This window comes from Monodon monoceros, unplaced genomic scaffold (genome assembly GCF_005190385.1).
Source record: "Monodon monoceros isolate NGI ecotype Baffin Bay Population unplaced genomic scaffold, NGI_Narwhal_1 Super_Scaffold_9, whole genome shotgun sequence".
NCBI lineage: Eukaryota > Metazoa > Chordata > Mammalia > Artiodactyla > Monodontidae > Monodon > Monodon monoceros.
In genome coordinates this window covers 10,179,597-10,447,694 of record NW_021703786.1, presented here as the reverse complement: position 1 = coordinate 10,447,694, position 268,098 = coordinate 10,179,597, and the positions used below count along the sequence as shown (strand labels likewise).

At 39.9% G+C, this 268,098-nt stretch overlaps 3 protein-coding genes across 4 annotated transcripts in view; 2 read left to right on the top strand and 1 right to left on the bottom strand.

Moving 5' to 3' along the window:
• The window catches only part of CA4 (carbonic anhydrase 4), a 9,488-nt gene extending 1,274 nt beyond the window's left edge, over positions 1–8,214 (top strand). The window contains exons 2-8 of the mRNA XM_029210762.1: positions 4,108–4,161; positions 5,105–5,260; positions 5,992–6,137; positions 6,257–6,355; positions 6,623–6,686; positions 6,806–6,972; positions 7,366–8,214. Coding sequence (XP_029066595.1) covers positions 4,108–4,161; positions 5,105–5,260; positions 5,992–6,137; positions 6,257–6,355; positions 6,623–6,686; positions 6,806–6,972; positions 7,366–7,560 — 881 coding nt within the window. The 3' untranslated portion in view covers positions 7,561–8,214. The remainder of the gene's footprint in view (positions 1–4,107; positions 4,162–5,104; positions 5,261–5,991; positions 6,138–6,256; positions 6,356–6,622; positions 6,687–6,805; positions 6,973–7,365) is intronic.
• A 16,848-nt stretch (positions 8,215–25,062) lies between these two features.
• USP32 (ubiquitin specific peptidase 32) lies at positions 25,063–228,959 on the bottom strand. 2 transcript variants are annotated; one of them, XM_029211717.1, is made up of 34 exons: positions 228,741–228,959; positions 165,492–165,619; positions 121,208–121,313; positions 116,774–116,892; positions 110,498–110,657; positions 98,083–98,214; positions 96,335–96,442; positions 94,366–94,481; positions 93,710–93,772; positions 92,117–92,200; positions 86,701–86,762; positions 70,468–70,570; positions 66,721–66,916; positions 65,014–65,189; positions 64,234–64,374; positions 59,212–59,329; positions 55,888–56,042; positions 54,611–54,692; positions 53,647–53,721; positions 53,034–53,172; positions 52,665–52,770; positions 51,425–51,598; positions 50,454–50,628; positions 49,766–49,917; positions 48,384–48,495; positions 46,904–47,115; positions 41,482–41,666; positions 37,375–37,461; positions 35,780–35,900; positions 31,158–31,349; positions 29,211–29,499; positions 27,180–27,604; positions 26,626–26,718; positions 25,063–26,011 (listed from the first exon to the last, which is right to left on the bottom strand). In XM_029211717.1, exons 1-34 carry the CDS (start codon positions 228,796–228,798, stop codon positions 25,838–25,840), a joined length of 4,818 nt encoding a protein of 1,605 aa, XP_029067550.1. In that variant the 5' UTR covers positions 228,799–228,959; the 3' UTR covers positions 25,063–25,837. The 2 variants fall into 2 exon arrangements, with proteins under 2 accessions (XP_029067550.1, XP_029067548.1); XM_029211715.1 differs by having other exon boundaries at positions 59,170–59,329; positions 228,741–228,829.
• A 29,701-nt stretch (positions 228,960–258,660) lies between these two features.
• CUNH17orf64 (chromosome unknown C17orf64 homolog) lies at positions 258,661–267,678 on the top strand. The gene is made up of 6 exons (XM_029210646.1): positions 258,661–258,726; positions 259,861–259,962; positions 260,229–260,404; positions 260,839–260,938; positions 263,979–264,174; positions 267,425–267,678. The coding sequence occupies exons 1-6, from the start codon at positions 258,676–258,678 to the stop codon at positions 267,586–267,588; spliced, it is 789 nt and encodes a 262-aa protein (XP_029066479.1). The 5' UTR covers positions 258,661–258,675; the 3' UTR covers positions 267,589–267,678.
• The last annotated feature ends 420 nt before the right edge of the window (positions 267,679–268,098 follow it).

Here is a 268,098-nt window from a genome sequence, read left to right as displayed (position 1 = left end):
CGGGGCAGCGGGTGCAAAGCGTGTGCGCGACCGCGGTGTGCGGGGCCCGCGGCCCTCCGCCGGGCGCCGTGCGGGTCCGGGGCAAGGATGCGTCTCTGAGCCGCCGCGGCGCACGCCTCCGTTTCTTACCCTTTCTGGTGTTCCTCCGTCTGTCGTGGGTCGCTGTCCGTCCCGCGGGGGCTCAGTGTTTGGTGGCTGCCCCCGGCCCGGGGCAAGGACAACAAACTGGGTGCGGTGGGGCCCGCTCATCCCCGCTTCCCACCCTGGGTGCCTTGTCCCCGGACGCTGCCAGCACCCTTCACCTCCAGAACTGTGTAGGGAGCCTGGAGGGGGACATCCGGAGACCCGAGCCAAGCCGGTCTTTCCGGCCGGGGTGATTTTCGTTTAAAGATTAATGGTGAGGCCGAGCTCTTAATTATTCGCCTATGTGGAAGGTGGCAGGAGAGGGGTGTTAATATTTGATAAGGAGCTGAAGGCGCCTCCAGCGTCTGGGCACAGGGATCCAATCTGGCACCTTCTCTGCGACCCCACGGGGAGCCATCTCCTTGGAAGGAGGCCCCCATCTGCCAGTCCCCATCTCAGCTACCCCTTGGATGGTCCTTGGGGTCCACCTGGCCGAATCTCCTCTCTAAAGCTAGATGCTCCTCTCTTGGAGTCATGCGTGAGGGCTGAGGGTGCCCTCAGCAGCAGAGAAGGAGACCCTTGGCCGGCCCGCTGGCCCGCGGTGGGGAATGAGGGGCATCCTGCAGCAACTCCCGGCCTCTTCCTAGGAGACGAGGAAACAGAAAAGGCGGGATGTGAACATTTTTACGTGTAGGGTTGGAGGTCTGAAACCTACTTAAGCTGCTGGACTTGTAGAAAGAGAAATGCTTTGCAATTAATGCGGCTGCTTTGTAGCTGTGTGGCTTTGGGTCACTTCCCTCCTGGGTAAGTCAGTTTCCTCCTTGGGTAAGTCAGTTTTCTCGCTTACAAAACAGAGAGTAATCTGACTCAGGTATTGTTCTGAGGATTCAAATAAGATGGTGGGAGTAGGTGCTTAGTGCCGTGCCTGTGTGGCACATAGCAGGCACTCCGTAGCCACATGGCCTGGGCCCCGCCAGCCAGGATTCTCTCTCAGCCGCCCCCTCTCACAAGCTGTGCTCCCCTTAAGCGCTGGGGCTTTCTGACTGGGAGCTGCCGAGGGTCCTGCCTTCCCCACCCCTCCCCCCGCCCCATTTCATCTCCTAGGGAACCTGAGGCTGGAGAGTGACCAGGCTGTACATCGACGTCCTCAGACCATCTGCTGCCAGGGAGAGAGGAGGGGAGAGGGACATAGGCCCCTTCAGAGTCCCAGACCTAGCCAGGAGCTGCTGAGACTTTGCCCAGGGCATCTTCGGGTTTCGCTGAGCTGGTTTTCAGGATTCCTCCCTCCCCCTGGAGTGGGAGGGTGCGGTGAGCAAGGTCCACCCGAGAGAACTTCTTCAATCAGCTCTAAAGCAGGGGCCTGGGGTGGTGGGTACGACAAGGGTGGGGGACAGTGGCTGGGTGACTGGCGATGGTCGTTAGTTCTCTCACTCCATCTCTGGTCAGGGCAGATGGGCTAGGCAGCATCTGAGCTTGGAGCCAAGACCTGCGGGTAGCTCCTCTCCTTCCCAGGTCCTCTAGGAAGTGGCCTGAGAGAACTGGCTGGTAATTATCTGTAAGGGCTGCTCCCTCATGAACCAGTACAGGAGTCTGAGCTGCTCCGTGACCCTGCCACCACTTGCCTAAAAACCAGCCCCTACCTTCAGCCTTTGGATACAGACCTGACCCCCAGCCTTGGCCTCATCAACATCACATTTTCCTGGCTTCTGCTTCCTAAAGAGGGTAGTTTCAAGAGCATTCAACCAAGCAGGTCAAAAGTCTCTGTGATTAAGACAGTGGATCAGAGGTCACCATGACAACCCTAGGAGCTGTAGCCAGAAGCAGGGAGGAGCAAATTCCTCAGAAAAGCTCAGCCTGGACCAGATGGGCTCCAGGGAGGCTGACAGGGGTTCCACCCATCAGAGCTGGCTCCTGAGGGTTCCGGCTCAAGCCAGGCTTCCCCTGAAAACAGCTTCCCCCTGGGTATCAGTCACCAGGAGGGGCCAGCTCTACCTTAGAGGCGCCTTCTGCCTTTCAGGACCTCTGAGACCCAGGAGAATCATAACAGGAAGCCTTTCACGGATGCAAATGACCTCCCATCCAGTGTGTCCTTAGACACTGCCTCTGGGAGATCAGTGGCAGCTCCTTCTGCCTGAGGAAGGAAGGAAGAAAGTGGGCTCAGAAAAGTTAATGAACTCTCTTGCAGAGAATAAGCAAGAGTCAGAGCCAGGACTGGAGGCCGGGTGGTGGGCTCCAGCATCAGAGTCTGCCAACACGCAGAGATGGGCCTGGATGGGAAGTGGCCACTGCCCTTTGCAGAGCTCACCCTCGTCAGGCTTCCCCAGATGCAGCAAGTCCCAGGGTCAGCAGAGCCCTGTCCCGGGCAGGGGGTGGACTGGCCAGGGGAAGACACTGCAGGGACTGTTCATCTCTGAAAGAGGCTGTGTCAGCAAAGTAGGCACAGCATTTGATCCAGACCTGGGAGACTGGGAAACCCCAGGTGGCTCTGAAGGGCCCAGAGTGCGGGGTGGCCAATTTCCTATAGGTGCTCAGTCTCCTGGCCTTCCTCCCAGCCCCTGCCGAGAACCTGCCCCCTCTCCACCCCATGCCCATTGCAGGGACCCCAGAGGAGGTGGGCTTGGGTGGGGATGGATGTGCTCAGGCTGAGCAGGAAGCTCTGCTTTTCTTAGGAATTTCCTCATCCCTGAGTTCTTTCCAGCTCACTTCATTTCTCTCCTTGACTTTGGCCATCTGTGTCCTGACAGGAGGTTGAGGAGGGGAGGGAGGGAGGAAGCCAAGGAGAAGGGAAGGACTCGTCAGGGACTTGACTAAATTCCAACTGCCTGGAGCACTCTCTACCATCTCTCATTTAATCCTCCCCACAGTCCTATGAGGTGGATGGTATTAGTTCCATTTTACAGACAGCAAAACTAAGGCTCAGAGAGATTAAGTGACTTGTCCCTAAACCCACAGCTCCTAAGTGGCCCAGCTAGAATGCCAGCTCTGATCAAATGCTTTGTCCACCCTGCTGGCACAGACTTTCTTTTAAAAATCAATAGAGTAATTTTAGAGCGGTTTCAGGTTTACGGAAACATCAAGCAGAGAGCATAGAGAAGAGGGTTCCCATGTGCACAGTTTGCCCTGTTGTCAACATCTTGCATTAGTGAGCTATATCCATGATGCAGCCTTTTTTCAGAGATGTTGGTTCTCCTGTCCGGAGGCAGAGTGGGGGATTGGAAGGCAAGTCTGTCTGGTCCCAAACACCAGGACTGCAGGTTGGAGGGACAGGGGAAAAGACCTAGCCGCCTTCCTCCCTGCAGGACTGTGAGAGTTTAGACAAGAATGGGTCTTAATAGCACAAGAGGGTGTGTTCCAGGGAGGGACTAGCCTAATCTCCCTCATCATCGCATCAACTCTGGGAAAGCAGCCAGGCTGAACGTGGCTGTATTGTCCTGGGGGGCCTCCTCTTCCCCCCTCACCAGCCTCCCTTCCAGGTTTGAGGGAGGGGATGCAAGGAGGGAGGGGGAGGCTGATGAGCAACATGTAGAGAGTGTCCAGGCTAGCCCCTGGGGAGAGCTGACCCGCCTTGGAGGGCCCCTCAAGGGCTGCTGGCTGTCTGGTCTGCCTTGTCTGAGGACAGTGCCCTGGGCAAGGGGACCAGTGGATTGGCTATGGGTCAGGGACGCCTGGAGCCTGGCTGTTTCGACTGCCTCCTTCTCCATCCCTACAGTTTCTTCTTAAGGCTCCTTCCCCTGGGCCCTCTGTCCCCCAGGATGGCACCCCAGGAATGCTCTATCCCATCCCAGGCCAGGTTCTGACTCCAGGGATATTCCCAGCCTCTGACCCACTGTGTACACACACACACACACACACACACACACACACACACACACAGTTGCTTGTGTGCACACAGTTCACCGGCACTCATAGAGACAGACGTGTGTGTACACAGATACACTGACATGCTTCTGCACAGGCCTCACATCCTTCCTCTCTCTGTTCCAGGGTCACACTGGTGCTACCAGAATCAAGTCAAACCCTCCAACTACACCTGCTTGGGTAAGTGCAGCGAGTCTCCAGGTTGAAATGGAGACGCAGGGAAGGTGGGAAGGATGAGGTGATGGTGGCCCCAGTCAGATATCAGCTCCTAACACACACACACACACACACACACACTCTCTCTCTCTCTCTCTCTCTCTCCTGGTGCTCAGGGCACAGGGAACATAGAGTGACCTGAGTTTTTACTGGGACCTCCTGTCATCGTCTCTGACACCAAGAGAGTCAGCCCTCTGGTCCTCTGAAATAAATCAGGAGCAGTATCAAAGGGAGAAATTCATTTTGCTCCTCTCATAACAAAATGGAGAGTTGATTCTGTTCCAGTGACACCCCTGCATATGGGCCTGGGTGGCGGTTCTTTGTACTTTTTCAAGCGCTGCCCAGTTTCCTGCAATCTGCTTTCCTCCCACCGTTGCTGTTTTGGTGACTGGACAGTGCTCCCCAACCCCCCGGCCCCGCTCACTGGTGTGGGAGGTCCTGGGTGCAGGGGGCTGGGCTCCCCTGGGGCTCCCTCCCTGCCTCCCAGGGCTCAGACAAGGCTTAGTGTCAAGTCACGGGGTCCTTTCACAAGCGGCCCTTCCAGGGGACTCCACTGCTTCCACACACTCTCCCATCAACCTCCTTTGAACTTCGGAACCCCTAGGAAGCAGGTTATCACGGAGCTTTCCTTTCACAGCCCAGCATCTGAGGTGGTCCCCTACCCCAGAGCTCACACCCTAGTCCTACCCTGTCCACACCACGCCTTGCTGGTTTTGTGTGAGTGTGAGTGTCTGAGGAGGGAGAAGGGTGAGGGTGGAGTTCTGTGCTGGGCATCCCCCCAGCACAGCCTGCCAGCCATCCAAAGACCTTGTTGCCTTGAGCTGGGCCTGACCTGAGTGGGGTGGAGGACGCCACACCTCGGTGCCAGGCGCCCCTGACTCCCAGCCCACCCTCCCTCCCTGCTCAGGGCCGGACCAGTGGGGCGATAGCTGCCAGAATGACCACCAGTCCCCCATCAACATCGCCACTGCCAAGACACTGCTGGACCCAAACCTGGGACCCTTCTCCTTCTCCGGCTACGACAAGAAGCAAAAGTGGGCCGTGCAAAACAATGGCCACTCAGGTAGGTCTCAGATGGGCTGGATGCAGGCCCCGGACAGCAGGGACACGGGATCCTGGGACCCAAGTTCCCCAAGGACTGGAGGGTTGGGCTCCTCCTGGGAGGGCACACCGGGTTGTCCACTTTTGCTGAGGAGAGGCTGAAAATCCCTGGGGGGGCGGGGTGGGGAAAGCAGGGTGGACTTTGGAAAGGAGGGAACATTCTATCAGTATTTTCAATCCTGTATCAGAGCAATCTGTAGTGGGGGAGGGGACAGGTTCTAGGAAGAAGGAACAGCATGGCACAGAGGCGTGAAACAGCTTGGGGTGTTCAAAGGGCTGCATGTGGCCCCATGTGCATGGAGGACAGAGCGAAGCTAGGAGGGGCCAGAGCCAGCCCATGGTCAGTCCAGCTGGGCCTGGGGCAGGTTGCCCAGGGCTGAGGAGTTTGGACGTGGCCCTGGGAACATTGGGGCACCACGCATGGAGGGGGTTGAAGCACGGGCAGGACCGGGCTGAGTTGCATGTTTGGGCAGTGAGGGGTGTACAGAGGGAGAGGCAGACAGGGAGGCCGAGGAGGGGGCCACGGTAAGGTCCAGGCTGTACCACTGTTCCTGTCCCTTCAGGCCCGGGACCGTAGCCTGTGAAGGGTGCGAGGTAGGAGAGAAGGTCCTGCTTGGATGGAGCTGGGATGAGGGGCTGGGAGAGGCTGGGGGAGGTGGGTGCGAGGACTCTGCCCCCTCCTGTGCCCTCCAGTGATGGTGTTGCTGGGGGACGAGGCCTCGATTGCTGGAGGAGGACTGGCCGCCCGGTACCGGGCCAAGCAGCTGCACCTACACTGGTCCAAGGTGCTGGACTGGGGCTCGGAGCACAGCTTCGACGGGGATCGCTTTGCCATGGAGGTGAGGGACCTCTTCCCAGGTGGATGCCTTGGCTGGGCTCTGGGTATACTTGCCTTGGGCAAGAAGGAGGGTCCAGCACCCTGACGGGTTCTCTCTCCATCCCTCTCACCCCTTACCAGATGCACGTGGTACATGAGAAAGAAAAGGGGACATCAAGGAACACGAGCCAGAACCAGGACCCCAAAGATGAGATCGCGGTGCTGGCCTTCATGGTGGAGGTGGGGCTGCCATCCCTCAGGGCTCGAGGGGCTGCTTCTTAGGATCCAGAGACCTGGGATCCCAGCAAGGCGGGAGGGGCTGGAGAAGCTCCGACTTCCCCTCTGTTTCTCAGTGACTTGTACCTCCCCATGTGGGGAGCCCAGGGCCTTTGAGGGCCTCAGTCCCAGAAGCTGCATGCCCGCCCCACCCCAGACTGGGAGAGTGAACTGGTGGTCTCCACCGGCTCCCCACAAGCCTCTCTCAAGCCCCTTTCCCTCCTGTTCCAGGCCGGATCCAAGAATGTTAACTTCCAGCCCCTGGTGCAGGCCCTGTCTGACATCCCCAATCCCAGTGAGTCAGGACCCGGGGGGCGGGGGGCTGGGGGAGGGGAGAAGACTTCTTCCTACAGAAGAAGGTCTGGATGGTGGAGGAGCCTGTACTCTCAGAGTGAGGTGTGTGAGTCTCCCCAGATATGAACACCATGCTGAAAGACAACATCAGCCTCTTCGACCTGCTCCCCAAGAAGGAGAAACTGAGGCACTACTTCCGCTACCTGGGCTCGCTCACCACACCAGGCTGCGATGAGAAGGTGGTCTGGACCGTGTTCCAGGAGCCCATTCAACTCCACAAGGACCAGGTACACGGGGCCCGGCCGAGGGTGCAGCCTCCCCTGTGTCAGCTCCTGGAAACTGTCCCTTTGTCGGAGGCCCCAGGCAGTCTGGGGCTCAACAAGCCCCCAGGTGAGGCTAACGCAAGCTCAAGCTTGAGAACCACTGTTCTCTGGTAACAGTGATGATAGTGGTAGTAATCACAGGCCCTCAAAGCCCAGAGCTGTGAGTCCCCTCTGCTTAGGACACTCGTGGGAGCTGAGCCCCCATGGATGCAAAGCACTTTGCATCCCCGATTCTTTTCCTCTGCACAAGAACCTGAGGGGGCTCAGAGAGGCCAGGCGACTGGCCTGAGGCCACACAGTGAGGAGTGCAGCTCCGCCAGCTTCATCCCTCCCTGCTGAGCCCTGTGCCTTCCACAGATCCTGGCATTCTCTCAGAAGCTGTATTATGACAACGAGAAGAAACTGAAAATGACAGACAATGTCAGGCCCCTGCAGCCCCGGGGGCAGCGCCAGGTTCTCAGGTCCCAGGCCCCGGGACGGCTGCTGCCCTTGCCGCTGCCTGCCCTGCTGGCCCCCGTGCTCACCTGCCTGACAGCAGGCTTCCGCCGATGACGACTCATGTTTGGACACCTGACCTCTGGTCTCAGCCCTTAAGAGGGCTTGAGCCTCTGTTCCTCAGGCTTCCCGGGTTGGACTTTGGTGATGATTAAAATAGGGACATGTTTTTTGGGAAACCTCTCTTACATCTGTTTTTAGTTCCCACAACTACTGCTGCCCTGCTCCCTCAACCCACCCCAGCATGCCAGGGTGGGGCCTTAGGGCCTGGAGATTTCTTCTGAGCCGGCACCCCTCCCACCTTTGTGAATTCCCCGTTGACACCCCAATTGGAGAGATGCCGAAGGGACCTCAGAGCTCCAACACAGCCACAGCTGGAGAAGTTCCAATCCAGCCTCTCATTATATAATGGGGGAAGCTGAGGCCCAGAAAGGAAAGGAGGCTGGGTGGAGGCCACATAGTGAGGCCACGGCAGAGCCAGCTGAGAGCCGGCCAGCACCTTCCGCCCTGTACTAGTGGTGGAGAGTGCGGGTCCTGTGTGGGTACAGCCTAGGTGGGGTGGGTAGTGGGGTTCATTTATTTGCCCCAGTGTTTCTTGAGCATCTATGTTCTAGGCACTGGGGCTGTGGCGGGGAATGAGACAGACAAAATGCCTGTCCTCCTGGTGTTCACAGTCTAGCAGGAGACACTATAAATAAAGAGACACATTGTACACCGTATCAAATGGCTGTGGTCAATCAGTGGGAAGGGGCATCCATCAGAAGACTTGCAGGAGGCAGTGGGGGGAGGCCACCTGGAGGCCAGCAAGTGTTCATGCATGGAGGGAGGGAGGGAGGGAGGAAGGGAGGGAGGGAGGGGGAGAGAGACAGTGGGCAAGTGAGGAGGGTGGGGAGGGGGAAGAGGGAGAGGGGAGCGGGGGCCGTGGTGCAGGGGCTGCAGGGGTGAGGCGTACGGGCAGCAGTTAGGACTGATGCCTCATCCAGGAGCTACTGGGTCACAGGTGAATCCAAGGGTCTTTGGCCCTTGAACTTAGGAGCTTTCAATGAAGGCACACCTCCCCCACCCCAAGATCCTGTCTCTAATGGCTTTTTCCTTTCTGGGGCCCAAGAAGGGAGTGAGACTAGGAGGCAGCAGGTGCAGAGAGGAGGGTCCAGAAAACAGGGTTAAAGAAATAAGGGCCCCACAGGTGGGTCCCAGGCCAGGCTGGGCCCTGGGGGCCAGGGGTTGAGGGGCCTCAGGCTCCGGGACCTCGTCATCCAGGGCAGGGCTGGAGTTTTGGAGGACCGTGAGATGGATTTTAAGAATGGATTTTGGGGGCTTCCCTGGTGGCGCAGTGGTTAAGAATCTGCATGCTGATGCAGGGGACACGGGTTCGAGCCCGGGTCCAGGAAGATCCCCCATGCTGCAGAGCAACTAGGCCCGTGTGCCACAACTACTGAGCCTGAGCTCTAGAGCCCACGTGCCACAACTACTGAGCCCACGTGCCGCAACTACTGAAGTCTGCGCGCCTAGAGCCCACGCTCCGCAACAAGAGAAGCCACAGCAATGAGAAGCCCGCTTACCGCAACCAAGAGTAGCCGCAACTAGAGGAAGCCGGTGCACAGCAAGGACCCAACGCAGCCAAAAATAAATAAATAAAATAAATAAACTTAAAAAAAAAAAAAGAAGAATGGATTTTGGAGGAGCATGAGAAGAGGGGAAGAGGCCAAGAATGGGCCTTGCTGGGTGGCGAGGGGCCCTGGGGCCGGGGCCAGGTCAGCTGGTGCAGGGACAACCTCTCTGTAACAGGCTTCCTGTCTGGAGGTGATGAGATAGATTCCCACAGGAAGACGCAGAGCTAGGTCAGCACACATGGGATTCCACTACCGATGCTGGAAGCCCTGGCTTGCCGTTGGTCTCTGGAGGGGAGCTGGTTGGAGGAGGTGACCTCTAAGCCTTCTCCCACTCAGATACCCTCAGAGTCCCTGACCACCCGCAGCTAGGCTGAGGGACGAGGGCTGCTCCCCTCCATAGCAGCCTCCCTCTCCCTTTCCTCCTTCGTGACCAAGAATAAGCACCCCCTCCCTTCACTGCTGACCACACAGCCAGCCTTGGTGGAGGTGTTGGTATTACTGTCACTATGGCAACAGCAGGCAGCTTGTGTCAGCAGGGGGTGTGTGGACACGAACCTGTTCTCTTTGGTTCCCACGCAGGCAGGCTGGGGGGTCTAAGATCCAAGCTGTGCCTTCCTCCTCCCCTCCCCCTTTCAGGCTCAGGGCTCTCAGAAGTCCGAACTGCCCCTCCCCACCAACTACACCCTCAAGGCAACGTTCAGTGAATAATGTGGCAGCAGAACCAGGAAGTCCCAGCTCTTTTCTAGCAAGTAGGGGAGCCTGGGCCTCTCCAACCCCCGGCTGCAGGCACACGACCCTCCCCCCCGCCCCCCTCCGCCGTCCCTCTGACCCCGCAGTAATAAACCTGGCCAGTGGGGGCCACAACGGGCACAGCTTGTCCCCTGCAACTGGAGGCCAGAGCAGGTGCTGTCAGCGCTCGACTTACAGCAAGGTCACTGCTGGCCAGTCACCCCGGGAGAGGGCAGCCCCGCCCCTGGAATTGGCCCCTGCGCCCTGGAGGCTGAGGCCAGTGAGCTGTGTGTGTGCCCCTGAAAGCCTCCTCTTCTGAGCGGTTTCACTCCCCTGCCCCCGCCAGCCCCCGCCCCCCACCCTCTGCAGACCCCTTCTCTGGAGAAGGTGCTCTAAGCTCCCTGTGCCCAGCCAGCCTGGCTCCTGACGCAGCTCCCCCAGAGACGATGGGGGCTACCAGCAGCCCCCAACCCTACTTTCATTCACTCCTGAGTCCCTGCATTGGGTACAACAACGTACGCGCGCGCACACACACACACACACACACACACACACACACACACACACACGAGCACACACACTTCACTGCGGCCGACCAGGGCTGGGGAAGGCTCCATGGCTGAAGGTTTGGGTCACCACCTGACTTCTAGGTCCCTTAGCACAGACCATGTGCACGTTCACTGAATGCCTGCAGGAGCTGCCATGGGCCACACGACAATCCTATAAGGGGGTATTTCTCCCGTTGCACGGATGAGGTTGCTGAGGCACAGAGAGGGGTTAGGGGACCTGTCAGAACCCGGGGTCACTTCTCTGCCTCTTGGGCTCCACGGCCAGCTTTCTCTCTGACAGTCATCCAACCTCTGGAACAGGGGCGGGGTGGGGTCTGCAGCACGCTGTCCCACCCTGTCTCCACATGCTGCTCTGTATCCCTGATGGGCTGTCTCTCTGGCCCCCTGTTTAGATTTGGCACCTGGGAGGGAGCCAGGGGCTAAAAATACTCCTCATGTGTTTAGATGATTCTTAGAAAATAAACTTCCCCATCTTGGCTCTCAGCGTGCACACTTGCTGGCCCCGGTTCCTGTGGCTCTGATCTGCCAGTGTTGGGAGGGGGATAAGGGAAGCAGGGGGTGGGGGAAGTAGTAGGGTCTGTAGGGGCCCAGAGTCAAGGGTGGTGGTGGTGGACGTGCCCAGGCGCACATGTAAGTGTAAAGGCTGCTGTGTCACAAAACTCCAGGGGCTGCCTGTACCGAGACCGCATTGTGAGCGCTGCCCCGGTGTGGTGGGCCCTGAGGCTCCGTGCTTCTGAGTGGGTTAGGGATGGAAAGAAGCAGGGAAGCTGGTAACCTTGCAGGGATGGAAACGTGGCTTCCCTGCTATGGGCCTCTTTATCCCCCTGCAAAATGGGCTAAGGTTGGCCCTTCTGTGTAATGGGGACTAGCTGTCCTCAGGCTCCTGCTAGTGACCTTGGGAGGAAGGCCAGGCCCGTGTCTGTGGGTGGGACTCTGCTCCTGCACCTTGCATTACAGGAGTTCTAGCGGCTTTGCTTGTTTATCTGAATAGGGACAAAGGCATTATCTCCTCTAGGGACCAAGGACATGTTCCTGGACCCCTGCGCCCAGGGAGGGGCTTCCTTTGGAGGGAGTGACAGGACAGACAAGTCACAAGCCAGTTCCTTCCTCAGAGCCCTAGTCCCAGATGAGACTGGACTCATATTCCAAGTGCTGGCTGCTGCAAAGCCTGGGAGGGTGGGGATAGGCACAGGGGCCAGGGGAGGGACGTGGGTACACGGAACAAGATTTTTCTTTCAACAACATTGAGTCTTTCAACAAACACTGTTATTTCCTCTGTGCCAGAGACTGATGATTCAGGGAGAGAAAGGCCCATCTGTGCCTTTCTTTCCCCCAGTACCCCCAACCAGAGGGCCTACAAAACATAGGCCGTGAGGGGGGCGCAGGGGCCCCAGACCTGGGGTTTGAGTCCCTTTCCCCTGCTGACTAGCTCGGTGAGGTGACTTTGGTAATTTAATTCACCATTCTGAGCCTGTTTCCTCATCTGTAAAATGGGGACGGGGACGGTATTTACCTCATAGGGTTGCTGTAAAGATGAAACAAGATGCCTGGCCAGGAGGATGTATTCAATAATTTGTAGTTACGATTATGGTTCTTTTTATTAGAGAGAGAGCACTGAAGGATGGGTAAGGCCTACAGATGGGGAAACACTGGCCGCTTCCGGGGATGGAGCTAGGGAAGGGCGGGCAGAGGGGTGATGCACTGGTTCACCCCTGGGGTCGGTAGCTGATGTCTGGGGGGGTAGCAGTGCTGCTCCTACCCAAGGGGGGGCCCTCCCATCCCCAGCACACTCACGGGGACTGCTGCTCTGCTCAGACACGCAGGGACGTCCCCCCAGCCCTCCACCCCACCCACGCACAGAGCAGCCCATGAGCCAGAGCTCCCAGCCCGACCCTGGCCCAGCGTTGCCTAGGATCACTCAGGACATCACCAGGAGGACCCAAGGGGGCCAGTGGAGGCCCAGGCTGCCTGCAGCTCTCCTGTCCCTGCTTTGTTAGGTGGGGTCAGGGTGGGAGCCTGCTCTGCTGCTGTGGGATTGACTGCGCTGGGGACTGGGCTCCTATTTCACCTTCCTCCAGCCCTTCCCCTCCCTCTTCCCAAGGCGCCGCGAACTCACGCAGGCATGCGCCCTCTGATCCGTCCTTGTCTCCAGCATGGGCTCTGTCCCTGCTGTCTGCCAGCGGGCCTCTCCTATTCGCATTTGCTGCAGGTCTGGGTTGCCGGACAGTATAAACAACAAATAAACAGATAAACAAGGACATTTTAGTATAAATATATCCCTCCCAAGTAGCATGGGGCACACTTACACTAAAACATTACCTGCTGGTTATCTGAGATTTACATTGCACCGAGTGTCCTGTATTTGGATTTACTGAATCTGATGGCCCTACCCTCATCCCACCTACGCCAGGGAAACTGAGGCCAAGAGAGAAGGGTGGGCAAAAGAAGGGACAAGAGGCTGAGACCACCGCCCCTGCCTCCTCCTGGCCCTTCTTCTTCTCCCTCCGGCTGGCCACACCTCCCAGGAACTGCTAGCAGACTGGTTTTCCCTCTGGTGTTTCGGGCCCCCCGTGGGAAGGGCAGCTGGGCCCACCTCAGAAGGGAGCTGGAGCAGGCCCTTCTGCCAGTAGATTTCCTCCCCACTGTTTTCCAAAGAAATGGGAGAGGCCGGTGCCAAGGAAATCTCTTTATCTCCCTTTCCTGGTCTCTGCCTGAGCCGCCCTCGCTGAGCTGGATGTGCCAGGGCTCCCTTCCTGCAGTCGGGCTCCCGCCCATCATGCCAGCCACCTCTCGCGGAAGGGAGCCCTCAGGGAGAGCCTGGCTGCTGTCCCAGGAGGGGTCTGAAGGGGCCTGATGCCAGGATTTTATTTATAAACTGAGTCTCAAGAGGTGCAGGACCCCGACGGGGTTGAAAAGCCCGTCCACGTGACAGCCTGGGGTGCAGGCAGAGAAGGATGGAGACACCAGCAGATAACTGAGTCCGGTCTGTTGAAATCAGATGCTCTTCCTCTAACTCCTATCACTTTGTAATCTCCCCATCTGTTTAACGACCTTTAGCTCTCACTCTTCGCACTCCTGCACTGTTATGAAAGGCCCTTTGTAAGGTAATTTACATCTACTATCTCATCTCATCCTGACAGCAACCTTTAGAAGGTAAACTCCCACTGGAACAGCTGCTTCAGGACAGTGGGGATTTTCACCTGTTTTGTTTCCTGCTCGAGGTGGGCACTGTGATGCATGGCTCAGAGCCCCCTTCAAGGAATGGTGCGTCCCAGCTCTGGGTGCTATGGCGTGCAGACCTCTTCATCTGTTGGCCTCTCCAGGAAGGGGAGGCTTCCTTGCTCAAGGTCACACTCCTCTCTGCAGACCCCCAGCCATTGACTGACCAACAGGGGAAAAAGTGGGTTAAAGGGCCGGCCCCATTTAGGGTGACCCCAAAGGGCCATTCCAGCATCAGAGCTCTCGGTGGGGCCAGTTGAGGTTAGCATTGGGCCCTCGTGGGTGCTCCATTTCTCTCTCTTCCCTCCCACAGGTGTTGATCCTCGAGGTACTCCTTAACAAACATCCTGCACACGCAACGCCATAGGCTTCCCAGGAAGCCAGCCCCAAGGACATCAAGTGTCCAAACAGTACAGAGCACACGGTGGGCTCTCAATCAATACTTACTTGGAAGAACCCTGGGGCAGGCATTGCTGCTCCTGACTCTACACAAATAACAGTATAATCAGAGCAGCTAACGTTTACTCAGGTGAAACTATTTGACATGCTGTCTATCTCAGTCCTTAGAAAGAGCTTCTGAGATGGGCATGTTCTCCACTTTCAGATGAAGAGATGAGACACGGGACCCAGAGCTGACAAGTAGGAGAGCAGTAGTAGGATTTGGACCCAGACCATCTGATACTCAAGCCTACCCTCTTACCATCCCTTTTTGGAAGGAAACCAAGGCTTAGCAAGGTAAAGGATCTCGCCCCTTGCCAGCCCATGAGTGGCCACGCGATCTACAAGCCCCACAGTCCCTGCTTGAACTGAGTGCTGCTGGCCTGAAAGTGCTTCTAAGGAGTCCTCAGAGGGAAGCTTGGATTTAGAAACCACCAGTCTGGCCAGAGATGCTGGGGACACATGCTGTTCCCTAGATCTTCAATGCTCTCCCTGCCCTTCCCCTGCTTGTGGCTTGTCTCATGAGGTCCACACAGCAGCCAAAACCTGGCTTGAAAGTTAACTCCTTTGTGAAGCCTTCCCCGATCCCTGCTCCCCTCCTTCTCCACCAAGATCCCCTAAGGGAAGACTGGAGGATACCGTCTGAGCCATCGGAGGATGGAAGTGCCAGGCCAGGGTTGGCCACGCAGAGGCGGTGGGGGGGGGGGGGGGGGGGGGGGGAGGGACGCAGGCAACAAATGTTGTCAGCGTGAGTGAATAAAGGGAAAGATGATAGTAAAGCACAGAATTAGAAGGCACCATTCCAGCGCTGGGATTAAATATTTACCTTGCCCATCGGGCAATCCTGAGAGATAATCCTGGTTTTCTGAGCTCTATCTATGCAGACTTTCCTTCAGTAACTGACACAATCAACCTGGTTTTGTTATAGTTTGAACAGCTGTTTCCACATGTGGGGCTAGGGCATACGAGGTGCTTTATTTATTTTATTCATTTATTTTTGGCTGCGTTGGGTCTTCGTTGCTGCGTGTGGGCTTTCTCTAGTTGCGGCGAGTGGGGGCTACTCTTTGTTGCGGCGCATGGGCTTCTCATTGAGGTGGCTTCTCTTGTTACGGAGCACGGCCTCTAGGCATGCAGGCTTCAGTAGTTGTGGTGCATGGGCTTAGCTGCTCCACGGCATGTGGGATCTTCCCGGACCAGGCCTTGAACCCGTGTCCACTGCGCCACCAGGGAAGCCCTGTACAAGGTGCTTGATCCTCGGCTTCTGCTGTTCCCCAGCATCATGTGTTCTCCCCAGTGAATCTGCTTCCCCATCCTTGGGCCCTAAGTCCCTTTGCCCCTCCATCCTGCAGGCCTGGCTAGGCTCCACAAGGCTGCAGGTCAAATTGGGGTTTCACTCTAGTTTCAGCTGTGGCTTCACGTGCAATCAAGGGTTGAGTCACACTGGAGCTGCTTGGAGGGTCATAGGACCCTCCACGGGTGCTGGGTCTATTGCCTGAGTGGCCTCCTGGGAGGCACCTCTCCTAAGGGAGAGGCATTGGGTGTGACATGCTGGGTCCACGTGAAGCCTCAGAGTTGTAGGGGTGAAGGGATGTAGAGTTTGTTGTGGCATCTGTCAGTCAGCCTCTGGGATTCACTGGGGTCATAAGGGGAATGGAAGTGGCTTATAAAAACCGGAAGAGCAATTTTACCCAAATACTAAGGTGGGGGACAGCAGCTCTGCTGTGGGAACACTCTAGCAGAGTAGAAGGGCCCAGTGGGGGACTCCGATCCTGGTGCCCAATCTGTGAGGGGAAGCAGTGGTGGTGCTGGATTAGGGGCGCCTAAAAGATCAGGAGGTCCTACCCAGCAGACACCACATGACAGCTGAAAGGACTGGTTCAAGACACATTTAGATACCCTCCAGAGGCTGCATCAATGTGTAGACGGAGAGTGGGATTTTTATTTTTTTTCGGTACGCGGGCCTCTCACTGCTGTGGCTTCTCCCGCTGCGGAGCACAGGCTCCGGACGCGCAGGCTCAGTGGCCATGGTTCATGGGCCCAGGCGCTCTGCGGTATGTGGGATCCTCCGGACTGGGGCATGAACCCGCGTCCCCTGCATCAGCAGGCAAACTCCCAACCACTGCGCCACCAGGGAAGCCCGAGAGTGGGATTTCTGCAGGAATAAGAGTGAGATCCATTGAAACCTGCATATTCAGAGAGTGACCTTCACTTGAGCCCAAGGTTGCTTTGGCCAGGCCAGCACAGTCAGCACAGAAGCTGGTTCACAGACGCTGTCGTGTGGAATTTGGTGACGGTTCAAGTTCAGGGAGCAGGATATGGCTGGTCTGCGCTCTAGATGAGGAAACAGTTGCCTCAACAAATACCCATGCAAATGGGATTAGATGAAACGTTTCGTCCAAGCCTTTGCCGGGCGCTGTGGCCATGCTGCCACTTCCAGGACGTTCCCTTTCTTTTCTAATCAGTCAGGGAGTTTAGATTTCCCTCTACATTTATACTGCTTATGTTCCCAGAGTCCAGATTAGGCATACTTTCTCTCTCCTGACGTATATGAGTTTTGGATTGAGGCTTGACATTTCATTATCATCAAAGGGGAGAGATGAGAAAACCAAAGCTGGGCTCATAAACCCTGGGGAAGAAGACAATGGCTGCCTCTTTGGGGCTCAGCACAGTCAGAATTGAATGGAAGGCTGCTGCGGAGTCAGCCTGCTGCGTGATTGGCCCACTATGCGGGCTGGATGGACATGTGGTATCTAGATTAGAAGCCCAGGCTTATGGGCGCAAACACCTAGTTATAAATGGTCAGGCTCGATTGTTCTCCCTCCCTTCCCAGGAAAGGCCAGGAAGGAAAAGGCCTCAGCTGAAGGGGGGAGGCATTATACTTGGTAGGTCAGGCATCTCAGGTAGCCCGTCTGGCAGGGGGCCCGTGGGGAACATGGGATTCTCACGGCTTCCGTGGCTGGTGGCTGCCTTCCCAAAACCAGTTCATTCAATCCTGGTCTTTCCCATCCTGCCTCTGGCACAATCACCTCCCTGCTAAATCCCTGATACTACCAGGCACTCCTAAGTCCAGTTTGGAGCTAGTGGCCTTGACCTGCCCCAGTCCCAGAGTCCTTTCTTTCTCCCTCCCTGCTCCCACTTTCCCTTCAACACCCCTCCTCCCTCCGTCTGGCTCCTAAAGTCCCTGGGCCTCCAGAGGTGAAGAGAACAAACCTACGAAGTGGGTCTCCCTCAAGAGTCACTGAATGGCTATTTGCTCCCAAGAGTTTTTCATCTTCTAGGAAGAGGGAGAGGAGGCTGCTTTCAGGACACCTACTTCCTCTCCTTACATAACAATAATACTTTGCATTTGCATAAGCGTTATTGGTTGTAAAAGGGGTTCACGTTCACTTTCTCATTCAGCGATTATCACAATACGGTAACCTCACTGATTCTGTTTCCTCGTTTATGAAAAGAGATGATAATGCATCCCTCACAGAGCTGTGGTGAGCATTAAAGAATGAATGAAACATGCATAGCTTGGGGTCTGGCAAACAGTAAATGTCCATTTAATGGCTAAGTGCCCTCTTCAACTTTTCTCCCTATTCCAAGGGCAGAACTATCCTTTATGCCACATAGTAAGTGCTCAATAAACATTTGATGTATGAGTGATAAACTCTGCCCTCTCCCTTTCCCATATCTCCTAAAGTGAGAGGATGTTTATTTGCAACTCCAAGCCACAGGGAGTTCTGCAAACAAGGAGTGGCAGCAGTGACTTTCTCCAGCCACCAAGGTGAAAGGCCACAGGCCCTGGGGCTGGGTCCCTACAGTTGCCCTGCCACAGGCTGCTCCAGTAGTCTCTGCAGTGGGGGAGGGAAGTTGACTGGCCTTCACTCTAGTTGGCTGGCTTTTCCTCCCTGCCCAGCCAGATGTACTGAGAGTAGCAAAATGGCTTTGGAAAGGCCCACCCTGCTGGCACGGTGATTTCCAGCAGAAAATGAGAATGCTCTCCTGTTGAAATCGAGCAAGACCCCGTGGGCCCTCCTGGGTACAAAAGCCCCTCCATGCCCACCGTTTCTTTTTCTTTCTTTTTTTGTCTGTGCCACGCAGCTTATGGGACCTCAGTTCCCCCACCAGGGATTGAACCTGGGCCCTCAGCAGTGAAGGTGCCAAGTCCTAACCACTGGACCACCAGGGAATTCCCTGTGCCCCGTTTCTTGTTTGTAGAAGCAAGCTGTGGTCTCCTAGGCCTTCCCTGAGTTCCAAAGAGCAGATTCAAGCAATTACCAATTAAGGAAGAGAGGGAATACAGAAACAAAGGAAAGGCCGTCAAGAAACAATAGTTCAGCTATGAAACAGTCCTAATTCCTCCTGAAGGGATATACATAAAAATCTGACACATACCTTTCAATTGTTCTGCAGAAACTAAGACCCACATCTGGTGGAGGAAGGTGACTGCATGCTGACCACAAGCATGTAGACCCCAGGGGGTTGACGTTGTCACGAAAAGCTTCACCCTGTTACCTCACCACGCACCGGAGGACTGAGCGTGAGCTGATCACGCACCCCAAGACCCCGCCCCTTTATCCCGAAAAACCTTGCTCCCAGGCCAGCCAGTAAAGCGGGTCTGAGACAAACGTACGTCTCCATCTTCTCGGTTGCCACCCTCTCTATCAATAAACCTTCCTCTGCACCAAACTCCGGTATTTCGGTTTGTTTGGCCTCAGCACCGGGTACATGAACTTGGGTTCGACAGCACTGTTGCTGGGGACCATTCTCCGGGAGCTCTTCGGGGATCAGCACTGCATCATGATCGACTATTTTTTTTTTTTTTTGGCCGCGCAGCGAGTCTTGCACAGTTCCCCAACCAGGGATCGAATCCGGGGCCACGGCAGTGAAAGCCCCAAGTCCTAACCACTGGACTGCCAGGGAATTCCCCATGATCGACTTTCTGAATGCTTTAGCGTCCAAGGTGTTTAATTTTTATTTTTTTAAACAATTAAAAAAATTTATCTATATTTGGCTGCGTTGGGTCTTCATTGCTGCGCGTGGGCTTTCTCTAGTTGCTGGGAGAGGGGGCTACTGTTCGTTAGACTGCGCGGGCTTCTCATTGCGGTGGCTTCTCTTGCTGTGGAAAATGGGCTGTAGGCGTGCGGGCTTCAGTAGTTGTGGCTAGCGGGCTCTAGAGCGCAGGCCCAGTAGTTGTGTGCATGGGCTTAGTTGCTCCATGTCATGTGGGATCTTCCTGGACCAGGGCTCGAACCCGTGTCCCCGGCATTAGTAGGCAGATTCTCAACCACTGCACCACCAGGGAAGCCCCCACGTGCTTTACTGAACATCTGATCCAGAGTTCCCAGAGGCTGCTCAAGCAGCAACCCCATCCCCCACCCTCACTTCAACCTGAGCAACTCCAACCTCACCTGCTTCAGCTATAGGTCCTTCAGATAAAATACAGTTGGAGGGAGCTTCGCTGATGGCGCAGTGGTTCAGAATCCACCTGCCAATGCCGGGGACACGGGTTCGAGCCCTGGTCCAGGAAGATCCCACATGCCGTGGAGCAGCTAAGCACATGAGCCACAACTACTGAGCCTGTGCTCTAGAGCCCGCGAGCCACAACTACTGGGCCGGTGCGCCTAGAGTCCGTGCTCCATAACAAGAGAAGCCCCCGCACCACAACAAAGAGTGACCCCCGCTGGCTGCAACTAGAGAAAGCCCGCGCGCAGCCATGAAGACCCAATGCAGTCAAAAAATAAACAAATAAAATAAATAAATTTATATATAAAAATAATACAATTGGAGGAAAGGGTCCTGCCCCAATGTGGTTTCAAAATAAACGTTTAAGACCACTGACATCAGGCAAACCCTTCATGATTCACAGTGGAACGGAGGTGCAGGGGAGACAAGTGACCTACCCCAAAGTCATACTGTTCTGCAAGAATCAGAGCAATATTGCTTTCTGTGGGGTCACCTAAGATGACGGCCATGAACTAGGGGCTGGAGCAGCCCTGCTGACCATGGGCATCTCCTGATCCATCCTGGGGGGCTCCCTGCTGATCCCCAATACAGAAGGCCCCCTCTCTATAACCCCAGTGAGCACTGGGGTTTACCATCAGTGCAGAGGTTCCCGCCATGAAGAACTGAAGACGCCCGCCCCTGGGGCCTCCAAGGATCTTGCACACGGCCACCAGCCCATTCTCCCTCCTGGCCCTCCTCTCCTCCGTTCTTGGGGCCACACTAGGTGGGCTCCTTTCTCTGGCTTGCCTTCCTTCTCTTTTTCCACAGCCCTTCTAGTTTTCCTCCCATTTCCTGCCTGTTTACTTCTTTCTTTTTCCTCTACTTCCTTTGATCTTCTTGGAGCACTTGAAGCCTTGTTTCCACCTGCATTCCTCTTGGGCTTGTGGTAAAGTCCAAAGTTCATTATCAAGAGAAATTTCAGAAGTGGATTGTGTATTTGAAAAAGAGAAAGTTAAGTTACAGAAAGCACAGATTTGTTTATAACTAAGTGGTCTCAGATTAGTGTGTACTTAATGAAAACCATGGGAAAATGTTTTGCAACCATACCAAAATACTTGGCAATGTGAAACACTTTTATAAGAGCAGGTCTGACCTTCTCAGGCCTTTCCAACATGCTTCTCCTGCTTGTTATCTTCTACTATATGCCCCTCGTGCACCTTCAGCTCACCTCAAACGGCCTCCACAGCCTCTGGAACGCACCACCTCGGCTCCCTTTGCTGTTCAGACCGCTACACTGCTCTGCACACTTCTGACAAGAAAATCCTGGTCTAGCTTCATGGCGCTGCTCACTTCCCTTTCCCGTATGGTTTTCCCTAAGTGCTCTGTCAATAGCTACTGTCTAACGTCCTCAGTCAGCACGTCATCAGAGACAATTATACCTACCAACCCTCCTTAGATGTATGCATATGCATATCATCTTTCCCTAATTAGACCGGAAGTAATGATTCATTCCCTGGACCAGTGGTTTCCATAAATGACCAATCTGCAGGACAGTGCCAACTGGCTACAAAAGAATCTCCCCTGAGGAACTTATTAAAATGCAGATTCTGGGGCTTCCCTGGTGGCGCAGTGGTTAAGAATCCACCTGCCAATGCAGGGGACACAGGTTCGAGCCCTGGTCCAGGAAGATCCCACATGCCGCGGAGCAACTAAACCCGTGCGCCACAACTACTGAGCCTGTGCTAGAGCCCGCAAGCCACAACTACTGAAGCCCACGCGCCTAGAGCCCACGCTCTGCAACGAGAAGCCACCGCAATGAGAAGCCTGCGCACCGCAACCAAGAGTAGCCCCTGCTCGCCCCAACTAGAGAAAGCCCGCGCACGGCAAAGAGGACCCAACACAGCCAGAAATAAATAAATAAATTTATATTAAAAAATGCAGATTCTTGGACTGCTTGGGAGAAGATGATCTCATAAATCTGGGTGTCAATAGGCACAGAGCACAGATGTAATATGACAATGTGGGTGGGACTCTGGAATCAGCACATTTAACAAGCTCCTAGTTGATTTTGATGGTGCTCATGAATTGCCAGGTTGGGAACAGCTGCCCCCAGAGAATCTAGCACAGAGCTCTGTACCTAGAATGTGCTCATATGTCATTAGCTGTATGCTTCTTGACTGGTAATGAACTTGAACATAACATTATTGTTATGTTATACCTGTGTTCTGCTTCTCTAAGTGGGGAAAGAATACTATTATTTGAGTACCCAATAGGTGTCAGGGCCTGTGCCTATTTACATTCATTATCTATTCCTTATAATAATCCTTTGAAGTAAAGTGGTATTCTCATTGGGCATGAGAAATCTGAGGGTCTAAAGAACTTGTTTTAGTGCACGGTTGCTGTAATATATAGCAAGACCTAGAATCTCTCCAAGTCCATGACCTTTCTACTTACCAGAGGGCGTAAAAGTGGTGGCTAGTATCTGGCTTGCAAATATGTTTTACTTGGACAGTACAATGTTTAAAAACGAAAAAACAAACCTGCCAACATGTCTAAATTGGATATTTTGTATATCTGGATTTCTGGCTTCTCCTTAGGGGGAAAAAAAAAGGTTTGGTCTAACACTGGGGCCCGCATTCCTGCATGGCAACAAATGGAGCCTTTAGAAGGATGTGTGCCCTACAACTCACCACTATTCCCCATTCTCATCCACAGCTGGACCAGCTTCTGTTACACTCTGTTCCCAACCTGGTCCCTATAGGTCTCTGAGTTTGCAACTCCTGCACTCTTATTTACTACCTTGCTTTCCACTGGTAGGAAGTTTGGCAAACCTAAAGTCAGCCTCTTTTTATTGCTCTATCATGTATGGGTCTCTGATCATAGATGTAGGCGTGTTTCTGACCTTCTGATTTCAATACTAAGAAACCTGGTGGTACATCATCAAGGAAAGCTGGGATCTCTGTTCCCTAAGCTGCACATTCTGGCTCTAGCCTAGTAAAATTCTATAGTCAACCTTTAAAATAGTTGGAGAAAATGTGGCAATTCATCTACTTGCTCCAATTCAATGGTATCTACAACTAAGAAAAGAACCCATAAGTGAGCAATGCCACCAAGTGGAAGGGAGATTCCATGTTGAACTGCCTTAGCCAGAGAGGCTGATGACCACTCTCAATTTACAGGGCCATTCAGGAACCAGAAATAAAATGCCTGCCCATCTCTATATGTTGTTTCTTTTCAAGATTGTCTTTTTTTTTTCCACTAAAATATTATTTACTTTATATATTATTTACCTTCCATGTGCCAGGAACAATGTTTGAGATACAAAGATGAAGATATTCAAGGCTGTCTTTTAAAAAGCCAGAGACACAGACTGCACTTTGGAAGCCGTGCTTCATTTCTGATGACTTTTCTGATCCTTTTTCTGTTTGTTCGTTTCCTTAAACAAGCTACTATTGCTGCTGATTCAACATGTTTCATTCTATACATTTTTAATGTGTATTCCTGTTTTTTGGAGAATGTGAGCAGAGAGCTATCAAATTCTTTTAGTGTCAGTACGGCAAGGGAATACAAAAACCTCCTTGTATAGGACTGATCTCATGGGGGTAGGATTTCACATTCATTGAGCACTTCCCAAGAAACTGTGTCAGGCATTTATATACTTCATTTACTTAATATAAGTCCCAGAGGTAGGTATTCTGATTTTAAAGGTAAATAGAAAGGATTGAATGTGAAGGACCCACAACTCTAAATCTTCGACTCTTCTCAACACTGTCAAGTGCCTCCCTGGAGATCTCCCAGAACGACAACCAGGGATATCCCTGGTTTCTCAGAGCCCCCTAGAAATCCAGGATCATCTCAAGGCATTATACAAATAAGAAGTCGGCCTCTTCTTCACCTTATCTCTTAATCTGCAGGAAAACTACTGCGAAACCTCCTTCATCAATTCTCAGTTCCAAACCAGCAAGCCACCCTTCCCCTCAACCCCTTCAACGCCTTCGAAGCAATTTCCTAACAGGGATGTGGGCCAAATTTAAATCAATTTATCCGGTCACTGCAGGTATCTTGTTCTACCTTCAACACAGCTTGCATTCCCTCAGAGACAGAACCTCCAACTCTGTACGTCAGGTAGGTATTATTCAAGTTAGGAGAATTAAAACAGGGTCACAGAGAGGAAGGCTAAAGAATTTGACTTTTTTGTGTTTACTTGTATAGAGGAAAAACAGCACATAGATGCATCCACAGTATTTAATTTGTTTGGATAATAGTTACAGATAAACAGTTACACTCCATATACAATTACCAATACTTTTTTATACAGTTCATATTTCAGTACATCAACACTATTTTATTTACACTCTATTTATGTACATTAACATCTTTCTAAAGTCAGTGCATTGTCAACAAGTTTTATACAGTAATTTACAAAGTGAATGTAGTTAGTTAATTTAATAAATTTTCTGCTAATCATGAATTAAAAAAATTAATTACAACCAATATAACCAACACAGATCAAACAACATTAGTAGATTGTGCTACCTGCTTAAATAAAACATCTGTAAGGAAATTCTTTAAAATCTTCCACTTTTTCGTGGGACTTGTCCAGTTAGGAATGGACAGATTTTATACACTGAAAATCATGAAACTATAAAGTCTGCATTTTGTCTGACTTTATCACATTATACCATTTAGGCCACTCCTTCCTACCTGCAATTATAGTCTTCTTCTGAATAGGGTTTCAACTTAGATAGCCATTTATGACAACCTTTCCAAATGCTCTGAGGAGAACTGGATAGCAACCGACCTCAGATATCAGAACACAAATGCTTAATTACATTGGTACCTACTATCTATGAGGAAGGAAGGGTAATGGAATGTGACAATTAATGAGAATCAGCTTCCAAGGTCCAGATGAATAAAAAAAGACTGAAAAAAAAGTGAAATATTTACTTCGAATACATATTTAAAAACAACACAGGAAAAAAATGTTGCCTGAAATAAATAACATTTATATACTTTTGTTCCAGTCTTGAATTATTGAAGGAAAAAATGAAGTGAGCAAAGAAACATAACTTTTGATGACCACTACTGTGAAATGTAAAAAAATAAAAAATAAAAAGGACAAACACCAAAATAAAAAAGGTATATGGACATGCAAACAAAAGTTTACTTCCTAAAACCACCAATTTCATTAAAAATACTTATACACTATCAATGTTTGGGATGTGTTTTGTTGTTAAATTTAATATGATGAGGGAAAATACCCCAATTAAGTTAATTTATAGCCCTTATAGCCATCAAATATGAACAAGTTCTGAAAAGTTCATTTGCACGTATTCTTTCTTTAAAGTGCAAAACAAAGAAACAAAGAACAAACAACCACTAATTGTAAAATACCATTTAGCTTTGTTGCCACTTTCCCTCTCAGAAGCTCTCTGTGCAACAGTGCATGTAAAGATGGTGCAAATTTTGGCAACTCCCCTCCCACACTCAGCAGTGGTGGTAAACATTTTTGAGGGCTCTTGAAGTATCCTCAAAGTAGGCCGCCTCTATCTGGAGGGTTATTTTATTTTAGCTGGATCTCCCAGGATGCTTTTTTTTTTTTTTTTCCTGCAGGGTCTCCCAACCAAGGCCCTGGGTAGAAGGCACGCAACTCTTAAGAGAGTCTCCCTTTCAGACTTACCACTTATATATGCCTCTGCTACCACCAGTGATTGGTTGTGTCTCAAACACAAACACAACAACAAAAACAAAAAGCAATAAAGACATAGAAAGAGTGGGAAAATGGTTTAAAAAGTAAATTGAAAAATCTGTGTCCATGCTGCAAAAATCCTTCGCACGCCTTTGTGATCTTGCTTTCTCCATTGTGTCAGTCACTACAGTGGAATAAAACTTCAGGAAAAAGGAGGTAGCATGTCATGTCGTCCCCAGACAACACTACAATTTTTTGTTTTACTTTGACTCCAAGGAAATTCTTAGTATTTTGTTATGATTATTGGTAAACTATACTTGCTACATGTTTGTTCATATCTGGACAAGCACAACTTAGTTCTTATTTGGTCCCAGGTGGCTGGTGCCAAACCCTTTTGTTTACAGGCTAATGGTGGGCTCTGCCTGAAAGTTCTCTACCAGGGAGCTCGAGTGAGACACTTCCAAACAAAATTATTACTACTGTTATGTTAACTGCTATTTTAATTAGGATTTTTATTTTGTGCTTCAGGGTCACAGGATAAAATAACTACACATTTAGCTTGCCTTTCAGTGACGTTTTTGCCCTATGTCAGCTACAGGGAGTCATCTCCCTCATCACCAGCCTGTCTAGCAGCCAGAGTGGTAGCTTTACTGTAACACACAGTACTTTTTGTAATCAGACTCAAAGTCTTCGTCCATGCTGCTTGTGTCTGCCATCTTTTTGCCGTCAATCTTTGGCAGAAATTGTGCATAGTCTATCCCCTGCTGCTCATAGAAAAGAATGTAGGCAGAGTCGGTGTCAATTTCATCAGGGTGAAGTTCCTGAAGGAGCAAGAAAGGCTTTAACTAAAAAGCCATCACTATGCTGGCTCTTAATCCTCACCAGGGAAGGGAGGACCAACCCTCTTTAATTACTAAACCTGATTGCTTCCAATCAGCTTAATATCTTGGCTGTCTCATACCTGCCCCTAAAATATAAGACCCATTATTTTCAATGTTTGATTTTTTGGGGAAAATATTCATACCATAGACAAGTCAAAAGAATGACAAAAATGAAACAAAACAACCCATCAAATTCTACTAGCTCAAAAGATAAGAAATTTTTCTTATAACCAATACCTTCTTCCTCTTCATTGTTTTCATTCTCTGCTCTGCATAACCCCCCACCCCAACCAGGGATCAAACCCGGGGCCTCGCAGTGAAGGCATCGAGTCCCAACCACTGGAGTGCCAGGGAATTCCCTGCATATCACTTTTATTCCTTTATACTGAAGGCATCTATAAACTGATTCTCCCTTAGAGGAATTTTTTTTTTCTTTTTTCCTGATTCTAATAGCAATAACGATTTCCTATTCAGGAGAAAGTCCATTATTTCAACAAATGTCCTCCAGTTCTGTTGACATTTGTTTCTTTTATTCAAAGATTGGGGATATTTACCTTACAGCTGCTGTCATTGTAACAGTACCACCTGCCGTTTGGGTTTTTGGCATAAGTGACGTAATGGCCCCCGCCCAGAATTCCTGAATGGCACTATAAGAGAGAAGAAAGTGGAGGTGTATTAGTAGTTGACAGGGCACAGTACTAGGATCCAATCAGGAAAACACTTTCGGGAAAAAAAAGTGTTTTCCTTCTTCCAAAAACAAATCAAAGAGGAAAACTGAAAATTTTAAAACTCTGAATCTTACCATTTTATTGTTGTAATTATTTTTGGAAAGCAAAAACTCCTTAGAAACACACAATTGTGAATGACTTGAACCTGTGATTCCGGTTATAATGATTACACGACTGTTCCCTTTATTACACTGCGAGCATCTTGGATTCTACCCAAAAGGCCAAGATATCTACTGCTAACTTTGTCTATCACCAAGCTCAATGCCCAGCAAATAAGCAGGCCCTGAAACAATGATGAATGAATGAATGAATGAATGAAGATGAGCAAACAAACCACTGAAAGTGCAGATCATTCTGAATACATACGACAAACCACTTACCGAAATTGCATATAGATTATAAATAGGCTTAACATGAATATCTTCTCTTTGGTCATCGGTGCTGTCTTCTTCACTGTGGTTTTCAAACTGACCATTGCTGTAGCCATTGCCACATGCCTCATGCTCATAAAGGAAGCCATTGGCCAAAGCTACTTCATGGTCCTGTGGGGTGACCAGCTCAGGCTGGCTGCCTCCCAGCATGTGCCCTCGGCTCAAGGCATCAGCCAGCTCACAAACTTGCCCAGCCCCGTTCTCTTTGCTGGCATCCAAGTTCTCCTTGCTACTTGACAGTTTATTTTTGCTGCCGATCTGGGGTAGCCGGAGCCTCCCTTTGCTCCTCCCTATAGTCCGAGGGCTGCTGTTAGGGCTGCTGTTTTTGCTGGAGGGACAGCTGGTTCCACTTTTTCTTGATGAAGAAGGTGAACCTGTGAAAGGGAAGAAAAGATAAATCCAAATGCCACAAGTTAAACCAGCCACCAAATGCTAACTATGAAGTCAACTTCACAAGCGTACACAAAAAGGGAAAGACAGGGGCGTCCTGACTGGCTACTCTTTATTCCTATTATGTGGACAGTAAGTTACATTCTTGTCTTCCTCAACACCAAACCCCTCAAGGCAGCAATGTCCTGAAAATGTGAAGTACAACTAAGTACAGACTTAGCAAATAGCAGAAAGATGATTTAGGACAGATTCAGTTCAAAACAATATTAGACTAAGGAGTCTTACAAATACATATTCTTCTTCTTTGTAAAATTAGATTAAAAGATACGATCACCAATTATTAAGCACTTACTATTGCTAGGCATGATATTGGGAACTCTATTATCTCTACCTCTCACAACAATCCTGTAAAGTAGCGGGCCATAAATAGCTCCCCACCCCCTTATATACCCTTAAAAATTGTTGAGGACCTCTAGAACTTTTGTTTATGTAAGTTCTATCTATCAATATTTACCATACTAGAAATTAAAACTGAGGAATTTGAAAAACACAATATACAAGCATATATTTTTCTTTCTTTTTTAAATTAATTAATTAATTAATTTTTGGCTGCATTGGGTCTTTGTTGCTGCACGCAGGCCTTCTCTAGTTGCGGTAAGCGGGAGCTACTCTTCTTTGCGGTGTGCTGGCTTCTTATTGCGGTGGCTTCTCTTGTTGCGGAGCACAGGCTCTAGGCACGCGGGCTTCAGTAGTTGTGGCGTGCGGGCTCAGTAATTGTGGCTCTCGGGCTCTAGAGTGCAGGTTCAGTAGTTGTGGTGCACGGGCTTAGTTGCTCCTTGGCATGTGGGATCTTCCCGGACCAGGGCTCAAACCCGTGTCCCCTGCACCACCAGGGAAGTCCCACACAAGCATATATTTCACTGACAATATCACACGTATTGTTGGCTCTGGCTCCGCTTGTGAGAGAATGAGAGTGGAAAGGCAAATACTTAGTATTTTTTCCTTTTTCTTTTTTTTTTTTTTGTGATATGCGGGCCTCTCACCGTCGTGGCCTCTCCCGCTGCGGAGCACAGGCTCCGGGCGCGCAGGCTCAGCGGCCATGGCTCACGGGCCCAGCCGCTCCGCGGCATGTAGGATCCTCCTGGACTGGGGCACGAACCCGTGTCCCCTGCATCGGCAGGCGGACTCTCAACCACTGTGCCACCAGGGAAGCCCCTTCCTTTTTCTTTTTTTGTTGCCTTGCTGCGTGGCTTGTGGGATCTTAGTTCCCTGACCAGGGACTGAACCCGTGCCTGCTGCACTGGAAGCGCTAAGTCTTAACAACTGGACCCAGGGGGTCCTAAAGTGCTTTACTCTTGATGTATCAATTTCTCACTCTGTGAACTTAGTATTATCTTCATTTTATGAATGAGAAAATAGATTTAACGAGGCTGTACTTCTTGCTAAAAGTCACATTTCAGACAGGTTCCTTGTACAACCAAGCTGTTGCTCCAGAGCACAAAACAGGGAAACACGCAGCCTAGAGGGATGCCTGGAGAGCCCCTTGCAGAGTGATGTCTGGGCTCTGTGAAGTCCCCCAGGCCTCCTCACCTTTAGGGCTACTGATGACGTTCGCGCTGAGTGAGGATGGGCTCTTGCTCAGGAGCATGTTGTCTTCCCCAGCTGAGTTCTGAGCATCCATTTTCTTCACCTCGCCTGCCAGAACCCTGGGCTCAGAGAGGTCGTCCCCCTGGGGTGTGAGTGGTTTACGCTGACAGAGAGCTGGGTCTCTCGGCACCAAAAAAGCACTAGGGTCAAAACTCTCACGAGGAAATTTAACTATTTTCTGTGATTTTATCCATCGCCCATTTACAAATTGAAATCGTTTAAGATGAATAATCTGGAGAAGAATAGAAAACACTTGCATTAAAGAGTTCTGAAGATACAAAATACACATTAAAAATCCCCAAGTCTAATACACGTAAATGTTCCAAAAATATAACATAACTTTTTTTCCCCCAGAAGAATATATTTTATTATGTAACATAGTTAATGGTCAGGCCACTGCCCGTTAGCTATATGACTAACATGGTAACCCTCCTAATTTCCTTCAATATCCTAGGAGCCTATACTTGCATGTTCTCTGGGCTTGTGACACATGCTGACCTTTACCTCTCTCCAATATCATAGAAGATCCATTCATAAACACACTCATGAGGATAGAATATTATATACTGAATGTTTTGAAGAAAAATGGAGGCGTTTTTTACAGATGAAACTTACCCAGTCTCCAATAGGAGGCCTCTTCCTTCTTACCACATCCTTTGGTTGCTACCACGGAGCTTCACTGTCCCGAAGAGCATAAGAATCTCCCTTCTCTTTTTCTTTTCAAGAGCAATGAATTCCTCTAGCCTTAAGCAGTGTTATTATGCTCTCTACTGTGGGCACAGATATTTGGGTGGCTCCCTCTACCCTAAATGCTTAATAATTTACTGTTTATATAAAGAGAACCCCTTTCTAAGGGGGATGCTGGTGTGTGGATTTAACAGAAGCCCACCAAGCTCTCAATATAACATCTACTCCTCATTATTCTTTAAAGACCTCAAAAACAATAGTTTTACAAATGCCAATACTTCATGATATGTTTTATGTGATGGTTACATGAGTATATATAACTGTCAAACTCATCAAACTAGACATTTAAAATCTATGAATTTAATTCCATGTTAACTATACCTCAATTTAAAAAAAAAAACTTCCCCCTTCCCACCTACCTGCTCCCAAGCCTGTCCCTGTGCTCTGCTTCCCATCCCTGGAGCTAGCTAATCAGCATTAGTAATTTCTTGTGCATCCTTCCCTGGGAAGTTGTTCTGGTCTACATTCACAGTCTCACAGAGTAGTAGGAAGAAGATATGAATAAAAAAATACACACAAGGTCTGGTTAAAATACACCAGTGCCTCACATTTGATATGATTTCCTCCCTTAAGGAAAAAACTTTCTTAAATGAATAGGAAGAACTGACACCTCAAACTTTCTTGACAAGCAACAGGTGAGTCTCCTAATCCATGAACGGAGAAGGCAGAAGTACATCAAATCAGAAAGAATATGTAAGCCCCAGTGCACTTGTGCCTTCACATTTAATTCAGCAGCGTGTTGTGGCCATGTGATGAAGCACAGCGGGATTGGAGGTTCAGCCTCTGTTCTCTTCTGTAGTCCATAAAGCACAAGCCTAAAGCTTCCTCTCTCCCTAGAGCCAGGAGTGCTTTCACCTTTTCCTGAAGTTCAAATTCACCAGGTTGTACCACTCGTGGCACTTCTCATATATTGCACTTAATGCAGTTACTGGTCTATATGACTTCTCTCCCCTTCTAGGCTGTATGCTCTTTAGGATACAAAACTAGCAAATATCTGTAGTACAATTCATCTCTGTGTGCAACAGCAAATGTGTTTTAAACACTGCTGCAGGAAGGGTCTTATTCTCAAAAACTCTTATTTGTTCCCCACTTCTTTCCATCAAGCTAGACTCTTGCTCTCTCAGAGGTGGGACTGTAACATACCAGAATGGGGGGGAGCCTCCAGAGATCTAGCTTCTTGGTTGCCAAGCAGTGGGTCTTACACTTGGAGCAGTAATACATCTCATTTTCCCCTAGCTCCTCCTCACTGGTGAAAGCACGCAGGCAGCTGTCCAGGTTGATGGGCTCAGCTTGTGCTCGCCGACTCTGCTCCACACTCTCGTGCTCATCTACAACCTGCAGGTGGAGGGGACAGGAGGAACGGGAGAAGGGGTAGGTGGGAGGGAGGGGGTTTAAAATGGTCACCTGCTATGCATCATCCTCTAGGTGACTCAACCTCATTTACTTTACATGAGGAAAAAAATACAACCCAAACTAGAGTCTGAGCAAATAGGGCATTTGTACATTTATTCACAAATATAACATCAATAACATCCTTGATCAAATTTCTATTTATATGACCATAGCTTTTTGGGGAAAATTTTCTGCATGCTTCCAAATGACAAAAACAAAAACAAACAAGGAATTGCCTGTTTATTTTACAATTTGAAATCCTAAAACAGCTTACATGTGGACTGGCTCTCAAGCCAGGGTGTTGAGATTAGGCCATTTATTTATTTATGTATTTGTGGTACGCAGGCCTCTCACTGCTGTGGCCTCTCCCGTTGCGGAGCACAGGCTCCGGACACGCAGGCCCAGTGGCCATGGCCCACGGGCCCAGCCGCTCCGCGGCATGTGGGATCCTCCCGGACCGGGGCACGAACCCGTGTCCTCTGCATCGGCAGGCGGACTCTCAACCACTGCGCCACCAGGGAAGCCCAGGCCATTTATTTTTTAACAGGGACACAGAACATTATTAGTATGCTGCAGGCTTTACAAAGGCTAGGAGAAATAATATCACTGAAACACAGATGCCAGATCTGGATTAAATAAGAAAGGATACAGAAAAGCTCACCTTAAGAGGACAAGCCCCAGGGCATTAAAACTCACAGGCTACAACTCATTTGCATATTGATGCCACATAACGCAGAGTTATCAAAATACCATGTGTATTGTTATCTGTCTCCTGCCTCTTGGCGCCTTTCTATCTGAGATGGCAATAAAAGGAACAGCAAGCTCAAAAAAGCCTGAGTTTGCTGAGAAGACCCCTATTACCTGCCCAAACCTCTGTGGTTCCTGTTAACCAGCATGCTAGGCTTTGAAGCAAGGAGGAGGTAAATATGAGGAAGGAGAGAGCAAAGGGGGGTAGATGTGCAAGGATGTATGTTGGAGGTGGCGTGGGAATCAGGAGGAAGGAGACAAGGAGGGGCCTAGAATGCAACAGAAAGGAAGGATTTTTCCCTCTCCAATTCTTGGCTGCCACTTACTAAGCAATCAAGAACCATGGCAGGTGAGGCATACATAGCATGACTATGAATGACCGTGAGGCTCCACAGGGATCACATCGCAGGGTGGGGCCAGGACAACATGTACGACAATGAATGCCTCTCTTTTTGACAAAGGTCACATACAGGTCCCTCACTCCACTTATTACTCCTCCCTTCCGGAGGTGAATTGGTTCTCTCTGCCTGAGGCAATTTCCCTCAAGTTTTCCTTCCTGAGCTCACAGTTTAGAACAGGTTTTCAGGTGTGACTTTTTCCCTACGTGAGAAGATGGCTGAGTCACAGGCTGTCAAATGTTTTTATAAACTATCAAGGTTGGGGTTGATTATGCAATGAAGAGTTTTAGCATTGCATCACCATCCATTTCTAAAAAGCTTATTTAAAAAGGGGAACTTAGAGGAAATCTCTTTTTTTTCCGGAAGGAAAATCTGGCTTGACCTTGACTTCTTTTCTGATACTAACTCTCATCATTTTTAGGGCTGGTCATCCAAGGGAAAAACTGACATGCTTCAAAAGGAAACTTGCTGTATCATGGTGGTTAGAATCAGAGTAGAAAAAGAGGTGTATTAAATATAGTACTGTCTCTTTTCTCACAGCCAGTTAAACATTATCTGTATTATTATCTCTACCAGGGATGCTTTATGGCCAACCACAAATTATAGTAAGTAAAGAATGTTGATTTTTATTGACTATATTTTCTATAGAACACACAGGCTATAGAGCTGGATGGAGACAGGCAGGAAGGAGATGGATGAAAAACATATCTGTGGACAAAAATAATTTTTATTTATTAATAAAATTTCCCTAAATGACAAAGATTCCCTTTACCTCTTGGGATCCATTCCCAGATCCTCTACAATTATTCAAATAGTCTAAATTATTATTGGCACCCTCTTCCTTTTTTTTTTTTAAATCTAAGTTGCTTGAAAGCTCATCCTTAGCCCAAAACATAAAGGAATGAAATAGTAAGCTTTCATACATTATAAGACTATTAGAAAAAGAGGGAGATCTGAGAAGTTATCTAGTTTAATTTTTTACTAAGGAATATGAGGTCCAAACGGGAAAAGTAAAAAGAATAAGCACAATTGCCTATATTTTTCCCTCCTTACCAAATAAAACATTCATGTAGAAATTCTGGAAAGCAGTGAAAAATGTAAAAAGGCAGGAAACCTTTTATACTCTTAATATAAAGGCAAACTGTCAAAATATTGGCAGATTTTCTTCTGCCCTTTTTTTTATATGAAGAGATTTTTCAGTGTATGCAATTTTATATCTTTTTTTTCAATTTTATATCTTGCTTTATAAAAAACTTTACAAGACATCATAAGCATCTCTCTAGGTATGTCGGGAAAAACTCCTGGTAGTCAGCATTTTCAATGGCTGCATAATATTTTATCCAATTTCTATACCACATGCCTCTAATGTGGGACAAATACAAGTTGCTTCTAATTTTTTACTATTCTAACAAATGCTATGATGAAATCTGTCAGCAAATCACAGAGTATTTCCCTAGGATAAATTCTTAAAAGGGGAATTACTGGAATAAAAACCATAAAACATACAGGCAACAATCTCAATTTTGAATCTCCTTTGTCTACGTGACTCTCCAAGCACATGCAGAAACCACATGTAGGAAGAAATTAGTCATGTGGCCCCACTCCCCAGAAAGGAAGGATATCTCAATAGCAGCTTGGTTTCCATGGTATCCTAAGAGCATCACTGAAAATGGAAGTGGGATGAGATTTAACAGGTCACGTAGGTCCCTCTTCCTATAAAGCAGGATGTCCTCCAGAGTTTTTCAGATTGCACACTGGGTTTGTTAAAAAGGGAAAGAGATTTACAGCCAAATAATTTTTCATCTTTGACAGGAGTATCTTGTCACAATAATGTCCTGTTGGATTTTGTGCTGATGAAGATTTAAGAATCTTTCTTTCAATTGCTAAAATTTTCCCTCTTTAAAGTAACCATGGTTGAGGTTATTGACTTACCTTGCTACAGTGAGCATAATCTGCCAAAACATCTACTTCTCTTCAGCTACCTTTAGCCCAATGATCTTTCATTTGGCCAAGTATCCACAAATAGTACTCATCCTTGGCTAGTGAGAGCCTTAGGGTGTGTGGGGGCATATTTAGGGATCCAAATAGGGAATCTGGTCTGGAACTGGGAGTTCCCCCACTCCTCAATAGCACAAAAAGACAGAAAAGTCCATAGAGAACAGACTTGTGGTTGCCAAGGGGTCGGGGAGGGTTGGATTGGGAGTTTGGGATTAGCAGACGAGAACTATTATACGTGCATTATATATGTGAATGGATAAACAACAAGATCCTATTATATAGCACAGGGAACTATAATCAGTAACCTGTAATAAACCATAATGGAAAAGAATATAAAAAAGAATATATATGTATGTATAACAGAATCACTTTGCTGTACACCAGAAACACAACATTGTAAGTCAACTATACTTAAAAAAAAAAAAAAAAAAGAAAAGTTAATTTTCGTTACTAACTTATCTAAAGGGAATGCCTTAAGAAACAGTGAAGGAAATTTCCATCAAGAATCATATAAATGCAAAAGCCACTACTACTCTTCCTGTGACTAAAACAACTCCTTTGATTCTGTTGCTTTTACACCTCCACCAGATTCTTCACATCTCTATGCACAAGCTATCTAGTCAATCTACCCTTCAAACAATATTTGGCAAACATTTTTAGATGTGGAGGTAGTATTCTTTTGGAAGTTACATTTTCAAAGTTTAAAAACTGCTCCAGCCAGTGTGGCAGTAGAGGAAGGCTAAGTGTGAAGAACAGGCATGGAGATGTACTCTTAGGTGTCTTGAAACATTCAGTTCTTTCTCTAATTTTCTGATCATTATGCCCATTAAAGGTAGCAGCTATAGCCCTGGAATGCACTTGAGCTAAGTAATAGTGGTTACCAAATGCTGCAGCTTCAATAATAATTAATAAACAGGCAGAGAGACTGGCACGCTTGATATGTCATGGCCAGAGAATATAACTTCTTAATTACGCCCAAAGTTTTGTTTCAAGATTTACTTATTATTAACATTTTTGAAATTCAATGCTCCAATACAATTAACTCTACAAGTGGGAAAACTGAAACATCCACAGAATCATGTTAATATATTTAAGTGCCACAGAGAATGCCAATGAATGTTTTTCTAGCTGTTTTTAAACTGTCTGAAAATAGAAATGGCATGATACAGTTAAGCTGGGAAAAATTTTACATAGGAAAACCACCATCTTACGATGGCTTTGAGTACTTACCCTTTCCTGTGATGTTTGATAGCGGAGGTGAAGGGCTGTGGGGTCCCAATCCACAGCAATATAGGCATTTCCAATGAAAGCTCTGTCTTCCCCACAATCAATTTTACAGCCCCTGCAAAATCTAAAGGGGGAAAAAAGATCTACTGAGGAAAGAGTAATTATGAAGGAATCCAAATTTTCTTTATCAGAAACATTCTCCCCGGGAATTCCCTGGAGGTCCAGTGGTTAGGACTTGTCGCTTTCACGGCCACGGCCTGGGTTGAATCCCTGGTAGGGGAACTAAGATCCTGCAAGCTGTGGGGCGTGGCCAAACAACACAAAAAAACCCCCCAAAACTCTCCCTTTCTACTTCTTTTCTTTTTTTAAAAAATAAATTTGTTTGTTTGTTTGTTTATTTATTTATTTATTTATTTATGGCTGCGTTGGGTCTTTGTTGCTGCCTGCGGGCTTTCTCTAATTGCGTTGTGGGGGGGCTACTCTTCACTGCAATGCGCGGGCTTCTTACTGCAGTGGCGTCTCTTGTTGTGGAGCATGGGTCCTAGGCGCACGGGCTTCAGTAGTTGTGGCACATGGGCTCAGTAGTTGTGGCTTGCGGGCTCTAGAGCGCACAGACTCAGTAGTTGTGGCGCACAGGCTTAGCTGCCGTGCGGCATGTGGGATCTTCTTGGACCAGGGCTCAAACCCATGTCCCCTGCATTGGCAGGCGAACTCCTAACCACTATGCCACCAGGGAAGTCCCCCTTTCTACTTCTCTACTTTCCTTCTTGGGCATCCCAATTTGTCATGGGCTTCTAACTTCAGACTGATAAATGCATGAATATGTACTAGTAATTATTATTATTTCAGGGAATCCTGCTTATCACTTCTCAAATCTTTGGTTTTTCAAGGTACTTGATAACCATTTGTAAATCCACATGAATATGCGGACTTTATGGCAAATAAATGATATGGGAATTGGCTATCTGAGACCATACACCCTCAAGAAATTCTAAATTTAGTTATTAAATGCTTGGAGGTAGGACAATTTATCTGGCATAACCATGCCTATTTCCTTGTTTGTAAAATGGCACATTAAATAAATATATATAAAAATTTATGGGGTGGGGGAGGGAACCATGACAAAGGCCATGGTTCCAAGGCCTATACAGACTCAGTTTGCTAAAGCTGTTACAGTTCTCTGAAGGCTGACTTCAGTACTCAGGCATTTTCCAAGCTGGGACAGTAATGGCCAATCAATCTCCATAACTCTTCTAAAAACCAAAAATAGACTTCCAGCAAGGTCTAGTGAATAGACTATGTCTTACTGGGCTCAGAATTGCTAAACTGATTTATATCTAAGGAGAAGGTATAGAATGATAAATGTTAGTCATAAACTATGAATTTGATGAGGATTGTAGAGTTTACAAAACCAGCTAAATCTCAAGAGCAAAACTTAGCTATAGACCTCACAGGGAAGAGATGAATGAAGAATTCCTAAGTTTATTTCAAACTTTTCATTATTCATTATTACTTCTAAAAACTGGAAACCTTATGAAAAGGGTATAATATCTGAAGCTGCAATTCTAAAATTTTTCTTTTGCAGAAGGTCACTTTACCTATACCATGGGCACCAAGCACAGGAGTTCCCATCTTTCTGCACAACTCGTAGAGTGAATGGATACTGATAACCCATACTGTCATCACTGAAACAGAACATAAACCAAAGAGTATAAGAAACATTTCTTAGTTGAGGTCTCTTTCATCTTCTCTTGAACTAACCCTAGAAAGGGGCATCTGTCAGAGCAGTATGTTCACATTGACAGCTCAATGCTGGTTATCCTAACCCATTAACTGCAGCCCTGTACAACCACACTCAGGGCTCCCTGCTTATAGAGGGGGAGACACAGCAGACTGCCAGATGTCTCTGAGCGAGTCCATGTGGTTCACGTAAATTTCATAAAAATAAGCTAATCATGAAATCAAATGCTAATTATCCTTCAGCCCTAATTCTATCAAGAGATTTAATTCACATTAAACCAGACCTCTTCCATGACAAGAACACTGACACACCACAGAAAGCTGAAAGGTCATAATGGTATTAGAGGAGTTGACTATATATTTAGAAGCTTCTTTAATGAGAATCCCTGATGTGGTACATGACAGATACCCCCTTTCCTTGCCTTAACTATCTAAAGCTATAAGCTACGTAACATTTTTAGGGTAATGTCTTAACTGCAAGATAACTTTGTGAGTTCTCCAACTTTAAAAAAATTTATTCATCCTTGCCCCAATAAGAAGCAATGCAATGACTATAACATAAGAGCAATATACTTTATGGATCATTTGGCAATTTGTAGTGGCTATTGCATGGCTGCTCAAGGTAATAAAACCATGATAAGGACTCACTGTAAGGGCAACAGTGAGTATCATGCCTGTCACAGCAGTTCCCAGCTTTCCGCATAACTTGTTGATTGAATGACTATTGATAGCCCATGCTGCCCAGTATCATGTCAATGAAAACCAGGTCAATGGTAAGTGAGGAATCCAAAGAAAGATAAAGGGACAAAACAACCAGGTAGCACTCTGGCAGAGAACTGTGAAGCACCCTCTTCTAAAAAGTTTCTTTACTTTTTTGCTCTAACGGAAACCTGGCTTTCCTGAGGACTCCACTTCCAGTTCACCTCTTAAGTGTTAGCTTTCTTCTCATACACCCCAGAACCTGAAGGTGATATGGGTCTCCTCCTTACTCCTCTTTACCACTTCTGGTAAAATTCTGGTTTCTATGTAGCATCTGCTACTGAATTATGCCACCTGCTTGCTATTCCTCCTTGGTAGGGACATTTTTTCTTTATTCACTAAAGATTTTAGAACGCAGTTCACTGTTTTTCTCTCTGTCACTTCCATCATACTCTTGGTGACTTCAATGTAACTTACCTAACAACTCCTCGGCCTTCTCTCTTCCAACAATAATCTCCATTCTATATTGATCTACCCTCTCCAATGGTCATATTCTAGATCTTGTCAATTGATAGTGGCTATTACATGGCTGCTGAAGGTAATGAAGCCATGATAAGGACTTTACCATCTCCAAAAATCTCAATTCCAAACATCCTACTTTGAAACAAACATCTCCTATCTTCTTGGATCACTTATTCAAGTATCACTACTCTAACAATTCTTTGACCCAACATAAACCTCCAATCACTGCCCTCAAATCCTCACTTTCCTCCTTATCCACTGTCCCTCAAACTAACCATCTTCTGCATGGATCCTCAATTCCAGGAATTTGTCCATTTAATCTAAATTTTCAAATTTATTGACATAAATACTCAGAAAAGTAGAGAACTGTACAATGAACAGCACCCAACTACAATTAAGCATCAACTCTTGGCCACTCTTATTTCATCTATACCCTTGCCTAGCCCCACTAGATTCTTTTATTCCATTTTTTTTAAATGTGGTACAATATACATAAAATTTACCATTTAATCATTTTAAGTGTACAACTCAGAGGCATTAGGTACATTCACAATGTTGTGCAATTATCACTACCACCCAGCTCCAGAACCTTTTTATCTTCTCAAACAGAAACTCTACCCGTTAAGCAATAATAAATTCCCCTCCCCGCAGACCTTGTTAACCTCTAATCTACTTTCTGTCTATAAACTTGCCTATTCGAGATACACCTCATAAAAGTGGAATCATACAAATATTTGTCCTTTTGTGTCTAGCTTATTTCACTGAGTGTAATGTCTTCAAGGCTCATCCATGTTGTAGTATGTATCAGAACTCCATTCCTTTTTATGGCTGAATAATACTCCACTGTATGTATATACCACATTTGGTTTATCCATTCATCTGTTGATGGACTTCTGGGTTGTTTCCACCTCTTGGCTACTGTGACTCACTAGATACTTTTGAAGAAAATCAGAGGCATTTTATCATTTTCATCCATAAATATTACACTGTGTTATCTCTAAAAGATAAGCTCTCATTATTCTTTTAATGTCTGTAGGACCATCTTGTCTTTAACCTACTCTAACCTCTGTGTCTTTTTTTTGGCGGTATGCGGGCCTCTCACTGTTGTGGCCTCTCCCGCTGCAGAGCACAGGCTCCGGACGCCAAGGCTCAGCAGCCATGGCCCACGGGCCCAGCCGCTCTGTGGCATGTGGGATCCTCCTGGACCGGGGCACGAACCTGTGTCCCCTGCATCGGCAGGCGGACTCTCAACCACTGCGCCACCAGGGAAGCCCTAACCTCTGTGCCTTCATCTACACCACTCCACTAAAACAGCTTTTGCAAGGTCACCAAAGGCTGCCATTTTATCAAATCCAGTGGTCAATTCCCAGTCCTTCTCTTAATCTGATCAGTCCTCCCTTAAACACTATCTTCACTTAACTTCCGGGACACTACTCGCTCCTGGTTTTCTTCTTACTTCACTGGCTGTTCCTTCTGAATCTCCTTTGTTGTCTCTCCCTCCATTATTCAGCCTCTAAATGCTGGAATGCATCAGGAATTAGATCTTAGGCATCTTCTCTCTTACTATCTAAATAATATCAACTGGTCTCAGGGCTTTAAATACCAACTATTTGCTGATGATACCTATATTTATACCTCCTGGGAAGACCTTAAGTCTATCTCCCACTTGAAAATATAACACAGATCTTGAATTTAGCTTGATTCCTATCATTGCTTGCCAAAACCTACTCCTTCTCCAGTCTTCCTCATTTCATTAAATGGTACCAGCATTCACAATTGTTCAGGCTGAAAATCTATCTTGGATTCCTCCTCCCCTCATACTCCATATCTGATTCATTAGCAAGCCCTGGGAAAAGTCCTCATCTAGAAGCCTTTTAATTCAATTAGATTTTCACTTCAAATTTAATCTTGCCCTATTGTCATTTTTACTAAACACAACATTCATCAATTAAATCACTTATCTATTATTTGTACTTTTCCTTTAAAATTTATTTACCTTAAGCCGTATCCTAATTATCAAAAGACCCTCATACCATAACAAATAACCTATCAGCAAAAATAATTTCTTTACTCAGTTAACACAGAAGCAGAACTCCCACTTGCACCATGATAACAAGAAAATGATCTTCAATTCAAATGAGATATAAAAGGCAACACAATCCCAAAGATTATTAGAAGTAAATACATTTACTAATCCAATAGAACAGTGGTAAGAGGAATGGAAAAAAAAACAGAAGATGCTTATTTCCTTTACCAAGACTTATGAAATTACTCCATGTTAAAATGACATGGTAGGGAGATAATCCAACTGAATCATTGTTATGGCATAAGACTTTTTCAGAGCTCATGTATAGATATGCACGTATAGATACTGCTCCCATTTGGAATTTCAGAGGGTTGAGATGATGCAAATTTCCTGGTGAATTCATACTCTCTACTTTTGTAGTAACAGAAGCCAAGGATATTACCTGAAGCATATAAAATACTAGCTGAAAAGATTTAGGTAAGAGATCAGAGAATACAACGATTATTAGACACTGGAATGTCTAGGTGATGAAAGGAAGGTGTACAGTCTCTCCTACTCAAAAGACCAAACCAAATGGTTGAACTGTATGTTCCCTGGATGGTTCTTCAAGGAGTGATTAACCTGACATGGAATGGGTCCTATAAATCACACAGAATTCACATAAATTCTTCTTCTACATTTAGAAACTAAAAATCTAGGAAGATGCCCTGAAACTCACCAGTCTTGCGCATGATTACTAGCTTCCTGAGGTGGGAGTGGGCTGGCTAATCGAGATACTTGAATCCAAACTGCGTCATACAGGTCTTTCTTCCGGGTATGCACAGTACACGGAACAATCAGAGGCATTCCGAAAAGACTGGGGCGATTCTTCTGAGATGACAGGAAATACAGTTCTGTCCTCATCTGTATGTACAAACAAGAGAAGAAAGAGCGGAGAAGATAGGCCTCTGATTCCTCCCTTTCATTCTTCTAAGACTGCCAAAAACAGGCATCACTACCATTTTCAACTTAGTCGCTATCACACTTCTCTTTATTTATAGGACCATCTTTTATTAATATGAAGAGAATGGTTATTCAAAGTGGAATCACTGAAAGGTTGAGGTATTGCCAATTTCAGAGTTGCTCTCTATCTATCAAACTTGGGTTTTCAGCATTTAATATTTTCAAACTGCGTAGTTTTTCTCTGATAAATATTTCTCACACACACTGAATCATATGTAAAAAAATTAAAAATCATATTCTTAATTACACGATAGAATAAAAGTAAGGTAAACTTTTAAAACGTTTGCTTTGAGTACGTTAAAGGAGATTTTTATCATTTCTTAACATGGAGATACTGCACAGAATTAGCTTGGAAATGATGGCTTAAAACAAAAGTTCAGTATAATAGAAAGGTTGCTGGGAGTTGCAGGATTACTCAGAAAAGCTGATGAGCGCTTGGACATTTAATTCTTTAAGTTTGGTCTTTATATAGTAGAGGAGCTAAGCCAACAACTTATAAACCCGCTAGTTTCTAAGTGAAAAGACTCTCTTATTTCAGATCCTCAAGTATTTTGTTTAGCCGTTATTCACTTAAGATTAGCTAAGTACATGATTTTAAGACCCCATTTCATGTGTTGGTAGTTATATTATTATAAGACCCACAGAAATGTGGACAGAGTTCAGAACTATTTTTTAAAAATCAAAAAACTTAGATGAGTTTTTCTTTTCTAAAACTTCTACTTTTCTTCCACTCCAACTCCTGGTAGATGACTTATTTTACTAAATAAATGAGGTCATTTAAGCAACTACTTCTTTACTCTTCTCAGTGTATTTCTCTTCTTTTTTAAAAAAAATTAATTAATTTATTTTTGGCTGCATTGGGTCTTCGTTGCCGCGCGCGGGCTTTCTCTAGTTGCAGCGAGCGGGGGCTACTTTTCATTGCGGTGCGCAGGCTTCTCATTGTGGTGGCTTCTCTTGTTGCAGAGCATGGGCTCTAGGTGCGTGGGCTTCAGTAGCTGTGGCACGTGGGCTCAGTAGTTGTGTTGTACGGGCTTAATTGCTCTGCTGCATGTGGGGTCTTCCTGGACCAGTGCTCGAACCCGCGTCCCCTGCCTTGTCAGGCGGATTCTTAACCACTGTGTCACCAGGGAAGTTCCTGTATTTCTCTTCTAAACCCACACAATTTTCATCCTCTTGAAGGTAACTTCTCCCAGGGCCCTGTGGCCCATACCTGCTCAGTTCCTAATGGGATAATGCTCCAGGCTTTACTGCATCAGGAATTTTCCTTTTGTCTTCTCCTAACAACTTTTTCTCTAATCTGAAAAAACTCACTTGACCTAACTGTGCTAAGTTCTTGCCCTATTTCTTTACTTGGTTACACAGCCCACCTTCTCAGTTTTCATTCTTTTTGATGTCTCTGGCCTATGTAACCACGTCTTTCTTTCTTAACTTTTTTTTGAAACTGACTTCCCTTTAGTTGTTGTGTCAACACAACACTATTTCTCCCTTTAGTCTCTGAATATTCTTGCCTATGTTACCTTGCCTTATTCCCCTTCTTTTTCTATCTTGTAGAAGGGAGTAGAAGAAAAATACTTTCAAAGTAAGTCAACCATGAGATCAAAAGGTCTGAAAGAAGAAGGTGGCAATGAAAATGACGAAAAATGGTAAATTCAAGTAGTATTTTGAAAGAAGAAATTAAAAGGCATAATGATATACTGAATACAGGGTTTTAGAAGAAAAGGGGGAAAAAAATCTAAGAACACTTCTAGCCTTTAACCTTTAGCATGGAAGAACGGTGTTGCCTTTCACATGAATAATGGGAAAAGGGAGTTGACTTGGGACAGATGGTAAAATCAATTTTAGGCATTCCCCAAAGAAGCTGCTAGATCATGAAGGAAACTGGAAACAGGGAACTGGTTAAAAGGTGAAAATTTCGAGCTGACAATATGGCTTTATGGTCCAATAATTACAAAAACCTATATATAATGCTTTAGCACTTACAAGCACTTTATGTAACATATACATGATAACTGAAGAGAGATGTTTTCTAAGAAAGATTAAAATTACATCAGTGTTCTTAATATATAATCTGATAGTGCTCCGTTAAAAAAGACATGGGGAAATAAATGAATCACCCCAATTATTTTTGCTGATGGGACCTGTTGGAGCTGTGCTCAAACAAAATTCCAAGACACAAATATATCCCTTAATTCTCTAGGATGTCCACTCATACAATCCTGTTTAGAATATGTTCCATAGAACATCGTTCACATGGTCAGAAAATCACTTTAACTCGGGAGTTACTGATTCAAAGGAGGGAAAATATACATTTCAAAGAATTAACACAAAGCAAATAGTTGTGTAATCACCAGTCAGGTCAAGAAACAATTCAGCCAGCACTCCAAAGCCTTCCTCTTGCTTCCTCCCAATCACAAATTCTTCCTTCCTCCTAACGGTAACAGTTGTTCTCAATTTTATGGTAATCAACTCTTTGCTTTTCTTTATCATTTTATACCCTACGCATAAACAGTAAATTTCATTTTCCCTGTCTTTAAAGTTTTTATTTATAAATAGAATCATATTATTGGTATTTCTTTTGTGTCTGGCTTCTTTCCCACATTATGTTTATGAGGTTCATTTATGTTGGGTATAACTAAAAATTCATTCATTTTCATTGCTGTATAATATTCTATTATATGACCATGCCTCAACTTCCTTATCCTTTCTACTACTAATGGACATTTAGTGGTTTTATTTTGTGTTTTCATAAAAACACAAAATGGAATAGTGGAATTACTTATCTTTAATTAGAAAACTATTTTTACAAGTAGCCGTATTAATGTACACTCTCATCAGCAGTGTATGAGATTTCCCGTTGCTCAATTATTCTTACCAACACTGTCAACCTGTTTAATAATGATAGCTATTCTGGCGGGTGTGCAGTGATATTGTAATGTGGGTTTTTAAAAAAATTATTTATTTTTGGCTGCCTTGGGTCTTCGTTGCTGCAGGTGGTCTTCTCTAGTTGTGGAGAGTGCAGCCTACTCTTCATTGTGGTGCGCGGGCTTCTCATTGCAGCGGCTTCTCTTGTTGTGGAGCAAGGGCTGTAGGCCGTGGGCTTCAGTAGTTGTGGCACGTGGGCTCAGTAGTTGTGGTGCACGGGTTCTAGAGCTCAGGCTCAGTAGTTGTGGCGCACGGGCTTAGTTGCCATGGCATGTGGGATCTTCCTGGACCAGGGCTCGAACCCATGTCCCCTGTGTTGGCAGGCGGATTCTTAACCACTGCGCCACCAGGGAAGTCTTCATAATGTGATTTTAATTTGCATTTCCCTAATTAGCAGTGTGGCTGATCATTTTTTCATATGATTATTGGCTATTTAGATATCCTTTCTGTGATGTGCCTATTTAAGTATTAGCTATTTTTTTATTGAATTGTTTTTTCTTAGTGACTTATAGGAGTCCTTTATATTTTCTGGATTGAGCCTTTTTGTTGGTTATATGAGTTACAAACATCTACTCCAGGCTTGCCTTTTACTTTCTTAGTGATGTCTTTTGATGAAACCAAAGTTCATAATTTTAATGATGTACAACTTATCTTTTCTTTTATGGTTAGTGCTTTCTGTGTCCTATTCAAGGATCTTTTTCTCTAAACCAAGGTCATGAATATATTCACGTTTATTATCTTCTAGCGTCTGCTTTTCTGTTTTGCCTTCATATTTAATTCTGCAGTCCACCTGGAATTGATTTTTATGTGGTGAGAGGTAGGTGTGTCAAGTTTCATATGGCTATTCAATTATCCCAGCACAATTTACCAAGAAAACAGTCTTCCACTGCTCTGCAATGTCATCTTTGTTATAAATCAAGTGTTCATACATATGTGAACCTGTTTCTGGGCTCTCTATTTTATTTCATTGGTCTATTTGCCTTTTCTCACACCAATATCACAATGTCTCAAGTATCATTGCTTTATAAAATCATGATATCTGGTAGCTCAATTCTTCATGTTTTGTTCTTCTTCAAGACTGTCTTGGTTATTTTAGTGCTTTGTGCTTCCATATATTAGAATCAGCTTATCAAGTTATACACACACAAGCATACACATACAGAGTATGCATTTTTATTGGGATTGTGCACTGAATCTGTAGATTTGTTTGTGGAGAACGGATATCTTTGAAATACTGAGTCTTCTAATCCATGAACACGGTCTGTGCCTTCAAACATCTGAGTCTTCTTTAACTTCTAGCAATAATATTTTATTGTTTTCTATACAGACACCTTGTATATTTTTTGTAAAGTTTATTTCCAGGTATTTAATTTTTTTCTTGGTACTTAGTTTTTTGAATAAATGATAATTTTATGATAAATGATTTCTGTAGTGAATTTTGGTGGTCCCCAAAAAGATATGTCCACATCCTAACTCCAAGGACTTACGAATGTGACCTTATATGGCAAAAGGGTTTTTGCATATGTAATTAAATTGAGATATCATCCTGGATTATTTGGATGGCCCCTAAATCCTATGACAATTGTTCTTATCAGTGAAAGCCAGAGGAAGAAGGAGAAGAAGGCCAAGACAGATGCAGAGATTGGAGTTATACAGCCACAAGCTAAGGAATGCCTGTACAAGTTGGAAGAGGTAAGAAGGATTCTCTCCTAAAACCTATGGAGGGGGCACAACCCTGTTGATGCCTTGATTTCAGACTTCTGGCCTTCAGAGCTGTGAAAGAATTCATTTCTGTTGTTTTAAGCCACCAAGTTTGTGGTAATTTGTTACAGCAGTCCTAGGAAACAACTTGTCTTGCCCAAGAATCTTCTTGTTTCTCCCTCCAAAACAAACAAACAAAACCTTCTCCAAAGGCATCTACACTTATATGGCAGAGAAGATGTACATGGCTACATGAACATATAGGAGCCACAAACTTTTTAAAGACAGTAGTACTATATTCAGATGCACCAGCTCTCCTGTTGCTGCTTGATACATGAGTGAGGTATGTCATTTCATACATAGGCCGTCATGTGTGATATTAAATCCTGGCTGCAATCACTTAGAACATAACACATTGAAAGTGCACACACTGAAGATGCTGCAAAGACAGAAAATGGCTGTTTCATAAATAACACTGGCAAGACCAGCAGTAACTTGCCTAACATTAAACTAACCATTTTTCGGTGGACTGCAATGATGTAGCTTGTAAAGGAACTGTCAGGAAGAGATGGCATATGACCATTCACCATTCCATTTGTGAAGTTTTTCTCAGTTCCACATGGCACAACAGTGTTTGGCATTCCATTGGGGATGAATATGGATCGAGGCAGGTCCCCATTGCTGGTTAGGGTGAACATTCCATTTGTAGATGGGGAAGAGGCGAAATCTACAAATTCAAAGATAAGTATAGCATCACAAGTCTGTGGTACGTTTATCTTTGCTCTTTTCTCAAATATCGCTGGGACCCAGACCACTGACAGTCTCTTTTAACAGAGGACAGGGAGGAATCATAGGTCAAATGATAATTCTAGATTAACTGGAAGATTTTAACTTCAGATTTTACCTCGATAACTCACACTTCTGACTAAATGACAAAGCATGAGTAACTGATAGAAAGAGTAAGTAGAATTTTTCCAACAATCTTTATTATCACCGTGTTGTGGCACAAAAACAGTTCTACTGCTTTTCTTTTTCCTCTCCTCTAAAAATTAATTTCTCCATTCTTCTAGAAATGTTCTAAGATGGTAGTCCCAAGCCAGATGATGGGTTTTTAAAAAATTGTTTAACTTTTAAAAAAGACTATTTTTTAGGGCAGTTTTAGACTCAGTAAAATAAAGAGCAAGGTAGAGATTTCCCACCTGCTGCCTGCCCCCACCCAGCACAGCCTCCCCCAGTAGCAACCTGCCCCACCAGAGTGAAACATTTGTTACAACTGATGAAAGTCGCTGCTTTTTAAATTAAAATTAAATTAAAAGTGCATTTCCTCCCTTTGACTAGCCACATTTCAAGTGCTAAACAGTCCATGTGACTAGTAGATAACTCTATTGGATGGCAAAGATTACAGGAAGTTTTCCTCATTGCAGAGAGTTCTATTGGACAGTGATGATAACCAAAAAGCAATGTTAAATCATCCACCAACCCAACCATCAGTACTATCTACTGAGTGCCAATGAGAGGAGCCTCATTCTCTCTGAAGCATGTTATAGTTGGGGAACGAATCTAACTGCCAACAGTATAAAGAGGAGAAAAACCCCACTAATGGCCAAAAAGACTCATTGGATGACCATATTAACTCACAGGCAATATTAGATAAACAGATTCCTTTTTAGTCAAATTTATTATTTTGTTTTCTGATAGTACATTTCTCTCATACCATCTGTTACCATGTTAATATTAGATAAAAGAGTTAAAGGACATCTGAATTCCAGTGGTAGATTTAGCTAATAACTACCTATCTAACTTAGGTTCTCTGAATTTTAGGTTCCTCACCTATAAAATGAGGATTTGAGATAAATGATCACCAAGGTTTCCTTCAGGCTCCAAAATTCTTTTGCTCTAATATTTTTAGCCTAAACAAAAGCCTAAAAAGGAGGACAACCCTTAGACTGTTATTCAAAGCTAAAATCATGAGAAGGAGCTCTAGTTCTATCTTACCTGTCTGTACTGGACTAGAAGCTGAAATTGGAGATCCAGGGACGGGAATTTCAAATGCACACAAAAATCCACTCACTGAGAGTCGTACTTTCTGGTTGTCCTGAGGGAAATTCTATAGAAAAAGAGGCGAGATGAGAAGGGGGAGATGTTTCAGATAAAATGGAGAATCATCTCTCTGATATATCTGAAGCAAATGTCTTAGATCCTTTTATCAGTAAAACAAATAAGATGCCCGAATAATTTTTCTAAAATAACTATAAATGAAAGCTTGATAAACTAAGTGAAAACTAACCTTCCTGACAAAACCATTATCCCCTTTCATAGGAGGGCAGTATGATGTGCATAATTGACTTCTTAAGTTTTGTCCGTCATTTCAAGAATCTAAACCCAAAATCCCCAGAGAGATCTCACCTCCGCATTACATATGAAAAAAAATGTCAAAGAGGTGGGAGTTTGTTCAGAAACCCCGAAGGTGAATATAAATAATACCAGTGGTAGGAGCTCAATTTAGGGTAGGCAATATATTTATTAAATTTCTTGTTTCTCCAGCTGGTATGCAAGAAGAAGTGATTTGTGTCACTTTGTCTTTACTCTTTAATTTCTTAGTGTGTTGAAAGGCCAGGTATATATATTCATAAATAAGTACTAAAAGAACACATTTGTACATATATAAAATACTTTAAGAATTCTAGCAATAGTGGTAATACAGAAGAGCTGTTAGGTGTAGCAGCAGCAGTCACTGGGGGTAAATCTAGACTGTAGTGACACAGCTAGATCACTCCATATAGGTAGCTTTGGGCTTACATATTTCCCTTCTTTAAAAATACCACCATTGGGACTTCCCTGGTGGTCCAATGGTTAAGACTCTGTGCTTCCACTGCAGGGGACACGGGTTCGATCCCTTGTAGGGGAACTAAGATCCTGCATGCCATGCAATGTGGCCAAAAAAATAATAATAATAAAAATACCACCGTCATTATTACTCTTTTATTCTGGTAGACAACTCTTTTTTTTTTTTGCGGTACACGGGCCTCTCACTGTTGTGGCCTCTCCCGCTGTGGAGCACAGGCTCCGGACGCGCAGGCTCAGCGGCCATGGCTCACAGGCCCAGTCGCTCCGCGGCATGTGGGATCCTCCCGGACCGGGACACGAACCCGCATCCCCTGCATCGGCATGCAGACTCAACCACTGCGCCGCCAGGGAAGCCCCTGGTAGACAACTCTTTTAAGTTTCTTCCAGAACGAAAAACTTCACAAATTTTTTTCCAGTTTTTGTTGTGTTTTATTATCTCCCTTGGTCATTTGACACAATAATTAATTGAGAAAGCTGTGATCTTTGAAGGATGGAATCAAGAGTTTCCTAAAAAGAACAGCTAATATCACCTTTATGTTGGAACCATGTACTTCTGCAAGAAGGATTTGTTCTGATTTAAGTCCACAGAGATCGCTCAGCTGTTTTTTTAAACCTGTGTACTTTTCATCCATATTCAGTCTTAGTCCATACCGTACAGGGGTAGTACCATCCAACGTAATAACTAGTAAAGAGAAAAGATTTTTTTACCAGTAAAATTCAGGTTTCATTGAAAGCTTTACACTGTGTGTGTCTGTGTGTGTGTGAGAGAGAGACTTGGAAATAGCAAACATTTCAGTCTAGAATTTTAATTTTATATGTAAACACTACGACAGATGGTGCTTAAAGATAATCTTAAGTAAAATCATTATTTTTTGAATATTCATCTGATACAGAAGTGTGAGTGGCTTTGCAAGATTTTAAAGAGAGTTCCTGGCACATTTGAAACTGACAGAAGACTCAATGGGCACAAAAATGGACCCATATTCCAAGTCTTTCAAACCTCAAATCATGCCTGAAATTAGACTGTTAAATTGTAACATGCTCACAACACTGTAAACCAACTAACACCAATAAAATTTAAAAAAAAATTATAACATGCTGACTACCAATCTTTATGAGAACGCATTATACACAAATGACTATACTTACAAATTCAGGCTGCTTGAATAAGGTAAAAGACAATGGAATTAAATAATTTTTCATAACTTTGCGACCCACCTGTTATTTCTAAGTGCATATAACTGTCCATCGGTAGTGGCAAAGACAAAAAATTGAAAGGGTCAAATCGGACACTTATATGCCCACATGTCTTGCATTTGACTTGGGACCTTAGCTGCCCATGGAACAAATCCACAACTATTGATCTATTTCTCCTCAGATGGTTGTCCCAGGCCTAGCAAGAAAAATGATTAGAGAAATTTTTTATCTCCCCAAATTCAAAGAAAATGGTTAAATATATTAGATCTAAATGTCAAGAATATAATCCTTAAAAAATAAAAGCTTTATGCCTACAAATTTACAAGTCAGGTATGTAATTTAAAATATATTGTCTACTGAGATAGTAGAGAAATACATAAAATACTTCAAGAATTCTGGCAACAGTGGTAACACAGAAGAGCTGCCAAGTGTAGCAGCAGCACTCACTGGGGTAAATCTAGACTGTAGTGACATAGCCAGATCACTCTGTATAGGCAGCTTTGGGCTTACATATTTCCCTTCTTTAAAAATACCGCCATCGGGACTTCCCTGGCGGTCCAGAATAGAATGTGATTCTTTCTGCTCAATCTATAACGTATTAAATTCAGATGGAAAACCCTATTTTTTTCTTTCTTCTTACCATGGTAACAATGATGAGTTCTTTGTCCATTAAAAAGCGAATAAAATATGCCTATTGGTCACTGTATACATTACTTTAGCAATTATGGGGACTCCTAAATTTCTACTGAATGATTATTCCTACATCCTCTCCCCCAAATTTACATTGAAGAGGAAACACTTTTCTATTTTCATTAAAGATGCTTTGTTTTAGGATTATTGCACAAGAAATAAGCAGAGAAATGTAAATTCCTTCATTTTCGCAGTAAAATTCTGACCGCAGAATAGTTTAGTTAGCATTAAGTTGTGCAACACGTATTTGTGGTCAGAATATTTTATCTATTGCTTACATTAGAAACTCAAAACTGACAAACCTCTGCAGCTACTTCCCAGTCTGGTCGGCCATCACTGTCCTTTAGTTCCACATATGGCTTCTCATGGACTCGGTTGAGATCTTCATGAAGACCATCCAAGAGAAAAGCCAGAAGTTCTTGGGAGTCTTGTTGCTGGAACCCATTAAACCTGGGAGCATATTTTGCTATGGTCCACTATAAATATAAGAGGAATCAAACTCATTATTTGCTATCTCATAAAGTTTAGAATGAACATGCCCATAATTCTATCAGAGGCATTAGAAGAAGATACATAGTATAGTATTTAGTCTGTCTCTATTTCAGCAAACATATTTTGGATAATCATGAAATCTTTCTAATCTTAATCTCAAATGATGCTCCCTCCCCCAGCCCCCAAAAAGTATTATGGCCAATCCTATGTCCTGGTTTAGCATCATATAAGCAAACAGTTCTTAAGGTACATAGCTATTTAAGATACAAGATGGAAATATTAAAATAGCATTTGCTCACATTGGAAGATTCCCTTTTATAATGTTTTCTTTTACAGTTAGCTTTTCTGGTCTTGTTGTATCCTAGCTTTTATTATTAGAGGCAGAATAGCCTCATGTTCAACTGTGAGGACTTAGTAACTAGCTTGCAACCTTGGACAAGCTATTTGACTGCTATGAGTCTTAGTTTCCTGAGCCATAAAATGTGGATAATAATGTTGCTTTATACTGTAGGGCCATTTAGAAGACTAAACGAGTTAATACATAATTATTACAGTGGCTGGTAATCCTAACATCAACTAGAATTCACTGCATATGATATTAATGTCAAATTTGTATCCATTAAATTACATTCTTTCTTTCTGCTCCTTTTTAAAATTCTACAGATAGAAGTAATTATCTTAGTAATGTTAAAAATGTATTGAGTATCATTAATTAGACTCAGGTCTGCCTTGCAGTTAGAATACTGCTAATAGTGAAGGATTAAGAAAGAAAGGCTTACTGTATATACAAGTAAAATACCTGATAAATTAGTAAAATGAATGACATCCCCAATTTAGACTATACTTTTGATCTTTTTCTACCCAGTATGTCTATAGTAGTATTTTGCATATATGTGAAGAAGTATCTGACATCCAGTTTACGCCTTGTGAAGGACCCAAAAACATTACACTAAAACTAAAAAGCTAAATATAAATAACATGTAGAGAAAAATAATTACTTAAATAACTGCTTAGGACTTAAATACCTTTATATTATTTTAACATGCTTACCCGAAGCTTTAATGGGGCAACATTCTTCTGAGTTCCACTCCAAAGTTCCTGTACTAAATCCCCATAGCATTTAGCCATATGCCCCTTCATACCAATGGGATTTGTCCTAGAAGTTTGAGAGGAAAATTCGTTGCCAAAGATTCTTATAAATCACAATCATGTGGACACAGAAATGCCTAGAGTCTGTTTCCTCACATCAAAATATCTTTTCAAAATAAGAGAAGTAGCATTTGGTCCTTACTTCACGCTTAATAGGGCAAATAAGATTAAGACTTTTCTCCCCCAGGGTGAAGAGAGAGGAGATTTAGGTAATATTGCGTTCATAGCAAAGTTATAAAAGTTAAGAGCCAATGACTCAAGGAAGATTACCTGTTGAGTTCATAAAGATGTCTCCCTGAGATAAAATACTGTGTCAGTGGCTGTGTGTTACTAACACACTGGATGCTTGAGTTCATGAAGCATGTGTTTCCCAGGTTACTCAGACCTGTGGCCCCCTTTTCTGTCGGAACTGGAACAAACAACATGAGAACGGAAGCCTAGCTGTAGCAAGATGTCATGACCAAACAGTTATTTGTAATCAATGCAATGATTTTTATAACTCTTCTAGTCAATTAAATGGAGTTAATATTCCTCTATTGGGTCTTGCAATGCTAAGTAGAGGCTTTTTAATGGAGCATCATCGGCAATCATGATAATCTATGCTCATTTGTAATCTAGAAGCAGCAGTGATTCTCTTTAATTGTTATGATCGTTTTTTAGAGTTCAAACAATTCTCTCCTAGAATTATGTATTTCAAAATATATAAATTACTTAATTGCATGGTTAGAAAGAAATTTGATGCTTCAGGAAAAAGAAAAATAAGAGGGGGCCTAATCGCTTTTGAGCTAGAAAGCTACAAGTTGTTAACACTTCAATAGTTGAGAGAAGGAAAAATAAAAGAATAATTTTAAGATTGTTTAAAAATAATACACTGTAGACTTACCCTTGTGTCTATCTATTTTACTACTGTTTGCTATAAAGGACATTTCTTCAGGCCAACTCATATCTTTGTTGCGAACTGGAAAAACAGAGACAGCAATGTGTTAATTTCTTATCTATTCAAATCACACCCACTAAATTGCTTCTGTTAAAAAAAAAAGTTCTTATTTCTAAATCAGAAACTGAAAAAAAAAATCAAGTTAATTTTAGTAATTGCCTCTGAAACCATTCCAATTCTTTACACTGGAGACTTTATTGGTTAGAATTAATTAGTAAGCTAATCTCTAAATTACATACCTGAAGTAAAATTATACTCAACCATCTATAGAAGGAATTAAAGTTCTTAAACTTAATACATTGGAACTATTACAATGCTTTCTTAAATTGTGACAACTGCCAGAGTAATCTATTCATTTTAATACAAAGGCAGCTAGGAATGTTTCATGAATCTTTTTTTTTTTTTTCCCCGTGTCCCCTGCATCGGCAGGCGGACTCTCAACCACTGCGCCACCAGGGAAGCCCTGTTTCATGAATCTTGATGAGAAAAGACACAATAAGTTTTCAATGATGTGTGCACGCCAGTGTGTAAATCTATGCTTATGTTGGTGAATGACTACTGTTGACTAATGAAAAGCCTGTACCACTAACTGCTGCAAGAAAGTCTCCTGACAAAGAGGCAGCTTGAAAATTTTAAGGAGCTATAAACTTATAACTGAATTCACTTATTTTTACCCACTGTTTCCACCCTTTCCAGCCAATGAATGTAGACATGTTTTTCTCTTAAAGCAATATAAATAGTGTTACATTACAGTAGGATTACATAAGGGTTTAATGGGTTTTCTTTACTATATAGAATATAGTGATCAAATACCAGTTGGAAAAACTATAAAATCGATTATCAGTGAGTAATTCAATCTTTAAATTCTTCCCCTAAAAATCTAATACAAATGCATGCTTCCATCTTGTACCTTCAATTACCAAGTGCTGCTCATCCTGGATTTTCAAATATTCCAATCTATGATCCTCATCATCCAGAAGAGTGAGGTAATTCTGTATATGGAGGAGGAAATGTTTTGTTAATTTAATTACTAAACATGAAACAAATACGGAAATAAAAATGAATGACAATTAAAAACGTCCTTGTAGTTACATAACTCGTGACAGATATTTAGCATATTATAGTTATTCAGAAATGCTTATAATTTTGGTGGCAAAATGAGGGAAAGACAATGTATACTTTGTAAACACATACTTTATGTCTCTAAAAAAGTTAGTTACATAGGATTTGGGGGAGACCAGAAAAGACTCATCACACATCAAACCAAAATTCATTGAGATTTAGATTTTCTGAACAGCTTATAGAAAAGAAGTTTTTTTTAGTATCTAGTATGAAATTCAGTAAATGTGCTTGTGGTCAAGATGGAACTTGATTATTTACTAGGAACTGAAAATGTAAAACCAAATGTCATGCAATAGAATTATACATTTTTGTTGATGCTCACCCTGTCTAAAGTGCTCAGAAAATTAATTCATTTAATTCTTACAACTATCCTAAGGGAAATACTATTATTTTCCCCATTTACTCATGAGAAAACTGTGACACAGAGTCAAGGGACTTGCCCTTGGTTATTCAACCAACAGGTGTGAGGGTCAAGATTTAATCTGTGGCAGTGTAGCTCCAGGACCTCTGCTCTTAACTTATTATACAACTGGTCACCTCTCAATGGTGACCAAAGGAGGATGTAAGAAAGAAGGAACTAGGGAATAAAGAACTGGTTAAAACTACTTATGATCCAATTTCAGAGTATTAATGGAAATATATTGCATGTGTTAGGAAGAATATATAAGCAATTAACAGCACTGCCTCTGAGGAGAATGGAAGATAGGGGTCAGAGGATGGAAAGGAAGAATTTTCACTACATACTTTTGTATTGTTTGAATTTTTTTAACATCTATATAAGTTACTTTAAGACAAATCAAAAATAAACTATTTGTTAAAAAATGATATTTGCTGTTACTTTATAATAATAATCTTTACAAGATGGTACTGTCCATGACTGTTATTATGGGTTTCAGATGACAAATATCTACATGTATGCATCCAGTAATTTAAAAGTTGAAGTTTCCACTGTGATTCCAAGACATGGCTTTCAGAACAATTAGTGTAGATAAAAATAACCCATACTTATGAAACATGGATTTAACACTTAATCAGGACTTTCCTTGACTCCAATATGTCTCTTACCTCACTGTTGTATAGCCACAGGCGCATATCCTCCTCTTTGATGCGCAGCCTCTGAGATAGATATTCATGAATTTCCTTGATGGTCTGCATTCGACTAAAACAGCCTGTATAGGCTAAGACCCGCTTTAATGGTGCATTCGGAGAAGGTACATTTCCTATGGTCACAGTAGTCACAGTAAGGAAAAACGCAGATGTAAAAAAAAAAAAAAAAAAGCACCCCTCTCAGCAATGGGGACCATACTATTTTTGGACATGATGAGAAATGAGAGCTACAGATTTAATAATTTTATAAATTAAGACGCTTTAAGAGAAAGCTTTAAAATGAAGATAGGAGAACTAAGTGTCTTAGCGTAAGCCTTAACTTTGAAAGGAAGAACAACAAAATTAGAGGCCCAAATAATTGGCAGTATCTGGATCCCAAGAAGACTGGCAAATATCAACGGGCATCCGTATCTAGGCTGCCCTCAGCTGAGTCACACTCAATAGCAAAATCAAAACTCAGTGTAAGAATGGGGAAGAGAAAATGGGGCTGGATTTGAATTCCACAGATAGATAATTGGATTTACCTGATCTACTTTCTTAAAATAAACTGTCTTTGAGTTACTAATCACATCACTCTCATTAAGTAGCCCAGTTACCTAGCACACTGGTACAATTACACAAGAATTGTTACTTGTACTTAGAATTCTAAGTAGGCATAGATGTTACTTGGCCAAACAAAGCTTTAAAGTGAAGCCAAGAAACTTCCCATGACAAAAAAATTGCCCTATTGAAAGGTAGTAAGGGGGGAATCATATGGCCTGCCCACCTGAAAAGAGAAAAGCAGACATGACCTTGAATTCTTGAAGGGCTCAAGGTGGAAACAAAAAGAGGCAATAAGAGGAAAGAGTGAATACTGAAGGAAGAATATATCAAGTCTAACCACATACTTCAAAAGAAAAGGGTAATAAAATGACAAGAGATTATGGAAATCAAAAACAGGTTGCTAAAACAATCTGCTAAACCCTGGGTAACTACTCAGCCAAAAATCTAGACAAAAGCTGTAGCTTAAAATGGTCATCTCTGCCTATGGGAGGCTATAGTTTGCTGAGCAACCCAAAACTAAAATACACTTAACACATCAATATAATCCATGAAGGGTACAATTATACACTCGAGGTAGTTTTCCATCCATTCAATGGTGACTTAGCTTTTTTCCTCCCATTAAATGTGCTTTGAGTCTTTACCTACTAAACAGAGGAGAAAAGTACTGGCATCATCCACTTTTTCAGAGCTTCCAAGAATTAACTCACCTAAAATAAGCTGAAAAATCATCTAACAATGACTTCTTGTCTGTTGAAAAGGCTACAATTAAGTCATTGTTAACTGTGGCAAGGTTTGTATACCTGTCATTCCAAAAGGAATAGAAGAGCCTAGTAAACAGCTGTGATAAATTGAGTAATGAGAAAGATGAAAACCACGTTATGGAGAACAAACCCAACCATGATCAATTTTTAAACATCTAGCAAGGCAAATCATTTACTATCAGCAAGCAAAGGATAATCCCTAGAAGAAAACAAAAGAGCAAATTTCTCCAAAAACACATCAGAGGATTAGTTATAAGATTACAGCAAGAAAGCATATTTTTATAAACTTCAAAGTGATTAAGATTGATTTCACAACTAATTAGTAAGAAACAAATTTCAAATTAAGAACAAATTTGGAGTATAATAACTACCCAGTTCTAGGATTCAGAAGCATTTGCAAGTGCAGTGTCCAAGTCAACTTCTATTGTCCTTAAGCCACATAAGAAATTTATTTGAATTCTAGACAGTTTTTGTAGCATAGCTCATTAAGCAGGCAGCCACTTATTATACATAATTTCGTGCTTTTGAATAGCACCAACAAATCTAGTGGAATTTACAGAAGCAGCAAAAATCTAGGATCAGCACAAGAGTTACAAAGAATACTTACTAAAAGCGCAACAACACATCTTGCCTCTCATGTTATCTTTCAAAGAGAATTGAAAAAGATATGTACTAAGGGTACCATGGGAGCAAGGCAAATACTATTATTATTCAATGGAAAATTAAATCAAGAGTGTTTCAGAGAGATTCTTATTTCACTGTTCCTTGATTTTAACGTGTTCCAAGACAAAGTTTGGTTAGGCAGAGGCCACTGCTTTGCTATAATTCTTACCAAACAGTATGTGTAAGAATCTCCATATATTATCTGAATACAACCTTTAATGAAGATATAAAACTACTCTATTACATTTCAAAGGAGGGATGACACTTTATAGGGTTGGTTTGGGTTCAAAGGTAGTTCTTTCATATTAAGTTATATTGATTATAACATCATTCTGGCATTGTTAACACAGTGTGGGACTTTGTGTAAATGGACGAACTCATTATTTTTGCTGAAGAAGAACTATTTCAAATATTTGCAAGGCAAAAGCATTGAGCAAGTCCAGGCTATCAATAAAATTTAACCTCATAGATCAGCTTGGTGCTTTGTGACCACCTAGAGGGGTGGGATAGGGACGGTGAGAGTGAGACGCAAGAGGGAGGAGATATGGGGATATGTATATGTATAGCTGATTCACTTTGTTAGAAAGCAGAAAGTAACACACCATTGTAAAGCAATTATACTCCAATAAAGATGTTAGAAAAATAAAATAAAATTTAACCTCACAGAGAAATCAAAAGGGAACTTTTTGCATGTATTACATTAAAATGAGAACTTATATGTCATTTTGATAGGCTTGATGTTTTTGAAAGAAAATGTGTCAATTTCATTTCAAAAATGTATCTTTTCCTTTGTATTATCTGTCTGTTATAAAGGCTCCTTGGACCTAGTATGAGAAATGTATCATGTTTTGTTAAAAAAAACCAAAAAACAAACAAAAAAAGATGATATTGCCAAAGAAATTACTGCTTAGAAATTTGAGTGGAGTTGAAAAGACCAGTCATTGACTGGCAGACTCTAATTTAGGCCCAGCACATAATTTACAATGTCTTGTTCTCAAAGAAACAAAATAAATAAAATTTACTTCTATGTATTATCTTTGTATGTTTACAAGCCAAAAAAGGGAAAAACACTTCTCAGTTTGCTGCTGAGATTTTGCCTCTACCCTATCTAGTTCTTGCGCATGACCGTAGATCTAAGCCCCACAAGTGATTTACTGATTCTGTATGAAAACAGATGAAAATGTGTATTAGTACAGTGGCACCAGACTATGAGCAAATTGGTTTCTATTTTTTTAAGGAAATGCATGGTATTCTTGCTGCATTCTTAAGTTACCTCTTGGTAAATGCTGAGGAAACATTCTCAGGCTCATCATACCCATATTCACCCAGATGTTAGACTGCTGTGTCCGAGTGGCAGGCTGCTGTCTCAGGAAGAGAAGATAGCGAGGAAATAATTCCAGCTCTGGGATTTCTGTCTTGCTATTCTTGATTACCTATTGTTTTAAAAGACATAAAGTGATCACTATAAAAGAAACAAAACTTGCCTTTTTTTTTGTTTTTTTTTTTTGCGGTACGCGGGCCTCTCACTGTTGTGGCCTCTCCCGTTGCGGAGCACAGGCTCCGGACGCGCAGGCTCAGCGGCCATGGCTCACGGGCCCAGCCGCTCTGCGGCATGTGGGATCTTCCCGGACCGGGGCACGAACCCATGTTCCCTGCATCGGCAGGCGGACTCTCAACCACTGCGTCACCAGGGAAGCCCAAAACTTGCCATTTTTTACCTAATTTCTTAGATTTATTTTTAAACTAAAATGTTCAATAGGTTCACTGCCTATATTTCAGTTAGATTATAGAAATTCACAGGTTTAAATTACATGGGTTTAAAGACCCTCAGCCTCCTGCACCTTAATCCATTTTCCAGGATTAGGATTCCTGGTGGGTATTTTCTCCCCTTTCATTTAAAAGCAAGTAACATCAAAATTAAGGGGAAAAAAATCTTAAATATTATCTACAATTCTAGCACTCTCACACCATAACTCTTTTCACTTTTACATATTTCATACATATAAATGATGGTATTTTAAAGGACAAATTCTTAGGAATGGAGTTAATAAAAAAGTACGAAAGTATTCATGTCATTAACTACATAAGTCATAGTGCCACCCAAAATGTAGCAATATTCCCGGAAATGTATGAATGTATTACTTTCACAAAAACTTATCACTGGACATCATTTAAAGATACCCCATTTCTGGGCTTCCCTGGTGGTGCAGTGGTTAAGAACCTGCCTGCCAATGCAGGGGACACAGGTTCGAGCCCTGGTCCAGGAAGATCCCACATGCCGTGGAGCAACTAAGCCCATGTGCCACAACTACGGAGCCTGCAAGCCACAACTACTGAACCCACGTGCCACAACTACTGAAGCCCACGCACCTAGAGCCCATGCGCCGCAACAAGAGAAGCCACTACAATGAGAAGCCCATGCACTGCAACAAAGAGTAGCCCCTGCTTGCCACAACCAGAGAAAGCCCGTGTGCAGCAACCAAGACTCAATGCAACCAAAAATAAATAATAAATAAAATTAAAAAACAAACCCCATTTCTTTAATACATATAAAGAATATTATAAATTTGCTTAAAACTTTATTTCTTGTATTTGTAGTGAGAACAAAAATGTTTCCAGGTAAAAATTTACTATCTATGTGTTTTATGTAACTGGACTGTTCATATATTTTTTGTCTATGATTAAAAAAACTAAATTGGATGTACAAAACTGGAAGTCACACGGTTGAAACAGGATTTTTCAGTAATCTCTCTAATAACTTGCTTGCTAGTCCCAAAACACAGGAAAACATATTACCAAAGTAGTGCTTTAAGAGTTTTAAGAGTAGCACCTTATCAATTTAGCATTCCAAAAGGATAGCAGGGTCAACACTCAAACTCTTTAAAACATAAAATCTTACAGAATCTTTAATAGTCTCAAGTGATTGGGCTTTGTTTCATTTCCTTTTGCCTTAGTAACCAATATATTCTGCAACAGAGCATTTTTTAATATCAAGAGGGGGCAGTAAAGAGCCAGATAAAAACAATGCTACAAACCAAACCTTTAGGACTATTTCTTAAAATTATTCTACATGTTCTGATATGCTATAGTATGGTACTAGGAAAGCTCCACTTAGGAGCTTTTTCAACTCCTATTTAAAGCAGTAAAAGGAGCTCTCCCTGACACTGGAGGAAAACAAAGTCTGTCCACTTCTAGAGAGTCACTGATAGCTGCAAAGCCAACAGTAAAATTCTCTTATGATTTCAGTTTAACTGTGATTTTGGGAAAGATCAATAATTCTGCATCTACAGTCGTCAGGCTACATAAAAACCATACTTTTGGCAGAATCTGAAATGACAAAGAAGTAATTTTTATAATCTGTAGCTTGCTTTCCAAGATAAGTGATTTTGTGAGCAAATTACAGATTAACAAATTCTTATACATACAGGCACAATCATACATAAATACATATTTATTTACATTTTAATTATTCTTGTATATGAACTTATTAACTTCAACCATAACCGGCAAACAATAGATGCAATTCCATTTACAGGAATTTACCTTAAAGAGATCATCACAATGTTTAGAAAGAGACTATTCACCAGAAAATTATTGTTTGTTTTTTGTTTTTTTTTCAGTCGTGTGGTGCAGCACACAAGATCTTAGTTCCCCGACCAGGGATTGAACCTGTGCCCCCTGCATTGGGAGCACAGAGTCTCAACCACTGGACTGCCAGGGAAGTCCCAGAAAATTGCTTTAAACAACTAAAATCTAGAAGCAAACTAAAAGTCCATCAGTGGTGATTGGTTAATTGTGATTTATGTACATATGCATGTGTATGTAATAAATTAAGGAACACTACGCAATTATTAAAAATAATGGTATAGATCTAAATTTATTAGCCTAGAAAGATATCAATAGCATCTATCTTAGACTGAAAATAGCAGATCACAAGACATCAAGTATAATATGATTCAATTTCATTAAATTATCTATACATATTTGTATATGTATATGAATAGGCACAGAGGAATGTTTGGAAAGATGAACACCAAAATGTTAATAGTAATTATCTCTTAAGTAGTAGGATATGGTAGATATGGTATGCTTTTTATTTTCTTCTTTATTTTTTCTATATTGCTTAATTTGTTATCATTGAGCTTGTACATGTGCAAATTAAATAAAGCTATTTTTTTAATGGTATGATTTATGTAAAAATGAAGATGAAAGTATTCATTTTTAACCTTGCTGTAGCAAATATATTTAGTATTCTTTAACTTGAAACACCATATTCTAAATGTTTTTACAGCAATTTTTCCTGAATCAGGTAAATTTATCTTATTTAGAGGTAAAAAAATATTATCAAGCCAGCAACTGAAGCTTTCATGTAGTAAAATTACTACTTATTTAAACTAATATTTATCTGACATCAATGTTAAAAAACATGATCCTTTGTGAGGCTCCAAAAAAACTTGTTTAATAATTATAATGATGATGGTGATGATAGTAGCAACAGGCAAAATTTATTGATCATTTACTATAAATCAGGTGCTGTGCTAATCATATATATTATTTACTTATCAGAACAACTCTAATGAGGTAGATATTATTGTTATCACCATTTTACAGATGAGGAAACTAAGGTTTAGAGATTAGAACACTGGTAATCTGAATTCAGGCAGACTCCAAAACATCAAACTCACTCACTCACTCACTCACTCACTCACTCACTCACTCACTCACTCACTCTATCTATCTATCTGCCTACCTACCTACCTACCTATCCATCCAACACAATTATCACAATGATTCTCCTACAGACATAGAATATTAGATCCGCCTTTGCCAATGCAGGGGACACAGGTTCGATCCCTGGTCTGGGAAGATCCCACATGCCTCGCAGCAACTAAGCCTGTGTGCCACAACTATTGAGCCTGTGCTCTAGAGCCCATGAGCTACAACTACTGGGCCCACACCCTGCAACTACTGAAGCCTGCGTCCCTAGAGCCCGTGTTCCGCAACAAGAGAAGCCACTGCACCACAAAGAAGAGTAGCTCCTGCTCCCTGCAACTAAAGAAAGCCCGTGCCCAGCAACGAAGACCCAATGCAGCCATAAATAAACAAACAAATAAATAAATAAATTTATTTAAAAAAAAAGAAGAATATTAGAGCAGGAAAGTCCCACCAGAAATTAAGTGATTAACTCAAGGACTATCCCACCCCCCAATAAATAAAGAATATAATATGTATGTAAATGTAACTATGTATATTCATATTTATATGTATCTACCTAGGAGTTCTGTTGACAAATACAGTAGAAACCTTTTGGAGCCAACAAACACAAACCCTAAATTCCTGATTGTGATGTAAACATAATTTTTAATAAACATAATTATTAATAACTCAAAAGCATTATCAAAATTATAGAGTACGGACATATAGCAGACTTTTACTCTTTTTGGACGTGATCTAAGCTACTATATCTTATCCATGGAAAACCTTTCTGGTATAAAAGTGTTCTTGGACATTATACAGGGAGAGTGTTTCTTGATACAGTAAAAGAGTCTTCTTATAAAGTATTTTACTGCGTCAGTAATGTGAAGAGTATTCAGGGCAATGAGTACTGCTGTTTACTGTATAAGCAGAACAAATAATGTTGAATAGTTAACTCACTAATATTTTGATATTACAAACTCCAAGCCCTTTAAATTGCTGTAGAGCATTTTACTTATGCTCTAAATGACTCATTCTAGTAATGGCAACAATCAGAATTCACTAGCTTTGAATTCTTTTTATTATACGTTGTGATCTTTTATATGTTCCTCCTTCAAAAAGACAAACCACAAAAATCCACCAACAGCTACAAGATGAATCCAATCCCTAACTGGATGCCTGTGTGGTTAATGGGAGTAACAGTTTTAGAAGTAACCTCTGTACCACTTCCTCTATATTCACTGAACTTTTTGGCACTGGCTCTCAGACTTCTGCTCCAGTCTGAGTTCTGCATTATCTTAATGGTTATGTTTATGTGGATGACTTATTTAATAGACTAGCCTCATAATTCCTTGACTCTATTTAGTCCAGTGACTATTTCCTCCACTCCATATAAGTCACCCACTCCCAAAGGAACATCATTGTATGGTTGGTACCTAATGTAGTGCTCAATAAATGTATGAGTAAATGAATGAATGAATATGAAAGAACCTAAAATTCATTCAGCTAATTTGAACAGGTACTGAATACTCTGCTACCATGGGTAAGAACTAATTTGTGGATAGTGAGGTTCACATAAAAAATTAATAGAAGACCCCATCTATAATTGCTCCTTATATAAGGCAATATTGGCTATACTTACAGGTCTAGGTAAGGCCAGGTTTGCTCCATACCAATGATAAAGTGCTCTCCATACAGGTTCTGGAACCATTTCATAATCTCTTCCATGAATCAGCTGTGGGGTTCGTTTTAATCGTCCTCCTTCTAGTGTTAATGATGTAGCCTTAGAAAGAATGGAATGTAAATGTTGATTTTTTTTTTTTTTTGGCTGCACCTTGCAGCTTTCAGGATCTTAGTTCCCAGACCAGGGATGGAACCCGGGCCCACGGCAGTGAAAGTGTGCAGTCCTAACCACTGGACTGCCAGGGAATTCCCCCAAATTTTGATTTTTAAAATTGCAGTCTCTTGTGTTTTAACAAAACCTAGACACAGAAGAATAAACGCATCACTACTCAGTTTCATGTCACTAGAAAAAAATGAATTTTCTAAAAGATTTTTATTTTGAACTTTCAAAATAAACTAAGAAATGAAACTCAAGGCAAATCATTTGAAAAAAGTCACTGGAACATTTGGAAATAATAAAAGTTTTCACAGACTTCTTTCCAACAGTAAAAAATATTATTTTGAAAAAGAAAATTCACATACACATGAAACTACATTTTTACAGTAGCTGTCCTAAGTAAGAAAAACAGTTCTAAGGATCACTAAACTGCTTCTACACAAGTACTAAGTCATGAAATATTCTCACAGAAACATTTCCATCTACAACAGGTTAATAAAATGAATCACAGACATTTTCTATGTGCTAAAATCTGTAGAATGAAATTTATTAGCAACTTGAAAGAGATGTCAAATTACTTACCTTTACTGGTTCTTGAGTTACTAGTGGCTGGTTATCAATAGCCCCTGGTTTCTGAGGATTGAGGTGCAACAAAATATTCCCACTGGTTCCTAGTAAACACTGGTTGTTATTGTCAGAAGTGTTATGTTGTCGAGCAAAGCACATATCCGCCCCTGGTGTGGCAGAATACAGAAAGCCTGTAAGGAAAAAGAAGATGGAATCTCTTTATTTTATTATACATAAATAGGCTTGAATATACAAACTCAATGTCCATGTATTAGGTTAATGTTATTATTCTGTGGTCAGGTCAGTACAGGGTTAGATTCTGATGAATTCTGTAGAAGACAGGAATTAGAGAGGTATTCCTTTCTGGACAATACCTAGTATAACACTAGGTAGAATAAAAGCTTTGAAAATTGTTACCAAATGAACGTTTGGCCAGACTCCTAGAATATCTAATAATTCACAAGAATTATATGTCCTCTTCCTTTCCTCTGATAGGAAAGGAAGAAATACAGTCAAGTAGCTGGGCTCTCACATATCTTCCCTTAATTCTTCTCTTCCACCTGCAAAGGTTCTTGGTAGATAATGGTGATAACAAGTCTCTAAACCAAAGGGAAGGAGCTAAAACAAGAACCCCAACAGAGAGTGCTGGGAGGGAAGAAACTGTTCCCTAATAAATCTATTTGAAAGGAAGGCATGAATGTCACAATAGAAAAATACACACAGGAAAATGACTGATGGTAACTTAGAGTTGTGAACCCCAGTGGTATCTTAAGGTATTTCAACTCTCAACCACATGTTAATCTCAGGTAAACCTTCTAGCCATCATTTACTTTGAAACTTCTATCTGTGGTATGGCTCAGCATGTGTACAGCACAGATTATACAGAGTGAGCATATATCAAAAAGGATCTTAGGGAGGGTCAAGAAACAATCTTAGTGTGAAAGCTGATCAGAGAGAGCACTTCTAGGACTGCTAAGTGATCTCTGTAATGTCAGATGGTGAAAAAGAAGCAGTAGATTCTACAAAGAGTTTTGTAGAGAAAATGCTAACTCTGTCCAATTTGCCTTCTCCCTCCACAGAAAAGGAGAAAGAAATCTCAAAGATGAAACAACAATAGAATAAGGTTGAGAGTTCTGCTACTGTATCAGCAGAATAATAGGGATCAACTAAATTCATTTGGGCCAAAATACACCAAAGCATCTTCCCCATAAGTGTAGAACCACTAAGTTTTATGTACGTATCAACAACGGAAGGGGATTATGGGGAACATTATGAAGTCTTTCTAAATATTTTAACAAAATAACTCCCAAATTCCATCCTGAAATGTCTGTAGAATCTGATATGAGGGTGCATTTAATCCAATGAATGTATGCTTATGGTTAGAGAGAGTTCTGGAGATAAAAATTTAGATTTTCTTATGTCTTCTCAAATTTAAATTTATTGACAAAATGATTTAATAACAATATGGAAAGATTGACTTAATCAATGAAAACTGTGAAAATATTTTCAAATTGAGAGATTAATGAGGTAGAGTATAGAAGAGCCCCTCTTTGTAAAGCTACTAATACATTCAAGAATCTATTAATTGACCATTTCATTCGAAACTTATTTCTGTGAATGGAAACCTGATGCCCCATATCCTACCAAGCACACTCTCTGACAAAGTGTACCCCTTTAAGAAATGACCCTGCCTAAACCTCTTGGAAAACAAACTATGCTTACCACTGCCAGCAGTTTCCGAGGCTTCAGATGCAGTAGAAATGTTGTCTGAAAATTTCTCTTCTGTGGTGTTCACATAACTGGGGCTGCCTCCTCCGATTCTATCTTCACTCTGCTCTATAGGATGTACTGCTGTTCCAAATAAATATTTTCCTCCATTCAGAACAGATGACGGCTCAATTGCAACAGGGCTGGCATCCTAAAAATTATGAAGTCAGAAATTAAGAGGTAAAATTTAATAATCTGCCAATTATGCAGCCTTCAAAAATGAATCCGCAAATGGTCTATTGTTTCTAATCTTCCTGTGGTTGGCTACAGTCACTTAAAAACATTTTGATGTATAACTAAATTTTAATTTCTTCAAAGGGGAATAGTGTATATAAATAAAATTGGTAAGGCAGAATGGGAACAGACTGCAAGGGACTCTGTGCCACATAAAATAATTTAGACTTTATTCTGTTGAAAGTTGGAAATCATGGAAGGCTTTCATTGATACTAAAAAATTAAATAATATTTATTCTTTTTACTATTAAAGATTACATTGTTATTATAGAAAATATGGAAAAATATGAAGAAAATAAATATCACAAGTACTCAGATGCCATCATTTATTTTTTGTGACTGAAAACATATACATATATGTAAAAAATAAATGTGGAGAATACAGTTACAATTAAGGGCAGGGCACTGACTTCCCAGCTCTGTGACCTTTTACAATAAGTAAACTTATAAGCCTCAGCTCCTTCATGGGTAAAAACTAGGATAATATTAGTATTAATATCTACCTCAGAGTTTTATGCCTGGCATTTAGTAAATGTGAACTATCATTCTGGTTGTTGTTAGATATCACATTTTAAATACATATTGCTAGTTTTTCTTTCCCTTAACATTATATTGATAGGATTTTTCTGTGAGAGGCTTTTAAATAGGGGAATAGCATAACCCAATTTTTGCTTTAAAAATAACTCTAGTGTGTAGAAAGGATTTGAGGCAGAAACTGAAAATTGAGACACAAATTAGAAGACTTCTATAATAATTCACGCAAGAGATGATGAGGCACTAAACCATAAAAAGCTAGATCCATAAGTAAGGAGACAGAGAGAAGAGCATGGATTTAGGAGATAAAAAAACTTGACAACTAATTGTGTATGAAAGAGGGGCACAGATAATTCCAAGGTCGGACATGAGGTGCTGGCTTAGATGACTGGATGGGAGTTGACACCTTCATAAGATAAGGTGTATTGGTGACTGGAATCGTTTTGGGAATAACCTTATTTTGGGATATTTTGGTTTGAGATATGTGGACATTGTGTCTAGTGCTCAGGACAGAGAAAGAGACTAGATATAAAAATGTGAAGCTCAACAGACTTCTGGTAGGACAAGAAAATGGTGTATGTAGAATAAGGAGAGTACAGTATTTACAGGATAGGTAGCAGAAGAATCTGGGAAGGACACTGAGTCTGAATGACAAGAGAAAAATCAGGAAATGCAAAGTACCAGAAGCAGAGGCCGCTAGCATAGAACTATTCTCTACTAAGTTTACTTGTGGAAAAAAAACAAAAAAAAAGAGAGAGAGCTAAGAATTGAGGAGAAGCTGGAGGGAAGGTGCTATGAGAATGTATATCTGTGAGTGTTTTAAAAAGATCAGGATAGGGCTTCCCTGGTGGTGCAGTGGTTGAGAATCTGCCTGCCAATGCGGGGGACACGGGTTCGAGCCCTGGTCTGGGAAGATCCCACATGCCACGAAGCAACTAGGCCCGAGAGCCACAATTACTGAGCCTGCACGTCTGGAGCCTGCGCTCCGCAACAAGAGAGGCCGCGATAGTGAGAGGCCCGCGCACTGCGATGAAGGGTGGCCCCCACTTGCCGCAACTAGAGAAAGCCCTCGCACAGAAATGAAGACCCAACACAGCCATAAATAAATAAATAAATAATTACATAATTAAAAAAAAAAAGATCAGGATATTTTTAAGTGAGAGGGTAAAGAGAAAGACTAACGGGGCTAACCAGTAGAACAAGATCCCACAGGCATCTGAGAATGATAGACAGTAGCACGGGTAAAGGATCTTAAGCGGTATTCAATAAATAATGACATAAATTTTAGTAGATGAAACTGATCAATGGCTGTGGGTCTTGAAGGCACAGCTTATAAAGTAACTAGTTGAAACCCAAGAAAAACATCAAATTTAAAAGACAAACTCCAAGTCACAGCATAGCAACAGCATAATGGATGCTTTAGATTCTTTTAATGAAATTACAGCATCCCTAATTTTAGCCAAAACAAGGAGACATTGTGTCAATATTTTATTAGATTTTTTTCCCTCTTTGATCTGTAAGGCAGGGGAATATTATCAATTTGTAAATCCTTCAGAAGCCAGCTCTGAAGAAATTCCAGTGCCTTTAATCAAAAGAGTGGCAATAAGAATGCGAATGAAACCTAGATTTCTTTCTACATACCAATTAACTTTATTGGACTAAAAAATTTTTAATAGCCTTATTGTTAAAACTTCAAATAGTTCAGAAGCACACAGATTCACATTCTTTATTACAGATCCAACTGTTAGCATCTTCTATTAATTATTAACTTTCTTAAAATATGGGAAAGGTACCAGATTATTTTGGGTATTAAATAACCCTAGTTCACAATGAAAAAAATTATTCCCTATTCCATTCTCATTCAATCCTCTGATTACTTCAAGGACAGGGTCTCAGTTTGGTACTAATGTGCTAATCTAATGCTTGATCTGCTAATCTAATACTTGACAATTTCTATTTTTGACAGAGAACAGGTCTCAGTATCAGTCTTCAAAAGACAACACTACTTGGCTAGACTTTAATAGTATATTTTATTTTCATTGATTTTATTTTGATCCTCTATTTCTGGAATGTGACACTGATTTTCTATTTAAGATAGTGATATAAAGTTTCCTTTTAAAATAAAATATATGTATGTAAAAATGATAAAGTTATTTATATAAACATACTAAGAAAATAATAGTATGGGAACTATATGGTAAAAAAATGGTGACCATAGTACACAAATGATTAAAAACTGGGAGTCTACATTAAGTATGGATTTAGGGCCATCAATATTTAAAATTCAGCTATCCACCAAAGAAGTCAAAATTGTATATGGACAATGGAACAACAGAATCACACTGACCTATGGCCTGTGAAGTAGGCCTGAGCAGTTAGTTTATATTATTAATATGTTTAGACTTCAGTTTGTAGACTTCATAGCAATTTATTAAAGATAATATTGATCTTCTCACAGCTTTTCTGATATTGAGTCCCTACCAACAAAATGTATTCCATTTAAATCAGATTTCAAAAGAAAATTTTCAGTAAACAAAAATGACTTATTTAAATTAATTCAAACTTTTTCTTCAATTATGCTTTCTGATTTATTTGGTCTGGAGTGGAGCATAGGCATTTCTTTTTTTTTTTTTTAAGCTTTCTATGTGATTTTGCTATGCAACCACGCCCAAGTGAGGATTATAGTCTCCTACTTTTGTTTTCATAATGTGCTCTAAATGCTGAGTATAGTAACTAATTCCTTAATGAATCTATTACTTGCTCTGGAACTTGCTTGTTAGAAAAGTAAGTTGGTAGCATCATATAGGTATTCATTTCTTTCCCCTTCAAATCTTTATCTAGGTTGGAGCATTTTATTACTGGCCACTAGTCACACAAAGTCTGATGGAGTTAATAATCCTATGAAAAATGTAGATAAACAGGAATCTTACTCACATATTTGACATATTCTTTCCACTGCTGCCACCACTGCATGGAGATGATAAACCAATTGTGTCCGGGTTGCAGACCATACCTGCTCTCTCGTTCTAACCATCCTCTGTACATACAAAAGAAATTCAGTACAACAAATGGTGTATAAAACATATGACCATGCACCTACAAATTATCATTAGAAATTTTTCAAAGGAAAAACATGAAACAGATATACTCGGGAGATGGCCACATTTTAAATTAGTGAAACACTGATAAGCCAATTTCTGGAGTCATAACACCACTATTAAGCCTCCAACTGATGTTTCAAAAACAGCTTAAATGAGGAATAGTTTAGTAACATACTAGTTACCTGAATTAAGTAAAGAACTCAATGATTTTGGTAAACTTACAGTCATGTGCAAACATCACCACAATCCAATTTTAGAGCATTTCAGATACCCCCAAAAGATACTTTATGCCTACTTTTAGTCATTTTTTAGTCAAATTACTGCCCTCAGCCACAAGACACCACTAGTCTATTTTCTATCTCTTATAAATTTCCTTTTATGAACATTTTGCAATTTTTAAATGGGCAAGGAACTTAAATAAATGGAATGTTATCACATTGTCTTTTATTTCTGGCCTCTTTTACTTAGCATGTTTCTGAGGTTCATCTATGTTGGAGTACATATCACTAGTTTGTGCTTTTTTATTACTGAATAATATTCCATAGGTATATTATTATATATATACATATATATACCATATTTTATTTATCTAACACCTGATAATTTGAAACTGGCCAGCTGTTTTCCAAAGTGGCTGCACCATTTAACATCCCCATCAGTTATTGTATGAGGGTTCTAGTTGCTCCACATTCTCACCAACACTTGTTATTGTCTGTCTTTTCTATCACAAATGTCCTAATGGGTGTGAAGTGGTGTCACACTGTGATTTTATTTTTAAGATTAATTTATTATTTATTTATTTATTTTTATTGTAGTATAATTGCTTTACAATGTGTTAGTTTCTGCTGTACAATGAAGTGAATCAGCTATATGTATATCTATATTCCCTCCCTCTTGGACCTCCCTCCCATGCTCCCATCCCACCCATCTAGGTCATCACAGAGCACAGAGCTGAGCTCCCTGTGCTATACAGCAGGTTCCCACTAGCTATCTATTTTACACATGGTAGTGTATTTATGTCAAACTTCATCTCCCAGTTGGTCCCACCCTCCCCTTCCCCTGCTGTGTCCACAAGTCCATTCTCTATGTCTATGTCTCTATTCCTGCCCTGCAAATAGGTTCATCTACCATTTTTCTAGATTCCACATATATACGTGAATATACGACATTTGTTTTTCTCTTTCTGGCTTACTTCACTCTGTATGACAGCCTATAGGTCCAGCCACATCTCTACAAATGACCCAATTTCATCCGTTTTTCTGGCTGAGTAATATTCCATTGCATATATGTACCACATATTCTTTATCCATTCATCTGTCATTGGTTGTTTCCATGTCCTGGCTATTGTAAACAGTGCTACAATGAACATTGGGGTACATGTGTCCTTTTGAATTATGGCTTTCTCAGGGTATATGCCCAGTAGTGGGATTGCTGGGTCATATGGTAGCTCTATTTTTAGTTTTTTAAGGGACCTCCATACTGTTCTCCATAGTGGCTGAATCAATTTACATTTCCACCAACAGTGCAAAAGGGGTCCCTTTTTTCCACACCCTCTCTAGCATTTATTGTTTTGATGATGGCCATTCTGACCAGTGTGAAGTGATACCTCACTGTAGTTTGGATTTGCATTTCTCTAATAATTAGTGATGTTGAGAATCTTTTCATGTGCCTCTTCATCTGTATGTCTTCTTTGGTGAAATGTCTATTTAGGTCTTCTGCCCATTTTTTAATAGGGTTGTTTGTTTTTTGGATATTGAGCTCCATGAGCTGTTTGTATATTTTGGAGATTAATCCTTTGTTTATTGCTTCATTTGCAAATATTTTCTCCCATTCTGAGCGTTGTCTTTTCGTCTTGTTTATGGTTTCCTTTATTTATTTTTGGCTGCATCAGGTCTTAGTTATGGCACGTGGGATCTTTGTTGCGGTGCTCGGGCTTCTCTCTAGTTGTGGCCTGTGGGTTTTCTCTTGCATGCATGCATGCAGGCTCCAAGGTGCATGGGCTCTGTAGTTGTGGTGAGTGGGCTCTGTAGTTGTGGCATGTGGGCTTAGTTGCCCCATGGCATGTGGGATCTTCGTTCCCTGAACAGGGATCGAACTCATGTCCTCTGCATTGTAAGGCTGATTCTTTACCACTGGACCACCAGGGAAGTCCCCACACTGTGAGTTTTAAAACACTATTCTTATTGAGGAGAAATTCATATAACATAAGATGGTTGTTTGTTGCACATTTTAAATGTACTAAATGCCACTGAATTGTATACTTAACAATCGTTTTGTTTTTTTTTAACATCTTTATTGGAGTATAATTGCTTTACCATGGTGTGTTAGTTTGTACTGTGTAACAAAGTGAATCAGCTGTACATATACATTTATCCCCATTTCTCCTCCCTCTTGCGTCTCCCTCCTACCCTCCCTATCCCACCCCTCTAGGTGGACACAAAGCACCGAGCTAATCTCTCTGTGACATTTGGCTGCTTCCCACTAGCTATCTATTTTACATTTGGTAGTGTACATATGTCCATGCCACTCTCTCACTTCGTCACAGCTTACCCTTCCCTCTCCCCATGTCCTCAAGTCCATTCTCTACATTTGCATCTTTATTCCTGTCCTGCCCCCAGGTTCTTCAGAACCATTTTTTTTTTTTAGATTCATATATATGTGTTAGCATACAGTATTTGTTTTTCTCTTTCTGACTCACTTCACTCTGTATGACAGTCTCTAGGTCCATCCACCTCACTACAAATAACTCAATTTCATTTCTTTTTATGGCTGAGTAATATTCCATTATATATGTGTGCCACATCTTCTTTATCCATTCATCTGTCAATGGACACTTAGGTTGCTTCCATGTCCTGGCTATTGTAAATAGTGCTGCAATGAACATTGTGGTACATGACTTTGTTTTTTTTTTTTTTGCGGTATGCGGGCCTCTCACTGTTGTGGCCTCTCCTGTTGCAGAGCACAGGCTCTGGACACGCAGGCTCAGCGGCCATGGCTCACGGGCCCAGCCGCTCCGCGGCATGTGGTATCTCCTCAGACCGGGGCACGAACCTGTGTCCCTTGCATCGGCAGGCGGACTCTCAACCACTGCGCCACCAGGGAAGCCCCATGACTCTTTTTGAATTATGGTTTTCTTAAGGTATATGCCCAGTAGTGGGATTGCTAGGTCATATGGTAGTTCTATTTTTAGTTTTTTAAGGAACCTCCATACTGTTCTCCATAGTGGCTGTATCAATTTACATTCCCATCAACAGTGCTACAATTGTTAATTTTATGCTATGTGAACTTCTCCAAAACATTTTCATACATCCCAACTAAGCAGTTATTTTCTATTACCCCCTTCCCCCAGCCCTTGACAATCACCAATCTGCTTTCTGTACCAATAGATTTACCTATTCTGGATATTTCATATATTTCATATAAATCAGGGGGCCCCAACCCCCAGGCCGTGGACCAGTATTGGTCCATGGCCTGTTAGGAACCAGCCACACAGCAGGAGGTGAGTGGCGGGTAAGCGAGCAACGCTTCATCTGCCACTCCCCATCATTCGCATTACCGTCTGAACCATCACTCACATTACTGCCTGAACCATTCTCCCCCCACCCCACCCCCCGAGTCTGTGCAAAAACTGTCTTCCACGAAACCGGCCCCTGGTGCCGAAAAGGTTGGGGACCACGGATATAAATGGAATCATATATGTGACCTATTGTGTCTGGCTTCTTCATTTGTGAGGTTTATCCATGATGTAGCATGTATCAGTACATCATTCCTTTTTATGGCTAATATTTCATGGCATAGATATACATTTTGTTTATTCATTCATCTACTGGTTGATAATTGGGCTGTTTCCACCTTATGGCTATTGTGCTGATATAAACATTTGGCTACAAGTATTTGAGTGTGTATTTTCAATTGTTTTAGGTATATACCTAGAAGTGGAATTGCTCGATTATGTGGTAATTCCAAGTTGAAGAAGTACCAACTTGTCTTCTAAAGCAGCTATACCATTTTACAATTCTACCAGTGATGCAATGAGGATCCCAAGTTCTCCACACCATCAAAAATTTTATTTTCCATTTTAAAAATTAAAAATATCCTAGTAGGTGCAAAGTGGAATTTCATGTGGTTTTGAACTGCAAAATTTCCTTAATGACTAATGTTTTTGAGCATCTTTTCAACTGCTGGATAACCACTTGTATATCATCTCTGAAGAAATGTGTATTCAAGTCCCTTGCCCATTTTAAAATTGAGTTATCTTTTGGTTGGTGAGCTGTAGGAGTTCTTTATATATTCTACTTACTTGACCCTTGTCAGATCTATGATTTACAAATATTATGTCTCATTCTGTAGGCTTTCTTTTCACTTTCTTGACAATGCCCTTTGATGAACAGTTTTTTAATTGTGATGAAGCCAAATTTATCCATTTTTCTTCTTTGGTTGCTTATGCTTTGGGGGTCATGTATAAGAATTAATTTCAAAATCGAAATCATTCTTGGAGAAATATTTTTGCAGGATATAGAATTCTTTTTGGTTTTTTCTTTCAGCACTTTAAATCTTATTGAGGATCCATTGTATGTGGTAAGTAGCTTCTCTCTTGCTGCTTTCAAAATTCTGTCCCTGGCTTCTGACAACTTGATGATAATGTGTCTTGATGTGGATCTCTTAGAGTTTAATCCTGCAGTTCAATGAGCTTTTTGAATGTTTAGGTTCTTGTCTTTTATCAAATTTGGTAAGTTTTTTCTTCAAGTATTCTGTCACTTCCTCTCTCTCCTCTCCTTCTGGGATTCCCATCACGTGAATGCTTGCTGCTATTTCACAGGTCTCCTAGGCTCTGTTCATCTTCCTTCATTCTTTTTCCTTTCTACCCCGCAGTCTGGGATAGTTCAATTGAACTACCTTTAAATTTGCTGATTCTTTCTTCTATCTATTCAAATCTGGTGGTGAACCTCTCTACTGAATTTTTCATTTTGCTTATTGTGCTTTTCAGCTCCAGAATTTGTGCTTGGTTCCTTTTTATACTTTCTCTTTACTGATATTATCTGTTTGTCCATACATCATTCTCCTGGTTATTTTAACCTCTTTGTTCATGGTTTCCAGCAGCTTTCTGAACATATTTAAGATAGTTGATTAAAATCTTTGTCTACAAAGTCCAATGTCTGTGCTCCCTTAGAGACAGTTTCTGTTAATTTCTTTTATGAATGTGCAATGGACTTTCTTGTTTTGCTGCATGGTTCATAATTTTTGTTGAAAACTAGACCTTTTGAATATTATAATGTGGCAACTCTGGAAATCTGATCCTCCCCCCACCCCCGCTGGTTTTTGTTGCTTGCTATAGTGTTTGTTCAGTGACATTCCTAAACTATTTTTTGTAAAGTCTGTTATATGTTGTCTCTGAAGTCTCTCTTCACTTCACTTGTGTTCAGCTAGTGTTTTGACAGAGATTTCCTTGAATGGCAGGAGAGAGGGGAGAAGGAGAGAAAAGGAATAGTAGGGGCAAAAAAAAGAGGGAGGAGGAGAGGAAGAATAGGGAGGAGGGGATGGAGGAGGGCAGGGTGGGGAGAGGAAGAAGATGAGGAGGAAACAAAAACCACTCCTGTCTTTACAGAATAGCTCTGTGCTGGGGAATTCTTCAATGCTTATCCAGGCTCTTTACAGCTGCCTTAGCCTTCATTTTATACATGCCCTCAGTCTAGAAATTAGCCAGAGGTGAAAACATAGGGGTATTCTCAGGTCTATTCTGAGCATGCATCTTGCCACAAGTATGTGCAAGGCTTTCTAAATTTGCTAGTATACATAAGTGTGCTTTCAAATGCTCTAATTTTCCAAGGAAACTCTCTCCAGCTTCTCCTCCTAGACTTTTGGCACTCTGTTGTACAGCTCAACTATAATCTTTTGCCCCAGGTGGTTACGGTTTGTTCATTTGCTTTACAATATTTTTGAGGAATGCCCACTGCTTTTCCAGCCTGGTTAAGTTCTCAGTTAGGCATACCAGAGATGAACTCCTTGTGTCAGTTCTTCAAATAAACCCAGACAGGTTAGAACAAACAAACACAAATCTTTGTGAACATGGTGTGCTCTGTTCCATGTGAAACCAAGCACAGGTGCCTAAACCAGGAACATGGGTTGCCATCTTCAAGACTGACAATGAACCAGATAAGGGCAAATATAATTGCCAGAGTTTTCCTATTGCTTTTTCAGTTGGCCTCTTTTTAAAATCCAGCATTTGCTTAGTTGCTATAAACCTTCAACTCTTTTTGAGAGTTCTAACAAAGTTTGTTTTGACAGTTTTTCCTTTATTTTTCACTGTTTCTGTGGAGAGACAGGCTCTTGGAACTACACCAGTTTCACTGAGTCACTGCTATCATTGTGCTTTTAATTTGCCTTCCCTGAAAATGCATGGGTGTACTAGCCATTCATTCATATATATTTAGTGAAATGCCTATTCAAGTCTTTTGCATATTTTACTTGGATTTTAAAATGTTGTAACACTCACTTATATAACCTGGAAACAAGTCCTTTACTGAATAAATGATATGCAAATATTTTCTCCCAGTCTCTGTGTTAATGGTGTCTCTTGAAACTTGAAAGTTTTTAATTTTGACTATGTCCAATTTATCAAAACAAATTCATTTATGGATTGTGCTTTTGGTGTTATATCTAAGAAATCCTTGGCAACACCAATCACAAAGACTTTCTATTGTTTTTCTCCAGAAGTGTTATAGTTTTAGTTTTTATGTTTAGGTCTATGGGATCCATTTGGACTACATTGTTTTTGTATGGTATAGGTAAGGATCTAAATCTTTTCAAGGTGGATATCCAACTATTCCCACACAATCTGTTGAAAAGACAACCCTTTCTCCATTACATTCTGTTGGCAAATTTGTAGGAAATTAATTGACCAAATATATAAAGGTTTATTTCTAAACTGTCAGTTCAGTTTGATTGGCCTGTGTGTCTGTCCATGTGCCAGTACCACACTACCTTGATTAATGCAGCCTTATAGTAAGTTTGAATTCAGGAAGTTCTCCAATTCTGTTCTTTTTTGAAGTTGTTTAGGCTAATCTGAGTTCTTTGTGTTTCTATATGAAAATTAGGAATATCTTGTCAGTTTCTACAAAAAAGCTAGGATTTTGATTGGTATCATGTTGAATCTATAAATCATTTTGGGAGAATTATCTTGACAGTACTGAGTTTTCAAACACATGAACATGGAAAGTCTCTTCATTTACAAAGATTTTAATTTCTCTGAGCCTGGCTTTGTAGTTTTCAGCGCACAAGTCTCACACTTCTTTCGTTAAATTTGTTTCCTAGGATTTTATTTATTTTGATTCTACTGAGAAAGGAACTAGAGTCTTAATTTTAACTTTACTTTCAAATTATTCAGTGTTAGTAAATAGCAACTCAATTGATTTTTATATTGATTTTGTATCCTACAACCTTGTTGAACTAATTATTAATTCTAATAGATTTTCTGTGGATTCTTTAAGAGTTAGAATCTATGTCTGCAAATAGAAATGGTTTTACTTCTTCCTTTATAATCTGGATGACTTTAAAAATTTTATTTATTTAATCTTACCTGATTTCACTGGCTAGAACCTCTAATACAAAGTTGATAGATGTGGTGAAAGCAAGCATCCTTGCCTTTGTCCTGATCTTATGGGAAAAGTCTTCAGTGTTCCAACCATTAGATATATCAGTTGTAGGTTTTTCCAGAAATCTTTATCAGGTTAACAAATTTCCATTCCCCAAAGGTTTCTTTGAATGTGCATAGTTGTGTTCCAATAAAACTTTGTTTGTGTACCCTGAGATTAGAGTTTCATTTAATTGTAAAGTGTCCCAAATTATTAATCCCCATTTGATGGTTTTCAAACATTTAAAAATGTAAAGTAACATTTTTAGCTTGCAGGCTGTATAAAAATCAGGTAGCATTCCCAACTTAGCCAAAGGGCCAGAGTATGAAAACCCATGGCCTAGAATACAGTCTGTCCTAGACTGTATTCCATGTGCACTTGAATATGTATTCTGCTGTTTGCTGGGTAGACTGTTCTGTTACTGGGTGCACATATATTTACAACTGTTATATCTTCCTGGTGAACTGAAACTTTTATCATTATAAAATGTCTGTCTGTAGTAACTTTTTTTGCATAAAAGTCATTTTAATTCTAATATCAGTATAGCCACTCCAGCTCTCTTATGATTACTATCTGCATGGTTGTATCTTTTTCATCCCTTTATTTTCAATCTATTTGTGTCTTTAAATCTCAAGTACAGATCATCCACAATTTATGATGGGGTTATGGCACGATAAACTCATCATAAGTTGAAAATATCTTAAGTTGAAAATGTATTTAATACACATAATCTGCTGAACATCATAGATTGATTAGCTTAGGCTACCTTAAACGTGCTCAGAACACTTATATTAGCTTACAGTTGAGCAAAATCATCTAACACAAAACCCATTTTATAATTCAGTGTTCAATATCTCATGCAATTTATTGAATATTATACTGGAAGTGAAAAACACAATGGTTGTATTAGTATAGAATGGTTGTAAGTGTACTGGTTGCTTACCCTTGTGATTAAGTGGCAGACTGGAAGCTGCAGCTCACTGCTGTTGCCCAGCATTACAAGAGAGTATCGTACCACATATCAGTAGCTCAGAAAAAGATCAAAATTCAAAATACGGTTTCTACTAAACATGTTATTGCTTTTGAACCATGATAAAGTCAAAAAATCATAACTCAGGGACTGTCTGTAGTTGGATTTAAAAAGATTCAGTCTATCTTTAGCTTTTGATTAGAGTGTTTAATTCATTATTATTTAAGGTAATTATTGGTTTGGATTTATGCCTACTATTTAGTTATTTGTTTTCTATTTATTTCAATTTTTTTTTTTTGCTGTACGCGGGCTTCTCACTGTTGTGGCCTCTCCCGTTGCGGCGCACAGGCTCCGGATGCGCAGGCTCAGTGGCCATGGCTCACGGGCCTAGCCGCTCCGCAGCATGTGGGATCTTCCTGGACCGGGGCACGAACCCGTGTTCCCTGCATCGGCAGGGGGACTCTCAACCACTGTGCCACCAGGGAAGCCCTCAAGTATTTTTATTTGTTCCTCTATTCCTCCTTTACTTCCTTTTTTGCATTAAATAGATATTTTCTAGTATATCACTTTACTTTTTTTTAAGAAACCATATTTTGGGATTATTTTCTTAGTGGCTACTCTAGAGTTACAATATGGATCTTAACATATTCTACTTCAGATTAACTCTAAATTATTGCAGTGAAATATAGAAACCTTACTCAAATATAGCTAGCTCTGCCTCCTACTCTTTTTTTTTTTTTTTTTTTTTTTTGCGGTACACGGGCCTCTCACTGTTGTGGCCTCTCCCGTTGCGGAGCACAGGCTCCGGACGCGCAGGCTCAGTGGCCATGGCTCACGGGCCCAGCCGTTCCGCGGCATGTGGGATCTTCCCAGACCAGGGCACGAACCCGTGTCCCCTGCATCGGCAGGCGGACTCTCAACCACTGCGCCACCAGGGAAGCCCCTCCTACTCTTTTTGTATTATTATTGTCACACATTTTCTATGTTACAAAAACACAATTTTTAAATCACTATCTCATTAATTTTAAATTAGTAAAAAGAAACAGAAAATATATATTTATACTGTCTTTTATTAACTGTGTAATTATGTTTACTGGTGCTCTATATTTCTTTGGGTGGAGTCAAATTACCAAGTGTCTGGTGTCATTTCCTTTCAGTCTGAAGAAGTTTCTTTAGCATTTATCTTAGGACATGTTTACTAGCAACAAATTTAGTATTTATATTTACCTTTATTTCTGAAAGATAGTTCTGCTGGATAAAGAATTCTGGATTGACAGTTTTTCCCCTTTCAGCATTTTATTTTATTTTTATTTATTTTTTATTATTATTATTTTTTGTGGTACGCGGGCCTCTCACTGTTGTGTACTCTCCTGTTGCGGAGCAGAGGCTGCGAACGCGCAGGCTCAGCGGCCATGGCTCACGGGCCTAGCCGCTCCACGGCATGTGGGATCTTCCTAGACCGGGGCGTGAACCCGTGTCCCCTGCATCTGCAGGCGGACTCTCAACCACTGCGCCACCAGGGAAGCCCCCTTTCAGCATTTTAAATGCCATCCCACTGGCTACTGACCTCCATCTTTTAAGAACGTCAGCTGTTGACTTGGGGTTGCTGTCTACAAAGGAAGTCATTCTTCTCTTCCTGCTTTGAAGATCTTCTCTTTGCCTGTAGCTTTGAACAGTTTGACCATGTGTCTAGATATGAATCTCTTTATGTTTCACTTACTTGCAGTTCACTGGAATTCTTGAATTACTGATTTTCAACACATTTTGGAAGGTTCAGCCACTAATTTGTCAAATATTTTTCTCTGCTCTTTTCTCTCTCTCTCCTTTCCTTCTGGAACTTCCATTATGTTTATGTTGGTATACTTATTTCTGGCATTCCATATGTCTCTGAAGTGCTGTTCATTTTTATTTATTCTTTTGTTTCTGTTCTTCATATTGGAAAAATCTCTATTGGTTTATATTATATTTTGCTGGTTATTTCTCTGTCGGTTCAAATCTGCTGTGAATTTTTGTTTCACTTACTGTACTTTTCAACTCCGGAATTTCTCTTGGCTTCTCTTTTAAAATTTCTGTCTCTTTACTGATATTTTGTATTTGAGCAGTCATTGTCCTGATACTTTAATTCTTTAAACAAAGCTTACTTTAGTTCTTTGAAAACACTTATATTCAAATACTGCTTTGAAGTCTGCGTACTAAGTCTAACATCAGTGGCCACCTCAGAGACAGTTTCTATCAACTAGTTTTCCCTCCGTATACGGGTCATATTCTCCTATTCTGTTGAATGTCTTGTAATTTTTTGTTATCGAAAACCAGACATATTTGATAATATATTTCAGCAACTCTGGATTCTGACCGCCCCCCCCGTGTGTTCTTCCTTGTGACTTCCTGAACTAATTCTGTAGAGTCTGTCTCTTCTGCAAGTATAAGGCTGCTCAGTTTTCTTTATTATTATTTTTAAATATTTATTTATTTTATTTTTGGCTGCATTGGGTATTAGCTGTGGCATGCAGGATCTTCGTTTAGGCATGTGGGATCCTCCGCTGTGGCACACAGGCTGCTCCGTGTTGCGGCATGTGGGCTTCTCTCTAGCTGTGGCGCATGGGCTCCAGAACGCATGGACTCTCTAGTTGTGGTGCCTGGGCTCTCTAGTTGTGGCCCGTGTGCTCAGTAGTTGTGGCACGCGGGCTTAGTTGCCCCATGGCATGTGGGATCTTAGTTCCCCGACCAGGGATCAAACCTACGTCCCCCGCATTGGAAGGCAGACTTAACCACTGGACCACCAGGGAAGTCCCAGTTTTATTATTATTTCTTATATTTATTTTTAAGCCTGGGTTTCTTGGGAAGAGCATAACTTACTTGCCAGCCAATGACTGGTGAGAGGCTGTGCTTAAATATCTGGAGCCACTTGCACCTTTTCTCTGATGGATCTGTGTTCACCATTTGAGAAACACATGCAAAGTTCAGAAAGGTTACAAACCTTCTCTGTGCAAGGGAAGGCTTTTACTTTCTGCATGTGCAAGGATTCCCATTAAACCAGGAATGAATAGACATCTAAGGCTCGCTTTGGTGTCTTCTGAGCTTGCATGTAGTCTTGTATATACTAGCAGTCTTCCAAATCATTTAGAATATGGGGAAATTTATTAATACTCACTATGGTTATCTTGTTCTCTGGATCTCTTTGTTAAAATTTTGACTGGGCTGTCAGTCTGCTGCTTCCCTTAACCAGTACCTCAACCCCAAGCTAGCGATGTTCCCTGATTGTTTGCCACCATGTGATCTCTACTGTTTTTTACAATATTTTTATAAGATTGTTTATATTCTTATTTTCTTTATTTGCTTTCATTTTTTAATTGAAGTATAGTCAATTTACAATGTTGTGTTAGTTTTAGATGTACAGCAAAGTGATTCAGATACATATATATATATATATATTCCTTTCAGATTCTTTTCCAACATAGATTATTACAAGATATCGAATATAGTTCCCTATACAGCAGGCCCTTGTTGTTTATCTATTTTATATACAGTAGTGTGTATATGTTAATCCCAAACTTCTAATTCCACCCCCCACCCCCATTTTTTTTACAATTCTCTTGGCCAGGCACTCAGCCCTGCTCTACTGCAAATCAAGTCAGCCCTCTCTGGCCTACCCTGGTAAAACTATCATGCAGATCTGTTGGATGGGAGGGCATGGGAACAGTCTCAGGTAGAAATACTACAGAATCCCATTATTCTGACCAAGGTTTAGTAGTTTTTCTTGAATAAATGCTTCTCAATTTGTTGAATAACTCTGTTCAGTTTTCAGAGTCCTGAAATGGTTGGCTGACAATTTTGCCCAGTTGCTTTTCGTGGAGAGAATTTGCTGAGATCTTCACTCAGCCATTGCAGAAATCATGATACTGATTTTTAAATTAATTAATTTTTTTACTGCTTTGGGTCTTCATTGCTGCGCGTGGGCTTTCTCTGGTTGCAGCGAGCGGGGGCTGCTCTTTGTTGCAGTGCGGTACGGAGGCTTCTCATTACAGTGGTTTCTCTTGTTGCAGAGCAGGGGCTCTAAGCACGCAGGCTCAGTAGTTGTGGCACACGGGTTCTAGAGCACAGGCTCAGTAGTTGTGGCACACGGGCTTAGCTGCTCTGCAGCATGTGGGATCTTCCCAGACCAGGGATCGAACCTGTGTCCCCTGCATTGGCAAGCGGATTCTTAACCACTGCACCACCAGGGAAGTCCATGATACTGATTTTTAAACAAAGTACTGATTCTTTAAGTTAGCGACAAATATTTCTTTCTTTCTTTTTTTTTTTGAGACAAATATTTCTTTCACTTCATTGCCTACTTAACAACCTGACTCATCCTTTATTTATTTAAAAATATTTATTTATTATTTATTTTAGCTGTGCTGGGTCTTAGTTGCAGCACGTGGGATCTTTAGTTGTAGCAGGCAGACTTCGTAGCTGTGGCATGCGGCTCTTAGTTGTGGCATGCAAACTCTTTAGTTGTGGCATGCGTGTAGGATCTATTTCCCCAATCAGGGATTGAACCCGGGCCCCTGCATTGGGAGTGTGGAGTCCTACCCACTGGACCACCAAGGAAGTTCCTCATCCTTTACTTTTTATTAAAAAAAAATTTTTTTTTTGAAGATCTAGTTCAGTTTATTCAATGATTCATGAATCAGGTAGCATCCCGTCTAGCAACTAGAAGCGTGATTCCCTGACTCATCCATCAAAAACCATCAGAGTAAAATGAATTTTTGAAGTGAAAAATGGAGGTAAAATAAAACTCAGAAATCCAAATGAAATAAAAAATTTGGAACCTAGGATTTAAAATTCAGATTTATTGAAAAATACAGAAAGCAGTAGTTGTGTTTTTAATGAAAAAAGTCCTAGACTTGATTCTGCCACCTCCATGTAATTTTAGGTAAGTTCCTCAACTTTTGTGAATCTCAGTTTTCTCTTTTACAAAATGGGATGATGAAATTAATTTCATGCAGTTATTCTGAGGACTAGATGAAATAACCCAAGTGGAAGTATTTTGCAAAGGACAAAGTTTTATAAAAATATAAGATTATCTCAACATTATATTTTTAAATAGGGTTGCTATGAACATTTGCAAAATAATTAAGCCAAGAAATATATATACAGTTTACACAGCATTCTTAATATCTATGCTAAGTCATAATGACTTAAGAAGATATTAGTATAATATGAAATTATATTGCAGTGCTGTCAGAAAAAAAAGCTACTGCAGCTACATAAAAGCCTTTTAGTATTTCCTTACACTATCTCATTTGTACACTTCAATGTATTTTTAATTTTTATTTTACGAGAGTTAAACATTAGAGAAAATCAAGCAACACTGTCAACATCTGTAAACTGTAAATAAGAAGTCTTCTGAGTATGAAAATTAAAAAGACTACACAAGACTACAGTTTTTATGAAAACAACATTTTAAAAAAATGGATTTTGCCTAGCCTTCTTTAAGAACCATTTTTAAAAATCCATTTTAAAAACAAAATATATTTACTACTTCAACTAACCTAAATCTCAATTGGCACTGCCTATTTAAATGTGACTATGTAATCTTGTTCTCTGGTGTTCCCAACAACTCTGTTTCAGTAAAATCTCTTTTATCCATTAGTCCAAAGCCAAAAGAAACTACTAAAAAAGTAGTTATACACACTACTTTAGGAAAAAGTCAAGTGACAAACTATATGTTGAGACTTTATTCTAAAAGCAAAGTTTAGTAGAGATTCAGTCATATTTCTAAAACTTTCTATATAAACATGTAGTATAATAGTAATCCTAAAGCAATGAAAGATACTTAAGTTATTAAAAATTGAATTATAACTATAAAAATATATAGGCTCATTAACCCAGGTATATGACTTCAAGTAATTCTGCCTAAGTAAATCCCTAATCAAAGGCTTACAGACTTTATTACTAAATTGTTCCAATATACTTATGTTAGAGAAAAATAGAGATAAAATTAGGGGATGAATAGGGCCTATTAGCCAATCATTTAAATTATAAGAGGATTTTATTGATAAATAAAAGTGTCATTTTATATTATCTGCAGTGGAAATGTAAGCAGAAAGTAAAACTATATTTCAGAATATTCTCATTTTTGTAAAAAATTTACAAATTCCATCAGAGGTATATAGGTATGTGCATATGTGATAGAGTGTCAATAGTACAACCATCAACAAAATGAAAAGGCAACCTATAAAATGGGAGCAAATATTTGCAAACCACATATTTGATAAGGGGTTAATATCCAAAATATACAAAGAACTCATATAATTCACTAGCAAAAAACCAAAACAATCCAATTAAAAAAATGGGCAAAGAAAAAAAAAATGGGCAACGGACCTGAATAGACATTTTTCTAAAGAAAACATACAAATGGCCAATGGCTACATGAAACGGTGCTCAACATCACTAAAAATGAGGGAAATACAAACCAAACCACAATGAGATATCATCTCACATCTTTTAGGATGGCTATTATAAAAAAGATAAGAGATAACAAATGCTGGCAAGGATGTAGAGAAAAGAAACCCTTGTACACTGTTGGTGGGAATGTAAACTGATACAGCCATCACGGAAAACAGTGTGGAGGTTTTTCAGGAAATTAAAAATGGAACTACCATATGATCCAGCAATCCCACTCCCGGGTATATATCCAAAGGAAACGAAATCATTATCTTGAAGAGACAGCTCTATTCCCAAGTTCACTGCAGTATTATTCACACTAGCCAAGGTATGGAAACAATCTTAAGTGTCCCAAAACGGATGAATGGATAAAGAAAATGTGGTGTTTTTATATATATAAAATGGAATTTTATTCAGCCTTAAAAGAGAAGGAAATCATGTCATTTACAAAAACATGGATGAAGCTGGAGGGCATTAAGCTAGGTGAAATAAGCCAGACAGAGAAAGACAAATACTGCATGGTATATAAAAAAAAAAAGTCAAATTCAGAAACTGAAGAGGAAAGTGGCTGCCAGGGGCTGGGAGAAACAGAGGTCGGTAAAAAGGTACAAATTTCCATTATAAGATATATAAGGTCTTCAAATCCAATGTGATATAGTTGATAACAATGTATTACATAAATGAAACCTGCTAAGACAGCAGAACTTAAATGTTCTCACCCCCCACCCCCAAAAGGTAAATAAATGTGTGAGCTGATGGTGATGGATTGTTAATTAACTCAATGGGTGGAATCCTTTCATAATGTATACAATATATCAAGTCACCACATTGTACGCTTTAAATATCTTAACCCAATCCCTTGGTTAGGAAGTTAGTTTAACAAAAAATTTCATTATATAACTATTTTGGAGAAACAAAGTGCTATTGTAATGATAACGTTAAAATGGGACATGCTGTTACTCAGTAACAATATATTTCAGGTGTAGAAATTTCAACTATATAATGAAAAATATACAGATTGAAACTACAAACTTACCTAATAATTTGTCCTTCCTCTTCTGGAGTAGCTGGTCTTAACCCCAGAACTATGTGACATACCTAGAGATAAAAGTGGTAAATTAAACTTCTTTGGTGCCAATGACTGGACTATAGACTATTTCACATTCTCTGTATGAGATCCATATTCTAGATGGGAATCTAAATCAGCAATAGCTTTCAATTGATGAATTATCAATGATCCACTTAAGCAAATCTGAACTTTAAACTTAAATTTTCTGTTTTGTTGTTTCTTTTTAAACAAACCATTGCAATGGAAGACAATTTCCAAATCTCTGCGTGATAAAAAAGAGACAGAGACAGAGAGAGAGAGAGAGACAGAGAAAGGAAGAAAGGAAGAAAAGGAGAAAGAAAGGAAGAAAGAAACTACTTTTCAGAATATTTCATTAACACTATATATCTTAATTATCTCACATAGAGAATATTACTTCCTTTCCTGAAATCTGAAGAGCATACCATGGCACCTGGGCAGAGAGGTGAAGGGGAGATGAAAAGGACACAGAAAATGAAGGATAATGGTGGCATTTCAATTTGAACAACTCTAAGAAAAACATTATTGCCACTAGTGCTAAATATGCTTTTTTTTTTTTTTTTGTGGTACGCGGGCCTCTCACTGTTGTGGCCTCTCCCATTGCGGAGCACAGGCTCCGGACGCGCAGGCTCAGCGGCCATGGCTCACGGGCCCAGCCGTTCCGCGGAATGTGGGATCTTCCCAGACCGGGGCACAAACCCGTGTCCCCTGCATCGGTGGGCGGACTCTCAACCACTGCGCCACCAGGGAAGCCCTAAATATGCTTTTTAAGGCTCATTTTCTCCTCAATTTATTTGCCTTCTCTAAATATCATCACAAAAGATATGATTTTTCCCCCAACATTTAACATGAAAATTTTCAAAAATACAGAAAAGTTGAAAGAATTTTACACTGAACACCTCATACCCATTACCTAAGTCTAACATTAACATTTTTATTATACTTAATCTATTCATTCCTCAATTCATCATCTTAATTTTTACATGCATTTCAAAGTAAATTATAGCTATTAGTACAGCTCCCTGTAAATTCATCAGCATGCCTGTTTATAGTTTTATTTACATTTTGAGGTACAATTTACTTAACAATACACAAATTAGGTTTATAAGATTCACGCACGTATCAGTAGCTCATCCTTTTTTATTGCTAAGTAACAGTCCACTGTTTGAAAATACCATTTTATCCATTCTCCTACTGATGCATACTTGGGCTTTGGGTTTTGTTTTTTTTTAATTTATTTTTGGCTGCGTTGGGTCTTCATTGCTGCGCGCAGGCTTTCTCTAGTTGTGGTGAGCGGGGGCTACTCTTGGTTGCAGTGTGCAGGCTTCTCATTGCGGTGGCTTCTCTTGTTGCAGAGCACGGGCTCTAGGGCGCACAGGTTTCAGTAGTTGTGGCACATGGGCTCAGTAGTTGTCGCTCGTGGGCTCTAGAGCGCAGGCTCAGTAGTTGTGGTGCACGGGCTTAGTGGCTCCACGGCATGTGGGATCTTCCTGGACTAGGGCTCAAACCCGTGTCTCCTGCATTGGCAGGTGGATTCTTAACCACTGCGCCACGAGGGAAGCACAGGTATCTGGGTTTTTGTAAGCAAACTTAATGAAAAGGAAATATAATATACATGCTTAAAATTGAACAATATTTTAAAAAGAATTTTTAATTGAAGTATAGCTGATTTACAATATTGTGTTAGTTTCACATGTACAGCAAAGTGATAAAAGTGAACAAATCTTAAGTGTACAGTTTAGTGACTTTTCACAAAGTAAACACACCTATGTAACCTTCATCCAGTCAAGAAACAGAACATTGCTACCTCTCCCAAAGTTCCACTTTGAGTTCTTTCCCAGACACCACTGTACCCCTTTAATGTGTTCACTATACTAAATTCTACCACGATGGATTGGTTTTGTCTGCTTTTGAATTTTCTGGTCCAGTATTTTCCACTCAAAATTATGTAAGATTCATCCATGTGGTTGTGTGTAGCACTAGTATATTTATTTTTACTGTTTTAAATTAAACCATATGTATGCATGTGCCACCATTTCTGTTTATGTATTTATTGTTGATAGGTACTCGGGTCATTTTCTGTTTGGGGTTGTAACAAAAAATGATTATAAGAACTTATTCTATGTTTCTTGGTGCTCAGATATACAAGTTTCTGTAGGGTACATACATGGGGTAGATTTGCTGAGTCACAGAGTACACATAAAAACAGCCAAACAATTTCCAAAATACTTGTAAGAATTTATATTCCTACTGGCAATGTGTAAGAGTTCCAGTTTCTTGTTATCCTCAACAATGCTTCATATCACCTCAAAGCTAACCATTCTAATGGATGTCTAATGGTACTCCAAGAGTGATTTTAAAATGTATTTCCATTATGACTAAAGAAGTTAGCCCCCTTTCATAATTATTAGCTATTTGGATATTCTCGTTTGTGAAGCACCTGTTCAAGTTTTTTGTACACTTTGATATTGAGCTTCTGCCTTTTTTTCATTGATTTTTGCTCTTTGTATGCCCTATATACAAGTATTTTGTTGGATACAGGTATAGCAAATATATTCTTATCTTTTCTTTTCTTTTCTTTTTTTTTTTGGCCACACTGCGTGGCATGGGGAATCCTAGTTCCCCAACCAGAGATCGAACCCGTGTCCCCTGCATTGGAAGTGCGGCATCGTAACCACTGGGCCGTCAGGGAAGTCCCTCTTTTCATTTTCTTAATGGTATCTCTTGATAAAAAGAATTCTTAATTTTACTGAAGTCCAACTTAAAACTTTTCTTTATGCTTAGTGCTCTCTGGAAGTATTTTGGCTGCACTGGGTCTTCATTGCTGCGTGCGTCCTGTTTAAGAACTCTTTGCCACCTCAAAGTCATTAAAATATCTCCTATATTATTTTCTAGACATTTTATTGTTTACCGTTCAAATTTATTAGATTTATAATCTACCTAAATTACTTTTCATGTATTATAATGGGGTGGGAATAATGATGCATGGTTTCACCATATGAATACTAATTCAGTACCACTTACTGAAAAGACCACCTCTTTGCATCTGCAATGCAATGTCTTCTTTGTTATAAATCAAGTGATCACACCTATGTAGGTCTGTTTAAGAACTCTCAATACTGTTCCACTGGTTTGTCTAACTTTATGCAGATATCACATTGTCTTAATACTGTTATTTTATAACAAGTTCTAATATCTGGTAATACAAGTCCACTGTTCTTTAATATCACCTTTGCTATTTTTATTTTTGGCCCTTCATACTTCTCTGTGTATTTAGAATCAGCTTGTCAAGTTCTGCAAAAACACAATGACAACAATGAACTTTTTGGGATTCTGATTGTGAGTGCACAAATCTTTAAATCAACTGAAGGGGAATTGACATCTTTAAAGTATTGAGCCTTCCAATCCATAAATACGGATTACCTCCCTCTGCATCGGTTTTTTTAATTACTGCTGTAACAAATTATCACAAAATTTGCAGCTTAAAACGGCACAAATTCATTATCTTACTGTTATGTAGGTCAAAAGTAAGGCATGGATCTCACTAGGCTAAAAATTAAGACGGCAACAGGGCTGTCTGTATTCCTTTCCGGAGGTCAAAGGAAGAATATGCTTCCTTGCCTTTTCCAGCTTCTAGAGTTCACCCACATTCCTTTGCTCGCGGCCCCTTCCTCTTTCTTCAAAGCTAGCCACTTGCACCTCTCTCACTCTTCTTCCAACGTCATTTCTTTCTCTCTGACCACAGCTGAGAAAGATTTTCCACTTTTAAGGACTCATGTGATTAGACTGGACCCATCTGGATAATACAGGCCAATCTCCCCATCTCAGAGTCCTTAAGCTGATACATCTGCAAAATCCCCTTTGCCATGTAAAATAACATATTCACAGGTTCCAAGGATTAGGGCATGGATATTGGTGGGGGTGGGGGTAGGCTGAGTTATTCTGCTTACCACATTATTTAACATTTGATACTTTCTGACAAATGTATAAGATAGAAGATCCTGCTCATGTTTAGCATGCTTCCTCTGCAAAATATTGGGCACTGAGTTTATTAAAAAGGATTGAAAATAAAGTATTACCCAGGAATGGTTTACTAATTCTACTGATACTTATGTTACACTTAAATACTCAGGCAAGAGTGGGATCTTGGCAAATAAAATAAGAGCATAAATCAAGCTTTTATCACTGAACTTACCAGCTAACTCTATTTTAAGACACAGATAGAAAATAAAACTAATTAGCATAACAGTCTGCTTACTCATATATTAAGTGAACATAAAGTTTACTTAAGTGGTCAAAATGTTTATATAACTAATTATGACTTAAAGTAGTTGAGAATATTATTTTAAATGAGATAAAAAAAATAGCTGATCAATTTTCGTATTACCAAGCAAGTCATTTCTGTTTATAGTAGTGATTTATATTATTTTTGTACATTTTTTATTTTACAAAGCCATCAACTTAAATCCCTGCTGAAAACTGATAGTGGAGCAGCTGAGTGATTTATATGGATATTATAGGCTTATCAGATTGCATATGCTTTAAATATACATTAATTAGTCATTAGCTATAAGGAAGAGCTCAATTTCCATGTATTCTAACATCGTTTTGTCACAGACAAGTTACTCTTTATTTGCAATGGAAGATCATGATACATACAAAGATACTAAATCTTTCTGACTTTCACAGGGATGCTTTTACAAGGAAAGGAAAATATAATAAGGAGAATCTAAAATATCACTATTAAATCAACAAATATTTATAAAGAACCATGAAAAATGGGAAACCATAAGTTATTTTTTTTAATTGGAGCAAGAGAAGTATTTTAACTGGGAAAACAGTTAAAATATGGCTGCTCACTCCTAGCAGCTATTCTTTCCTCCTTCTCCTTCAATCTTTTTTGGACCTTCTAAAGAATTAGAAAAAAAAACAAAACTGAGAAACAGTCTTGCATCTAAGATAATCTCCTAACTGGGAAGAATGTATATTTTGTGAAAAATTTACAGCTGCCTACTTACGATCCATCTCTCTGTTCACACAGCCTTACTTGTTAGGAGGGGCCTTTAAACAAGACAACAATGAAGAAAAATAGCAAATTATTCTCTATGTGTCTACATTCTCCTCTGTCATTACTTGTAAGATAAACATAATCAGCTCTATTCTACCCTCCTATCGTCTCATGACTTTGAGAAACTTCAGTAGGCACTCATGCTCTCTCACCATCCTTCAGGTCGTGTACGGGATAATGTAGTTTTTTTTATAATATATGGTTTTGTAGCCTAGTTGTAATAACTATTACATATGGAAAAGATGCAGAACTACTGGTACCACTGTCCTCTGTACCTGTCATTTACCTTAAACATACCTGGAAAAGTAGATTCAAAAATTCATTGGCAAGAACATTTTTCACACTCCAGATTTGATAGTCTTCTAGAGTAAGATGGCCCATCTGAAAGAAAAACAGTACTTTAAAAGATCTCATTTTTTATAGTATTTGAATAAAATCTGGTTTATTAAACTTCTAATTGTCATATGTCTGAAAGAAAACCAATAATTTAAGGTAGATGCTATGTGTTCATCTGAGAAGTAGGCCAGCTAGGATAAGTTTAAAGGTAACCAAACTTTGTTGAAATAGTCAATGGCAATGAGGACAATTTATCACCAACAATCTTCTTCCTCCAATAAGACCTGGGAAATAACTCACAGTATCTTCTGGTTCAAAGGTTACTTACGGAACCCACAAAAGGCCCTGAGTAGGGAAAATGAAGCATTTACTAATTTTTTTTTTAATTTTATTTATTTATTTATGGTTGTGTTGGCTCTTCGTTTCTGTGCGAGGGCTTTCTCTAGTTGCGGCAAGTAGGGGCCACTCTTCATCACGGTGCGCGGGTCTCTCACTATTGCGGCCTCTCTTGTTGCGGAGCACAGGCTCCAGACGCGCAGGCTCAGTAATTGTGGCTCACGGGGCTAGTTGCTCCGCGGCATGTGGGATCCTCCCAGACCAGGGCTCGAACCCGTGTCCCCCGCATTGGCAGGCAGATTCTCAACCACTGTGCCACCAGGGAAGCCCCAGCATTTACTAATTTTGAAAGCATTTTTGCAGACTCTTTGGATTATGCCCTTTGATCCTAACAATTTTCTAAGACCTCCTTAGAAATATCTGGCAATTTTATCAGAATTCTTAGAGATTTAAAAGAATTTAATAAATATAAAAAATGAGTATCTACATTACATTTCCCCAAAATACAATTTAACATTACTCTTATAAGTTGAGTAAAGCAATATTTTCTTGGTGTCAAAGTGTACCAAAAATTACATTTTCATACAGAAGGCAAAATATATATAAGCTATTGATTACATGCTTATTCTGGCTGCCATTAAAGAACTCAGAAGAGATCTTTACCAATATTACTTTTTAAATTTTTTAAAAGAATATATGTACCACCCAGACTGAGATAAAAGGTCATTTCCATCATCCCAAATATCCTTATGATCCTCCCCAGTTAAATCACTCATCCCCGAAATCACTGTTGTTAACACCTATTACCATTTTTAAGTTTTGCCTCTGTTCTCGAACTTCATATAAATGGAATCATACAGTATGTATTCTTTTTTTCTGTGCATTCTTTCACTCAGTATAAGGTTAGCCCTACCATAACTTATTCAAATGGGAGAAATAAAGATTATAAATGATGGCAAGGGCTGTGTCTACTTAATTTTTATAAAATGCCTAGCATATAAAATATAATAAATGTTTTTACGTATATAACACTTAATGGAGTTGTTTAAAGATGGAATGGGCTATCTTTAGAGACAACTTGGAGGTGTTGTAACAACAGATCCAAATAAGCACTTGGTGGGGATGATGTAGAAGAGATTTAAATATATATATAAACTATATAAACCAATTCAGAGTACAAGGTATTTTTAGAAAAGGATTAGTCCCAGCGAGACTCACCTTTGTGGTGTCATGTGCATTCAATATGTCTTCTACAATGTCAGATAGATCCATGTGTAATTCCTTTAAAAACAGAAACCCAAAGAAGTAATTAGAAAAGAGTAGATATCATCTTTATTAGTCAGTGACTAAGGTATACGATATTTTGGTCAAGTTTTTTTTTTTTTTTTGCGGTACGCGGGCCTCTCACTGTTGTGGCCTCTCCCGTTGCGGAGCACAGGCTCCGGACGCGCAGGCTCAGCGGCCATGGCTCACGGGCCCAGCTGCTCCACGGCACGTGGGATCCTCCCGGACCGGGGCACGAACCCGTGTGCCCTGCATCGGCAGGCGGATTCCCAACCACTGCGCCACCAGGGAAGCCCAGGTCAAGTATTTTTTTAAATTACCATTAATAGATTGTTACACTTGCTTTAAAAAATTAAGCCAATTCCCCTCTGGTTTCATTTTTACTTTACTCAATACATTCAGTTTATGAAATTTTCTAAGGCAAATTCTTTTTCTAATTTTGTACCTTCAGCTATGGATATTTTGAGTAGCATAATATAGCAACTAGGGGTAATAACAAATCCCTTTCTCTTGATCTCTTTTTAAAATTTTTCACTCCATTTTCCTGTTGGAAATTTACATGCAACAACATGTATACAACCAGAATTTACCGGGATGTCATCGGTGCGGTTGTCCTTCCAGACCTCTAAGAGTGCAACCACCATGTCTCTCAGTTCAACCCTGGAGAGAATTCCATCACGGTCAACATCAAACACCTTGAAGCAAACTAAAGAAAAGAAACTCTTATGAAGGGAAATCACTTTTATATTCTGAAGTACAATACGTTTTACTGGAAGCTGCCTTAGTAAAATTACTTAGTTTCTTAAGCAAGTATATTCCGGATTAAGTCTGCTCATCTGGAGCAGACTATGTCATTAAAGTCCTCTGAACTTGTAGGATTTCCTGCACATACTTGCCAAGTCTCTCTATCTACATCATTAGCCAGGTTGGAGAACCCTATCCTTCCCCCAAATCTAGACTTAAATTCCTTGCAAACTGAAAAATAAGAGCCAAATTACTGTACAATATCTCACAGATTTTGAGGAGGTAATTCAAGCCTTTAAATTAATTTCTAATATTTAAAACCGATCACTTCAGAGTTGATTCTCACAATGTTGAAAATGTTCCATCTACATTAAGAATCAACAATAACAAGGTGGTACAGTTGGCCCTCTGTATCCACAGGTTCCACATTTGCAGATTCAAACAACCACAGATCGAAAATATATAAAAATTAAGAAAAAAATTTTCCATAAAGTCCCCAAGAGCAAAACTTGAATTTGCCACACTGGCAACTATTTACATAGCATCTACATTGTATTTACAACTATTTACATTGTATTAGGTATTATAAGTAACCTAGAGATGATTTAAAGTACACAAGATGTGCATAGGTTATATGCAAATACTATGCCATTTTATACAAGGACTTGAGTATACATGGATTTTGGTATCCGAGGAGGTCCCAGAACCAATCCCCAGCAGATACTGAGGGATAACTGTATAAAGATTTTGCCTCTCCAATGTAATTAAGGCACACTCATTTTTTGCCAAAGAACAATTTCAACTCTTCAATTCTTTGTTTATATACAACAGACTAAGAATTAGAAATAGCAGCACTTTGCTAATTAACATCAAATGAATCACTCTAGTTTATTAACTTCCACTAGCAAAAAAGAAATTAAAAAAATTTTTAAGGCAATAATAAACCTCAGTCGAAAAGCAAAGATTTCGGCCTCTTTATTTAATATATGAACTTTAATGGGAACAAATAATCTATCGTAAAGCCAGGTTGGAATAATGGTATACCATATCAGGGAAGAAAAAAGAAATATACATTTTTTAGATTACATACTTATCTATTTCATATACTCCCATAATAATTATGCTATTAAATCAATGGAGTGCATCACAGCACATTACTGAAGAATATCAAATAACAAGTAGCATACCCCACATAGGCAACATTTGTGAAGCTGTATTTTAGAAAGACACAGAGATAATGACACTTGTAAATATATTAGAATTAGGTTCCAATTAAATGTTGGAACCTAAACTGTTGCATTTTCTCAAATATAGTTAAGATTTATTAATTCAATATGCTTATAAATTACACTATAACATTTTAGTTAGGCTTAAAAGACCATTTTAGTATTTAATAAAACTGTGTTTTGATCATAAATTTCACTTTGCTAATAAAATACTAATGTATTCAAGTGACAGAAAATAAGTTATACTTCAAGTCATGCAAGACACAAAATTCTCTATAGACTACCAGAAAATATTTTCTAAATGCTTAACATTTTCAAATACATCATGACTGATGTAGTTCATTTATCATGAGCTGCACATTCATCTGGAAAAATCAACCCCGTTACTAATGACAAATCCCAAATCACTCCACAGAAAATAGGTGACTGGATCCTTACAGCGACCTCAGTAAAACCTCAACATGAGACTGCTATTTGCCAGAGTAATGAAAATTCAAGCCTCAATCCACAGATGATTTTTATATGAATGAATGCTGATTATTTTCGCTGTATAGTTTGCAAATTTTGTGACAGTGTTTAACACACTTACATTTTTGTCTTTCAGCCAGGGGTCCTCTGCAACAGGCTGATAACCCACAGGATATCTCCTTAAAATCTATGTGATTGTCACGATTTTCATCAAAAGCATTAAACAAACCTGTAAAATAGGAAGACAATGTAAATCAAAACAAACAAACTTCCTAATGGTAATAATGACATGTTTATGAAAGGAGGCATGACTCCCATAAACTGACTGAATTAAAAAAAAAAAAGTTTATCAGTAGTTCCCATTGTCCTAGGAAGTATTTCTCTTTTTCCTGGTATAATTATAAAACTTAACTTTCTAGCAGAAAATACATTACTATCATTTAGTGTTTGGTTTTGTTTGCCTGCCTGTCTCTATTTTATATCAATTCCTATAGCTCAAAATGACTTTAGCATGTAAAAAATAAAAATCTGTTTAAAAAATCAAGAACTGAAAAAAAATGTCAGAGACCACAATTATCCTTATTTGGAAAGACTAAGAAGAAAAAGGAAAAAAGAAGAAAAGTCGAACTGCATATCAAAGATATACTGTGTTGTTATTAATAAGCTCCATTAAGCTCTTTCATGAAGCAAAGAAAAACACACTATATTACCAAAGAAAGAAATTCTGTACTGCAGTCTTCTTTGTATTACTTAATATTTATAAATATTTTAAAATTCAGAAATAAAAGGGAATTTATAATATAATCCTGTGGTTTTCAAACTTTTTGTAAAAAATAGAAATGGAATAATTTTGTTTTCAAATAAAATGACTTATCACTCTCCAATTCTAGAAAGGTAAAAACACAACTGCACCTTTGAAGTAGGTACAAGCCCTATCTGTTCTGGCTCCCCAAACAGGTATTTCTGAAATACACTGGGAATGTGAAGAATACAGATTGTCTGTAAGACTCTACTTCTGTGCCCTCAGTTTAAAGAGTAGAAAATCAAAGCTAGAAGTAGTTACATGACTTGCCAAAAGTTAGAAAAGTTTAAAAAGGTCTGAACCAGAAGCAGAACCCAAGTATTCAGATTCCAAATATGGTTTTTGTGATATCACCAACAACTACCCTTTGCATTACTAACTTTTTTTTTTAAGTTATAGCAATGAAAAGTTTAGGGCTAAGTGGGGAGCATAGAGATGGTCCAGTCCAGTGGTTTCTTAATTTTTTTGGGGCAGGGGAGGGAGGGAGGGATACAACAGTGGAACCTCCTTTTTTTTTTTTTTTTTTTTGGTGCCACACCACGCGGCTTGCAGGATCTTAGTTCCCCAACCAGGGACTGAACCCGGGCCCTCAGCAGTGAAAGTGCAGAGTCCTAACCACTGGACCGCCAGGTAATTCCCCAGTGGAACCTTCTTATGTAAAATAAAAACAGTGGAGGCTCTTGCAGTAAGGGAAGAGGTGGGGCTATGTGTGGAAACCTAGAGCTTTGCCTGCTCAGTGGCCACCTCCCTAATCCCTGCACCAGATGCTGAGGCACCTCACTGGAGTACTGTTTTGTAACCACTGTCTCGGTCAAAACGTTTTATATATATGAGAATGTACAGGTGAGAGAGCAAAACTGACTTATGCAAGGCTACATAGGCAGAATAGGAAGCTCAAGACTATAATTCCCAATTTAGTTTTTTTTCCCACTGAACTACACTATTTGCAAGAAACTTGCAAACTTGTAACATTATAGCCTTTTAGAGTTAAGATGTATTGGTTAGAAATAAAAGATGGTCTTATGTGTGTTTAGCAAGGAACACTGTAGAAATAGAATGATTCCTACCTTCACTTAGAGATGGACGAATTGGTGGTGAAACCAATGGGCCAAATGTCTCTAAATCAAATCGTCCAGTTCGGGATTGAGCCTTCAGCAACCAATAGCGTTTCTCCAGATCAATGATGTCTGATTCCTCCACTGAGAGTCAAATGAAACAAGATTATAAAACCTCAGGCTTCTCTTCTGGGCAGTTAGTTTATCCTGATAATGTAACTTCTAAGGATATATTTTAATTTCCCAGTTAAATTGCTAAAAATTACCTAAAACAAAACTCTGAAAGACAAATACATTATATTTAAAATGGAATGAAAGTTAAATTCAAATTAACATATAAGAAGCTTTAAAATGGAAAAAAATTTTTTTGCAGTTCCCCATTTAAATCCAATATGTAAAACAGGAAACAACTGAGACCTTTATGGCTTCCCACACCATTTTTATCTGTACTCATTTTTGGTAATTTTCAATCTTTATCTTGGATTTAGTGATTCTATATACATATTCTCTCCTGGCTACACTATAAACATCCTAATAGCAGGATACCATGTCTGATCCATCCTGTCGATATGGTAACTACACACATTCAATACTTATTAAATAAATGAAAATGAACATGACAAAAGATGTTATAAGTAATAAAGTCAATACATAAGACAGAGGGTAGAACAGGATTTATAATGTGATAGGTAATAGGGGCATCATGAAAATCTTTTTCTCCTCATTCATCAGAAGATGTATTTAAAAAAAAAAAATCACAGGTAAACTCCAACTATGGTTACATTCTATATGTGCATTGTTGTTGCTGTTGTTTTTTTTCCCTCCAAGGAACTAAAGTAAGATTTGGAAAACAAACAAGGTGAGTCTTTCCATTACCCTGGCTTTCTGCCTGCAGCCTCTTCCCAGACCTTGGCAAGGTATGAGGAACCTAAGCAGTGAAATTTCACTGAGTTAAGAATAGAACTTGTAGTTCAGGGAGGTTGAGGTAGATCAAGTTTACAGGGCAGAATACTGGAGAGGAAAGAGTTATGTAGAGAAAGAGCTCCAGAAATATGAACAGGAGTCTTACTGAGTTTTAGCAGAGTACTAAGCTATGTATGCATAGAGTGAAATTCACTGAGGCTGGGCTAGGAAATGCCTAAGTTCTGACCAGCCAGAATGGAGATACCTTGTTGAACACTGGGAGCATTCACAGACTCAGAGGGTCACTTAATCAGTAGGGGAAAAACTAACTCTTAGAGTAAAGGCTACTCCAGACTTGCCCCCAAAAGACTTTTAAAAAAATTCTAGAAAATATCAACCTGATCCACAAATAACTGCCTATCAAAACAAAACAAACTTCCTATTTTAAAGGATGACAACAGAATCCATTAGCCATATAACATTCATAATGTCTAGCATCCAAATATATATATGTACATAAAACAGCAGGAAAAAGCGATCCAAAACCAGGATAAAAACCAGTCAATAGAAAAAGCCATAGAAATAACAGAGATGATGGAATTAGTAGACAAGGCTTTAAAACATCCATTATAAATATCTCCAGAATTTAAGGAAAACCATGACTATATTGAAAAGAGAAACGGAAATTATTAAAAAAAAAAAAGTACCAAATGAAACTACTAGAGATGAAGAGTACAATACAATCATCCCTTGGTATCCATAGGAGATTGGTTCCAGGACCCCCGTGGATACCAAAATCCAAGGATGCTCAAGGCCCTTATATAAAATGGTATAGTATTTGCATATAACCAACACACATCCTCCTGTATACTTTAAATCATCTCTAGATTACTTATAATACCTAATAAAATGTAAATGCTATATAAACAGTTGCTGGTGCGTGGCAAATTCAAGTTTTGTTTTTTGGAACTTTCTGGAAAAAACTTTTTTTCAAATATTTTCAATCCCCAATTGGTTGAATCTGTGGATGCTAAATCTGTGGATATGGAGGGTCAACTGTACTTGAAATTTTAAAAATTCACGGGAGATTAACTGCAGATTAAAAAATACAGAGGAAAGGTCAGTGAACCTGAAGACTGAGCAATAGAAACTATCCAAATGGAAGCATAAGGAGAAAAAAAAGTCTGAAAAAATTAGTAGACTCTTAGTGACCTGTAAGACAATACCAAAAGTATAGCATACATGTTACTGGGGTCCCAGAAAAGAGTGGGCAGAAAATATTTAAAACAAATAACAGCTGAAAAAATTTCAAATTTGATTAAAACCATAATCCCATAGATCCAGAAGTTCAGTGAAACTTGTGCAAGAAAAATTCAAGGAAAACCAAACCAAGGCAAGACACGATCCAACTGCTGATAAAGTAAAAATCTTAAAAGCAGCATGAGAGGGGAGAAAAAATACATTACAAACACAGGAACTAAGATAAGCAATGATTTCTCTTCGGAAACAAGGGAGCCAGAAGATTAATGGGGGGAAAAAAGGGTTTGAAAGGAGAAAAAAAAAAACCTGTTAATCTCAAATTCTATATCCTATGAAAATATCCTTCAAAAACAAAGGCAAAATAAAGTATTTTTTGGACAAACAAAAGCTGAGAGAATTCATCAACAGCAGAACAGTACCAAAAGGAATGTTAAAGGATGTTCTTCAGACTAAATTAAATGATACCAGATGGAAATCAGTATCTACACAGAGCAATGATGAAAACAGGAAACACCCAGTCCATAATGTCCATCTGATATCATTAATCATGACAGATTTTGGATAGAAGTTTAGTTGCAGCTTTGGTTAGACTAAGTTTACCTCTAGTTCAAATGCTCTGAAGGTGAGCTCAGATTTCTATTCAGGAGAGCTCAGAAACTGCTAGTTTTTGAACCTGGAGATCTATAAACTCCAGCCTGAAGGCTGCATACATGTTTGTATAAATAATGTTTTATTAGAACACAACAATGCCATGTACTTACATTTAGTTTATGGTTGCTAATGTGTTACAATGGCAGAGTTGAGTAATTGTAACAAAGAGCCATATGGCCTACAAGTCTGAAATATTAACTATTTGCCTTTTAAAGAAAATGTTTGTCAATCCCTGTGTTGAAACTGCATAACCACAGGACTTCAAGACTGCAACTCCATAAAATGACAGCAGCTCAGGACCACAGAGCCTTGAGACTGCAACCTTCAAGATTTTGAGACTTCAAAATTATGAGCTCATGAAACTGCCTAACCCCAGTCTCAGCAAAATTTCCACAGGACAGAATTACAGGGCGGAGATGATTATCTTTGCACTTGCGGTTCCTTCAGATTTAAATCTGAAACGGGTTTTTCAAAGTTTGGCTGGCTTCTTCTTATCCCAGCAAAGACTGTCCTCAGGCAGGCTCACTCTTCTGGCAGTCTTAGCCCCAATCTCAGCCTCTGGCCTCAGAAATGAAAGCACCTTTATATCCTTTGATTACCTAGGAAGCACTTGTCCCTCTGGAATTCAGTTTTGTTTTTTTTTTAAGATTTCTTTGTATTGATATGTCTTCAGTGGCTTTAAAGATTATGATTGTTTGGTTTATGTAGTGATTTCATGTTATTAAAATGGGAATGAAGATCCTTCATGTCTTTCTACTTCCCAACCTAAAGTAGAACCCTTCCCCTGTTATTTAACATGATTCTGAAAATTCTCACCAATGCAATAAGATACGAATATGAAGTATAATGTTAGAAAATAAGCAAGGTTATTATTTGCATATAAGTAGAATGCATTCCAAAAAAACTCAAAGAGAAAACATTTTAAAATTATAATTGAGTTTAAAAACCTGTAGGGATATAAAATAAATATATAAAAATCAATGCTTTTCCTATATCTCATTAATAACATGTAAGAAAATATAAAAGAGAAAAAGCATAACAATAATAGCAATTTCCCCACAAGAAACAAATATCCAAAAATAAAAGTCAGTAAGAAAATGGGGGTCAGATTATATAGGCCACTGTAAGGACTTTGATTTTAAGTGAAATTGTGAACCACTGGAGGATCTAATGCAGAGGAGTGACATGATCCAACCCACAGGATCACTCTTGACTGCTGAGTTAAGAATAGCCTAGGGCTTCCCTGGTGGCGCAGTGGTTGAGAGTCCGCCTGCCGATGCAGGGGACGCAGGTTTGTGCCCTGGTCTGGGAAGATCCCACATGCTGCAGAGCGGCTGGGCCCGTGAGCCATGGCCTCTGAGCCTGCGCGTCCGGAGCCTGTGCTCCACAGCGGGAGAGGCCACAACAGTGAGAGGCCCGCGTACCGCAAAAAAAAAAAAAAAAAAAAAAAAAGAATAGCCTAGTGGGCAGCTAAGAACAGAAGTGAGTTTAAATCATCAATATACGGAATTAAAAAGCATTAAGACTACAATAAATTAACAAGTACAAGCAGACAATTCATAAAAAGCAGGGGGAGTTAATTTCACTAAGAATAAAAACATCATTTCAGAAGAAAAATTTAAGCAGAATCATGCTGCTTCAAAACTTTTTTAACACTCTTCTTGCAAGATACCTGCATGGCTATTACAACTCTTTCAGATCTTTACTCGATGTCATATTCTCGGATCTTCTAAACTGCACCCCATCCAATGATGCTCCTTCAACCCTCTTCCCTGCTTTACTTTGTTCTCGAAGACTTATTTGTTTTCTTTGTTGTTTCCTCCAACTAGAACATATGCTCCTTGTAGGCAGGCTTTTTGGTCTATTTTATTCATTGCTATATTCTAAAACTTAGAATAATATCTGGTACATTTTAAGCACTCCAGAAATATTTAATGGACAAGTAGCTTACAAGTTACCTGGCAAGACAAGAACAATGTATTTTAAATTTCCAGTGATTTCAAAGTATTCATTCTTACTCTATTCCTTAGCAGTTTTGGTTTTTCTGTCTTTCTTTTTTTTTTTTTCTTAAAGTTTTTTTGGCTGTGCTGCGCAGCTTGAGGGATTTTAGTTCCCCAACCAGGGTTTGAACCCGGGCCACTGTAGTGAAAGTGCCGAGTCTTAACCACTGGACCACCAGGGAATTTCCACAGTTTTCATTTTTTTTTTTTTAACAGAAGTATCTACTTCAAATACCCAGATGACTGAATTTATTTAAGAGGAATAATTTAAACTTTTAGCAATAGGGAGAGTAATTACAGGAGTTTGATATATAAATTGAGCATTACTGCCTCATTTTCCTAAATAAGATGTCTGTTTACTCCATTTATTATGTGAAAGGAAGAAAGAAAGAGAAATCTGTTCCTCCAGAGAAACAGTTTTCTCAAATTCTAAATTTTCTTCCAAGTAGTAGATCTTCAGATTAAAAAATCTGACACTGAAACCAAAGGTGGAAGACAGAAACTATGTCCTCATTTTTATACATCTAGGTACTGAGCATATAATGGGTATTCAATGAGTACTTCTGATCAGTTGGCGTTTAGTTTATACACTAAATTAGAACACAGAAAATTCATATCAACTTCCTCCCAAATGTTTTTACCTTTGAAAACTAAGTTCATTAATCTCCTTAAAAAACACAATTTTTTTTGTTGAAGTAGAAATGTGGAAAGACAAGTAAGTAGAACATATTTGGAAGACAAAAATGATCAGATTGGTTATGGCTATGGCTCCCTTTTAAGTTTATGCGATCTGTTCATTTATAGTTACAGGCTGTAATTTGTTAATCAAATATTTGTAAAAGCATGCTAAAGTGAATTATATATATTATCATTACCCAAATATTTTACATGAGTTGGCAGCTGAATTGCTGAGGAGAGGAAAGATAACTAACCTTATTTTCACTTAAAGAAGTTAGAGGTTAACAACTGCAGTAGTTACTCTATTTGCAATTCATAAATAAATATCAAAACTTATACTTTACTAGCTAAATGGGAATGAATTTATCACCCACCTATTGATATAATTTTTTCTGGTTCACAACAGCAGCATACTACAACATTCTAAATAGTTCCTAGCCTGCCCTTTGGGCCATCCTAATCAAGTCCCACCTTACCGGAGGCTCCAGCTACAGAAATTGCTCTTTAATGCCAGAATTGGATTCTTATTTAAAAACAAAAACAAAGCCAAGCAAAATATCCAAGTATTTTCAAACAGTAACATAGTTCTTTAACATTTCTGAGGAAGCAACCTGTTCTCAAAAGCAATGACCTTCTGCAATCTATTTAAGCCTTACATCATTTACAACCAGATAAGAGGATAATGAAGGAGGGACATGTAGATTTACTAGGCAGTTTATGGCCTAAGAATCACTGAAGTACTTTTCTCTTACAGAAAGGAGGCTTTAACATTGCAAACTAAAATGTGGCAAGGGAATATAATAATATGCATATTTTTAGTTGAGATAATAAATGCTAAAATAAAGCATTTGAGTTATATAAATTTGAGTTAGATAAGAAAAGAAAACCAATCAAAATGAGTTCAATGGCCCTAAAATTAGCCCAAAATACTACATTAATTACCTCAGTATCCAGATTCTACTACTTAAAAGAAATCACGCTTATGATACATTTTAGGGAAACTCTAAAAAACATATTTACAAGAAAGAGTTAGCACACATATTTTCTTCCAAATAATATAGCTAAACTCTATGAAAAGATGATCATCATTAAGGAAAAAAACTCTCAATTAGTTCTTAAAACATAGTTCTTAAAATCTTAGTTCTTCCAATTACCTATTTCACTGTTGGTAAATGGGGAATCATTCAGTGACCTTGCCTGGATCAAATGAAGTTAATTATTAAAGAGAAATTTAAAATAATAATCATTTGAAGGTATCCCAAGGGGAAAAAAAAGGAAATTGGAAAAGTGAAGCTGCAAGATTGTCTAAAGTGAGTCTGAGGAAGATGGCTCACCACAACCACAGCTATCACATGACCACCTCTTTTTACCTGCAATTACAAGCTGTTTATGAAAGATTAAAGAAAAAAATGACTGTGTGTCAATAAACTGTCTTCAAATCCTAAAATGATACTAAGCATGCACTCTGGGGTTCAAACATCCCAATTTTGGCACCTATTAGCCATTTGATCTTGAGAAAGTTTCTTTAACTTCTTGTAGCTGTGGTTTCCTCATTTTTAGAATGGAGATAAAATGAACTTCAGAGGTGGCACAAGGATTAAATGAGATAATGTACAAGGAGTATAGTGCCTCCTTTAGTAAGGGCTCAATCTGTATGTGGTAAGTTGGAACCTTCCAAAGCATTTTTGGGGAAAAAAAAGTACAGGAGCTATATGTCAAGATCATTTAATATTCTACAAACATTCAATAAAAACATTTTATGTACCTGACATTGCACTAAAAATTATAGACATGACAGTGAACAAAATAATTATGTTTAGATTCTAATAGAAGAGAAAATGGGTCATTTTAATCCAGTGTGGAAAGTACAATGAAGGAACAGAGACACAGGGTTTTCAGGGAGCACATAAGCAGTGAGGCCCTAGAAGTCTTGATATTTAAAGAGGTACACACAGAACATCTTAGGGTTGACCAGGGAAAGGAAAACTAGTGTGGCAGAAGGAGGATATTGCAAGCAGAAGTAAAAAAGCATGTGTAAAAGTCTCTAGGAAAAACGGGTAGTGATAGGACAGAAAAACAAAAAGAATAACCGTTGTATTCTGCTATAATTCAAAAATAAGGCAGAGGATAGATAACCTATAGAAGGATTTATGCTATGGACACAAGATAAAAGACAAAAAACAAGAGAGAACTTTACTTTCCAGTGAGTGACAAAAAAAGAGTGTTAAAGATGGCAGTTCAACCTAGAATTAGTAGACAGTTCGGTTAGAATGTAGACGTTTCAAAGGTTAGCATCTAAAGGATGAGCCTTCAAACTCAAGCAGAGAGATGCCAGACTGTGATTGGATAGGACTATGCATGTACAATAGTAGGGGATTTGATACACTGAACTAAATTTGTAAAAAGCTGATTAAGACAAATTACATTTTGAGTTTATAGTCTGTGGCTCCAAATTCCAACACTATGTAGTGCTAAATAACCATGAACAAAATGGGTGGGGAAAGGCTATTACAAGAAAAAGCCTAATGACTAGTTAAGTAGGATCTTCTTTCAGATATCAATAATAATAATAATAAACTTGTACCAAACTATTTCAAACATTTAACTATACAGAACATGTTTATGTTCTCTATATATGTTCTCTGATTCTGAATATCAAAATGTTTAAAAATTAACTTGTCATTAAAAACACTATATATTTGACGAAAAAAATCTTTTTAGGAAATCTAACCTTAGGTATTTAAACAGCAAATTATAAAAGAAAAATATATCAGTCTTGATAAAAATCTAGTTAAGATCTACTCAAGCATAAAAACTTGGACTTTTGGCTAAAGTTCTAATTCAGGGAATTCCCTGGCAGTCCAGTGGTTAGAACTCAGTGCTTTCACTACTGAGGACCCAGGTTCAATCCCTGGTTGGAGAACTAAAATCCTGCAAGGCGGTGCAGCCAAAAAAAGTTCTAATTCAATTTCTTAAACTTAAATAAAAGGTAAGGTAACAATAGTTTGGAATCTGAAGTTCTAAAAACTGTACTGGCCATGACAAAGTCTAAAATCTTGTCTAAATCAAATCAGTTAGTTATTCTAACTCTGTATTGAATACAAATAGCGCCCCAGTTTCATTTGTGATTTACACGAAAGAGAAAAAATTTGATTAAAAGTGGCAGTATGTTCAACTTACTGTGACTTCAAATTTTACTTTATAATCGTATGTGAAAAAGTAATTAAAGGCATCTGCACTCTAACATAAATGTTATTTACAAGTGAAAAATTATAACTCCTTTTTGTTTCCTAGATACCTTGGGTCATTACACAAATTTAAATGGAGTCAGTGATGCTTTAAAATAAATATTTTCTGCTTACTTATAAATCAGTTAATAACATTCTCTATTTTTATCCTGTGTTTCCACATTCCTGACACATTATTTGAAAAGTTTAATGTACCAAATATTCTTTGAGTGAAAGAGCCTGCAAAGACATCCACAGAAGCTGAGAATTTATAAATAATATGATAAATCACAGACATCAGAATGTAAACCTACCCATGTCAGAATTTCTGTAAGAAATTTAGCAGTAATTCTGACTTTGTCATAATGCTTTCATAGGAAAGTCCACTAAGAAAGGAGCCATTTGCTGAAGCCAGCAGCAAATGAGTTGTCTGTTGTACTAGTTTATTTTTGTTCTTTATTTTTATAAATTCTAAAATAAAAGAAAGCAAACTGGTAAGAAAAACACTTTCTTCCCACAGACATGGATGAGTTAATCTTTGTACTGATCTACAGTCCTCTCTTAGAAAACTGCTTGCTCCCAAAACAATTACTCTCTGGAGAAAGTGGGATGAAGCTCACTGACATTCCCAAGCCAAGTGTTCACTAATACAAAAGGATGCAGGGAATTCCTTGATGATCCAGTGGTTAGCACTCCATGCTTCCACTGCAGGGGGCACGGGTTTGATCCCTGGTCAGGGAACTAAGATCCCTCATGCAGCGCACGCAGGGCCCAGCCAAAAAAAAAAAAGAGGATGCATATTCATTGTAAAGCACCTACCTATTCTATACCAGGCATAATGCTGAGTCCCTTAAAAAAGGTACTATCTCATGTATTCCTGAAGGGTAGCACCATATACCACCCCAAACATGCCACTTTAGCATAAGGGTTATTTTGAGTTGAAGGCAATTGAGAAGAAGCTGATACAAAAAAAAAGCTCTCCAGCTCCCCCTATTAGCCTAATTTATAAAGATGTCTTACCTGCCCTTCTACCAGGAAGAAGTTAATCAACAGAGACCACTCTAGATACTTATCAACCTGGAGATAGCACCAAAGGAAAGAATCTACATAACAAACCTTATTAACCAGCCATGTCAATCAACAGTTTCTCCATGTATTTGCCTTCCCACAATGTGCCATCCCTAGCAGCTCAAAGTCCTTTTCTTTTGTCTTGTCACATCTCCATAAAATTATTGCTCTTTGCTAAGATGCTATATAAGCTCAAGCTCTAACCACCCCTTTGAGTTACTCATCACTGAAAGTTCTGGTACATAAGTAAGTTAGTTAAGTATCAATAGTAAGAAAGTAAGCTTATGTTTTTTTCTTGTTATCTTTGTTAGTCTAATTTAAAGGGCCCCACCCAATGAAACCAAGATAAGTAGAGGAAAATACTTTTCCTTCCCCACACTCCTTACAACATATCTATGAGGTACAGTTGTATCATTATCCCTGTTTTCCAGATGAAAAAAGAAGTTCATAGAGATTAAATTTCCCGCAGCTACATGAATAATAAGTAGCAGGGCTAGAGTGTCTGACTCAGAGTCCGAAGAACTCCTAAATACCACATGAGTATTATTTCTTAAAAAAAAAAAAAAAAAAATATATATATATTCAGGCGGGGGCACTGAAAAGTAGGAACATCAAATTCATTGCCTATTCATGCCAGAATTTATCTGTCAGAACTTCTGGTGACAATGGAATGAAAATGAGAGGGAAAGTAGCTGGTGTATAACTAGTAGCCAACTCATAAATTATATGAACAAATAGATACAAATAGCACTTGATACCCAAGGTCCTCTACTCAGTCAACAAATACTTATTTAAGGCTTGACACAGGGTGAATAAAAAAATAATACAGACTCTCTATGATTTAAGAGAGATGACATGTACAAATAAATGGAATGCTATAAATAATTATAATACAAGGACAAAAGTGATAAGGTCATTCAAGAAGGGTACAAAAATGGTGTTATGAGAGTTCAGAGGAAGGAGAGATGATTTCTCACAGGAAGGCAAGAAAATGTTTTATGAAAACCAAGCAGCATGTGATTTAAGTCTTCAAAGATGACTAAGGTTTATAGGGAGAATAAAAGGGAAAGGCATTCATTCTAGTGTTAAGGAGTAGCATAAGCAAAAGCCCAGTGTAGGTACAATTCTGTAACCACAGGAAAGAAGAACAGTAGAAGTTAACACTTAGGCCTGTGTTGTGGAGGACTAAATACTGTCCCTCAAAAATTCATTATCACCTGCAATCACAGAATGTGACCTTATTGGAAATAGGGTCTTTGCTGATGTAATGAATTAAGGCCCTTGAGTTAAAATCATCCTGCATATAGACTGGGCCCTAAATCCAATGACTGGTGTCCTTAAAAGAAGAGGAGAGGACATAGACACACACAGAGAGAAGGCCATGGGAAGACGGAGGCAGAGATTGGAGTTATGCTGCTACAGGCCAAGCAAAGCCTGGGGTCACCAGAAGCTGGGAGAGACAAGGAAAGATTCTTCCCTAGGGCCTTCAGGAGGAAAAAGGCTCTGTTAACACTTTGATTTCAGCTTCCAGAACTGTGAGAGAATACATTTCTGTTTTTTCAGTTTACAGATTGTGGTAATTTGTTACAGCTGCCCTAGGAAACTAATACAGCTTGGTTAAGGACAATTAGTAGAGGGCTACTGTGAAATAGTAATATTGACCCTGGTTCCTGCTAATATTTGCTCTTCGACCAAATTCCTGTAATTTCCTGAGTGATAGGAATCTCTGACACAGAGCTCCTAAATTCTTCGCAATTTTCTGGGTGATAGGAATCTTTTGTTTTAATGTCTGAGATGACTTTTGGTAAGCTCTTAGAAAGGGTCTGGTCACTAGAAAGACCAAGCCATAATTAGAAACTCGGAACTTTCAGCCCCATTCCCCATTCTCTGGAGAGGGAAGATGAACTAGAAATGTAGTTAATAATCAGGCATACTTATGTAATAAGCCTGCACAAAAATCCCCAAAGCACAGGGTCTGGAGAGCTTCTAGATTGGTAAACACATCTACATGCCAGAAGAATTGGGGCATCACAGCTCCACAGGGACAGAAGTTCCTGTGTTTGGGGCCCTTCCAGATCCTGCCCTATGTATCTGTTCATCTGTATCCTTCAACATATCCTTTATTATATAATGAATCAGTAAATGTAACTGTTTCCTGAAGTTCTGTGAACTGTTCTAGTAAATTACCAAACCCAAGAAGGGGGTCATGGGAAGTCTCATTTATAGGTGGTTGGTCAGAAGCACAGGTCACAATCTGGACTTGGCGTCTGAAGTGGGGAGCAGAGGGGCAGTCTTTCGAGACTGAGCCCTAAAACTGTGGGGTCTGTGCTAACCCCAGGTAGACAGTGTTAGACTGAACTGAGATGCAGGACACCCAGTTGGTATCCATAGAGCACTGGAGAATTGCTTGGTGTGGGGAAAAAAAAAAAAACACCCCACACATTTGGAGTACAAAAGTATTCAGTGAGTAGACAAAAGAGAGAGTTTTCCTTTTCAGCTATGTACTCAAGCCTCCAGTATTCCATTTTACTATACTTTGGAAGAAAAAACCCACTGATAAAAGGCATATTCTCATATTCTCGTATTACCAGGCAATTGTATTAAAAAGTGAACAGAACACAATGAAATGCCATTACTTACAATGTGTGACTCCAGCCAGAGTTTGGTAGAAAGTGGGAGTATCACTATCATCAGTGAGGGTCACATATACACCTCCAGACAGTAGCCAACGAGAGAAGGTAAAAGCATCTTTGTTTAGAAGAAGCCAATTTCTAAACTTTTCATAGTTTACCTTTTCGCCCTAAAATTAAAACAAGAAAACATAGGTTTAGTCAAATTTTAAGGTACCTACTTGGAACTTATACAACTTGAAATTTGCATTTAATTGACATTTACCTTTCTACTATCTATAAAGGAAGAATTATCTAAATATCACTATAGGCTATATACCTGGAAATAAAATTTTTCAAATATAATTGTACTTCAGAACTTTCATTTGCATAAAATCTATATGCTAATTGCAAATTATTTCATCAATTCATTAAAGCAGTGCATTTCTACTAATAAGTCACATTTTATTTGCTAAGGTATATCCTGAAATCAGTAAACTGAATTTCTTTCAATATTTAATAAAACCAACTTTTCACTTGCTTCATCCCTCTTCTTCAGTACTTCAATTGGTCAGAATTAGCATATTTTAATTAAATATGTATGGAATTTAAATACTCTGTTAATTTCATTGGCAAATTAAAATCTATCCAGGAGTCCTCCTCCAAAAGACATCACTGAAAACATGTATTCACAAGTCAACTAGAATACAAAAAGAAGCAAGGAGATTTCTATTTCTTTGCTTTCTTTCCAAGTATTTGTCTTGCTAAATCTCTGGAGAAAAAAAGTATCCAGGCTGAGAAAGAACATCATATGGCTGTGTAAGTCAATCTCTTTGACGGGAAGACAAGAGGACCCAGGTAGAGGGAGGGCCAGATGTATCTATGAGAAAAAAGGCAGAAGCAACACATAGAAATACAATGAAGAATGACACTCAGGAGCCTAGCAGCTGTAATCCTGATGGAGATATTAAGGGATACAAATAACTTAGAACCTAAAAGAGTTACGGTAGAAATAATTTCTATATTGTTAGTAGCATCCTATTAAGTATAGCAACATGCTTAAGCCTCATGGTTTCAGAACACTTAACAGTGCAAACCAAGCGATCAAGACAACATTGGAAGTCTTGTTTTTCTACATGGAAGAATATGGCATTCAGACTTGCTGCAGGGATGTGAGGACATTGCCAACATGTTTATAGAGAATCATAGCCATATTCTTTCTCTACCCCACATTTAGTCTAGAAAGAGGGTTTGCAGTATAAACCCTACAAGCTGATGCAAGGGCACCACCTATGCCCTGTAGTCTACTAATTTTTACAAGTTAACATCTCTGACATTGGGAAAAGTCTGAAAATCAATAATACCCTTCAATTGTAACTCGCAGGTTTTTTGTTCTTTATAATACATAAAGGCGCATCTTATTAATCGATGGCATCTTAGATTCAGTTGAACGTGGTAGTTTCAATGGTTTCAGTGAAGCTAAGATGTTGTTATAAGATGCACCTTCATGTACCATTAAGAAAGAAAGAAGCTGCCTATTATTCTACCACCTTCACATATAGGTAATATTTATTGAGTATTTACAATGCCCTAAGCACCATTCTAAATATTTTTATATTCATTTAATCCTCAAGCAACCCTCTATAGGAGATACTATGATCCCCATTTTACACACGAGAAAACTGAGGCTCCAAAAAGTTATGCATTCAAGGTTATACCGTGGCAGAGATAGGATTGAACCCAGGTAGTCAAGGCTCCAAAGTCTCTGTGCCTAAACTATACACTTCACTGCCTGGCCGACTTAGTGAAATATAAAGCAATCTCTGAAATCCACTTGCCCATTGGGATCACTCCATATAGCTGGTAGCACCAAAATTCCATCTGCCAAACCTGACTTTTTATGTTTTTGAATCATGGCTCTAAATAAGGGAAGTAAAGGGAAAGTCTCCTTTTATAAACTGTCATAATAGCAGTCTAGAAAAAAGAATTTCCAGTACTATAAAAGGCAACTAAAAATAAACAGACTTGGGCTTCCCTGGTGGCGCAGTGGTTGAGAGTCCGTCTGCCGACGCAGGGGACACGGGTTCGTGCCCCGGTCCGGGAAGATCCCACATGCTGCGGAGCGGCTAGGCCCGTGAGCCGTGGCCGCTGAGCCTGCGCATCCGGAGCCTGTGCTCCGCAATGGGAGAGGCCACAGCAGTGAGAGGCCCGCGTACCGCAAAAAAAAATAAAAATAAACAAACTTCTGAAACTGATACATCTTTGAAGAACAATGTAAAATACGAATTTCCACCTTGAGAATCAACAACCAAAAACATTCAGTAAGAAAAAACCAATATAACTCCTATGTGGATTTCCTTCATTTCAAGTTACTGAAACATGGTAACTTGAAAAGCAAAGGTCTGGATCACATCACACACATTACTCAGAAATTACAGCAGATAAATACATCAAATAGTTGAATTAGGTAAAATTAGTCCATTTACAGTCTTGTTTTTTTGTTTTTTTAAAATCAACCTTGAGTACCTAATGATTTAAACAGCTATACACGAGTATCCCAAAACCTAGGCCTCTCATTTCTTTGATCCTCCCTCTTCCATAGGTCTTGTCCTTCATACAAGACTAACCCAACCATTTATTACCATAGTCTTATATTGATATTTTTATTATAAATCCATTCCCTTTCCAATAAATGCAGTTTTAAGCATTCCACTCTCCCTGTCACAATTTCCTCTTATGAGCACACTCCTAGTATCCTGACTCCAGTGATTTTTTAACTCCACAGGACCTACACCAATCACCTACACTTCACGTTGTCAAATCCAATGATCACTTCTCAGTGATCAAAGGACAACTCACTTGATCTTTCGGCTTATTTGATGTCGTTAAATACTCCTTCCTCTTGAAACATTTTTATCTCTTGGCTTCTAGGACACCATTCTCTTTCGTTCCTCCTCACAAGCTATTCCTTAGGCTCCTGTTTTGATTCTTCATCATCTCGCCATACGTCAGAGTACAGGACTCAGTCTTCCAATCCATTTTCTATCTTAATTCACTCCTAGATGACCTCATCCACATCTATAAGCCAACAAATCCTTTCCTCTGAACTCCAACTTATATGTCAAAAAGCACAGTTACCACTCCACCCGAATGTCTAATATGATTCTCTAATTATGTCTTAAACTTCTCTTGCTTTTGAAACCTCCAACTTCCATCTCCTATAGCATTAGCCATCTCAGTTAATGGCAACTCCATTCATTTACTAAATCAAGCGAAACACCTTAATTATCCTTTTCTCTTTCACTCACAGCCCATCATCAATACAAGAAATGGTCCTGTCAACTCCACCTTCAAAATAAATGCAGAATCTGAAAAGTCTCATCACCTCACTGTTACACCATGACCTCTTCCCTGGATTATTCAGATACCTTAATCAGACTCTGTTCAGTGTACTTTCTACAAAAGAGCCAAAATGATGATGTTTAAAATGTAATCAGGACTTCCCTGGTGGTGCAGTGATTAAGAATCCACCTGCCAATGCAGGGGACACGGGTTTGAGCCCTGGTCCAGGAAGATCCCACATGCTGCGGAGCAACTAAGTGCATGTTTCACAACTACTGAGCCTGTGTTCTAGAGTCCGCAAGCCACAACTACTGAAGCCTGTGCGCCCTAGAGCCTATGCTCCGCAACAAGAGAAGCCACCACAATCAGAAGCCAATGCATCGCGACAAAGAGTAGCCTTTGCTCGCTGCAACTAGAGAAAGCCCGCGCACAGCAACGGAGACCTAACTCAGCCAAAAAAGAAAAAAAAGTAATTAAACAACAGCAACAAAAACTCATATATTTTCCTGCTCAAATACCTCTAAAGATTTCTATCTCACTCAGGGTGAAAGCTGAAGAACTCACACTGTCCTACAGGGCCATGTGTAATCTCCCTACCCCATCCCACCCCCTCCCCCAACCTCTGTAGCTTCATTTCCTACTATTCCCTTGCTCATTCCATTCCAGCTAAATTGACCTCTTCTTGTTCCTTGAACAAGTCAAGCACACTTCCCCTGAGGGCTTTTGCTATATTCTCTTCATGAAAAATGCTTTCCTTAGATATCCCCGTGGGTTTTCTCTCTCACTTCCTTAAAATTCTTTGTTCAAATGTCACTTTCTCTGATAAGCCTCTCCTAACTATACTATACAAAATACCTACACTTGGCTACCTCCTCTCCATCACCACCTATGCCCTGTAGTCTACTTTATTCTTCCCTATAGCACTAATTATTATCTAATATATGTACCTGCTATTGTGCCTAAATTATAAGAGAACTGGGTGGCTAACCACATTTAATCCCCATCTATAAAATGGTAATGTCTGCATAAACCTTATTAAAATGAAAAAAAATAGGAACTTCCCTGGTATCCAGTGGTAAAGAATCCACCTTCCAATGCAGGGGATACCCGTTCAATCCTTGGTCAGGGAACTAAGACCCCACATGCCGCGGGGCAACTAAGGCTGCGCGTCTCATCTAGAGGCCGTGTGCCACAAACTACAGAGCCCACGTGCCCTGGAGCCTGCGTGCCACAACTAGAGAGAGAAAACCCTCACACCACAACTAGAGAGAAGCCCGCATGCCTCAACAAAAGATCCCGCATGCCGCAACTAAGACCCAACATGGCAAAATAAACAAATAAATATTAAAAAAAAAAAAAAATATATATATATATATATAATTCTCCCCAGAAATGAGCAAAGCACTTAACATCTCTGTGAAAAATTCAAGTAATCAGGCCTGTAAAGATGAGATCAGTTTTTTTTTTTCTGGTCAGCAAATTTTATTAGGGGAAAAAAAAATGATCTAGTTTGTCTTGAGGTACTGAAATACCATCACAGCAACTTCCAGTCTATAAGTAAGAACCAAAAATGCAGGAGGACAATCCTTCTGCACCAAACACACAGAAATGTTTAGTAAATGTAACACCATAACTACTACCAAAAACTGCTTAGCCAAGCTCAAAAGCAAGAAAGGGAAATCTCCAGGTGCTATCAACACAGAGGAAACTTAAAGCCAGAGTGATGAAAAGCTAAAGGTAAAGCCAGAGAGTCCAAAGAGATATAAGAACCACACACATGGGCTCCCCTGGTGGCGCAGTGGTTGAGAATCCGTCTGCCAATGCAGGGGACATGGGTTCGATCCCTGGTCCGGGAAGATCCCACATGCTGCAGAGCAACTAAGCCCGTGAGCCACAACTACCGAGCCTGTGCTCTAGAGCCTGTGAGCCACAACTACTGAGCCTGCATGCCACAACTACTGAAGCCCGTGTGCCTAGAGCCTGTGCTCCACAATGAGAGAAGCCACCACAATGAGAAGCCCACGCACTGCAAGGAAGAGTAGCCCCCCGCTCGCTGCAACTAGAGAAAGCGCACGCACAGCAACGAAGACCCAACACAGCCAAAATAAATGAATAAATAAAATAAATTTATATTAAAAAAAAAAAGAACCACATATGGCTGGGGTATTAACAATCAATGCTTATATAGTTAGGAAGGTGACTAAACTAAATTGAATTAAAACTCTCTGAATAAAACCAAGAGCAGTGAAAGTGAAATGGAAGTGGGTCAAATAGCCACCCATAAGAAATCACACAGCACTGAGTGCTGCAGGAAAGAATCAGAAACTTGTAAAAGGACTTTACTCTGCCATCTCTTGGGACTTTTCCCATATTAGCAGACCTCTGAAAAGAAATAAAAGAATTTTCTCTGTTAAAGATACACATTTTCTGTTGTTAAAGTTTTTTTTACAATGAAAATATATTATTTATGAAAACAGGAAAATGACAAATTTTTAAAACCCAAATATTTCACTATGCAAATCAATTAAGTAAAATAAATGATAAAATAGGCATTGATGGATCATAGAGGTCACCTATGGCTCAAGGCCAATGAGTGATATATCTATATGCTCATGATGAAAAGCAATGAGCACCACAACCTAAGCAATGCTGTTTCTGCAGGATCACCTGTGTGTGTGTCTGTATGTGTGCTGGTGTGACAGTGGGGGAGTATGTTTCATTATACCGTTAAGTATAGACAGTTGCCTTTATTGGGAATTGGGAATTTTCAGATTCACAAACACTGCAGTAGTGTCATGCACCTTTGAGCATAGCATACAAATCGTTAAAGCATCAACCATTAAATAGAAAAATGTCAAGAATATGCTACACATAAACATCTATTCATCACAGCTAAATTCATTATACAACTAAGAGTTAATACTTTGTCCACAGGGAGGGATGAAATGTAAATCTTTAAATATACCTCTGAGAAACACTTCCTGAGTGTATCTGGGACTTTACCATCCACCACATGGAGCATTCTTTCCATTTCTTCCCGTATAACATAGCTCCCGGATTCACTTGCAAAAAGACTAAAAATGTCTAGGAGAAAGAAAGAATAAAGTAATTTTATCATAGATTAAATGTACTCTGGTGGAAGTAGGGAGGGAAGAGATAGGTAACAATTATTGAGTGATTACTAGTGCCAAGCACTTTATAAATATATAATTTAATTTATTCCTTAAAAAAACAATGCTAATTAAAACAGGAATGTGGTATCTTTTCATATACCAAATTTGCAAAAATGTTTAGGTGTGACAATACCAAGCGTTAGCAATAAACTGGGATAAACAGGAACTCTTATATACTGTTAATGAGTATAGATTACTGTAACACTTCAGAGAACACCTTGCCAAAATCTAGTAAAGATGAATATTTATGCTAGAAATTCAATTTCTAGGCAACTCTACCTCCACTTGTAAGAAACTCTCATACATACATGCATAAGGTACAACATACACTGAAATATTCTTTGTAATAGCAAAATTTAGGAAAGAAAAGATAAATGTCTATCAACAAAAAAAAATAGGTAACCTGAGACACACACACACACACAATGAAATACTATATAGCAGTTAGAATAAAGGAACCAAGTGTTTCAACATGGGTAAATATCAATAATATTCAGGGGAAAAAGCAAATTGCAAAACCTGTATAGTATACAATCTATTTTAAAAGTTTTAAACCTGTAAAACAGTTGAAGATATGTTTAAGGATACATACAAATGTCATAAATGTATACAGACCTGCATGAGGAATGAAAGATCACCAATTTCATGAGAGTGGTTACTTCTGTCAAGGGAAGAATGTGGATGGCAACATGGAGGGATACTGAGAAAGAGCCTCACCTTGGCTATAATCTTTTATTTCTTAAAAAACAAGTTCTGGGACAAATATGACACAATGATAAGAAATAATAAAGCTGGGTGGAAGTACATACTACATGTACGTTGGAAATATTACTGTTAAGAGTTGAACTGCATCCCCACAAAAGACATGCTGAAATCCTAACCTCCAAGTACCTGAGAATATGACCTTATTTGTAAAGATAGGAGATAGAAAGATAGAAGAGACATTCCATCCCTCTGAAGGCCCAGTGGGTTCCATTGCCTGCCCTCCCACATGTCATGGCTGATTCTCTTAAGGGGAATATTTGCTAGAAGCCTCTGACCATCTGTTATGGGTTAAATTATATTCCCCCGCTCCAAAAGATGTTGAAGTCTTAACCTCAGTACCCATGATTGTGACCTTATTTGAAACAGGGTCTCTGCAGATATAATCAAGTTAAGATGAGGTCATTAGGGTGGGTCTTAACCCAATATGATTAATTATAAGAAGACAAGACAGAAACAGTGGGAAGAAAGCCACATGATGAGATGGAAAGAGACTGGAGTGATGCAACTGCAAGCCAAGGAATACCAAGGATTGAGGGCTACCACCAGAAGTTAGGTAAAAAGAAGCATTCTTTCCTGTAGATTTCAGAGGGAGTAAGGCCCTGCTAACATCTTAATTTTGGACTTCTAGCCTCCAGGCTGTGAGATAATAAATTTCTGTTGTTTTGAGCCACCCAGTTTGTGGTACTTTGCTACAGCTGCCCTAGGAAACTAATACAATTGTATAATAAAAATGATTTAAAATTTTAAATATATGTGTTTATGACCCTCAAATTGGTTATTTTTATTTATTGGCTACCTGGAGCCAGAGTATGTGTTTGTTGGTAGAGGGATGTTAATCTGAAAAAAATCAGGATCTCAGTTAAATTCCAATACATAAAATTGGGTTTAGGGATATGTTCATTATCTTGATTGTGATAATGTGGACATATACATGTCTGAAAACATCAAAATGTACACTCTTTAAATACGTACATTTTATTGTATATCAATTATACCTCAGCAAAACTGTAAAAAAGGAAACAGCTGAAGAACAACAGTCTAAATGCAGAAATGAGAAAGAAGATTCTGAGAGATTTAGAAGCAGTAAGAGGGCAGCTTAGAAAAGGAAGAAAGAAGAGAGAAAGACCAGCATCCAGTGGGCAAGGGTAAAATTCTAGGGATTTTTAGAGCAAAATGTCATACTCTTTAATATAAACACCTTCCTAAACTCCCCCTGGAAATTTTTCTTCTTTTTTTTTTCTTCTTTCAAAGTTTATTTTGGCCTCAATGTTTTTCACACGTTTAACTGTAGGTACATATGTGTGTATATAAACAATCACTTTGAGAAAACAGTAAAAGTTAACAATTTATTGATTGCCCGCTAGTTCTTGATACTTGCCAGGTGCTTTACATACATTTTTTTCTTCTGAGTTTTACAATGAAAGATTTTGGTGGATGTTGCTTTCATCCTTGTATTGATGAAAAACAGGGGCTCAGAAGATCAAGGAAGAGGCTCAGAGTCATACATATAGTAATTGGTCAAGCTAGCTTTTTTGCTCTTGGTCTTTCTCCCATGTTTTGCTCTGAGAATCATTAATTATGATAATAGTCAAATTATACTACTGAATTCCTACTATGTGCCAGACATTGGGGTCAGAGTGTCAGGGATAGAGCAATTCTAGCTGAGTCCTCCCATGTTGTCACTTAAATTTTAACTGTCATCTGACATTTCCCTCTCGTCTCCCCTGGAAAATTTTCAATAAAATTTACATTGTTTACTAATATTCTTGTTAAGAGCAGATTTGCCTTGGGGGAGCTCAAAGAAAAGAATGAGGAAACATAAGACATTATAAGTAATCAAATGAATGAATTAAAAATTAAGTAAATAAATGCATATCCTAGGAAACACAGATGGACAATGAATGATCAACTAAGGTTGTCTTCCCTTTCACATTTAGAGGGTAAATGATGCCATCTCATTGTAATATAAAATTTCCCTGCTTAGTAGAACTTAAAGGTGCCATCCTCTTCTGGGCTTACATAATTCACCTAATAAAATTCATCTCTGAAGTTAAAAGTAAAACCATTATAAATAATTAAACCTTTTACCAAGAATTTGTATAAAGTATTATCAAGTGAACTTCTGGTTGTATTTGTGAAGTAAGGCAAGAATAGATTGCTAAATCTATGTCTTCAGAATTATTTTTTAAAAATCAGCTTTACTAAGATATAAGACACGTTCCATAAAATTCACTCTTTTAAAGTGTGCAATTCAGTGTTTTTTAATATATTTACACAGCTGTGCAATCATCACCACCATCTAATTACAGAACATTTTCACCCAAAAGAAACCCCATACTCATTGGCAGTAAGCTCTCCATTTCCCTTTCCCCCTAGCCTCTGGCAACCACTAATCTATATTCTGTCCCTATAAATTTGCCTAATCTGGACATGTCATATGATTGGAACCACATAATGTGTGTTCTATTTTGACTGGCATTTATCACTTAGCATAACGTTTTCAGGTTCATCTATGTTGTAGCATGTACCTGTTGGAGGAGAGCAGAATTTGTTGCCCCCAAATACGTCACTTTGGCTTGACAATTATTTTGAGCTTAAAGGCAATCAAAACCCAGCAGATTCAGAAATGCTCATTACCTCCCCATCAACAGCCTAAATTTATATCGGAAAAAAGGCCTATACCAGAAAGAGAGTTATTATCAGAGATACTTTTTTACCTAAGAAACTAGTATAACAGGGCAACCTTTGTTCTCCAAACATCTCTGCCTTCCTGTGAATGGACTCCCTTCCTCTTGTACCCTCAGATCCCTATCCCTTTCCTTAGCTCAGAATGTTATATAAGCCTCAATTACCTGGCTGCCCTTTGGGTCTCATATTTTTATGGGGCTCCTGTACGTACATACAAAATTTGTTTGGTTTTCTCCTGTTAATCTGTCTTATATCAACTTAATTAGGGAAATTTTTCCCGCTCTTACGCAGTACTTTATTCCTTCTTATTGTTGAGTAATATTCTATTGTTGGTTATATCACGTTTTGTTTATGCTGAATGCATCAGTTGATGGGCAGGGTTGTTACCATTTTGTAACCATTATGAATAGTGCTGTTAGGAACTTTTTTTTTTTTTAATGAATATATGTTTCCAGTTTTCTTGGGTATATACCTAGGAATGAAATTGTGGGATCATATGAAAACTCAGTGATTAACAGTTTGAGAAACTGCCAGTTTTCCAAAGTGGCTTCATTATCTATCTTACACTTACATGGTATCTAATTGTAATTTGAATTTACACTTCCCAAATAACTACTTATGTTTAACATTTTTTCAAGTGCTTACTGGCTACTTGTATATCTTCTTTGGAGAAACATCACTTCAAATCCTTTGACTGTCATCAAAATTTTGTGGTAGATTATTCTGTACACAGATGTAGTATTTTAACATTTTGAGATAATAAAAGTACTCACATTTTGCTTTCTCTTCATCTCTGCCTCTTGTAAGAAGGACAAGTCCAACTATTAAGTTATTGAAGTGCAGGCCTTTGGATGTTCCACCAAAAGAACAATAAATCACCTAGGAGAAAATGAATGATACAGTCAACTATAGACATTTCAATTGTCAAGGAATGTGAGGCTGACATCACCTTTAACAAATCTTATCTCCATCTCCAAATAAGGTCCTGGTAAATTTTAGTGCAATGATATTGTTTCTCCCTCTTCTTCCTCCCTTACACCTTGTTATGGCACTCAGCCAAGAATATACTGTACTTATCCTAAAGTACATATATCACTGGCTCACACACTGAATTTTCTTTCTCTTGGGAGTCCTCATCAAGGTCCAAAAAGATAAGTTCCTCCCCTTCAGTAGTCCCAATAATGTGATAAGGATTTCATGCAATTAGACAACTTCCTTCAACCTCTGTTAAACATATATACATAATTTTGATTTGAAAGATCAACATTCTCTAAGTGAATGTTCAGAAATACAGTGGCAATTATACTGCAATGTATAAATGTACCTAATTAACATGTTGTACACCTTAAATTTATACAAAGTTATATGTCAAATATATTCAAATTTTAAGTAAAAAAAAGAAAATACAGAAAGACATTTTTATACTCTTAGAATTGAGTATTATGGTAATCAGAAATAAAGAAGAAAAGCTATTCATAAGAAAGGGACAGTAACAGCAATCACATAAATTCATTTATTCAACAATTCTGTGTTGAGTGCCTAGTGTGATACAACAAACATATATTTGGTCTTCCTCCAGGTTCCTGACACAAGAGCTTCTAAAATCTTTGGAATTCCCAGAGTGATACAGGTGAAAGGAGCATCTTTTGTTATTGATAATACCCCTTTAAACCATACCTGAATTTATGCTAATAAGGTGACTCTTGGTGAGTCCTTACAAAGCCTCAGAATGGGAGCTGGTAGTCAGAGGAACTAATGATGTGATTAGAGGGTTACAACTTTCAGCCCCACTTCCCAAAGTCAGGGAAAGGGAGAGGAGCTGAAGATTGAGCTAATCACCTATGGCAAGTGACTTAATCATTCATGCCTATGTAATGGAACTTCTATAAGAACCCCTAAACTACGGGTTTATTAGTGAACACATCAAGGTGCAAGAAGGTTGGAACATCCAGAAAGGACAAGAAAGTACTGTGCACCATCGCCCTCCTAACTGCCCCCCGCCATCCCATGCATCTTTTTGCATTTGGCTGTTCCTGAGTTATATCCTTTATAATAAACTGGTGATATTAAATAAAATGCCTTCCTGAGTTCTGTGGGCCATTCTAGCAAATTACTGAATCCCAGAAGGGGAACATGGGAACCCTCGACTTATAGCTGATTGGTCAGAAGTACAGGACGTCGGGGACCTGCGATTGGCAACTTCTGAAGTGGGGGGCAGACCTGTGGGGTCTGCACTAACTCTGGATAGTTAGTATCAGAACTGAATTGAATTGTAGGACACCCAGTTGGTGTTCAGAGAGTTGGAGAACTAATTGATGTGGGAAAAAAACTCCACACATTTGGCATCGGCAAGTGCTGTGTTGTTTAAAAAAGAAAAAGGAAAAAAACCCGACCTAGTATCTGCCATGCAGAATTTGTCATTGAAATACACGATTAAAGATAATTCAAGGAATAAAACTTAAATGGTCAACATATGAAAATACATATTCATTAAATGATATTTATAAATATTTAATAATACTCTGACAGCTGATGCCAAAAACTGTGTGTTTAGTGCCACTGAGAGCAAAAACTAGCATAGGGAGATGGCCTCAAATCAGAATATATAAAACATAAAAAGAACATAAGAAGTATACTTCATAGAATAACTATTTTTAGTTAGCCCCTGCATAACCAGAGGAAGGTAACAGAAAACCCCCTCTATCCCTGATTTTTAAAGCCCCAGACCTTTAAAAATCCCCTACCATTGGGGGAAAGGCAGAATCACTGAGAAAGTCTTGCCCTCCAAGATCCAGAGACATAATGACCCCCTAGAACTGAGACAGAAATAGGACAACAGAGAATGTCCCCCGGCCCCTGGTACCCCTCACCCACCTCCGCCACTGTGCTAGCAAACACTGAGGATAGAGTATGGAGAGAGATCTTCTCTGTGGTACAGTAACAAAGAGAAAATAAAATCAAAAGTTAAAGATAGAGGGGCTTCCCTGGTGGCGCAGTGGTTGAGAGTCCACCTGCCGATGCAGGAGACACGGGTTCGTGCCCCGGTCAGGGAAGATCCCACGTGCCGTGGAGGGGCTGGGCCCATGAGCCATGGCCGCTGAGCCTGCGTGTCTGGAGCCTGTGCTCCGCAACGGGAGAGGCCACAACAGTGAGAGGCCCACGTACCGCAAATAAATAAATAAATAAATAAATAAATAAATAAAATATATATTTGATATGTTTCAATCTCCTTACAATTATCCTTAGTGATGATCAATTTCCCCATTTTTGCCCATCCCTTTGTAGAGGGAGACTCTTTGAATTGGCTCCTGAATCCCTTCTAATATGACTCTAAGTAGTGTCTTACACCTTCCTTACTTTCTGGTATGACAAGATGGTCTAAGCTCATTTTATAAATTCCCTGACCCAGACCTAGAATCAGACATTTTTCCAAACAGCCTTGTTCTTTCAAATGGGAAGTTGTATTTAGAGATCACAATCAGGATACTAGTGGTGCTTATTGCCTGGGTATTAGTGACTGTTTCTCAAACTTCTCAGTGGACAGATCTAGGAAAGTAAAACACATCATGAATTTATACTAATACTCCCATATACATGCAATCTTTTCCATTTCACCTAATCATTACATTTTGATATCGACTGAATGTTTCAATATTAATAATGTTTCTATGTTCCTTTCTAGAGGACATCACTGAACTAAGGTAACATGGAAGTAGGATAACAAGAAGATAATTCTAAGCAGTAACTTCAAAAGGGAATCTGAGAGCATAAAGCATGAGAATACTAGGCCTAGATATTTGTAGAAAAGACTTCTGATGCTCTCACAAAGGTAGTTCTCCTTTCTTTGGGGACATAAGGCATGGAGACATTTCCTCATGCTTCTTGCAGCTGAATAGGGCTGTATGACTACTTCTGGCCAAAAGGTTATGGATAGAAATGACAGACACCACTTCTGGGCCATGCACCTAATTGCACAAGACCTCTCCCTAGCATGACTTCCATTACTTCACTACTGATTTATAGATGCTCTTTCTGATAGTAAGTGCCAAAGATTTGACACTGCCAAACAAAAACACTAATTCAAAAAGATACATGTACCCCAATGTTCATAGCATTATTTACAATAGCCAAGATATGGAAGCAACCTAAGTATCCATTAACAGATGAATGCATAAAGAAGATGTGGGGTGCGTGTGTGTACACATACATATACACAACGGAATACTACTCGGTCATAAAATAGAATGAAATTTTGCCATCTGCAACAACATGGATGGACTTGGAGGGTATTATGCTAAGTGAAATAAGTCAGAGAAAGACAAATATGGTACGATATCATATGTGGAATCTAAAACAAACAAATACGTAGTGAATACAGCAAAAAAGAAACAGACTCACAGATATAGAGAACAAACTAGTGGTTACCAGCAAGGAGGAGAAAGAGGGGAGGGGCAAGACAGGGGTAAAGGATTAAGAGATGAAAACTACTATGTATAAAATAAATAAGCTACAAGGATATATTGTACAATACAGGGAATACAGCCAATATTTTATAATAACTATAAATGGAATAAAACCTTTAAAAATTGTGAATCACTATTTCGTACACCTGAAACATATATATATATATATGTACATCAACTATACCACACACAAAAAAAATTCATTAAAAGAAAAAGACCCACTAAAATGTACAATATTGTCTTGTGAATGAGTAACAAATTGAAAATAAACATTTTGGCTTCAGTGCAGGGAAAAAGGGGGGAAAAATTGACACTGCCTGTAAAGCTGAACCAACAAAAAGAGCTGTCATGGAGAGTCACCCAACTCCATCAACAGGATTTTTATGACTGAAAAATAACCTTATGTTATTTGGAGTGATGAAAAACTTTGGAAATAGATAGTGGTTATGACTGGACACAACATAACATGGTGAATGAAATTACTGCCACTGAAACGTGTACTTAAAAATAGTTAAAATGGTAAATTTTATGTTATAAATATTTTACCACAATTAAAACATACTAAAAATAAACAAACAAACATGGGAGAACTTCTACTTAGAACCTGTTTATCACTATCAACTAATAATAAACATCTGATTATACCTGATTGTTCAGCACAAATGTTCTCCTTGTTTGTTTAGAAAAGATTTTTAAAATAGACAATTAGTGCCTTAACCTATTAAGTTATTGTTAGAAAGCAGCTTTGAATTTTGTTTCCCACTTTAAAACACCTGTCTTGTTCCAGCCCCAAAGCTTAAAACACCGAAAGTGGAAACACCACTTTTCTGAAACATCAATTTTAGGAAAACAATTATGATTTCTGTGGGGAAATGAACATTGTGGGGAGAAAGGTACAGAGGATTTCATCTGTATAGAAAATGCTTTTATTCTGCTTTATTTCTTTACATTTTTGGTAGATCTTAAATACTGCAATAAATCCTTTAGTGCCTCATACGTTACAGACAGCAAATATTTTTTGAATTATTGAGTGCACTTAAGAAAATAGACATTTCAGGGACCTCCCTGGTGGTCCAGTGGTTAAGAATCTGCCTTCCAATGCAGGGGGCGTGCTCTAGAGCCTGTACGCCATAACTAGAGAGCCCACGTGCTGCAACTACTGAGCCAGCGTGCTCTGGAGCCTGTGCCACAACTAGAGAGAAGCCCATGCTCTGCAACAAAGAGTCCAAGCACCGCAATGAAAGACCCCATGTGCCACAACTAAGACCCAATGCAGCCAAATTAATTAATTAAAATAATAAAAAAGAAAATAGACATTTCACTCCACCATCCAGGTTTGTTGGCAGCTAGAGTCCCATTCTGACCAACCTACCGGCAATCTTCCCCATTAAATGTTATCAACCGTAAGAAATTTAGGAGTAGATTCATGGGACACATTAATGATTAAAATACATAGGATCCTAGACAATTCTGAAGTTCCTGAACTCCATTTCATTCTTCTGAATGTGAGTCCATTGTAATGTTAAAACCAGACACAGTAGTAGTCTAAGATTCCTATTTTCTTGTATTCCTTATAACCAACCATTTATTTAAGGAAACTTAAGTGATTCTCTGCTCCTTAGGATCAAAAAAACTAATAACATATACCCTTCTGTTAATGTTATCTTAAAGGAAAGCTGAAGAGAATAAATTATACAAAGTACAGTCATTTGAGAGTTTTAAAAGATGGGCAATTTTTTCATTTTGTATGTTCTGCTTATTATCTGCCTCTCCTGACAAAAATGTAAGCCACATGAGGGACAGGGATTTTATCTGATTGTTTACTGCTTTTCAGCACTCACTATTCCTTTTTATATAAATGATATTAGAAAAATACATTTTTAAAGATAATTATAATAGATAATCATTTGTTTACTCCTTAAGTAGGGCATTTTAGATCAAATTTATACAGATATCGCTTGTTTTTACTTAAATGATTTTGAATCTTATATAGAAATCTTAGCAAAATTAATTTTAGACTTGGATTAATCTTATGCTTCAGATTCTCCTACAAGGATGTGATGAATGTTTAGTTTTGGAAAAACAAAGTCTATAGGAACTGGCAAAAGGTCAACTTGACATACCTTTTGTTTTACCATAATATAGTAAATAACTATTTTCAAGTGAATGAAACAATCCTTTAATCATTGAATATATCAATTCTCACATTTTTCTACTACTATTTTCAAAAAGGACTCAATTCAAATCTCTAGAAAAGTAAATTTTTATGGGTATTTCCTGGCGGTCCAGTGGTTAAGACTCCTAGCTTCCACTGCAGGGGGCCTGGGTTTGATGGGGAACTAAGACCCTGGTGGGGAACTGAGATCCTGCAAGCAGCACGTTGTGGCCAAAAATGAAAATAAAATAAAATAAGTGCTGAAAAGTGCATTTTTAAAATATATACCTTTCCCTTTAAGAGATCACATAAGAAGTAGACCAATTTCCTCATATGCCTAACTATAAAGCTAGCCTAGAAGTTACAAAAAGTCAATTAGCTTCCATGTTACGACAAAGATCATGTTCCAGAAATTTAAAATGGTAAAGTGATCAAATTAACTAATAAGAATTAAGATAAACATGCTGACTTTATATAGGAACGTATTTGACAAGGTCTCATAATAACACATTTTAGATAATATAGTAAATTGTGGACTGAATAATCATAGTTAGGGTCATGCAAATCTGATTAAAAATTATAAACACAAAGAGTGTTGATTAAAAATTCTATACCTTCTTTGGAAAAAAAGGCTACAAAGAAGTGCCAACCTGGACTTTATATTTTATCGTAACTATTAAACACTTTTTACCAGTGATTTGGATTATGACATAGAAGCCGTGTGTGTTAATTGTGCAAATGACCAAGATGGGAGGAATGGCTAATAAAATAGGTAGCAGAATATAGAATCAAATTCATCTTAGGCAGGGACACTAGGCTAAATGCAACAAGATTAAATGTAATATATTCAGAATTTTTAAAAAACTCAGTATTATACATAAGGATAGAAGAACATGATCAAGCTTGGAAATTTTAGCTAACAAAGCTATGACCTTTCTGCTTAAGCTAATACAATTTTATGCTGCATGGTAGTGATTCAAGACTTAAATATTCTCCTACTGTTCACTAATCTAATTCCATCTAGAGAGCAGCATGGGATTAACCAGTATGCATATTAACTATGGTTAAGGAGCAGCAGGGGAAAAGGACTTGTTCATGTGCCTAGAAGGGAATGTTCCCATTTCCCAATTCAAATAGCTTAATTCCAACTCTGAGGGGTAGCAGATTTCCAATGGGAGTTCTAGTAGTGACAGCAAAAACTTTGGGACCATGATACCGTGCCAAAATCCCCAGTGGCTTCTAGCTCCACCCTTATCTCTAAAACCAGAAAATGAGGCTGGGACTAGGTCAGGTGAATATACAGAACTGTTTCAATGCCCCCAAATTTAAAGGGGGTAGAATGAAAAACAAAAATTTCACTGAATCCATGATATCTTATATTTTCAAGACATTAAAATATATTAGCAAGACACAAAAACTTCAACAATGTAAGAGAAATGTTACAGAGAAGGATGTTTAAGATAAAACTGACCACTTTTAAAAGTTAATAGTTACTATGGGATATTATTCAGCCATAAAAAGAAATGAAGTTGTAACACATAATACAACATGGATGAGTCCTGAAAACATTATGCAAAGGAAATAAGCTACACACAAAAAGACAAATATTGTATGATTTCACATATATGAAATATTTAGAATAGGCAAATTAATAGAGACAGAAAGTGGCTGAATTGGGGGGGGTAGGTGGCGTTATTATCACTTAATAAGCACAGAATTTCTGTTTGGGGTGATGAAGACATTTTAGATAAAGATAGTAGTGATAGTTCCATAACACTGTGAATGTAATTAATGCCACTTAAATGTATACTTGAAAATAGTTAAAACAGCAAATTATGTTATATATATTTTAACACAAACACTATTTGCTCTCTCTCAGCTCAGTAAGATCCAGCAAAGTGACTTATTTGAGGCCTGACCTACTTCACTCCTCCAGTCCAAATCTATGATGTCATGGAATTACCTAGAAAATTCAAAGATTGACTAGCAAAATCAAACAAAATCCTAACCCAAAAGTAGCCCTTAAAATAACTCACAAGCAGTTTAGTTATTAAGAAACAAGGAAATCATTCCCCACTCACAAACTATACCTTGTGGAAAGAACTGTTTGAATACAGAATGCATTTTCTCTCATAATCAATGATCAGATTTCCCTGGCTAACCGCACGAATTCTATCTAAATTATAATGTGGTTAAAATACTGAGTAATTAACAACAATAATTTAAAGAAGACTTTAAAAGTATACAACTGTGAATGTATTCATCTGTATTATGAACTAAATAAGCTTAGGCGCTAGTACAGGAAAGCAGTCATTATTTACAAATATTATTTCCAGGGAAATGTGTATACTATGTGGTAAGAAGGAAATAAAAAGACAATATGAATGTCTCAGTCCATCTCTCCTCTCTTTCCTGGTCCCACGCAGTCCCCACTGCTGAGATTATTAAGCAGACAAAAGTAAACTAAAGAAAGAATGAGCAACTGGAGTAGGGGCAGTGCACATTATCAAGTCCCTACATGCCAGAAATGTCCTTGATAATACATCTACCCAAAATCACATTCCCAGAACCGAGACCACCATTCCTCTAAAGATGGATCGATCAAGGAGGGTAATAACATGTTTGGCTATCCTTTGTTTGTGCCTTATTCTCATGAATCCAGTTCAAGTCAAGAAGTAATAAGCATGAAGCTATTATCTATATGCATAACTGAATCACTTTGCTGCACACTAGAAACTAACACAACATAGTGAAGCAACTATAAGTCAATAAAATAAATTTTAAAAAAAAGAAGTAATGAGCATAGAGCACTCTTTCTGCACATATATACATTGGCTACTGGTAATAATAAACCTGGAGGGAAGTCAACAGTGAAACTAAGAGAATACCAGCAAGTTGCTGTCATATGCAGATGCTGCTTTGTAGCTACATTTAAGAATATGTTGGTTCTGGAGACTTCCCTGGTGCTCCAATGGTTGAGAGTCTGCCTTCCAATGTGTGGAACGCGGTTCAATCCCTGGTCAGGGAACTAGGATCCCACATGCCATGGGGCTGCTAGGCCTGCACGCCACAACTACTGAGCCCGTGCACCTCAAATGGAGAGCCTGTGTGCCCCAAACTACAGAGCCCGCATGCCACAACTACTGAGCCCACGTGCTCTGGAGCCCACGTGCCAAAACTAGAGAGAAGGCCACATGCCACAATGAAAGATCCCACATGCTGCAACGAAGATCCTGAGTGCCACAACTAAGACTTGACGCAGCCAAAAAAATAAATAAATAAAATAAAATGTAACATGTTTAAGAAAAAAAGAGTATGTGGGCTCTAAAATGCCATTTTAAAGAATGGAGATCTTTGTACCAAGATACTCTTATCTTCCTATTTCTCTCAGTAACCAAAAATACACAGCTAACAAATAAATACCATTCTGGGATATCTTATCATCAGGCAAATCTGAGAGACACCACACAAACCCAAACACACATTCATTCTAGGCAACAAAGACAAAAAAGTAGGACTACATCGAGCTACAAAGCTTCTGCACAGCAAATGAAGTCAACAACAAAATGAAAAGGCAACCTATACAATGGGAAAAAAATATTTGTAGATTATATATAAGGGGTTAATATCCAAAATATATAAAGAATTCATACAACTCAATAGCAAAGAAAAAAAAATCAAACAACCTGGTTTTTAAAAGGACAGAGGAACTGAATATAGACGTTTTCCCAAAGACATACAAATGATCAACAGGTACATGAAAAGGTGCTCAACATCACTAATCATCAGGAAAATCAAAATCACAAGGAGGTATTACCTCACACCTGTTAGAATGGCTATCATCAAAAAGACAAGAGACACTGTTGTATGGCATATATGAAAGTTGTTAGGAGAGTAAATCGAAAGAGTTCTTATCACAAGTAAAAAAATTTTTTTTCTTTTTTATATCTATGTATGATGACAGATGTTAATGAAACTTACTGTGGTAACATTTCAAGAAATATGTAAATCAAATCATTATGCTGTACACCTTAAACTTCAATGCTGTATGTCAATTTATATCTCAATAAAATTGGAAGAAAAAAATAAACTGTTGGTGAGGATATGGAGAAAAGGGAACACTGGTGCACTGTTGGTAGGAATGTACATTGGTGCAGCCATTATGGAAAACAGTATAGAGGTGCCCCAAAAAATTAAAAATAGAATTACCATATGATCCAGCAACTCCACTTCTGGGAATATATCCAAAGGAAATGAAAACAGGATGTCGAAGACATACATATACTCCCATTTTCAATGCAACATATATTATTCACAATAGCCAAGATATGGAAACAACTTAAGTATTCATCAATGGATGAATGAATAAAGATGTGGTATACATATACAATGGAGTACTATTTAGCCATGAGAAAAAAGAAAATCCTGCCATTTGCAACAACATGGATAAACCTTGAGGGCATTATGCTATAAGAAATAAGCCGGAAAGAGAAATAAAAATTTTGCATGGTATCACTCATACGTGGAATCTCTTTGAAAAAAAAAAAGAAAAAAAGGTCAAACTCTTAGAAACTGAGTAGAAAAGTAGCTGCCAAGGCCTGGGGGAAACAGGGAGAGGTTGGTAAAAAGGCACAAACTTCTCAGCTGTAAGATGAATAAGGAGATCTGAGGATCTAATGCACAACATGGTGACTATAGTTGATAACACTATATTATATGCCACTAATTCAAATTTGTTAAGAGAACTTAAATGTTCTTACCAAAAAAAAAAAAAAAGCCCAGGAGTTACATTCTGTAAACTCCAGGACAACAAAATGTTTTAGGAATCTGAAGAAACTGCTGTGACGGCAATTTTTAAAAAATAGAGTAAATATCCTAATTCATACCTTTAAGATACATCTTTAATAGGATACATCAAAAACTGGTAAGAGGGAATTCCCTGGAGGTCCAGTGGTTAGGACTCTGTGCTTCCACTGCCAGTGGCCTGGGTTTGATCCCTAGTTGGGGAGCTAAGATCTCACAAGTCAAGTGGCACAGCCAGAAAAAAAAAAAAAATCTAAAAAAGAAAAAAATGGTAAGAAAGGTCCTTCCTTCTGGGAGGGAAATTAGATGCCTGGTGGACTGGGTGGAAAGGAGATTTTTTCATGGTCTGTTCTTTTTTAAAATTTTGAACCATGAGAATGTATCATTTGTTAAAAAGTACAGAAAGAGAATAAGAAAGAAAAAAAGACATGTATTTCCTAATTGTCCTCACAAGCCATATCATACTGACAGAGATCTAAATCAGGTAAAAAATGAAGCCATAGTCACCAGACAACACAGATTTTCAGTAGACCAAATAAGAGTGTTGTGCATCTTATAGAAAAGTAAAAGAATCGGGCTTCACTGGTGGCAAAGTGGTTGAGAGTCCGCCTGCCGATGCAGGGGACACAGGTTCATGCCCCAGTCCAGGAAGATCCCACATGCCGCGGAGCAGCTGGGCCCGTGAACCACATGGCCGCTAAGCCTGCGCGTCCGGAGCCTGTGCTCCGCAACCGGAGAGGCCACAACAGTGAGAGGCCCGTGTACCACATAAAAAAAAAAAAAAAAAAAAAAAAAAAAAGTAAAAGAATCAACATGACAAATAAATGTATGACCTTGCAACTGCACCTGAGTTTTCAGTGAAACATAACTGTTAACAACTCAGGAACCAAAAAGACCTGGGGTCAAATCCTAGCTCTTCTAATTAGAGTTGTATGGTCTTGAATAAATTATATAACTTCAATTTGCTAGTCTAGAAAATGGGATTAGTAATAAGAGCACCTCCGTGGTGCTATTAATAATAGCAACATTCACATGGTGTGGTGAAAATTAAATGAGATAATTTACATAAAATATTTACCCTAAGCCAGGTGCATGGTAAATAACTCCATAAATTTTAGTTATTATCATCATCCAGGGGAGGCAACACAGAACAGTAGCTAATAAGGATTTGGACACCTGGACTTGAATCCTGGATCTGCTCATTAGCTTTAATACTTGAGAAAGTAACCAAACATCCTTAAGATTCAGTATCTTTTTCTCAATCATAAAATGGTAGGAACAGGGGGCTTCCCTGGTGGTGCAGTGGTTAAGAATCCGCCTGCAACCAATTCTATAAAACACTTAGAGAAGACGTAACACCTATCCTTCTCAAACTCTTCCAAAATATAGCAGAGGGAGGAATACTCCCAAACTCATTCTACGAGGCCACCATCACTCTGATACCAAAACCAGACAAAGATGTCACAAAGAAAGAAAACTACAGGCCAATATCACTGATGAACATAGATACAAAAATCCTCAACAAAACACTGGCAAAAGAAACCAACAGCACATTAAAAGGATCATACACTATGATCAAGTTGGGTTTATTCCAGGAACGCAGGAATTGTTCAATATACGCAAATCAATCAATGTGATACACCATATTAACAAACTGAAGGAGAAAAGCCATATGATCATCTCAATAGATGCAGAGAAAGCTTTTGACAAAGTTCAACACCCATTTATGATAAAAACCCTCCAGAAAGCAGGCATAGAGGGAACTTTCCTCAACATAATAAAGGCCATATATGACAAACCCACAGCCAAGATCGTCCTCAATGATGAAAAACTGAAACCATTTCCACTAAGATCAGGAACAAGACAAGGTTGCCCACTCTCACCACTATTCTTCAACATAGTTTTGGAAGTTTTAGCCACAGCAATCAGAGAAGAAAAAGAAATAAAAGGAATCCAAATTGGAAAAGAAGAAGTAAAGCTGTCACTCTTTGCAGATGACATAATACTATACATAGAGAATCCTAAAGATGCTACCAGAAAACTACTAGAGCTAATCAACGAATTCGGTAAAGTAGCAGGATAAAAAATTAATGCACAGAAATCTCTTGCATCCCTATACACTAATGATGAAAAATCTGAAAGTGAAATTAAGAAAACACTCCCATTTACCATTGCAACAAAAAGAATAAAATATCTAGGAATAAACCTACCTAAGGAGACAAAAGACCTGTATGCAGAAAATTATAAGACACTGATGAAAGAAATTAAAGATGATACAAATAGATGGAGAGATATACCATGTTCTTGGATTGGAAGAATCAACATTGTGAAAATGACTCTACTACCCAAAGCAATCTACAGATTCAATGCAATCCCTATCAAACTACCACTGGCATTTTTCACAAAACTAGAGCAAAAAATTTCACAATTTGTATAGAAACACAAAAGACTCCAAATAGCCAAAGCAATCTTGAGAAAGAAAAATGGAGCTGGAGGAATCAGGCTCCTGGACTTCAGACTATACTACAAAGCTACAGTAATCAAGACAGTACGGTACTGGCACAAAAACAGAAATATAGATCAATGGAACAGGATAGAAAGCCCAGGGATAAACCCACGCACATATGGTCACCTTATCTTTGATAAAGTAGGCAAGAATATACAGTGCAGAAAAGACAGCCTCTTCAATAAGTGGTGCTGGGAAAACTGGACAGCTACATGTAAAAGAATGAAATTAGAACACTCTCTAACACCATACACAAAAATAAATTGAAAATGGATTAAAGACCTAAATGTAGGGCTAGACACCATCAAACTCTTAGAGGAAGACATAGGCAGAACACTCTATGACATAAATCACAGCAAGATCCTTTTTGACCCACCTCCTAGAGTAATGGAAATAAAAACAAAAATAAACAAATGGGACCTAATGAAACTTAAAAGCTTTTGCACAGCAAAGGAAACCATAAACAAGACAAAAAGACAGCCCTCAGAATTGGAGAAAATATTTGCAAATGAAGCAACTGACAAAGGATTAATCTCCAAAACATACAAGCAACTCATGAAGCTCAATATCAAAAAAACAAACAACCCAATCCAAAAATGGGCAGAAGACCTAAATAGACATTTCTCCAAAGAAGATATACAGATTGCCAACAAACACATGAAATAATGCTCAATATCACTAATCATTAGAGAAATGCAAATCAAAACTACAATGAGATATCATCTCACACCAGTCAGAATGGCCATCATCAAAAAACGTACAAACAATAAATGCTGGAGAGGGTGTGGAGAAAAGGGAACCCTCCTGCACTGTTGGTGGGAATGTAAATTGATACAGCCACTATGGAGAACAGTATGGAGGTTCCTTAAAAAACTAAATATAGAACTACCATACGACCCAGCAATCCCACTACTGGGCATATACCCTGAGAAAACCATAATTCAAAAAGAGTCATGTACCAAAATGTTCATTGCAGCTCTATTTACAATAGCCAGGACACGGAAGCAACCTAAGTGTCCATCAACAGATGAATGAATAAAGAAGATGTGGCACATATATACAATGGAATATTACTCAGCCATAAAAAGGAACAAAACTGAGTTATTTGTAGTGAGGTGGATGGATCTAGAGACTGTCATACAGAGTGAAGTAAGTCAGAAAGAGAAAAACAAATACCATATGCTAACACATATATATGGAATCTCAAAAAAAAAAAAAAAAAAAGGAAATGGTCAGAAGAACCTAGGGGCAAGATGGGAATAAAGATGCAGACCTACTAGAGAATGGACTTGAGGATACGGGGAGGGGGAAGGGTAAGCTGGGACAAAGTAAGAGAGTGGCATGGACATATATATACTACCAAACGTAAAACAGATAGCTAGTGGGAAGCAGCCACATAGCACAGGGAGATCAGCTCGATGCTTTGTGACCACCTAGAGGGGTGGGATAGGGAGGGAGGGAGGGAGGGAGATGCAAGAGGGAAGAAATATGAGGACATATGTATATGTATAAGTTTGTTATAAATTAGAAATTATTCAGTTTGTTATAAAGCAGAAACTGACACACCATTGTAAAGCTTTGGTGACTTTACCAACTGTAAACTGACACACCATTTAAAAAAAAACAAAAAACTATCCACCTGCCAATGCAGGGGACACGGGTTCGAGCCCTGGTCTAGGAAGATCCCACATGCCACAGAACAGCTAAGCCCGTGCACCACAACTACTGAGCCTGTGCTCTAGAGCCCACGCGCCCCAACTACTGAAGCCCACGCGCCACAACTGCGGAAGCCTGTGCAGTTAGAGCCCGTGCTCTGCAACAAAAGAAGCCACCACAATGAGAAGTCTCTGCACCTCAATGAAGAGAAGCCCCCGCTCGCCACAGCTAGAGGAAGCCTGCATGTAGCAACAAAGACCCAACACAGCTAAAAATTAATTAACTTTTTAAAAAAGTACTTAACTTTATTTTAAAAAATGGTAGTAACATTAGTACCTGTATCATGACAAATGTCATATAACTTAAATAAATAGATAAAAATTTGTGAATTCACTAGGAAAACACAATCTTTACCAAGTATTCAAAGTTACCATGCCCATTAACAGCATAATGTGGTTGTTCAAAGTACTAAATGATATATTTGCAAAGCAGCTAATAAAGCAGCTAGCATATACTATTAATAAACAACAACCAAAGTCTCTCACAGTCATACAGTATCCCTGAGGGAAAGGTTTGGTTTCAAATAAACAAATTACTTTTATTTATACCTCCTGTAACATTTGCAAACCATGTTATTATGTATAACTACGATATTGCCAATTTTGGGTTCAGTTGAAATTACCCATAGAAGGATAAAACTAACAACTTTGGCTATTATAGCATGATGCTCTCAAATGACCTAACAGAGAAACAGTCTAATAATAAGTTCAGGTAGTATCTCTTTGGAGTTCAAGGATATGAAATAAACATGCTATTATGCTTCAAATAAATAGGCTGGTGAGGGCTTAATGTGGTTCCCAGGGGTTACTGAAAAAATATTCCCGACCCTAATGAGGAAAAAAAAAAGACAATGAAAATCAGTAATGGGGACTATTTTTCAGTCCAAAAAACTTCAATACATAGCTTTCAAAATACCAGTAAAATAAGCTGCTGATCCTTTTTCAGGGCTCTCTCAGACAAACAAAAGGATTCTTAAACATTCTTGAATGACGGGCTCCAATTCTCAGGAACTAAAGGGTATCATGAGAAGTGCCCCAAACCAAACTCAATCGACTCAATCGGAACCAGAAACCAAAGCAACTTTGCTGGAAGAAGACTGATAAATGGACAGTGGCAAACCATATTGCACTTGGGTTCCATTCTGTGACTTCTACCAACAGAAGACCTATTAACACCAGAAAACTCAAAGCTCATCAAACTATCAAGCTTTGGTGACTTTACCAACTATTTAGTATCTTGACTGTGGTGGTAGATACATGCACTCACACAGTTATAAAATTGTACAGAATTTTACACACACACACACACACACACAGAGTAAAACTGGGTAAAGCGAAATAAGATCAGTGGATAACATCAGTGACAATATACTGATTGTGATTTTATGCATTTGTAAAATGTTATCTTCAAGGAGAAACTGGAAAAATATAAAAAGGATCTCTGTTTTCTTCCTTATTAACTGCACGTGAATCTGTATCTTAATAAAAATTTCAGTTAAAAAAATTTAGGATGGGGACTTCCCTGGTGGTTCAGTGGTTAAGAATCCACCCTCAACACAGGGGACACGGATTTGATCCCTGGTCGGGGAACTAAGATCCCACATGATGCGGGGCAACTAAGTACGAGCGCTGCAACTATTGAGCCCACGCGCCTCAACTAGAGAAGCCCATACACGGCAATGAAGGGCCTGCGTGCCACAACTAAGACCCAACGCAGCCTAATTAATTAATTAAAAAAAATAAAGTGAGAATCCCACCAACCTTTAAAAAAAAATTTAGGATGAACAGATCTTCAGAATATTTGAGTAAATGTACCCCAGAAAGAAATTTTTAGGAAAAATTTTATATTAAATGTATTCTAAATAATATTTTCTCCCTACCACTAGCTGTAACAGGCAGTTCTTCTCCTAAGGGCACATGACCAAGGGAAAAAATTCCACAAAGATCCACACATTTACAATATGAACTTTTTTGAAAACAAAAAATAACAAAACACTTTTCAAGTTAAAAAGAAGAAACAAATTGGGACTTCCCTGGTGGTCCAGTGGTTAAGACTCCGCGCTCCCGATGCGGGGGGCACGGGTTTGATCCCTGGTCAGGGAACTAAGATCCTGCATGCCACACAGCGCAGCCAAAAAAAAAAGAGGAAGAAACAAATTATCCATAAAGTCAAATTAAGTAATAAAAATTATACCCCACATAATAAATATTATCTATGTGTCGGGCATCAAATGGGGTAAGGGAGACAATGAAGAAGGAACAATTTAATTTCTTTCTTGGCACCAAAAATTGATGTATACATCTTCTGTTACATGTGCTTAATTTGCTTCCTTACTCATAGTCTTCAACTCATTAAGTGTCTTGGTTTTGAAAGAAGACTTATTCTCATAAATTTTTTAAAAGTCCTTTGAGATGGAAAAAGATTTGTTTGATCTAGCGGTATATCATACCTACTTCTTAAATGTAAAAGTTGCAGTAAGGAGGGCTCTTCTGAGAACCACCTTCATAGGCAGTCTCTCACCTAGACAAGAAATGAGTAAACTACAGTAATATACGGTTATTAGTTTGACCTGGCCCTCCAACTAAGAGCCAGGAATGCTCAGAGCACGGTCTTCCAAAACTCATGCCAGTTCCTGCCCTTACCTACAACCTTTGGTAGCTTATACTGGCCTAAACACTGTACCACTCACCTGTTAGGTAAATACTACATAACTCTATGAGAAACAGTAAAATCAAGACCCAACTCAACATATAGGGTGTGATAAACACTGTGTCAAAGGTGAATTTTATTTTATTAAATCACAAGGGCAACTAGAATACTCACTACAAAACGAAAGAGGACAGGTTATAAATATCTTCAATATCATCATTAGAACAATACCACCCACACAATAAATTTTCAGAGTAATCACTCTTGGAAATCTCAAACTGAGACTTAAACAACCAAGAATACATAATCATATAAACCTATTTCCAGTAGTCAAGGCAGATTCCTTCAATTAAATAAATAAAAATATTTTCAGGTAAAGTAATAAAACTGGCATTTTAGAACATGCACATTTACTACCACAATTCCACAGACACATGCCACATGCAGGCTCCAGGGATTACGACCTGGAGATTTGGGGGTCCATTATTCAGCCTACCACACTCTCCAATCAGAGTAGCTACGATCCCTAGAGGGTGAGACAAACTCCCATTGCTTTCGTCATCTCTCTGTTGTCCTCCAGCTTGTCTCTGGACACAGGCACAGTAGTGGAAGTACATGGCATAGCAGAGTTAACTAAGGCACCTGATAGGAGGACTAAAAATGGGAGCTCAGTGAAAGGGAAGTATTATGGATATTGAGAGGAGGAAGGAGCTCAGGAAAGTTGTTTTTGAACTCCTGGGTTTGTCACATAACTGCACATGCATGGATCTGATCCTAAACAGAAGTACAAATTGAGGATAGGTCAATGCCCAGGTTCCAGACTGGCCACTGGGTGGTTGCACATGTGGAACAGGTCCAAATAGCACTGCAAAGGCTGTGAAAACTTCACTGACACAACCAAAAGAAGACTGCTTGGAACTTGCAGCCTAAACCCATCAATACCCATGATGTGATAAAAAACAAATGTACAGCTGTCCCTTGGTGTCCACAGAAAATTAGTTCCAAGCCCTTGGCAGATACCAAAATCTGCAGATGCTCAAGTCCCTTATATAAAATGGAGTAGTATTTGCCTATAACCTACGTAATTCTCTCCTATACTTTAAATCATCTCTAGATTACTTATAATATCTAATACAATGTAAATGTTATGTAAATAGTTGTAAATGCTATATAAATAGTTGCCAGCCTGTGGCAAATTCAAGTTTTGCTTTCTGGAACTTCCTGGAATTTTTTTCCCAAGTTTTTTTCATCCGCAGTTGGTTGAATCCTCGGTTGGGGGACCCAGGAGATCTGGAAGGCCAACTGTATCAACATCTCCATAGGATTTAAAGAGACTCAGCATCTCATAACATGATACTAAAAATGTCTAGAGGGAGTTCCCTGGTGGTCTAGTAGTTAGGATTTGGCGCTTTCACTGCCATGGCACAGGTTTGATCCCTGGTAGGGGAACTGAGATCCTGCAAGCTGCACGTCGTGGCCAAAAATAAAAAAAAATTTTTAATGTCTAGAATAGGGACTTCCCTGGTGTCTCACTGGATAAGAATCCGCCTGCCAATGCAGGAGACAAGGGTTCGAGCCCTGTTCCGGGAAGATCCCACATGCCATGGAGCAGCTAAGCCCATGCACCACAACTACTGAGCCTGCAAGCTAGAACCTGTGAGCCACAACTACTGAGCCCGTGTGCCACAACTACTGAAGCCCACGCTCCTAGAGCCCATGCTCCGCAACAAGAGAAGCCACCACAATGAGAAGCCTGTGCACTGCAACAAAGAGTAACCCCTGCTTGCCGCAACTAGAGAAAGCCCGTGAGCAGCAACGAAGACCCAATGCAGCCAAAAATAAATAAATAAATAAATTAATTAATTAATTTTAAAAATGTCTAGAATACAATCCAAAATTACTCAGCATATAAAGAACCAGTAAAATCTCAATTCAATTAGAGAACTACAATCAACAGGCATCAACAATTACACGAGACAGATATGGAGCAGCCATGATAAAAATGCCCAAAGAAATGAGAACACTTTTGAATGGAAAGATGGAAAGTCTCAGCATAGAAACCAAATGGAAATTTTAGAACTGAAGAATACAACAACCAAAAAAAAAAAAAAAAAAAAATCACTTCCTTAAGTCTACTAATTGGAAATCTGGGAAAACAAGCTCAACTTTTAAGAGTGAAAACTCCTTGTGAAGGCCAACTATACTAGTCATTAACACCCCAGTGTTAATTATTTTAATCAGGTGACTTTCTTCATAACTCTAATGAGATTACGAGGCAGTGTATTTCAACTTTGTCACAACTTTAGTCACCCCTTTTTGATAAAGGGCCTATAGTTGGCACTCAATGACTACTGAATAAAGTTAATGAACAAAAATAAATAGTATCAAAATATAAGTCCTTATGAGACTAAGAAAAAAAATAAGTAAAGGGCTTCCCTGGTGGCACAGTGGTTGAGAGTCCGCCTGTCGATGCAGGGGACACGGGTTCGTGCCCCGGTCTGGGAAGATCTCACATGCTGCGGAGCGGCTGGGCTTGTAAGCCATGGCCTCTGAGCCTGCGCGTCCGGAGCCTGTGCTCCGCAACGGGAGAGGCCACAACAGTGAGAGACCCGCGTACCGCAAAAAAAAAAAAGTATATTAAACTAACTTTGCTGTGAATACCACTTCTTTGCTTTAAATGAAATAGTGCTGTTTTTTCCCTAGCAGCTTTTTCCTTAACAGTTCTGTAATTATTGAGATATAGTACATGCTATTCAGTTCACCCATTTAAAGTATATAGTTAATGGCTTTTAGTTTGTTCACAGAGTTGTGCAGCTACCACCACAATCAGTTTTATCACCCCTAAAAGAAACCTTATTCTCTCCATCCCCTTCTCTGCTAGCCCTAAGCTAACTAATATACTAGTTACTTTCCACCTCTATAGATTTACCTATTCTGGACATTTCATATAAATGGAATCACATTGTATATGGTCTTCTGTGACTGGCTTCTTTGACTTAGATGAATCTCAAAAACATTATGCTATCTTGCAGCATGTATCACTTCTTCATTCCTTTTTAATAGGACAATATGCTATCGTGTGGATATATCACATTTAGTTTATTCATTAATCAATCAATGGATATTTGAGTTATTTTCACTTCTGGGCTATTATAAATAATGATGCTCTGAACATTAATGTGCATTTATGTTTTCATCTCTCTTGGGTATATACCTTGGATGGAATTTCTAGATCTTATGGTAACTCTGTGTTTAACCTTTTGAGGAGCTGTCAGACTGTTCTCCAAAGTGGCTGCACCATTTTACATTACCACCAACAGTGTGCGAGGATTCCAATATTGCTCTACAACCTTGTTATTAACTGTGTTTGATTATAGTCATTCCAGTGGGTGTGAAGTGGTATCTCATTGTGGGGTTTTTTTTTTAATTAATTAATTAATTTTTGGCTGCGTTGGGTCTTCGATGCTGCCTATGGGCTTTCTCTAGTTGCGGCGGGCGGGGGCTAATCTTCGTTGCGGTGAGCGAGCTTCTCATTGCAGTGGCTTCTCTTGTTGTGGAGCACAGGCTCTAGGCATGCCAGCTTCGGTAGTTGTGGCACGCAGGCTCAGCAGTTGTGGCTTGTGGGCTCTAGAGCACAAGCTCAGTAGTTATGGTGCACGGGCTTAGTTGCTCCATGGCCTGTGGGGTCTTCCCAGACCAGGGCTCGAACCCTTGTCGCCTGCATTGGCAGATGGATTCTTAACCACTGTGCCACCAGGGAAGTCCCGCTCATTGTGGTTTTGATTTGCATTTCCCTCAATAGTGGTATCCTGAAATAAAGTTTTTAATTTTTAAGGAAGAATATTTGAAAAGAATCTCTAACTGTTCAGATATCTTGATTAAATATGTTAGTGGATCTGAAGTGTATAGTAAAGATTTATACATTCTGTGGTGTACATGTATATGGGAGTTTGTGTTTGGCTTCATTGACTCAAGCCATTTCAGGGCACTGAAGCATTTGAGGTTTTTTGTATTTCAGCAATAGATATTTTTGAAAATTTAAAGTAATAATCATTCTTCAAATTTAATGTTGATATAAAAGACTTAATCTATATTGTATATGGTGGCTCTATAGAGTCCAGGTCTAGAACTCAGGGACTATCTCCTCTTTTTTGAACCCCAACTCAGTTAATTTTGATGTTTTCCAATCTTGATCCTTTTCTGAATTTCTACTTTTTAAAATCCATTTTTAACAATATCTATATATCTGTTAATTTTGTATAAATAAAATTTTGTGAAGATTTACTAATATAGGGAACCAAGATGAAATGCCATTGGCTTTTAAATCACTTATACATTTTCTTGGTTTGTAGTATAATACTTACTAAATTCATCTAAGAACAATATTTTAAACACATAAGTAAATATGATTTAGTTCTGCAGAGCTACTACCCATCTCACTCTAAAGAAACAGCATATTGAGTCTCAAGATATATTATAAACATCTTGTATAAAACAGTGGACCTGTTTTGTACCCAGTAGTCACATTTTACTTTTTTTTTCCTGCGGTACGCGGGCCTCTCACTGTTGTGGCCTCTCCCATTGCGGAGCACAGGCTCACGGGCCCAGCCGCTCCGCGGCATGTGGGATCTTCCCAGACTGGGGCACAACCACTGCGCCACCAGGGAAGCCCTAATACACTTTTTTTGAAGACTGCTTCTATAAGTATTTTTATTCCTAATCTGAAATTTTTGAAAATCAAATATAACTACAAGAAAGATGGGAAAAATACTTCAGGATGAATCTTAATGTGAGGTATTATATGCCAGTATAGTTTTCTGTATAATTGTCAAAATACCTTTACTGCTCTGTCATTTGGAAATTAATGAAGAAATTATTCTTCAGAGCTAGAATACTATTAAAATTGCCAACCATACACAAAATAACTTAAAACTTTTTGCCTATTACTAATTTCTGTGAACAGCGCCAATTATAAACTGATTTTTAAACTATAAACTATTTAAAAAGCTAAACTCTAGCCAGAATCTGTAAAAAATGAAAACACATTTTCATAGATGCTGCTAACTTGATTTTAAAGAATATCTCAGCTTCTTTCACATGAGAGGGAAAAAATAACTAAAACAATTCTTAAGCCTGATTTCTCCTTCCTCTGAGGTCAGCTGCTTTGTACAGATGGAATTTTGTATCTAGTATATTTCCATTGTTATTAATGGTAATTTAACAACATGCAAATGATGTAATTAAAATTCATCCTCAATTCACCTCCTATATTTTATCTTTTTTTATATAAATTTATTTTATTTATTTATTTTATGGATGCATTGGGTCTTCGTTGCTGTGCGCGGGCTTTCTCTAGTTGCGGTGAGCAAGGGCTACTCTTCATTGCAGTGCACAGGCTCAGTTGCTCCGCAGCACGTGGGATCTTCCCGGACCAGGGCTCGAACCCGTGTACCATGCATTGGCAGGTGGATTCTTAACCACTGCTCCACCAGGGAAGCCCCTATATTTTGTCTTGATGTCCCACATTACTTCAATAGCAAATAAGGAAAACTCACTAATTAAATCTTGCATTTTTTTTTTTTATTCATGGTTGGGACAAAGAAGGCCAAAAAGCATAAAAATTCATGGATTATTAGAGGAAACAAAGACAGCCTGAGATAGATAGATAGACAGACAGATAGACAGAAAGAAAGAAATATATGATATGTATATATGTATCTACCACAACTAAAATACTTAAGCTAAAAATACATTTAGAAGATCAGTATAAAAAAGTAACCATTGTCTCACAGAAAATTATACTAAAAAGTTGGAAGGTATAGAACAATTTAGCCACAGGTATGAAAACTAAGCAAATGAAAAAATAAAGCAATATTTTACAACAACTATAAATGGAGTATAATCTTTAAAAATTGTGAATCACGCTGTTGAACACCTGAAACTTATAAAATACTGTAAATCGAGTATACCTCAGTTTTTAAGAAATAAGGAAACTTATAATTCCAGGAAAAAACAAAAAATTGAATAAGAAAGAAAACTAAATAACAGTACACCATGTTGCAGAGAATATTTACATAGTCATAACACTATAAATAACAAATACCAATTTAACCAAAGATTGTGATACAATTGCATTGGGATGATGTGGTGTGGAGTGTGTAAGAATGCTAAATATCTTCTACAACTGGAAAGCAAAGGATAAAATCTAAAATTAACTAAGAATTAGCAGTAAAGAACAGTATTTAGAAAATGTAGGTATATACAAGAAACTATTACTAGAAAGTGGTTGCCTCTGGAACCGGGATGAGATTTAGGTACGCGGGGACAAGGATTCTTGTTTTTCACTCTCTTTCTGATTCTACTTTAACTATATGCATATATCACTATGATAAAAATAATTTAAAATTTTTATTTGCAAAACAAGTAACTGGTTGCTGCTGGGGAAGGACTCTAGATAATGGGGATAAAATGGAGAAGGCTTAACTTCTCACTTAAAACTCTTCTGTAAGTTTTATTTTTTTTAATCTTTTAAAAATTTATTTATTTTTATTTTTGGTTGCATTGGGTCTTTGTTGCTGCGCGCGGGCTCTCTCTAGTTGCGGCAAGCGGGGGCGACTCCTGCCTGCCATGCGCGGGCTTCTCACTGCGGTGGCTTCTCCTGCTGTGCAGCACGGGCTCCAGGCACGTGGGCTCAGTAGTTGTGGCACCCGGGCTCTAGAGCGCAGGCTCAGTAGCTGTGACACACGGGCGTAGCTGCTCTGTGGCATGTGGGATCTTCCCAGACCAGGGCTCGAACCCATGTTCCCTGCATTGGTAGGTGAATTCCCAACCACTGCGCCACCAAGGAATCCCTTCTGTAAGTTTTAAATAGTGTGCCATACACACACATTACCTATTTCTTTTAAATCAATTGAAAACAGTTCACAGGATTATAAAACATGAAATACAGAGCAATTAAAAACAAAAAAGCACTGTAATTCAATATAAATAAATATATAACTAAATAAAAATATAAATAAAAACATTTATTACATACATTTTTTTTTTTTTTTGCGGTACGCGGGCCTCTCACTGCTGTGGCCTCCCCCGTTTCAGAGCGCAGGCTCAGCGGCCATGGCTCACCGGCTCAGCCGCTCCGCGGCATGTGTGATCTTCCTGGACCGGGGCACGAACCCGTGTCCCCTGCATCGGCAGGCGGACTCCCAACCACTGCGCCACCAGGGAGCCCTACTGTATACATTTTTTAAAAGGCAATTTTATTAAATAAAATGTTCAACTGTCCAATCTATATTAAGTATATTCCTGTTGCTACTTTATCCTGGATCATAATACACCTTGTATGATATAGCTTGTGGCAGAAACTGTTAGCTATTTATACAATAACCATTTTTCTTTTCTTCTTTTCTTCTTGTAATAGAACCCCAATTTTTTCTAAGGTATTATTATACCTGTTCAAACTTACATTTTTTACATTTTCTAGAGTCTCTTGCAACTGGGGATAGCCAATGAGATAAAACTGAAAGTCAATGGGTGGACTTCCGAAAAGACTCCCTGATCAAATAGGACCTGGGTCCCTGATGATAGGGCAGCTGCCACTCAAGCCCTAGAATATCTACCTTTGAAATTCTTTTACATAAAAGAGAAACAAAACTAATATATTTACTCACTGTGGATTTTAGGTGGGGGAGAGTGGTGTTGCATTTCCCACTGGTACATAGATCAATAATAAATCAAAGCCTGCATGTCAGACCATCTAACCTTGTAACTTGATTTGAGGTCCATATTTGACACCATGGTTTATTTTCTCATTCTATTGGGACTTAATACTTGTGGTAAGTCACATAGAATCCTTGGACCTCAGTATGAGATACTATGTAAGATGCCTCTCTCCTTGAAATTCCCCTAAAGAATCACCAAAGAAAAGTTCATGCACAGAGTATAGAACAGTCTATAACATAGTATAGAATAGGCTATAAGTCCTATCTCCCCAAACAAACTTTACCAAGTTTTATGAAAATAAGTCTGGTTATTTTCACAGGATGTTCTAAGAGATAGAAATTAATTTTATTTATATAGATTACTATCCTGTCAACTTACTTTATTGTTAAAGAATAAATTGTGAAATTTATTGTTGAAGGGAAAATATTAAATACTATTTTCAGAAAAAAACTAAAACATGTTAGTTGCTCCATATTCTTGGTATATTTCATCAATATTTGTCCTACAATCCATTATTTTTCATATTAAGAATTATCCTAGGCCTGTGTCAGGTATATATCCCACAGAATTGTTGACTGTTATATGGTAGTCATGAATCCATGGCATTAAATGTTTATATAAGAGTCAGAAAGTAAGTTACTAACAAATACTCTTCTTAAATTTAGAGAATAGAACATTCCTTATTACTTCTCTCCCTTCCTCCAGCCCAACAGCAAAGGAGCCTTGCCTAAACAAAATGTTCAGAATACCTCTGTACATTAATTACTTAATATCTGACAGACTGTCAGACCAGTAAACTAATGCCAGGACCGACTGAACAAACCAGATTATTACCTCTGTCTTAGGTAACTTCCTGCTGCCACCACACTGGATAGCAAGTCCTAAGATTCAGTCTGTACCCTCTTTTCTCATCTCTGAAGACACCTTGTCTACTTAAGTCTGTTCAAATACACAACTACAAAAAAGGCTCAGAGCATAAACTACAGTGTCACTAGACATCGGTGAGGTAAATTTTTAGTATACTCTCTCAATTAGCTTGGCCTTGGTTTATTTAACATTATTAAATAATGTCTTTGAAGTTCTGGGTTGTAACTCCCCTTCTACTCACTAGCTTCCTTTAAAGCAAATATTTGTCCCTTACAGCTGATCTATTCCCATCCCAAGGAAGAAACTGAATTTTCCTTAAACCCACTGATGCTTGAAGAAAGAAACCTGTTAATGCTGCAGGTTCAACTACTAAGTTTCAAGTCAAAATTATTCTCCTTGGAGTTAGTATCCCTGAATTCTGCCTAGTGAGATTTCCTGGCTAGCTTTTTTCTTTGCTGTTCCACATCTTAATCCATGATCCTAAGATTGGATCCTTGTTCTCACAACTGACTCCCCTTGTCTGTTCTTATCCTACTTTATTATCCATACTTTTCTTGGAAGCTAATTATCCTGGATCTTCTACGATTAATGATCTCATTCTAGAATTGCCTTGCTTTCACTTTTATTTTCTAAAAGCTTAATTTAATCCATAACTTAAATCAGGAGAAAATGGCAGAGTTCCAAATTTATCATTGGGAATTCTTTCTTTTCACTGCCCCAACTTTCCCAGACTAACCTACTGATATCCTTCTCTCCTCCAATCCAGGCAGATCTCAAAGTCAACAGTAGAACATTACAATTTAACTGCACTTCATGGGACTTCCCTGGTGGCACAGTGGCTAAGACTCGGTGCTCCCAATGCAGGGGGCCCGGGCTCGATCCCTGATCAGGGAACTAGATCCCACGTGCATGCCACAACTAAGAGTTCGCATGCCACAACTAAGAAGCTGGCAAGCCACAACTAAGGAGCCCACGTGCCACAACTAAGAAGCCCACATGCCACAACTAAAGGAGCCAGCAAGCCGCAACTAAGGAGCCCGCCAGATTGCAACTAAGACACAGTGCAACCAAATAAATAAATAAATAAATGAATAAAACAATTTAACTACACTTCAAACTCTTCTAATTATAGTCAAGCTGGTCATATACCTAAATTCCTACAATAATTCTGATGAAAGGTTTGGAGGTTCTTTTGCCTCAGAACTTAAGTGACTAGGAAAAGATCATGAAGTAAATAATAAAGTTAGAACTAAAATCCAAATATCTTAATGAAGAACGAAAAGGAAATCATATGTCTGTCAATAGTCAATTTTTATATTTCCAGCTCACTTTTCCAAGTAGAACAAGTATTCTTCCTGAAAAGCTCAAAAAGTACATCTAATTAAATGTTCTACCAAGTTTTAGAGGAATAACTGAAGTACAATAAACTGCATATATTTAAAGTGTACAATTGATCCATTTTGTCACACTTCATGTCATACCACTGAAACCATAATCACAATCAAGAAAACAAGTAACAGGACTTCCCTGGTGGTCCAGTGGTTAAGAATCTGCCTGCCAATGCAGGGGGACACGAGTTCGATCCCACATGCCGTGGGGCAACTAAGCCTGCGCACCACAACTACTGAGCCTGCATGCCGCATCTACTGAAGCCCGCATGCTCTATAGACCGCATGCTGCAACTACTGAGCCTACACACCACAACTACTGAAGCTCACATGCGCCAGAGCCCACACGCGGCAACTACTGAACCCACGCACCGCAACCACTGAAGCCCACGTGCTCTGGGGCCCACGTGCTGCAACTACTGAGCCCACATGCTGCAACCACTGAAGCCTGCGTGCCTAGAGCCTGCACTCCACAACAAGAGAAGCCACTGCAATGAGAAGCACACTCACCGCAACAAAAAGTAGCCCCCACTCACCGCAATTAGAGAAAGCCCGCGCGCAGAAACGAAGACCCAGCAGAGCCAAAAAAAAAACAAGTAACAAACATTTCTATCACCTCTAGTTTCATGTCCCTGTGTAATTTATCCCTCCCTCTCCTTCCTCCTGCACCAACACCAGTACCAGGCTCTAGGTAAGCTTTGTTTCATGATAGATTTTGCATTTTCTAGAATTTTATATGAATGGAATCATAAGCATGTGCTCTATTTTTAATTGGATTCTTTCATTTAGCATAGTGATTGGGAGATTCACTTATGTTGTGTGTGTACCAACAGGTCTTCCTTTTTACTGCTAAGTCACTGAATATAATTTTACAAAGTAGTGAAAAGAAAATCCTCATGAAAAACATCTTACTATATTTATAATAAGCAGAATGAACATTTTTAATATGCTTCTATTTTAGAAGGAAGAAGGTCAAAGAAAGACTGCCCAGTGAAGAAGTATATTTTATTAGTATCAAACTCCCAGGAAAAATAAAGACTTCAATAATCTAGTTTTAGCAGCTAAAAATACAGGACAAGACTTCTTTAAAACATATTCCCGTTCCCGTGGACTAGTTATTAAATGTATGTTGCTGAGAAAAGTTAACTAATATAGGAGAAAATACAATGATAGGTATTACTGTATGTATTACAAATCATTTATTATATACTATTATTTTGAGTTCATTTCAAAAAATTTTTATTCATTCACAAAAAATCAGACATTTTACAACAAATATTTATTTTAAATGGGAATAAACGAGACGCGTACTAAAGAACAATACTGTAAAAAAAAGAAAAAAGGATAGACTATACTAAGGACTTCCTTTTTAGCCATAATATATAAACATTTTTTTTTCTTTTAAATGAATCAGTTATATATATACATATGTTCCCATATCTCTTCCCGCTGGCGTCTCCCTCCCTCCCACCCTCCCTATCCCACCCCTCCAGGCGGTCACAAAGCACCGAGCTGATCTCCCTGTGCTATGCGGCTGCTTCCCACTAGCTATGTACCTTAGGTTTGGTAGTGTATATATGTCCATGCCTCTCTCTCGCTTTGTCACAGTTTACCCTTCCCCCTCCCCATAGCCTCAAGTCCATTCTCTAGTAAGTCTGTGTCTTTATTCCTGTTTCACCCCTAGGTTTTTCATGACATTTTTTTTCTTAAATTCCATATATATGTGTTAGCATACGGTATTTGTCTCTCTCTTTCTGACTTACTTCACTCTGTATGACAGACTCTAGGTCTATCCACCTCATTACAAATAGCTCGATTTCGTTTCTTTTTATGGCAGAGTAATATTCCATTGTATATATGTGCCACATCTTCTTTATCCATTCATCCGATGATGGACATTTAGGTTGTTTCCATCTCTGGGCTATTGTAAATAGAGCTGCAATGAACATTTTGGTACCTAACTCTTTTTGAATTATGGTTTTCTTGGGGTATATGCCCAGTAGTGGGATTGCTGGGTCATATGGTAGTTCTATTTGTAGTTTTTTAAGGAACCTCTATACTGTTCTCCACAGTGGCTGTATCAATTTACATTCCCACCAACAGTGTAAGAGGGTTCCCTTTTCTCCACACCCTCTCCAGCATTTATTGTTTCTAGATTTTTTGATGATGGCCATTCTGACTGGTGTGAGATGATATCTCATTGTAGTTTTGATTTGCATTTCTCTAATGATTAGTGATATTGAGCATTATTTCATGTGTTTGTTGGCAATCTGTATATCTTCTTTGGAGAAATATCTATTTAGGTCTTCTGCGCATTTTTGGATTGGGTTGTTTGTTTTTTTGTTATTAAGCTGCATGAGCTGCTTATACATTTTGGAGATTAATCCTTTGTCAGTTCTTTCTTTGGAAATATTTTCTCCCATTCTGAGGGTTGTCTTTTGGTCTTGTTTATGGTTTCCTTTGCTGCACAAAAGCTTTTAAGTTTCATTAGGTCCCATTTGTTTATTTTTGTTTTTATTTCCATTTCTCTAGGAGGTGGGTCAAAAGGAACCTTGCTGTGATTTATGTCATAGAGTGTTCTGCCTATGTTTTCCTCTAAGAGTTTGATAGTTTCTGGCCTTTCATTTAGGTCTTCAATCCATTTTGAGCTTATTTTTGTGTATGGTGTTAGGGAGTGATCTAATCTCATACTTTTACATGTAGCTGTCCAGTTTTCCCAGCACCACTTATTGAAGAGGCTGTCCTTTCTCCACTGTACATTCCTGCCTCCTTTATCAAAGATAAGGTGACCATATATGCGTGGGTTTATCTCTGGGCTTTCTATCCTGTTCCATTGATCTATATTTCTGTTTTTGTGCCAGTACCATACCGTCTTGATTACTGTAGCTTTGTAGTATAGTCTGAAGTCAGGGAGCCTGATTCCTCCAGCTCCATTTTTCGTTCTCAAGATTGCTTTGGCTATTCGGGGTCTTTTGTGTTTCTATACAAATTGTGAAATTTTTTGCTCTAGTTCTGTGAAAAATGCCAGTGGTAGTTTGATAGGGATTGCATTGAATCTGTAGATTGCTTTGGGTAGTAGAGTCATTTTCACAATGTTGATTCTTCCAATCCAAGAACATGGTATATCTCTCCATCTATTTGTATCATCTTTAATTTCTTTCATCAGTGTCTTATAATTTTCTGCATACAGGTCTTTTGTCTCCTTAGGTAGGTTTATTCCTAGATATTTTATTCTTTTTGCTGCAATGGTAAATGGAAGTGTTTTCTTGATTTCACTTTCAGATTTTTCATCCTTAGTGTATAGGGATGCAAGAGATTTCTGTGCGTTAATTTTGTATCCTGCTACTTTACCAAATTCATTGATTAGCTCTAGTAGTTTTCTGGTAGCATCTTTAGGATTCTCTATGTATAGTATCATGTCATCTGCAAACAGTGACAGCTTTACTTCTTCTTTTCCAATTTGGATTCCTTTTACTTCCTTTTCTTCTCTGATTGCTGTGGCTAAAACTTCCAAAACTACGTTGAATAAGAGTGGTGAGAGCGGGCAACCTTGTCTTTTTCCTGATCTTAGTGGAAATGCTTTCAGTTTTCCACCATTGAGGATGATTTTGGCTGTGGGTTTGTCATATATGGCCTTTATTATGTTGAGGAAAGTTCCCTCTATGACTACTTTCTGCAGGGTTTTTATCATAAATGGGTGTTGAATTTTGTCAAAAGCTTTCTCTGCATCGATTGAGATGATCATATGGTTTTTCTCCTTCAGTTTGTTAATATGGTGTATCACGTTGATTGATTTGGTATATTGAAGAATCCTTGCATTCCTGGAATAAGCCCCACTTGATCATGGTGTATGATCCATTTAATGTGCTGTTGGATTCTGTATGCTAGTATTTTGTTGAGGATTTTTGCATCTATGTTCATCAGTGATATTAGCCTGTAGTTTTCTTTCTTTGTGACATCCATGTCTGGTTTTGGTATCAGGGTGATGGTGGCCTCGTAGAATGAGTTGGGGAGTGTTCCTCCCTCTGCTATATTTTGGAAGAGTTTGAGAAGGATAGGTGATAGCTCTTCTGTAAATGTTTGATAGAATTCGCCTGTGAAGCCATCTGGTCCTGGGCTTTGGCTTGTTGGAAGATTTTTAATCACAGTTTCAATTTCAGTGCTTGTGATTGGTCTGTTCATATTTTCTATTTCTTCCTGATTCAGTCTTGGCAGGTTGTGCCTTTCTAAGAATTTGTCCATTTCTTCCAGGTTGTCCATTTTATTGGCATAGAGTTGCTTGTAATCTCTCATGATCTTTTGTATTTCTGCAGTGTCAGTTGTTACTTCTCCTTTTTCATTTCTAATTCTATTGATTTCAGTCTTCTCCCTTTTTTTCTTGATGAGTCTGGCTATTGGTTTATCAATTTTGTTTATCCTTTCAAAGAACCAGCTTTTAGTTTTATTGATCTTTGCTATCGTTTCCTTCATTTCTTTTTCATGTATTTCTGATCTGATCTTTATGATTTCTTTCCTTCTGCTGACTTTGGGGCTTTTTTGTTCTTCTTTCTCTAATTGCTTTAGGTGCAAGGTTAGGTTGTTTATTCGAGATGTTTCCTGTTTCTTAAGGTAGGATTGTATTGCTATAAACTTCCCTCTTAGAACTGCTTTTGCTGCATCCCATAGATTTTGAGTCGTCGTGTCTCCATTGTCATTTGTTTCCAGGTATTTTTTGATTTCCTCTTTGATTTCTTCAGTGATCACTTCGTTATTAAGTAGTGTATTGTTTAGCCTCCATGTGTTTGTATTTTTTACAGATCTTTTCCTGTAATTGATATCTAGTCTCATAGCGTTGTGGTCAGAAAAGATACTTGATACGATTTCAATTTTCTTAAATTTACCAAGGCTTGATTTGTGACCCAAGATATGATCTATCCTGGAGAATGTTCCATGAGCACTTGAGAAAAATGTGTATTCTGTTGTTTTTGGATGGAATGTCCTATAAATATCAATTAAGTCCATCTTGTTTAATGTATCATTTAAAGCTTGTGTTTCCTTATTTATTTTCATTTTGGATGATCTGTCCATTGGTGAAAGTGGGGTGTTAAAGTCCCCTACTATGAATGTGTTTCTGTCGATTTCCCCTTTTATGGCTGTTAGTATTTGCCTTACGTATTGAGGTGCTCCTATGTTGGGTGCATAAATATTTACAATTGTTATATCTTCTTCTTGGATCGATCCCTTGATCATTATGTAGTGTCCTTCTTTGTCTCTTCTAATAGTCTTTATTTTAAAGTCTATTTTGTGTGATATGAGAATTGCTACTCCAGCTTTCTTTTGGTTTCCATTTGCATGAAATACCTTTTTCCATCCCCTTACTTTCAGTCTGTATGTGTCTCTAGGTCTGAAGTGGGTCTCTTGTAGACAGCAAATATATGTGTCTTGTTTTTGTATCCATTCAGCAAATCTGTGTCTTTTGGTGGGAGCATTTAGTCCATTTACATTTAAGGTAATTATCGATATGTATGTTCCCATTCCCATTTTCTTAATTGTTTTGGGTTCGTTATTGTAGGTCTTTTCCTACTTTTTTGTTTCTTGCCTAGAGAAGTTCCTTTAGCAGTTGTTGTAGAGCTGGTTTGGTGGTGCTGAACTCTCTCAGCTTTTGCTTGTCTGTAAAGGTTTTAATTTCTCCATCAAATCTGAATGAGATCCTTGCTGGGTAGAGTAATTTTGGTTGCAGGTTTTTCTCCTTCAACACTTTCAATATGTTCTGCCACTCCCTTCTGGCTTGCAGAGTTTCTGCTGAAAGATCAGCTGTTAACCTTATGGGGATTCCCTTGTGTGTTATTTGTTGTTTTTCCCTTGCTGCTTTTAATATGCTTTCTTTGCATTTAATTTTTGACAGTTTGATTAATATGTGTCTTGGCGTATTTCTCCTTGGATTTATCCTGTATGGGACTCTCTGTGCTTCCTGGACTTGATTAACTATTTCCTTTCCCATATTAGGGAAATTTTCAACTATAATCTCTTCAAATATTTTCTCAGTCCCTTTCTTTTTCTCTTCTTCTTCTGGAACCCCTATAATTCGAATGTTGGTGCGTTTAATGTTGTCCCAGAGGTCTCTGAGACTGTCCTCAGTTCTTTTCATTCTTTTTTCTTTATTCTGCTCTGCAGTAGTTATTTCCACTATTTTATCTTCCAGGTCACTTATCCGTTCTTCTGCCTCAGTTATTCTGCTATTGATCCCATCTAGAGTATTTTTCATTTCATTTATTGTGTTGTTCATCATTGTTTGTTTCATCTTTAGTTCTTCTAGGTCCTTGTTAACTGTTTCTTGCATTTTGTCTATTCTATTTCCAAGATTTTGGATCATCTTTACTATCATTATTCTGAATTCTTTTTCAGGTAGACTGCCTATTTCCTCTTCATTTGTTAGGTCTGGTGAGTTTTTATCTTGCTCCTTCATCTGCTGTGTGTTTTTCTGTCTTTTCATTTTGCTTATCTTACTGTGTTTGGGGTCTCCTTTTTGCAGGCTGAAGGTTCGTAGTTCCTGTTGTTTTTACTGTCTGTCCCCAGTGGCTAAGGTTGGTTCCGTGGGTTGTGTAGGCTTCCTGGTGGAGGGTACTAGTGCCTGTGTTCTGGTGGATGAGGCTGGATCTTGTCTTTCTGGTGGGCAGGTCCACGTCTGGTGGTGTGTTTCGGGGTGTCTGTAGACTTATTATGATTTTGGGCAGCCTCTCTGCTAATGGGTGGGGTTGTGTTCCTGTCTTGCTAGTTGTTTGGCATTGGATGTCCAGCACTGTAGCTTGCTGGTCGTTGAGTGAAGCTGGGTGCTGGCGTTGAGATGGAGATCTCTGGGAGATTTTCACCGTTTGATATTATGTGCAGCTGGGAGGCCTCTTGTGGACCAGTGTCCTGAAGTTGGCTCTCCCACCTCAGAGGCACAGCACTAACTCCTGGCTGCAGCACCAAGAGCCTTTCATCCACACGGCTCCTTAATTTGGGATGATTCGTTGTCTATTCAGGTATTCCACAGATGCAGGGTACATCAAGTTGATTGTGGAGCTTTAATCCGCTGCTTCTGAGGCTGCTGGGAGAGATTTCCCTTTCTCTTCTTTGTTCTCACAGCTCCCAGGGGCTCAGTTTTGGATTTGGCCCCGCCTGTGCGTGTAGGTCGCCGGAGGGCGTCTGTTCTTTGCTCAGACAGGACGGGGTTAAAGCAGCCGCTGATTCGGAGGCTCTGGCTCACTCAGGCCGCGGGGGGGGGGGGGGGGGGGGGGGGGGGGGGGAGGGTCACGGAGTGCGGGGCGGGCCTGCGGCAGCAAAGGCAGGCATGACGTTGCAGCAGCCTGAGGTGTGCTGTGCGTTCTCCCGGGGGAGTTGTTCCGGGATCCCGGGACCCTGGCAGTGGCGGGCTGCACAGGCTCCCCGGAAGGGGGGGTGTGGATAGTGACCTGTGTTCGCACACATGCTTCTTGGTGGCGGCAGCAGCGGCCTTAGCGTCTCATGTCTGTCTCTGGGGTCCGCACTTTTAGCCGCGGCTCGCGCCCGTCTCTGGAGCTCCTTTAAGCAGCGTTCTTAATCCCCTCTCCTCGTGCACCAGGAAATAAAGAGGGAAGAAAAAGTCTCTTGCCTCTTCGTCAGGTCCAGACTTTTCGCCGGACTCCCTCCCGGCTAGCCGCGGTGCACTAACGCCCTGCAGGCTGTGTTCACGACGCCAACCCCAGTCCTCTCCCGGCGCTCCGACTGAAGCCGGAGCCTCAGCTCCCAGCCCCGCCCGCCCCGGCGGGTGAGCAGACAAGCCTCTCGGCTGGTGAGTGCCCGTCGGCCCTGATCCTCTGCGTTGGAATCTCTCCGCTTTGCCCTCCGCACCCCTGTGGCTGTGCTCTCCTCCGCGGCTCCGAAGCTCCCCCACTCCGCCACCCGCAGTCTCCGCCCGCGAAGGGGCTTCCTAGTGTGTGGACACTTTTCCTCCTTCACAGCTCCCTCCCGCTGGTGCAGGACCCGTGCCTATCCTTTTGTCTCTTGTTTATTTTTTTCTTTTGCCCTAACCAGGTACGTGGGGGGTTTCTTGCCTTTTGGGAGGTCTGAGGTCTTCTGCCAGCGTTCAGTAGATGCTCTGTAGGAGTTGTTCCACGTGTAGATGTATTTCTGGTGTATCTGTGGGGAGGAAGGTGATCTCCGCGTCTTACTCTTCCGCCATCTTCCCGGAAGTTCAGGTCAACTATTCTGCTAGTGTTGGAGGGTCTCCTGTAGAGGTGGGGGGTGGCTGTGGCTCACCATGGGGACAAGGACACTGGCAGAAGAAGTTCTAGGAAGTACTCCTTGGTGTGAGCCCTCTCGGAGTCCCTCATTAGCCCCACCAAAGAGCCTGTATATATATAAACATTTTTCAATAAATGATTTGCTATCCTGTATTAGTTTGTGTGAACATAGGAGGATATATTGCTGTTTCTTCATGCCATTTGTTTCCTGAGAATACACCCTTGAAAATCCCACAGTTGACTGCAATGTTCCTTAATTACAAAATTAATCCTAAAATCACAATTTTTGATGACTATAAAGTGTTACATATATTTGAAACTACAATATATGTGGTTATATTGTTTATATACTGTACGTATTTGCATTCAAAACTACAATGATGTAGATAGTATGAAATGTTACCATTACACAGCTAATAATTTCTTTAAGTCCATCATTTTTTATAATAACATATTTGGGAAAACACCTCAGATTCTCAGAAAGGTGATTCAGGATGTTCTTATAGCTTAATAGAGAACTAGGCAGGAAAAAGTGTACCCTAAAGCTGTAAGTATAAATGACTCTGGAGACTTCCTTGGTGGCACAGTGGTTAAGAATCCGCCTGCCAACGCAGGGGACAGGGGTTTGAGCCCTGGTCCAGGAAGACCCCACATGCCGCGGAGCAACTAAGCCCATGCGCCACAACTACTGAGACGGTGTGCCACAATTACTGAACCCCATGTGCCTAGAGCCTGTGCTCTGCAACAAGAGAAGCCACCGCAATGAGAAGCCTGTGCGCCGTAACTAGAGAAAGCCCACGCACAACAACGAAGATCCAACACAGCCAAAAATAAATAAATTTTAAAAGAATAAATAAATAACTGAACGTAAATTCTTTCCTCTTCATATTTTCAATCAGCTACTCATAAAAAATAAAGCATCAAGAAATTACATTTAGGGACTTCCCTGGTGGCACAGTGGTTAAGAATCGGCCTGCCAATGCAGGGGACATTGGTTAGATCCCTGGTCTGGGAAGATCCCACATGGAGCGGGGCAATTAAGCCTGTGTGCCACAACTACTGAGCCTGAGCTATAGAGCCCATGAGCCACAACAACTGAAGCCTGCACGCCCTAGAGCCTGCATGCCGCAACTACTGAAACCCACACACCTAGAGCCCTTGCCCTGCAACAAGAGAAGCCACTACACTGAGAAGCCTGTGCACTGCAATGAAGAGTAGCCCCCATTAGCCACAACTAGAGAAAGCCCGTGTGCAGCAACAAAGACCCAACGTAGCCAAAAATAAATAAACAAAATTATTTTTAAAAACAGAAATTACATTTAGAAGTACATTAAGGAAGGATTCTCATATTTATCACTTAATGACAAAATTATGGAAATACAGAAAGTTCAACTGTATTTTACAACTCTTCTCCCTATATTTTAATCTAAGTATTGAATATAATAATTAATATTACTCAAAGATGATAGTCTTAAAAGATAATAACTACCATATGCAAGGCAAACATAAAAATCATTCCATTTCTGCTACAAATAGAAATTTATTAGGGACTTCCCTGGTGGCACAGTGGTTAAGAATCCACCTGTCAATGCAGGAGTCATGGGTTCGATTCCTGGTCCAGTAAGATCCCAAATGCCGCCAAGCAACAAAGCCCATGCACCACAACTACTGAGCCTGCACTCTAGAGCCTGCGAGCCACAACTACTGAGCCCACGCACCACAACTACTGAAGCCTGCGTGCCTAGAGCCTATGCTCCACAACAAGAGAAGCCACCGCAATAAGAAGTCCATGCACTGCAAGGAAGAGTAGCCCCCGCTCTCTGCAACTAGAGAAAGCCCACGCACAGCAGCAAAGACCCAACGCAGCCAAAAATAAATAAATTATAAAAAGAAAAGAAATTTATTAGGTAGGTGCTCAATAAAATACAGCTATATTTATTCCATGGGCATGCAGAAAGGGAGAAAAGGATAAGAATGAATATGCATTCCTTTTACATCCACCCAAGTTTAGATAATGTTAGTTGCTTTTCCCACCATTTACAATTCTTTTTATATAAAATTTCCAACTTCTGTAGTCAAATTCAGCTGAATTTTATCAGCTAAATTTAGGCAGAGGTTTTTAACACTCTCGATTATAAATTAAATCAACCTTATTTTACCTTATAATACCAATTAAGGAATATGCTATTGGATAGAAGTGTCTTATCAAGACTGACTTGAAAAGGATGTCAATTATTTTTATCATCTACTACACTAGTCACGTCAGTGGCTCACTTAATACACCAAGGATTCAAAATAAGTGATTATGCATAAGTTATTTTCTATAAGAGTATTTTTTAGTACCAATATAAGTAACTTCTTTGACATCTGGCATACCACTTAGAACACTTATAATTTATGTAATGTATTTGATGTAATGTTTTATACAAGGAATTCCCTAGTCCCATTATGCTTAATGACATATCAGCTCTTCTCCTATAAACTTTGTTTTTCAATAGCTTATGAAACTGTTTAAATATTGCTCTAGGATAAAACTTGGCAGTTAAGAACCATCAAGACAATAATGCATATTTTTTTTAAAGTCCATATGTAATTTTACAAGAAGGGAGTGATATATTCTGTTATTATCTTCATCTAAGAGAGCCCTTGGAATCGTTTTTGTCTGGTCTTACAAAGAGAAATACAAAAAGAAAAAAACAACAATGCAATTTAAGAACTAGCATGAATATTACACTGAACGAAAGTGATGCAGTTAAGATAAAGACTAGTGGATATTTTACAGATTCCAGTTCCAGAGAAAGATTTTAAACCAGTATCCTGCTTAGTGTTCTACTGTTAGCCATAATGTCAAGACTAGGATTTAATGTAACATGAAAACATTAGCTGCTTTTCTCTGGTTGATATAAACATATTATTTTAGTATATTACAATAGTCAATGATCAACAGCATCAAGAGCTGACAATGGCTAGAGTTGTCAAGAAAGCTGTTATCCATGATGCTAGTAAATCCAACATAAAGGGATGTAATCAATAATACTCATCAACTAACATCAAAACAAAAAAACAATCACAAATCATTATTCTATGGTCAGATAGTCCCCCCTAAACCTAGACTGTCTAGTATTGAATTGGCCAAAAAGTGCGTTTGGGTTTTTCCATAACATCTTACTGAAAAACTGGAACAGACGTTCTGGCCAACTCAATAAATGCAGGTCCCTAGCCCCAAGGGGCATCTAAATGCATTATGAATACCTCAGCATAAATTTACCAACACTAATGGAAAAATATCCTGCTAATCAGCTGCTTGTTTTCACATGCTGACCACTGTGTCTAAGAACACTCCAGTCTCCATGACGGCTTTTGCTTAAAATGTGCATTTTCCTCAAATTTGGAAAAGGTTAAATGTTCAAAGACTGCAAAGCTAGCAAAGCTAATTGACTTTAGGAGTATGGTTTCCTGGTCATTGTCCTGGTCATTCTTACAATAGGGTTTTGCAGAATATACAATTACTTACAAACAAAACACAACAGAAACATCAAAATACTCACTGAGTTTATATTATATGCACAACACTCTGGGGCCAATTTTTAAAAAGTCATAAAGTCTGCCCGTCGAGAATCATAACTTAGTTGAGACAAGATTTAAAGGAACAATTAGTCATTATCTAATAAAAACATTGTACTACATAGTACAGAGGCAGGCTTTAATGCCTGTTAAGAGTTTAAGGATGGGAGAAAAACAGTGTGGGCTAAAATTGTCAGAGACAGCTTTATGGAGGAAGGTGGAGTGGAATTTTTATCCTAGACAGCCATCCAGAATTGAAATCAATCCTGGGATAGAGATTTAAGAGTTTCCAGTTAAAAGAAATAGTTAAGGAGTAGCAACTATCAATTCACTTGCATCGCATATTTTGTAAATGGTGAAAACCAGTTTTAAGTGAATGTGAAAACAAGAGGAAATGATTACAAATTAATACTACATGGAAATGTTTTGTCATTAGATTTCTTTGGGGCAATAGGGGTTGGGAGATGGGTGACACACTAAAGAAAAAACACTGAATAATTAAGAGTTAGTGGCCTTGGTTCAGAAAAGTCCAATTTCCAGTAGGACAGTTTTCCATTCACCTTGTTTTGACCTTGTTTTCTTAATTCCCTCAAATTCCATTCATTTAATATTTTGTTCAAATAACACATAGTTATTATTATAAGCAAGATCAGAATTATATCAAAATATTAACTACACTAATCTATCCTAGAAAATAACGAGTCAAATGAAATCAATGCTTTGATTCTAAAAATTTTAGACTGCTTTGAGTTATTTTTCCTTATCCAAAATAGCCTGTCTTGGAATTTATATAGGAAACTCTTAGAAGGATTTTAAGAAAGATCGCAGAAGAGCCATATACGGTCGAATGATTACTTCCTTAGCTTTGCAACTAATCACTTTGTTTAGAAATCCCATCATTTAACAAGATTTTGCTGCAACTACTGAATACAGATCCTCCATTCTATGAGTCTGCCTACCCACTACAACTAAATTCAAACTTCAAAACTATCTGCCCAGATCTATACTTCCATTTTACTTAAAATGTACTATTTCCTCTTTAGCAAATAACTTTGTACTCTGCAAGATGAAACATACTCATAAATTCGCTCCCTTTCCCAAATACACACAAAAGTTGAAGTCTATTTACTAACCTGCCTGTCTTGGAGAGATGCCTGAAATAAGCTACAAGCTCATTTTATATAAATGCTGGAACTGTTCCAGAACTGAGCTTAATGGGGTTCACTCGTCCTTTGAGATTATTGTATGAGACACTATAAAGACATCCCTTCATGAGAAAATACGAGAGATTAAAGACAGAAGTACCGGGCTTCCCTAGTGGCGCAGTGGTTGAGAATCTGCCTGCCAATGCAGGGGACACGGGTTCGGGCCCTGGTCTGGGAAGATCCCACGTGCCGCGGAGCAACTAGGCCCGTGAGCCACAACTACTGAGCCTGCGCGTCTGGAGCCTGTGCTCCGACAAGAGAGCCCGCAATAGTAAGAGAGCCTGCAATAGTGAGAGGCCCGCGCACCGCGATGAAGAGTGGCCCCTGCTTGCAGCAACTAGAGAAAGCCCTTGCACAGAAACGAAGACCCAACACAGCCAAAAATAAAAATAAACAAAAAAATAAATTAAAAAAAGACAGAAGTACTTAGTTCCTTATAGTACTTTAAAACCTACACAGTGTTATATGTACTAATCAATATTCACATGCTAATAGTACTCCTCCTCACTTAAAATAAACCTAGATCTGTAAATAATAGGATAAATTAAGTTCACCATCATCACTAAAAGCATTTATAAAATTTCTATTTGTGCTTAATACTGTGCTAGAGTTTACACACAAAAAAGTGTTAACTACAATGAAACTGAAATTTGAAACTATCATTATGGATTTTACAATTTAAAATTAAGATCATTCTTGGAAAACAATTATTCAATACTTTAATTATTCTAGCCAGTGATGATTCTTAAAAGATAGTCCAAAGGACAGAGGCTCTTGAAATAATTTTGGGTGAAATGAAATTTACGAAATATTCACATAAAAATGACGCTCCAGGGAGTTCCACTTCCACCTTAGATGTAGAAAGCCTGAGTGTCACTCCTAACCTAAAAACAAGAAAAAGTCATTTAACTATCATATTACATTTCTTGAGCATATCGGAGAACTGAGTTAACAGTGCAACCTGTATCTGACATTTCAAGAAAGATAGATTCCTCCAAAACAACAGCAGGAAGAGGCAGCTACCATATAAGCGAGTAAGAAAAAAATCAGTGACAATTTTAACAAAGTGCCACTAATCTATTTCCTGTCTCCATAGATTTGGCTATTCTGGCCATTTCATACAAATAGAATAAAAAAATACATGGTGTTTTGTATTTGGCTTCTTTGACTTAGAATGTTTTGAAGGTTCATCCATGCATGTATCAGAAAACTTCATTCCTTTTTTATTAACAATATTCCATTCTATAGATTAGATATACCACATTTTGTTCTATTGATGGACATTTGCCTTGTACACTGAAAACTATAAAACATTGCTGAAAGAAATTAAAAATCTAAATCAATGGAAAGGCATTCTAATTTTGTGAGTCAGAAGACTTAAATATTGTTAAAATGGCAATACACCCCAAATCAATCTACTGATTCAATGCAACCCCTATCAAAACCTCAGCTGCTTCTTTTGCAGAAATTGAAAAACTGATACAAAAATTCATATGTAAATGCAAGGGACCCAGAATAGACACAACAACTTGAAAAATTAGAAAGATGGGGAAACGACACTTTCTGATTTCAACACTTACTATAAACCTAGAGTAATCAAGACAATATGATACTGATGCAAGGATAGACACAGAAAGCAATGGAATAGAATTAAGAATCCAGAAGTAAAACCTTATGCTTATGATCAGTTGATTTTCAACAACAGTGATAAGACGATTCAATGGGAAAGAATAATCTTTTCAACAAACAGGTGCTCAGACTATAACAGAGAAGAATAAACCTGACTCCATATTGAATCTATTCCTTTAGCTCTAACCTTTGTGCTCTGTTGCCTGTGCTTAGTCATGCAGGCTTTGCACCTTTCATAAAAGAATGTTGCCTATAGCCTAAAATATACAAGATAGCCCATTCTCAAGGCTCTGACTTCTTAAAGGTATAACACTTTTTCATTCATATAGAGATAAAAAGTTGCCGAACAGAGAATAAGATTTGTCTTGCAGGAGGTCTAGGAACATTGTGATCAGACCTCCGTGGACAGCTGCAAGAACAAAGGCACCAAGAAGTCTGCAACAACCAGCCATACCCTCTCCCCTTTTACTATAAAAGAAGCCTGAATTCTAACTCAGGGAAGATGGTTCTTTGGGACACTAGTCCACCATCTTCTCGGTCTGCTGGCTTTCGGAATAAAGTCGTTATTCCTTGCCCCCACAACACGTCTCTCAATTTATTAAGCTGTTATGTGGCAAGCAGTAGGAGCTTGCCAATTAAAAAATGGACAAGGACCTGAATGGACATCTGTTTATAGGTATGTAGATGTACACAAGTAAATCTTTATACATGATCCAAAGAGATAAATCAGATATTCTGACCTAAGTTTTCCCAGCACCATGAATTTACAGAGACTGACAGTTTTGACTTTAAGGATGAAGCTGAGGGAAAGAAAGGCTCAAGTTAGTATACATTTGAATTTGGAAGCATCTTGTTTTAAATACTATGGATTCAGTTTAAATCCCTTCCTCTAATGGGCAAGTTATATTATCTCATTAAATTGCTAGTTATATCCTAAAATGAAAAATTCTGAATTCCAAATTTTTATATTATACTAGCATTTAAGACAAATAAAAGAAAATAGGAAGGGCTTCCCTGGTGGTGCAGTGGTTGAGAGTCCACCTGCCAATGCAGGGGACACGGGTTCATGCCCCGGTCTGGGAAGATCCCACATGCCGCAGAACAGCTGGGCCCGTGAGCCATGGCCGCTGGGCCTACGCGTCTGGAGCCTGTGCTCCGCAATGGGAGAGGCCACAACAGTAAGAGGCCCGCGTACCGCAAAAAAAAAAAAAAAAAAAACACAAGAAAATAGGAAGATGAATTCATACTGAAAAAGAGAACCCAATAAATAGTATCAGGAAAAAAACTAATCCTGTCATAAATCCAAAATAATGACAGAGCAAGAAAGTACGTAATTTTACACAGGAATACATGTAACAGAATTAATGCAACATATATCCCCACCAAAAAAAAAAAAAAAGATTAAAACACACAAAAAAGCAATAAATGTAATTTCTATATTATGTAAACCATAAGATTCAAAAGCACACAGCACGGGTTAGAAATATCAACTGTCACTAATTAGGAATGGTGAATCAAGGTTTTACGAAATACACCAAGCTTAAAATTCTTATTATAATTTTCACTGTTTTATTAATTTTTTTATCATTTCACCTTTCGAATGACATAATACATATCTGTGTATATACCTATAAAATAGTGAACTTAATGTTAGAAAGGGGATATTTATATCAACTTAGCTCATTTTATCTCTACCTAAAAATTTTTAGTAGAATTTAAATAAGCCTTTACAAATTCCAAAAAGCTAGTGTTTCATGTACAACATTTAATTTTACAGAATTAATTTAATTAGGTTTTACTATATAGAAAGGTTTTAAATTTAAAGTTTATAAAAATACTCCCAACCTAAAAATTATATGTCAGGGTGATGAAGTTTATAAGAATAAGAAGCTAGTCATATAAATGGTCCCATGATAATAATCAGTGGCTATTAAAGCTCAGAAGCACACAGAAGCAGAATTGCAGCTCTGCAGTACTCCCATTTGGCCTCTAAGAACACAGCCATATTGACATCTAAAACAAGATCTGTTAACCTACTCAGCAAGAAAAATAACTGTAGGGAAGATTACATCTGTCAAGACCAGGAGAACCCTCAAGAATTCAGGCTGGTGGTAACTATCTCACAGGAAAACCTAGAACATAAAGATTACCTCAGCAACTTTTGGAGGCACTCCATCCCCAAGCACTTCTCTGATGAAGCAGTGCTGGCCCATGTAATATGAGAGTCCACAGGTCCTCTTGAAGGCATCTTTCAGTCGTTTCAGCTCTACATCTGTAACTGAAATTCAGAAAGAGAAGATGGGTAAGAAACTAGAGGAGAAAAGTCATCTCTCAAAATCTTTACATTTTTTCAACCCAATTCCTAATAAAAATTGGCAAATATTATTTCTCTTTCCAAATAAGTCAAATAAACCCAAAGATATTTTTCATAATTCTAATATCTTCAAATCTAATCTAGAAAATAAATATGCAAATTCCTGACCCACTATTTTCAAATGACAGAACATTAAATTATGCATACAAATTTTAGGCAGGGGTAAGGAAGAGGTAACAAGTACTTCGAATTAGCAAGTAAGCTAAATGGCCTTAGATGCTGGCATTAATATGTTTTTAGCAGCAATGCACTCATTGCCTCTGGGATAAAAATTATATTATTTCTACTCTTTGAGCACGTATCTATCCATGCAGAAGACACCCCCCTAAGTTTAGTTTAGACCGTGTCATCATCTACAAAGAAAGCAACCTATAAATAGATGATTCTAATAAACTATAATTTTTAGACACCCACTCTCAAAAAAAAAATTACTGAGCCATTACTTTATTTTAGGCATTGAAGCCTTTTTTCCACTGAATAGAACAATCTCTGTCTACAAGGACAGAAAAATAAATACTCTTTAGTATTATGTGGTCAGTACAATCGTCACTATGGAGGCACAGAATTAGTACCTTTATCCCATGCTAGAGAAGAAAGACAAGACTTCTGGACAGAGAGGATGATTACTTAAACTTTTAAAGGCTAACCCAGGCAAAATGGACAAGGGCATGCCAGGCAGACATAATAGTTTGTTTCAAAGTATAATGCATAGAGCATGATGTATAGAGCGTATGGAGAACTGTATGTTACTAGAACAAAATGAATAAGGCAGGGAGTAGCAAGTGATAAACCTAAAGCAGTCATTGACCAATTCAGAGGAATTCGGTTCTGTCATAATAAGGAAGGGATTCCGTCAGACACAATTCAGATACAAACTCCAGGCAGACAGGAAACAGGACACAGTCAGATAAAATTCAGATAGTTTACCAGTTCTACAGAGAGTGGAACAAATGTGGAAGCAAAAGATAGACTGCTACTAAGAGAAGAAAAGGAGGAGCTAAATCTGGGAAATATTTAGAAGGAAAAGTCAGTAGAATCTGAAGCTTGACTAAAAGTAGAAGCAATCTAGAATAACACTCAGGATTCTATCCTGGGAAACTTGAAGGATGGTATTAGCATGTAGAAAGGGAATGTATGAAAAAGAGTAAGTGAGGAAATGGGGACTTCCCTGGTGGTCCAGTGGCTAAGACTCCACACTCCCAATGCAGGGGGCCTAGGTTCAATCCCTAGTCAGGGAACTAGATTAGAGCTCACATGCCGCAACTAAGGGTTTGCATGCCACAACTAAAGATTCTGCATGCCGCAACGAAGATCCCGCACACAGCAACAAAGATCCTGCATGCCACAACTAACACCCAGCAGAGCCAAATAAATAAATTTTTAAAATATTTTTTTAAAAAAATCGTGAGGAAGAAAAACAATGACAAATTCTGATAAGGACATACTGAAAATGAGGAACCTTGGGGAGATCCATTGGGTTTTTACAATTATGAGTGTAAAGCTTAGGAGAGGTTTGATGAGAGTCATCAACACATAGGCGGCAATTAAAGCCATGAATGAAGAATACAAATGAGACAGAGACAAAAGTGGGAGAAACCAAAACTTACAGTACCTGTGGAGAAAGAAAAAATACTCAAACAAGATTGACAAGGAATAGTTAGAACAGGAAAAACAAGAGTGTAGTCTCCAAAGGACAAGAAAAAGGGCTGGTCTACAGTCTCAAGTAAGGCAGAAAGGGCCAGCAAGATAAAGACTAAAGAGTGCCCTGGCACATAGATTATCATTCAATGAAAGTCTGTGGTAGGGAGGGAAAGTTCATGAGTTCAACAACCTGTAGGGCAATGATAAAACAATAAGAACTAATACTTGAATAAGTAGCTAGAAAAAGTATGAACTCTAGATGCTTAATTCATTAAAAAATGAATTCATAATATTAACAGCCCCAAGTTACTAATTTTTTTTCCTTTTTAGAATGCAAAAGTGAGAAACAGAACAAAGCTCATTTTATAAATTACAATAAAAAAGAAGAAATTACTTCAGCTACCAGAATACCTATTTCTTCAATATGCCTAATTTTCATTAATGGTTTTACTAACAAATTAGGATGCTCATAGTCTAGTGGAGGAGACAAGAAAAATCAATCATTGTGATATAAAATGATAATCTTATACACTGTTGGTTACAGATATTTGAAGGACTGTTTGGTAATATGTTAAAAAAATAGCAACCAGATGACTAATGAATTTATTCCCTAATAACAGGAGAAAATGTACATATAAGCTTTTTAAAGCATTTGTAAAAGCAAACAATGTCCATCAGCAGAAGACAGATTGAATAAGTTATTGTATATGCACAAAAGAAACTATCAGACACTAAAATACTGCCAGAGATCCATATTTACTGAAAATAAATAGTGTTTTTATTCAAAATAAACAAGCTAACAATTAGTTCATCTGTAGATAAGGAATACATAAAAGTATTCATTGTACAAGTGAAACTTTGAAAACTTTAAAAATAAAGATTCAGGCAAGATGGAAAACAAAAGAGAATCAAGCCTAGTAAAATTTTAGGGTAGGAAAACATAAATAACATGCAGTTATTTTAGTTTTAGAAAGAAAAAGCAATTTCTGGAAAAAACAGAAAACTAAACACATGTGGTTTTTCTATCTCCTCTCTCTCCAAAGACTTCACTAAAATTACAGCAAGAATAAAAAAGGACATAAACTCACAAGGACAAAGAGAATAGGAGAAAAAAGAACTGAGGATCTAAGAGGCAGTCAATTTTTTCTGGGGAACATTAGTGTCTGGAGGAGTTACTGACCTGAGCAGATAAAATAAAATTGAAACCTAAGCACCAGCAGTTGAGAAATGTGAACAAGAAAGTGAACTAACTTACTGTGTCTAGAGCACCCAAAAAAGACTCGAATTCATTGTACCAGTTACCACAAAAAAAAAGGGGTGAGGGTAAAAGGTGGGACTGAAGAGAAATTGGTTGAAAATTATATGAGGAGTGCTTAGACTCTCGGGTCCCTTGCAGCACAACACAGTCACGCACCAATCTACCATCTACCCACCCCCGCACATCACTTTTAGATGTAGATATATATCAAAAACCAGAGATACATTCTCTGGAGACACTGACACAGAAAGGCTCCATACATGGAAGCACCAGATTTAGCTAAGAGCTATAGGAAGGAAAATGAGGTATGAAAAAAGGTGAAGATTAAGTGAGCATTTGCATCCAGCTGTCCTCCCTTGCCCTATTCTCACATATATATCACCTGGGCAGAATCAATGAGGATTCTTCTCTGAAGAAAGTAAATGATTCTAGAACAAAGACCTACTGTTACTGACATGGGGTGAGGGGAATGTCTCCATTCCCCCTTTAGAAATGGCTGCGTTCCCAAAAGGAAAATCCACAAGTCAACAAGTGATATACTCAAACATGTAAGTCTTCCAGTCAATCTTCTAATGCATCACTCTTTAAAATAAAAAGGCAGTTTGGCAGTTATTATAAAGTTAAGCATATACTTACCTTATGACCCAATACTTCCAATCCTTGCTATTTACCCAAGAAAATACTGTACAGAAACATACAAAGGAGCTTTATTAACAATAGCGAAAACACTAGAAACAACAACCCCTTGATCCTTGAACAGATGAATAAATAAATGTGGTATATCCATACAATGGAATAGTATTCTGCAATAAAAATGAAGAAACCACTGATTCATGCACCAACATAAGTGGATCTCAAAAACTATGCTGAGCAAAATAAGCCAGACACAAAAGAACATATACCATACGACTGCATTATATAAAAGACTTAAAGAGGCAAAACTAGCTGTGATGTCAAAGACAGTGGTTGACAGGTGGTGAAGTGGGGAGTATGTGGCTGGAATTGCAGGGAACAGACACTGCAGAGAGATAGGAGGGAACTCTTCTGAGTTGATGGAAATGTCTTATATATTTGATTGGGGTGGTGGCTACAAATGCGAATATGATTGTCAAAACTTACTAAACTGAATACTTAAAATCTGTGCATTTTATTGTATGTAAATTATATATCAATAGAGTAGACTGAAAAAATGAATGAACTGCCAAGGAACACCAAAAATTGAGGAAGATTCCAAAAAGAAAGGTACCAAAACAAGCAAATGGGGGAAGGGGGAGGGGTGAACAGAAATAATGAAGAAAGAAGAAAAAAATATGAAAACCTCCAAATATTCTCAGAAAAGGAGAAAAAGAAAATTGCATCCAAATAAGAATAGGGTACTAGAAAAATATAACAAGGAAAAAGTACAAACAATCTCTCCTGTACCTTTTCCAGAAAGCTACAGGAGAATGTCCTACAACAAAATGAGGGGGTAAACAAAGGAAAGAAAAGGGATCCAGGAAACACTGACTGTAGCATAAGAGAGGTAAAGGGAATTTCTAAGATGATTATGATATGATATCCCAGCAGGACAGCTATGCATAAGCCTAGAGAACAAGACTAGATTAGAAATGAAGGACTCCAGAATAAAAAAGGAAAGCATGACAGTAAACTAATACATTTGGACAGTAAACTAATATAGTTGACCACAATGGGAATAGCTTAAAGAGGTATTTCACCTTCAAAAAATAAATCTCAAGGGCTGGTTTTATTTTAGGTTTTTCTTAATCTAAGGAACTGTAGAAACATTTCAAGTCCACCTATAACACCGTCATAAGAGTCAAGAAACTAACCAGAATCTTATTGAAAACTACAGAAACAGAACTAAAATCCTTCCTCAAACAGGAAGTAAGTGTGAATGAAAGACAAGGGAACACCCAAGGCAAAGAACAAAGGGAGAAAGTTTTCTTTTCTCATATCAAAACAGATTTTCAAGAAAATTTAACACAAATCTCATCCAACAAAAAGCCTTGGTGATTTCAAGACATCTCAGTTTTCAAAATATTCCATTAGTGAGAATTAGAAACTCACAATCAAATACCAAGATATGGTAAGAAAAAGAAAGTAGTTGATAATCACGTAATGATTATAGCACAAAAGTAAAAGCAATTACACAGAAAGGGCAAATACTGAAACAGAGATAAAACAAAGATTATGGTTCTCACCACAGAAACAGAATCCTTCCAGTAAGACGTTCCTGAAATGCAATCAATCAATCAACAAATCATTAATTAATTAAAGGCTACTGTGCCCTTACTGATCATATGCCCAAACACTGTGCTAGGCCATGAGGAACACAAAACTAATAAGTCCTCCAAGTCTGCTTTCAAGGAACTCACAGCTAAGAGACAGATTCATGAATAAACAATGACAATATAGCAAACATAAAAAGACATAGTTGTGCACAGAGGAAGAACATCTAAAAAGGGGGAAGAGTACTCTAAAACTACATTACTAAGCACAAGTTAGAGCAAAACAGATAGCTAGGTGCATCTAGTGATTATTTGCATATATACTTTCTATAAAGATCTCCTTGTGAATTCTTTTTACATTTGATCATCTATAGCATGACATTCTCAAGACCTATTTGATCTATAATAAACCTAATATAGCAACTTATCAGCATAAACAACCTAATCACCAGTTTTTAAGAGAAAATGGTAGTCTTCCGAGCTAAGTAAGATTTACAGGTTATATCAGTTGATATAACTGTGACTAACATGGCTGATTTGAGTTAATTGTAGCCACGAATTAGTGCTTCCTGGACACCTTCTCATCCAAGACTTTCCCACCCTTTCTTACCACTTGGCTTTCGGAGCAGGGTGAAAGGCAACAGTGTACTGTGGTGAGCTAAGGCGAGGACACTGAATTCACTCCAGGCAGTCTATGTCTCGCTGAAGGACTACATATTCAGGGCCATGGGCGCTGACAAGAAACCTGTGCTTCTTTAATACTCTCCGCTATTTCTGAACCACATTTCATCTGATCCTTTACCATCACTATCAATAAATATTGTCCAAATAAATGAAAATATATGTGTAATTCCAACTCAAAAGGCCAGAAACATAAGGCATCTCCTTACACTTGACTATTCTCAGACTTCACATTGGGAAGAAAAGCTGTATGAATAAAAATATTCTGTAGCTCCTCTGCTCTGGAACACAAGTTCAAGCATAAAAGGAATTACGGGTGGTAGTAAAGACTGATGATGGAAACCTCAAAAACGGAAATACCTACAGGGAGCAGGAGGGTACTATAAATGATGAAGTGGGCCAGGTGGGGTCTGTGGAACCCTAGAGAGCACATATTCCTCCTACAGCGTGAAGCTGCTACTAAGTTCCAGGTCTATGCTGCAATGTGGCAATGAGGAAACCAGGAATATAAATTTTTTGTGAAATCTCTCCATATTAAAAGTGTTAGCAGCTAATATTAAAAAAAAAATTAATCAACATGCAGTCTAAATATGGCCCACCAGCTGCCAAGTTTGGCAACCTCTGGCCAAATGGTTAAGGGCACAAACAAAATATATATATGTTCGAATCCAACACGGTCACTTACATATATATATATATATATATATATATATATATATATATATATATGTATAAAACAAAGACAGAAAAACAATGGATGCCCAATAATGACAGTCTGTGGGGAGGAGGAGATTTCTAGCAGTAATGAGAGCAGCCCCTGTTTACTTTCTACTCCTGACTCTGGAGGAAAGTTGTGAAAATGAGGACTGGAGAAAGGAGGTAAAAGTCCAACAAACAACAACAAATTTTTCTTCCCGTATCCTTTTCCTCCTTACCTATAGACTAATGTTACCATCCCAACAGATCCAGCTGCCACCTAACACTGGAGCAAAGGGGAGGGAAGGAAAAGAGAGCAAGCAGAAGAGGAAGGGAGATATCAAGAGGAGGAAGGCAATTTCTGTAGGTTTGACAGACAAGCATACAGAAAGTATTGTCATTAATTGTAAAGAACGTACTCAAGTCAACCCCTAGTAACTTCCGGGCATTGGTTCCAGGACCAGCAAACCCACCCCACCCCCACCCTGATACCAAAATCCACAGACGATCAAAGTCCCTTATATAAAATGTAGTATTTGCATGTAACCTACAAAAGTCCTCCTCTATACTTTAAATCATCTCTATATTCCTTATAATACCTAATACAGTGTAAATGCTAAGTATCAATAAATTGTTGTAAATACAATGTAAATGCTGTATAAATAGTTGTCTGTGTGTAGCAGGAGTGGCAAATTGAAGTTTTGCTTTTTGGAACTTTCTGGAATTTTTTCCCCCAAGTATTTTTGATCCACACTTGGTTGAATCCACAGATGAGGAACCTGTGGATACAGAGGGCCAACTGCATTAGATTTGACCATGAGTGCTGCCTTACTCAAAGCCAGGTTAGTCACATAAGTATCATAAGCACTTTTAATTAAAAGGTTATTAACATTCCCACAAATTATGAACAAAATAAAACCTCCCTTTGTGAAACAAATTTTGCTATCAACATCACATAAAAGACACAAGTCAGGAGCCATATGGTCTGAATAGGTCAAAGGTTCAATCTGATAATTCTGCTGCATGCACTGGCTATAGGTTGGGCTAAATATTATATTTACTTGAAGCATGGGTACATTCATTTGCTATATTTACTATATTTATCTATAAAGGCTCCTAAACATACTTGAACTAAAGTCACATTTTATGAAGACTACGTTGTATTAGATTAAAGAATGGAGCTCATATTCTATATTTAACCCATAGATCAAACACAAGACTAGTTTAGAGTTCAGTAAATCCAAGACTTCTCTAGAGGGTATTTTAAAATTTATTTTAAAAATACAAACAAGAGCAGAAAAAACAGGGACTTCCCTGTAGATCCAGTGGTTAAGACTCCACACTTCCAATGCATGGGGCGCAGGTTCAATCCCTGGTTGGGGAACTAAGATCCCACTTGCCCCGCAGGCACAGCCAAAGAGCAGAAAAAACATTTTACGGTTGTCTAGCAGTTTCTAGTTACATAGTAATCCAAGCATATTCTGAATGGCCCCTGCAACAACATGAAATATCATGAAAACTGAAAAGAACTATGTATTTCACCTAATTATATACAGGTATCCCCCACTTTTCAAAAGTTCACTTTATGCCTCTTCGCTTTTATGAGAAACCTACGTTAGCACCTGTTTTCGCTAATCAAAAGAAATCTAAAGAGGATTTTTGCTTTTACAAAAGAAGGCGAAAATAGCTTTTAGCATTTGTTTTGCAGAGAGCTATTATAGAGGCATCATGCACCCCAAGCAGCAAGAGTGGCATTGCCAAGCTCCTTCCCTGGGAACTACACTAGCATCTCAGCATCAAGCTGCCATAGCTCTGAACTATGTCTGTGAGCATTTATGTTTTATCTCAATTTATTTTGTACATTGTTAGCAAGATGTGTCCTAAGGTGACTGCCTCTTTGCTTTATGCCATTTCAGCTTACAAAAGGTTTCACAGGAATGCTCTACTTTCAGATAATAGGGAAAACCTGTATACAATAGTAGGCAATACTGTGTTGGATGCTATGGGGGATACAAAAATAAACTATGGTCCTTGGATTTAAAAGCTTAAAATCTGTCAACAAATATTTGAGTGTTTATCACAGGCCAGGTGGGCACTGTGTTATGTCTTTATTCTATTAGTTCTTAATCCTGGAATCAACTGAGGAGCATTTAAAGAATTCTGATGCCCAGGCTCCATCCCAAACCAATAAATTGAAGTCTCCAGAAGTAGGACCCAGGGATTCAAATGTTTGCTAAATTAATGAATACATAAGTAACATACCAATAACACAAAGTAGACTGTAATAAATACCCTAAAGGGTATAAACAAGTGATACTGAAGTACAGAAGAAAAGATTACAAGGGAGGAATCTAGGAAAGTTTCATAAAAGGGGGTCAGCTCCCATACTAGAAAGTTAAGAATGAGTACAAGACAGGGAGACAGGAAGAATATGTCAAGTATCAGGAAGGGAGTGAGCAATGACACAGAAGTCAGAAGATATTAGGAATGTTTACAGGACAGTTTGAGAGGCTGGAATGTAAAGTGTGGGGACTGCAAAACAGAAAAGTATGGCAAGAGAAGTGGAAGGAATATCTAGGGTGATAAATATGCTAATGAGTTTTTACTTTTTCAGGAGTTATTCTGGTAAGAGTGTGAAAGAAGTATATAATAAGGCGTAAATTTTTTAAATTAGGAATGCAAATCTAGAAGCTAATGAAAAACTAAATCTAAGACTTCTATTAAGTGCTCAGTGTTCATATAGACACAACATATTCCACACTGAAAAAGTTTACAATTTGAAAAAGAAAGCCAGAGAGACATACATCAGCCCTCATACAAATCCATCCCTCATTTTATTTCATTTTCTGATAACAGAGAAGAAGGAAGAAGGGCCACTCAGCCTCGGTTTGAGATCTCCAGTATTATGGAAAAATGTCTACCAAAATGCCCATCATTTGCTCCCTGGCCAAAGAAAGAAATGATGCAGGAAACAGAAAGAGAACAAGATTAAGGAAAAGAAGGCAAATAGAACAAGAAAGTTAACAAAGTGAAAACAGAAAGATTAGAGAGAAAATATTAGACAAAGAGGCACAGGAAATCAACATACATTCCACTGGTATCCCAAATTTTAAAAGCTGAAATAACAAGACTGTCACTTCTGCTGCAGTCATAAACCTGCCCAGGTTCAAGAGAAGCAACCACAGATTCCAATGTGTCAAAGTCACATTGTAACCAGCTTGTGGGATGGGAGATATTTGTCATAGTTATCTTTTGAAAATATAATCTGCCATAAACACGAATACTAAGTATTACATCTGTACTGGTTTTCTTTTCTCCATAGGCATCTGAAGAATTTCACATATTATACTGCTCTTCTAAATATTTACAAATCTCTGTAACACAAGTTAGATACGTAAGTACTAAAGAAAATGGTACTTCCATCAAAAGTGTTACTAAAGAAGTTGGCCCTAAAATAGTCAACCATACAACTCTCCTTCAGGAATACTAAACCATTACCTCTAGCCAAAGAGAGCTAAACTGAAGATTTAAACTTTCAAGCCCATTGGGAGAGATCAAAATCCCATCTGTACTACATCCAAGGGCACCATTTCAGAAATTAGGAGTAACCTAGCCTTAGAGAAAAAAAGGGGAGGCAGGGAGAGAAGACTGTGATCTATTTCTTCACAAAGAACTTTGGTATCTAAAATCTGTAGAAAGAAGGGTGGTGGGGGGAAGGAAGGAAGGGAGGGAGGGAAAATATATTCTAAGCCAAAAGGATAAAAAAAATTAGGTTAGCTTTACTTCCTGATCTGAGGTTCTAAGACCATTGAGAGCCTTCCTTCCTGAAAGTTTAAATGAATATTTTCTCTTTTCTCATAGTCAACTTGACTTGTATAATGAAGTACAACTTAGCAAGGCAATGGACACACTGTCCTTGGGAAAGAAAATCAAAGATGAAACAGACCTAGTTTGTTATAACTGTTAGTTTGTTATAACTGTTTTAAAAGAGGAGGGGGAAGCATAATCTGCCAAAAAAAATTCATTTACAAAAATTCATTTACAAAGCAGAGCTATCAACACTAATTCTGTTTCACCTTGTTTTAAGCAATAAGTATGTTCAAATCATTCAACCAGGGATTTCAGAACTTTCTCTAATTCCATCATTTTAATGTTATAGCCCACATACCCTATATATTCATTATCTGTAGTTCTTAGAGGCAGTTCCTAATTGCATGTGGCCTACAAGAATAACATTCCACCTAGCTGTTATTAAATTGTACTTTTAGCTGATTTTTTTCAACAATCACTTATTAAATGATCTACTATGTGTCAGGCACAGTCAAAATGAATAAGACATAGTCCCTGCATTCTAATACTTCAAAATTTAGTAGGGAAAAAAGGCACAACCAAAATAACTGCAATGCCAGACAGGAAATGTTAAAGAGGAGGTATTAAAATGGAGTCCCTAAATAGCCAGTGATTAATTGTCCCAGCTGGTAATTAAGAAAGGCTTCCAAGAGATGTTGACCCTTGCAGGATAGGAGTTCACATGGCCAAAAAGGGCAGAAGTGTAATCCATGTAAGGAAAACATATATAAAAGAATAAAGTAGCATGGATAATCAGGGGATTGCAGGTAGTTTGATATAAATGAAGTACAGGGTACAAGAAACAGAGCCGCAGGAAATGAGGTTGGAATGATAACTGGCAGATAAACAGAATCCTTTTTTCGAGGTGATAATGTTCCCAGGTAAAAGACTATACTTTCCAGCTTCCCTTGCTATGGAACTAGAAATAGCCAATGAAATGTAATAGAAATTGCTCCAAGAAGACACCTTAAAAGCTCCAGATAGCTAGCAATGTCCTTTTGCTATTATCTCTTCTTCCCACCTGGATCTCAAGATGGGATGGCTGCCTCTCCAGAAGCCATTTTACCCTGTAAGTGAACTTCAAGTTAAAAACCATACACTAAAGATGGTGAAGTCAAAGAGACAGAAAAAGCTTAACAACCATGGAATTGCCATACAACCTCTGGATATTCTATCTCCAGATTTACGTATAAGAAAAATAAAGAACTATATCACATATTTTCTGTTTAATATTCATCCAAACTTAATCCTAGATAGATAGAGATATCAGATGCAACTGCATGAAAGGACACTCTAAGCTATTCCTGAGTTTTAAACAAAGAAATAACAATCAGATTTATGTTCACACTCATATTAATGTGTTTAAAAGACTGGGAAAAGACCAGATAAGCAGCATAAAGAGCAGTTGAGAGGCTACTTTGTTAGTTCAGACAAGAGTTGAGGACTTAAACTATAAAAGGGAGGTAAGGTAAGGCAGATTCAAGAGATATGAGAGTTGACTGAACAGAGTTAAATGAATAATTAGCTGTGAAAAAAACAAGAAAGAAAAAAGGATCTATGGTGATTTCTAGATGTCTGCTTGGTTCTAAGTTATACTCAGACTTGATGAAGACCAAGTCTATAGAAAAACTTGAATATTTCACATTGTACAGCTGACCTTTGTACAATGTGGGTTTAAACTACTCAGGTACACTTATACGCAGATTTTTTTCCAAAAGTAAACACAGAGGACTACGCCATCCGCCATCCGAGGTTGGTTGAATCCTCAGATGCAGAACCACAGATATGGTGGAACGTTGTATACAGAAGGCCGACTGTAAATCATACACAGATTTTCAACTATGGGTCAGCACCCAGAACTCCTAAGTTATTCAAAGGTCAACTGTATTTACATTTCTGTTATGGACTAAATGAATGTCACTAACAAAATTCATATGCTGAAGCCCTGACCCCCAGTGTGGCTGCATTTGGAGTTAAGAAGTAACTACTGTTAAATGAGATTATAAGGGTGGGGCCATTGGATTAGTGTCCACTTAAGAAGAAACACCAGAGTGCTTGCACTCACCACCTCTCCCCCAGCTCCCCACATACACACAAAAGGCCATGTGAGAAGCCAGAGAGAAGGCAGCCATCTGCAAGCCACCAGAGTCCCCATCAGAAACCAAATCCTGCCAGAACCCTGATCTTAGATTTTCCAGCCTCCAGAACTGTGAGAAGATAAATTTCTGTTGTTTAAGCCACCCAGTCTGTGATATTTGTTATGGTAGCCCAAGCTGATTAATACAGAATTTGGTATTGAGAAGTGAGCTGCTGCTATAACAAATGCCTAAAAATGTGGAAGCAGCTTTGGAACTGGGTAATGGGTAGAGGCGGGGGGGAGTTTTGAGGCACTTGATAGAAAAGGCTTAGACTGCTGTTAAGGAACTGTTGGCAAAAATATGGACATCAAAGGCAATTCTGGGGAGAGTTTAGAAAGAGGAGGGCTATGGAGAGAGTCTCTGTCATCTTAAAGAACACATCATGAACAGAATGTAGGTTAGGAATATGAATGCTTAAGGCCATTCTGGTGAGACTGAAACCAAGTCCCCCTAAAACCAAGTTCCCCTGCAGAGTTTATGATTAACCTCTCTATCCAAAATTTATTCCCTTTCTTGTCCCACCCCTTTCCCCTCAGGATTGAGGAATATCAAAGAAAAGGGGGGACTGAAACCAAGTGGGACCCTGCAGAGCCTTCCTGGGTACTAGGCCCTCTGTGTCCCCCGCTTGTTTGGCCAAAGAGCAGACTCAAGCAGTTAATGATTAGAGAAGTGGAAAATGCAGAAACAAAGGAAAGCAGTCAAGCAAGAGAAGTAATAATAGCTTGAACAATGGAGTCACAGGACTAAGTCACTGAAGGGATACAGATAACAGTCTGACGTGTATCTTTCAGTTGTTCTGCTGAAACTAAGACCCCCAACCCAGTGGAGGATGGCAACTACAAGCTGACCACAAGCATGACCATAAGCACATAGACCCTAAACTGGTTGGAACCAGAAAGTTGTTGATTAAGATTCCTGAACATTACCACCAACCAATCAGAAAAATGTCCACTAGCTGATCATGTACTCTGTGACCCTCATCCCTAGTGCTGCCTTTTAAAACCCCTGCCTGAAAGCCACTGGGGAGTTCAGGTTTTTTGATCATTAGCTGCCCACTCTCCTTGCTTGGTGACCTACAAATAAAGGCCATACTTTCTTTCACCACAATCCGGTGTCAGTAGATTGGCTTTACTGCGTGATGGGCAAGTGAACCCAAGTTCAGTTGGGTAAAAAGATCTTAGGGACTTCCCTGGTGGCGCAGTGGTTAAGAATCCACCTGCCAACGCAGGGGACACAGTTTTGAGCCCTGGTCTGGGAAGATCCCACATGCCCCAGAGCAACTAAGCCCTTGCACCACAACTACTGAGCCTGTGCTCTAGAGCCTGCAAGCCGCAACTACTGAGCCTGTATGCCACAATTACTGAAGCCTGTGCACCTAGAGCCTGTACTCCACAACAAGAGAAGCCACCGCAGTGAGAAGCCTGCGCACCGCAACGAAGAGTAGCACCCGCTCGCCGCAACAAAGACCCAACACAGCCAAGAAAAAATAAAAAATAAAAATTAAAAAAAAAAGATCTCAGACAGAAATGAGGAACAAAAAACTGGAGGAGAGGTGATCCTTGCTAAAAAGTGACAAAGAACTTGGCTGAACTGTTGTCATGTTCTAGTGTTCTGTAGAATACAGAACTTTCAAGTGATGAAATTGGATATTTGGGTGAAGAGATTTCTAAGCAAAGTGTTGAAGACTTGTTTTTCTCGTACTTCTTTTTAGTAAAATGTGAGGAAAGAGATAAATTGAAGGAATTGTTAAACAAAAAGGACCCGGAACTTGAAGGTTTGGACAATTCTCAGCCTATCCATACTGCTGCAAAAAACGATAAAGCCTTGATCTGAAGAGAACACTAACAATAGATGTGGCTAACATCTATTTGATAAGAGTGAGCCACAAACTTAACCACTTCAGCAGAAGTCAGGAATAAAGATGGGATTATAGGAGCAGAAACACTGCTAGCTGGGACTAAAAGGAATAGAAAACAAATGGGACAGAATGAAAGAAGGCTGTCTGGGATTCTACAGGATGGAACAATAGTTACCAGCTACAAACATGCATCATCCTTCAAGAAAAGGGAAGCCTGACCCCAAAGGCGATTCTGAGAGGGCAGGGCTGCCACTCCCACCACTGGTCCAGGGTGTAGTGCTGGCTCTTCCTCATCTTCAAAAGGTGCGGCCTCCTTGGTTTGCGGGTGGGGGACCAAGATGCCACCACCCAGTGCCTCAAGAGCAAGGTCATGGCCCAGGGGCTGGGGGCAAGGCTTCCCCACAGAGCCTTGGGGGTGACGCTGCTTCCCCAATGCACCTGGAGGGCAGTGCATGAAACCAAAGAGGATTATTCAAGTCTTAACATCTAACGGAGGGACTTCCCTGGTAGCGCAGTGGTTAAGACTCTGTGCTCCCAATTCGGGGGCGCGGGTTCAATCCCTGGTCAGGGAACTAGATCCCACATGCATGTCGCAACTAAGAGTTCACATGCCACAACTAAGAAGCACACGCGCCGCAACTAAGGAGCCGGCAAGCTGCAATCAAGAGGTCCACCTGTCACAACTAAGACCCAGTGCAACCAAATAAATAAATATTTTTTAAAAAAATCTAATGGAATTTCCCTTTGTAAATTTCAGACTTGCTTGAGAACCGTCACTCCTTTCTTCTTTCAACTTCTCCCTTTTGGAATGAGAATGTATATCCTATTCTGTCCCAGCATTGTATTTTTGCAAGCTTATCTCCAGTCTCATCCACACCTGGATTTAGATGATATTCAGATGAGACTATAGACTTCAGACTTTACAGTTCATGCTGGAATGAGTTAAGACTTTGGAGGCTGCTGGGATGGAATGAATGTATTTTCAATGCAAGGAGGACATTAATTTGGGGGGGGGCCAGCGGGCAGAATGTTATAAACTGATATGTCCCCCAAAATTCATACGTTGAAACCCTAAACCCCAGTGTAGCTATATTTAGACTGGAAAGTAATTAAGGTTAAATGAGGTCAGAAGGGTGGGGTCCTGATTGTTTAAAAATAAGATTAGCGCCAGAGGGCTTGAGAACTCTCTTTCTCTCCCTTCAAGCACACAGGAGAAAAGCCACTTGAAGGCACAGAGATAAGGCAGCCATCTGCAAGCCAAGAAAAGAGCCATCACCAGAAACCAAACCCTGCCAGAACCTTGATCTTGGACTTTTCAGCTTCCACAAATGTGAGAAAATTAGTTTCTCTTTTTTAAGCCACCTAGTCTATGGTATTTTGTTACAGCAGAGCAATACAATATTTACAGTATCAATAATAAATAGGCCGACTCCTCCTTTCTAATTTAGATAAAAAAGCTATTTAAATGGCTTTTGCAGGATCAGAGGAAGGGATTAGAACTCACTGTCTTTGAAAGGAAAATAAGAGTCTGTACTTTAGTGATCTCACCAAAAAAACCTCAGTGTGAAAGAAAGAACAGCACAATGCTCATCTCTAAACTCTTAAAACTTTTTTTTTTATCTATACCAGTAGTTGTCAAACTTTTTCTGCAATGACGCAGGATGGATGTTTTCATTTCCACATGCATTCCCTGAACTCTAGCTGTAACAACACTCTTTTTACTTCCATTTAAATCAATAGGGGACTTCCCTGGTGGATCAGTGGCTAAGACTCTGCACTCCCAATGTGGGGGGCCCAGGCCCTGGTCAGGGAACTAGATCCCACATGCCACAACTAAGAGTTCACATATCGCAACTAAAGATCCCGCATGCTGCAACTAAGACCTGGTGCAGCCAAATAAATAAATAATTTTTAAAAAATAAATAAATCATATACATATGTGAAGTATATGAACTTTAATCCACTTTTGTAAAGGTAAGCTTTTTTTTAAACAAAGTTCAGTACTTCACTATTACTCATTACGTGGTTATAAAATATTTCACATTAGACCACAATATTGGTGTTCTATACTCCTATTATATACTGCCTTATATCACAACTTTTTTTCAAAGGTAATGGTTAAGTCTTATCTCTCCAAGTAGATTTTAAGTCTCTGGAAAGCAGGGACCAAGTAATCTATTTGTTCATCTTTCTCATAGAGCCAAAGCTTGTCATGCATTCAGATTTTTGCTGAAAGATAGGAATTGCTGTTTTAACAGTTTAGTTCCAAAGGCATGAATGAAAATTTAACAACATCTGAATCAGAAGATAACCACAGAAGTAAACAAACACTGGGAAATATGCCTTTCACTGCCAAACTAGAGTAAGAATTTCCAAATACAGAAGAAGGAAAATGCCCAGCGTAGCAAAGAAATCACAACCAATATTAAATTATAAATGTGCTTGGTGCAGCTGATCTAAAATGAATTTACCTACCAAAAGTCTCCCTAGCAAACTACCTATAGCAAAAACTATTGCAAAGCCACTTCAAGAAGACAATAAAGGCCAACCTAAATGGAACATCTCAGGTAAGAGGCAGCCCACAACCAGCACGTTTTTTGCCACTAGTGACTTCAGAGAACAAGAGTTTCAGAACATATCTAGGCCCAAATGGTGTCATAAGAGTTTTTTCCCTCATAAGAAGGGGCAGGGACTTCCCTGGTGGCACAGTGGTTAAGACTCCATGCTCCCAATGCAGGAGGCCTGGGTTCGATCCCTCATCAGGGAACTAGATCCCACATGCATGCCGCAGCTAAGAGTTTGCATGCCACAACTAAGGAGCCCGCCTGCTGCAACTAAGACCCAATGCAACCAAATATTTTTTTTAAAAAATAAACAAATAAAATTAAATTAAAAAGGGGCAAAGCAAGGCTGAATGATTAAACTCACACACATATTCATAATCTTTAATCAAGTGGAACAAAATTAGAAATTCTGAAACTGGCCTAACATTTGTTCTGTAAACTAGAGTTTCTAATATAAATGATCAATTCGTTTTGATACAGGAAATCAGCTCTAAATAAGATAATATAAAAAACTAATTTTAATGATTATGTATTTATTCTTCTAAAAAGATTAAAGGACTTCTGAGTGTCACAATTTTCCACAATACCACCATAAGACAGGAAAAAAGTTCCCAATTTTTATAAGTGAGGCAAAAAAAAGATTGATTTGGCTAATCAAGGACAATGCTAAAACTATAAGTGCTGATTTTGATCTCTAAGCAATATTGCCCTCAAAAAAAGTAATGGCTCATAGGAGTTACAACAATGCTTATACAAATTGTTTCTGTGGCAGATCATGGCAGTTATGGCTGTACCTGTGAACCCAAAGTATAAACTCTATTATTACAGTCTAAATTAATAAGCTTTCTACTTATTCTGAATTCCATCTATCAAAATACAAAACGCAAATGAGATCATTAAAAGTCCAATGCCAAGACCCCTCATCAACCCAGAAAACAGTCATCGCCAGATTTAAGAGTATTAACTACACTGCTTCTGAATATCTACAACTTCATGTCACAGGGAATGATCTTTAACTATCACACTCGTTTTATTACCTTCCTTTAAAACAAACATTAGGACAGAGAGCCCAACTGAAAGTTGGAAGAAAAGACTTAAATGAGCATTTCATAAAAGAGGATAGCTAAGGTATTCATTAGAACATTAGAAAAGGTGTTCAATTTCATTAGCAATCAAGGAAATACAAATTAAAACCATGATGAGATACTACTACACAACCATTAAAATGGCTATAATTTAAAAGCCTGAGAACACCAAATGTTGGCAAGGATATAGAGGAACTGAAACTCTTACTCATTGCTAGTGGGAATATAATAAAATGGTATATCTACTTTGTGAAAAGGCTTAGCAGTTTCTTATTAAGTTAACACATACCTATCCTATGACCTAGCAATTTCACTAAGTATTTACCTAAGAGAAATAAAAACATATGATGATCCCAGAAGACTTGTACAAAATGTTCACAGTAACTTCATTGATAATAGCAAAAAACTGGAAATGACCCAAATGTTCACTGAACAAGTTAACAAAAAATTATGATATATTAATATTATAGAATACTATTCAGCACTGAAGAGGCAAAAGGTACTCAACCAAGTAACATGGATGAAGCTCACAGTTATTATACTGAACAAAAGAAGGCTGATAAAAAAAGAGTAGATTCTACTTATGTGAAAAACTAATAAACCTATCCCAGATGCACAGGAACAGTCCTACAAATACAAATACCTGATGTACTGACAACTCCCCAGCTACTTACGAATGGACAAAAATTCCCTAAGAATACTCTTATCCCTCTATGTGACTAACAGTAGTTGATAAACACTCTGAAGTTGCATCTGAAAAAGACTCACTGACCTAGCAGGGAATAGTATTCCACATCTTCAAATATTAGCATTTAGATACATTTTTAAATGACTTTTCAATTTTATTGTTATTGTGCTTCATCTAGTATTCCCACAGAATTGTTTCTGTTATTTTTTTTATTGCAAATGTACAGTATTTCAGCTACATAGTGACTTAAATTTCTGTAAGTCACCACCCTATGAATCTAATCATCATTTATAACACTGCTTCTATGGAGAAATAAACTTTAAATTCCAAATAAACTTTTGGAAGTCAATGTATGGAGTACTTTAAAACTAGCGTACTCTCTCTTAGATTAAAAAAACACATTTCAATAGCTCAGGTAATTCAATATGTTTCTCTAACATCATTAAATCACTCAATAGTACAAATCTAATTTTTGGTGGTTAACATGCCTACCAAAATAAATTTTCACAACTCCCTTTAAGCATTCACAGTACTTTGTTTTATGACTCTAATCTAAAACAGAAATATAGCATTTTGAAGGAAAAGCCAAAATAACCATTCCTTCAATGTTTTCAAAGTATCTATTAGAGAGGAAAAGAATGACAATATATAAATGGTTAACTAAACATAAAAGCAGAAGTAATATAGAAGAAATCCCACAATAGAAACAAAGAAATTTCTACAAATATGACATGGAAAAATCGCAAAAAGCAAACTAGTGATGAATAAATTATGCCTGGCACGAATAGATTGCAAAGGTAACTACGACATACATTAACCTAGTAGAAAAGAACAACTTCTGAAGTAGACCTTGATATCTAATACAATAAGGAGAGCATATTAAATACAATTAATGGCTACTTGAATATATAAAATGTATAAGGGGGCAATCAGAAACAAATCTACTATAGGTCAGAACCTCACAACTGAGAAATAGTACTAGAAAAATGTAGATAATGCAAAATTCAAAGGATCAGAAAACCAGTAAAGGCAAGGTTTAATAAAGATAATGTTACTCTGTACATCAAGAATATAAAAGACCACTTTGAAAACAGGAGTCCCAAGCAAGAGTTTTTACATCTAAAAATAGATTTAAAATGAAAGTAATTTTTACAGATGGAGTTTATTATAGATCAAATTTGGAGAAACTAGCCAAGACCAGAATATTGATGATGAGGATCCTTGTCTTAGAACAAAAAGATCTAAAATGTTCTGGCATGCAATAAATAGATGAAAAATTTTATCTTTTTTTTTTTTTTTTTTGGCTGCACGGCATGTGGGATCCTAGTTCCCAGACCAAGGATTGAAACTCTGCCCCCTGAAGTGGAAGCATAGAGTCCCAACCACTGGACCACCAGGGAAGTCCGCTTTCTTTTTTTTTTGAAAAATTTAATTGTAAACCTTAGAATGAGAAGTAGAGATACAAAGCCTCCAACTATCCCAAACTATAGTTGACCCTTGAATAATGCAGGGGGCTAGGAGTGTCAACCCTCCATGCAGTCTAAAAATCCACATATAACTTATAGTTGGTCCTCCATATCTGCAGTTCTTCCATATCCATGGTTCCCCTGTATCCTCAGGTCCATATCCTCAGACTTATCCAACCATGATCATACAGTACTATATGTATTTACTATTGAAAAAAATCTGAGTACAAGTGGACCTGCACAGTTCAAACCTGAGTTAAAAGTCAACTGTACTTACCTTTCCCTAATGATATTAATACTCACTGCCATCATCCTTGCACTGTCCTCTGCCTCTTATCCCCAATTACTCCAATTGGCCCAACATCCTTCAAGGCTTAATGTCTCTCTTTTACTTTTTTTTTTGAAGCATATTCTAAAGGCTTCCATGCCCCATTACCTAAAGGTAGGTGTCCCTCCCATAGAATGACCTTCCTTACCACCATTTACTCAGTATCAAACTTTCGATGCTTTAACTTTTAAATAACACAACTTATACTGTATTTAATTTAATTGAGAGCAAAGAAATGGTCTTACTAATCTGTATCCCAACACCTATGAAAGAACCTTAAATACTACTGATGTTCAATAAATTTTTGGATAAAGATTTAGATTTTTTGATGATCAGATGAATGTCCTATCTGTTCTTCTATTCACAGCCTTTCACTTATTACTGAACCACAGCATCTAAAACTGTACTGACTCACAGTAAGGGCTCAATAAAAATGTTTTTTCATTATCTTGTACCTGATGTTCGTTATCACTAAATGCATCTCCTGCTCACATCTTTCCTCAGCCTAAAACCAGTTTTCAATCGAGTTCATTTAGTAACCTACTGAATGAAACCCAGGTGGGAAATATAGTACGTTAATTCTAAAAGTGCTGTGGAATAGGTATAATTTAGACATTTACCTGCGCAAAGGCAGAAAATCAAATAATGACTCAAAATCTCTTAACTCTGATAAATGCATCTTTTTCCTTATCATTAAAACAGATACCTGTAAGGCCAACTGGCCCGAGGCAGGGGAATACAATCAGATTCACAGGTTGCATCAGACCGAAACTCTCCGGACCACCCAGTTCCAGAAACTGACCTGGAGACATTCCAGACCACCCAGTTCCAGGAACTGACCTGGGGACTTTGCACTCGGCCCAGCCTTCCCGTCTTTCGAGGGGCGGGACTAACGGTCCCCCAGGATACCCGAAAAGGCCACCAAATAAGGAATACCCTGCGCCCTCCCAGATTCACCACACCCCTTTCCCTTCTTCCCCTATAAAATCTTGCCCAACCCTCGCCCGGGTGCGACTTCTCTGGCTCCTTTCTCTCGGACCAGTGAACCTCGCCCGGGAGCGCTCCCTAATAAAGCTCACTTGAAGCTTTCCTCTGTTTCGCAGTGCCGTTTGTTAAGATCCGACCTTACAATACCATGTACTGAAAAATTACTATTTATACATTTTTGTGGTATGTTCTTCCTTCAAAAGATAAAAAGTGACAAATTTTAGAAGAAAAATAATCACACAATATCAAACAAGGCAGATAAGATACAAACTGGATATGACCCAGTCTTGCTCCAAAGCACCTCCAAATTATCTTTTTTTTTTAAATTTTTTATCTAACATTTGACCTATGTCAGGTATTCCAGGTGTTTTACAAATATTATTTCATATAATCCTTGTAATTTCCCTACAGAGTAGACACTGTTATTATTCCCATTTTATAAATGAGGAAATTGAAGCACAAAAGGTAAGTCACTTGCCCAAGGGCACACAGTTGAGTGACAGAAGCATGATTTGCACCCAAGGACTCAGTTTCCAGGGTCCATACTCAATCTCTACATTATGCTTTTAAGAAGAAACTTAAGGGCTTCCCTGGAGGCACAGTGGTTAAGAATCCACCTGCCAGTGCAGGGGACCCAGGTTCGAGTCCTGGTCCAGGAAGATCCCACATGCCGCAGAGCAACTAAGCCCATGCGCCACAACTACTGAGCCTGCGCTCTAGAGCCTGTGAGCCACAGCTACTGAGCCCGCATGCCACAACTACTGAAGCCTGCGTGCCTAGAACCTGTGCTCCGCAACAAGAGAAGCCACCACAGTGAGAAGCCCCCGCTCGCCACAACTAGAGAAAGCCCGTGTGCAGCAACGAAGACTCAACAAGCCAAAAATTAATTAATTAATTAAAAAAAAAGAAATTTGAACACTGAGGTCATGAAGTTAGTGCACTTCACCATTGCTGGTAGCATTATACACTGGCAAAATCCTTTTGTAAAGTAATATGGCAATACTTAAGAGCAGGAAATGTTCATATCCTTCTATCATGTGGTTCATTCCTGGGAATTTCATTTAAACGAATAATTTAAGAGTATCAGAAAAGACGGTAAAAGAAAGATTTTATAGAAACATGAAAACATGTTTGTAATATAATAAATAAACCAAAGATTATTAAAAGTGTACAGAATATACACAAAAATGAATGACATTATGCAAAAAAGTGGTTGCTGTATTGGGTGGTACTTTGGGATCATTTTTTGATTAATTTTTTGTTACACAAGTAATTAGTAAAAGTATTCTTTTAAGGTCAAACAGTGCATACAGATAAGGCTAAAGGCATCACCACTACTAAACCCTAGTCACTGACTCCCAGTGGTCTTGATCCCTCACCCTTCCCCAAGAGATAATCATGTTTGGTCTACCTCCTTTCAGATCTTTTTGCATGCTTTCATATGAAGTACCTATAGAAACGTAGCTCATTCCTTTGCATAGTATTAGTATATCCCATCACATAACAATCCTATAGATCATCTAGATGTCACTTATTGTTGACATTTAGCCTGTTTCTCATTTTTTCTTTCATACAATTGCCATGAAAAGTCATGTACATGTCTCCTTAGAAAAATATATATATATGCTTCTCTAGTAAGAACTAGGCCATTCACATTTTTTTCATTTAATAAATACCACCAAACTTCCAAGTGGCTCTACCAATTTACATTCCTACAATTGTGCTTTTCCTAGCCTTTTATTCACTGTTGTTTATACAGTCCCTGTAATTCAAACGAACAAAAATTTCTAAAAGAATCTATCCTGTATGGCCCTGTATGGGTAGCTGTTTAAATAATGAAGAAAATAAATCTCCACTTCTCTTGTTATTGAGAAGGTATAAATCTAGCTCCCTGCTATTATGTCCTAGTTTTATCCCTGAGCACATCGTCTGTAATTCAAAGCAGAAAACAGTGTGGCAATGTATATACCATTTAGCCTTAGCGCTCAAAGATACAAGGTTGACAGTATTGTTACGTGTGGGTGTGTGGAAACTAGAAGTGAATGCAGTCATCTCTTCTACTATGCCCATACAAAGTTGTTCTTGGCTTTACCACAACACACATGGTTAGTGCATGCTGTAAAACAGACTGTGGCTCCATATCTTCACTTCACAGACTGCCAGTGTCTGTAATCAAAAGGAACCACCCTATCTTTGCAGAGCATCAAGTTGGACCATCTGCCACTACTTCTGTTCCCCAGCATCCCTGAGCTTTGCTGCACTGCATAAAAAATTGCAGTAGTCTAAGAGAAAATTCTGCTTCTTCCTTTCTATTAGTTTCTATTAACAAGCATAAAAATGTGAAGGAAAAATAATATAGAATGGAATATGTGTGCTGGACAGCTAAGCTAGTTTATCAATGAATGAACCAGTAACAACTTATCAGCCTAGAGCACAAATGGGGAAATAGGCAAGTTGTACAAGCTTTCTTCTACTAAGAATAGCAGCTCACATTCTGAAACATGTCAAATATGCCACTTTACAGTTAACAAATTCAAATAATTTCTGGGGACGAATATGTCTCTGGAAACTGCCCATAAGAACATAAATCAAAAAGGACACCACTTAGTTTATGGTCACAGGAAATTTGTTGTATATTTAAACGCTGCAGGAGAGTCTTAAAAACGTCACGGAGGGCTTCCCTGGTGGCGCAGTGGTTGAGAGTCCGCCTGCCGATGCAGGGGACACGGGTTCGTGCCCCGGTCCAGGAAGATCCCACATGCCGCGGAGCGGCTGGGCCCGTGAGCCATGGCCGCTGAGTCTGCGCGTCCGGAGCCTGTGCTCCGCAACGGGAGAGGCCACAACAGTGAGAGGCCCGCGTACCGCAAAAAAAAAAAAAAAAAAAAAAAAAAAAAACGTCATGGAAAGAATGCCTTTAAGTATTCCTTGGCTTTTTTTATTCTTCATAATAAAACAAAATGACTATTTAACATATGTTGATGACAAGTTTTCTAGCTCATTCACTTGCTTCCAGCAGTTTCTCAAATCAAACACACAATTTATCATTCTCCTGGTTCATAAACTTCTGAGCTATCAGCAACATGGCACTCATCAGTTCAACTACATTAAAATGTATGTTTCCAAGTACCCTCCTTTCCCCCAGAGAGGAAAAAAACGTAGTCAAAAGACATCTAGTAGCCCAAATCCCTCTGCAAGTCTAACCAAAATGTAATGACAAGTTGTCATTAGTGCCTTTAACCTTAAAAAAAAAAAAAGATTAATAATAAGTGTTATTTCTAACCTAGCATTTTACTCTTTAAAAAGCACACTCAAAGACACTATCTCATAAGATTCTTTAAAAAAAGAAAAAAAGGGGGAATTCCCTGGCGGTCCAGTGCTTAGGACTCTGAACTTCCACTGCCAAGGGCCTGGATTCAATCCCTGGTCCGGGAACTAAGATCCCGAAAGCCGCACATTGTGGCCAAAAAAAAATTTTTTTGCAATAGGCTCATCAGATAAGGATAACATATTTCTCTGTACTGGTTCTTTTGTATTGAAGAGAGGAGAGAAAGAGAAAAAGACTGAAGGCAAGGAGGGAGGGGAGGGAGGGAGGCAGAAAGGCAAGAAAAAAGGAAGGGAGGGAGGGAAGAAGGGAGGAGGGCAAGGAGGAAGGATGGGGAGATGGGAGGAAAAGAAGGCCAGCCCACACACATACAAGTTTTCAGGTTCCCTAAGAAAAACAATGATGTTTCATTCACCGCCATCCCCCAAAACCTGCTAAGCCAATCACATTTAATATCCATGAATTTAAAATTAGTTATTACTTCCATTCTCTTTCCCTTTAAGAGCAGTCTTTTATAACATAATATACCCTAAATCTCCCCTTTCCAGAAACTTTATTATTCACTATGATGGCTGCAAAGAAAAGAAAGCTCAATCCTCCAGTAAGATTCACCTTCCAAGTAACAGTCAAATTTTATATTTTAGGCTCCCATTTGTAAAGAAAGCCACAAATAAAAACACAGGTGTACATCTTTATCAAATGATTACAGAATTAAGTCAGATATTCTACATTCTACTACTAGTACTAGCTAAATCCATAATATTCAACTTGGAAGTCATTTTCTTATACCTTTCAATTAAGAAACCAAGAAAAATTTCCCACAATTCTATGAGAATTCACTCATCCTTATGTGTCATTAAGATCCTTGCTGAAAGGCACTATAAAAAAACACCTTAGAAGAGAACAAATTAATGAAATTTGGAAACAAAAAAAAAACAATGTATTAGTCAGAAGAAAACATTAATGAAATTTGGAACTGTTCTGTTACTTTCCATACAGAGTGGAAATTACTAAATTTTTAACATCTTTCCTGACAAACTGGTGAAAAAGAACACATATAGTGCCTCTGCTGTCATTTAGGAAGAACTGCTGAAAATCAACTGATGCCTTGGCAGCCACTACACCTAATAAGTGACAGGAAAAAATGTCATTTTCAGTACTACTGATGATAACAACATATAACATCTGAAAACCTTCACATGTTATTCCTTCTGTTACCAAAAGCAATTCAGAACAAAACTATTTAAATGGATAAGAGTCAGATGTGGACAATTCTGAATTCTTTAAAGAAATTCACATATTTACATTGTCAAACTGAGTTCTTACTTTATATTTTCTCAACAGTGTTTACCCATACTTTATAATAAGAAGGTGCATACCAACCTGGTAATGACAAATGTTTTAATCTGAAAATTTTTAATTAAAATTATAAGAAAATCTAACAGCTTCAAATTTTTATAGAAAGAATTCATGTACCATAGATACTTAATTTTCATGAGTATTTTAGATATTGTCCGTTACCAGTTCTCTTATCTCAGATTTTCTACAGCAATGATTACCAACAAGCATTGGAGGGAAAAATCATTACTGTTCTATTAAACATTCAGGTAGAGGAACAGACAACAGCATTACCAGTTTATGGTTTGAAGAAAAATAAAAAGAAAGTTATTTCAACTAGTGAAAGTTAATTTTGTTTAAATGAAGAAAATGGTCATTGTTTTCCAGTTTTTCTTGTCAACCAAGCTCTAATTATTCAGTTAATCTAGTTTCATAAATAAGTTTATTGCTTTAAAAATGACTCTGTTTTAAAGTTGAATTTAACTTTCAAGACAATCTGTAACTAAAGAATTACCTTTCCTGTAATCATTCACTCAATATTTCCCCAAGGAATTCCTGCCCTAGTTATGTACAAAAATTTTATTATTTTTTTCATTACACTGTGACTTCATGGCAGTGGTTATTAAGTTGTCAGGAAACAAAGTAATTACTAAAAGGATTCATTCAGAGAAGGCATTTTTACAAATAAAATTTTATATGTAATTTTATTAAAATATCAAAAATAATGCCACAGAATAAATATATAAGAGGAAAAATTAAAACAAAAGTACCAAAGAGAGTTTGGCCTTGAATACAAACTTCTGCCTTTTGAGGAAATTAACTCATATATTTATAGTAACAGTTTTACTACTCTGACATTTAAAACTGAAATGAATATTTCACTGCACTTTTAGGAAAAATGACTATAATTAGATTTGGTAAGAGTTTGCTATTGATTCTTGATTTTTATAATTCTAAAAATATTCTAATTTAAGTTTATTTTTGAAAATTGTGGTGCTGTTTTTTACTCCCAGAAACAGAAACACACTGCTATTATTAAAGTGGATAAGAATCTTAAGCCCAATTTTTATTTTTTAACATCTTTATTGGAGTATAATTGCTTTACAATGGTGTGCTAGTTTCTGCTTTATAACAAAGTGAATCAGCTATACATATACCTATATCCCCATATCTCCTCCCTCTTGCGTCTCATCTCCCTCCCACTCACCCTATCCCACCACTCTAGGTGGTCACAAAGCACCGAGCTGATCTCCCTGTTAAGCCCACTTTTTAAAAGAAACCCATATAACTCAAAGAGCCATATAAGCTAACAGGCAGTAAACAAACAAACCAACAAATAAATAAAAAGAAAATGTGGACAGGAAGTAAAAATTCCATATAACCAAGTTCACCCTATTTCATAAAAAACAATTTCATCCTTCCTGCTGCAAGAAAAATAAAGTATTTAGAGATAATGAAGCATTTCATGCTGTACTACAGCACTGGATAGTGTTCCACTTGCTGTTTATTTATTTTAATGTAAAAATTTTTTAAATTTGACAGAGTTATATAAACACTAAATTTCATTTCAATATGTAGTGGGCTTTTTGCCATTTTTTTACTTTCTAGTAATCAAGGAAAAGAGAAGTTCTATTGTTAATAAGAAATCCTGATATAAAGATCTAAAGGATCTTTGCTACTAGAAGAAAATCTTTTCACCTAACAGCCCTGGTTCAAAAGAAACAAGGCTACTAGTTGTAGGGCCAACTACTAGTTGTAGTGGGGGGAAAAACGCTATAGGGAAAATATATTCTAAACTAAGGCCCTAGTTAAAAAACAAAAACAAAACAAACCATTAAAACCAAGAATTGAATCTGGCCATCAAAAAATAAACATAAAATATGTCTAGGAGTTTCTTTTCCCTATTGCACACAATAAGCACTTCATAATTGTCAGCAATTTCCTGATAACCATACATGGCTTTATAAACAACCTCAAGATGGCAACATTCTGAAGTTTTATTACATAAAAGCAAAAGTGTACCAACACTTCCCAAACAACCAAAGCAGAACAACTTAATTTAAAATAAGGAAGTCTAGATTACACATGATGCAATGCAAGTTTCTGTGAGGGAATACACAAGTTTCTGATGCAAAACTATATGGAAGAATAATTAGAACAGAATTTATGAGGTAAAATAGGAGTTACTACACATATTCAAATTCTTTGTTTAAAGATTTTTTAAAAACTAAGAATGGAAATGATTCCCTGGCTCATATTGGATTGGCTGCTTAGCAGCTTTAAAAACAAAAACAAAAACAAAACATAAATTTATATACTAACTTTTACTACACTCGAAAATAAATTTCAGGTAATTTCTTTTTAAGTTCAATACTAAAAATATAAGGTCATAAATTAGAATCGATTATTTTTCAGAGATCTGTTTGAGTAAAAATGTGAAACTTCAAAAATGATACAAAATACAACTGTTCACAGGTTTGACTATATACAAATTTTAAACTCACGCACATTAAAAAATAGCAAAAAAAATCAAAAAATGGTAAACCAACTAGAGAAAATATTTATAGCAAATCTGTCTGACAGTTTACATTTAAGGCATTTATTATAAAGAGGTTCTCAAATTGATTTTTTTTATGTTTTAGGAACTAAAAATGTTGATAAGAACAAAGGACAAAAAGATAGTGAGTAAATACAACTATCAAAAACGTGGGGAAAGTTTCTACCTTGACAACTAATACAAAAAAATACAAATTAAAACAAGCTGCCATTTTAGACTATTCAATTAGCAAATAATTTTTTTGGCAAATTATAATACCAAATTCTGATAAATGTTTAGTAAAATCAACACTCATATATCACTTTCAGAAAATGATTACAAAATAACAAGGTCTTACTATATAGCACAGGGAACTATATTCAATATCCTGTAATAAATGTAATGAAAAAGAATATATATGTATAAATGAATCACTTTTCTATACAGCAGAAAAACACAACATTGTAAATCAACTATACTTCAATAAAATTAATTTTAAAAAAGAAAATTCAAAAAGATGTTATTTCTCGAATTCTATTCTAAGGGAATAATCCTAAATTTGGGGGAATCTTAAATTAATGAAGATGTTCACTTCAGCATAATGTAATAAGTGAAAAACTGGAAGAAACTTAAATATCTAGTAATAAGGCAACAGTAAATTATGGGCAATCTAGGCAATGCAATATCAAGCAACCAAGAATCATTATAATTATGAAAATATAACAATTTGAAAAAAATAAGATATGATACACTATGTAACAAAAAATACAGAATTCTAATAAAAGAACACTGGATTGAAATACATTTAATTTCACTCCCTTCTTAAAGCCCACTAAAACTCAAAAAAGGGACTGTTTGCTTCTTTAAATGCATAAACCCAAAGACAAAGAAATCAGGTTGGAGATAAAATCAAGAAAGTTTTGGAAGCTGTAAAGCAGATGGATGTATATTCAATATTAAATACAGGACTTAGTAGATATAATAAAGCTGAATCCCTAAGCCGACAATAGGAGAAGGTGAGCTTTTTATATGCAGAATCCTATAAAGGCTCAGAATTAGTGGGGCCAGGGTACCTCTAGAAGGTGGGAGTAAAGAAGGTAGTTGTGCTATTGGCTCAAAGCTAACTAAGAAACAGTGACATTACAGAGATACCCAACTCCATTTCACAAGCCTAGCCACTAAGCTTCCCCAACTATGGCAAAAGACTAGAAGTTTATTGTCTAGAAGATATGAAACACTTTTATGGACATCAGACAAAAATGAAGTTAGATAAGCCATTCTAAAAACACGGGTATTAAATAAACACATGAATGGGAATATAGAGATATCTCCCCCTTCCTCTTCTGAGCTTCCGGAGGCTGGCAATCAGACATTCACCCTCCAGACAGAAGACTTGAGAGGACTTCTCTGAGTAAAGACCTAAATATACTGACTTATACAGTCTCACCTCAAGAAACAAAAAGAATATCAAATAAACAATCCAACCCCTACACTTAAAACATCTAGAGAGAAACTAACACACCACTGTAAAGAAATTATACTCCAATAAAGATGTTAAAAATAATAATAATAAAATTAAATTAAAAAAAAAATTAAATTTAAAAAACTAGAGAAAGAAGAACAAAGAAAACCCAAAGTCAGTAGAAGGAAAGAAATCATAAAGATCACAGCAGAAGTAAATGAAATAGAAACAAAGAAAACAATAGCAAAGATCAATAAAACTAAAAGCTGGTTCTTGGAGAAGATAAAGAAAATTGATAAAACCTTAGCCAGACTCATCAAGAAAAAAAGGGAGAGGAAGCAAATCAATAAAATTAGAAATGAAAAAGGAGAAATCACAACTGACACTGCAGAAAAACAGAGGACTATAAGAGACTACTACAAACAACTATATGCCAATAAAACGGACAACCTGGAAGAAACGGACAAATTCTTAGAAAGGTACAAATTTCCAAGACTGAACCAGAAGAATTAGAAAATATAAACAGACCTATCACAAGTAATGAAATTGAAACCATAATTTAAAATCTTCCAACAAACAAAAGTCCAGGACCAGATGGCTTCACAGGTGAATTCTATCAAACATTTAGAGAAGACCTAACACCTATCCTTCTCAAACTCTTCCAAAAAACTGCAGAGGGAGAAACACTCCCAAATTCATTCTACGAAGCCACCATCACCCTGACACCAAAACCATAAAAAGATATCACAAAAAAAGAAAATTATACACCAGTATCACTGATGAACATAGATGCAAAAATCCTGAACGAAATAGTAGCAAACAGAATCCAACAGCATATTAAAAGGATCATACACCATGATCACATGGGATTTATCCCAGGGATGCAAAGATTCTTCAATATACGCAAATCAATCAATGTGATACACCCCATTAACAAAATAAGGAATAAAAACCATATGATCATCTCAATAGATGCAGAAAGAGCTTTTGACAAAATTCAACACACATTTATGATAAAAACTCTCCAGAAAATGGGCACAGAGGGAACCCACCTCAACATAATAAAGGCCATATATGACAAGCCCAAAGCAAGCATCATACCCAATGGTGAAAAACTGAAAGCATTTCCACTAAGATCAGGAACAACACAAGGATGCCCACTCTCACCACTCTTATTCAACATAGATTTGGAAGTCCTACCCACAGCAATCAGAAGAAAAAGAAATAAAAGGAATATGAATTGGAAAAGAAGAAATAAAACTGCCACTGTTTGCCAATGACATGATACTATACATAGAAAATCCTAAAGATACCACCAGAAAACTATTAGAACTAATCAGTGAATTTGGTAGGGTTGCAGGATACAACATTAATGCACAGAAATCTCTGGCATTCCTATATACCAACAATGAAAAATCAGAAAGAGAAATTAAGGAAACACTCCCATTTACCACTGCAACAAAAAGAATAAAATACCTAGGAATAAACCTGCCTAAAGAGGCGAAAGACTTGTACTCAGAAAACTATAAAACACTGATGAAAGAAATCAAAGATGACATAGACAGATGGAGAAATATACCATGTTCTTGGATTGGAAGAATCAATATTGTAAAAATGACTATACTACCCAAAGCAATCTACAAATTCAGTGCAATCCCTATCAAACTACCAATGGCATTCTTCACAGAATTGGAACAAAAAATTTTACAATTTGTATGGAAACAAAAGACCCCGAATAGCCAAAGCAATCTTGAGAAAGAAAAACGGAGCTGGAGGAATCAGGCTCCCTGACTTCAAACTATACCACAAAGCTACAGTAATCAAGACAGTATGAGACTGGCACAAAAACAGAAATATAGATCAGTGGTACAACACAGAATGCCCAGAGATAAACCTATGCACATATGGGCAGCTAATTTATGCCACAGGAGGCAAGAACATACAATGCAGAAAAGACAGCCTCTTCAATAAGTGGTGCTGGGAAAACTGGACAGCTACACGTAAAAGAATGAAATTAGAACACTACCTAACACCATACACAAAAATAAACTCCAAATGGATTAAAGACTTAAATGGAAGACCAGACACTATAAAACTCTTAGAGGAAAACATAGGAAAAACACTCTTTGACATAAACCACAGCAAGATCTTTTTTGACCCACCTCCTAAAGCAATACAAATAAAAACAAAAATAAACAAATGGGACTTAATTAAACTTAAAAGCTTTTGCACAGCAAAGGAAACCATAAATAAGACAAAAAGACAACCCTTAGAAAGGGAGAAAATATTTGCAAATGAAACAACAGACAAAGGATTAATCTCCAAAATATACAAACAGCTCATGGAGCTCAATAACAAAAAAACAAATTATCCAGTTAAAAAATGGGCAGAAGACCTAAATAGACATTTCACCAAGGAAGACATACAGATGGCCAAGAAGCACATGAAAAGATGCTCAACATCACTAATTATTAGAGAAATGCAAATCAAAACTACAGTGAGGGCTTCCCTGGTGGTGCAGTGGTTAAGAGTCCGCCTGCTGATGCAGGGGACACGGATTCGTGCCCTGATCCGGGAAGATCCCACATGCCGCAGAGTGGCTGGGCCCATGAGCCATGGCCCCTGAGCCTGCGTGTCCAGAGCCTGTGCTCCGCAATGGGAGAGGCCACAACAGTGAGAGGCCCACGTACTGCTGAAAAAACAAACACAAAAAACTACAATGAGGTATCACCTCACACCAGTCAGAATGGCCATTATCAAAAAATCTAGAAACAATAAATGCTGGAAAGGGTGTGGTGAAAAGGGAACCCTCCTACACTGTTGGTGGCAATGTAAATTGATACAACCACTATGGAAAACAGTATGGAGGTTCCTTAAAAAACTAAAAACTACCATATTACCCAGTAATCCCACTGCTGGGCATATACCCTGAGAAAACCATAATTCAAAAAGAGACACGTACCCCAATGTTCACTGCAGCACTATTTACAATAGCCAGGACATGGAACCAACCTAAATGTCCATCGAGAGATGGATGAATGGATAAAGAAGATGTGGCACATATATACAATGGAATATCACTCAGCCATAAAAAGAAACGAAATTCAGTTATTTGTAGTGAGGTGGATGGACCTAGAGTCTGTCATACAGAGTGAAGTAAGTCAGAAAAACAAATACCATATGCTAACACATACATATGGAATCTAAAAAGAAAAAATGGTACTGATGAACCTAGTTGCAGGGCAGGAATAAAGAGGTAGACACAGATAATGGACGTGAGGACATGGGGTGGGAGGGCGAAGCTGGGGCGAAGTGAGAGTAGCATCGACATATATACACTACCGAATGTAAAATAGTTGGCTGGTGGGAAGCAGCAGCATAGCACAGGGAGATTGGCTCAGTGCTTTGCGATGACCTAGAAGGGTGGGATAGGGAGGATGGGAGGGAGGCTTAAGAGGGAGGGGGATATGGGGACATGTGTATGCATATGTCTGATTTGCTTTGTTGTGCAACAGAAACTAACACAGTATTGTGAAGCAATTATACTCCAATAAAGATCTACTAAAAAAAAAGTACCATTAATATCTTCAAAGAGATAGAAGATGAAAAAAAAAGAACAAGATACTATTTAAACAAAATTCATAGAACAAAAAAGGGCTCTTAAGGACATACAAAGGGCCAACATGCACAATTAAAAATGTTCAACATTCTTAGACTTTAAGGAAATACAAATTAAAACCACACTGAGATACTACTTTCCACTAATCTGAATGTGTGAAAATTAAGAAGACTCACAATACCAAGGAGGCAGAGCAACTAAAACTAGTGAAAGTAAAAAAACTGTATAACCACTTTGAAAAACTATTTGATGGTTTCTAATAAAGCTAAACATACACCTACTCTATGTCTCAACCATTCCACTATGCTCCTAGGTATATAAGATATATGAAAGCTTATGTCCAGAAAGACTTGCACAAAAATGTTTATAGCAGTTTTATTCATAATAGCCAAAACTAGGAAACTCAAATTTCCAACTGAAGAATAAATGATTATGTTCAATTCATACAGTAGAATACTACTCAGCAACAACTTGGATGAATATCACATCTCTCAGACATTTTTTGAGCAAAAAAAAAAAAACCAGATGTAAAAGGATACTATACGATGCCATTTATATTAAGTGTAAAAACAAACAAAACTAATATATCATGATAGAAATCAGAAAAGTGGATGCCTCTGGTGGGTAGAGAATGATTGATTGGAAAGAGGCATGAAACGCCTTTCTGGGGTGATGGAAATATTCCATATCTTGAATTGGGTAATAACATAATTGTAAAGCATTTGTCAGAAATCACTGAACTAAACATTTAAGATCTATATCTTGCTAGGAATGTAGATTACATGAGTGCATGTTTTTTAAACTCTTTGAAGTGTACACTTAAGATTTGTGCATTTTACCACATATAATTTTATCAAATGAAAATTTTCAGTAAAGAAAAAATTTGAGAGCTCTTAAAAATTAAAAAATAAGGGCTTTCCCGGTGGTGCCTGCCAATGAAGGGGACACGGGTTCGAGCTCTGGTCCGGGAAGATTCCACATGCCACGGAGCAACTAAGCCCATGCATCACAACTACTAAGCTTGCGCTCTAGAGCCTGCGAGCCACAACTACTGAGCCCACGTGCCACAACTACTGAAGCCCACGCGCCTAGAGCCCATGCTCTGCAACAAGAGAAGTCACCGCAATGAGAAGCCCACACACCGCAACGAAGAGTAGCCCCCGCCCGCCACAACTAGAGAAACCCCGCACACAACAAAGACCCAACGCAGCCAAAAATGAAATAAACAAAATAAATTAAAATTTTCAAAAAGTGAGAGCAGAAAGACAAAGATCAATAGAAAAACTGTAAGGTAAGTTTAAAGAAATCTCCCCCAAAGCAGTAAAAAGACAAAGATGGAAAAAGCTAAGAAAATTAGAGGATCAGTCCAGGAGGTCCAATATCCAAATAAGAGTTGCAAGAAGAAAGAAAATCTAAGAGAGGAAATCATCTATGAGATAATTTTTTTCATTTCCCAGAACTGAAAGAGATTAGGCTTCAGATTAAAGGAGCCCATTTTTAGCAATAAATAGGTGAAAACAGAGCCATATTAAAGGATATCACTGTGAAAACTCAGAACATTTTAGATAAAAATTCTACAATCTCCCAGAAACAGAAACAAATACAACGGTACAAGAATTAGAATGGCACTGGATATCTCAACAGCAAATGGGAAGCCCGGCTAAAAATGAAGCAATACTTTTTCAAAATTCTGAAGGAAAATGATTTCCAGGGACTTCCTTCGTGGTCCAGCAGTTGGGACTCTGCACTCCCAGTGCAGGGGGCCAGGGTTTGATCCCTGGTCAGGGAACTAGATCCTGCATGCTGCAACTAAGAGCCCGCATGGCACAACTAAAGATCCCAAGTGCTGCAACTAAAAGATCCCACACACTGCAACGAAGATCCCGCGTGCCACAACTAAGACCCAGCACAGGCAAATAATTAAACATTAAAGAAAAAAAGAAAGAAAAATGATTTCTAACTTAGAATTCTAACTCAGACAAACTTTAAGTATGAGGACAGATTTAAGATATTTTCAGATTTACAAATTTTAATAATTTACCTCTAATAAACTCTTGCTCAAAAAGTTCCTGGAGAAAACCAAAACAAGAAAAAATCCAAAAAGCAGAAGATACGGGAGAGAAGTAACAAAGATCTAGTAGTACAGGAGAAACCCCAGGATAAGGGTGAAGGGAGTTGCCAGGATCATAACCATAGACCAGGTTCAAAGAGTAGCCAATCTAGGGCTTCCCTGGTGGCGCAGTGGTTGACAGTCCGCCTGCTGATGCAGGGGACACGGGTTCGTGCCCTGGTCCGGGAAGATCCGACATGCCGCAGAGCGGCTAGGCCCGTGAGCCATGGCCGCTGAGCCTGCGCGTCCAGAGCCTGCGCTCCGCAAAAAAAAAAAAAAAGAGTAGCCAATCTAGTTTGAAGCCAGTCCAAAGGCTACACAAAAAACATTAGAAGCAACTGACAACATTTGATAATCTTGAGAGGTGAGTGTAGGGTTGAATTAGTGATACTTAGAATACTAAACAAACATAAATAAAACCACAATTATTAGCTCTAGGGAAAACAAAAAATTGTGCTAGAAAAGTAATCATAGCTCACTACATGACTTCGGCTGTGCATCATACGTACGTGGTCATAAGGTAAACACTGAATATTTATCTAACCAAGATTGCCATATAGCTGTAGTGTAGGATGGAGTAATAGGGAGAGGTGAAGAGGAAGTGACTAAGGGGGAACGGGGGGAAGAAAGCTAAATTCACATGCTCAGAAGTGGGAAGTCAATAGACAATGCCTAGAATATAAAGTAGTCTCTTCTGAGAAGAAAATACCAAGGAAGATTAGGCAACTGCTTATTATTCAACAAATCTTATACAAACTACTTAACGCTTTAAGCTATATGCATGTATAGCACCGATAAAAATAGACATCTCAGAAAAAACTAAAAGATATAAAACTGCATGTGTTATGATTTAAATAATATAAAACATTTATTTGAAAAAAGAGTAAAAGCAAATAATTAGCTGTGTTAGGTGACAGGATCATTAGTGAAATTCTCTCCCTTGTCCAGTCTTTCAGTAATACTACTGTATTGCTTTTATAATTTTTAAGCAAATTTTACAAAGTGCTATTGGCTGTTAGGTGACATCCCTGTTTGCCTTTATTTACAATGCTCCGTCCTTCTCTATAGATACCACCCTACTTTTTACAATGACACCTGAACGCCTAATCATCTTTTGTGACTTAGTTAAAACATCACCTTCCTCTTTCCTTTCATCCCCAAACTACTCTCTCCTTCATGACCCTGCTTTATCTTGTATGAATAGTAAGCTCCTGAAGGTTGTATCATGTCTTATTTGTCTTGATACACCTAGCACTCAGCACAGAGCCTAGAACAGTTTGTAGGCATTTAATAAATAATCATTCAATTATTTATTTATTTCAATAAGAAATCTAAGTGCTTTTGTCAAATCAAACAGACCATAAAATTTTTAAAAAGAGGGAAAAAAGGCAAAAGGAGCTAAAAAATTACACAGAAGAGGCTTTTAAAAGGGAAATATTTCTTACTATTAAATTTCACTTTTTCTACTTTAACATTTTAAAAATAATCTACCTTTTACTTCTCTATATAACTCAGGTTGACAAAGTATTATTCAAATCTTTAATAGGAACTTACCTAGATTACCTTAAGGATAAACTCAAAACGTCTTAAATTCTTCATAAGCTAATGAAAGAGGCAGATATCAGATGATTCTCTAAACTTTGATGTTGAAGACAATGTATTATATGTTTTAGAAAATTTTTTTCAATTATATTGATCAACAACAAGCTCTTAACCTGATCAGATTCTCTCAACACAAACACTTTGAATGGTGATGCCAACAAATAGCCTCAATTTTTCTGCTACACAAAAAGCTTTAAAAAGCTATTAATGGCAAAGGATATAAATTAATAAGAGCTGTTGAAAGCTTCATAAAACACAAATCTATTTTTATGAAACAACTGGCTAGAAAACACACAAAAAGCATTTACATATTAACCTGAAAATTTAACCTTAAAAAAGTCACAAAAAACTTTACAACGGGACTTTAATCCCATTGGAATACCAAAAGAAATGGAACTCCTTATTACAGCTAAATATGAAACAAACATAGGTCACTTATGAAGTGGCCTAAAACGTTATGCTGTCTTTTTTTTTTCTTTTTTTTTTGGTAGTAAGAAAAATAATTTTTAAAATACAACTTAAACTTTTTTGAAAAACACAGATATACAAAGAGACAATAAAAATCACCTTCAACCTCACAGCACAGTGATAACCTGTCAATCTGTTAATGTTTTGCAATATATTCTTCAAATTTGTTTTCCTTTACATGTATATAATTTTTACAAAAATGAGATCATACATTATATTACTTCATGTTTTCCTCACTATACCATACTGTGAACAGCATTCCATGTTATTAAGTATTCTTCTACAGTATCAGTTTTAATGGGCATATGATATTCATTGTGTGGATATAACATAATTCTAATCTACTGGTGGATACTTAAGCTGTTCATAATTTTTTTTTTTTTTTTTTTTTGGTATGCGGGCCTCTCACTGTTGTGACCTCTCCCGTTGCGAAGCACAGGCTCCGGACGGGCAGGCTCAGCCGCCATGGCTCACGGGCCTAGCCACTCTGCGGCATGTGGGATCTTCCCGGTCCGGGGCATGAACTCGTGTCCCCTGCATCGGCAGGCGGACTCTCAACCACTGCGCCACCAGGGAAGCCCTCATAATTTTTTTAAAATTATAAACAATCTAAAACAAATAATTGTTACTAAATCTTTTTGGTGAAAAAAGAATATCTTTGTTAATCAGTTCCACAAGGTAGGTAAGAAATGAAAAGCATCTAAAAAACTACCCACAGAACGTAAGCACATCATACATTGTCTACATTAAAAGCAGTAAGCTTGGGACTTCCCTGGTGGCCCAGTGGTTAAGAATCCGCCTGCCAATGCAGGGGACATGGGTTTGATCCCTGGTCTGGGAAGATCCCACATGCCATGGTGCAACTAAGCCCGTGCGCCACAACTACTGAGCCTGTGCTCTAGAGCCCGCACGCCACAACTACTGAGCCCGCAAACCACAAGTACTGAAGCCCGCACACTCTAGAGCCCGCATGCTGCAACTACTGAAGCCCGCACGCCTAGAGCCCATGCTCTGCAACAAGAAAAGCCACAGCAATGAGAAGCCTGCGCACTGCGACGAAGGGCCCCTGCTGGCCGCAACTAGAGAAAGCCTGCGCGCATCTACAAAGACCCAGCACAGCCAAAAATAAATTAATTTTTTAAAAAGGCAGTAAGCTCGTAGAATTTTTAAGTGTAAGAAAAGACTAAGGTTATATAGGTAAGCCTCACGTCCTTTTCTCTACAAACCGCATACACATTTATTCCTTTCTTGAGAAATCGAAGAAATTCCACACGCGTGAATTTCAGTTACTACAGCTTAGCTGAATAACCCAAGTCCCCCCAAAACACAGCTCAAATTTCAGTCATTACATTATATTAACTATAAATAATTGCATAAAGCACAAATTTCACTGCTATCTCCTCAGTGCACAAATCCCTATGTAAACAAAAGATAGACATCATGATCAGTGACCAACAGTGTCACTTCTTTAAATGTCTGTCCATAACTGGTCACTCAGCATCTGTTATTTAGTTCTCATGTGGAGAGCAAAGGTAGTTACGTAATAAATCCACATTATAGTTTATGAAAATGGAGAATCAAAAGAGGGAACTCTCCAACAAAGATTAAAATGTAGAAAATAAATGAACTGATAATGCTAAATTCAAATTGAACATAAATGGAGATTTAGAACAGCTGACCATGGAAATACTGACATTGCTACCTTTCAAGAGACACTAGATATGCATTTAGAGGAACTTAGTGAAAGGTAAATAAGGAAAGTAGTTGTGTTGAAAAGGATGAAGATGTCCCAGAGGAAGCAGCACTGGCAAAAAAACAAAAACAAAAAAACTTTTAAGTAACCCTCAGAGGTACTTTCACAACATTGAAAAGAGAAAAAGTGTTGGAAGTAACCCATACTTAGAAAGGACTATGACAATTCATCAAAGAAAAGATGCCCACTCCATATTTTAAGTTATACAACAAGAAGGAAGCTTGAAACTACTCCTGATAGGTTTTTTACAAAGAAATTTTTTAAAGTTCTGATCATTTAAGTTATAGTGTACTAAATAAACAGTATTATTGAGCATTTAAAGAAATATCTATAATGCACCATAAATTATACAGCCCAACGTCAGAATTTGCATTCTAGGACCAAACACATATATACACACCCATAAAGTGTATAAATAACACATACTAAATTATGTCTTTGGTTAATACTGTTTTTCCTTTTCCTATTTTAAATGCAGTAGAGCTGAGTACATTCCATGTATAAGGCCAGAGTTATGATTACCCTTATCCCATCAACACTGGTAGAGGTAATCTGACAGAAAGCTGCAGAAGTAAGTCTAACATGACAATCAGAATTGAGATGTGAATTCTAAGCACAAAAATGACAGTAGGAGGAAAGTGAAAAAAGTAAATAATAATTTTGACCTGTCATTTTTAATTTTCCCAACAAATCTTTAACTTCTAAACTAATTCGGAAAGAAAGGATAATTCATATCTTCCAACATACATAATCAAAAAGCAGTAACTCAGAATATGCACTGCATTTTCGTTATCACTCAGTTTTTTTTGCCAATTATACTCTGATTTTTAATTTTATAAAAAGGAACAACTTTTTTAAAATGAAGAAAATCTGGGACTTCCCTGGTGGCACAGTGGTTAAGAATCTACCTGCCAAGGCAGGGGACATGGGTTCGAGCCCTGGTCCAGGAAGATCCCACATGTCATGGAGCAACTAAGCCTGTGCGCCATGACTACTGAGCCTGCGCTCTAGAGCCCACGTGCTACAATTACTGAGCCCGCATGCCACAACTACTGAAGCCCACGGCCTAGAGCCTGTGCTCCGCAACATGAGAAGCCACCGCAACGAGAAGCCCATGCACCGCAACAAAGAGTAGCCCCTGTTCTCCACAACTAGAGAAAGCCTGCGTGCAGCAATGAAGACCCAACACAGCCAAAAATAAATAAAATTAAATCTTAAAAAAAAAAAAAAACTACAAGGAGATACTACTTCACATCCACTAGGATGACTAAAATAAGACAGATAACAAGTGTAGACAAGGATGTGGAAAAACCGTAACCCTCATACCTTGCTGGTGGGAGTGTAAAATAGTGCAGCCACTTTGGAAAACAGATTGGCAGTTCCTCAAACTGTTAAGTATCAAGGTACCATATGACCCAGAAATTCCACTCCTAGGTATATACTCAAAAGAACTGAAAGCAGGGACTCCAACAGACCTTTGTACACCCATGTTCATAGCAGCATTATTCACAATAACAAAAAGGTAGAAACAATTCAAATGTCCAGATGAATGGATAAACAAAATGTAGTATATTCATTATTATTAATAATATACATATTATTCAGCCATAAAAAGGAATGAAATCTGCTACATGCTACAACATGGATGAACCCTGAAAATATTATGTTAAGTGAAATAAGACATGAAAGGATAAACACTGCATGATTCCACTTATTAGAGGTACCTAGAACACGCAAATTCAGAGACAGAAAGTAGAACAGAGGTAATTACCAGGGGCTAAGGGGTGGCGGAGGAGGGGGGTTATTATTTAATAATTATAGAGTTTCTGTTTGGGATGATGAATAAGTTCTAGAAATAGATACTGGTGATGGTTGCACAACATTATGAATGTACTTAATACCAGTGAATTACGCATTTTTAAATGGTTCAAAGAGTAAAGTTAATATTATGTATAGTTTACCATAGAAATAATAAATGACTGAAGTCAGAAAAAAACCAAAATTATGTACATACCTGAGTCTGTGAAGATGAGACAAAAATTCACATGAAACATTTCAGAAGTCCCTTACAACAATGCTAAGACAGTTGAAAATACAATACTGGTCAAAAGGCTATGTTCCAGGCTTCCCTGGTGGCGCAGCATTGAGAGTCCGCCTGCCGATGCAGGGGACATGGGTTCGTGCCCCGGTCCAGGAAGATCCCACATGCCGCGGAGCGGCTAGGCCCGTGAGCCACAACTGCTGAGCCTGCGCGTCTGTAACTTGTGCTCCGCAGCAAGAGAGGTCGCGACAGTGAGAGGCCCGCGTACCGCCAAAAAAAAAAAAAAAGGCTATGTTCCTACTGCAATTACATAACTGAGTATGATTTTTGCTTTCTATCTCATATGTATGAGAAAAGTATATTATTTTACTTGTTAATGTTAGGAATACACACACAGCTTTTAGAAAGGGTTTTACAGAAGTGCAAATGTCAAATTAGATTTTTTTTTTAACTATTGGAAATAACTGTGAAGGACTTAATAAATGTGAAAACTTTAAAAGGCTGAAAAGTCCACTTGCAGTGTTTCCACTTGCATAGGGAAATATATAAACATCTATCATTCCAGGTATAAGGACTCAGGATACTATGATAAACATAAAAATCTACCCTTTCAACTTAGCTTACCCCTGCCAGGATCACAAAGGCACTGGTGAGAAGTAGACATTTTGGGTGCATTTTCGAATCCTCAAACTGACACAAATATATAAAATGAGAAAAGTCTTCTAAATCGCAGTGCAACCTACAACTGTCTATCTTCTAATAAATTCTTCTAACACATACAGAACTGCCATGCAGTGCAGTTCTCTTGGACCTATAATTGTAACCTTCAGTCACATTTCTATAAACTTGCAAATTGGGAGTTTGAGGTATGAGCCACATGTTATTTAAACATTCAGATGAAGACATGGAAATGAAATTTACAAGGTGCAGTTGTCCCTTGGTATCTGTGGGGGACTAGTTCCAGGAGCCCCTGTGGATACCAAAATCCACAGATGCTCAAGTCCTTTACATTAAATGGTGCAGTACAATGAATACAGTCAGCCCTCCTTATCCGCAGATGCAAAACCCAAGGAGGACAGAGGGCCAACTGTATATCTTAAAATAAAACTAAATAAGAAATAACTACTGATTTTAAAATGCAACACGTCATCATATAAAGACACCAATGACTGTAACCATCTGCTTCTCTTGATCACCAAACAAATGCTGAACATCTATCTGTGCTTAAAACAGTACAAAGTGGGTTTTTGTTGTTGTTGTTTTTTATTGGGGTACAGTTGTTTCACAATTTTGTGTTAGTTTCTACTATATAGTGAGTGAAATAGAGTTCCCTGTGCTATAGAGCAGGTCCTGATTAATTATTTTATACATATTAGTGTATATATATCAATCCCGATCTCCCAATTCATCCCAACCCCCCCAATGTTTTATTTTTTTAAAGATTCCTCCTGGGCTTCCCTGGTGGCACAGTGGTTGAGAGTCCACCTGCTGATGCAGGGGACACGGGTTCATGCCCCGGTCCGGGAGGATCCCACGTGCCGCGGAGCAGCTGGGCCCGTGAGGCGTGGCCGCTGAGCCGGCGTGGCCGCTGAGCCTGCGCGTCCGGAGCCTGTGCTCCGCAGCGGGAGAGGCCACAGCAGTGAGAAGTCCACGTACAGCAAAAAAAAAAAAAAAAAAAAAAATTCCTCCTCAAGAAATTTTCAATCTAGCGGGAAGATTAAATTAATAAACATAAAACAATACCATATGTATGTAAAAATATTAAAATAACAAGGATACAAATTAAGAGTCACAGGAATTCAAAAGTGGTTAAGTGCTGGATAGTCCAGGAACATTCCAGAGAAGAAGGTACAATTTAGGCAAAGTCTAGAAGTCCAGAAAGATGGGTAGAATCAAATGAGAACAAACCCTTCATATTCTAGCCTCATCTTGCCTGTCCAACACTCTGTACAATATAAAATTATTAGAATAAATGAAAGCAGAGAAAATGTCACCCAGACAAATGACAGAAATATGAAATGAGGAGTACCAACCAATTAGCCCACATAATGCATACTGTAGAGAAGTTAAATTTTTTTAAGTAGGAGTATATATCAAAGTGTGGTAAATTATATGAAAAAAAGTTTCCAAAAATTGCATGGACTTTTGACATGACTTTCCCTTATTCTCTATTCATATCAGTAAGTATTTACTGTTTATGAGAAACGTGTCTCAGAACCAATCAAACCAATGCTCATCTGAAAAAAGTGGGCACTCAAACTTAATCAAAGGTACTAATTATAACACAAATTAGAAATCTACTAGTCCTGGGACTTCCCTGCTGGTGCAGTGGTTAAGAATCTACCTGCCAATGCAGGGGACACAGGTTCGACCCCTGGTCCGGGAAGATCCCACAAGCCGTGGAGCAACTAAGTCCATGCACAACTACTGAGCCTGTGCGCCACATACTGAGCCCACACGGCCCAACTACTGAAGCTTGTGTGCCCTAGGGCCCGTGAGCCTCAACTACTTAGCCCACGTGCTGCAACTACTGATGCCCACGTGCTCTAGGGCCCATGTGCCACAACTACTGAGTCCACATGCTGCAACTACTGAAGCCCACACACCTAGAGCCCATGCTCCACAAGAGAAGCCACTGCAATGAGAAGCCCACGCACCGCAACGAAGGGTAGCCCACACTTGCCGCAACTAGAGAAAGCCCTAGCAGAGCAACGAAGCCAAAAAAATAAATTAAAAAAACAAACAAACAAAAAGACTCTGAGATCCCAATGCAGGGGGTCGGGATTCAATCCCTGGTCAGGAAACTAGATCCCACAGGCATGCCGCAACTAAGAGTTCGCATGCCGAGACCTTCAAGATGGCAGAGGAGTAAGACCTGGAGATCACCTTCCTCCCCACAAATACATCAGAAATACATCTACATGTAGAACAACCCCTATAGAACACCTACTGAACGCTAGCAGAAGACCTCAGACTTCCCAAAAGGCAAGAAATTCCCCACGTACCTGGGTAGGGCAAAGGAAAAAAGAAAAACCAGAGACAAAAGAATAGGGACGGGACCTGCACCTCTGGGAGGTAGCTGTGAAGGAGGAAAAGTTTCCACACACTAGGAAGCCCCTTCACTGGCGGAGACGGTGGGTGGCGGGAGGGGAGGGGCAAGCCTCAGAGCCACGGAGGAGAGCTCAACAACAGAGATTCAGAGGGCAAAGTGGAGAGATTCCCGCACAGAGGATCCGTGCCGACCAGGACCAGCACTCACCAGCCTGAGAGGCTTGTCTGCTTACGCTCCGGGGCGGGTGGGGGCTGGGAGCTGAGACTCTGGCTTCGGAGGTCAGATCCCAGAGAGAGGACTGGAGTTGACTGCGTGTACACAGCCTGAAGGGGGATAGTGCGCCACAGCTAGCCGGGAGGGAGTCCAGGAAAAAGTCTGGACCTGCCTAAGGGGCAAGAGATCATTGTTTTGGGGAGAGTGAAGAGAGGGGATTCAGGGCAACGCCTAAATGAGCTCCAGAGACGGGCACAAACCGCGGCTATCAGCGCAGACCCCAGAGACGGGCATGAAATGCTAAGGCTGCTCCTGCAACCACCAAGAAGCCAGTGTGCAAGCACAGGTCACTATCCACACCTCCCCTCCGGGAAGCCTGTGCAGCCCGCACAGCCCGCCACTGCCAGGGTCCCGTGATCCACGGACAACTTCCCCGGGAGAACACACGGCACACCTCAGGCTGTTGCAACGTCATGTTTGCCTCTGCCGCCGCAGGCTCGCCCCGCAGTCCGAACCCCTCCCTCCCCCTGGCCTGAGTGAGCCAGAGCCCCCGAATCAGCTGCTCCTTTAACCCCATCCCGTCTCAGCGAAGAACAGTTGCCCTCAGGCAACCTACATGCAGAGGCGGGGCCAAATCCAAAGCTGAACCCCAGGAACTCCGCGAACAGAGAAAGGGAAATCTCTCCCAGCAGCCTCGAGAGCAGTGGATTAAATCTCCACAATCAACTTGATGTACCTGCATCTGTGGAATACCTGAATAGACAATGAATCATCCCAAAATTGAGGCGGTGGACTTTGCGAGCAACTGTAGACTTGGGGTCTGCTTTCTGCATCTAATTTGTTCCTGGCTTAACGTTCATCTTAGTTTAGTATTTAGAGTTTATTATCATTGGTAGATTTATTGATTTGGTTGCTCTCTTCCTCCTTTTTTTTTAATATATATATATTTTTTTATTTTTCTCTTTTTGTGAGTGTGTATGTTTCTTTCTGTGATTCTGTCTGTATAGCTTTGCTTTTACCATTTGTCCTAGGGTTTTGTCTGTCCGTTTTTTTTGTTTTTGTTTTTTTTAGTATAGTTTTAGCGCTTGTTACCACTGGTGGATTTGTTTTTTGGTTTGGTTGCTCTCTTCTTTCTTTCTTTTTTTTCTTACTTTTTAATTTTTTTATTTTTAATAATTATTTTTTATTTTAATAACTTTATTTTATTTTATTTATTTTTTCTTTCTTTCTTCCTTTTTTTCTCCCTTTTCTTCTGAGCCATGTGGCTGACAGGGTCTTGTTGCTCCGGCCGGGTGTCAGGCCTGTGCCTCTGAGGTGGGAGAGCCGAGTTCAGGACATTGGTCCAGCAGAGAGCTCCTGGCTCCACGTAATATCAAATGGCGAAAGCTCTCCTAGAGATCTCCATTTCAATGCTAAGACCCAGCTCCACTCAACGACCAGCAAGCTACTGTGCTGGACACCCGATGCCAAACAACTAGCAAGACAGGAACACAACCCCACCTATTAGCAGAGAGGCTGCCTAAAATCATAATAAGTTCACAGACACCCGAAAACATACTACTGGACACAGTCCTGCCCACCAGAAAGACAAGATCCAGCCTCACCCACCAGAACACACGCACTAGTCCTCTCCACCAGGAAGCCTACACAACCCCCTGAACCAACCTTAGCCACTGGGCTCAGATACCAAAAACAACAGGAACTATGAACCTGCAGCCTGCGAAAAGGAGACCCCAAACACAGTGAGTGAAGCAAAATGAGAAGACAGAGAAACACACAGCAGATGAAGGAGCAAGGTAAAAACCCACCAGACCAAACAAATGAAGAGGAAATAGGCAGTCTACCTGAAAAAGAATTCAGAATAATGATAGTAAAGATGATCCAAAATCTTGGAAATAGAAAGGAGAAAACACAAGAAATGTTTAACAAGGACCTAGAAGAACTAAAGATGAAACAAACAATGATGAACAACACAATAAATGAAATGAAAAATACTCTAGATGGGATCAATAGCAGAATAACTGAGGCAGAAGAACGGATAAGTGACCTGGAAGATAAAATAGTGGAAATAACTACTGCAGAGCAGAATAAAGAAAAAAGAATGAAAAGAACTGAGGACAGTCTCAGAGACCTCTGGGACAACATTAAACGCACCAACATTCAAATTATATGGGTCCCAGAAGAAGAAGAGAAAAAGAAAGGGACTGAGAAAATATTTGAAGAGATTATAGTTGAAAACTTCCCTAATATGGGAAAGGAAATAGTTAATCAAGTCCAGGAAGCACAGAGAGTCCCATACAGGATAAATCCAAGGAGAAGTACGCCAAGACAAATATTAATCAAACTATCAAAAATTAAATACAAAGAAAAAATATTAAAAGCAGTAAGGGAAAAACAACAAATAACATACTAATATATCCCCATAAGGTTAACAGCTGATCTTTCAGCAGAAACTCTGCAAGCCAGAAGGGAGTGGCAGGACATATTTAAAGTGATGAAAGGGAAAAACCTACAACCAAGATTACTCTACCCAACAAGGATCTCATTCAAATTCACTGGAGAAATTAAAACCTTTAGAGACAAGCAAAAGCTAAGAGAATTCAGCACCACCAAAGCAGCTTTACAACAAATGCTAAAGGAATTTCTCTAGGCAGGAAACACAAGAGAAGGAAAAGATCTGCAATAACAAACCCTAAACAATTAAGAAAATGGTAACAGGAACATACATGTTGACAATTACCTTAAATATAAATGGATTAAATGCTCCAACCAAAAGGCACAGACTGGCTGAATGGATACAAAAACAAGACCCATATATATGCTGCCTACAAGAGACCCATTTCAACCTAGGGACACATACAGACTGAAAGTGAGGGGATGGAAAGAGATATTCCATGCAAATGGAAATCAAAAGAAAGCTGGAGCAGCACTTCTCATATCAGACAAAATAGACTTTAAAATAAAGACTATTAAAAGAGACAAAGAAGGACGCTACATAATGATCAAGGGATCAATCCAAGAAGAAGATATAACAATTGTAAATATTTACGCACCCAACATAGGAGCACCTCAATACATAAGGCAAGTGCTAACAGCCATAAAAGGGGAAATCGACAGTAACACAATCAGAGTAGAGGACTTTAACACGTCACTTTCACCAATGGACAGATCATCCAAAATTAAAATAAATAAGGAAACACAAGCTTTAAATGATACATTAAACAAGATGGACTTAACTGATATTTATAGGACATTCCATCCAAAAAAACCCAGAACACACTTTCTTCTCAAGTGCTCATGGAACATTCTCCAGGACAGATCATATCTTGGGTCACAAATCAAGCCTTGGTAAATTTAAGAAAATTGAAATCATATCAAGTATCTTTTGCGACCACAACGCTATGAGACTAGATATTACAGGAAAAAAATCTGTAAAAAAATACCAACACATGGAGGCTAAACAATACACTACTAAATAACCAAAACACCACTGAAGAAATCAAACAGGAAATCAAAATACACCTAGAAACAAATGACAATGAAACACGACGACCCAAAACCTATGGGATGCAGCAAAAGCAGTTCTAAGAGGGAAGTTTATAGCAATACAATCCTACCTCAAGAAACAAGAAACAACTCAAATAAAAAACCTAACCTTACACCTAATGCAATTAGAGAAAGAAGAACAAAAAAAACCCAAAGTTAGCAGAAGGAAAGAAATCATAAAGATCAGATCAGAAATAAATGAAAAAGGAATGAGGAAACAATAGCAAAGATCAAAAAAACTAAAAGCTGAATTTTTGAGAAGATAAACAAAAATTGATAAACCATTAGCCAGACACAACAAGAAAAAAAGGGGGAAGACTCAAATCAATAGAATTAGAAATGAAAAAGGAGAAGTAACAACTGACAATGCAGAAATACAAAGGATCATGAGCGATTACTACAAGCAACTCTATGCCAATAAAATGGACAACCTGGAAGAAATGGACAAATTCTTAGAAATGCACAACCTGCCAAGACTGAACCAGGAAGAAACAGAAAATATGAACAGACCAATCACAAGTAATGAAATAGAAACTGTGATTTAAAATCTTTCAACAAACAGAAGTCCAGGACCAGACGGCTTCACAGGCGATTTCTATCAAATATGTAGAGAAGAGCTAACACCTATCCTTCTCAAACTCTTCCAAAATATAGCAGAGGGAGGAACACTCCCAAACTCATTCTACAAGGTCACCATCACACTGATACCAAAACCAGACACGGATGTCACAAAGAAAGAAAACTAAAGGCCAATATCACTGATGAACATAGATGCAAAAATCCTCAACAAAATACTAGCAAACAGAACCCAACAGCACATTAAAAAGATCATACACCATGATCAAGTGGGGTTTATCCCAGGAATGCAAGGATTATTCAATATACGCAAATCAATCAATGTGATAAACCATATTAACAAACTGAAGGAGAAAAACCATACGATCATATCAATAGATGCAGAAAAAGCTTTCGACAAAATTCAACACCCATTTATGATAAAAACCCTCCAGAAAGTAGGCATAGAGGGAACTTACCTCAGCATAATAAAGGCCATATATGACAAACCCACGGCCAACATCATCCTCAATGGTGAAAAACTGAAACCATTTCCACTAAGATCAGGAACAAGACAAGGCTGTCCACTCTCACCACTATTATTCAACATAGTTGGAAGTTTTAGCCACAGCAATCAGAAAAGAAAAAGAAATAAAAGGAATCCACATCAGAAAAGAAGAAGTAAAGCTGTCACTGTTTGCAGATGACATGATAATATACATAGAGAGTCCTAAAGATACTACCAGAAAACTACTACAGCTAATCAACGAATTTGGTAAAGTAGCAGGATACAAAATTAATGCACAGAAATCTCTTGCATTGCTATAATGATGAAAAATCTGAAAGAGAAATTAAGAAAACCCTCCCATTTACCATTGCAACAAAAAGAATAAAATACCTAGGAATAAACCTACTTAAGGAGACAAAAGACCTGTATGCAAAAAACTATAAGACACTAATGAAAGAAATTAACAGATGGAGAGATATACCATGTTCTTGGATTGGAAGAATCAACATTGTGAAAATGACTATACCACCCAAAGCAAACTACAGTTTCAATGCAATCCCTATCAAACTACCAATGGCATTTATTACAGAACTACAACAAAAAATTTCACAATTTGTATGGACGCACAAAAGATTCTGAAGAGCCAAAGCAATCTTGAGAAAGAAAAACGGAGCTGGAGGAATCAGGCTCCCGGACTTCTGACTATACTACAAAGCTACAGTAATTAAGACAGTATGGTACTGGAACAAAATCAGAAATATAGATCAATGGAACAGGATAGAAAGCCCAGAGATAAACCCACACACATATGGTCACCTTATTTTTGATAAAGGAGGCAAGAATATACAATGGAGCAAAGACAGCCTCTTCAATAAGTAGTGCTGGGAAAACTGAACAGCTACATGTAAAAGAATGAAATTAGAACACTCCCTAACACCATACACAAAAATAAACTCAAAATGGATTAAAGACCTAAATGTTAGGCCAGACACTATAAAGCTTTTAGAGGAAAACATAGGTAGAACACTCTATGACATAAATCACAGCAAGGTTCTTTTTGACCCACCTCCTAGAGAAATGGAAATAAAAACAAAAATAAACATGGAACCCATAAACAAGACGAAAGACAACCCTCAGAATGGGAGAAAATATTTGCAAATTAAGCAAGTAACAAAGGATTAATCTCCAAAACATACAAGCAATTCATGCAGCTCAATATCAAAAAAAGAAACAACCCAATCCAAAAATGGGCAGAAGACCTAAATAGACATTTCTCCAAAGAAGGTATACAGATTGCCAACAAACACATGAAAGAATGCTCAACATCATTAATTATTAGAGAAATGCAAATCAAAACTACAATGAGATATCATCTCACACTGGTCAGAATGGCCATCATCAAAAAATCTACAAACAATAAATGCTGGAGAGGCTGTGGAGAAAAGGGAACCCTCTTGCACCGTTGGTGGGAATGTAAATTGATATAGCCACTATGGAGAACAGTACGGAGGTTCCTGAAAAAACTAAAAATAGAACTACCATACGACCCAGCAATCCCACTACTGGGCATATACCCTGAGAAAACCATAATTCAGAAAGAGACATGGACCACAATGTTCATTGCAGCTCTATTTACAACAGCCAGGACAGGGAAGCAACCTAAGTGTCCATCAACAGATGAATGGATAAAGAAGATGTGGCACATATATACAATGGAATATTACTCAACCATAAAGAAACGAAATTGAGTTATTTGTAGTGAGGTGGATGGACCTAGAGTCTGTCATACAGAGTGAAGTAAGTCAGAAAGAGAAAAACAAATACCATATGCCAACACATATATATGGAACCTAAAAAACAAACAAACAAAAAGGTTCTGATGAACCTAGGGTCAGGACAGGAATAAAGACACAGATGTAGAGAATGGACTTGAGGACACAGGGAGGGGCAAGGGTAAGCTGGGATGAAGTGAGAGAGTGGCATGGACGTATATACACTACCAAATGTAAAATAGATAGCTCTTGGGAACCAGCCACATAGCACAGGGAGATCAGCTCGGTGCTTTGTGACCACCTAGAGGGGTGGGATAGGGAGGGTGGGAGGGAGACGCAAGAGGGAGGAGATATGGGGATATATGTATATATATATTTAGCTGATTCACTTTGTTATGAAGCAGAAACTAACACACCGTTGTAAAGCAATTATACTCCAATAAAGATTTTTTAGAAAACTAAAAATTAAAAAAAAAAAAGTTCACATGCCACAACTAAGGAGCTGACAAGCCACAACTAAGGAGCCCACAAGCCCCCACTAAGGAACCAGTGAACCGCAACGAAGGAGCCCGTAAGCCGCAACGAATGAGCCACCTGCCACAACTAAGACCTGGCGCAACCGAATAAATTAAATAAATAAATAAATATTTTTAAAAGAAATCTACTAGTCCTTGCATATAAGGTCATGTTTCTGTTTTCTTTCGTATCTTCTACGGAGTGCTTTGTGGATTCATGTAATTTTAGTTTAGGCCAGTTTTTAACCCAATTTTAAATGTTTATATTCCTGGAACATTTAAATAGTTGCACAAATGTCATGAAACAACCATAATTTATCCTGTAAAAATACAATTTACCAGATTATTACTACTAGCTTTATTCTGTGAGCTTTCTCCTTTATTCAAAAGGCAGTAAGTTGTCCCATTTATTCAGTCAACATTTTAATAAGCCCTACCAGGCACCTTCTAGTCCCCAGAGTTCTCATTCTGAAGGATTTCAGAACTCAACATAAAGTAGAGGAGACAGCCAATTAAACCAGCAGCTATAATGCAGCAGGATAACTACTACAATAAAAGTATATTACAGCAGGAGAGAAAGTAGGAGCAATATCAGGGAAGGCTTCTAAAAGGACTTGATGCCTGCGTTTAGTTTTGATGGATGAGGATCTAGTAAGGCAGATAGTTCAGGGAGAAAGATGCATGTAAATTCATTGATGAGCATGTACTTCATGCCAGCCTCTATGTCAGCTTCTAGAAATGAAAATAATACATTGACGCTAATTCAAGATACTAGTAATCTTCTAAAGAATTTACTTCATAGAGAAAAGGCTTAAAATTTGGTCTTAAAAATGAGTTCACACTCAATTTTTTTTAATGAGTTCACTGTGCACAAAAAAGTAAATATTGCATGATTCTATTCATACGAGACTCAAAATTAAGCAAAACTAATCTACAGTGATAGAAGTCAAAACAATGGTTACCTCTGAAGGGCAGTATCAGCTGGGAGAGGTTAGGAGGGAACCTACTGGGGCGGTGGGAATGTTCTTTATCTTGGTTTTGCATGGTGGTTACTTGGGTACATACCTAAAATTTCATCAAGCTGTACAGTGAGATTTTGGTGTATATAAGTAATGAAGGGAGGCATTCCCAGATCTAGGAAGCAGCATTTTCAAAGGCACAGAGTATTCAGACAAGGACCAAATCACAGAAACTACCAGGGCTTGCCATGCTAAAAAGACTGACTTCAAACCATGTGTACCTTCCACTGAAAGGCACTTGAGTAAAATGACCAGATGTACATTTCAGAAAGACTATTCCAGATGTATAATGGATTGGAGGGGTATGAGACTAATAGTCCAGGGAACAGATGAAGCCCTTTTCTAAAGCAATGACTTTAAAGGTGGAGAAGAAACAGAAGATAATAAGAAGGTAGCACCAAAAGGACACTGTGACTGATTAAATGTGAACAGAGGAAAGAAAGAGTCTCAACTGATGACTAGGTTTCTGGCTTGGGCCCGAAGTTGCATTTAGTTTTGGACTCTACTGAAATAATATAAGAAACATGCTCCACTCAAAATGGAACATTTTTCTATGAGATGTTATTCATTGCCAAGTGTTCATTCAGTTGATGTCCTATTTTCCTTTATTATTTAAATATATTTGCTTGGGACTTCCCTGGGTGGCGCAGTGGTTAGAAATCTGCCTGCCAATGCAGGGGACACGGGTTCGAGCACTGGTCCTGGAAGATCCCACATGCCGCGGAGCAACTAAGCCCGTGCACCACAACTACTGAGCCTGCACTCTGAAGCCTAAGAGCCACAACTACTGAGGTCCATGCACCTAGAGCCCGTGCTCCGCAACGGGAGAGGCCAGCGCAATGAGAAGCCCACACACTAGCCCCCACTCGCCACAACTAGAGAGGGCCCACGCGCAGCAACGAAGACCCAACACAGCTATAAATAAAAATTTTTTAAAATAAATATATTTGCTTGGCAATCATCTGTCAACTTCAATTTGAATCTCCATGGTACCAGCGATGTGACAATATAAAATGTTTCCACCATTAGGTAATTGCTCCTTACTACACCTCTAAGCCTACAAAGAATAAGCAATTCGTCCCTCCATAATCAGCTGTAAAGAGGTATTCTCAAGTCAGCATCTCTGACAAAATGAATAACTTCTGATCTATAAAATTCTACACAGTGAAAGATTTCATTTATAGATGCTTACATAAACTAAAGAATCTCTAAACCAAATTTATTAATCAAACAACTGTTCCAAACCCACCACAGCTTCCTACCACAGCTACTCACCAACAGATTCCAAAATCAACTTTAAAGCAGAGCCAAAAATGACATAATAACATGCCTAATACAACTAACTTTTTAAAAGCAAAAGATGCATTTAAATACATATATACTATAGATAAGAAAACATGAGTTTTAAGCCTCTGGGCACACACACATGAGCACACACACATATCCGAACCAATTTTCCTCTGAAAATTCAATCTGGTTTTTAGAAAAGATTGCTTTGATATGTAATTCACTCATTCAACAAATATGTATTGATTAGCTAATGTGTGACAGGCACTGTGCAAGTGCTAGGAATACAGCAGTGAGTAAGACACGCCCCCACCCTCATGGAGTTTTATACCCTAGTGGTATATGATCATGAAAACTGTATTCTGGGGCAATGTCTTCCTCCTACCCCAGTCTCTAAGTGAACACTGCAGTGAATGTGCCCTGAGCCTTAAATTAAGATCCACATGACTGAAGATTAAGTATAAGGATTAATAAAAAGGAACTTCAAAATAATTAGTTGGTAAAAACATAGAAGGCCTCTCGGAAATTAAAAAGTAGAGATATAAGAATTATTTTTAAAAAAGCACCAGGCTGGGGACTTCCCTGGTGGTCCAGTGGTTAAGACTCTGTGCTTCCACTGCAGGGGGCACAGGTTCGATCCCTGTCCACTGCCCGGCGGGCGGGTTCGATCCCTGGTCAGGGAACCAAGATCCCGCAAGCTGCGCGGTGGTGTCCCACCAAAATGGAAGAGTAAATCAAGAAAGAGGAAACAAAGAATACAGACAACAGGATCCAACACAGGACAGCGAAGGAAATCCCCAGAATAATGGTGAGGAAGATCCCAGGATGGCAGCCATGCTTTAAGCACAAAGGCAAAAGGTATAGATTGGAGCAGGCCAGAAAGTTCCAGGAAAAGTTTTTTCTAATATGGTGAACTGAGTGAACACCTGATGTATATTAACATATGGAGTAGGGACTTCCCTGGTGGCGCAGTGGTTGAGAATTCACCTGCCAATGCAGGCGACACAGTTTCGATCCCTGGTCTGGGAAGATCCCACATGCCGCAGAGCAACTAAGCCCATGCGCCACAACTACTGAAGCCCACGCTCCTAGAGCCTGTGCTCCGCAACAAGAGAAGCCACTGCAGTGAGAAGGCTGCGCACGGCAACTAGAGAAAGCCCGCGTGCAGCAACAAAGACCCAACACAACCAAAAATAAATAAATAAATGATTTTTTTTTATTTATTTATTTATTTTTGCGGTACGCGGGCCTCTCACTGTTGTGGCCTCTCCCGTTGCGGAGCACAGGCTCCGGACGCGCAGGCTCAGCGGCCACGGCTCACGGGCCCAGCCGCTCTGCGGCACGTGGGATCTTCCCGGACCGGGGCACAAACCCGCGTCCCCTGCATCGGCAGGCAGATTCTCAACCGCTGCGCCACCAGGAAAGCCCAATAAATTATTTTTTAAAAAAACAAAACATATGGAGTAGATTTAACATTTGTTGGTAACTTTGGCGGTTGAATTATAGTAAATAGAAACCTAAGCAAATAATATAAAAAGCAATTATTAAAGGAAATATTTAAGAGGAAATCAAGTGTACAGGAAAGGAAAAGTAATCCTAGTATATTAAATAGCTTAGCTGTGAACAGCATTTACAGAGGCCTAATTATGTAAATAGCGAACAATGATCCGTAACCAAAATTAAAATATGCATATACTAAGATAAGGAAATGGAAGGATAGGAGCACGTGTGTCCTTTGAGGACTGGTAGCAGTATAGAAAAAGAGCCAAGTCCTCATCTTTAATAGTGGGAACACAATAAATACTTCCTTAAATGGAAAAAAAAAGTAGCAATACAAGCATATAATTTCAAGACATAAAGACCAAATTAATAAATTTAGGGACTTCCCTGGTGGTGCAGTGGCTAAGAATCCGCCTGCCAATGCAGGAGACACGGGTTCAAGCCCTGGGCCAGGAAGATCCCACATGCCGCGGAGCAACTAAGCCCCTGAGCAACTAAGCCCCTGCACCACAACTGCTGAGCCCTCAACCTAGAGCCCGCAAGACACAACTACTGAGCCCGCGTGCCATAACCACTGAAGCCCGCGTGTCTAGAGCCCGTGCTCCTCAACAAGAGAAGCCACGACAATGAGAAGCCCACGCACAGCAACGAAGAATAGCCCCCGCTCGTCACAACTAGAGAAAGCCCACGTGCAGCAACGAAGACCCAATGCAGCCAAAAATAAATTAAATAAATAAATTTTTTAATTTTTAAAAAAATAAATCGCTTCAAAAAAATCACTTCATGAGCAAAATTATTAAATATTATATATTACTAAAAGACATTCTCAAGAGTTCATAAACATAATACTTACCTCCATACTAGTCTCTCAATGACTACTCAGGACTTTACATTATTAGGTATGAACTTAAATATCTGAAGTAAACAGACAAAATTACATATTACTTTTAAGGCTCCCAGGTTCTTAACTATGATTCAAAACCTTTAGCAATTTTTTTCAAAGATTTTCAAAGCTGATGAAAGGAAAAGAAATTCTGAGATGGATTGCTCAGTATACTCAATCCCTGTCAATACTCCACTCTTTAGCCCCCAACCTCACAAACATTATGCAGTTCTCTAAATCTTCTCTCCATCATTTGTATATTCACCCAGTCATGCAATATTTGCTGAGCACAAAATACACCAGGCACTGAACCTATCTTGGCACTGGGGATTCAGCATCATGACTGACGATAAACATGATAATCACAAATTATGAACTATACAGAATAGTGCAATACTGACAGAAGACCACTTCATATAAGATGATAAGAAAAGGCCAAGCTGAGGCAACCAGAGTTAGGACTTCAGGTATGAAGAATGAGCCAGACATGTGAAAATTTGTAAACAGCCTTTCCCGACTGAGAGGAAAACAGCCTGAGAAGAAAGGAATGACAGGATCTGATTTGAATTCTAAGATTACACTGGCCGCTGTGTGAAACTGGGAAACCACTGCATGGTATCTTAGCAAGAGATGATGGCAGCTGGGACTAGAGTAGTAGCAGTGAAGATGAGAAGTCAACAGACTGGACTGGATACCAAACTACATGACTAGGCAACAGACTCAAACTGGGGATAAGAGGTTAGGTCAGATTGTGAAAGAGAGGAACTAAGGATGTCTATAGATTTTTGGCTTTATCCACTGTGTTGGAATAGTGGTGCCATTTACTGCCACGGGAAAGACTAGGAGAGGCCTACCTTGATAGAAGGGCCTTTTCACGATGCAATCTCTATAAACTCTTTTACAAGTCATTAGGAAAAGGCAAGACACCACAGCAAACCTTGAAAGTTTTTTCTGCAAGGGGTAAGATGCTAAGACATTCTAACTTTACAGTAATGAAAGAGGAGAACTTCATTTTAGCAAAGATAGTATAGTTAAACCTCATTTTAGCAGAGATTTGCTCTTAATGCAGTCCAGTATCAAGGACTCCAACAACCATCAATTTTCCTGAACCTTGTTCACAAGATAGTGATGAACTTGGGATTCCTCTAAAGTAAAAAGAGCCTTATGTTAATATTAAATCCCTAATGAAAAGGGGTGACAAGGGAAAGCTTTTATCTTTGAATAGATGTGTCTTCTAACAGACAGGTCTCTGACTATAACAGTAAATACCATAAAGCTAGTTTTATCAGGCTTTTGGGTCAGTAATTAACTATCCACCTGTGACCTCCAAGAGCTCTTTATTACTAGAAGAAAGGAAAGAGGCTAAGTGGGTGGCTCAATTTAAACATAAATATCATGAAGCCCAAAAGGTAAAAGCAGAAGCATAAACAAGCCCTGAAAAGAGAAGCAATGCTTTCTGGAAACAGTATGGAAAGAACTGTCATCAACAAGGACCTACTGTATAGCACAGGGAACTCTACTCAATATTCTGTAATAACCTTAATGGGAAAAGAATCTGAAAAAGAACAGATATATGTATATGTGTAACTGAATCACTTTGCTGTACACCTGAAACTAACACATTGTAAATCAACTATACTCCAATAGAAAATAAAAATTTTTTAATAATTTTTTTAAAAGTTTAAAGATATTAAAAAAAAAAAAACAACTGTCAGTCCCATCTTAGCCTTCTCAGTACTACTATCAAACCACCAACTTTTAATTTATAAATAAAAACCTCTTCACCTCTGCAGCTGTTTAACATTGGAGCTTCTAAACTCTCAGCATTAATCTCTAGTGCTCCAAAAACAGATTTTCTATAGCCACAGCAACAATAATAATCACTTCCCTAACTTTTCCTGGGACCTATCATAAAATCAAGTGCCAAAATTCTTCCCTGTCTCCTGAGAAAACACCTGGCTGTTGGTTGGTCACCACATTCCCAAGTTTAAGTGACTTACACATCTTTCTGGAAGGCAACCCTGAATGCTGTCACTGTGAAGTCTCACTAACCAAGCACAAAGACAAACAATGAACAACAAACAACAGCTGTCCAGTTTGGTAAATGGGGAGGCCATTAACCATCAAGTGATGTCACCTCATTCTGCTCATTCCCCCCCATATCCAGGGTTCATTGGTGTATTTATCTCCTCTTTGTCACTGACACTTCATATGGAGTGTCAAACTGGAGATTATGAAGAATAGAACCTTTGTAACTACTTAGGTGACTACATATAAGCAGACTAATTTAAAATTGCCCTGTTTTCCTCCTTTACATATAATAACAGCTGGCGAGGTATACTTGCAAAAGGCTTGACCCAAACCTACCATTCCACACTAATGCTAGAGCGTTCACTGGTAAATTTAGCAAATTTAGATGAAGGCAAATTAGTGCTTTAATAAAAGAGAATAGTGCATCCCAGAAGGTACCAACTGTGAAATTCAATTTCCATTTATACAATGATATTTTATACTAAACCAGCTAACATCACATCATAGGTAGTATAATACTAATGAAATTTTAATATTAATACTATAAAACATGGAGAATAAAATCTTGGTTGGGGAGTCAATGTTTTGGAGCATGTTAGGGTTGGTGGATAAGCAAAATGAAAAGTTCTGAAATCCTCAGCTATTACATGCCTAATTATTCCACTAGCAAACACAACAACCTTTAAGTGACTAGGAAATTAAATTCTTTAATAAACAATTAATTGAGCACATACTATGAAATGAGTATGGTGATAGGGCACTTCCAGATCACCAAATACTCCCACACACACTCCGCATTCCTACAGCACTCCCTTCTATAGCACTGGAGCACTTAATATACTGCATGTTAATCATTTATAAATTAAATACATATACACTACATTTTGAAAATATTATGCCCATTAATCAAAAAAACACAAAAAAAGAATCTTAACATAGAAGTTCTAATATTTTATTCCCACTTGCCATGGACAGTCCTACACACACCTTACAATATATACTGTACACTTCGGTGGAGATCATCAACCCAGGCTATAGGAGAGGGGTCTTAGTCATCTCTGTTTCTTCAGTGTCTAAGTCATAGACAGCTCAGTAAAAATTTGCTGAATGTATGAGCAAACAGACACTTGAAAAAGTGAATCCACAACATAACTTTTTGACATCAGCCAGCTGCTTAGTCTAATACAAGTGCCAAATTCTACTTAAAGAAAGGGATTAGAAGAAATTTACCTACTGTATCTTATTACTACAATTTAAAAGCTAAGGACAATTTTAATTCAGCCAATTCTTAATTTAAAAAAAAAAGCCTTATAATTCTGTTTCCAGAATGACGCAAGGAAGGAAGAGAGGAGCAGGAAGAAAGAATTAAAGAACTGGAGAAGATTTTTTAAGGTTTCTTGAGAGTTCTGAAATGCTCTAAACTGCAATTCCTTTCATTCAATGTTTTTTTATTGCTATGTTCCAAGCACTTAGAATACATTTTTAGAAATACACAGCCACAAACTTAAGATGCAATAAGGAAATGAAGTAAAGAGATGAAGAACTTAGATGCTAAAATTCTCACTATCCATAAAGTACAGTAATACTGTACTTTAGAAAATACATGCAATTGAACCAGAGTCAAGCCTTCAAAGGAAAGCTTGTGTTCTACTTAAGAAAGATAGATACAAGCCAAAAGTAAAAGCTACCACTAATACATCTCCCTTAAAGAAAAAAAAAAAAAGTTAAGGTATATTTTAAGGAAATTATTTTTATTAAACTGATATACAGTGTAGCTAAAATAGTATGCAAAACCAATCTTTCTAATTTGTAGAGCTTCTGAAATGTAAATGAGAAGTCACTAGCCTGCCCTTTCAGTTGGAGTTATCTGTCATATAACACTCCATTTCCAAGGCCCCATTTTGCAAGATAAACTGCTTGTAACTCCATATTTGTAGGTGGCAATATGTACTTGATATTTTTTTAATACTGTCTAATTGTGGTTAGGCATTATTTAGTGCTCAGTACTTTTAAGTAGGTATTTCAGTATTTTTAAGTACTTTTAAGTACTTTTAAGTAGGTATTTCTTAAGCAGGTATTTAAGTAGGTATACTTCAGTACTTTTAAGTAGGTATTTCAAGCAAGTAGGTATTTCAGTAGTTTATCAAGCTTGCTTTTTACTTGTACAATGATTCATATAACACACAATGTGTATTTGTCCAATCCTTTGCTCCTTCCCATTCACCTTATACGATATAAGCAAGCAGCTAAGACTAAGGGTGGAAGTTTCAGTACCTATTTACATTATTCACATGCCCCAAAAAAGTTCTCAAACTATTTTCTAGCTCTATCAAAAGCTTTATAAATTCCTTCTATAACCTTACTAAAAAAAATTCTATATCAAAACCTGACATTTACTAGTGTAAACAGTATCATATTCAAAAGAACTACCCACTTTATAAAAGAAAAAGCTGCTGGTTTACATTTAGAAATGCTATGTTATCAACTTGCTTCTCTTTCTTGCCTTAGTTTTCCTCTGCAGCAAAAATGATAAAACAAATTCATTCAAACAACAGTTAAATAAGGTTTTAACAAATATTTTGCTACCTCTTCAAATATATGCTTTAAAATTCAACAAGCAGACACTTCCTAACAAATTGAACAAATACCTTCGGTCAAATCACTTTAAAATACACCAACTATTAATTTCGTTTATATTTACAAAGGTAGAATATTAGTTTTATATGAAAGTAGGCAGGCTAGAGTTGGATAAAAGTTTAATTTCAGAATTCCTTAATGCCAGCTAAAACACTCTCAAACTTAAGAAACTAAACACTTCTAAACCTTGAAGCTGAAATCAGTTTGACTGATGTCCTCTTTCATGCCATGTAAGCCATTGTCTAATTGAGGCCAGACCTGTCAGGTTCAACAGCATCCCAGAAATGACTAGCCTTCTAGAGCTGGAAACACATCAAGAATTTGGAATATTTCTCATATTGAAGAAAGGAAAAAAGTTCAAGTGAGATTGTCCCTAAGAACAATCAGCATACTGTTCCACATGGAAAAAAAAAAAAAAAAAAAGACCTAAAAAGCATATTTTTGTTATTCTGGTCAGTCCACAAGAATATATCAAAATTCTGTATCTATTTTCAGGTGATGGCCCACTGAACTTACCCCTTTCCTTCCTACACATGAACAAGAGTTCACTATTAAATTCTCATTTTGAATGCCTGTCTTGTAATCTAGATTTTTTATTTTATATCTTTAGCTACTAAAACCATCACCTGGAGCACGGCTGGTTTCTTGATTTAGAAACCTGTTACCAATAATGCCTAGCACCTAAGCTGCTTAATGTTTTTCACTTCTTACCAAGAAAATCCATTAAATGTCGAAAAGAAATAAATACAAGCGCGCGCGCACGCGCACACACACACACACACACACACACACACACACAGAAATCCCAGTCATGAAAAATTAAGTCACATTCTGGCCATAAACCGTGCAAGACACTTCGAGTTAGCGTGTGCCTTAGTGATCACGGACAGCGGTATCAGAGTAAGTGATAGGGGGTTGGAGGTGGTTGACAACATACACTGCATCAGAGCCAATAAGCAGCAGGCTAGGACTGACAGCAAGGCCGGTCTCTAAAGGGAGCTATAACACAATATCAGAATGCTGGATTTCCGAATGCCATTTTATGGGGAAGGAGGGGATGAGAACTGGGGATCAAGTGCAATGAAAGACTCTGACCAATGTTTGAGGCGATGAAACCGAAGACAAGGTCTTCTGGCAACACCAGCTGTCCAGTCTCATCTCACCTCAAACACAACTCAATTTCAGGTCGTTCTTATCAAAGTCAGCTGCTCAAAGGGTGAGGGGGTGGCAGGCAGGGGATGGTGACAGCCCCCAAGAGACTGCCAAAAGCCCTTGGAAAAGGCAGAGACACTACAATTGGAAGAGGCTTGAAGGGGCTTCTACTTCGCAAAAGGAGGGCTTTGCAGCCGCCTCCCCTCTCCCTTTCCAGCCGGGGTTGTTAGGTAGGAGGTTAGGATGTTGCTGGAGGGTTTATGAAGGAGTGATAGGAGAAAATGGCAGTAAAGGATGAGGGGGGCTGGAAGGGCTGGTGCCACCCAAGAAAAGGTGGGAGGAGGGACTTCCCTGGACACATCCAGGATAACAACGCCACCACAGAGCAAGGGCAGTGCCCTGCTAGCGCCTGACACCCCTCTCTCTGGGAAAGCTTCGCCCCCGTCCACACGATCCCAATCCCCAAACACTGCTCCCACCCGACCCTTCTCCCCCACGGTATCCCCATCGTGGCCTCCTTTCCCTTCCGCCTCAGGCCCCACGCCCTCAAGCTCCCCTCCCCTTCCCCGGTCACCCACCCTCAGGGCAGCCCGTCGCCGGCCTCCCCGGCAGCTCGCCCAGACCCCTCCCCCCTCACCTCTCCTCAGCGCCTCCTCGTAGCTGAGGAATCCGATCCGTGACTCCTTGGCGCCCATGCTCCCCTCATCCCCTCGGCTGGGGGTCGGAGCCCGATCTCGCCCCCACCCCCCTCCCGCCTTCTCCTCGGCGTCCCGGGCAGACGGTGTTGGCGTCCCCCGGCCTCCTCCTCCCCCCACACTAACAAGTGCGGCTTCTGCCCCGGCGGCTCCTCCCGGCCGCCGCCACCGCCTCCATGCCGAATCACGTGACCCGCTCCCACCCCGCCCCCTTCCCCTCCCTCTCACTCCGCCCTTCTCCTCTCTCCTCCCCTCCCTTCCCTTCCCTCCTCACGCCCTCTTCCCTCCCCCGCCTCCCGCCTGCCCCGCCGAGGGTCACCTGACCCAATGGCCGGGGATTGTTCCGGGTAATGGCCGCCAGGGACCACCCACCCCGCCCCGCCGCGCGCAGGGGCGTAGGGGCGGAGCCAGACCTCGCGCGTAACGCATCATCGCCACCTTCCGGCCAATCCGAAGCCGCGAGGCCCAGGAGCCTCCGCCCGCCTGGGAGGCAGTGACTTCCGGGGCGCTCGAGGCAGTCCTCTCGCCCACACGTTCTGGCGCTCGCTGGGCGGGGTCGGAGCCCTTTCCTGGGCCCAGATGCATCTTAAAAGAGAAATGGAATCTTAGGGTGCCGAGGTCCTAGCGGTGCGGTTCGTGAGAGAAAGGAGCGGGCAGACGATGGATTCCTAACGTTAAGGACATTTTTGATTGGGAGGGAGCTGTGAAAGGAAAGGAGACTCTCAAGGATTTCATGTCACCAGAGAATTCTTTATCCTAGTGGGGCGATCCTTAAGGAAAGCGAATGTTGTGACAAAGTTGAGATCTTCCTTTTCGCGTTACCCCATCCCCCATCCCAGTTGACGCTAGATTTCCTTTCACATACGCCCAGCCAGCCTGCCCTGGGTGCACCTCCTGCTCTGAGCCTGCTTCGTGTACACAGGCTTTGGAAGCTGTTAATGCAAAGGCTTAGCTTGCTGATCTGCAAGAGTTACTCCCTGCCAGAAATGTGGGAGTTACAAGACTGATAACAGCGTTTCTTACGCTTTTTTTAATTATTATTTTTTTAATTGTGGTAAGGTATAAGAGAATTGGCCATGCCAACCATTTTTAAATATCTCAAGAGCAGAATTATACAGTACTTCCCTTTTTGTGAATGGCTTATTTCACTTAGCATGATGTCCTCAAGTTTTGTCCGTGTTGCAGCACAGTATCAGAATTTCCCAGGTTTACCATATGACCCAGCAATTCCACTTGTGAAATTATACCCCAAAGAATTGAAAACAGGGACAGGAACAGATATTTATACATCTGTGTTGATAGAATATGATTCACAGTAACCAAAAGGTAGAAGCAGTTCGTCCGTCGACAGATGAATAAATAAATACAGTATATGCGTACAATGGAATACATTCAGTTCCTTGCTTTTTTTAATTCAGTTTGCTTTCATTAGTCTTCACCCTGAAAGCCACAGCATCAAACTTCTGGATAAGGAAACACAGCCATTTATTTGAAAAATAAGCATTTGGATTAGATTAGACTCAGGGTGCTACTTAGGTAATTGAGGGGCAGCAAAAGGATTTTTAGTTCCTAAAGCCAACATATGTCCTAAAGCCAACTATATGTCCTGCTAGAGAGAGAAGGTAATAACTCTTTTCTCTACTCATCTTTCCTGGCAGACTAGATCAGCGGCGTGGCATTAGTCACAGTGCTGCCCTTTCCAGTTCACAGTGAGGTAGTTAATTTTAAGGCCTCAGATTAGTTTCACTACTAAAAGGCCATGAATAAGGGGGTTGGGAATGTACTTCAAAGCCTTTAATTTCCGGGTGATTAGTTTGGCATAGACATAAGTCTCCAGACAAAACAACTCAGTCATCTTCAGCCTGCAGTTAGATTATAGTAATTAATGGGAAGTGAATCTTAAGAAAGGGCTCAGCTGTGGAGAAAGGACCCTCAAGAGTTTAATTGCAAAATGCCTTGGCATTATTACTGTCCTGAATAATCAGTACCTAAAGGCGACCTTGCTGTACGAAGGACAGACCTGAGTGATGATCTACCCTCTTGATTTACAGTAGAATTGGAAGCAAATTGTTTTATCTCTTCGTAGTATAGTACTTGCCCCGCTTGAAAGGTGGGATTGGGTTGGAATTAATCTATCTCATGAAATAGTAAATCATTACAAAATACTCAGGAAAGAATAGAAGATAAACTATATAATGAAAGATTTAAGAGCAGTACTAATACACAGGAACTTTTAAGATTTCCTCCTTGGTTTTAGGCCCAGCTTCCCCTAGAGCCATAAAAAAATTCACCCCATCACAGAGTTTACCATGGATTAAGCACAACTCAAAATTATGGGCTGAGGTAGAAAACTAGGAAATACTATTTCTCCCTTGTCTAAGTTAAATTAAGCATATTATTGAAGGCAGTGAAGCAGATAGCTATGTCTGATGAGAATTTTAAATGTTAAGCTGGGATTAAAAGCTGCCTTTCGGTTTGTATTACACGGTATCAGGCAGTCAAATGTTAAACATCCCTCTATAGCTTAAAATTGATATAGCACTTAAGTTTGATGATGTAGAAAATCTAAAGCCTACCTGTCATGCTGAAAGGAATTCTATTAATCATTTCGTTTATTCAGTTTCATCATCTTTCACTTCATCCATTGAAGAGTTGACCAGCCCCCTGACTTTAAGCTTTAGGTCGCACTTGGGCAACCATTGCTTTAACTATGATTACATGTCTGTGAAAGAGTTATCCATACGAAGATGTAAAGCATGGGAGACTGGTATGTAATTTCTACTTCCAGTTGGGCAATCCAAATGACGGTGTTCCTCAGTTTATATTCCCAGAGAATTGACATAGGAATAGGATAGAGTCATTTTAGTACTTACCAAAGAAACTTAAGTCACAGACAGGGAGGTCACTACAACAAAGAAGGGGCAGAACAGCACCTGACTTTTGTATAATTGGATTGCCACAAAGTGAGGCCAACACTGTAGGAAGTATGACTCTACAATAAGAGAACTGATTTTCCAGAATTAGGGACTTGTTACCTTATGGTGACACAATGTGAAGTTGTGGTCACCATATATACATTTTTTGGGGGGCCGTGCTTCATGGCTTGCAGGATCTTAGTTCCCCAGGGCCACGTCAGTGAAAGCACCAAATCCTAACCACTGGACTGCCAGGGAATTCCCTACTTGTATTATATTTTTATTTAAAGCATTTTAAGTTTTGTTTTTTTTTTTTAAATAAATTTATTAATTTATTTTTGGCTGTGTTGGGTCTTCGTTTCTGTGCGCGGGCTTCCTCTAGTTGCAGCGAGCGGGGGCCACTCTTCGTTGCGGTGTGTGGGCTTCTCATTGCCGTGGCTTCTCTTGTTATGGAGCATGGACTCTAGGCACGCGGGCCTTAACAGTTGTGGCACACGCACTCAGTAGTTGTGGCTCACAAGCTCTAGAGCACAGGCTCAGCAGTTGTGGCACATGGGCTTAGTTGCTCCGCGGCATGTGGGATCTTCCCTGACCAGGGATCGAACCTGTGTCTCCTGCATTGGCAGGGAGATTCCTAACCACTGTGCCACCAGGGAAGTCCCATAAGCTATTTTTTAATGAAAATAATACCACTCATTGTAAAAAAATTTTTCCATCAGTACAAAACTGTATCTAAAACAAAAGATCACACTCCCTGCTTCACCCAGTCTCATTCCTTAGGAGTGTGTATCTTTCCACTTTTCTGTGACTATACCCACCATATTTTTCATGAATATAAGATATGCATCTATACTCCCTTTATTTTTAGACATATTTTTCAGTCTACCCACTGATCTGCAGTTTCTTTCTTCACTTAATAGAATATCCCAGATTGCTTTTCATCTCAGCATACAGATCTATCTTATTCTTTTTAACAGAAGCATAGTATACTGTATTTAATGTGTAATTGACCAATTACCTATTGATGAACACTAGATTGTTTCAAGTGTTTCAGTATTACAAATACTGTTGCAATAAACATCCTAGTATATATATCCTGCTTTACATATGTGAGTGTATCTGTAGATGGAATTTCCAGAAGTGGAATAGCAGAGTCTGGGAGTATGCACCTTTTAAGTTTTAATAGATGTTGCCAAATTGCCTGCCTAAAAAGTTGGATCAATTTACATTCTAATCTAAAAAACTAAAATAAAAATAAAATTTACATTCTAATCAAGAGTATCTGAGAAAGCCAGTTTCCCCTCACCCTTGCTAACATTAATATCAAGTTAAGCTGATTTTTGTTATTATCGTTTACCTATTACAAATCCTATGAACAAAGAATTGAACCCCTGCTTTTCTAGACATGAAATTCATTTTCATTTTAAACCTGGACAAAATATTTGAAGAATGACTAAAGAGATGTCATTCTCTAATCAGCAATTAGAGATGTTTCTCTTTCCTATTTATCATTCTTAAAAAGGTGCCTAGGGGCTTCCCTGGTGGCACAGTGGTTAAGAATCCACCTGCCAATGCAGGAGACATGGGTTCGAGCCCTGGGCCGGGAAGATCTCACATGCTGCGGAGCAACTAAGCCGGTGCGCCACAACTACTGAAGCCCGCGAGCCTAGAGCCCGTGCTCCGCAACAAGAGAAGCCACCACAATGAGAAGCCCGCGCACCGCAACAAAGAGTAGCCCCTGCTCTCAGCAACTAGAGAAAAACCTGCGTGCAGCAGTGAAGACCCAATGCAGCCAAAAATTAAATAAATGAATAAATAATTTTTTTTTAAAAAGGTGCCTAAAATTGGCAAGATTTCAACAGGGCCCATCCCCTAAGAGCTTCCAACTCACAAGATACCTAAGCTAAAACTAAGAATGGGAAGGAAGTACAACATTCAGAGTGAGGGCCTTTAACTTAGACCTACTTTAGAAGTTTTCTTCTGTCTTAACCACAGTCCATGCTTGGCAAACATTTTACACTACCCACTGAACCTGTGAGTAGATGCTTTGCCTTTATAATGCTCCTCTGTTGCCCTCCTCCACCCCACCTGCAATTAACTTGTATTTGTGTCTTTTTTAAATTAATAGTTTACAAATGTTAGGCAATGGGTCTTAAGGACAGGACCATCAGTGGCTGCTTTTTCTTGTCAGCTACTGAAAAATCAATCAGCTTCCTTTTAGTCCTCCTCTGGTCTCCTAATTCCTTCCGATATGGCAATTTCATTGTACTCTTAGGCCAGTCTTTTCCAGCAAAATTGGAACTACAAGTTTGAGAATAAGTCCATTAATTGAATTCCACACAGCAATTAAAACATAGAATAATACAGAATCCAGCTCTGAACAGATAGGATATACCTTACTTCAGTTTCTAGGTTCTAAATAGCTTTGTCAAGTCATCCAAAGTCCAGCTTATCAGTCTAATATGCTTTCTTAGATATCTGAGAAATGCCAAATGTACCTTTGACTTTGATTTCTTCATCTAGTAGATGAGCAATTTAAACTCAGGCTTTTCTCAGGTCTTAAATTCTATGATCTTACTATCTCTTGAAATGTATATTCTCTTGCCAGCTCAGATCTGGTCTTTTGGGGGGTTGTTTGTTCGTTTTTTTAATTAATTTATTTATTTGGTTTTGGCTGTGCTGGGGCTTCATTGCTGCGTGTGGGCTCTCTCTAGTTGCGGCTACTCTTCGTTGCGGTGCGTGGGCTTCTCATTGCAGTGTCTTCTCTTGTTGCGGAGCACAGGCTCTAGGCACGCGGGCTTCAGTAGTTGTGGCTCACAGTCTCGGTAGTTGTGGTGCACAGGCTTAGTTGCTCTGCTTCATGTGGGATCTTCCCGGACCAGGGCTCCAACCTGTGCGCCACCGAGGAAGTCCTCAAATCTGTTTTTATTTTTAGTTCAGGCTGAGTTTTTTTTCTCACATGGCTAATTAATGCAATGTTTCTATTCTGTTTCCCACCTTTTACTGAACTCCCAGTTTGCTGTTTGTCTAACTGTCCTCCATCTTTTGAGGCTTCCTTTTGATCAATAACTATTATTTTGACGGAGGAGTCTATGCATGTGTGGTGGCAGGGGGTAAGTGGGAAATCTCTGTACCTTCTGCTTAATTCTGCTGTGAACCTAAAACTGCTCAAAAAAATAAAGTCTGATACTCAAAAATTCTGATACAGAGATGCGCCTGCCTACATATCAGTTTCTAATAGTTAGTAATTGCGCTATACTTTGAAAACTCAGGGGTTTACAGTGGAAGTGAGGATGGAGTAAATCATTGGAGTCTTAAAAGGAGTTAGGAGGTGAAGCTAGCTATACAGTATGTGTAAGTTGTGATTGTAGGTTTAGGTGAAACGTTTGTTTGATGTTACTGATCCAAAAACTAACATCGTTTAAAGTCCCAGTATTGGGCTTCCCTGGTGGCGCAGTGGTTAAGAATCGAGCCACACTACTGAAGCCTGTGCACCTAGAGCCCGTGCTCCACAACAAGACAAGCCACGGTGATGAGAAGACCGCGCACTGCCTCGAAGAGTAGCCCCCGCTCGCCGCAACTAGAGAAAGCCCACGCGCAGCAACGAAGACCCAATGCAGCCAAAAATAAATAAATAAATTTATTTTTTAAAAAATCCCAGTATTTTCTTCTAAAAGGATTGGAAAGCTATACAATAGCATTTGGTCAAAAGTTTTCTGGCAGTTATGTTCAATTACTGGCCCCCCAGGGGTTGGTGGTTAGAATCAAATCTGGATTTCTTTGAAAGAGGAAGGAAATTCTCATAATAAAACAGGAAGTTGACAAGTTCCTCACTCCTTCCTATTTAACATCTTCCCACTGCCCCTACATTTGGTATGAATGTTGCAAATAGTTCATTTTAACATTAAGCATTTTTCTGTGTGCAAAGGACTGTGCTGAATCAAAGATGAACTTTTTAAATCCTGTGGGAAGTACTATGATCAGGATAAACACAGTATGTTATGGGAACCGAAAGTAGGGAGAGGTGTTAGTCCAAACTGAAGAAGTAGGGAGGGAGGGAAGTCTTGGGCAATGGGAGTCTTGAAGGATGAATAAGAAATCAGCCATTCATTCACTCTTTTTTTTTTTTTTTTTTTTTAACTTTTTGGCACGGCATGTGAGATCTTAGTTCCCCAACCAGGGATTGAACCTGGGCCACAGCAGTAAAAACACCAAGTCCTAACTACTGGACGACTAGGGAACTCCCTATTTTTAAACGATTTCTTAATTGCTGTGTTGAAAATGGGCAGGTGAGAGGAGAGATAAACACAGGGTAAACACAGGGAGACCAGTTAAGAGGCAATTACAGATATCCAAGCAGTGAGGTTGAGGGGTGAGAGGCTGAGTCCAAGATAATAATTTGAAGGAACAGCCAACAGGACTTATTGACAGATTGGATTGCGACGTCTGAGAGAATATTCAAGAGTGACTCCCAGGTTGGTGGCCCAGGTAACTAGAAGGATAGAATTGCAATTCACCGAGATGAGAAAGGAAATTGGAAGAGCAGGTTTGTGGGGCAAGATCAGGAGCTCAGCTTTGGACCTGTTATGTTTGAGATGCCTGTTAGACCCCCAAGTGAATGGAGTTAAATACTTGTCTGACGTTAGAAAGAGTCCAGGCTGGAGACATAAATTGAGGAGTCATTAGAGATTGATGGCATTTAAAGTCACGAGACTGGGTAAGATCTCCAAGGACATGTTCCACTCCCAAAGGGCTTCCAACATTAGAAGTTCAGAGATGGGGAACAAGCAAGAAGACTTAGTGAGAAGGTGAATCCAGGGAGGTAGGAAAGCAAATAAGGGGAAGGGGCATGCCAAGAAAGAAGAAGAGTGTGCATAAAGGCACAGAGATATAAAGTAGAACTCCAAAGAAGGTCTGCTTCATCAGAAATGCCTTTTGTACCAGGGCTTCCCTGGTGGCGCAGTGGTTGAGAATCCACCTGCCAATGCAAAGGACACGGGTTCTATCCCTGGGTCGGGAAGATCCCACACGCCGCAAAGCAACTAAGCCCATACAACACAACTACTGAGCCCGTGTGCTGCAACTACTGAAGTCTGCACGCCTAGAGCCTGTGATTCACTGTAAGAGAAGCCACCGCAATGAGAAGTCCCCGCACCACAACGAAGAGTAGCCCAGCTCACTGCAACTACAGAAAGCCCGCACGCAGCAATGAAGACCCAACACAGGCAAAAATAAATTAAAAAAAAAAAGAAATGCCTTTTGTACCAACAAAATCAAAGCTAGCTGCTAAAACAACTGAAAAATCAAAATCCATTATTAACTAGCAAGGCAACAGTGCTCACTTTTACCACTCGGTAAGAATTATAAGCATTTGAGGAATGCTTTCATGTAGATTTTTTTAGAACTTTGTTTTTGTGAGATTTCTATTTTGCTGTGATGTCTTTGAGCTTGTCAATGGGCAATACTGGACAGGAGGTTCTCGGGACAAGAGGCACCATTGAAATTTGATCTAAAAGAATGAATTAGGCTAAAGTATAATAATTAATGGTTGAGGGAATTCCCCTGTGGTCCAGTGGTTAGGACTCTGCGCTTTCACTGCTGAGGGTTCAATCCCTGGTCGGGGAATTAAGATCCTGCGAGCAGCATAGCCAAAAAAAAAAAAATTAATGGTTGAAAGTAGATCTCTACAAATGCATGAACTTTAGCCTGGATGTCACTCAGAAGAGATTGTTGAGGCCCATACTTTTGTGTACATTAGTAAATAATACTGACATCCCAATTAATTCATACAGAAATCTAAGAGAGTAGCCAATAAATACAAAGATTGTTCCCAGAAAATCCATAGGGAAATGGTTCAAATTTCCTCCACTCAGTCAAACTATCGTTTAATTAGTAGCTCAGACCACGTCCTGGACTCATGGGCAACCTTCTGATAAAAGGGTGTTGAATTAACCTAAATCTTCTAGTTTCTGTGGCTATGGAACAAAAACAAAGATGAGCAGAGTTAAATTCTAGTTAATAGGCCCCTGTGTGCGTTTATTTAACGGCACCCAACTTAGCATTATACAAACACTAGTGTAAGGATCTTCTCTATCCTCAATACTCCATCCCTCATTGATCTTCAACTTTTTCAGTCTTCTGAAGTGCTGGAGCACTCATTGTAATTACATTCTAGTACGTATGTCTTTGCTTGCATGAGTCAGTATGCCTATGCTACTGTATGTGATTCTGGTTATTACTGCTGCACAAGAAATTACCCCCCAAAACTTAGTGGCTTAAAACAATGACAACATTGATTTTGCTCATGAAGCTGCAATTTGGGCAAGGTTCAGTGGGGATAACTAACCTCTGGTCCATTTAGTGTCAGCTGCAACAGCTTGAAAGCTAGGAAGTAGGAATCCTCTGAGGGTTTGATCACTCACATGCCTGGCAGTTGATCCTGGTTTTGGCTGAGACCATAGCTGGAACTGTCAAGTGGAATGATTACACGTGTAATGTGTTTCTTCTTTCCTCACAATGTTGTGGCTAGCTTCCAAAGATGAGCAGGGCGGGGGAGGATTAGCCTAACCTATATCGCCTTTTATGATGTAGCCTTATATATAATGCAGTGTCACTTCTGCAGCATTCTAATCATTGAAACAGTCACAGAGTTCTGCCCAGGTTCAAAGGGAGGGGAAATAGTCTCCAGAAACAGTGCTGTGCCACAGTCTGCCCTCTGGTCACAAGAATTTACATTCTTCCCATATGCAATATACCTTCACCCTTTTCTCCAAAATTCCTGTCATGACATCAGGATCAGACATGGAATCTGGGATCTCATCATCTAGATCAGGTCCAGTTGTGAGTGAGGCTCCTCGGTTGTGTTTTGAATACAGTATCTCTTGACTTGATCACCTGTTCTTTGTAAATATACACTGAGGTTATTCAGGGAAAAGGGACCATGATGTATGGAACAATCTTTTTTTTTTTTGCGGTACGTGGGCCTCTCGCTGTTGTGGCCTCTGCCGTTGCGGAGCACAGGCTCCGGACACGCAGGCTCAGCGGCCATGGCTCACGGGCCCAGCCGCTCCGCGGCATGTGGGATCCTCCCGGACCGGGGCACGAACCCGTGTCCCCTGCATCGGCAGGCGGACTCTCAACCACTGCGCCACCAGGGAAGCTCGGAACTTACTTTTAAATAGTTCAGGAAAAGACTATTTTTATACACACACAATTTCTGGAAACAATTTCCCCACTCCTTGAGCCTGAGCAGAAATTCGTGATTGCTTCAATGAATAGAATGTAGCAGAAATGGCACTGTGTTACATCTGAGGATAGAATATATATATATATATATATATATATATATATATGTATTGTAAGCACATATATATGTAGTGTGTGTATATATATGTACATATGTATTTATATATATAAATATATAAAGAGAATGGGAGAGAGGGAGAATGCAAATGATAAAGCAAATTCAGTAAAATATTAACAATACATGAATCTGAGTAAAGGGCATACAAGTATTATTTGTACTATTCTTATTTTTGCAAATTTCCTGTAAGCTTGAAATTAATTCCAAATAAAAAAGTGAAACAGTCAAAATTCAAAAAAAATGAAATAGGCTCTGAGCATTCATATTTTGATATATTTCATTCAAGGGGCAAGTCCTGACTTGACCTTTCTATTAACTTTTGGACATTAAGACCCTTTAATTCTCCCTTTTCCCAGATGTCTTCAAGAAGACACCATCACCTCCCATACTTTAGCCTACATTCCTCCACATCCCATTTCCTTAAAGAGCTAGTCTTAGAAAGATCCCTGTCTGAGAGGGGATATTTGGCCTCGCTGAGACTCAGCTTTTGCCTGGTCTTTGCATTACCTACACACTAAACGCATCTGTAAGTGTGGCTCGGCTTTTGGAGAAATTACAGAGAGTTGCACATCAGCCTCCCTGTAACAAAAAGAGACTGGAATTAACTCTCTTGAAGAACCATCATTGTGCTCCCAGAGCACAAACTCTAAAAATAGTGGCTGCCCAGAAACAACTTTCTCATGTTTCTAGTTTGAAAAGGACACTTAAAGAGAAGGCGGGTCTTTTTAGTCAGTGTCACAATCCCCAAACAAGCAAAGAATGATCACTAGTAAAAGCCCCAGTTTAGGAACTGTTAGTACCTCTACAAGCACATGCTGGCCATTTAATAAATTTATCCATGGCCGTCATGTATACAATTTTATTCATTCAAAGCTGATTATTCTGAAATCCTTGCATCAACACCAGATGTGTTATCACCTAAAAATTAGTATTAGCTATACCGAAGATGTATAAAGAGTTCATTTGCGAGATATGTAATCAAGGATCATCCTCTTAAACAATTTAATAATAATTGCTAGCACTTATTGAGCTCTTCTTATATGTGTCAGACACTGGATTAAGGTCTTTTATATATATTGTTAAGTCATTTACTCTTTTCTTTTTTTTTTGGTTGCGTTGAGTCTTTGTTGCTACACGCGGGCTTTCTCTAGTTGCAGCGAGCAGGGGCTACTCTTTATTGTGGTACGCTGGTGCATGGGCTTCTAATTGCGGTGGTTTCTCTTGTTATGGAGCACGGGCTCTAGGGCACGCAGGCTCTAGAGCACAGGCTCATTAGTTGTGGCGCACGGATTTAGTTGCTCCGCAGCACGTGGGATCTTCCTGGACCAGGGATCGAACCTGTGTCCCCTGCATTGGCAGGCAGATTCTCATCCACTGAACCACCAGGGAAGTCCCAAATCATTAATCTTCACAACAGCCCTATGAGGTATATATTATCATTATCTCCATTTTACAGATGAAGAAAATTGAAGTTTATCAGGTTTAAATAATTTTCCCAGAGTCATACAACTAGTTAATGGAACTAGGATTTGAACCCAGGCAATCTAGATCCAGAATCATGCTCATAACCTATACTTACACTATGGATTATAAAATAAAATAAAGTATGAACTTAAGCATGTTGCTACTTTGTGAGTTATTTTTCCTTTGTGAGAACATTGATGAGTTTGGCCACACATATGCTGAACATTCATTCTTTGATCAATTAGCATTGTTTCTCATGATGAGTATCCTTAGATAACTTCTTTGCCATTAGGCTCATAGATCAAGGAGTTAGTAAATTCTTAGGATAGAGCAAATCAGTCTGGCCGTTCTTTTGGATCCTAAAATGACCTCGCCTAAATGTAATTATGTTCATTTAGTAATTCATTTATTCAACAAACATTTGTCAAATAACCATATGGGGTAAGAAATTGGGGTGAGATGCCACCTGAACAGATTTGTTAGCTGCCCATAAAAGGCTTCCCAGGTTGACACTAATCTTAGTGCAGTCACCTCACTTGAGGAACTTTTAGGTTTACAAACTCCATTTTATCAGATTGATCATTTCTCACAGACTGGATTATGCTAATAAAATGACCATGAAACAGAGGACCTTTGTTTCTGACCATGATGCAGTTAAAGGGACCTAACCCTCTGCCATAACAGCTAGGAAACTAAACAAAATATATAAAACAATTCTTTTTAGACATTGGACAGTAGCGAGTCCAGAACTGACATCGTTGAGAGAAGAAAAACAAATGAGCTGAGTTCTACAATTGCCCTGGCTTTATGCCTAGAAGCACATTCTGGATCATAAATTCACAACACGGCAGAACACAGCAGTCTCACTGAGTTGAGAAGACAGAGATTGGAGTTCAGGGTCTCTGTGGCAGCTGGAAGTTGCTAGACAAAATAGCAAAATGGAAGAAGTTATATAATAAGAGCTCCAAAAATCTGCTGAGGGCCTTGAGTCTTTGCTGGATACTAATGTGGCCATATGTAGAGTTAAATTCCAGGAGAGTGAGCATGGAATAATCAAAGAGATATAACTGAACAATTCCCAGAGCTCATACAGGGCTAAGAAACATTCTGACCTGTCTGAGTAGAAAGACCTCACTGACTACCCAAGACGTTCAAGAGAGACCTCAGAAGTGTCAAACATTACCAGTTGGTCTAAACTACCTCTAGAGTAAATTATACTCTAGACCTGCTTTAACAAAACTTTAAAACAAGCCTCGAAAACATCATATTAATCTGAAAGTAACCTAAATGTCTGGTAAAACAAAGGCCTATGGTGTTTAAGGGAAGACTACAAAATTCAGGCACTCGACAATGTTAATATCCTAGCATCTGATAAAAAATTACCATATATGCCAAGAAGCAGGAAAAAGAATAGCCTAACCAGGAGAAAAACCAGTCAACAGAAACAGACCCAGAAATGACAGAGATGATGGAATGAGCAGACAAGAATGATAAAACAGGTATTATAACTACACTGGGGTATTTAAAGGAAAACAAAGACATAATGAGGAAAGAAATGGAAGATATAAGAACCAAATAAAACTTCTAAAGGTGAAAAATATAATACCTGAAACGAAAAATTCAACATGGCATCTAGCTTCCCCCAAAGCAAGTGTTCGGAGAGAAAAAAAAAAGAGGCTGCAAGGAAGAAGGCACATGCCTTTTATGACCTAGTATATTCCTTTTCTATTGCAGTAATAATTTAACACAAACTTGGTGTCCTAAAACAACACAAAATTTATTCTCTTACAGTTCTGTAGGCTAGAAGTCTGATGTGACTGTCATCTTGAGGAGACTCGAAAAGCCTTATGGAGAGGTCCAGCTAATGAGGAACTGAGGCCTCCCGCCAACAACCAGCACTAAGTTGCCAGGCACACAAGCAAGTCACCTTGGAAGTGGATGCTCCAGCCCCTGTCAAGTCTTCAGATGACGCAGCCCTGGCTGACATCTTGACTGCAACTTCCTGAGAAACATTGTCAGACTCACCAAACTAAACCACTGCTAGATTCTTGACCCACAGAAATTGTGTCAGATAATAAGTATTGATTGTCTTAAGCCATGAAAATTTAAAACAATGTATTTTCCAGCAGCAGCAGATAACTCATGCAAGAACCTCTTCAACAAATAGTACTGGAACAACTGGGTAGCCATTTAGAAAACAAACAAACAAACAAAACTCCCCCCAAACTGATATATTCATACAATAGAATACAACTCAGCAATAAAAAGGAACAGACTATATGTCCATGTGACAACATGGAAGAATCTCAAAAAACATTCTGCTGAGCAAAAGAAATCAGGTGTGAAAAGTACATCCTGTATGATTTATTCATATGAAACTGTAGAAGAGACAATTGATGATGATGGAAAGCAGACCAATAGTTGCCTGGGCCTGTGGGTGAGGGCAGAAGGAGGAGGGAGGAGTGAAGCCTGGATGGGAAAGGAGAAAGGAAATTTTGGTGTGATGGGAATGTTCTATATCTTGATTGTAGCTCTATAGGTTATAAGGGTGTATTTGTTAATACTCACTGAACTCTGTGCTTGAAATGGGTTCACTTTACCTCAGTAAAGTTGAATTTTAAACTGAAAAAAAAAATCCCATGAAACAAATATACATACCTAAATGGTTAGTGCCTTTTATATAGGAGAAATTTCTTCCAGGATATATGATAATATTAGTCTCTATTAAGAATTTCCCAGGGACTTCCCTGGTGGTGCAGTGGTTAAGAATCTGCCTGCCAATGCAGGGGACACAGGATCAATCCCTGGTCCGGGAAGATCCCACATGCCGTGTAGCAACTAAGCCCACGTGCCACAGCTACCAAACCCCAGGTGCCTAGAGCCTGTGCTCCGCAACAAGAGAAGCCACCACAATGAGAAGCCTGCGCACTGCAACGAAGAGTAGCCCCCGCTTGCCACAACTAGGGAAAGCCCGCGCACAGCACCAGAAGACCCAACACAGCCAAAAAAATTAATTAAATTTAAAAAAAAACAAAAAAAGAATTTCCCAGGACTTCCCTGTCTGTCCAGTGGTTAAGATTCCGTGCTCTCACTCCCGATGGCCTAGGTTCAATCCCTAGTCAGGGAACTAAGATCCCACGAGCCACGCGGCACGGCAAAAATAAATAAATAAACAAAGAATTTCCCCCTTCCAGCATCAAGGAACCTGGGAAACTAAATTAATAATCTGAAGATTTTTTTGGTCAGCAGGTCCTTTTGTTATAGCTCTCATGATACCTGATGTCATTCTTGTCACTCTAATTACAAATTTCTGGGAGTACTTGACTGACATCTTTCTCTTCCAGTAGACAGTAAAGCTCCCCAAGGGCAGAGACTGGGCTTGTTTCACTCACTTCTATATCCCCAGAGTCTAGCATAGTGGTTGACACAGTGTAAATATACATATCTGGTAAATGAATTCTCTACATCATTCAACATACACAAGCTAGTCCTATAAATACAAAATCCTTCACAGATAAGAAATTGAGTCCCACTACTGTATAACACAGGGAACTCTGTAATGACCTATGTGGGAAAAGAATCTAAAAAAAAGTGGATCTATGTATATGTATAACTGATTCACTTTGCTGTACAACAGAAACTAACACAACATTGTAAATCAACTATACTCCAATAAAAAAAAAAGAAAGAAAGAAATTGAGTCCCTTCTGTCCAACAGGTGGAGAAACTATGGCCTCAAATACCTCACTCGGCCATGCCCTTTATGAGTGTTCTCTCTCCCTTCCCCTTCTCTTCCCATTTCCCATCCCTAGCCCATCTCTCTTCTTTAACTGGCTCACTTCTCTACCTGTAGCTGACATCAGAGATGCTGCCCTTGGTTTGGGTGGCTATCCTCCTTGACATTCTCATCTCTTCACTCGAATCTGGCTTCTCCACTCCAGTCAAGCTAATGTGATCCCTTTCCTGCACACAATTCTTCCTTTATTACTATCTCCGTGACTTTGCCTATGCTATTCCTTCCACAGAGAAATCCTAATCCCTTCTTTCCAATCCATCAGATTTGGCCTATAAATTATTTATTTTAGGAACTCATTCTTACCTAACATTTCTCAATCTCTATGCTCTGCTTCTCACCAGCCCTTTGGATTCAACCTGAAACATGGGGACTTTGCACTTATGGAGACGTCACCCAAATGTATCATCATGATGGATTTGTATGAAGTTATGTACTTTCCACTAACTATGAACTCCTTCCAAATGGTACCTGCTTGCTTCTTTCCCTTATATCTGTTGTATCTTGTAGTTGTAGCTGATCAGCTACAAGTTGATCCCTTGTAGCTGTATCTCATGCAACTACTCAGGACAGAATTCTGCACAGAGTGGCATTCAATCTCAATATATTACAGTTGTACAAGTGAAACATCAATGGGTAATTCATCCCAAGTGCAGGCCTGGAAAGGAAGCCAGGTTTGATCCTACTGAAACAGCTTAAGGGAGAATGTCTTTTGTGAGACCAGGTTCCCAAATGCATCTCTTTTTTGTGGGCTAGGAGACTCCCATTTTTTTTGCCAGTGGGGATGAATGAAGATTCCTTGAAACATACTCTGCCAGGTGGCACAAATAAACCATATAATTATATCTCCTTACACAGAAAAGCCCAGAACATAAGGATATGTGGGTTCCCTGGGTTAGACCAAAGGCCATGTAATTCAGATTATTTATTTATTTAATTTTTAAATGGAGAGCTGGTCACTTCCACCCCTACTTTATTTATTTATTTATTTATTTTTGCCACGCCACACAGCATGTGGGATCTTAGTTCCCCGACCAGGGATCAAACCCGCACCCCCTGCATTGCAAGCGCAGAGTCTTAACCAATGGACTGCCAGGGAAGTCCCAGATTTTTTAAAAATAAACTTTTTAACAACAAGGTCCTACTGTATAGCACAGGGAACTACATTCAATATCCTGTGATAAACCATAATGGAAAAGAATACGAAAAGAATGTATATATGTGTATAACTGAATCAATTTGCTGTACAGCAGAAATTAACACAACATTGTAAATCAGCTATACTTCAATAAAATAAATTTTTTTAATTTACAGAAAAGTTGCAAAGGTTTTATAGAGAGTTTCTATATAGTCCTTACTCAACTTCCACCATTGTTAACATCTTATATTATCATGATATATTTGTCAAAGCCAAGAAATAGACATTGGTATATTATTATTATCTAAACTCCAGGCTTTATTTGGATTTCACCAGTTTTTCCATTAATGTTCACTTTCTGTTCCAGGATCCAACACAGAGTACCATTTTGCATTTAGTTGTCATGTTTCCCTTGTCCTCTCTAGTCCATGACAGTTTATTGGTCTTTCCTTGTTTTTCATGGCCTTAACAGTCTTGAGGAAGACTGGTCAGATATCTTGTAGAATGTCTCCCAGTCTTGTTTTGTCTGATGTTTTTCTCATGATTAGACTGGGGTTATGGGTTTTTTGAAAAATACTGTGAAGCTGAACTGCCCTTCTCATCACACATCATATTTGGGAGTGCATACATGAAAACCACATGACATCATTGGTAATATTAACCTTCATCATTAGGTTGATTTAGTGTTACCAGTCTTCTCCACTGTAAAGTTACTAACATTCCCTGTTCCTACTCTATTCTTTGGATAGCTCTGATCTTGATGGGCATCAAATACCATTGTGTAAAGAGAGCAGGGTAATTTGACACTATAATGGCCTTAGGTTTTATGGATTTACTCAAAATATTCCTAATTCCAAAAGGAGTCCAAAAAGACAGAGAATCTTCTGGAAGTCTGACCTTCTGAACTATAGAAATAAACCAAAATGTATTAATGCTCACTTGTCAAGCAATGCAACATTACATAGCTCTAAAAATTTTAACAAAATTGAACGCAATCTATTGACAGCTGAGATCTCGCAGCTTCTTAAAATATAGAGAAAATTTATGCAGATCTCCAATCTGTAGAGGATAGAAGTTCAAAGTGTTTTTCAAGGTTTCTCCAAATTCCCAGGAATTTATGTCACCATGGCGATACCTTCTGATTGAATTTTTCCCTCTGTACCTTATCTTTTAGCTGTCCCTTTATCTCTCACTGGCAACCAGGGCCCAAAATAAGATGGTTTAGATTCTTTTTGATTCATCTCATTCCCAAAGAAACACGAATCCGAGGCTGTTGAGTAGAGTAGACATGAAGGGTTTTAGTGAAGGGCTGCATCTTGTACCTTACAGCCAGTGAATACAATCCATATTAATCCTTTTGGCCACCCTTTCCCAGGAATGTCTTATTGGAAGTGTAGTCTCTGTCTGACCCAACTTCCAACTCACCCCACAGTGAGCCAGCTTATCATTATCTGTTTTGCTGGCTTCTCGCTCTGCAGTGTCCCCTCTTTCTTCCTCTCCCTTCTGGCATGCCTTGATGGATTGCTGCACCGCAGCTTGCGGGATCTTAGCTCCCCGACCAGGGATCAAACCCAGGCCACGGTAGTGGAAGTGCGGAGTCTTAACCTCTGGACCGCCAGGGAATTCCCTTGGCATTCTAGACTGAAAGTAAAAACAAAGGCCAAATTCTTCTCATTTTCTCTTTCACATCATCTTAGCTATCTCTTTTTGGTGATAAGGCTCCTTGCCTGCAGGTATCACCTTCTGCCCCCAGAGTTATAAATTTGCTGGAGGAGCTCATGGTCTCTAGAGAAAGGGACGCCAACCAAGCACTTCCTGTGCAGCAGGCATGTGAATGGGCCCCTTTACCTGAACAAACTTTATTTGTTCGTTCTATTTTTTTATTGCTCTCTAACATTGTATTAATGTGTACAACATAATGATTTGACATATGTATATACTGAGAAACGATCACCACAGTAAGTTTAATTAACATCCCTCACCTCACATAAAGAATTATCTTTATTTAATCCTCAGAGAAACTCTGTAAGGTAGGTTTTGTTATCGCCTTTTGACCATTGAGGAAATTATGGCTTAGAGACAGTGGGGTGCTGGTTAAATGCTTAACCAACAGTTTGGTGGGAAGACCCTGATTTGTAGTGTTTTTGGTTTCTGCTGTGTAAATACTCCTACTGCAGCCAACATCCAGCTACCAATATGACATCACTGAATTTGGAGATGGGAAGAGATGCTTAACAGGATACCGTGATATAGTATCTCCACCAAACAGATACAATAGACATAAAAACCTCCCAGGCAAAGATCATTGTAAAATGTACAAAAATAATCAAAAAGTGCTGAGTTTTGAATATTATTTTCTTTCCAATATAATTTATTTAACTAAGTTTATAATTTTATTTTTACAGAATTAACCTTTTTTTTTTGGCTGCGCTGCGTGGCATATGGGATCTTAGTTCCCCAACCAGGGATCGAACCCACGCCCCCTGCATTGGAAGGGCAGTCCTAACCACTGGACCGCTAGGGAAGTCCCAGAATTAACTTCTTTATTGTGGTAAAATATACATTACACAAAATTTACCATTTTAACCATTAAAAAAATTTTTTTAATTAATTTATTTTTTTGCCTGCACTGGGTCTTCGTTGCTGTGTGTGGGCTCTCCCTAGCTGCGGCGAGTGGGGGCCACTCCTTGTTGCAGTGAGCGGGCTTCTCATTGTGGTGGCTTCTCTTGTTGCGAAGCATGGGCTCTGGGTATGCGGGCCAGGGATCGAACCCGTGTCCCTTGCATTGGCAGGCGGATTCTCAACCACTGCGCCACCAGGGAAGCCCTTAACCATTTTTAAGTGTACAATTCAGTGGCATTAAGTATATTCACAATGTTGTATAGCTATCACCATTATCTATTTCCAACAATAAACTTTTCCATCATCCCCAGAAGAAACTGTAACTATTCCTTCTTTCTCCCAGATGCTGGTAACTTTTATTGTCCTTTCGGTCTTTTTAACATAAGTGGAATCATACAATATTTGTTCTTTTGTATCTGGCTTATTTCACTTAGCATAACGTTTTCAAGGTTCATCCATATTGTAAAATCCATATATAAAAATTTCATTCCTTATAAAATAATGCCATTTGCAGCAACATGGATGGACCTAGAGATTATCGTACTAAGCAAGGAAAGTCAGAAAGACAAATACCATATGATACCACTTATATGTGGAATCTAAAATATGACACAAATGAACATAGCTACAAAACAAGCAAACTCACAGATATGGAGAACAGACTTGTGGTTGCCAAGAGGGAAGAAAGGATTGGAGTTTGGGATTAGCAGATGCAAACTGTTATATATAGGATGGATAAACAACAAGGTCCTACTGTATAGCACAGGGAACTATATCCAATCTCCTGGGATAAACCAAAATGGAAAAGAATATAAAAAAAGAATGTGTATAACTGAGTCACTTTGCTGTACAGAAGAGGTTGGCATGATATTGTAAATCAACTATACTTCAATAAAAAATAAAATATATATGTGTATAACTGAATCACTTTGCTGTACAGCAGAAATTAACACAACATTGTAAATCAACTATACTTCAACAAAATTAAAATTGTTTTTCATTCCTTTTTATGGCTGAATAAAATTCTATTGTGTGTATATACAACATTTTGTTTATCCATTCATCTGTTGATGGACACTTGGGTTATTTCCACCTTTTAGCTATTGATAATAATGTTGCTGTGAACATTAGTGTACAAGTATGTGGAGTTTCAATATCATTTAATGTCTGTGTTTAACAAACAGCTGACAAAATCCCTGAAAATTTACCGATCAGCTCTGGTGAGCCTGTTAGAGCCTGTCAGAGCTAGCTCTAGCACAACGCTGGAGAGTTCCTTATTTAGTAAATTAGACCCAACAAGGGCCAATTTGGGATGCAACTCCAGCATCTTTCAAATGTGCCTGATGATAAGAATTGCCTGGGACATCTATTAAAATAGTGATTCCCAGGCCCTCGTGGGAGATTCTGATTCCGAAGCTTTGAGGTGAAGTGATTTGACTCATCAGAATTTGTCTCAGCCTGGAAAACCTGATATGAGCCTCCAGTGCCAACAAACCTAGGCCTGAAGGCAGGGGGTACAAATATGGTGCCTTGGAAGAGGGGAGGTGAGCATAAGTCCTTTGGGACTTTTTATTTTTTTAACAGTGAATACTTTGAATATCAGTACTCATTTTAATGCCTAAATTCTGATACATAAATTTTTATTTTATTTATTTATTTTTTAGAGATGACTTTTTAAAAATTAATTAGTTTTGGCTGCATTGTGTCTTTGTTGCTGTGTGGGCTTCCTCTAGTTGTGGCGAGCGGGGGCTACTCTTCATTGTGGTGTGCGGGCTTTCCATTGTGGTGGCTGATCAGCATGCACAGATGTGCCTGGGTCCTGCCAGCGATGGAAGGAAAAGCCTCACGCAGGCAGCCCTGTCCTGACAGGCTCTCACCCTTGTATTAGTACAAGAGATACTTCCTTCCCACTGGTAAGGGCTGGCTGTAGGTCCCTGGCAGGGGACACAGTGCTTTAGCTTTACTGGACATGGTCAAGGACCTCACTGGCCTTCTGCTTAGTCCCTGGTTTCTTCGTATGGGTCTGGAATATGGTTAGTTAGGCCTTAAAACCCCTTGCCTTCTTCCTCCATCCTGTTTCTCTCCAGACTACCTGTGTTTCTGGCATTTCTCAGTGTCTCTATTTGCTTCCACGAGCTCAGATTTAAAGACCCATCTGGAAAACTACGGCTGAGAAGGTTCACACTCTTAGGTGCAACCTCTTAGATCACTGGTTCCTAACTTTCTGGGGGCTATAGACTTCTCTGATTGCCTGATGAAGGCTGTGGGTCCCCACATACAATTTGCTAGTTAGAGTTTCAAAGGGCTTGTTGACTTCCTCAAGCCCGTCAGTGGATCCATATTAAGAGACTCTTTGGGGGATTAAAATATACACACTACTATACATAAATTAGATAACCAACAAGGACCTACTATATAGCACAGGGAACTATACTCAATATCTTGTAATAACCTATAATGGAAGAGAATGTAAAAAAAGAATATATATATATTTATATACATATGCATAACTGAATCACTTTGCATACAACTGAAACTAACACAACATTGTAAATCAACTATACTTCAATAAAAATTTAAAAAAAAAAAGAGAGAGAGAAAGAGACTGTGCCTTAGGTAGTGATTCAGACCCTGGTAGCTTTGGAGTAGGGATGCCTTGGCCCTCCACTGGGAACTGTCTCAAACCCTGAAGATCCAGCACTTCAGCTATGACAGGAAATTGAATGACCCCTTTTTCTTGAAGTCTTGATATAATTCTATTTGGATAATTGGATAATTCAAAGTAAGATCAATGCTAGAATACCCTGGGGTTTCTTATCATCAAGAGGAATAGAGCAGAGCTCTTTTGGGGAATAAAAAGTCTCTGAGTCACTGTTTAACCCAGAGAGAAAGAGAGATGGGAAAATCTTCAAGTTTATGAGAGGAAGCGTAGGCAGTAGATGCTCAAGTCATTTTCCATGTCCACTGAATCCAGAGCATAGAATTTTGTGAGCTCTACCATGTGCACTGGGGGGTGGTATAAGCAGATAGAGTAGGAGATCCCCGGACAAAAAGAACCAGTCATGGCTTTCTTGACATAAAAGAAGCCAGTTTAGGGCTTCCCTGGTGGCGCAGTGGTTGGGAATCCACCTGCTGATGCGGGGGACACGGGTTCGTGCCCCGGTCCGGGAGGGTCCCGGGTGCCGCGGAGTGGCTGGGCCCGTGAGCCATGGCGGCTGAGCCTGTGCGTCCGGAGCCTGTGCTCCGCAGCGGGAGAGGCCGCAGCAGTGAGAGCCCGCGTACCGGAAAAAAAAAAAAAAAGAAAAGAAAAGAGAAGCTTAGCCTAAGCCATTTTGTCATCTAAGCCTGGCTGCAATGCTTGCCCTTGAACAGGTCTCAGTAATTAATGATCTTAAGGAAAGTGAGAGAAAGCAGGAACAAAGGAAAAGCAGTCAAGAAACAATAGTTCAGGGACTTCCCTGGTGGCGCAGTGGTTAAGAATCTGCCTGCTAATACAGGGTACATGGGCTCGAGCCCTGGTCCAGGAAGACCCCACATGCCGCAGAGCAGCTAAGCCTGCGAGCCACAACTACTGAAGCCCGTGCGCCTAGAGTCCGTGCTCCGCAACAAGAGAATCCACTGCAATAAAAAGCCGGCGCACCGGAAGGAAGAGTAGCCCCCATTCACCACAACTAGAGAAAGCCTGCGAGGAGCAACAAAGACCCAATGCAGCCAAAAATAAATAAATAAAAATAAATAAATCTGTAAAAATTATTTTTTAAAAAAGAAGAAAGTATAAAAAAAAGAAAGAAAAGGAAACAATAGTTCAGTGATAAAACAGAGTCCTAGTTCCTCCTCAAGGGATACACATAAAAATCTGATTATCTTTGAGTTCTGCAGGATCTAAGGGGTTGGAATGATGATGTTGACCTTTTCTGACCCTATGATGTCAATCAACTGAAGCTTGGACTCTCAATCTTTGCCCCAATTTTATGCTGAATTCTTTGCCCAAGCCCCTTCACGAAGATGCATGTACCCTTAGCTTAAAACTTCCCCACTTATGCCGTTGGGAGACACTGTTTTGGGAAAGATCCCCAGTGTTCTCCTTCCTTGCTGCAAGTAATAAATCCTTCCTTCTCCCAATCTTTGGCTTGGTTGTGTCTTTTGGCTTGACACCCACCAAGAGGTGAACCCAGTTTTCAGGTTACAGTGGGGGTGAGATGTGATGATTATGAAATTGGTCCATACTATCAAGGAACATGCCAGCCTGCAGAAAGTGGAGGGTGGACAAATTCACACACCTTTCTACCCCCATCTCCTCCTCCCTAAAGTATGTGGCACACAGGATTATTTTTTTAATTAAATATTGGAGGAATGACTGTTGAAAGAGTTGTCTTGCCCTATAGAGTCATTTTATGCTGACCAACTGGATTTTTTTAAATTAATTAATTAATTTATTTTGGGCTCTGTTGGGTCTTCATTGCTGCGTATGGGCTTTCTCTAGTTGCAGTGAGCAGGGGCTACTCTTCGTTGCGGTGTGCGGGCTTCTCATTGCGGTGGCTTCCCTTGTTGCGGAGCACGGGCTCTAGAGTGCAGGCTCAGTAGTTGTAGTGCACGGGCTTAATTGCTTCGTGGCATGTGCTATCTTCATGCCAGGGCTCGAGCCCGTGTCCCCTGCATTGGCAGGCGGATTCTTAACCACTGCACCACCAGGGAACCCTGACCAATTGGACTTTTAAGAGTGTTTCCCAAAGGCAATGGATTTTCATTTTGTCTTAGTTAACGTTGAGCTTTGAGCCATTATTCGTGACTGCTGTTAGATTTAATTGTCTCTTCAGACTACTTCCTATGGTTTATAATACAACCATTATGGGAATAGGGCAGACATCCAGAGTCTAGGATTTGCCGGAGGCTCTGGGAGAGAAAAGGAGGGGTGGAGTGCGGTGAGAGAGCAGGCAGAGACAGATAAGCTTTGGGGTTCTGATACTTAATTCCCCCTTCTGAATTTTAGATATTGTTTGGGGCTGGTGGAGGAATAAATGTACATATATTCTTTGTTTCTTCTCTTTTTTTTTTTCTGTTTTCATCCAGTCTTGGTCCATATTCACATCCACTTACCTAAGTATGAGTTATAATGTAATACTCTTTTTTTTTTTTTTTTTTTTTTTTTTGCGGTACGCGGGCCTCTCACTGTTGTGGCCTCTCCCGTTGCAGAGCACAGGCTCCGGACATGCGCAGGCTCAGTGGCCATGGCTCATGGGCCCAGCCACTCCCGCGGCACATGGGATCTTCCCGGATCGGGTCATGACCCGTGTGCCCTGAATCGGCAGGTGGACTCTCAACCACTGCGCCACCAGGGAAGCCCTAATACTCTTTTGCATTATGTTCTTAAACTTAGCATTATATTACATCTTTAATGATGTTATTTATTCCTTAAACAGCTTTTAAAAACAGAGCTCTCCTTTCTTTCTGACTGTAAATCTAAAGCATATTCATTATTTTTAGCACTATGTTTTTTTTAAAATAATTTATTTTTATTTATTTTATTTTTGGCTGTGTTGGGTCTTCACTGCTGCACGCGGTCTTTCTCTAGTTGCGGCGAGCGGGGGCTACTCTTCATTGCAGTGCGCAGGCTTCTCATTGAGGTGGCTTCTCTTTTTGCAGAGCACAGGCTCTAGGCGTGTGGATTTCAGTAGTTGTGGTTCGTGGGCTCTAGAGGGCAGGCTCGGTATCTGTGGCACACGGGCATTGTTGCTCTGCAGCATGTGGGATCTTCCTGGACCAGGGCTTGAACCCATGTCCCCTGCATTGGCAGGCGGATTCTTAACCACTGTGCCACCAGGGAAACCCCATATTCATTATTTTTTTAATGCTGATAATATGCAAAGAAAGTGAAAAATCACCCTCAATATTTTGAAGTGTAGCCTTCAAAACTTTTTTCTATGTGCATATAAATACCTACAAAAATGGGATCAGGACTTCCCATGGCCACTGAGCCTGCGCGTCTGGAGCCTGTGCTCCGCAACGGGAGAGGCCACAACAGTGAGAGGCCCGCGTACCGCAAAAAAAAAAAAAAAAAAGGGATCATACCACCCTATCAAATTACCCATGAAAGTTTTCACAGAACTAGAACAAATAATCCTAAAATGTATACAGAACCATAAAAGACCCAGAATTGCCAAAGCAATCCTGAGTAAAAAGAACAAAGCAGGAGGCATAACCCTCCTGCTTTGACTTCAGACAATACTACAAAGCTACAGTAATCAAAAAAGCATGGTATTGGCACAAAAAGAGACATACAGATCAATGGAACAGAATGGAGAACTCAGAAATAGACCCACACACCTATGGTCAATTAACCTTCGACAAAGGAGGCAAGAACATACAATGGAAAAAAGACAGTCTCTTCAGCAAGTGGTGTTAGGAAAGTTGGACAACTGCATGTAAATCAATGAAGTTAGAACACACCCTCACACCATACACAAAAATAAACTCAAAATGGCTTAAAGACTTAAATATGAGACATGACACCATAAAACTCCTAGAAGAGAACACAGGCAAACCATTCTCTGACATAAATCGTACTAATATTTTCTTATGTCAGTCTCCCAAGGCAATAGAAATAAAAGCAAAAATAAACAAATGGGAACTAATCAAACTTACAAATTTTGCACAGCAAAGGAAACCGTAAACAAAACAAAAAGACAACCTATGGACTGGGAGAAAACATTTGCAAATGAGACGACCAACAAGGGCTTAATTTCCAAAATATACAAACAGCTCGTACAACTCAACAACAAAATAACAAACAACCCAATCAAAAAATGGGCAGAAGGTCTAAATAGACATTTCTCCAAAGAAGACATACAGATGGCCAACAGGCACATGAAAAGATGCTCAACATCACTAATCAATAGAGAAATGCAAATCAAAACCACAATGAGGTACCACTTCACACCAGTCAAAATGGCCATTACAAAAAAATCTACAAATAACAAATGCTGGACATGGTGTGGAGAAAAGGGAACACTCCTACACTGTTGGTGGGAATGTAAATTGGTATAAATGGAAAATGGTATGGACGTTCCTCAAAAAACTAAAAATAGAGTTGCCATATGATCCAGCAATCCCACTCCTGGGCATATATCTGGATAAAACTATAATCCAAAAAGATACATGCACCCCTATGTTCGTAGCAGCACTACTCACAATAGCCAAAACATGGAAACAACCTAAATGTCCATCAACAGTTGAATGGATAAAGAAGATGTGGTATACAATGGATATACGATGGAATATTACTCAGCCATAAAAAATAATAATAATGCTATTTGCAGCAACACAGATGGACCTAGAGATTATCATACTAAGTGAAGTAAGTCAGAAAGAGAAAGGCAAATACCATATGATATCACTTATATGTGGAATCTAAAATATGACACAGGGACTTCCCTGGTGGTGGAGTGGTTAAGAATCTGCCTGCCAATGCAGGAGACATGGGTTTGAGCCCTAGTTCAGGAAGATCCCACATGCCTTGGAGCAACTAAGCCCCTGCGCCACAACTACTGAGCCTGCACTCTAGAGCCCATGAGCCACAACTACTGAAACCTGCGCGCCCAGAGCCCATGCTCCGCAACAAGAGAAGCCACTGCAATGAGAAGCCCACGCATTGCAACGAAGAGTAGCCCTTGCTCGCCACAACTAGAGAAAGCCCACGTGCAGCGGTGAAGACCCAATGCAGCCAAAAATAAATAATAAATAAATTTAAAATAAATAAAGTATGACACAAATGAACTTATCTATGAAACAGAAGCAGACTCACAGACATAGAGAACAGACTTGTGGTTGCCAAGGGGGAAGGGGTGTGGGAGAGGGATGGATTGGGGGTATGGGATTAGTAGATGCAAACTATTACATAGAGAATGGATGAACAACAAGGTGCACAATACAATATTCAATATCCCATGATAAACCATAATGGAAAAGAATATGAAAAAGAATGTAAATATATGTATAACTGAATCACTTTGCTGTACAGCAGAAATTAACAAAACATTGTAAATCAACTATACTTCAATAAATTTTAAAATAAATGGGATCATACCATACATGCTGTTCCAGTTCCTGTTTTCCATGTCATTAAATACAGATATAGATAAGCAATTTAAAATTTTTAAATTTCAATTCATATTTAATTTAAATTTATTCTTATAAATTTAATTTGGTAGGGTAGTATTTTAAAAATTAGTAGTATTTTAGTAGTAAAGTTTTTTTTTTTTTTTGGCTGTGTTGGGTCTTTGTTGCTGCGCGCAGGCTTTCTCTAGTTGCTGTGAGCCAGGGCTACTCTTCATTGAGGTGCACAGTCTTCTCATTGCGGTGGCTTCTCTCCTTATGGAGCAAGGGCTCTACGCGCGCGCGGGCTTCAGTAGTTGTGGCTTGCAGGCTCCATAGTTGTGGTTCTCAGGCTCTAGAGCACAGGCTCAGTAATTGTGGCGCATGGGCTTAGTCGCTCCGCGACATGTGGGATCTTCCCATGTCCCCTGCATTGGCAGGTGGATTCTTAACCACTGTGCCACCAGGGAAGCCCAGTAAAGTATTTTTAAAATTAATCTTAACCTTAATATTAGAGTAGTATTTTTTTGTGTGTGTGGTACGCGGGCCTCTCACTGTCGTGGCCTCTCCCGTTGCGGAGCACAGGCTCCGGACGCGCAGGCTCAGCGGCCATGGCTCACGGGCCCAGCCGCTCCGCGGCATGTGGGATCTTCCCGGACCGGGGCACGAACCCGTGTCCCCTGCATCGGCAGGCGAACTCTCAACCACTGCGCCACCAGGGAAGTCCTAGAGTAGTATTTTTAAGTATGTGTGTGCCACACTGTATTTACCCTTTCCTATGGATTACACTTCAGTTGTTTACAAATTGTCACCACTGTAACAGTCCTCATACATATATCTCTCCGTAGGGCTAATTCCTAGAAGTAGAATTTGTGAGTCAAAGGGAATGCAGGGCTTCCCTGGTGGCGCAGTGGTTGAGAGTCCGCCTGCAGATGCAGGGGACATGGGTTCGTGCCCTCGTCCGGGAAGATCCCACATGCCGCAGAGCGGCTGGGTCCTTGAGCCATGGCCGCTGAGCCTACGCGTCCGGAGCCTGTTGCTCCGCAACGGGAGAGGCCACAACAGTGAGAGGCCCGCGTACCGCCAAAAAAAATAAAAGGGAATGCATATTTAACATTTTAAATTAATTTTTTTTTTTTACTAATTATTACTCCCTATAGAAGTTTGTAAAAGAGCTCCTTTCCTCTCACTCTTGCCAGTGTAATTATCCTTCTTAACAACCGCAAAATAATCTTGAATTGGTGCTCCAGTTTGGAGGCAAAGCCACCTTGTCCCCTAGGAACGTCAGGAGCTAAATGCCCCTGTCAAACGCGGCTACTGCTGCCAGATGGCGAGAGGGAGACGTGGGAGGACCGTGCCGCAGCCTCAGCCCGGGCTGGGTTGGCCGACGGCCGCCCGACCCAGTGCCCGCGAAGGCAGGGGAGGTAGAGGGCCAAACGGAGTGGGGAAAACAGGACCCGGACCCAGAGGACAGAAAGGCAAGGGCCAGAAGAGGAAGTTCCGCGATCCAAGGAAGAAGGTGCGGGTCAGGTGAGGGAACTGAGGCCGCACGGTCTTACCAGCGCCCCGACCCGCTGTGCGCCCTGAGCGGCCACCGGGGCCGCGGTAGGGATGAGGGGGCGGCTTGGACCCGCGCCCCCGAGAGCCTCCGAGGACCTCCCCGCGACCTTTGATCCTCCCGAGGGCGACGCAGGAGGGAAAAGCCAGGGCGGTCGGAATCTGACCCAAACCCTCGCGCCCCACCTACTGGTAGCGGACCCAAGGCAATTTACGGGACCTCTGTGCGTCTCAGCTAGTCTTCTATGAATGCGGATCACTGCTGGGACCTACCCCGGGGAAGACTGTTGTGAGCGTTAATTGAGATAATACATGGTGGCTAGTATTTCTGTACACCTCTCTAGAAACACCACCACCACCCGACACAACGGGCTCCTTCCCTTCCTGGAGATTACGGTGGATGGAAGAGAAGATCTATCCCAGGACAGATTTACAGTGTTCCCTTCTCCCTATACCCTCTAGTCCATCGTCCCCAGTCGGGAAAGGGATGTTACAAAACCTGGTCCTCACTCTCGGGAAGCCTACGCTGTAACTGAAGGGGCATGAATGGTACACACGCAGGAAAATGACTTCAAAAGCCTTAACCGGGTTCAAAATGGACAGCATCTGACAGTTCTCTTGGGAGAAGGGGTGCCAGCCCCTCCTGTCCAGCTGTGCGATCTGACAAAGTCTGGGATCTACCTGGCACAACCTGCTCACTTCCCTAGGCCAGTCCCAGTTGAAGGAGAGGCTGGTCACCCGGGGAAGGGGTGGGGGAGGGCCGGGGAGGGGGAGGGGCATGGCACTCTGTGTTGGCAGTTGCCATGGTTTTGCTCCGAGTTCTGAGTGTCAACCTGCCCACTCCCTGAGACACTCAGGTCCCAGAAGCAGTAGGTCAGAAGCCCAAGGGGGCTGAGGAGTGCTACCTCTGGAGCCCATCGGCACACCTGTTGAGATGGAAGCCTTAGATGGACAGGGGGGTGAAGGGGACCAGCCACTAGAGAAGGTGCAGTGGGGCTGGGGATGTGAGGGAGAGAGGAAAGGAGGGCCCTGGAGGGGCTGGTTTGGGAAGGCAGAGAGTATGAAACTCAAGGAAGGAGAGAAGAAAGAAAAAGGGTGAGGTACACGAGTTGGCAAGAGACTGAAAGAACAAGAGAAGGTTAATTCATTCAGACAGATGTTTATCAAGGACATATATATCTGGCAAGATGATGGGAAGGTTCTCGGCAAGATGATTGTTGTTTATGAAGATACAGAGGCTCGGGTGTGTGTGTGTATGTGTGTGTGCACATGCGTTATGGTCTGTGAGGTCTGTCTGATTTGTGTGGTGTGTTTATGGAATTGATCAGCCAGAGTCCCCTCTCTCTCGGGTCTGGAGGAGCCTGTGTCCCGTTCCCTCTCCATCCTTCTCCCTCCCTTTCCCTGGTCTATCCCTTCAGAGTGGTCTGGGCCTGGATCTTCCTTGTGCCCCCTGAACACAGGCAGGAATTAATGCTCACTTTTCTGAGAGGCTTTTGAAAGGTCAGGTGTGAATCTCGTGTCAGTCTAATCCTGTGCTCTGGCTTCAAGTATCAATTCCACAGTCACTTCGTCGTTATTAATTTTCGGCTTTTTTTGCCCCAGCTTGCTGTCAGAAAGTTCCTTCTCATCATCCCCATCACCGTCATACACTCTCTGAGTGCCCATTAGCCCATGGGCTTGGGATTTTTAGGCACTCAATAAGTGCTGAATGAATGAGTAAATGAATCCCTAATCATTCCCCCCAAGGAGTTACTTAAACTTCTTGGTGCCATTAGTGTTCTCACCTGTAACCAGGAATAATGATTTCTAGCCTCACAGAATCTGTGGGAGAATAAAATGAGTTAATGTTTATCAAGTGCTTTGCAAAGTTAGCTGGTATACTGTGCTACAATTATTATAAAAGAAATGGGTCGGGCGTTCTAGCTTTTCTAAGCAGGAATTCTCAGAGATGGTTTTCTTTGCCCGGGGCTCACTCACCTGAGTGCTGGCTCAAGGACGAGGTCACTGGGAAAATGGAGAAGGGCTTTGGCTGGCATCTGGACCAGTGGTTGCCCAGCACTTCCCCTCAGGAGCAGTAGCCCAAGCCCCCCAGCTGACTCCTGCCCCTGCCTCCTCCCAGGGGACGGATGGACCCTGCTTAGAGGGGAGCTCCAGCACCATCCCTGCCAGAGACTCACTTGTGTGCCAGGCCAAGGGCCTGGACAAAGACACCTTCAAAATTGTGAGTAAGGGGCCAGCCCAGGACCCTGTCCCCGTTCCCCACAGGTCAGGAGACCTGGGTCAGAAGTTGGCAGGCCTCAGGCTCATAGTTCACAGCCCCACTTGACACACTCTTGGGAAGGAAGTGGGGTAAGAGGTTGAGGGGAGCCTCCTCAACACTTCCTGGGCCATAAGGGTTGCAGCTGGGCCAACCTGCTGGCTTTGTGGGGCTGCCCAGCTGCCTCTTGTTTTTCCTGTGGCCCCTCACTTCACCTGTTGCCTTCTAAGTGTAAAGAATGTCTAAGGCCGCTGAAGAAGTTCCTGCGAAAGTTGCACCCGCCGAGGGACCTTCCCCAGGAGAAGAAGCTGAAGTACGTGAAGCAGAGCCTGGTGGTCCTAGGGGACCACATCAACACCTTTCTGCAGCACTACTGCCAAGCCTGGGAAATCAAGCACTGGAGGAAGTAGGGCAGCTTCCCTACCCTTACCACTACACTCACTCCTGGGCCGACCCCTCTAGAATCAAGGTCACACCTTAATGAAAATCTCCTAGTTCTTTATCTTAGTGTGAAAGAGTCAGGATCCTGGAGTGAGCATGGTGAAGGGGGATGGGGAGAACAGGGTCCGCTTGCGACTCTGGGCAGCACTGAGTGGACAGAGGACTCTCCTGAGCCCGGAGGGAATGGCCTCTGATCGAATAACTGCTGTGTGGTGTGGGGGGCTCCTCACCGATACAGGGTATCCAAGGTCTGGCAAATCCCCATTACTCCATGTCCCCAACCAAACACTAAGGAGGCAGCATTTCCCCCCGGGTGGTCCTGGCCACAGGACAAACGCTGGAGGGAGAGGGGCTGTGCTCCGCCCCCCTCAGCCTTGGGCTTGGACTTCTCCCCTGCAGGAGGCTCTGGAGATTTGTCTCCCTCTTCTCGGAACTGGAGGCGAAGCAGCTTTACAGGCTCTACAAGTATACCAAGAACAGCCAGACGGCCAAGTTCCCGGTGAGGTTCCTCCAGGGCCCAGCTGAGGGTTGGTTGGTGTGTTCTTAAATTGTGAGGGGAGGCCTGCAACTGAAGGGCAGCATTTGGGATCTTAATTCCCCAACCAGGGATCAAACCGGCGCCCCCTGCAGTGAAAGCCGGGAATCCTAACCACTGGACCACCAGGGAATTCCCTGAAGGGCCCTCTGATACAGCCAGCACCCCTCAGTCCCTTCCACACTCACTGCCTGAGGAAGACGCCACTGCCCCTGCGGTGGGCACAGAGTGGGGCTGAAGAGGGCAGAGACTCAGCTTCAAGTTCTAGATATTTATTCATCCTCCACACCCACACCCTGATGTGAACAGGGGCAAGGACTGTTCACAGTCCTTGGAGAGCCATGGGCAGGGATGATTGAGGCCAGGCAGAAAGGCACAGCCAGCTTGGGGGAGACTCTGGAGATTGTTGCAGAGGACAGAGGACAGAGGACAGAGGACAAATTCCTGGGCAGGGACTTCCCTGGTGGTCCAGTTGTTAAGACTCCGAGCTTCCAATGCAGGGGGTGTGGTTCGATCCTTGGTCGGGGAACTAAGATCTCACGTGCCATGAGGCATGGCCAAAAAATTAAAAAAAAAAAAAAGATCCTGGGCAGGCTTTGTCCAAAAACAGTGTTTCTCAAACATTTTGGTCTTGGGTCACTTCTACCCTCTTAAAAATCATTGGGGACCCCCCAAAACCTGTATTCCTGTAGGTTACATCTATTGATATTTATTTGCCCTACTAGAAATTAAAGCTAAAGAAATAATTCAAAATATGTATTTACTGATTCATTTAAAAATAAAAACAAGGAGTCCGTTATATATTAACATAATTTTTATGAGCGTTAACTGTATTTTCCAAAACAAAAAAGTTTAGAGAGAAGAGTGGCATTGTTTGACATTTTTGCAAATCTCTTTAGTGTCTGGCTTAATAGAAGACAGTTGGATTCTCATATCTGCTTCTGCTCAATCTCTTATGATATAGTGATTTGGTTAAAGCGCATGAAGAAAACCCAGCCTCATACAGATATATAGTTAAAAGAGAGGAGTATTTTATTAGTGTTTTCAGATAATCGTGGATAGTTTTCTTTGATACCACACCAAAACTCAGAAAGTGGCAGTTACTTAACTGCAGTGTGGAATCTGAAACCATATTGATGAATGTTTTAAAATAGAAATAAAAAAATTTTTTTTAATTAATTATTTTTTTATTTTTGGCTGCGTCGGGTCGTCATTGTTGGGTGTTCGCTGCTGTGCTTGGGCTTTCTCCAGTTGCTGTGAGCGGGGGCTACTCTTTGTTGTGGTACGAGGGCTTCTCACTGCAGTGGCTTCTCTTGTTTCAGAGCTCAGGCTCTAGGCGCACGGGCTTCAGTACTTGTGGCACGTGTGCTCAGTAGTTGTGGTGCACAGGCTTAGTTGCTCCGCGGCATGTGGGATCTTCCCGGACCAGGGCTCGAACCTGTGTCCCCTGCATTGGTAGGCGGATTCTTAACCACTGTGCCACCAGGGAAGTCCCAGACATTTTTTTTTAAACCAGTTTTAGGTTTACAGAAAAATTGAGTATAAGGTATAGGGTTAGCCAAAAAGTTAGTTCAGTTTTTTCCATATAATGTTACAGAAAAACCCGAACCAACATTTTGGCCAACCCAATACAGAGTTCCCATATCCCACCCTTTTCTGTCTTCCTTATTATTAGCACCTTGCATTAGAGGGGTACATTTGTATCTTTGATGAGCCAATATTGATACACTATTAACTAAAAAAATAATGTCCATAGTTTACATTAGGGTGCACTCTTTGTTTTGCACATTCTATAGGTTTTGACAAATGTACAATAACATGTATCCACCATTACAGTAGCAAACAGAATAGTTTCATTGCCCTAAAAATCCCCTGTGCTCCATCTATTCATTCCTCCCTCCTTCCCCCAGACGCCTGGCAATCACTCATCTTTTTATTGTCTCCAGTTTTTCCTTTTCTGGAATATCCATGTAGTTGGCATCATACAGTATGTAGCCTTTTCAGATTTGTATCAATGAACTTTTCACACTAGGTTACATTAGAATCCATTGGTTTCTCTCTTGCACTTTGAGTGGACCCCACTTTTCAGGGGGTCTGTGAGGTTAGAGTATTTCACAGAGCACACTTTGAGAACCACTGATCCAAAAGAATAATCACAGATAACAGTTTTTATGTACCAGGCACATTATGTTCCCTCATGTCATCTTCAAAAGTAACACTAGGGCTTCCCTGGTGGCGCAATGGTTGGGAGTCCGCCTGCCGATGCAGGGGACGCGGGTTCGTGCCCCGGTCGGGGAGGATCCCACATGCCGAGGGGCGGCTGCGCCCGTGAGTCGTGGCCGCTGGGCCTGTGCGTGCTCCGCAGCGGGAGAGGCCACAACAGTGAGTGGTAATTAGAATTATTGTCCACAGTGTGTAAATGAAGGTGGTGAGGTAAAGTAACTTGACCCAAGCCACATAGCAAGTGGGAGGGAGGAACTGGATTCAAACATAATCTAGTTCAAAGGAAAGCCCCGCCCTGACCTCACCCCACCCACTGCTCTAGCTGTGCATCCTTAACCAAATCCTCTCTTTCTCTGGGTCTTTATTTCTACCTCTGAACATGAATGAGTGGATTCAGTGATTCCCCTTCTGAATATAAGGAGCTGCCATTTTGGTGATTCTTGGATTTCAGCAGCAGGAAAATTTCAAAAGATGTTTTCAGGCTCTCAACTTTAATTTTGCAAAGGACTTTAAAACAAGTACCACTGTTTCATTACAAACACATAAGACACTATACTCAAAAAAGAGATGAAGGACATATCCCAACGGAAAGAGACACCCAAGAAGGGACAGTTGGCAGCCTGGTCTCAATGTCCCCATGGTCCCCATCTGTGGCCCTCCATCCTTCTGGCTACGCAGGTGTGAGGTGCAGTCCGGCCGAAGCAGTTGCCTAACAAGGGCAGGGCTGGGGCTCTGGCACATGGGCCCCTCTCTTCTGCTCAACACTGTGGCCCCCTTGCAGGTAGCCTTCTACCCTTTGGACATCCCGGAGAGCTCCTTGCCTGCCAACAAGGAGGACAGTCTGCCCAAGCTCTGCACTGCCTGGGGGCTGCACAGTCACCTCAGTGCCATGAAGGAGAGGCTGTCCAAGATGCATGCCCCGGGCCGCCAGGTCTCCCTGCTCGGGGAGCTGAGAGCTGAGGGCCACAGCAGGAGAGGTAATGCCTGGAGGAGGGGCCTGTGTGTCCCGTGGAACACCTGACATAGTCTTCATCCCTCCTCCCCATCTTCTCTTCATCCCTTCATTTCTTTTACTTATTCATTTACTTATTTATTGGCCGCACCACGTGACATGTGGGATCTAGTTCCCAGACCAGGGGTCGAACCGCGCCCCCTGCATTCACAGCGCGGAGTCTTAACCACTAGACCACCAGGGGAGTCCCCATCCCTGCATTTCTGTTTTCTTTTTTTTTATAAATTTATTTATTTACATTTATTTATTTATTTATTGTTGGCTGTGTTGGGTCTTCGTTGCCGCGCACGGACTTCTCATTGCGATGGCTTCTCTTGCTGTGGAGCATGGGCTCTAGGTGCGCGTGGGCTTCAGTAGTTGTGGCACGTGGGCTCAGTAGTTGTGGCTCATGGGCTTTAGGGTGCAGGCTCAGTAGTTGTGGCACACGGGCTTAGCTGCTCTGTGGCATGTGGGATCTTCCTGGACCAGGGCTCGAACCCATGTCTCCTGCACTGGCAGGCGGATTCTTAACCACTGTGCCACCAGGGAAGTCCCATCCCTGCATTTCTCTTTCTGTCCATTTTCCTTCCCCCTCTCCACTCTTTCTTTTCTCTTTTTCCCCCTTTCCCCACAGGTATGCTCATTATAGAAAGTTTGAAATGTACAGATAGTATAAAATAGAAGAGAGGAAAATTACCCATCACCCACGGGTATGACTATTAACATTTAGGTGTGTTCCCTTCACTGTTCTGTTTCATCCCAACCCCCCAACCCGGAGGTCTCAGGAAACATGCCTTTTTCAGTTAACATGTAAACAAAGCACTTTCCCGTACAACCAGAAGCAGAGCAGAGATGTTTCTAGAGGCTAAGAGCAGGGACTCCCGGGAAGTGTCCAAGCAGCAGCAGAATGCCCCCTCAGCTTTGGGCAGGGTATGGGCAGAGGAGGGGTTCATTCCACCAGGGAGGAGGCCGTCCAGCCAGCTGGCCTGGGAACCGACTTCCCGGCAGCCTTGGCCTCTGCAGTGACTGCGTGGCCTGGCTCTCTGGACAGAGGGTGTGGGATTAGGGGACAGAGACTCTTCAGTGAGAGGGACCCCAGCCAAGGTTGGAACCTATGAAGGCCCCTCCTGTGCACTGAGGTGCAGAGAGGTGTTGGGCCACCTACCTCATACCCTTCTGGAACTGGCTTTTTGCTTAGCTCCTGGGGGAGAAGATGAAGGCAAATGGTAGCCTAGGACCGCAGAGCATGGTCCTAAACTGGACCCAGGTGTTCCTCTGAAGGCCAGGCTGGCTGGGGCAGCCCTCAGGGCACCTTCACCAGTCACAGTCCACCGGTCACTTGGACCAAGTGGGAGGGCAGGAATGAGGATGGGTCAGGTACAGAGGGCCCAGGTCAGGCAGCTACCGAGACCCAGAACTCTGCCTGGGCTCTGCGGGGGCCCGTGGCCCCAGTGCCTATTGTTTAAATTGAGGAAGTAAAACATACAGTGGAATGAAGGCCAGTCCATCATTAATATGATGTAGGTCAGGGACTTCCCTGGTGGCACAGTGGTTAAGACTCCGTGCTCCCAATGCAGGGGGCCCAGGTTCGATCCCTGGTCAGGGAACTAGATCCCACATGCATGCCACAACTAAGAGTTCATGTGCCACAACTAAGGAGCCAGAGAGCCGCAAATAAGGAGCCTGCCTGCCACAACTAAGACCTAATACAACCAAATAAATAAAATTACTTGATTTTAAAAAATGATCTAGGCCAAGCTGTCCATGAATCAGATGACGATAGTGAGGTGCAGGCTTTTGGGCCAGCGTCTCCCTGTACCAAGAGCTTTGTATCTCTTAATTTCACCCAAACCCTGCAGCATCCTGATGAGATGGGCATTATTATCCCCCTCCTACAAATGCACAATCTCAGAATACAGGGTAAAGGGCAGGTCTGGAGGAGGTAGGTTTGGGACAGGATTTAAAGAAAGGAATAAGGAGAGGGAGGGGGAAGGGGAAAGAGGTGGGAGGGACGTGTGCATGGAGGTGAGGGGGCAGTGAGTAGACAGGCTGGGCTCAGGGGTGAATGGCCGAGCACACTGCAGAGGTGCAGGCTGGCGTGTAACAGGAAAAAGGCTTGGATGGTGGGATAAGAAATTGGGCTTGAAATTGTAATTCTTAAAATAACATTTTATTACAAGCATAAGCATATCCTAGAAAATTAGATAATTCAGATCAGCAAAAAATAAGAAAATATAAACATTGTCATCCAGTTAGCACTTTCCAGATGCTTTTATGTATATAAATACCTGTATTAAACAAAAATGAGACCATGCCATATATAGGATTTTGATTTGAACTTGCTTTTTTCAGTTATAGAAACCTTCCATGTTAACATCTTCATTTCATCTAATTGTTGAATTAAATACTCCACTTTCAAATTTTCCCAGCAAAGACATCTTTTGCACTGGTTTCCCAAACCCTGTGTTTCACCTGGTTATGTCTCTTAAGCCTCTTTTAACCTAACCGAGTTCCCTTTTTTACACCCTGGCCTGTTGAAGAGATCAGGCTATTTTGCAGAATGTTCCAATTTCTGCTTTTTTCTTATTACTTCCTTTTGGTATCTTTGAAGCTTGTTCTTCTATCCAGGAGCAGGATTGTAGGTCATGAGTCTCGATGAATTCATGTTAAACATGTTTTTGGCTGGGATATGTTACAGACGAGGCTGTGTTTTTCACATTGTGTTACATGAGATAACACATATTACCTGGTAGAGCCACCATGACGGAGTGAATCACCAAGTCTATCGTGCAGTTAAAAGTGACCTGCATGGTGTTTCTTGGGCACCATGTTCATGAGTCAGTTCTTAAGGAAAAAGGTGGCAACGGTGTTTGCAAACAACCCAGCAACAAAGTACTGGGAATTGGGCTGTGAAACTAGAGCGAGGAGTGGGGAGGAATCAGAGTCGGAAGCCAGAGGTCTAGTCCCGACTGTACCCCTAGCTTGGCTTAAGGCTTTGAACAGCAGCCCTTTTCCTTACTCTGTGCCTGTGTGAGATCCCTCAACTGTAAATTGGAGGGATACCATCTCCCTACCCCACAGGGTTTCTGTGAGAAAAGAGTAAGGGACATAGGTTGGAAGCAAGATAAGATTTTGTTGTTCTTCCTTTGAGTCCTTACCATGCCCCCCACATGTTACAGACTGAGATTCTCTATTTGTGATGTCATCAGCACTGTCTCTGACTTTCCCTTTTTCAGGTTCTTTAAGGAAACTTCCTCAACAACCAAAACTCAAGAGAAAGAGGATTAAGGAAGCCCCAGAAACTCCAGAGACCTGCCCACAAGAATACCCAGCTGGGGCAGAGGGCCAGCTCGCCCTGGATCCCAGAGCACTTGTACCTGAGGGCATGGGGGACCAATGAGGGGAAAGAAGAAATTGTCTCTGTCAAAAGGATGCTCAGGTCTTAATTATGTATGAATGGGGCAAGGAAATAAACATCCTTAATACAGTTTGACTTGGCTAAGGTGGTCACTGTGTCAAGGACCATCAGTCTGGGTGGAGATACATGTAAATAGACATTACAACGGGGTGACACAGGTGCCTGGGAAAGACCTCAGGGGAGGTAACACAGGTACTGATGTGTTTGCCAGGGAAGAGCACAGGTGGGGGTGGAATGGGCCTGGGGTAAGTCCGAGAGTGATAACTCTGGCGCCTGCCTAAATCGTCTGCCCTTGATCTCGTGGGAAAGTTAGCAGGGGGACAGTGAGAAGGGAGATGCCAGGAATGAGCTGGTGTGACTCGGTTATCAGGCAAAGTACACGGAAGTGAGAGAGAGTAGAGGCAGGAGACCAAAGAAGTAACCATATTAATAGTCTTAGCTAGGAACTATACTCAGTATTATGTAATAAGCTATAAGGGAAGAGAATCTGAA

What these genes read in the sequence shown, in the direction of transcription:
- USP32 (XM_029211715.1), bottom strand. Translation starts at nt 228,798, where the DNA reads ATGGGCGCCAAGGAGTCACGGATCGGATTCCTCAGCTACGAGGAGGCG. An exon ending in ACCGCACCGATGACATCCCG is followed by an intron (nt 93,773 to 94,365) that starts GTAAATTCTGGT and finishes CTGTTTTTAAAG; the next exon opens with GAATTACACATGGATCTATC. An exon ending in TACATGGTTCCAACATAAAG is followed by an intron (nt 48,496 to 49,765) that starts GTGATATTAGCT and finishes CTTTTTCTATAG; the next exon opens with AATTTCCCTCAGGACAACCA.
- CUNH17orf64 (XM_029210646.1), top strand. Translation starts at nt 258,676, where the DNA reads ATGGAAGCCTTAGATGGACAGGGGGGTGAAGGGGACCAGCCACTAGAG. An exon ending in GGGACCAGCCACTAGAGAAG is followed by an intron (nt 258,727 to 259,860) that starts GTGCAGTGGGGC and finishes GCCTCCTCCCAG; the next exon opens with GGGACGGATGGACCCTGCTT. An exon ending in GCCAGACGGCCAAGTTCCCG is followed by an intron (nt 260,939 to 263,978) that starts GTGAGGTTCCTC and finishes GCCCCCTTGCAG; the next exon opens with GTAGCCTTCTACCCTTTGGA.